The sequence below is a fragment of the Girardinichthys multiradiatus genome, chromosome 9, assembly GCF_021462225.1.
Source record: "Girardinichthys multiradiatus isolate DD_20200921_A chromosome 9, DD_fGirMul_XY1, whole genome shotgun sequence".
Lineage (NCBI taxonomy): Eukaryota > Metazoa > Chordata > Actinopteri > Cyprinodontiformes > Goodeidae > Girardinichthys > Girardinichthys multiradiatus.
In genome coordinates this window covers 35,966,881-36,173,080 of record NC_061802.1, presented here as the reverse complement: position 1 = coordinate 36,173,080, position 206,200 = coordinate 35,966,881, and the positions used below count along the sequence as shown (strand labels likewise).

The 206,200-nt window shown below is 40.2% G+C and overlaps 3 protein-coding genes across 12 annotated transcripts; 1 reads left to right on the top strand and 2 right to left on the bottom strand.

The window, feature by feature from the left end:
- The first annotated feature begins 5,528 nt into the window (after positions 1-5,528).
- prkaa2 (protein kinase, AMP-activated, alpha 2 catalytic subunit) lies at positions 5,529-18,219 on the top strand. The gene is made up of 10 exons (XM_047374324.1): positions 5,529-5,704; positions 8,040-8,181; positions 9,121-9,214; positions 10,277-10,421; positions 11,191-11,278; positions 12,845-13,069; positions 14,298-14,460; positions 14,648-14,986; positions 15,061-15,187; positions 16,820-18,219. The coding sequence occupies exons 1-10, from the start codon at positions 5,605-5,607 to the stop codon at positions 17,068-17,070; spliced, it is 1,674 nt and encodes a 557-aa protein (XP_047230280.1). The 5' UTR covers positions 5,529-5,604; the 3' UTR covers positions 17,071-18,219.
- A 3,547-nt stretch (positions 18,220-21,766) lies between these two features.
- LOC124873585 (titin) lies at positions 21,767-39,708 on the bottom strand. 2 transcript variants are annotated; one of them, XM_047374322.1, is made up of 20 exons: positions 39,429-39,708; positions 34,654-35,969; positions 34,440-34,576; positions 32,487-32,678; positions 32,095-32,383; positions 31,864-31,991; positions 31,337-31,365; positions 30,121-30,155; positions 29,771-29,939; positions 27,713-27,872; positions 27,482-27,596; positions 27,355-27,389; positions 27,172-27,253; positions 27,021-27,055; positions 26,109-26,175; positions 25,943-26,014; positions 25,830-25,849; positions 25,705-25,738; positions 23,201-23,309; positions 21,767-23,127 (listed from the first exon to the last, which is right to left on the bottom strand). In XM_047374322.1, the coding sequence occupies exons 1-20, from the start codon at positions 39,435-39,437 to the stop codon at positions 23,104-23,106; spliced, it is 3,057 nt and encodes a 1,018-aa protein (XP_047230278.1). In that variant the 5' UTR covers positions 39,438-39,708; the 3' UTR covers positions 21,767-23,103. The 2 variants fall into 2 exon arrangements, with proteins under 2 accessions (XP_047230278.1, XP_047230279.1); XM_047374323.1 differs by having other exon boundaries at positions 32,095-32,356; positions 39,429-39,705.
- A 2,383-nt stretch (positions 39,709-42,091) lies between these two features.
- dab1a (DAB adaptor protein 1a) lies at positions 42,092-181,091 on the bottom strand. 9 transcript variants are annotated; one of them, XM_047374284.1, is made up of 17 exons: positions 180,800-181,091; positions 118,318-118,603; positions 90,558-90,697; positions 86,113-86,211; positions 76,779-76,910; positions 68,953-69,072; positions 68,493-68,531; positions 67,986-68,048; positions 65,515-65,568; positions 58,390-58,527; positions 55,941-56,003; positions 55,731-55,827; positions 54,014-54,420; positions 52,247-52,442; positions 52,008-52,156; positions 50,713-50,809; positions 42,092-45,020 (listed from the first exon to the last, which is right to left on the bottom strand). In XM_047374284.1, the coding sequence occupies exons 2-16, from the start codon at positions 118,385-118,387 to the stop codon at positions 50,729-50,731; spliced, it is 1,848 nt and encodes a 615-aa protein (XP_047230240.1). In that variant the 5' UTR covers positions 118,388-118,603; positions 180,800-181,091; the 3' UTR covers positions 42,092-45,020; positions 50,713-50,728. The 9 variants fall into 9 exon arrangements, with proteins under 9 accessions (XP_047230240.1, XP_047230241.1, XP_047230242.1 ...); XM_047374285.1 differs by lacking the exon at positions 180,800-181,091 and adding an exon at positions 123,071-124,194; XM_047374286.1 differs by lacking the exon at positions 50,713-50,809.
- Between the last annotated feature and the right edge of the window lie 25,109 nt (positions 181,092-206,200).

Genomic DNA, 206,200 nt, shown 5'->3' with positions numbered 1-206,200 from the left:
GCCTGTATTTCTCAGCATTGAGGGCACCATTCATCCTGACCAAATCTCCAACTCCATTTGCAGATATGCAGCCCCAATCTTGCTTCACTGTTGCCTCCCGACACTCATGATTGTCCTGCTTTCCAGCCGTTCAACAAACAAACTTCCTTATGCTACAGACAAAGTTTTTCAGATTTTGACTTATCACTCCAGAGAACCAGCTGCATTTTTCTTATGTTTGCATGCATATTTGAGTTGCTTGGCCTTGTTATCATGTCAAGGGTATGGCCTTTTGGCTGCATCTCTTCAATGCAGACCACTTCTGGCCAGACTTGTCCGGACAGCAGATGGGTATATCTGGGTTCCACGGTTGTCGGCCAGTTGTAAGCTGATGGCACTGCTGGACATCTTCTGATTTCGAAGCTTAATATGCTTAATGTGTTTTTCCATCTGGTGCGCTAAGTTTCCTTGACTGACCATTGTGTTTACGATCATCAACATTGACTGTTTCTCTGTGCTTTTTCAAAAGAGCTTGAACAGCACATTTTGAAACACCAGTCTGCTTTAAAATATTTGTCTGGTAGAGACCTTGCTGATGCAGTATAACTACATTGGGTCTTGTTGCTGTGCTTAGTCTTGCCATTGTGTATGACCTGTGACATGAAACTGTCCTCCACATCCTCACCTTGGTAGCAGAGTTTAACTGTTCCTCACCCAGTTTTAAGCCTGCTACATAGATGTTTCTGTTTTGGTTAATGACTGTGTTTCAACCTACATGTGACATTGATGAGCATTAGCAGCTGTTTGGTATACTTAGTTGATCAAACTCCTGACTACCATCTTACAAAATCCCTGACTTTTTGCAAGGGTACCCATAGAATTGATGCTGGTTTAAAGGCAACGGGTAGTAACACCAAATATTGACATCCACTGTCTATACCCTCATATCCTTGAGTCCCAGAGTAGCTTTGCCAATCTCCGGAGGTTATTAGGCGAGAAACAGGGTACACCCAGGACAGGTCCCCAGTCGTCCATCACAAGGAAACCCTGAGACCCACAAAAAGAACAAACAACTAGGCGCACACACACACGCACGCACGCACTCTCTTTGTAGACTGATGAACAAAACAGTACTTATTCTTAATTTTGAAAGCATTCTGTGTTTATAGCATTTTTTTCACACCTGCCTAAAACATCTGAACATCACTGTCTCTCTCTCTCTCTTCTTCAGTGTGACAAGGAAGAGATGAGTATATGTATATATATATACACACACAGACATTTTCCCTCTGGAGAGATGCCCCAGACCTGGTTTAAGATTCTGCTGCTCAAGTGCATACTGCCATCTAGTGGTTAAATGCATATTGTCCACCTTGACTGATTTAAGAATTTCTTTTACTGGCCTGCACACAAACAAGAAATTGACTTTGGTTCCAGATTGCTTCAATGTACAGATACACAGATCCACAATTAGCCAAACCCCACACTCAAATAGCAAAACAGCAGATTTTCACAGCTACAAGCCCAAACTCCTCACACTGATTTGTTGAACATACTTGTCACAGTAAACATACAACATTTCTAACAGGTTAACTGGCCTCCCCAGCTCGGCTTCCCTGCCCTTCTCCCTCACCTGCTCCTCATTATCCTCTGATTATTCACTGCCTTGCTTTGTCATTCTCCACAATGTCATTCAATGGATCCATCCATTTCTTTACCTTGCCTGTTTCTTCCACATTGCTATGACCAGTCCCAATACTTGCTCTGTGTTCAGTTCTCCTCGTGCCTGGCTGTAAGTTTTTTTTAACCATTTAACCACTCTACTAAATATGTTGCTCCCACGTTTCTGTCTGCATTTTGATTCACCTCCTGACTCACAAAAACATGACATAAACATATCCATCTGCCATCCAAACAGGTAAAAGATGAATTAAAATCACACCAATCAGATTTAAGCTCTATCAACATGACAAGAGATGGGTTCGCCTGTTGATCACTTTACTGTATCATTGTATATTAATTAAGAAGAATTACATCATTATTATATACTAATGAACTGTTGAGAATTCAAAGATTAAAATACATCACACACACACATGCACACACACACACACACACACACATATATATATATATATATATAAGGCTGCAATATATATTGTGAATATATCATCATTGCGCTATCAGTGTACGCAATATTCATATTGCAAACTTATCCCACAGACTGTTTGGAGCGTAATAATTTTTTATTTTACACATTAATGTTTAGCCAGTTGGACAAATGACATTACCCGAATGGAAGCACAGATGAGAAAGAGACAAAATTAGGAAATTGTTAAATATTCCACCTGATTGTTTTCAAGTGATTTCTGCTACAATGGAAAATAATGGAAAATACTAAGGAATATTGTGATGTGTTGCGAAACATTGTGAAAAGGGGATGTGAATACTTGTTGCAAGTCTCTATATTGTTTACAAAACACTCTATAAAATAATTATAACTACAAAATTGCTGTGTAAAATACACTTTAAAATACAATTTAGTGATAAAGACCCACAATCAAGACTTATTGTAGCCTTCTCGTTAGGGCTACATGGTATTTTGTATGCCGATTGCATGCTGAAAAATGACATTTGCTATTATGTAAATGCCACTTAGACCCTGTGGAGTCTAGACCTTTAATCACTCCTGGCAACAGGAGATCCATCAATTTAAAAGCCTCCTAACAAATGCACATTTTTACAAAGAAAAAAGAAATCCTTTACTTCACCTGCAGGTCCAGTTGCAAAAAATAGATGACAAAGCAGTCTAACACCCATTAATACAGACAGTGGAAAATCTGAGAGCGACATCCATAAACATCTTTCTTGTAGCTTTTTCACCTTGACAAGTCATTTACTCCAGACTTTGAAAATTGGAAATTGTTACCCTGTATGCTCCGACTAAATTTAATTTGTTAACCTTTATTGTCATTGTGCATGTGCGCAAAAAAATCAATGCATTTCCATGTAGCTGAAAAAAGTTAAAAAGTAAAAAAAATAGTACACATGAAGTCAAGTCAAGTCAAGTTTATTTATATAGTTCTTTTCAGCAACAAGGCACTCAAAGTGCATAAAGTGCTTTAGGTATGCGTCGTTGCAGATATATTATTGTTGGTTTATACTTTTTATGGCATTTTGATAAAAACGTTTGAAAATTCTGGAGGTGTGGGCCTGGATGGATCTATAACACCTTCCTGATAGCAGAAGCAGTCCTGTATGATTCTTTTTGCTTGGTGCAGGCATCTGATGTTATAAAGGTCAGGCAGTTGGAAGTGGTGTCTTTATAATGTCCCGGGCTTACTGCCTTACTTTCTCTAGAGCCTTCCTGTCAGTTGAGGTGCAGCTTGTAAATCACACCAAGATGCCGTGAGTGATGATGGTTTTAAAAGAACGTTTATAAAAAGATAGCAGCAGCTTCTGGAAAATATTAAGTTTCCTTAATGACCTCAGTAAGTACATTCACTGCTGTTCTACACCACGTCCTCTCCGATGTGTAGGGACAAGTTTCTCCCTCTTCCTCCTGAAGTTGACCACAAGTTCTTTGTTTTGGTGGAGTTGAGTGTCAGGTTGTTAACAGAGCACCAGGTGGATTGTTTTTGAACTTCATCTCTGTAAACAGACTCGTCTTTGTTGTTTATTGAACCAACCATAGTGATGTCATCTGCAAACGTTTTAAAGGTGTTGCTGTCATGGGCAGGTGGGGCCGGAGGGGTGTAGGTGTGGTGTTAAGAGTAAGTCAACCTGAATGACTGTGACTGGTCAGTAAAAAGTCTTTGGTCAGTCTACAAGTGTGATAGCTGACACCCAACTGTAAGGTTTGATCAGGATTCTGACAGGAAGGTTGGTGTTAAAAGCAGAGTAAAGTCCACAAACATCCTTGTATGAAAACCAGGTTGTTCCGGATGTGCTAGCGCGATGTGAAGAATCTGTTGCCTCTGTATACAAACTGACACTGGTCTAGACTAGAGGAATTAAGGTGTTAATATGTTGTTACCAGCCTTTCAAATAACTTTATGATGGTGGAAGTCAGAGCCACAGGTCAGTAATCATAAAGGCTGCTAACAAATGACGTCTTAGGGAAGGGTACAATAACAGAAGTTTGAAAGCATTTGGGGACAGTACAAGTTGACAAGGAGAGGTTAAAAATGGAAGACAGTGTCTCAGCCAACTGTTTGGCACAGTCCTTCAGTACTCTCCCTCAGTGCAGCTGGACCAGCTGGCTACCTAGGGTTCACACCATGAAATCTTGTCCTGACACCCTCAGTACTTACAGTAAATAACCTGTCAGTTGTGAGTGGTGGTGATGTGTGCTCAGTCTATATCTCATTCACCTCAAAATGTGCAAAAACAGATTGAACTTCTCATCTAAATTGTTGCTGCTGTTGGCTAGGTCTCTGGAGCTCTTAAAGTTTATCAAGTCTTGAATGCTCTGCCACACATGCCGGGGTCCCCCTCTCTGAAATGTCCCTCAGTCCTCCTCCTGTGTTCTGCTTTTAGCCACGTTGATGCTCCTTTTCAAATTAGATCTGGCAACTCTATGCAGTCATCAGATCTGGCTCTTAAGGCTCTTAGCATCTGCTTGGCAGTCCTGGTCATCCACAGTTTGTTGTTAGGATAACATCTAATCTGTTTTCCAACAGTGACATTAATAATGCAAAAGCAGATATAACCCAAAATATATTATTTATAGTCAGCAAGGTCCTTATGTCCAAACAGGCTCTAGTTGGTTCTCTCAGTCCTGCAATTTTGGGTTTGGATCCTCAGGCCAGATCTTTATATATGTAACTTTTTCCGAAAACACAAAGCCTTTAGATCCACTGTATACTTTTAATCTAAACCATTCTGTTGTAGCTCTGGATGTACATTTAGGGTGGTTGATCTGCTGGAGAGTGACCCTCTACCTCATTCTCAAGTCTTTTAATGCCTCTAACAGGTTTCTGTCAAATGTTCTTCCCATCAGCTGTGACCATGTTCCCTCTCCCTGCTGAACAGAAGCATCCCCAGAGCATGATGCAGCCACCATCGTGTTTCAGTGTGTTAGTTTTCATTTGTATTCTCCAACGAACCTCAGAGGTTTTCACAGAACAATTTGAATTAAATGAAACAGAAATGACTTCTATTTGCTATTTAGATAACTTATGAAGGCAATGGATAGCACTAGATTTTATTCGGAGGTGTCATCAAACCTATATAGTGGCACGCCACACCGATTTTTTTTTTTTTTTTTTGCAAAACATTTTACTAGTGCAATTAATGCTGTTTTAACGTTTCATCGTCTAAGTGCTGGTAACAATAAAGTAGCCTTGACTCGTGGGTTTTATGACAGGAATTTAAAATCTCCGGTAGGGAAATACATGGTGCTCTGTTCCGCGAAAGTTGCCAGCTGCTCTTCAGGGATGGACGTTTGTTTCAAGTATTTCCAGTCTTCTCCGCAGCAGTGGTTTCAAGTCGTAGGTGATCCCGCGTGTTGAGAAGAGTAAGAAATGACCCCGCCCCTCCGCGCTGCCCCACAGACAGTAGACAAGCAGCACACCCAGCGCACCGCAGCGCACCGCGCGAGCCCAGCCGTCGGTAACGGAGAAGATGGCAGAGCGGCAACAACAGAAACACGAAGGCAGGGTAAAGATCGGCTATTACATCCTCGGCGACACGCTCGGAGTGGGGACGTTCGGGAAAGTAAAGAGTTAAGTCGTGTTTTTGTGTCACGTCAAACAGAAATGTGTGCGTTTGTGGCCGTCAGTCGGAGTAGTTATTGTTAAGTAGTGGCCCTGCCTCCTGTCATAGCGTACTGTGTTGAACTTGACAGTGAGCCGTTAGCGTAACTCTACGTTTTAGAAGTGGACTCGGACTGGATTTCTTGCGTAGCGGCCGCCTAAGAATTCGACCGCTTCAAAGTCAAATTCTTTCACCGAAGAATCTTTCTGCAGCCCCAGCTATCAGCTGTGGCAGGTGTAATTACACGAAGGGGAGCAGAGATTCAAAACCATATATTCCCACCGTTATATTGTGTGGCGGTGGAAATAAATCTAACCTTTGTGTTGTGGTGTGATTTTTAATCAGGACCATGAAGGACGCACGAAGCGTCCCGTTTGATTGCGTAACCCTAACATGTAGTTAACGGATTTTTAAGGTAACGTTGCGTCGGTGGTAGTTCAGTATGGTAACACGGGGTTAGCTTTAATGTCAAGGCAAGAAACCCCTTCATGTAGGCTCAGTTGTGCTTTTAAAACACATTGCTGAGTATTTACATTCTCTGAGCTAGTTTCTGTGCTCTCAGAATGACCTTGTGAGTTCTTTCACCCTGCCTGTTTCCTGAGAGCACACCTTGAAATGTGTTTTAAGCTAATTCACTTTTTAGCTGCCAGTCATATTGTTTTTATAGCAGCTCTCATTTGGTGCGCACTTGTTTAAAGCATTAAAGATTCGTAAATACGCAATATTTTTAATGTTGTATTAGAGCAATTGTAAAAAAAAAAAAAAGTTTTGTTTGACTCGTGTGAGCTGAAGAAGTTGATCCCAATTGTGTTGCTTCATAACTTTATTTTTTGTTTCGACTCAGTGGGTCGGTCGTAGCAGCTGCAATGACAATATGGATTCAAAGTGTCAGGCAGTCGGAGAAGTGCAGTACCTCAAACAAAGACGTGGACAGAAAATAAAGAGCCAAAAACTCATCAAAAAGCGCGTTTCATTTGGTGCAGGGGTGTCCAAAGTGTGGCCCGAGGACCATTTTGTGTCGCCCCTTCAATTCAAGGGCCCGCCAGCATCATCTGCCACCTGATGGAGATGGAGAGCTTTTGTTTTAAGTACAGGCAAAATAATTTACAACATTAAAATCGTCTTACAGTTGAGAATGTTAAATACAACACAAAGTATTTGTCTTTTAATAACCATAACATCCAGAGACTTTTACTCGAAAACAGACTTTTCTCGCAACTCTGCTTTTAATTTATAAAACTTGGTTAAATACAGCAAGCGTTTTGAAAGAAAGTGTGACCCAAATCCTCTCCTCATTGCTGAGAATAGACTGAAGTCTTTTCAAGCGAGTCCAGAAGTTGCAAACTGGATTCCTTTCCTTTAATAAGGCAAACTTGCAAAACCGCTTAGTTTTTTGTTAGTATTGTTAATTGTTAATACAATTCTTTGTGAATTTATTTTGTTTGGTACATCAATTGGCCAACAGGTATTTTTGAGCTGATGATTTTTGCTCCCGTGACAAAAAGTTTGGGGACCTCTGATTTAATGGATACATCGGAAGTATTGCAGTGGTAGTTCTCATATAAACGTTTAAATTTAGTTTCAGTCATAATCTTCTGAATAAAACATAATTTGATTTTAGTCACTCGACTGAATTATGAAGTATTAGACAAATGCATTTTTCTTCTTCTTACCTCTTTCGGGGAGAAACTAATAACTTAGACCTAGGCGAAATATTTTCCCTTTGATGCAATGTAATTAAAGTTATATATTGTAATAAACAGACACATATTGTTGGTATTTGAAACACCTTTAAGTCTCATTGGCTATTTTTTTCAAATCGTGCTGTCTTTCCACGCAACTAAATTTAGACCTGACTGGATTTAATCTCCCCCTGATATTTTCATTTTTTATTTGTTAATTAGCAAACCTCTTTTTTGGTGAATTATTCAATGCAGGTTAGACCATTTTATTTGTACAGATTTTCACACTTGTGTGCGTGGTCCTGTTGCGGAAAAAAAAAAAAAAATCAAATAGAACAAAGGTTTTATAAACCATAAGACATGTTTAAAGAATCTATAAATGGTGTATGATAATTCAGTGCAGATTTGACCAGCCAAGAGTTGGCATCACCCCTGAGTACATGCCACCCTGGGCGATGAGCCTTACGGCCCACATAAAAAGCACCACTGAAGCCCTCGGCATTTACAGAGTTACAGTTTCCAGATGTATCTTCTCGTGTGGTTATTCCCACATTCTGGGCTTCATTCTCTGCACATTTCTCTGAACCTAACGTAGGCCTGTTTGTATCTTTCCTGTTTTAGTTGGACAACATCAACTAACAGGCCACAAAGTCGCTGTGAAGATCCTAAACAGACAGAAGATCCGCAGTCTCGATGTTGTGGGGAAAATCAAGCGAGAGATCCAGAACCTCAAACTGTTCAGACACCCTCACATAATCAAGCTGTAAGTGGAGAATGGCAACACACTCCTCAGGCGAGTGTGAGAGTCTCTCTACTGACAGGATCACTGCTGTCTTTAATACGGGTATTGGGCTTTGTTGTGTTGCCTGTTTATGGTGGCAGGGCTTCCCTGTTCCTGCATGTTTACTATTGCTGTTCTGTACGGGTCATGCCTACAAGGTTCCCATGAGCTAGAATACACAAAGACAATAACATTGCCTCAATCTTAAACACACAAACATACATACCTTACTTGACCTACATGGTGTTGTTTCTTTTTCTCTGTGTCAAACCACTCCTTCCCTATCACACAACAATTTCTGTGTTATTTTAAGGTAAGGGTGAGGTTTAGTCCACACTTTCACACTCTGTTGTGGTGGCAGATATGTGAGTTCTCAAGTCTTGTCCTGGAAAGTTGTCTAACTTAGACAGAGGCGAATATATATAGGCCCTAAAGCTTCTCAGCAAGAACAGGCACGGCTGCAGACCAAAGCAAAGGCTGACCCCAACATATTCCAGATGTCAGCAGGACGGGCCCGAGCTTAGTGGATTGGCTGACTTTATTAACTTGACTTCATTAGCCTTGAAAAGCTTTCTATGTTTACGTAGAGGGGAAAGATTGGGTTTTAGTTTGGGTTTATATCCCCCCACGGTGCTGGGCTTGTAAGGTTCTACTAACAGAAATGAAGTAGATTGTGATGAAGTGCAGTGGACAATCTCCCTAAAGCAGCAATTTGTCAGACTGGTCTTGCAGTGTAATAAACCTGACCTTTATGAAAGAATGACCTGTTCTCAGTCGAGCCTTGCTAATATTTTGGGTTCTTCTTCGAGCTGTGCACATAGTTCTATTTAGAAAAGGAGTTTAGAGGCTAAGATATGATGCAACAGTGGGAAATGAAATGGAGCAAGCTCATTTTAACACAACCTTGTGTTTTTGTTCTAGCTACCAAGTGATAAGTACACCCACGGATTTCTTCATGGTCATGGAGTATGTGTCTGGAGGCGAGCTGTTTGACTACATCTGCAAAAATGGAAGGGTAAAACATTTATTTGTCAACTCTGAGGTATAAATTATCATCCAATATCAGAGGGTGCAGGTTGGATTGGGGTTAGCTCACTAAGGACAATTCTGAAGCGGGTTGGTTGCTTTGTGATCAGTCTGCTAGCCTGCTGTAGAAACTGAGTTTTTCCTGAATTGGACTTCAGTCTTTGTAACTGTTCTGCCTCTTCAAACCCAACTCATGAAGATGCAATGTAATTCATTCTTTTGTTACAATACCACCTTGTCCTTGTTTTTAGCTCCTGGGGAGGAATGGTTATCAGTGTGAGGCCATTCATAAAGCTTAAGGAAATGTTTCTTGTTTGAATGAAATTCTATTACATTTCATTTTGTTCTGATACTCTCACCTGGAATTTGTAGACTTTCTGACATTAGACAACCATTTTACAGAAGAAATCCAAAAAGACATTATTTAAAAATAATTATATGTAGAGAGGAGATGTTTAGCTGATTGCTAATTGGTTTACGTAGCACAGCGGCTTGGAAACTTCTTCTAGCCTCCCAGTAAATACTAATGTTTCCACCATGTACCACCATACTGATAGACGTTTAGTAATATATTCTGTTCTGTAACATATCTTACGTAATTGCTTTTCCTTATATTCAGTCCATAATTTTCCCGAGAATACATTCGTCCAGCCAATCACTGGTCAGCGCCGACGAGGGAAAAACAGATTTTGATCACTGGCCAATTTGCTGGTGTATTTCTAACAAAAAAGGCAGCTTTATCACTATGGCGATATCATGTTGATGATTGTAACATCCAATGCACTGCCCCCAGTGGCCAGCAATCAACAAATGCAGCTTTAACTATTTGCATGGCAACAGCTTCAGTCTATTCATAGTAACTCTATATTATTCTTTTAGTTGTTCATATCTATAATAATAGCCACAACACCAGACATGAAGTTGTCCCTGAAAGAACTTGGAGATCATATTTCACCCCTCGCCTCTAACATGAAACCTCAGATGAAAAGAGAAACACAAACTGAATCGTATTAAACCATTTGATACATTTCAGTCACATTTTGTCCCGTAGGTGGAGGACACAGAGGCTCGCCGTCTTTTTCAGCAGATCATCTCAGCTGTGGACTACTGTCACAGGCACATGGTGGTCCACAGAGACCTCAAACCTGAGAACGTCTTGCTTGATGCCAACAAGAACGCCAAGATTGCTGATTTTGGTGAGATCCAATAGAAATCCTTCATAGAAAAAGAGCAACAATTTTATGAAGTAGTTTATATGTTTCATTAAACCAAAATTTTTGTAGTTTTGGACTGATTCATTCATTTATAAATAAACAGGAATAAACATGACACTTGACAACTATGCGTTAGAGTATACATTTTTCCGGCTGAAGACACAATGTCTGATGCAATATGACCAAGAAAGAGAGCAATATTTTCTGAAATGGCCGAGGGCCCTTGTGCCCGGCAGGGTGTGAGGGCTGGAAAGACTTCCCTTAGCAACGGCCAGGTCTCATATCAAGTCTGGCAGGAAGCCTTGAGGCCCGGTGTCATCTGATAGGGAAGGAATCGGCAGGGGTGTGGCAAAGGGGGGGAGTGTTTTGGCTTCGAGCTAAAAGACACTAGGAAGCAGAGAGAGCTGGAGTGTTGAGGGAGCGGGGGGGAAAAGATAAAGTGAAGGTCAGCAAATGGCATAGTGTCTGATGTTTGCTGTTTGGCACAAGCTCTGTTAGCCAGAGAGAGTCTCATCCAATTAGATGAGCTTTGTGTTTAGAGCTTAGACTCTTGGGGGGCGAAGGAGGATAAAGATCTAAGCTGTGTCCCCAGTGCCCTCACTGCATGGCGATATTCAATTTAGCCTCTCTGAATCAAAGGATCAAAGGCAATTATATGATCACCGGGAGGATCTTTTGGTTATTGTCTGTTACCTTCAGAGTGAAAAAGAGAGAGATATTAATGTGTGCTGGCCTTGTGATTGGCTTACAGGACTTTCAAACATGATGTCAGATGGAGAATTCTTACGAACGAGCTGTGGATCACCCAACTACGCAGCTCCAGAGGTCATCTCAGGAAGGTGTGTGTTCAGATTTGTAATCCCATGAATAATTCACAGGACTCGCTCATTAGCCCGTCAGTACTCCAGTCTTTATGCACTGCCGGAAAACTAGAGTAGAAGAAAAGCAGAGGGAGTGATTTACTGAAATCTTCAAGCAAGTCTAGATCTCCTGGCCTCTTGGAGGACACTCTATAGGTCTTCTGCTGGTGTCGGAAGCCTTTTGTTAAATTCTGGATCAAAATGACCCTACACGGCCCCAAAAAAAAAAAGCTTGGGCTCTTGGTCAGAACAAATCATCACTTATGTAAATTTGCTTTGTGTTTTCAGCCCAGTTATGCTTATGTTAAATTGTCAGTGTGTTTGGAATAATAGTCACGCTGAACAATTAAAACAATTAGATCCAATATAAAAAGTGTTTGGTTGTTTTAAAGAACCAGAAATGGATAAGGCTCTCATTGTTGTGAGAAAAATGCAAACTGAAAAACGTGTCGAAACCTAAAGATTTGGTTCCTCAAGGCACCTTTGAAACACTGTTTTTTTTTTTTTTTTCAAAGCAAAAGATAACGTAAAGAGGGGTCCCAGACTACCGTAAACTTGTCAGTTATTAGCAGTAGAATAATGGGCCAGTCCAACCTCAGAGAGTGGCTCATTTCCTTGCAAGATACAACATTTTGACATCAAATTTCAACACCATTTTAGCATAATTTCACAGCCATATTGTCACATTACATCCTCAGTGTATTTTACTGAGATTTTATCTGATAGACAATGACAAAGTTTTCCAATGTTGTGAAGTGGGAAGGAAAATGATACATTGTTCTCACTTTTTTTTTTACAATTAAAAACTGGAGACTCTGTAATTTAATCTCATTATAAATCTGGCTGTCCTGTGAAGGCCTCAGAGGTGTGTTGGAGAACATCAGTGAACAAACTGTAGACAGGTCAGGGTTAAAGTTGTAGATAAATAAAAACAGTGTTAGGTTAGAAAATAATGCCTCAAACACAACAGAGTCCATCATCTTAAATTGAAAAATTGCAAAATTGCACTAACAAATATACTGGTCGGCAACAGAAAGCTTTAATCAGAGAAGCAGCCATGACATCTTGGCCTACACGCAAAACGCTGTGGTGTAAAGCTCTGCACATGAACCTGAACACACCATCTCCACAGTGAAACATGGTGGTGGCAGCATCATGCTATGAGAAAGCTTTTCTTCAGCAAGGACAGGGAGTTTGGTCACAGTCGATGGTAAGATGGATGGAGCTAAATGCAACCATGGAAGATGACCTGGGCGTGAGACTGGGGCAGCGGTTCATCTCCCAGCAGAGCGACGCCTTTTAACATACAGCTAGCGTTGTGTGGAATACCATTGGTCCATTGGTGCACGTGTCAACTTCTGCATGGATGATTCAAACAGAATCTTTCTTTCTAAATCTCTCTACATAAACTATAGACCAATAAAAGCAAAGGTCTGAGTCCTGCTTTACTCCTTTCTTCTAGACAAACACAATGAAAAGTGCTACTTTCCTATTTTTTTTGTACTCGTGTTGCTTACCTGCCAAACCCTGTCTTGTCTCTCTCAGGCTGTATGCAGGCCCAGAGGTTGACATCTGGAGCTGTGGAGTGATCCTGTATGCCCTGCTGTGTGGCACTCTGCCCTTTGATGATGAGCATGTTCCCACACTGTTCAAAAAGATCAGAGGAGGTGTTTTCTACATCCCAGAGTACCTGACTCGCTCCGTGGCCTCGCTGCTCATGCTCATGCTGCAGGTGGATCCACTTAAGAGAGCCACCATCAAAGACATCAGGTAACAGCCACACTTTGTTCGGAGTCCATTTTAATCAGCTGTGTTTAACCGCTTGGAAGCTTACCACTAAGCCCCCTGCCCACAATCCACAGGGCTCAAAGGATTTGTTGTAACGCCGGTTTGGTCCCAGTTTGGTCCCAGTAGGGGACCAACAACGGTTTGCTGTATTTTGAAAACAGCTCTTGAACTACTTAAACCTGTTGTGCATAATGTTGCCCTGTCCCTTCTGGTAGTGAGTGTTAACACCCAAACAAAACACTTTCTACATGTGATGATGAAGTGTGCCTTTAGGTAAACTCATCCAAACATCATACAAATACACACCTTTCAGTAACATGTTATTTAGCATTCATGTCTGCCTCCGGTCCTTCCTCCCTTAGTGATGAAAACCTTTACCATCTCTAATCCAGGTTTATCCTCATCGCTGAGCACGTTCCTCTGGAGACAGTAATCTTTCCTTTCATCTCTTCTTTCTAATCTGAAGCAACTAAAGCTTTTCTTAGTTGCAGCTTAGGTTTTCTGCTGTTGACTAATCTGGCTTCTATGTTACATGTGCTCCCCTTTTAGCTCTGGTAAAACCATCTTTGGTAGTTGAATGTGCTATTATTAGTGTGGCAGCTGCTAGTGAAGATTTAATCAAACAAGGAGGCAAACCCGTTCATAGATCCCATCATATTTGTCAAGTAAAACCAGAGTTCGATGAGAAGTTGCATACTCACTAAGGGTTAAATATGGAACCATGTAGGAATTTGGAAATGCCACATTTATTGTCACCCCTGGTGCTACTATTTTGTACAATCTCCTATGCTGATAGGACAGCAATTGGTCTCCTCCTGTAAGGTCGGAGCAGACATCAGAGATACATACATGCTCTCTGTTTTCCAGCTCACCCCACAGGTTTTCTGAAAGATTTAGTCTGAAAGATTGATTGATTGATTTTGGCCTGTTGTTTTAGATCATTGTCCTGCTAAAAGACCCAATCACAACTCATTTTCCGTTTTCTGACAGATGCAAAGTTTTATTTACATTTTCTTTGTATTTCAAGGAGTTCATTGTGCCAAGCGGTAGCCTCTTATAGTGTATAGTGTAACTGGATACACATAGGAGAGGGCATAACTCTTGAGCGTCATACAATTTTAAAATTATTACCCTCAAATCGTTTTTTTTTGGTGCCCTTGTACATTATTAATTACATTTGCACATCAGTGACCTTTCTGTGTTCCATCAGGGAACATGAGTGGTTTAAGCAGGACCTGCCAGGCTACCTGTTCCCAGAGGACCCATCGTATGATGCCACCGTCCTCGACGAAGAGGCTATCAGGGAAGTGTGTGAAAAGTTTGAATGCACCGAGTCTGAAGTTATGTCCAGTCTCTACAGCGGAGATCCACAGGTACACACGGACACGTCTGAAATTATGCATGTAACGACAATGTGCGCAATATACTATTTTCTTGCTTAAACCATTTAGAAAGTGTTTGTAAATTACCATTTTGTTTTTTTTATTTGTCATGATATGAATTAAAAACTGAATTAAAAAAATGAGACTTTTCATTTCCACCCTCCTTTTGTGTCTGTAGGATCAGTTAGCAGTAGCTTATCACCTCATCATAGATAACCGGCGCATTATGACCCAGGCCAGTGAATTCTACCTGGCATCCAGTCCTCCACAGGGCTCCTTCATAGAAGAAGGCATGCCGCTGCCCCCCGGCGTCAAACCCCACCCAGAGAGGATGCCTCCGCTTTTGGCCGACAGCCCCAAATCCCGTTGTCCTCTGGATGCTCTGAACACAACCCGGCCCAAACCTCTTGCAGTGAAGAAGGCCAAATGGCACCTGGGTATCAGGAGCCAGAGCAGACCATACGACATCATGGCTGAGGTGTACAGAGCCATGAAACAGCTCAGCTTTGACTGGAAGGTAACAGGATATTTATGGAACAGAAAGAATGGTAGAGTAAACAGGTAGGTCTACATTACTGTCCTGTATGGCAGGTGGTGAACCCGTATCATCTGCGTGTCCGACGGAAGAATCCAGTAACAGGAAACCTGGTGAAAATGAGCCTCCAGCTCTACCAAGTTGACAACAGATCCTACCTCCTCGACTTTAAGAGCATTGATGGTAAGTGATGAACAAAACAGATGTTTTGTTTTGTGATAAACAGACATATTGCTGCCCAAAAAGCAAGATTCACACACTGTATGTATTTTTTTACACCTTTTTGACCCCTGATTACTATGATTTAATTGTGGAGCTTTAAAGTGTATTTCAGGACACTGTCACTTGGGTTGTACAATGCCCTTCACATTTATTGGCACCCAGGGTAAACATGTATAAAAAACTTTAAAATGAATGAATCTTTTATTGCAGCAGGATCATTTCACATCAAAAATGTCTGAAAAATAAAACCTTTATTTTGAGAAAATATAACCAGCAGGGAAACAAAATCCTATGTTAAGACAGATATTGTTACATATTAGGATGAGTAACACAAATATAGATAACCCCTGTTATTATCCATTAACAGTATTGAAGCACTTTATGTTCCTCTGCAGCATTTCACAAGCCTGGGGCGTAGATGGAGAGGTATCTCTTACTACAATCGCTCTAGAGGGTCCAGAGTCCTGGTTTCTTTATGCTGTCTAAGGTGTTCTGTAGGATTGAGTTCTGAGGTTTGAGTTTTGTCTTGTGAAACATTCCCATGTTCAGTCATTCAGGGGTTTTTCAATCGTCTTGCTAGTCTTCAGCAAGTTTCTGACAGAGGCCCCCACAGTTTTATTAAAATCTCCTGGTTTCTCAAAGAGTCACGTTGCCATGAAGTCTTTTATGATTCCAAGGGTGTTAGGAGGAGAAACAGGCCCACAGCATCATTGATCCTCCACCACACCTAACAGAGGGAATGAGGTTTTTTTTCCACATGCTCATTCTTTGTTTCACACCAGACCCACCTGAAGCTCAACCTTCCTCTTATCTGACCACATGGTTCCAGTAGGCTTTAGCAAATGTCACATGTTTAAGTTTGTGATGGCAGGACAGAGGCCTTGTTCCAGCATCACTTCCAAACAACCGGTGGTCAAATAGAAAGCATCTATTAGTTGTTATTGAGACTTGATCACCACAACATACAAGTCTTTGTTGGAGTTCTCTAACTGAGCTTTTTCTTACTATCTGCTCACCGTGTGTGGCAGTTAGATACATATGGGCCCTCATTCAACCCTTTAACATTTTGCTATGACTAGCAGCCATTATTTTGTAGCCATTTCCTGACATATATGAATGGTATGTTCACTTGTCTTGTCCATTTTGAAGAGTGGCTAATAGAAATGTGGCATCTCGTGTAACCTTTGAGAAACAGGATATAATAGACCATATTAATTAAAAGCTCCAAGACACTTTGATAAATAAATAAAAAATAATAATAAAGCATACCCAAAAATGCTTACATTTATTTTATAATATTTGACCATAATTTTGTAAAAACATTTAAAGTGAGATTTTTTTTCCCCACTGAGTAACTGCACTCAGATTGAAGAATATAAATATCTCTTTACGTTTTCGGTGTGAGATTATGCTACACTAATAGATGATGAATTTATTTTAAAGCTTTTATACATTTTTCCCAGGGTGCTTCTAAATGTAGACCTACATGTTATAAAACATGTACGTTGAAGCTTGTTTCATAGGAGTACAATGAGAGAAGAATGACAGTCCTAATGCTACTGGACTGTCATTCTGCTTCTTCGTTACCCACAGATGATATCATCGATGCCGTCGGCTTTAAATCTGGGTCGTCCACTCCTCAGCGGTCAGGCTCCACCGCCGGTCTCCACAGACCCCGACTGAGCATCGACTCTGCTAGCCTGGCTATCGATCTGCCCCAGCTCAGCTCCTCTCTCCCGGGCTCCCTGTCCGGCAGCTCCCCTCTGCTCACCCCGCGTCAGGGATCGCACACCATGGACTTCTTTGAAATGTGTGCTAGTCTCATCACCACGCTGGCTCGCTGACACCTGCTGGTTCTCAACCTTCCTTGTAACCTAGGTGGAAGTAGGTTCTTATTTTGGTTCTAGCTGCAAAATCTGGGATGTATTGATGGACCCGTGGAAGCCAGATAATTGGAGAGGTCAGAAATCAGAACGGCATCAGAGTCAGCATAGGTCAAGTTTACCTTCCCCCTCCAAAAAATCTCTTTAGTCTTTTATCAGCTGCATCAACACGCAATGACTGGACATCCTGCTGAGTTAGCTTCAGACACTGTTCTGAGGTCAGTTCTGCTGCTTGTCGTCCTGGTTGCTGTGACAGCTGTGTCTGGAGGGACATTACTACACATAGATTTCAGGTTTTATATTGGTTGTATAGAAGCTTTCTGTTATCCATGTATATTTATATTACTTTAATTATAGATTGAACAACTAATTGTCAAAGATATACCAAAAACCGAAGAATATTATTATTTCAATATCAGATTCATATTTATTTTTAGATGATTTTGTTTAGACACTAGTTTTATTCAAAATATCTCCACAGAGTTTTAATCAAATGTTTTAATAGATGAGAGTTTAACAGTAGGGTGGAACAGCATTGATGCTCTGCTTGAGACTGTCTGCTGGATGCTCCCGGTGCAGAACATGCACACTATCTCGCTGCACCACACAACCATCATTTCATCGTATTTGTCTGTCAGGTGACACCGATGTGCAACACACTCAAGAGGCTGTAATAGATCAGCTGCCGTTCAGCTTGTCAGTGGTGCTTGAGCAGAATTTCATTTTAAAAAACACGCAGGCCGCTGACATCAGAAGGGGGGGCAGGGATGTACGCCCTGAGCTGAATAACGATAGACGGCTCCGTGCTGCAGAGGGAATGCTTATGGGTTACAAATGGTGTCACGTTAACCTGTCAAGCCATGACAAAAACACTTAAGAAACTGGAGGGGGACTGAAAATCTGAAAATCAATTATTCAGAGAGGTAATGCAAGATATATATACACATGTATATATGTGTGTGTTTGTGTCATGTGAGATGGTGTGTAACTGCTACAGGGGAGCAGGAAGCCACAGAAACCTTTACACAGATGCCTTAATGAATGCAACACGATATTTTTGCACACATGTATATGGTGAGAGTTATTTGTGCCAGTATGTGTACTGGAGGTTCAGACTTTACTTTACATGTAAAGTCTGTAAAGGTCTGTGGAGGTCTGAGATGCTGGAGTCAGAAAATTCAACCTCGATGTTATTGTGTACCGTTGCCATTCGAGCCGCTCTGTTTGACTCTTCTTGACTTTATGATCTGCGCTTTCACCCTTTCACTGGGCTCAGCCGTTCATTGCACCACTCTCCATGAGTGCTTACAGATGTTACCGTATGACTCGGTCTCAGATCTGTGTTAATGAACTCTGCATCTTCATTCATTCCCATAATCTTCTAGATGGCCACCGCTGTGATGTTTTTACTCCTCACATTAGTACATGTCAGAGACTGAATGTAAAACTAAAACTCATCCAGCTTTTATTCTCTCCTCTACTAAGTTTTCGAGCTCCTTGTTTGGGTGGGAAGGGTGGATTGTTTCTGCAGTTTGCAGTAAAGCTGAAGGATTTTACAACTTGTCGGTTCTGTAGACCAATCTCTGTACAGATTTACAAAACACCTTTGTGATATTTGTCAACATTGTCCAGACTACGTGACCCTACTACTTAATGACACATTTAAACACTTTGTTTGTTTGGGCTGATATGTTTATCCAACAAATAAATGATAAATTATAAAAACAGGAATTTGTTTTATATCTAATCCAAGCAGGGTCAAAATTATAAATACAAGCTCAAATATATACATTTACTCCATAAATAGATACTTAAATACCTCTTAGTAAGTTGCAGAGACACCGCACAGTTTTTGTAGCCATCAACATCTGGTTTAACTCTGGCTGGATAATTGATCACTTTCCTGTTGTGGGCTTGGCTTTTAAGTTTCAGTCCAAGGATCGTAAGCTTCTGGGTAGCCTGATATATTCATTTTTTAAAGTGTGTTTGGGATCATTGTCCTGTTGAACGTCCAGCTCTGTCCAAATATCGAAGAATTTGGAAGAAGTCCTCCATTTTTATTATTCCATGATGCATCTCTAAGCATAATGTTTCCACTGCCTTGTTTGACAGATGGTTGCAGTGTTCTTAGGTGTTAAAGCCCCACTTTCACTTTTTGAAACGTTCTTACTTACAAACAGCTTTGTTATAATTTTGACCATAAAGGTTTTCTCCTGAGGACGTTTGGATTACTGCTGCAACCTGGTCTAAAGAGGATGGATGGATGGATGGATGGATGGATGGATGGATGGATGGATGGATGGATGGATGGATGGAGGATGGATGGATGGATGGATGGATGGATGGATGGAGGATGGATGGATGTGCATTTTGGAGCAGGGGCTTCTTTTATAATTGGTTTCCTCTCAGTCTATCTAAATGTTCTAGCATACTTGGACACAGTTGGGCATCCAGCTGGACAAAAATCCCAAACATACATCAAAAAGCTGTTTCTGAATGGACAATGCAACCTGGCATTAAGCTTCTTGAATGACCCTTGAGTTTAACCTTATTGAAAATTTGTGGACTGCGCTTAGACACCCGCTCTTAGGAAACAAACCATTCATGAACTCTACTATGTTTGTCAAATATCAAGTCAGAATGATCCCAGCAGCTCGTTGATGCATATGGTTTCTCTGCAACTTGCCCAGCGACATTTCTCAAAGTATTTGTAGGGGTTTATCTACATATTTGAGCCCGTATGTCTAATTTTGAACCTGTGTGAATTAGAGAAAACGTGGATTATAAAAGTTGTTTTTTTTTTTTGCACCCAATTCTTCTTTTAAAACTCATCAAGATGATATGTTGTCCAATAAATCTTTCCGGGATAAAAAAAAACTGTCCTAAAGCAGCATTAAGATGAAACATGGCATTAATGCTGGACATGAGTAACTGGCAATATGCGTAAAGGTTATGTGTGTTACTGTTTTCAATAAGTTGTGTTACCGTTTAACATTTTATCTTATTGTTTGTGTGGTACGGTCATGTTGAAACAGAATGCGACCTCTTTAGGTTCTCACTCATCAGTTTAGACTTTGACTGTTTAAAAACCCTTTTGGACCTCTGGAGGATGTCACTTAGTAGATGTTTGCAGTTTTGGGTACATCTTATTTATTTAAAGGTAACTTATCACATGACTAACCTGTTCTTCTCTAAAGCCTTAATAACTAAGGAGGATAACTTTTTAGGGTCGTTGTATTTGGTTAAATTCTAACATTCATTTATCACTGAATGCATTTTTTATCAACTAACTTGTTCGTTGTTTCTCAGAGTACCGGCTGTGGTCAGCGGTTTGGCTCCTCCTCAGTACCATCTGTGTGCTGAAGCTGTGCATAGCTTGAAAGATGATCTATCTTTAAATTCAGCTTTAAATCACCGACTGACGCTTCTTATCACCCGAGGCTGTTTTACATTTCAGTGTGATGTTCTGGTCTTTTATTCATCCTCAACTTCAAAATTAAAAGTCTAATATGTAATTAAAAAGCCACTAAATACCACAGGAGAAAGAAAATATTGGCACACATCTGTAGTTCTTGCTTGAGTACGTCTCTAGAAGAGCTCGCCACACTTAACCCGTCCCTCCGCTCGCTGCCCCAAAAACGTACACGCTTCCTCAACGAAGCACACTCTACTATTTCCTCCCCATAAACATTGTCTTCTGTAACTTATCAGAATCATTTGATCGGTAGGCCTAATTTAAACTTTTAAGCTAGAGATGATGAAAAACAGTCCCTAAAAACTCGCCCTGTCTGAATGATGAGCTATGTATCCGAAGCAAACTCCATCATCATTAGCCATCTCTGTACAGTGTGCACCCACTGCACCACTGGCAGGACCTGCCACTCTGGGTGGTGAGCCATATCACCTATGTCTAAATCTGCCACTGTGACAAGTTACTTTGTGATGTGTCACCTCCAGACGCTTGTCTACGCGATGTTGAAGGGATCGACTCGGTACTGTGAGACTGGGTCTAAACTTTGTCATGTAGGCTGTAAAGGGAATGAGAACATTTTACTTGAAGGGAGCCTCGTAAAGCCTTTTCTTTGAAACGGTGTAAGCTGTAGTCTTCAATACTCTGCTGAAACCCTATATTAAATGTATGCCTGCAACATACATGTAGTTGTATGGTGACAAGCCCGCTATAATAAACAACTTTGTTCAGATTCTGTCTATATATGCATCTACCCATGGTACTGCTGCTGAAAGCAACACAGTACACAACACCTATAGAAGAAGTGTGGTGTCCTGCACTGTCCTGTCGGTGTACACAAACTGCTCTCATATATTCGGGATTTAGCTCTACCTTTACAGCTCTGTGGAACCTATAGTGGCATGTTACTCGTGGATACTCCAAACAACATGCCAGCAGGCCTCACTAAATACACGTTACCAAAGGGAGAGTTTTCCCACCACAAAGCTGTCATCTCTGTTTAGCTGGAGGTAAATGGTGAACTTTAACAACCTTGTCTGTGTTGTGAGTGTTGTGTGTGGGTGCACCTTGCTTATTGTTACCTTGTACAAAAGTGGGTTCCTCTGTGTGTTGTTGTCTTTCTCCATCTCTGTCTCTAAGATTGGGGTTTGGACCTTGTTATGCACTGCATGATATTACGGTTACAACTTGCACTTTAAGAGGTATTTATTAAAAAAAAAAACATGCAAAACAACGATGTTGTTATTGAGTCTCTTTGCATTACAGAGCTTTTATACACGCATAAATTACACACTTGTAACCCTTTAAATTGCTTTGTGAGAAAGCATCTGAGGTACATGGACAAATGCAGAACAGTGAAATTAAACACAACAAAGCAAGATGTTTTCATCTAAAAGCTGCAGTTACATCTGAAGGAGAGCGAACACTATTCTAAAGTTTTGTATTTATCATCACAGTCTTTGCTCTTGGCTCTATTATATTAATGCAAGCTAATAAGCCTAAGATAGTTTAGATTCTTTGAAATGAGGTTCTGTGAAGTTACCAGCATTTTCTTTTCATCTCCTTTGTTAGAAAGATGACATTCTTTAGTGAGTTGTAGAAAAGGGAAGAAACCCTCATGGAAACTAATAGCTAGCCAGACAGCAGGCCCAGGTTTAGCAGATTTTTGCAATTTAAAACATCTCACACTAAAAAATGTCCAGACATTAACTGGCCATGCTTTAAAGAAGACAGTTAAATTTGTAGCCTTTTTCTCGGCCCAACAACGTTAATGTTGCTACACAAAGTGATTTAAACTAAGTAAGCAGAATAAACTTATATTTTCCGCTGATGTTCATCAGTAGATGCATACTCTTAAACAATCCAGAATGGTTGTCACCAGTATTAACTAAAAATAGAAAAAGATTTCTATAACGTAAAAAAATAAGGGATGCAAACACTGACCAGTTCCAGATAGTTATGTGAAAAAGAAGGTGGGTATTTCTAAGTGTATTTCATCTGTTCAGTCCCTTGCAGCAAACCCCGAACCTTTTTAGAGCAGAAGATAAAAGCGATCCACCTCCTGTCGACGCTTCATGTGGACTAAGACATCCAGACTCTTGTCCGGGTTCTTTGAGCTGTGATCCAACTTTGAATTACTGGCTGAACTGAGAAAAAGTTGGTTGCAGGACTTCCCTTAATTTGAATGTCTTTCTTTCCTCAGGAAGGTATCCCACCCTGGAAACACTGATTAAATCCTTTCCATACTTCCACCATGAGTTGTATTTTCTGGTTTTGACCAGTCTGTATGTTTTTTTTTATTTCCTCTCATTGAAAAAGGAGATTTCATCCTGTCCAAAGTTCAGAATCCTTACACCTATGTCTTCAAGGAACATAATTAACATATCCATCTGCTTAGATGCTGGTTCACATCAGTGTATTGGTCCATACATACAGTTCTCAGATAAATAAAGTTGAAGTCAAAAAGATGCAGTTTTTGTCAAAGGTTCACATGGCAGCAACTTGTCACAGTTGAAAGATCCTGGTCAGCATGGGAGATTTTTGATTGGCTGTTAGAAGTAGAAAGAAACATTATTTAAACATATCAGGCAGAATGTGAGAGAGTCTATGATTTATCCTCACCTCACTGTGCAGCGGTGAATCCAGCATAAAGTCTGCATACATGTCGGGAGGAGGTAAAATGATGGCTGTAGGATCAAACTCTGTCTTCTGAGTTGAACTTATCTGTGGCCTGTTTAAAAAAAATATATATACTTGTATAAATGTTTTTACACATACCCTAATTATCCTTTCAAAAAAGTATTAGTACACCTGTGCATATTGCAATTAGGAATGGGCCAGTATGAGATTCTCACTGTATGATAAATGGAACAAAATACTGTGTATTCACACAAAAATTTACATACAAAATGTATAACATGATTTAATTTTTGCATTATTCCAATTATTCCGACTGCTAATAAAATTGTACAATGCACTGGTTATTACTGCTTGTAGAGGAGCTAGTGCCTATCTGCAGCGGTCTAAGGGCAAGCGCCAGGGTACACCCTGGACAGGTCGCCAGTCCATTGCAGGGCAACACAGAGACACCTTTGCACACAATTGAGAAAGACCGGTTAACCTAACAGTCATATTTTTGAACTGTTGGAGCAAGCTGGAGTACCCGGAGCGAACACACACAAGCATGGAGAGAACGTGCAAACTCCATGCAGAACCCCTGGTTGGGACTCAAACCTAGGACCTTCTTGCTGCAAGGCAATAGTGCTACCAACTGCACCACCGTGCAGCCTAAACCAACTAAATTTAGTATTAGTTTTTGAGTAACACAAGCTGATGTAGGCTGGTTAGTCGGTCAGGCTATATTGGTAGACCGGGACTATTTAGTGGAATTTTGTAATTATAAATCTGAGAAAACAAAGATTACACAAGGAGTTCCTCAATGCTTTATTCAACACATACATGATCCCAGTTGCTCTGATTATGGAGTACTAGAAGATCTACAATAACTGTGCTGATGACATATTAGTTAATGGTTGTATTTTACACTTGACCATGGCCCACATATCCACTAGTGGACCTGTTCGAATGCATGTTTTTCCTTAGTAGGTGTTAGGTAATGGTGCTAATGATCATTGTTGAGGTCAATCAATCAGCTGCCGGTCATCTAAAAAGCTGCTGCCAGAGTCCCGACCACCACCAGCAAATTGAATTACATTACAACAGTCCTTAAATTACTGCACTGGCTCTATTTGTCAAGGACAGAATTCAAAACTTCTTGCTGATCTATAAGGCATTTAATGGTCTTTGCTTAAATACATTTTAGAGTTTCTGGTCAAGTATGAAACATGTAGGCCCCTCTGTTCATCTGAGACCTGGTCACTCAATGAGAGTACATGAACTAAACAAAGGGAGGCAGCATTTAGTTTTTTTGAGCCTCAACTCTGAACACAACTGCCTTAAAACCTGAGATGTCCCGAAACTGTTGGCTCTTTTATATCAGGACTGAAAACATTCCTGTTTTAAGATTGTGTTATCATTTCATTTATGTCAAGTGCTTGTTTTTTAGTTTCCTGAATTTGAATTCTATTGTTTCTTTCTTTTTATGTGATGCGTCATATTTTTAATGTCTTATCTTTGTTCCTTTGTTTTCCTGTAATGCACTTGGAATTACCCTGCAAAGGAATGGTGCTATAAAAATAAACTTGCCTTCCCTAGCAGCAACATCATTGTAGTGATGGGTGATGCTCCATTAAATCTGTCACGCTGATCCTTCTTTTTCTGTGTATGTTGGCAAATCTAAAATCTACCTAATGCAAGCTTGCTACAGTGGTCATATACACAATAAGTCCAGTGTTAATGGTTGAAGATATTAGTTATTAAAATATGCTGTGACTAGTGAACCGGACCCCTACCCAATCAGTGACCGACAGTCTTCTGACATTGTTTTTTCATTAGGACGTAGCTCGCTTGGATCCATCCAGGTACTAAAAATAGTAAATGTTCCAAAAAAGCATGTAGAGCCGTGCCGAACCCTACTGAGTAGGAAGTAGTGGAAAAGGGCCATATGTGTTTCCGTTTTGTTTAGTGCATGTGTCTGCTGCGTTGGGATGGGATACATACATTTACTGTGATATCACTGTCACAGAAGAAGCTGTTTTATATCATTTTTCTTCTATACTTAAAGTTCAGTGCCCTAGACATAGTCCATGACTCCAAGTGTTGAATGAATCAGGAGTTAATGCTGAATTAAAAGGATTTTAAAATGTAGGGATCATGTGATTAAAATCTTTAACTGCAACTGAAGCTGAAACCTTTTTAAAAAAGCCATACCTTAATACTGGAAACTGGGCCATGCCTAGTTACCATGTTTTGATCACTGTTGATGAGGCCTAAAGCACATTAGCGATGACAGTGTGTGTTTATCTGAACAAGACACAACTTGTTAGCAGGACCGGACTGATTTTCCAATCCACCTAACTTTCTCTTAAACGCATAAACTAACACGCTCACATCTTTCATGCTTTGCAGTCCATTCCAAACATAAAAGAAGGGAACCTGTTTGTCTGCAGGTTGAGCAACATGTCTGGGATTCTTCAATGTGTGTGTGTTAGTTTTGGGCTACTTACTCACTAACAGCTTCTTCCTGCACAGGTGAAGAACCTGCGGAGGAACCAGGTTATTGCATCATTTAAAAAAAAGAAAAGCATTAAAATGAACAATTTATAAATGGGACTGATTGAGCTGAACTTACTCCTTTCTGGTTCGGGCTCACTTAAAAAAACCCAAAAAACGACACAAGTCATGAGCAAAGTTTTTACTGTGTTTAAAATGTGTACAGCATCAACATGTTTATATAACACTTACACTGGAGCTGGATCCAAAGATTTTGATGACCTTAAAAATGTTGCCAACTTTTGAAGTGCTTCTTGTCTCGCTCTGGTACAGAGATTAATACACACTAGTCAGTTTTTTTAACATCTCTTTTGGGGCACTTGGTCGTGCTCGGCAGTATAAAAGAGCATGAACTCACTGGATCTGAGAGCTGTCACACATGTCACTGTGACTGTACTGGTGGTTTATAGCAAGGTCCTTGTTTCCTATAAAGAAAAAACGAGCCAGAAACAAATATTACCATATCATGATAAAACAAAAAAAAAAAAACATATTCTATCAGATGCCATAACCTTAAACTTGTTATCACATGTTAAATAGTTAACAGCTTCCGGTTTCACAACCAACATGTTTATCCTGCAAGTCATAAAGTAGGGATTCAGCTGAAGATGTATGCAGAGAATAATTGGTTATTAAAATGCACTGAAAACCTTTGTAAACATACCTACCAACCTACTGTACCAAAATAGTAATAATCTGCCTATGATAAAAATAATGAATACAATGAATGCAAGGTACTGTAAAATGCCAATTATTAAAGTTGGTCAATAGTCTAATAATCGTCAGATGACACCAAAAATCTCCATATGTGATTTTCTAATAGGAAGCTGTGTAAAACTCACCAAACAATTTCATCTCAGAGTTTTGCATATTCAACAAGGACATTTATAGCCTCAATCTGAACAAATCTCCGCAAGTTTCCCATTTAAAACTATGAATCCAAAATGCTGCAAAATAAATGGGCCATTAATCAATTAATAGCCCATTTAAGTTATCAGATATACTGATACAAAATCAAGCTTTGAGTATTATCTTTAATAATTCTATAATGTTTGATTTACAGTCAGCTGACCACGATTCACAAAATACTGTCAGAATGAATGTAGATTTTCAGGAAATGAGCTCTTTGAAACTTCACAGACTTCATCTATTTTAACATTTGCCTTCCAGGCAGTGTTTCAAGTAAAGTTGTCTCTGAGGCAACAAAGATAGAGTAGTCTGACACACATACTGTATCTATGATATCTAGGGTCTATGATATCTATCTTACCTGTCTCTGGCATGGAGAAAGTCCTTGTGTGACTTCTGCAGAATTAAGAGAAGGTGAGAAAAAAACAACTTTTAAGAACTAATCAATCAATCAACCAATCAATCAATTAGTGTGTAATGAAAGGTGGACATCAGGCTGGAAGTTAGGTTACCCTGGTAACTGATGAGATGTTTCAGGGGCAGGTGAGAACGAATCATCGTCTTCACAGGCCCACTCCTCACTGTCATCTGTGACTGAACACATGAACAACAGCATGAAGAAGCAGTCGGTATCAGACAGTTTCTGACAGATTTAATACATACTGTAATCAGGGGCACCAGTTGCAAACACTTACAGCTTTCCGCTGAATGGCTGAAGTGATTCAGCACCCTGATAAAGAGACAGAAAGCAGATGCTTGTCATCCTTCTCACAGCGTCAGCTTCTTATCTACATGTTAATGTTGTTGAGGTGCGACACGTACCTGCCGTCTGTGGTGGTTTCTGCCTCTGTGATGGTGCTGTTGCGAGGAGTCTTCTTTCCCACCTCTAACATCTCCCTAAAGTCCATCTCCAAGTGGTCCACAGAAACATACCCATCTGGAGCAACAAACAGATTCATGTAGGTGAGCTACTTTCTGAGATTAAGAGGAGCTCATCTCCTTCTTTTCCAGAGACTAACATATAGTGAACGCCTCCGCTAGTTTTCCACCTACAGGTGTTACTGCTGTCCCTGGCCAGCCACTTCCCTTTGGGGCACTTGGTCGTTCGGATGATGCTGATGACGTCTCCATTCTTGACAGGGAGATCGTTCTTACTGCCCTTTGTAGTTACGTTTACTTTTGCCTGATACATGGCTTCCTCCTGCCCTGTGACCTGAAACACACACAGAAACAGAGATGTTACATGAAAGCCTAACACCAAATAATCATGTTAGAGATAACAAGACCTCTCAAAACTAATCAAGATGTTTCATTAAGGAAAAAGAAAATGAATAAACACCACTTTATCAAAGGCAATAACATATAAGAGACTATAGTTGCACAAAGTAAAAAGATTTCAGAGTATCTAACTCTATCCGTGTCTTTCAGACAGAAAACACGGCAGTGGGGAGATTTGCTTTCTGTGCTAATTTTAATGCACATGGTTTCTCCACAACAGTGATAATAAATTTAGTGTTTGTGGAGAAACTGACTTAGTTGACATGGGGGCAAAGGTCAGGGCAAAGATCAGTCTCTGAGCAAACAACAGGTCAGACGGGCCATGGATGAAGTAGATAGAACGTGTGAGTTTAACATAGTTCTAGAAGCTTCTGCAAAATTTAATTTGAAGCAGAGATCATATTTAGCAGGAAATGTTTGAGATATTTCTCAACATTGTTGGATTTGAATGGTGATTTAGCTTCTCACGGACAGTACTTTGACACCAGCCACCCAACTAAACATTTTCCAATTACTCCTTTCACTTCAGAACCAGAAATCACTCCCATTTCTGCAGTAAAGCTGTGGTCTCAGAAAAACCAACTCATTAATGGCTGAGAGAATAACTTATATAAGTGTTCTCCACCCTCATCAGACACCAATCTAATGGAATCTGGTGGAACGAAGCCCAAACTATCAACTTGTCCTTTTCTCACTGTAAACTTTTTTTTTGTAATTTACTGTTTTATTTATTTATTTGTTAAGGCACAATACATTAGGAGCATTTAATTTCTCTGTTTTAGGACTAAATCAGTGGTTCCCCTCTGGGAATTATAAATAAGCAAGTGATATCCTCTTTGGATATCAAACTCAAGAACTATAGATGTGATGGTAATACATATTTACATTCAGTCAATGCACCCTTCTTATTTAACTTAGTAGTCCCATCCAATAGTCAGGGTTATGAGTCTGTCACTTTGTGGGTCAGATGCTAAAAAGTTTGGGAACCACTGTTTTAAATAATTTGGCTAAGTTAAAGAGAGGTATAATGTAATGTGTAACTGCTGTTGTGCCCTGCCTGCAGCAGGCTCGTGGGTAGTACTAAGAGAACCCCAACGCAGAAACAACCAAGATCAATCAGTTTTTATAGCTAGGCAATGAGAATTTAGTTATTCATTTCGGTGCATTCAAACACAACACTGCATAAAATATTTTGTGATAAGTGGAATGAAAGTTTTGACAACAGAGAAAGATGCTTGGGTCTATAGCAGGCAAAAACATTTCTTGTTGAACGTTTTAGAGAAAAGTTCCAAAAGAGTACTAAATGACATAAAATGGCTGGTTTTATGCAGAGAATACATTTATGCTACTTCAGTGATAATGTGATAATGATAATGAACATAGAACTGTTTAGACTTTATTTTCATACCAACTACATAAAACCACATCTGAGATGGAATAGAAACTAAAACACTACAATTTGCAACTGGTTTGCAAAAGAATTAATTTCTTTCTGATTATCACCTCATTTGAGTTAATCCTATTAAGAACGATAGTTAAACATTTGTTTAGATTCTTAAAGGGCTTTTATCACCTGGTTTCTGTAAAAACTAAATTCTTGTTGTAAGATCTCTGCTACAGAAACAGATTTAAGTTAAAAACTTGTGTGAGGACGTGCTGCTAACAGTGAAACTCATGTTTACTCATATTACACATGTTGCTCAGCTCTTCCACAGTGAGGAATGAATCCTGACAGGTTTGAGTGCCCAGACATTTACCCCACCCTCCTCCTCTGCCACTCAGTCACCTTCCATACCTCCTCCTCTTGTTCTCTGTCAAAATAACAGAACTCACACAGAATTTTTTCTTCATCTCATTCTCCTTCTTTTCCCTCTCTTTCTGCTCTTTCCTCTCTCGCTCTTGTTTCTCCTTCAGCTCTTTCTTCTCCTTCTCCAGCCGCTGCTTCTCCTTCTTTTTCAGCTCCTTCTCATCCGGCTTGGCTGAGGTTTGCTTTTTTTCGCTCCTGTGGGGAGAGGCAGTGCATTATATTCTCCTTTATAAAAGTTGTTGTCTCGCAGCATGTTGAAACAGAAGGGGGGGATTACCAGGGGGAAACACAACTAAATCACACCATAGTCAGAAACTCTCAGAATAATAGGTGGAATGTAAACTGGGGAAGTGGGTCCAAAAAAAGAAGGCCTTACCTGCCAAACCTGATTGTCTTGGGTTTTTCCTGAACCTGTAAATATCCACAATGAGATAAGACTTAATTTGCTTAGATAAAAAAGGCAGATAAATGCATTATGTCTCTGATTTTCAAGGTGATTTCCTTTCAAAAGTATCATAAACCTTTTCACATTTTGTCAGGTTACAGCCACAAGATACATCTTTTTTTTATTATTTGTACAATATGCTTTTGATATCAGACGCCTTATGTCAGATACCCTTAAATAAATTCAACGCAGCCAATCAGAAGATACCTATTTAGTGAATAAACTCCACCTGTGTGTAATTTAATCTCCGTATAAATCCATCGATTGTATGAAGGCCTCCAAGGTGTGTTGGAGAGCAATAAAGAAGATTAATGTTTTCATCTTAAATGTATTCATCATGAAGCATGATGCAAATCTGCAAAGACCATACAGACCATATAGAACAAAGCATATTAATGTATAAGAATGGCCCAGTCAAAGCCCAGACCTACATCAAAATAAGAAATGAGGGCAATAATCACAGACACAGCAAAGAGGTCCATGTTGACTCTGGAGGAGCTGGTAAGATCCACAGCTCAGGTTGAAGAATCTTAGAAATCCAACATTTCTGGGAGAGTGTCAAGAGGAAAGTGACTGGTTAAAGAAATCCACAAGAAGTTCTGTTCGCCGTTTTCAACAACTCATGTATCAGACACAACAAAGAAGGTGCTCTGGCCAGATGAGACTAAAATTCAACTTTCTGGCCTAAGAGCAAAATCTGTGTGTGGCTGAAAACTAACACTGCCATTCACTCTGAATACAGCATCTGATGAAATATGGCGGGTGAAACGTCAGGCTGCAGGGATGCTTTTCTTCAGCAGGGACTGGGACAATGATTGGAGTCAATGTTAATGGATGAAGTAAAAAAAAAAAAGGCTAGACGTCACAAAAGACAGGGGTGGAGGTTCCCCTTCCAACAGGACAATACATCTGAGCATAGAGCTACAATGGAATGATTTAGATAAAAGCATATTCATGTGATAGAATGACACAGTCCAAGTCAGGACCTAAATCCAAATAGGAATCTGGGGCAAGTCATCCAATATGAATGAGCCATTAAGAAAAGAAGAGCTCCAAAACCTGGAGCTGCAACTACAACATGACAAAATGTGAAAATACACAAAGTAGCACAAATACTTTAGCAAGACTGTAATTTCTCAGTGCCCACCGTTTCTCGTGCATTCTCAGCATATGGATCTGTGAATTAAAACAGACAAAAGTTCACTTTAGAGCATACAAAAATCTGAATCAGCTCCTTTTTTTAACATTAGGATGCTGTGTTTTTTATCAGAAATCGTTAAATGGTCAGACTAGGATACTCATTTTTGTATAAAAATACCTGTTAATCCTTGCTTAAAATGCAGAAATGAACATGTAGCCTTAATGTGTGACAGAGTCTTAACACTGAGGTCAAACAGAGACGCAGATGAACTACTACAAGGTCAGCCATTTTGTCAAGTAATCTTTGAAAGTCAAATCTTTGTACATTCCTATTTGTGTGTGTAAAAAGTAAAATACCGTAGGTTGTGGGTCTGGCTGGGCGTTTTATTTTTTCTGCAAAATTCAGTTTTTCCGGCCAATTCTGCAACCCATTCTAAAACCTTTTTCTAGCATGACCTATCATAAACTACGAATCAATTAGAACCTTGTGGGTAGTATGCGAAGAATGTGTCAAAAGCGGTGGATTAAACTTACTTTTTAGGGTCCCTTTGCGTTTCTTCCCACTGTTGCCCTTCTCCTTTTTTTTGCCAGAGGACAAACGAACGGCCTCGTACAAGTTTTCGTTGCTGTCATTCATACTGCTCTGGTATAGTGTTTGAGGGCTATGTAGGACAAATTGTTGACGAAGAGGCATTAACACCATTTTGTGAGATACAGTCAGACATTTCAATTTAATGAGTTTACAGCTGAACGTCATAATCTTACTTCTCCTTTGGTGTTGAGTGGTCTTGAACAGCTTGGAAGGGTTGTTTCTGTGGAGGATTATCTTGGTCATCTCCATACGCTGTCTCAGTGTAGACCTTAGTTTCTGAATCAGTGATCCCATTGCTGATAATCTTTGACTGGTTCGGTTCATCTGGAACATCAGGACCTGTGAGGTCCTCATTCCCACACTCTGACACTGGGAGCTCGGGGGAGTAGGCATCCGTCAAATCATCAAACTCTGGGACATCTGTGGCGTCGGGTTCTGAAAATTCAGGTGGAACACGAATCTCTGTGCAACAGAGGGTTAGATAAAGGAATATGACACAAACTTGCAATTTAGGCTCTAAAATTGAAATGATTTCCAAGTGTGATGTTGGTGGATCTGTCACTACCTTCAGGAATAAGAGGTGGAGGGGGAATAAATTCACTCAAATTGACAAAAAGAGGTCTGTCAGGATTCTCTGGAGCGGGACCCTGAGTCTCAGGTACGACCTGTATGGTTGGAGGAGGTGGAACCAGAAGGAGCTCTAAGGGAAGGTTAGACCTCTCCACAGTGACGTTTTGCAATACCGGAGAAGCTGTCCCTGTGAAGAGGCACATCACCATAATTTAAATTAAAATGATAGTTTGCATTTTCTGAGGTGAGGTTCTGTGAAGTTATTATCAGTAAATGTTCCCTTTGCTATAGCACACAGATGCCACATCCCTGTGACTATGCAGAAAAGTGAATAAATCCTGAGAGCTGAGGAAGGCTAACAGTCAGACGGAGCAACATTTTAGCTGCTTTTAGCAATTTTATAACTCAAAGTGAAAACATTCATATCTGCTGGATAGAACATAAGAAATGGGTAAGTTTCCCGATGTTTTTGAGCCTAGCATTGTCTGTGTTACAACACAAAGTTATGTCATGTAGTTCTCAGAAGGTTTGCTTCTCTCTTGGCAGGCTTAGTGTGGACTGATAGAGCCGACAGCAACATAGTGTAGTAACAGTGTAAAAATGAACAACAATGGTCTCTAGTGAAAGTGTAGAGAATAAATATCTACAATGAAGCATATGATAACTGTCAAACATTGGCCTCTGTTTGGGCTGATTATTTAAAACGACTCAGCCAGGACAGGTCAGTCAGTCCAGACCTGGAAACGCACGTCTTCATGCAAAAACGCAGAACATTAATATCCACAAAAAACTGATGTCATATATTATGGACTGTTTGAGTTAACATATATGGTAAATGGACTAAATTTTTATAGCTCTTTTCTAGCCATACTGACCAATCAAACTAGAGCCACATTCACCCTCACAAACATTCAGACATCAAAAAGCATTTCTGTAAGCAGCTTGAGCACATCAGCAAGAGGGAGGAGAAGGCTGGACTTGAACCCTCCACTTTCAAATTGCGAGACTACTGCTCCCACTGAGCCATAGTCGCTTTGCGATATAAAGTAACAACTAGTTGGAGTGTGCCTCGTTTTAGCTGACTTTAGCAACTGAAAGTAGGACATACAGCACTAGAGACCACAACACGTTTTCTACAAACACACAGTACTAACATATCTTTCATTAGAGATAACAGAACTATCATTGACAATTTTACAGGACATCACTTCACAAAAACCTGAAATATTCCTTTAGAACTCAACAGCCTGTTGTGTGAAACAACAAAGAAGAAATGAGAAGAAAAACAAATAAAAAGGGAAGAATTAGCTTTGAAAGGAAGTCCCACCCATAAAACACTGTGAAAGTTGTCAGACATCTGTAAAATAAGGCCTTCAGTGTACCGTGTTTTGGCTGTATATCTGGTTTTCTGACTTAGTTTGCTTCTCTAGAAATTCTAAAAAAAAAATCCCAACTTTAACATGAAAGCACTTCCTCAAACAGCTTTTTTTTAGTTAGATTTGATAAAAAAAGGTAAAAAGGAGGACATGATCTGGATGAATACCTCCAAGAGAAATTAAATTTCATTATGCCATCTGTAAGCCGTGCTCAGCCTGAGTAATGTTTATCAGACTATAAAGAGCCCCAGCAGCTCTGTCATAGTTGTCATACCTCTACAGGTCAGCTCAGTTGTTTCTGGAACTAAGCAAGAATGTCAGGACTGTTGTTTGTGTGGGTAATTTTACAGCTTTACTCCAACACCTTTTCTGAACCTGAATCTAATGAATCATCCTGTGTTTTCTGTTTCATTTAAATTCCTAAACTACTTTTCTGCAGCATTCCAGCACATACCTGAGGTCCTGACAATGAGGAAGGTTGTTCTACTCTTCATGTTGTGATGAAATAAATCATGACTAAATTCCAGGAGAACAGGAAAGACTGAGAGGAGAGGACCTCTGCTGAAACTTACTGTGGTCAGTGCCGTAAGCTTCTGGTGAGGAGGGTTTCTTTCCCTCATAATCAATAGGTGAGAAAACTACATCAGTAGGGGCGGGGTCCAGGTGAGAAGGAAAGTCTTCAGGTGGGGGAGTGTGGCTAGACAGCGGGCTGAAAGCAGAGAAAGCATAATTGTTAGTGATCTTTTGTATCTTAAACCTTTCTAAATCATCTTTTCTGTTGTTCACCTGGCTGCCTTCCTGCGTGTGTTCTCCAGAGCGCTTAAAATCCTCTGGTCACTCGGTGGGGTTCTTTTCCCAGTACTCATGTCCTCTGCCCTCTCCAGGGCAGAGAGGGCAGAGACAGGACGTTCTGGTTTGAGAGAAAGAGAGTCCATTGCATCCTCTGCAGTTGGATGTGTAACCTCCACGTCAGAACCAGCTGCAACCTGAAGGTCAGAAGGAGATGAGGAGCGAGCAGAGGCCTCGGAAAGAGAATCAGAGATGGCAAAACTCAGTGGAGGAGGGGGCATAGCTCTTGGTGAAGGGGCAGTTCTGGGTGGAGAGGAGGGAGGAGCAGTGGATTGAGGAGAGGGAGCCATAATATGTGAAGGGGAGGGAGCCACAATAATTTGAGGGGAGCGGGCTGAAACAGGTGGAGGGGGAGGAGCGACAAGTGGACGGGAGGGAGCAACAATGGGAGGAATGGGAGCAATTTTATTTTGGCTGGGCAGGTTGGAAACTGGCACAGCAGGATTTTCAATCTGAGGTGGGGTTTCACTCTTTAGGGCTGGAATCGTGAAAACTGGGACAACTGGGATGATGGCAGGAGGAGGGGAGAATTCAGGAGGTTCAGGAATAGGAGAGAGTGTTGTCAGGTCCACTGCAGCACTGGATTCAGGGATGGTAATCTTTGGTAGAACCTGTTTCGGTACTGAGTATATAGATTCCTGTGGGGTGTTATTAGCATCGAAAACCACTGGGATCATTAGTGCAGGTCCAGCAATATCCCCTGTCGTAGAGTCTAGGATTGATTCAGCTGAGGTTGCTTCTGTGTCTTTCTTGGAAGACTTCTTGAAACCAAGAATATTCTTCTTCCTTTGTGTTTTGGCCTTCAGAGGAGGCGAGGCAGGCACCAGCTCAGATGTATTCTCCTTCTGTGTCCTGAAGATTGGGAGCTTCTTACCATTCTTCTCCTTGTGATCTGATGAGTTTTCATTCAGTTTCTCTTTGCTTTCCTTTGTCTTTTCCTTACTCTCCTTCGGTCTCCAGTCAGATTTTTCTTTGACTTTTGAGTTATTCTGAATAAGAAGCATTTTGTTATCTTTCTTCTCACCCTTAAAGACCACTCTAGGGGTGTTCACTGTCTTTGATTCCAAGGCCTGGTTTATAGAGGTGAGCAGTGAGGGGCGTGCTCCTGACGGAAGGTGGTGAGTGGGGCTAAGGGGAGGAGAGATAACCTTTGGCTTCTCTGGTACAGCAGGTTTGTTCTTTGGTGGCCACAGGAGGAATTCCTTGTCTTGGAACTTGGCCCTCAGCTCCTGGAAGTCTAACATGCCGTCTTGCTAAAAGTGTCACAAGAAAAGTCAAAGAGATATAGCTATTATAATATGGCATGATCTGGATCACAAAGACTATGCACAATAATTCAGAGCTGACATTCATTCATTCATCTTCTATACCGCTTATTCCATAGTGGGTCATGGGGGAGCTGGTGCCTATCCCCATCTGTCTACAGGGTACACCCTGGACAGGTTGCCAGCCCATCGCAGGGTAACACAGAGACATACAGAGGACAAACAACCAAGCACACACTCATTCACACCTAAGGGCAATGTAGAGAGACCAATTAACCTAACAGTCATGTCTTTGGACTGTGGGAGGAAGCCGGAGTACCCAGAGAGAACCCCGGCATGCACGGGGAGAACATGCAAACTCTGAGCTAACATATTTGCTTTTATTTCTGACTTTAAGTCACAGTAAAACGGACTCAGGAGGGTGGAGAATGTGGGCTGGGTAACCTCCCCACACCCTTTATGTTATGTTTTGTATATAAGACATTTATCAAAATTTGTTTATGTCAAGTCAAGTCAAGTTTATTTATATAGCGCTTTTCAGCAACAAGGCACTCAAGGCGCTGTACATAAGGAAAAAACATTACAATGATACAGAAAATCAAACAACAGAGGTAATTCCAAAAAAATAAAGAGAATAGAATGATGGACAAGGAAATGAAGGGAAACTTGGACTGAAAACTTAACTAATAATGTTTAGATAACACTTTCAAAGGCCACTCTAAATAAATAAGTTTTTAATCTTGATTTAAAGCAACTTAGGGTTTTGGCACTTTTACAGTTTTCTGGGAGTTTATTCCAGATTAGTGAAGCATAAGAACTAAAAGCTGCTTCTCCATGTTTGGTTCTGGTTCTGCTGAGTAGATTTGAGCCAGAAGACCTGAGAGGTCTGGCTGGTTGATACACTGACAACAAGTCTGTAATGTATTTTGGTGCTAAGCCATTCAGTGATTTATAGACTAACAGAAGTATTTTAAACTCTATTCTCTGAGCTACAGGGATCCAGTGTACGGACTTTAGAACCGGGGTGATGTGCTCCACTTTCTTAGTTCTAGTGAGGACGCGGGCAGCAGCGTTCTGGATCAACTGCAGCTGTCTGATCAACTTTTTAGGCAGACCTGTGAAAACACCATTGCAGTAATCAATTCTACTAAAGATGAACACATGAAGTAGTTTTTCAAGGTCCTGCTGAGACATTAGTCCTTTAATCCTGGAGATGTTCTTTAGGTGATAGAAGACCGACCTTGTTACTGTCTTTATGTGCCTCTGAAGGTTCAGGTCTGAGTCCATCACTACACCCAGGTTTCGAGCCTGACTGGTGGTTTCTAGCTGTATTAACTGAAGCTGTGTGCTAACTTTTAAACGCTCTTCCTTTGGTCCAAAGATTATTACTTCAGTTTTGTTTTGATTCAGCTGAAGAACATTTTGGTCCATCCATGCATTGATTTCTTCTAAGCATTTACCCAGCGCTTGAATGGGTTCATGGTCACCTGGTGACATCGTAACGTATAGCTGTGTGTTGTCTGCATAGTTATGATAACTTACGTTGTTGTTTATTAAAATCCGAGTTAGGGGGAGCATGTAGATATTGAATAGGAGGGGCCCTAAGATGGATCCTTGGGGAATGCCACATGTGATTTTTGTGGTCTCTGATGTAAAGTTTCCTACTGACACAAAAAAGTCCTTGTCCTTCAAGTAGGATTTAAACCAGTTGAGTGCTGTAGCAGAAAGGCCGACCTAGTTTTCCAGGCGCTCTAAGAAAATTGAGTGATCAACAGTGTCGAATGCTGCACTAAGGTCCAATAATACCAGCACTGTGGTTCTTCCACAGTCTGCATTTATACGGATGTCATTGAACACCTTGACAAGAGCAGTCTCTGTACTGTGGTGAGCAGGAAGCCTGACTGGAAGACATCGAAACGGTTGGTCGTTGTTAGGAAGTTGTTTAACTGTTGAAACACAGCTTTTTCAATTATCTTACTGATGAAGGGGAGGTTTGATATAGGCCTGTAGTTCTGTAGTAGCTGCTTGTCCAAGTTGTTCTTTTTCAATAGAGGTTTGATAATTGCTGTTTTTAGGGCCTGGGGGAAAACTCCTGACAAAAGGGACGTGTTTATTATTTGAGTTAAATCAGATGTTATTACAGGCAAAGCTTTCTTAAGGAAAGCTGTGGGTAAAAGATCGAGACAGCAGGAAGAAGAGCTTAGTTGCTGTACGATTTCTTCAAATATTTTGTAGTTTATTTGGTGAAATTGGGAGGCCTGTAAATATTCAAGAAAATGGTTCGGACTGGGCTCTTTACCTGGAGAGCCAAATATTCAAAACAGTCAAATTTACCCAGAAAACCTTTTTTACACTCTAATAAATCTTTAAACAAAGTGGCCATCCCTCCACCGTTTCTTTGCTGTCTGCTCTCACAAAGAAAATTGTAGTTCGGAGGCGTCGCCTCTATCAGAATGGGAGCTTCATTAAATTCATGTAACCGTGTTTCTGTTAAAAACATAACATCAAGATCGTGGTCAGTAATGAAGTCATTGATTAAAAATGATTTCCCTGATAGTTTATATGACGTAGTTGCTGATATCAACTCTGTGTCTGGTTGTACCTGACAGTTTATGGCGTTTTTTGATTTTTAATTACTGTCTCTTATCCTTTTGGCTGTGTTCTTTCTGTCACGTACAAGCACAGAGATTTTTGTGAAAAGTTCATTATCTATTTAATAAGAAACATAGCTGGGTTTTATTTCACTATGTTTTGCATGGAAACATGCAAAGTGTAAAAAAAAGTGTATTAAAAGTGTTTAAAATATATTAAAGTTCATGTCTCTGAATGATATTTGATTTAAATTGTCTTGTCAGATAATTGTTTGTATGTTTTTCAACATTCCTCCTTATAAATAAATACTTAAATAAAGACTCGTAAGCAGCAAGTCAAATACTAGTCTCAAAATCCAATTAATCAAATGCATGACAATTACGAATTCCCATTATTTTCAGTTTATAAACGCACCATCCAACAGCATGCTCTTTTGTGCGCATGTTTTTACGTTCAACAAAAATGAGACGAATAAGCTTTCATGAAGTATTTGGCTTATTATATTTCTCTCGTTTTCTGTTGGATTCAACTCTATTACATCTGTCTGTTTTTTGTTGACGGACTTTAACTTTTGTACTATTTACAAATATATTAACATATTATAAAGTGAAAAAATAATCATAGTTTTTGACACCGGACTGAAGTGGGTACAAGCTTTTTAAAATGGTCGATCTCAGCGAGATTTGGGGCCTACTTGAGCACGTATTGACGTGCTCAAGTAGTTCATATATTAATGCAACCGGGGTTAATTTTTGGAATAGGTGAGATTCATATACAGCAGCTGGATACGTGCTTTTACAACACAAATTACATATATTTTAAAATATAACGTATATCTGATTTGAGCCAACTCACCTCATCCATCGTGAGATTTTAGATCCCAAAAAGCTAGAAAAAAAAAATTAAATCTATGTCTTCTTCAGACTCTCATTCTGGGTCCGATGAAAGTACAACTTTATAAAAGAAAATGTAAAACTTCAGACGTTTCTGTGTTCTGACGCAGAGCGGTTTCCTTTGTGCGTCCAAGGCGCGCAGGAGATGGTTTCAGTGTTGGTTGGGTTGGATACTCACTCTTCATGTGGAAGAGCCCAGCTCGACAAACGGGTCTGGCTCAGGTTAACGCAACACTGTGACTCTCAATATCTCACGGATATTTGTCTTCGTCCCAGCAGGAATGCCACCAGGCTGGAGCTGCGTGCCGCAGTGACTCACCAACTTAATGGATTCGTTTTCCTTCAAGCCTGTCTTTGTCTTTCCTTGTCTTTGACATTTGAGTAACTGAAAAACTAGCATCAACATATATTTTTTTAAATTTTATTTCATTTTTTAATCTTTAAATCAGATCTGTAAGCGAAGTGTGAATCTGCCAGGTTAGCGGAGAAAAACATGAAGCGCTAGAGGTCAGTCGACATTCCAGATCTGTTACACAGAATGCAGAAGTACTAATATGCATAAGTAAATACACCACCTGCCACAGATATGTCTGTATTAGACAACTTTGAAAGATTTGGAGGCTTTCTGCCAAACAGAGCTGAAAATAACAGGAGTCAGGGAGCATCTAGGCCTCCAATCCTCCTCACTGACCAACTGAAGTACATCTCCATTTATTCAGCTCATAGGCCCACTTATGTAATATATGAAATGCACAAATCTATGTTTCCTGCTTTGTTACATGCTGAGTCCACCAGGTTTTCTGTTTGTGCTTGGATATTTCCCAGATGTTACTGCTGACAGCATTCATTGAAGAAGGATTCTGAAAAGGGGATTCCAAATAGTGAGCTTTTGCATCATGCTGTTTCTGGATTTATATTATTAACTGACAAATGTAATAAATTGACTCCTTAACCACAATTAAAACACCCATTCATCACAAAACTGCTTTTGGGCGGTTGGTACAGATGACTATGTCGAGAAAAGGGCTTGGCTAATCTGAAACCACCTGGATGGTGTCACGGTGGAAATGAAGTAAGACTATTTCTGTAAACCGTCACTGGCACAAGGCGTGCCAAAACTGCCATGATGTCCGTGACAAATAAAGCCAGTCAGTCAGTTATTTTCTATACTGCTTCTTCCATAGTGGGTCGCAGGGACAAATAAAGCATTTTACTAAAATGTTCATGGCACTTCACATTTTATCAGACCTCAGTGCATCTTATTAGAACTTTAAAGTGATTTGAAAAATCTTAAAAGACCCTTGTATGTTTTGTACATATGGAAATTAAAAATCCATATTAACAGATGAAAATATTTCACATAGTATAAATAGATAAAGTAAGTAAGATAATCCTAGGTTCTAATCCCAGCCTGGGGTCTTTCTGCATGGAGTTTGCATGTTCTCCCGGACATGTGTGGGTTCTCTCTGGGTACCCCGGCTTCCTCTCACGCTCCAAAAACATGACTGTTAGCTTAATTGGTCTCTCTAAATTGCCCTTAGGCATGAATGAGTGTGTGCATGGTTGTTTGTCCTCTATGTGTCTGAGGCGCGCTGTGATGGACTGGTGAACTGTCCAGGGTGTACCCTGCCTCTCGCCCATAGACTGCTGGAGATAGGCACCAGTTTCCCCATGACCCACTATGGAATAAACGGTAGAAAATGACTGACTGACTGACAAATTGTATTTAAAATGTACAATTTAAAAATGCAATTTATGCCGACTTAAATTAGGACAACCTCCACATTTAAATTTTGTTTAAGTTTAAATCTTAGATTTAGTTTGGTGTGGTCCTGACTTTTGAAGTGATTGAGAACAGCACGGTAAGATTAAACGAGCCTAAAACCTTCAGAAAGAAGGTTGTAGCAATGTATGGGTGAGGTAAGAGTTTCAAAAAGTTCTCAAAATAAGTTAAAATATGCCATTTGACTGCACAACTAAAAATGTGCCCAGGTCTGACAAGAGGTAAGCAAGGAGCAAACCTTTGTTCTTTAAGAAAATTACAACGATTGACGTTTGACACAGAATGTAGTGGATTAGTGTTCTTTGGATGGATTAGTCAATAACGGAATTATTTGGACACCAGAACAGAGGAGATGTCTGGCATAAACCAAATACAACTCATAACTGGAGTAGCTCATCATAATATAATCCACCATGAATTCTACCGTGTATCAGTGGGTGTTTGAGGAAGATGTGTAACAATTGGTAAAAGGACTGGCCGAGAGTTAAGCAAAGAAAAGTCTTGGGCAGAGTCAACGGCCTGATCTTTTTCCTTTTAAGATGCAGTGATTTGAAGCAGGTTGAAACATTTCATCAGGTAGGTTTGCAACACACTGTAAGCCAGAAGGAAAGGGTAAGAATGCTGGGCTTCTTGTTTTGTGCTTGCATGTTAATAAAGCTTGTGACAGCTTGGATCAGGGGTTACCAGTGCAGCAGATTGTGACAGGTCATTAAAACAGTGTTAAATTGCTTAACAGTAACTAAAGGCACACTGGGGGTCACCTCTGGCAGATACACCCCATTAGACTCACTCTCTCTTGCTCAAACAAACCAAAAGTCAGAGGCAATAAAAAGACATATGAATCATTTGGGGAGTGTTTATTCGTAACAGGTAATAATAATACATGATGGAATACGTAAATCAAGATAGAACCCAAAAAATCATCTAAAAACCCACTGTAGAATGTCATATTCAATAAAGATAAAAATAATGCTTCAATTTACATTAAGAAAGTATTAGCTGAGGTAAAGTTAAAATAGGTCTAGAAATGTTATGTACTCAAACAGCAACAGTTCCCTTTTTTATTCCGCTTCTTTCCTCACTGTCTAGTAGTGTCAGAGTTTGTATGTTATTTATTATCCTAGTCCAAAATAGTTTGAGTGGCATGGGGACCCTGGCCATAAAATAGGGATATATTGGCATCACAGTTAATGAAGCTGTAGCCGGGGATGTTGCAGTGGGAATTTGGCACCCGACCAACAGGCGATGGATGAAGGGGGCTCGTAGACATGCCTACAGTCAGTTGGTGTGGCCGTAGCCGCTGTCTGAAACACCAGTGTTTTGTGGTTTAAAAGCACAGGGCTAGTCCACGTGGGGGTTGGCAAACAAACTGTAGAAGCTAATATGCTTTGGGCATAAAAAACATCTGAAGTGATGGGACCTCAGAAGACAAAGGGGGTCGTGTTGCTTGGTCTAAGAGCTGGAGTTATTGAGTGACACATTTAAAAAGCTGCAGAAAATGATGCAGGGCAGAGCTGAAGCTGCAAACAAAACAAAGCAAACTGGAAAAACATAAACCTGCAGTGCTTTGCAAAAATATTCACAATACAGGATGTTTCACACTTTGTCATATTGCAGCCTCAAATCTCAGTGTATATTGGGGGGATGTTTTGGGACACTTCAACACAAAATAATGCAGGAATGTGGAAGGAAAGGGAAACATGGTTTTCAATTTTTTGTTGTTAAAAATAAAAACTTGATAAACCTGGCATAGATTTACATTAAGCTCTCGTGTCAATACTTTGTACAACCACCTTTCACTGGAGCATTTATTAATTAAACTTATAAAGGCAACTGGTTGCACTACATTTTCTCCAGGGGTTTCACAGTAAAAGGGGCTCAACCGCCTTTCACTGGACTCTATTTGCTTATTAATTCCGAAGGCAAATGAATGGATTAGATTTTTTTAGGGCAATCAGAGTAAATGGGGCTGAAGGTAATGTCATGAAATACCTTGGACAACCTTTCCCAAGACTCTATTCTCTACTCTTCATTAGAGTAACACTAGATCTTAGTTAAGGGTATCAGAGTAAAGAGTGCATATTCAGACAATACTTTGTTGAACCATTTATGATTAGACTCTACTTACTAAATAGGTGACTTCTGAATGCAAATGGTTGCACTATATTTCATAAAGGGTATTAATGTAATGCGGGCTGAATACAATTTCAGTCAACACTTGATGGAATCTATTTCTTATTTAAGTGACTTTTAAAAGAAAGTGGTTGCACCAGATTTAATTTACAGGTATCTATTTAGGGATTTCTGTTGGTAACAAAATAAAAAATCATGTAACCTTTTCCTTCTGCTTCACTGCTATGCATTACGTTGTGTTGGTCTGTCTCATAAAATCCCAACAAAATACATTAAGGTTTGTGGTTATAAAGTGACAAAATGTAAAAAAAAAAATGTAAGGTGAGTGAATATCTCTGCAAGGCACTGTGTGTTGGTATTGCTTGGGTTAATGTTAAGAGTTTGCATAACTTAAGCCTTCCTATTTTATGGCACAGATGTCCAGTGGACAAAATGGTTGTTGTTATTCTCATTATTTACAAAATGAGTTTGGCAAATCAACGATCGGATGCCTTAAAGCCATGTTGACTCTATTTTCCTATAGAGCTGACCCCAGCGGCTTGATTGACTTATAAAATAAAAATTACATTTCTCAGGTTGATCTCTCTTTTTTCCTTTTAAATCATTATTGTACAAAAGCTATAGAGAATGAAGAGTTCAATCACAGAATATGTTTAAACTTGCAACTCTTCCCTCCCAGGGTCCATTCCTCCACCATGGTCTGGTTGTCTGGCCTCTGCGCCAGAGACGTTTGGCAAATTACTGCGTATACGCATGTTACACAAGGTGTGGCATGGCTGTGTGTGTGTGTTTGCATGTAGACTCACTGCTGTGTGCAAAGGATGCGTAGGGTTGGTGTGTGAGTAGCTCCCAGAGAGTCTGATTCTGCATAGTAATCCAGCAGACACTCACAAGCAAGGGGTAGAAAACACCCAAATCAATCAACCAACCAACCAATCAGAAACAGTGATCCCCAGTGACAGGCCATCCCTGAAAGGCCCGCTAAGAGTCTAGGCACCTCCCGGGAGATCGCCTCACTATACGGATGCAGGTTCTGTCCGTTAAAAACGATGAGTGCATGTGTGTGCGTCACAAACAGGGAGGCACTGCTTGACTTAGTCTCTTCCAGGCGGCAAAGTCTCTGGCCAGACACGATAGGAAAGGGAAAAGGTGTGAGAGTGATGGAAGGAGGGGGAGTGGGGGTGGGGGGAGAGGAGTGGCTCATGTCCATAAGGCTGGGTGTGAGTCGCTGAAGGGAGAGGAGAAAAGAGCGGAGAAGACAGCGCGGCAGAGGGAGAGCTGGACCTGTCTCAGTGATGGATGTCCCTTCTGCTTGTGGAGAATGACTGAGAAGGCTCTCTCATCTTATGAGGAGGAAATACTGCAGAGGGGAGGAGGAGGAGAAGGAGGAGGAGGAGGAGAACTGTGGGAGTGTTGAAGCTCCTCCTGGGAGGTTGTTAGCAGGAAGAGAAGATGAAGGGCTTGGCCAGGCGGGGATGTGCCAGACATGCACACACACACCAACCCACACATACACACACACACTCAGAGGTAAAGGGTTTTCCTCCTGTTTGCTCAGTGCTGGTCAGGTCTGTCTTCCTGGGTATCTCTTTATTTCTTCCCCTTGTTGATCTGGGCGTAGAGAGGGTCCTTCCCCTTCTGTTAACGAGAAAGCACAAAATCAGCAACATTTCTCCTTGTACAAGAGAGCCTGTGCATTTAACATTTGGCCTTTACAGTCCTTCTGAAAGCAAAACTCATTCTTTCAGCCACAAACATAATAAATGCACAAGCCGTGACAAGTATACCCCAGCGCTGCAATGGTTTGTCAGCTGCCATACCTAACACCACCGCCAGGGGGCAGTAGCATACTGCCCTAAAACTAAACCGGCAGATTTTCCTTCACTAACTGAGTAGATTTTGTAAATAACTGTGTGTTATTGTTTTTGTGTGTTACTGTGCATTAACATGCATGTTTGCTCCTACCTCAGGCTCCCACAAGGACCAGAATGAATCAGAGGTATAAACCAGTGCCTTGAAAGACCAGTTATGAGTCATCATGTCTGAATTTCTCTCCAACTGAGCCAGAAGACAACAGTGCAGGATGAAATACCCTGCAGATAGAGCACCAAGCCCTGCTGCACACTGCTTACAACGGGCGGTTATTACTGCACACATAATTACTGCCAGTCATTCAATCCGCCATAGTGGCAGCTTGATCTGAGTCTGGCCTATTATATCAGACCTCTCCTTCTCAGAGAGGAGAGAAGTATTTAGAGGTTGAAGTCGAACTGTAGCTTCCCTACAAGGAGGCAGTAGATGTTCACACTGTATGCAACGCTACTATATGCCTTTAACCATTTCCTATTTGGTCATGTTACAATTACAAAATATTAGCATTTTATGGAAAACCCCAACACCATCTTTAAGACTGTAAAGTAGAAGGAAAATTATACTTTTTTTTTTTTACAAAAAACAATTGGGATGCACACTTACATTCAGACCCCTTAAACGAATGCTTTGTAGAACCACCTTTCTCTGCAATTTCAGCTGCAAGACTTGTGGGCTATATTCTGGATCTACAAGCTTTGACCATATAGAGAATTACACTTTTAAACACTCTTCTTGCAAAACACCTCAGTCTCAGTCAGATTGGATGGAGGACACCTGTGAACATCAATTTTCAAGTCTTGCCACAGATTCTCAATTGGTTTGAGTCTGGACTTAATAAATAAATGAATCACGATAATAAAAAAACTGATGATAATAAATTCATAATATGTCTTCTTTTAAACCGATTCATTGTCTTCTTTCAGGTTTGCCGATGGATCCATCAAAATCTTTTCTGTCCCTGCTGGGATAAAAAAAGTATTCCCACAGCATGATGCTGCCCACACTATGTTTCACTGTGAGGACGGTGTATTCAGGCTAATGTGCAGTTTTTTTTTTTTACCACTCCTAACATTATACATGACGAGAAGAATGTTCCACTTTGATCAGAACTGTTTCATGTCCTCTACATGGCCTGCAGCAAACTTGAAATGAAACATCTTGTGCTCCCTTTCAACAGTGACTTTATTCTTTTTACTCCTTGATAAAGGCCAGATTTGGCTAATAGTTGTCATGTCAACAGATTCTCACACCTGGGCTCTGGATCTCTGCAGCTCCTCCAGAGTTGTAATGGTCATTTTCTGAATAATACTTCTCTGTATAATGCTCTCTCTGGTCTAGGGGCAAATACTTCCACTTCATTTTAAAAAGAGGTAACAGAGTAAACAGAGGTGAACAAATTCTTGCCACACTTTTCAGACTTTTATTGTATAAATGTTAAAAACCATGTATGCAATTACTTCCACTTCACAATTATGTGAAACTTTGTGCCATTCAGTCACATAAAATCCCAATACGAAACATTTAGTTTGTAAGATAAAGTAATGAGTAAGAAAAGCAAGGCTTTGCAAGGCATTGTATTGTCATATGATGATGAGGAGAGAGGGAATTATTTTTTACTGTAAAAATCAATAATTTCTTTACATTTCACTTTCAAGTGATCTTGAGCAACAACTGTGCAGGCTTTCTGTGGGTTTTGGCAATGGGCAACATGTTTTATTTCCTTGCCGTTTAGCTGGATTCAGTTTTTCGAGCCTGGTACTTTTTTCCTCCACTTCTCCAATTTAATCAGATTTGTAAAGAACCCACTGCGCTATATGCTGATATGGTCAGATACAAGGATTAGACTAAAATAGGAGACAGAACCTGCCAAAGTTCAAAGAAAAACATTAAAGGACCTTCAGAAAGCCAAAACACATACTGATCAACACCAGTTTAAGAGACAAAAGTTAAATAGAAAGAAACAAGAAGTAATTTAGGAAGTTTGTATATTTGCTGCTCTGGGAGGTTAAGTTGTTCTACTTACAATTTTTACTGCTGATTTAAAAATATATCACCAAGTTTAAATTTTTTTCTGTCAATGGTATACATTTTTGTCTCATTTGCATGGGAAAAAAAAGGCTTTGTGCAAAAGGAAAAACATAATCACATTTGATTGCGATAATAATAAAAATGCACAACATCAAAATAATAAATGACAATTCTGAAAACAGGGAAAATCCTACTAAATCTTCCCTTATGGAACCTTTTGCTGCTACTCTCATACTAGTTAGGTCTGATGCTGGGACATCAACCTTAGCTGAGGGCTTGGGATGTAAATGTTGCAGCGGCCGAAGCCAAGCAGTCAGCAGAAAGTAGCTGCCTGCAGCCCTGAGAGAAGTAACAGAGAGGTTGAGACAGGCATTGACAGCAAGCACACACTAGCTCAGCCAGTGCACCAGAGCCACCACCTCGCAGCATCGCCTCACATCAACCCGTGCTGCCATGCGAGGCCCCTTCATCCCCAGCCAAGACAGAGAGGGGTGAGTGATGTGCTGGCGCGGCACAGCGTGGAGGCCAAGGTGTCTGATCTGGCCACGTGTGTGGGGGGTGAGATTTGATCAGTTAATTGTGGAACCTGGCCATTTCACGGTAGGGACTAGAGATTGTTTGCTGGACATGATGAGATCACCACAAAAAAGAACCCATTTATGCTTCCGCTAGCCTGAACACATGTCTGTGGGAGCGGCTCAGCAGGAGGGAGAGGGTGGTGGCAGCTTTTGGCTCCAGTTTGAACGCAGGTGGTGACAGTACCGATCACAGGTGTCCTTGTCTGGGGAATAGCTGAGCCTATTGGACAGGTGTGTGTTTGGGAAGATGTCTGAAGTCGATTTGATTGAGCAAGTAAACACCATATGGGAGCGGCGCCACTAGACCAAAGCGGTGCACCTACCGCAGAAGAAGGAGGCTCCTGGCCATAAGAATCAAGTTTCAGCCAGATTCAGAGCTCTGAACCCTACATCCACCTGCTGCCCTGCAGCTTGCAGACCCTCTGAGTACAAGGACGTGGGCCAATAGGGGGGTGGGCACAGGCTGCACAGCCAGCCCCCCTCCCCCTCCTCTTCTGGAATTAGAAGCCACTTCAGGGCTTCTTCTACTTTAATTAATGCCAATTATATGGGGCTAGTCATTAATCTTGGCACCCAAGTATTAGCTGATGAAAACAAAACCATTCGATTTTTCCCAGTGTGAGTGCCAGCAGCTATCATTAAGGAGCCACTGTTGTGAATTGTGTGGGTGAGGACGCCGGGTGGGGAGGCAGGGATCATAATGGCTCTCCTCTTTGGAGTGTGTGTGGGTCTCTCTCTCTCTCTGTCTCTCTCTCTCCCTGACTTATTAAATAAGCATACTGCCCCTCCACATGATTCTGACTGAAATTTCCAGCCAATGCGAGATTATTTTACCTTGTCTGTATTAGTTTCATCACTTTGCAGCAGTGAGCATATGACCTGTTAGATTACATATATAATTCATAGAATGTCAGCATGGATCATGGTTTCACTAAGCTAAGAATCTAAGATTAACATATTGTGCTGAAATCCCAGCAGATGAGCTGCTCATTGAAGTGCATAGGTTCTGATTAGCTGTCACACTGTCTTTCCCAGGGAGATGTGTGCTATTTACCGATCTGGGTATGAAGACAGGACACGATGAGAGCACAACAGCAGACGTGTTCATGCACAATAAGGTTCTTAAAGTTTGTATAAAATCTTACATATGAAACACCTTTTGTCTTACAGAGCATCAATAAACCTTGAACTTTATCACATTTTGTTACGTCACAACCACTACAATGCATTATATGTAAAAGACCAACACAAAGTACAACATACTTTAGTTGTAGAATGAAAATAACATTTGATCCATCTGACGATAAAGTAAAAAAGTAAATAAATAATAACAAAATCTGAAAAGTGTGGCATGCATTTGTATGCAGCCATTTAGTAAACACTATGTAGAACTAGCTTCTGCTGCTGTCACGATGTGGAATTTTGGTTTAGTATTGTTTATGTTTATTCAGTCAAGTGTTTTTCTGTTTACTCCAGTGCATGGTTATTTCGTGGTTCTATGTTTCAAGTGCATTTTCCTTTTCTTATAGGTTGTCTAGGTTCTGCTTTGCTCTGTGTTCTAATGGGTTTGATGATGGTCTGTTTAGATCCTGTTTTTAGTTATGAAGTTTATTTCCTGCCCTGTCCTTCTTGTCTCTGTTCTCTCCCCTGTGTTCTGGTTCCCTGGGTTTGTTTACAGTTTGTTCCTCGTTTAGCTCCTCATGTTCCTGTTACTCCTAATTTGGTTCACCTGCCTCTTAGTCTCCTAGTCTGTCCACACCTGTGTCCTGTTCCCCCCTGATTACCTGCCCAATTGTTTCATGTCCACCTTCGTTTGTATTTAAGTTCATTTTTATCCTTTGTTCCAGGCGGTGTCGTTATGTCTCTTTTGGATTTTGTCCTTTGCTTCGGATCCTGTTCTGTTTTTGAAATACCTTGTAATCAGGATTATCTTGTCACCCTGCACCTCGCCTCCATGTAAGTGTACTCTTTGAATTAAAGAAGGAGTTTCCAACTCACTCTGCTTCCTCCGTGCTTGTCTGCCTTTGGTCCTGCACCAAACAGCATTATGACAGCTGCAACTACAGCTGGAAGTTTTTTGGGATTGTGTCTACCAGTTTTGCACATCTAGACACTGAACGTTTTACCTATTCTCCTTTGTAAAATAGCTCAATCCGATTGGATGGAGTGCATCTCTTAACAGTGACTGCTGCAGTCGTAGCAGGTTTGGAGTAGTTTTTGTTTTCGTTTAGATACATTGAACAGTTCTTAGTTACATATTTAATGCTCGTGATATTATTTTATAACTAAACCCTGCTTTGAACCTTTCCACAACTTTATACCTGACTTGTTCTCCAACAAACCTATGAGGCCTTTACAGGCCAGCTATATTTATACTGAGTTAGACACAGTCAGACTCTATTTACAAACTATTGCCATTTGAATGTCCTTGACTATATTAGGTGTATCAAAGTAAAAGGAGCTGAACACAAATGCATGCCAGATAATTTTTCATTAAAAACTTCCTTCACAATAATGCACTGCTCTGTGTTGGTCTGTCACAGGTAACCGCTTTAGAAGAGTTTGTAGTTTTAATGGGACAAAATGTGAAGAAGTACAATGGTTATGAATACGGTTGTACATTATGTACAATCATACAAATGAGTCACCACTCAGACTCAAGTGCATCTTTTGTGCCAGCTCACACAGCAGAAATGAGGTAACACAGTGAAAAACACAAGGATCAAGAAATACAACAGAAGAGTTAAAAGATGTAAGTCGGAGTTACGACAGGAAAAAAGAAGAACAAATACATGGAGAGAAATGGAGGGGCAGGAGTGAGAGTGAAGATTGAGGGGAGGATTCATACCTACCCTGCCCTGCTGCTATCTAGCTCCCAGCCTCTGGACTGGCCTGCTCTGGGCTGGGCTCTGCTGTCTCACTGGGGCAGGGTGACCCAGAACCACATGCCTAAAGACAAGAGGAGGGGGAGGAAGGAGGGAAAAGAAGGAGAAATTGACAGAGGAAAACAAGAGAAGGAAACAGCAGATTGAGGGATTGAAGGATTGTTAAAGACTACGAGAACAGAGCAGAAAAGAAGCAAAGATAAAGGTATTAGCTCTCTGAAGGAGAAAAATACACATTTTCTCTTTTCTCAGAAACATCATTTTAAATTTATCAAAACACAACTCTCATGCACACACTAGTTTACAGTGATCAATTATTAAAACCTCTATGGAGTTAGCTTTATTGATCCAGCGCTAAAACACTTCTGCTTTTTACACCTCGCCCCGCAGAGAATGGGTCGCCATTTCTCTGCATTCACGCCATCGTTGCTGTCCTCTTTTCATCCTCTGTAACCTTTTCACTGCTTTCAGTGCTGCCACCAGTACACATTTATGCATTTTTTTCTTCCTTTCCTGTATTCGGGTTAGGGTTGTGAAAAGGCTAATATGTGTTATTTAGGCCTGCTGACATTTTCAACATTGTGAAAGTCCTCTTTTTTTTCAATAATAGCTGAACTGGATGCAAAAAAGTAATGTTTCATGCCTGGGGAGCAGAGAGCATGAGAGAGAGAGAGGAGATGCAAAGCATGAAAGAGAGAAGTCAAAACAGGTGAAAAAACAAAGTGAAAATAGTAAAGTCTTGTTTCATGGAAGGTCAGAGATTCTACTCTCTTCTTCCTTAGCTTTTCCTACTTTTATTGATGGTTAGAGTGAAACAACTATTAATTGCCTCAGGAAGAGAAAGCGGGGCTCTCTGACTCCTCCATCGTCCCAATAGAGATGAACCTGTCTGTTTAGAAGTGGTGATGTATGGACGCTACCTGGCTGATATTAATAACAGCTTAATGATGTCTCTGACAATTCCACCAGCTAATTTAACGCTGTGTTGACCATGCACACACACGTGCCCAAGAACACACATCACATTCTCGCGCACAGCGTTGCTTATAGTCTTGCAGTAAACCACATGTGATGTGCATTTTTACGTGCACCGACACAAATGCGTTCATCAAGCGACACAGCAGCATCGGCCCCCTAATCAGCCAGAGAGATTACCTGGCCCGCCAACACTGCAGCAAAGGCTATTTATCAATGCACATTAACACACTGTGTAGGTTATAGTAGCATTCCAAGGAACCTCTTAAAGGTACACACACACTTACAGCATCCTCCTCTCCGCTGCGACTAGGACTGCCCTCTGCTTCTCCGAACGAGTCGTCTGTAGGGGGGTCTGTGGCATCGGTGGGGGGGTCACTGACATGAGAAGCTGAGGACTTGGATGGGGAGCTCTGCCTGGGGGCTGGTGTGGGAGCTGCAGAGAAGAATAGACACACTTTATGTAGCGAGATGGTGACAGGTGTTTGGACGTGCACAGTACGAGCAGGAAAGGCTGAGCGCTCACGAGAGTTGGTGGATGGCGTTGTGGAGGTGACCGGAGTCAGATTCATTTGAGAAATGTCAAAGTCATCACAGTCGTCCGTGTCCTGGGCGGTGCCCACACGGCTGAAATAAGAGCTGAATGCCTCTGAGGTTCCCATTAAATTGGGCTGATCGCCCTTCTTGGACGGCATCGCTGGAGGCTTCGCCAGCTGGAAATCCTGAAGCCACAAGAAAGATTTGGCAAGAGAAGTGCGTGTTACAGTAACTTCTAAATTGTAAATGTTACATTTTTAAGATGACCAGAGTGCAGCCTGAATAAGGTCTTTTTAAGTCTGAGTCTACAAAAGCTTCTTAGATAGGGTTTAGCATGGGTCAAAGACTCCTTTATTAAATAGTATTACAAAAACATAATCCATTGGTTTCAGTGGAGAATGTACTTTGCTAATTCCATTTTTCTGGGTTCGTATGTATGTGTCATGTCCAAATTTCATAATTTTCCAGACTCTTCAGTCTATTTGTGGCCAATTGTAAGCTATAAAAAAAGTTCACAATGAAATGATTTCAGAAATTTCTATAGAGGTCAGGCTTTAAATTAAACCCTCAAAAAACCAAAAACAAAACAGGAGGTAAGGAAAAGAGGAGAAAGGAACCAGAAAAAACGCAGAAAAGTAAGAATGGAAGAAGGGAAGACAGGAGGGGGGGTAGAATGATAAGAAGAACAAGGAAAGAAAAAAGGAAAGTGGAAAAGATGGAAGGAAAGAAGACAAGTAGGAAGGGAAGAAGGAAGGATGAATGGTAAGACACAAGGTAAAAAGGAGATAAGGAAAGAAAGATTTAGACTTTTAGAAAATTAAACGGAATAAAGTTTGGAAATACAAATATACTTATCCAGATGTAGTAAATACTTTGAACAATTTGTATACTTTTCCAGGCTGTCTAGGAACCCTGATTCTTGTTTGCACTTTTGCATGGGACTAGAACCCAACTGTATGATGGAGCATAAACAAGAATACCCACTAAACAGGATAAGAAAGAAGCTGACAACCAAACTAAATTCATTTCTGGTCAGAAGTTTAAATACACTCAGCATGGACATCATTGTTATATTAATACTGGGTGTTTAATGATACACGAGGACCATTCTTTTTGAAGGTTGAATAATTGCGCAATAAGCAGTTACAACGAATATAAAGAAGAATTGGGTCCATACGTTAGAATTTATTATGTATTTTCTTGAATCCACACAGGTCAAAATTATACCAACACTGCTTAAATATATCATGGACATCCCAACACACATTTCCTTTCATCTGAGGGTGGCAGTTTGAGACAGATGGTTGAAACTTAGGCCCATTGGAGTGTTCCAGCAGGATAATAATCCAAAACACAGGCGGACATTAAGCTTCTGGGATGGCCCTGACCTCAACCTATCAAACATTCAGACATTCATAATCCTTCCAAGAAGAGTGGGCCAGCCAGAACTCTCGCAGCCGTGGCTGAAGTCCAACTTACCAAAGGGTCATTCATCCAAATATTAGGGATGATGTATGCATGGATTTAAGCATGAATGTTAAATTTGGATCCCATGGAAATTAGAGAAGATTTCTGAAATAATTTAAACTTTTGCACCTCCATTCTGTTATGAAATTTATCAAAATTATATGCTTTATAAATATTACAACTTCAAATGACTACAAAGACATTATTACAAGCCCAAAATTAATGACATGTCTATGGTGAGTTCTGGAACTGTACTGTCATCATGTGACATTATTCATCTGCTCCCCACCTTGAACATCTCCTTGCCAATCTTCTTTGCCCTCTCTCCGTGCTGTGGACTCGACGAAGCTGACGGGGATGGAGCAGAAGCACTGGCCCCAGTACCCGACTGGCTCTCGCTGGCCGAAGTCACAGTTGCGACAGGGGTGAGGGTCTGGAACATCGCAGCGGGCAGAGTGCCAACTGGTTGGGCTGGGAGGTAGGCTGTCGGGGAAAAGGCTCCAGCTGCCATGGCGGCCCACTGCTGCTGGGTGGCGGGGAAGATGTTCGCTTGGCCCCAGATCAGAGGCTGTCCGCCCGGTATCACCTGGGCTACAGGGCCGAGAGGAGACTGGACCCCGAAGGCTAGCGGCGTCTGGGCAGCAAATGCCTGCTGGGACCAGTGCCCAGGAGGTACTGCTCCCATTGTCACATAACCTAGAAACAGAGATTGGTAAAATTAGGAAGACTTATTTCATTTTTCTCATTTTTTCATAATAAAAGAAAGAAAGTGAAGACACACCAGAGAAGGAAATGATTAGAGTACCCACATATGGTGCTTCTCCTCTGTGCACAAACCCACAAAGATAATAAGACATGCATCACCAGAGAGTGCTGCCCTACTTCTGCCTGCAGCTAATGCGGAGCCTCTTAATGGTCATGGTGAACTAAAATAATTACCTCCAGAATGAGGCAGAGCCATTATGAAAAGGGAGAGCACAACACAGCCTCATTAAAATCCCTCAAACTCATCAGCAAAAGGTACTTCTTATTACACACTCGCTAGTTCGCAGCTTCTGCGCTCTGGTAGTTAACTACAGGTAGGAGGTTGACATTTACCCTCAGCTGCTCTGACAAATGCCCAAAGAGCGATGACCAAGGAGAGGTGTAAATAAAGAGGTTCTGAAATAAAATGCCTTGTATAGGATTTTACATCCTTTTCCACATTTTGTCACAAAAATGTATTTTATAACATATATCTTATTTGGATTTTATGAATAGACACAAATAATGTGAATATGCTTTGATCTGAATTATTCCACCAAACATCAAGGCAGAGTTGTATGGTGAAACAGTTACTGTATGGTGGTGTTTGTCCTGCTGGAAGGAGAACCTTTGCCCCAGTCTAAGGCCTTTTGCAGTCTCTTAACAGGCTTTCTTTCAGATTTGCCCCGTATTTAGCGCCACCTTTCTTGCAACTGATTTTGACGAGCTTCCATTTCCCTGAGGAAGAAAAGCATCTCCACAGCATGATGCACTCACTACCCTGCTTCACAGTAAAGATGGTGTGTTAAGGATGCTTGATTTTATTTAGGAATATCAAAGTAAAGGGGCTGTATAGTTTTCAGAATTGACACTTCACAATTATGTGCTACTTTGTGTTGCTTTATCACATAAAATCACAATAAAACAGACAGGAACTTGCAGTTGTAATGTGATGAACCTTGACTTCAGTCTTCTCATCTTTCTAACCACCCGCAGCTGCCTCAGCCTCAGGTAAATCAGCAGCATCCGAGGCGGCAAGCTAATATAACGTTTCATATTCAATTCACAACCGACTCAGCCTTCCTCCAGTATCCAGTCATCTGCATTTCAATTCTGTTCCTTCGCTGTGTATTCCAGATCACCCTCCCTCCCTCATCTAGCCCCTCTGTCCTCTGCATCCTAATCCTTTGACTTTACAGCTTCTACTTATCTCTCAATGTGTTTGTTTCCCTGCCGCTTGTAGCAGACCAACGAGGCCTCACCTGAGGGCATGGACGCAGGATTAAAGGGAGCGAACAGTTCCGTGGGGGGCTGCAGACCCTGTGAGGGGTCGAGGGTGTTGGCAGGAGACGCCGGGGTCTGTGGGAGATAGATGTGAGGTTAGCAAGCAACACAGAGGAAAGGAAGTTGCTCAGGGTAAATGCTGTTTGATTAAAAGGGAAGCACATTATGTTGGCATTGCTGCTACTCACAGATGGGGAGGTTATGTCAGGTGGTGTGGACATGTCTCCGAAAATCTCTAACTGGCTGATGTTCTGAGAATTAAAGAAAAACAAACACAGCCGATCAGGAGCAATGGCTGCAGCGCTGTCTGGAAACAAATCATGAAGTAGTTAGCATTCCAGTGCAACATGCGCAGCACACTGCATGCAACACAGGAGCAGCTGTAGGCAGGTAAACGCCACCTACCTGAACTTGGCTGCAGCAACACAGAGGAAGGGAACAGAGAGGTGAGCAGAAATGGGAAAATGAGATGTAATGATCAGGATGACATACCCACCATGACTTATTACACTGTCATTTGTTTCTGATAGGGACGCTGTCTGTCAGGTGATCTCAAAGCAGAGGCATACACCCCCCTAACATCTCTGCTGTACTAGAGCCCTCTTCTGAGCAAGTCATTAATGTTTTCCTCTCATGGAGGATGTGCGTTGTGTCTCAGAGGGAATAACTTTCAAATGTTCTGTATCATTTTGTTTCCTTTCACAGCCTTCCCATGGTTCTCTTTAATAACTCTCTCCTTTTTCGCACATTAGTATTATCTTTTGGCCAGTGGCAACTGCAGGAAACTATTTTTAGTTGATAAAAGAATTTAAGCCTTGAATACATGGTCAGAGATTTGCATAAATCATAGACGTGGATAATTTCTGCAGAGATAATGAATGTTCTTAGAATATCTTCTCTCCCGTTCACTCATGGGTCATACAGACCAGAAAGTTCTTTTGTGGATCTATCAGAAAATGAATCTGTGATCAAGGCATTGAGTCATGAAGAGTTTACTTTGAAAAGACTGGAAGGAGATCTGAAGCTATATTATATATATTTTATTGTAACAGAAGCTGCCTTCGCAGAGAGATTACCGAGATAAAGTAGTTATCTAAGATACAGATAATCCGACATCGACAAGAAGCAATGAGAAAACTTCCATGGGATTCATTTTTACACACACACACACATAACATAACTATTGCTGAAATTAGCTTTTTTTGAGAAACACTGAAAAAACACATTTAATTTCATGAAGAATCCCAACAGCACAGGGAGACATTTTCAAACTTTCTGTCCAGAGTTGCTTCACTAATATAGGATCTATAGTTTTGGTAATGTGATCATCCAAGTATTCAGAACATTTGTTTAATTTGCTTTTAGAAGAACTACAATTAGTGGTGCACAGAGAAACCGTCTGGCAACCAACTCTCATCTGGAGATTTTTAACAGACTTGACGGAAAGGCTAATTGCAAATTCAAATATCTAATCTTTGCCAATCAGTGAATGCACCATCCTGAGCACTATAAGATCGTGGTAATGACAACACTCTTGAATTCCAAGCGCATGAGGCAAAAACTATTTAAAAGGAAATCATATTTTCCATGTCATGTTGACACAAGTTTGAGGTTCATTCAGGGTACAAAACGGAGAGAGGAAGAGAGAGTAAAACTTTCATGTATAATGATTTCAAGTGTCCCTGAAGCTTTGAGGGCTTCCTTTTTCTGCCTGTGTATTTCACCTTTTCCAATTTATTTCCACTGGCATGAAATTTTGGACCCGGGTGACAGAACAACCAGCATCCTTTGTCCCAGTGCTTCCTGATTTACCTTCTGGAAATAGTTTTAGAATCCTTCTCATTGTTGCTGCAGACAGCTGGCTTGTTGGGGCTATGTTTCTTGTCTATCAGCAGCAGTTCATTAGGATGTACGAGCAGTCTTAACTGGAGACTAATTTGCATATTTAGACTTGTGAAAATATTTGTTTTAGAAATGCAAATCAGATGCTTTACAGATCAGATATCTTTGTTTTTAAAACCGAGAGATCTTGTCATTTTTTTCTTGTTGAAAAATTACCAACCAGTTCCTAAAATGTCATGAAATCGTTCGAGGTATGTTTTACAAAGTCAGAATGTACAGTTGATATTTCTGTGATTAAATTCTGTTTTTCTTCCTCTTTTTATTCTAAAAAGTAAATAATTGACTGAACATACTCCCAGAGAAGTGATTCCTTGTTTTGATTGAGTTTGAACTTTGTCTGCAAGGTATTTTCTCTTCTGAAAGACCTTCCCGGTGGAGCTAATGGAGGGGGTTTGTCTCTTCTACATCTATTTTTCAGTTTTGGACACACACAGGTAAAAACGTAGGAGTGAAGCAGTGCAGCATCTTAATGCCCTCCTGGCCAAATGTGGCTGCTATAGTAACAGTGAAGGTGCATGTTTTATTCAGTAATGACAGAGGTCTACAGTTGGGGTCACTTCAGAATAAAAAGAACAAGAGGTGCAGAATAGATCAAGATGCAGTGTCAAAAGCTCATCTAAGGAAGTGACTGGGAAAGTAACTAATGAGGGCTGAAAGGAAACCTTTATGGCAGTATGTTCACTGCTAGAAAAAAGAAAAGAAATGTCCTTTATGTATGTATGTACAGCACCTTACCTGAGTCACCCTATCCAGGTCTAAGTCTATCAGATCTGCAACTTCCTGCTGCTTCGGCTGCTGTTGTTGTTGGACAGGTTGCTCATGCTTATGATGATGCTGATGATGATGATGATGAGGGGTGTTTTGATGTCCATTCTGTAATCCAAACCCCAGTGTTAGATGACAGGTGGGATGAAAATGTTCTCACACACAATCATGTTAGTTATTTTTCATTCACCCAGACACAGAGAAACAGAAAGTAGTGATGTTTTATGTCTTAAATATATCGCACATGCACGCAAACAACTGTTCAACCTGTTTACTGAACATGGGACAGAGTGTTTTGCAAAAGCATTCATACACTTGAGCTTTTCCACATTTTGTCACTTAAATGTACTTTACTGAGATTTTATCTGACAAACCAACACAAAGTAGTTCATATTTTTCCTATGGAAATGAAAAATGATACATGGTTTTCTAAGTATTTGACAAGAAAAATGTGAAAAGTCCGGCATGCATTCGTATTCAGAACCCCTTAACTCTGATATCCCTAAATAGAATCATCTAGTGCCACCGGATGCCTTCATTAGTAAGTAGAGTTAGTTTGTTTGTAAGTGAATCATAAATCCAGCTGTCCTGTGAAGAGCTCAGAGGTTTGCTAGAAAACATTAATTAGATAAGCAACCAAAAGGCCCATGGAAGAGCTGCAGAGATTGATAGCTCAGGTGGGAGAATCTGTTGATAGGACAACTATTAGTAGTGCATTCCACCAATTTGGCTTAGATGGAGCAGTGACAAGAAGAAAGGCATTAGTGAATGTTGGCCAACAATCTCTATTTTGAAATTTGCCAAGTGCCAAGAAGAAGGTGGAAGAAAGTGCTCTGGTCAGAGGGGACCAAAATTGAACTCTCTGGTCTACATTAAAAACGCTATGTGTGACAGATACCAGCGCATTTGATCTGGTCTTGCACACAAGATCTGGTCTTGTCCAACGTAAGTGTGAGAAAATCCACACCTTCAGTTGGTGCGTTTTGCTTTCACAATGTTTTTTTTTTTAGACCGGACCAATCAAAGTCATGCAGTTGCAACAGATTGCTTTTAGGGCAGTATTGCGCTGATCTAGAAGAAAAAAACATGAAGAAGTCCGTCATATTGGGGTTTTCTGTTGCTACTTTGGTGTTTGAATGTAGTTGTGCGGCAGCACCTTTTCACTACACCACATAGCACCACAAGTCATTTTCAAACTCTTTTGTCTTTGGATTTGTGCTCTTACTTTGCTTTTCCTCTATTTCTGCTTCTACTTAAATGTGCTGCTCCTACATTACATCCTCTCTTCCTGCTGTTGGTACCCTGCCCTACCATACATTCACACTGCAAGCGAACCGCTCCGGGGTCTGGATAAACTCTGCTTAGACCAGCAGCTGTTACTCTGCTAGGATACGGTTCTGTGGTCCATTTCTGGGTCCAGAATGGGTTAACACCGGTGCGATCTGCTCCACAAACTGGACTCTGGCACGGTACAGTGGTACAAATGTTCCATCTCTCGACGTAGCGAACTGTTGTGCCAAACTTTTGATATTTACTTGTGAAATATTTTGAAAACTATGTATCAGTTATTTCTACATTATACTTAAGTACAAATCTCAATCAAATACAATTAAAGTTTGACTTTCACAAAATGTGAAAAACGTTTAAAGTGTATGAATAATATCGCAAAACGCTGCATGTTTTTGCTAAACCTTTCCACAAAGTCTGAATGTATAATGTACCCCTCTAAAATTATTTGCAGAAACAACAATGTGATGAAGGGTTCTTTCATTCCTCTTTCCAACAATGGCCCAAACACAAGGTGCAGATTGGTCTAGCCAAGCTAGTACTGTAATTGTTGCATGACAATTTTATTGAGTGTGTTGCTTTCATTGGATGAAAGCATGAGATATGGCCATCATTAGCTGATACTGAAAAACAATAACACATTGCCCAGTAGTAATCAGGTCTAAAAGCATTGCTCATTTTTCTACTGAGCTTTTTTCCCCCTAAAAATCTGAACTCATAATCACTCATTTCAATCTAGCTGATGAAACACATTTGTCTGAATTTGTGCGTGGGTGTGTTTTAACTATTGAATTACACAGTATCTGCCATCTTTACTGAAAGTTGCAGTCTGATGCTGGCCTTCCCTCGGTTTATCCTTCCGTCTTCACTCTCTCACTTTCTTGCCTGCAAATTATCCCTTTGTGCCCGTTAGAGAGTCTCGCCATCTCTTCGCCCAGCCCAGAGTCCTCATCAATGCAGCCACAACCTATCAATTAGCCATCTCCAGGGAAGCAGTAATTACCTGTGCACATGTGTTCTGCATACAATTAATGCATCCCCTTTAATTAACACCACCTTTTTGATTCCCTGCCGAGTGACTGATCACGCTGGTATGCAGTGCAAACACCGCTGACCTTGTGCAAACAATGCCCACAACAGACGCACAACAAGTCTGAAAAATAAAACCATGCATACTATAAGAATCTTCTCTCTTTTTCACATCCATCTGAGCTGTGGATGATCCGGAGCTTCAGGAACACAGACAAACAGGATTGCAGGTCTTCAGTCCTGCACATATGTGTATGGCATAACCTTTAGGTAAACTCAAAAGCTTAAACAACCCAGAGTGTAATTTACAGCCATGATCATATATCACGTATCAGTAATCCAGTGTTTGAGTGGAGCTGTTGTGTCTGTCCGCTGGAAATGTGATATGCTGACCTCTACATGCGGACGGTGAGGGTTCTGTTGATTCAACGCACTATTACAGGTCTTACAAGATCAAGAGCTCAGTAGATTGGAATAGGCTTTTGGGTGTATATGTGTGTGTGTGTTTTATTGATTTGCCATCGTTTAAGAAGGTGACAGAGTAAACACAAGAAGGGACCGCCGCAGACAGGAGGTCACGTCTGTACTGATGGGTTCATTTTGTCTGAGGTGTGGTGTGCACACATGCACTGATGTCATTTAATGCCACTGTCCACCACCGGCCCAGCTGAGAGGACTGTGGATTTATATCACCAGTGAAAACTGTGGTCAAGGGTAGGACCCTTACACCTAAACGTTGGGCCCTAAGTCAACAATTAATTCTTTAAATTGATTTTGTGGCAATTACATCAGTCAGTTTGCAATATTAAATACATAGACAACAGTTAGAATAAAGGGTTTTAAAAGGTGAAAGCTCCAAATAAATTATGGAGATAGTGTTACTTTACTGAGTTTGCAGTCATACCCAGTGCATAGGGTTTGATGGGGAAATAGAGGCCAAGTTTATGTAAAAGAAATACAATTTTGCAATTTATGTAGAGCAGTCATTCTGTTATTGGAAAGTTGTTGGATCAACTACAGCTTCTTCCTAAGAGGTCAACGTGTTTCTGGGCAAGGTACCTTACCCCAATTTGCCTACCGACCTGCGATTGGATGTAGGAATGTGTGAGCATTTGTGTCCCCCGATAAGGGGAATATTGCTCTAGTGTACAGCATTTTGGGTGGATGGTATGCCTAGAAAAGCACTACATAAATTTAGTCTATTTACCATCTAGTAACATGCATAAAATGTGACCCTGGCTCAGACACAAGCAACAAAACTATTAAACTACAGCAGCGGCAGTAAAATAAATTACATTATGCAAGGCATGGGCTGGTATGAGATAACCTTGAGTAAAGAAACCACCATATCACTGTATTTACACAAAAGCTTTAAACGAAAATGAACAAATTTCATAAAACATTAAACCATGTTTTTTTTCCTACTTCCACCTAAGTAATCAAACATATTGATTATTACAGTTATAATAATACAATCTTAATAATTTATTTTGTGACTTTTTATTCTGATCTTCAGAAACAAAATACAGAATAAAAACATGCTTTATTTAGTTGCAAAACATAATCCCTTTCTGCCTGAGAAATACTTGTATAATAAGCAGATTGGTTAATTTCTCAGGTTATCTGCCCAAGTAGCTTGCATTCAGATGCTTAACAGATATGTCCATTGTAGCTTGACAGGTGTAGTTTTATTAACAGTGAATGGTGGCACTCCTTTAGTTTATAAGTCATGGCTTACTAACTAGAAATATTTCCAAACAGCCAAATTTGTCTTTTTGTAGTAAAAACAAAACAAAACAGAAAAGTGCTTTAGCCCTGTTATATCCAGCTGACTGGCAGTGTGCAGTTTCCTCCAGCTGGAGGAAAGGAAGCAATTTACTACTCAGTGCCCCATACACCAGCAAAAAACTCCTTAAAAAAAGACCTTAAAATGCAGATGGCAAAATCTAAGCTGTTTTAAAGCTTTGATTAGCCTGATAAAGGTAAACTGCTAATGCATTTACTGTGGAAGCATAACCATCTAACAAATTCAACTTGTATGTTCACACAGAGTCAGCTTTGGAATTTGTCCATCCTTCTATTGTCTATACCTGCTTGTCCGTTTAGGGTTGCAGGGTAGATGACGTCTATCTCCAGCGGCCATTAGGCCCTGGACAGGTGGCCAGTCCATCACAGGGCAACACAGAGACATACAAGACGAACAACCATGCGCACACACACTCACACTAATGACAATTTAGAGAGACCAATCAAACTAAAAGTCATGGTTCTGGACTGTGGGAGGAAGCCTGAGAACCAGGAGAGAACCCACACATGCACGGGGAGAACATGCAAACTCCATGCAGAAAGACCCCAGGCCGGGATTCGAACCCAGGACCTTCTTGCTGCAAGGCAACAGTGCTACCAACTGGACCGCTGTACAGCCCGCTTGGGAATTATTTTACATTTTAAATCAATTTAAACGTTGCAGTAATTATTGTTTTTACCTGCTCTTTAGAAAACCAAATTTACATGTGTAATAATCACATGTAAAATTGGTCTCATTTCTAATAAACCTGATCACAAACATCAGAACAAGTTCTTCAGTCTTTGGAAGAATTAAAAGGCCATCAGGGCCCTAAGCAGTGGCTTAGCTCTATGCATTTGCTTCTGGTCACTTACTAAACTGGAACAAGAGAAGAAGATAGCCTACTGACTATTCATAAGTTATTTCAACAGTCCTAACAGCTTGTCTGCTGCTGTGACCATGCTTTGTCAATGTGTACCCATCATGGCCTTTGAATGATATTTTGGACTGCTAGAGCACCAGGAACACGTTCCTATTGGAAATACAATATGCTTCTTGCTTTGTGTCATCAAAGACTGATGTTTCACATGCTCAAGAGATTGAAAAGCTTTACAGCAAGAGCTTGCCACCCTCTGAAACTGGATTTATCATCAAATCAAATCAAGGAATGCTACAAAGTCCAATTGGTTCCACAACAAGAGAAACATGTTGGATTTGTTCACATTCAGACCCCTACCAGCACAAAGGCAATCCACAAAGCAGCATGTGTTGTAAGCCGGTGAGGCGAGAACAAAAAAATGCTCCGGTGCCTTTAAGCTTCTTACCAAATGTGGAAATAATACGCATCCAGAAAACCGTGAGACTGATGCTACCTAAATTTATAGGATTGGGAATGTGGGTGACAGCAGAGTACAAGAGTAGCAGTTTAAGGGGGAAAAAAGACCTACTGCCGAGGAATACAGACAAACATGGTGGGACCAGCATTGTAATGAGGGTGCATATGAATGTGGAATACAATGGGTAGGTTGGGAGGAGGTGTCACCTATAACCAGACATCCACTCCCACATAGCCACAGGACAGCAGCCTGATTATTGTGAGTGTGTGGATTATAAAAGATTGAATCAGGCAGCAATAAAACGATCATTTTATAGTCAGATAGAGAGCAGGTAAGATATGAGGCAGCCTAGCACTAGTGAAGGTCATCTTTCATTATAAGCACAGTTACAAGCATATAGAGATATACAGACATGGACAGATTTGTTGGCACCCATCATAAAGATGTGTAAAAAGCCTTAAAATAAATTTATTTTTTAGATGCGTGATCTAACAATAATGCATTTTAGAAAAATCCAACCTTTAATCTGAGTACTTTTATTAATGGGAAGGGGGGTCTCTTTAAGAGACAACATGTTTTCAACAAATTTATCAGTGTACAGATCCACCAGTTGGACAGACATTGGAACTGAAAAATAAAAAAAGGAACTGATCAAAATCAGAATCAGTAGATAAGACCCTAAATAAAACCCTAAATTGCTATCGGCCATTACAAGCCCAAGACAGGCAGTGGCACAGTTATTGGCATCCCTGGACAACACCCTTTCACCAACAGGACAATAACTAATCTTCTTAGATAGCATTTTATGAGGATAGTGCATGCAGAGAGAAAGATCTTAGACGATTTTTCTTTGGACAGTATTGCTGGATTATTCACAGTCCTTCGTCTTCTCTCATGCCCTCTTCTATTCAGTTCACCACATAGGTTTTCTATAGGATTCCAGGCTGGACACTGTTAAATAAATCTAATTAAAGGTTGGCTTATTCTAAATTTCTTAATGTGAGATTGTGGTACTGTAATAAAATATAAATGTATTTTATGGCTTTAAGTCTTTACCAGGGTCGACATAACATTTCTTTGCATCTGTAGCCCACACATACAAGCATGGACAGGACAAATATCTGCTCCACTGCCGTAAATAAAAAAGAATTAAAAAAGATTTTAAAGGTAGCACCATGCACAATTATAGTCGGAGATCACAAAGGCAAAACATGAGTTCAGTGTAATCTGACACACGGCCATGCAAGTTTTCAGCAGGCTCACAACTGTCTAATCACTGCCAGGCATGCTTCAGTGAGCGGACTGACGTGCCACACACATTCAAACACGCCTTATCCCAGAAAACTGGTGAACACGAGGAGCACGGCACAAGCCACCACTGGCCACAGCACAAGCAGTAACACCAGCACAGCACACCGCACAAGGCACTGAATCCCAGCAAACCTCTCAGGGCAAACAATCAGATAATCCTGATCAGTGTGTGGAATGGGTGTTATTCTGAAGCAGAATCAGGTTTAAGGCTTCTTCAAGCTGTAAAATAGGAGATATTTTCTTTCCACTTGAGGGATGGTGAATCAGCTGAGAGGTTTGTCTGGGAATGGGGAGGCAGGCTGAGGTAGATGGCCGGGACACAGGCGACAACACTTGGTCACTCACTGGGTGTCGCTTTGGGACGTCATAGACCCCTTCCTTCTGCTGACTGGTGGGAACCTACACAATTGACCAATAGATTCAGAGAACACCCAAGAAAGCGTGTTACCTCCAGATCAACAAGCAATAAGACATTACACATCACTGTTCCAGCACAGTGACACACAGGTAGCCAAAATCAAATCCCTACAATTGGCTTCTTCATAAATCACATCAGTCAGTAGTAATTGAATGTGCATGTGTCTGGTGCTGGGATGATCGGGATTAAAATCAGTGGAATGAAAGCTCATCGACTAGGTTAATAAAGGCCTTATCCAGGCTGCTGATCACACCCTCAGACATGTAATAACTCACATTGTGACACACATCGAGACATGTAATATCTCAGTGTCAGACAGACTGCTTTGTATGTGTGTGATCAGAAGATGTGATAGCACAATGCATGTATGAATCAAATCACTTCTTTTGTTTGCTTTCTCCTGAAATTACAACAAGTTTAGAAATGCACTCATGCAGCTACAGTGCCTTGCAAAAGTAATTACATCCTCTTAACTTTTTACATTTTACACCCTCAGCCTTTAATATATTTTATTGGGATTTTATGTGATAAACCAACAAATCAATGCATAACTGTAGAAGAGAAACAATACATGTTTTTTTAAACACAAAATTGTGTATTTGTATTCAGCCTCAGTCAATACTTTGTAGAACCAGGTTTTGTGGCAAGTGTTTTAGGGGATGTCTCTACCCGCTTAACACACCCGACTGACATTTCTGGCCATGGAAGGAGAGTGTCTCTGAATGTATATTTTCATGCCACCAATTTAAAACACTGGTTTTTGTGACTGCACTTTGATTTGATTATTCAAAGACGTAAATATGCTTTGATCCAAACCATTCCACAGCAGCACTGACTGTATGTTTAGGGTTCCACCTGGATGGTGATTGCAAGACTCCATTATCAAGTCTTTTGCAGGTCTCACACTTTTTCCTCCAGAATTGCCCTGCATCTCAACCCTAACAAGCTTCTGTGTGTCTGATGAAGGAGAGCATCCCCACAACATAATACTGCCACTACCATCATACTGCCACTATGGGGATATGACTAAAGTATATCCTTCACATGTTTGTTGTGTCCCTCGTATGGCTTGTGGCAGACTTCTTAAAGCTCACACATTTGGAGACTGCATGACTAAAGGTTTTCCTATCAACAGATTCTCCCACCTGAGCTGTGAATCTCTGCATCTCCCCCAGAGTTAACAAGGGCCTATTGTCTCTTATTAATGCTTTGATTGCCCAGCCTGCCATGATCTCTGAACTGCCTGCTGTGTTCCTTGGTCTTTATGATGCTGTTTGTTCTCTAACAAAACTAAATCCTTCACAGAACAGCTGCATTTATACAGAGATCAGATTACATTCCGGTGAACTCTACTATTTAGGTGACATCAGAAGTCTATTGTTTGGACTTGATTTTATTTTGAGGTAGAGTAAAGGCAGCTCAGTACAACTGCACATCATGGTGTTTAGATTTTTTCATAAAAGATTTTAATAGGCATGTCTCCTTGTGGCATGAAATCCAAAAGAAATACACTGAAGTCTGTAGTTTGGGGGGTATGGATACTTTCACAGGGCACTGTAGCTGTGAGTGGTGAATGAAAATAACACTGCTAATAAAAATCTGGACCTAAATCAAGCACAGCTTCCTTCAATCTTTCACCTCCTTTCAATGCCTTGTTTACTTCCTACATGTATGCTTATTTCCAGAAGCTGCCATCTTCACACAGCAGCTCCTCTGTGGCTGCAGGCTGGCTGAGCTGCTCATTTCTCACGCCTGATGTATGTGTTGGGATTTGTTTGTATGTGTGTTTGTTTTCGTATGATTGTGCACGTCCCAGCGCACGCCACCCACCTCCTGTCCACCCCACCACTTTCAATCAGTTTTATTTAAAGATCAAACGAGGGGGTGGTGATTAATCTTGCTTCCCCCTCCGCCTTCTTTCATCTGCTCGGGAAAGAAGGGGAACGCAGGCGCGGTATACGAGGATGGGGGTGTCGGCCTTCTACAGGGGGGCCAGGAATAACCACTGCATCCCCTTCCCCCCCAAATCATCCTTAGGAAGTCTGCCGCTGTCTCTGGGGAGTAGAGAGAACGACTCATCTTCCCGGGCCTTGAGGGCTGTAGCTGGATCGGCCCTTGGGAAAATGTTGGCTGCTACATTTCTGCCCATGTTTACAGCCTTTTACTTCCCAACTGCACGTTTTATGCTTTAAAAACAGAACCAATTAATTTTATGCACTGGACACAGTACATTTATCCTATTAAAGAGCAATACAGCCTATAACGACTGTCCGGTAAATGGAAGAGATTAAATCTTTGGAACTTTAAATGCTTGCAGTAGCTCGTCAGCGGTTTACTCACAATAACTATAGTTTAAAGCTAAGCAAGACACAAGCAGAGGGTATGGGCTTGTGAGTACCTGATAAATGCTTTCTTCTGATTGGTCACGGATGGGTTCGTGTCCAGCCTCAAATACAATGTACTACAACATCAGCAGCAAAGGGGGATAGAGAGGAGAGGAAAAAGAAGAAGCAGGAGGAACATTGGGTGATAAAGAAATTGAGAGAAAAGTCGGGAAACTGCATAGGTGATTAGTAAAGAGCATCATCATTAAAAAGCAGTTGAACAGATCTCAGTGATACATGGAGGACACTTTAAGCAGCAAGAAAAAAAAAAAGAAATAACTCATTAACCCACATACAATCATTCTCTTGGTTGCATAGGCACACGCACACGCGCACACACACACACACACACACACACACACGCACACACACATGATTCTACAAACCTTCTACCAGTTATTTATTTGGCTACTTTCATACTGTCCCCAAACAGGAGCTGTCTCCCCACAGTGCACACACAGAGGAGCAAGCTAGAAGTGCAGCAGGTGACAGTGAGGCGATGTGATTGGTCAGGGAGTTACCTGGTAGACTGGGTCTTCCAGGTCCTCCTCCAGTATCGTCTGAAGCGGAGTGCCAGCGGGAATGAGGAAGGGAAAGAGAGAGAGAAATAAAGAGAGAGAAATAAAACAGGAGAGAAGAGGAGTAAAGGACAGAATAGAGAAATAGAATTAAGCCAGTGGAGAGGAAGTAGTAGGCAGAAAGCACAAAAAGACTTCCCAGCATTCAGATAATTATTGGATAATCATCAAAGCAAAAACTACAGACAGATAAAAAGAAATTAGGCAGGAGATGTGAAGAGGGGAAATAAGCACAATGTACAGATGGTGCAATTAACAGAACCTAAAAGTGTCTGGCCGACGTTCTTTTATCTATATTCAGATCTCAGCTGTGTCATCAGTAAAAAGACTCTGGCTTAAAGCTAGGAATGCTTGAAATATGGTTTACACAAGAGACAACGAAAAGAAAAGGCTTCACGAGTACCTGGTAGACTGCCTGCTCACACTGCTTGTCTTTCTGGGCCTTTTTCTCCATCTCCTCTCTCTGCTTTATGTCATAAATGAGCTGGAACAAGTCCCGCAGGTCCAGAATCACAGGCTCAGCCTAGAATGACAAGAACAAATGTCAAGCAGCAACACTCAACCAAAGCTTACAGACTGTTGCTCTGAAAGTCTTCTCTGGTAATGACTGACTAACCTGGGGTGAATAAGACCTGATTATCCTTCAACTGAAGGCTGATTACTCTCTGTTCTCACACAGTTTCATGACATTCACATTTTGTTGCACTGTAAACTTCAAATTCAATGTGCTTTATTGGGATTGTATGTGATAGACCAACAAAGGAAGTGCATACTTGAGAAGTGGAGGGAAAATTACACAAAATTATAAAACCTTTTGTTTTACAAATAAAGATCTGAAAAGTGTGCCATTCACTTATGCCCAGCCCTCTTTACATTGATTGCCTTTAAGACATCTTAGTAGGAGACATGGTCCAGTTGTGTGTAATTTATTCTCATCATAAATGCAGGCATTCTTTAAAAGGCCGAGAGGTTTGTTAGAGAACATTGTTGAACAAACAGCATGAAGAAGACTAAGGAACCCAGCAGGTTGGGGATGAAGTTGTGGAGAAGTTTGAAATAGGGTTTGGTTCTAAGAATATATTCCAAGCTTTGAACAACTAACAAAGCACTGTTCATTATCTGAAAATGGAAGCCAGAATGGCACAAGTGCGAACGTACCATGACATGGCGTCACACCTTGACTGACATGCCAGGCAAGGAAAGCATTAATTAGAGAAGCAGCTAAGAGGCCCATTGTAATTCTGGGGGAGATGCACAGCTCAGCTAGGAGAACATTAATGTGACAACTAATAGTTGTGCACTCTGTAAACCAGGCTTTAAGAGAAGAGAAGAGTGGCAAAACAGCCATTGTAAATGAAAACTAAAATGAGTCCCAATTACAGTTTGCACGAGGTCATGAAGAAGACATAGTGAACATGTGGAAGAAAGGGCCCTACTCAGATTTGACTGAAATTGAATGTTTTGGCCTACATGAAAAGCGTTTTTTATGGGTTAAAATCACCACAATGAAACATGGCGATGGCAGCACCATGCTCTGGGGATGTTTTTATGCAGTATCAATAGCAAAATTTGTTAATGTAAGATGGATGGAGCTAAACAAAGGGCAATCCTGGGAGGAAACCTGTTAGAGACTGCTAAAACTTTAAAATGTTCATGTTCCAGCAGGACAATGACCTAACAGCCAGAGATACAACACAAGGGTTTAGATTCAAGCATGGCCATGCGTTGGAATGGCCCAGCCAAAGTCCAGATCTAAGGCCAATTGAGAATCAGTGACCTAAGAAATTGATGCTAACATACTCTTGCCATCCAATTTCACTGAGCTTGATTGATTTTGCAAGGAAGAATTGGTAGGAATTTCAGGCTTTCTTTATACAAAGTCTGTTACAGACATAACCTTAAAGACCTGCAGCTGTAATTGAAACAAAGGTTGTACAACAAACATACTGACTCGGGTGGGCTGAATATAAATGCATAGCACATTTTCACATTTTTTTTGTACAAGAATAAATAAAATGTTCATACGGTATGAATTAGGTTGCAAGGCTAAAAAGTTATAAGAAGCATGCAAAAGTTAATTAAACCAATTACCAGGCGGATTTGTAAGATTCTACTTTTTTCTATGTTTTATGTTTTAAGGAAAAGGTTACATCTGGAACCCCTGAGTTTGTTTCTTCTGACAGGAGAAGGCTAGACCCTCACGAGTCTAAAAATCAAGCAACCTGATTTTCAAACAGAACAGGAACAAAATGGATTATTTCCATCCAAAAACAAACAGTACTTTGCACGACTTGAATGAATGCATTAGCATCAGGAAAACAAACAATGCAATCACTGTGTTTAAAATCTTTCATTACAGGTAACACAGCTCTTGAACTGATTGCTTTCAGAGCTGCTGTGACACAGCTTTGAAAATGGAACTTCCAGATCGAGTTTAATACATTTTTGCTGTCAGTACTCACACATTGAAAACCAGGTTAAAGCCCGGCAGCACATAGAGACAGGGCATTTATCTCCACAATAACTACAAGCCGCGTTCCTCCTTTCCATCAGCTTTGGACAGTTACATTACCAGATACTAGCCTCTTGTCTTACCTTATACAACCCTTGGAAAGCAATGGCAACAAAACTCCTTTCACCAAACATGACACCACGGTCATGCACCACGACCGCAAGGAGTCTTATTGTACAGCCGCGTTTGAGACCTAATCAATTATTGACTGAAGATTTGCAGAGTGCACTCAGAGTTCATAGACTGAACAGTGCTTTGCATAAAGTGGTTCTACTTTAATGTTGTAAAGATATTCTCAGCTATTGCGGTTCTAGTGACAGACAGACATGCTGCGGTAATCTTTTTCTCCAACTGAGCCAACAGTGAGAGATACTGTCACTCTTTCAAATTCAAATCTGCTTTACATTTCACAATGCACGCACGTCAGTAGTAGAAGAACAAAATGCAGACCTGCCAACCCTGACGAAAGGCTAAGAATACCAGCTTAGGAAGACAATAAATTTTGATTCTTGAGAGTAGAAGACACAGACCCTGGTGAGTTGGCGAGTTTTTTTCATAGCTTTCACATTCATTTATTTTGGAACAAATCCAAACTTACTCTGCATATCCCCAATAAAAAAAAAAATTAATAAGAAATTAATAAAGTGATCCATTTTGGGATAAATATATTAGTTGCTGAAGTCTACATGTTGTATGCTGTATACATTTTGGTTTACTTTAATGGCAACGTGTTTTAATGAAAACTTAATTGAGTGTGTGCATTAGAAGCCACAAAAGCTCCCTGTGCGCTCAGGTCAAAAATCAGCCAAATTAATGAACGCTGGTTCTAAAGGAAGATTCCAACTATGGATGTTTGAAGATAAAGCTGGAAGCTTGCCAAAGATGTTCTTCCTAAATCAGTCAAAGGTTCGGTGACAAGGCTTTCTTACATAATTCCTAAAAACTGGTTGTAATAGCTTGTCAGTTTTCCATTTTGATTTCATCTTCACTGGACAAATGTAGAGTCCAAAGTGTTATATTAGCCCCATTTTAATGTACATACTGTGCAACAGTTATATCAACCATACCAATTGATAAGACTCTTCTGAACCTTATCTGGGTTCTAGACAGCTCTAGAATGATGGCTTTGTCATTCACTTACAGAGATGCCACTGAAGCGCTTTTTATTGTCTTATGATACTGACATCAATTTTAACATTGCAGTTTGTGCAGAAGGCACCATGAGGCAATCTGAATGCAGACGCATGTCCGTCTTTATGAGATTTCCAAGGTGAACGAATGCTCACAATGCTGAAATGATACTTATCGTTCGATAGAAAGAAAGGATGAAATGGATACTGGTTTTAATGGTTACAATGATAATGTCCGACAGTTAGCATTAACAATTTAAAAATAAATTTACTTTTAAATCATATTTAGCTTCCATGCTTTTAGAAAGATTTTGATGGGACATAAAATGCAATGCTTCAGATACAGGCAGAAAGTGGTGAAAGTAATGTTTAACCAAGTTTTAGACTTTGGTCTATTTTGGACTTTGTAGGTGCACAAGGAAGGCGTTTTGAAGATGTTTGTATCCTCACCCTATAAAAAAGGAAACGATACAAGTAATACTCTGCCTTCAAGTGGCACTAACTGCCTAAAGGCTAATGCTAAGGAGGTAACTTTTAGCCAGATGTATGTCGTCTTCAGAAGTTGAAAGTGTCAATATAGTAGGTCAACTCAGCAGAAGGAAAGCATTGATAATGAAAAAGAAATTATATCTACACCTGTAACTGAAGGCCTATACACCAACTAGAAAGATCCTTATAAAAACAAGAAGTACAGTTTAGAAGGTTATAAAATATTTAAGTTTGTAATGTATATTAATGTGAGGGTAAAATATTTGAACCTCCGAATTAGCTTGTACAGGTATGAGAGTCAGTAGACAATTCCATCAGGTCTCACCTTTCTAACAAATAGTGCTGAGGAAAATTAAGGACAAAAAGAAGTAATTGTCCCCCATGTTAAACGACAAAACTACAACATATTTTGAAAAGCTGAGTCCTATTTATGTTGTCACACATATGTTTATGTTGCCTGATTACTGCCAGACCTGAAGAATCACAAAATCACTGGAGCAGAACTGGTCTAAAAACATAAAGTAGGGTAAAGGAACACATGTAAGGATTATGATTATTGATTAATTAATATTTATCAAGAATTATAATTAAAAATGATAATTCAGGAAAATAGTTTCTTAACCAAAATCATTACTTACAAATAGAGATCAGAGATGTCCCCTGGTGTTGTGATTATGGGCTCAAAGTTCTTAATAATTACAATTAGTTATTTATCATTAATAATTGATCATTATTAACCAAAACCACTAAATGTCACTGTTTATTCAACTGCTTCCCCACAGGTGGGGGAACTTCGACCTTGTTTTGACAGATAAATCCCTCTTGCACGAAATGAACACAAATGCTTCTCCTAATTATATATATGAAGATTTATTGAAGCCAAATAATTCTGATATACCACCATTCTGGTCCAACAAACCTTCACCTAACTAACAAGCACTATTCTACACAAAGGGGATAAAAATGACTACCTAACAATAATAATAAAATATATGCGCATTGAGTGTCTATGAAGCTCAAAAAGGCAGTAATAAAACTGGAACATCCGTCCAGGAGGGGAAAATGTGAAGAACCGTTTAGTCGACTGAATCAACATGGAGGAAAACTCATCTTCTTGGAAATAAAATCTCTGTGGGTTTTTCACCTGTGCCGGGTGTCGGCGTGGTCTTCGATCGGTATATGAATCTTCTGACCTTCTTGTATCAGACAGATTTCCAGCTTTCAAGCTCTTCCGGGAATGGCCGTTTGGAGAAAAAGTTGGCCTGCGAACTTTTGTCTCTCTAGATATGCGCCTCCGTTGCGTCGTCCCGTGAGACACGCTAGAAATGGCATCAAAAGTTTATTTCCGCAGGTTTTATAGTCCCGGGAGACATCAAAGCTGCGATGTCTGTTGAGCTGCGCATGTACAACTGCCCGACCAAAATGAATGACTCCAACACACATCATACCCTTTAAATTTAAAGAAATTCAATAACAGATGAAGTCATTGACATCAATCAGTCTGGAAAGGGTTTCTAAGGCTTTGGTAAACCACAGCTAACACTGTCACCGAATAAAGAAAAGCACTGCAGATCTGACTTTCTTCAGTTACATGATTGATGATTCAACAATAGGAGACTGAGCAATAATGGCATCCATGGGAGAGTTACAAGATGTAAACAACTGCTGACCAAATAAAACATAAAGGCCCATATCACCTTTGCCAAAAAACAAAGGACTTTAGGAAAAATATTCTTTTGACTGAAGAAACAAAAGTAGAATGTTTTGTTGGTGTGCGTCCTGTTACATCAGGGGTAAAAGCAGCTTTTTATTTAAAAAAATCATTTGAACAGTCAAACACGGTAGTGGGAGTGTGACAGTTGGGGCTGCTTTGTTGCTTCTGATAAGGACAACTTTTCTATAACTGTTGAAACCTTGAATGTTGCTCTCTATCAAAAATTCCTGAATGTCTGACACTTACATTCAAATCTGTCTGATGAAACATGAATGTGAAAAAAAAAAAAAAAAAAAAAGAAATTTGTAAGGGGGCAAAAACGTTTTTACAGCACTGTATGTTTTTGTGGGTTTTTTTCTATAGTGGGAGCTTTTGCTCACAGATTCAAACAGTGGACAGAATGTTGATGTTCTACACCCTCTGGCTTTCATATAGACCTGAAAACAGTTTTTTATTCACAATATCAACTATGGTAAGTTTAATGTAAAGTTATAACAAAGACTGAACTGTGTGGCAGTCCTTTCTGACCCAATTAGGGCTACTCCATCTGCACAAAGAGCTGACCAAATAAGAAATGTCTTTCTTGTTCTGGGACTTTGAGCAGTAAGCCAATTACTTTTGAATGTAACCCTAAATTGGCCTTTTCTGAACAACTTTAAGTCTTAGACTTCATGATGACAGAGACACTTTGTTAATTCACATCAAAGTGGTTACTTTCCAATTACAGCCATAGCAATAGGCTCTGTGCTTTCATCCTTCTCATTGTTTCCTCCACAACTAACAGCCTGAGTGTCGGCAATGGCAGGTTCAAATCCAAGAGAGAGAGGGACTAAAATATAATTATGACCTTTCCTCAGGCACACACCAGGTAAATGGCAACTTAGCTGAGCGAGAAAAACACAGCTCTGTTAGGCATGGAAACATCAGAAAAGCAACTGTTTTTCAATCACAGTGTGCACTTGTGAATACAGACTGAGGTGTGTGTGTGGGAATCAGTTTAAGTCAGAGAGCCACGGTTCATGGCCCTGGGAGGATGGATATGCTATTAGAGCTGGTGACACACACTCAAACCTTCATTGACTCACTATGGGAAATCAATATGGCTACAGAGGAAGGCAGCTGGATCCAGATAAAACAAGTCCGGCACACAGATACAACAGCAGCAACAACAATCATATCAGAGCCCGGAGAGGTACTCGGCGTCATGTAGAGTGTGCTGCTGCAGGACTGACCTGGACCTTCTGCCTAACGCTGCAGCTATACACAGTAAACATTGTGTTTAATGCACAATACACACCTGCATGAGTTAAATGCCAAGAGGACAGTACCAGGCAGAAATGATCTGAATGACTCATAGATTAACCTGCACGCTTAGATGTAACAGTTGTTACAATGGCAGAAATAAATATTACATACCTTCATCATTTACATTAATGTCATATTAATTTGGGCTTTCAGCGATGCTGTTGAATTGTTCTTTTGTCTTGTGTGGAATGATTAAACATATACACTTCAATGAATCTGCATGCACAATGTTGTCAACACCATGCTACAGTGTACTTCAGTGGTAAAAGCTTTACCTTGATTCCTGTAAACATTCTTCTTGTCCTTGTGGCCAAAGAGCTCAATATTTGCCTCCAAAAGATTACAACAGAGTTTTCACTTTTTACAGCTACCCTGTTAGTTCATCTTAAAGTTAAACTCACTTCAGTGTCAAAAGTCACACTGGTATCTTCCAGTTTATGATGAGCTTTTTTACCGTGATGGTTCCTAGGTTGGTCTTTAACATTCAAGGATGACAATCTGGTTCAGATGGTCAAAACCTGGTTTGAGTTTTCAACAGGACAATGACCCCAAAGCCCATAAGAACTGGCTTTAGAATAGATAAAGCAGACCAACATTCAGCTTTTGGAATGGCTTCATCCTCAACTCTGTGGAAAATATATGGAATAAACTTCAAAGCTGGATCTGCAATAAGAAAACTAGTTTATTTAAATGAGCTCTACCATTTCTGATAAGAGCAGTCAAAGATCCATTCAGCATTATGCCAAAAGCTTATTGATAATTTTGTCATGTGTTGTTTCTTTGCAACCTCCTAATGGACATATATCCAGATGTCAGAAGGGGTATATGCAGATATTTGGGTTTGTATGTATAATTTGATTACAGAAAATGCACACATTTGTGCACCAAATTCTTATCATTGAAAAGTTAGCGCCAGTGCTTTGTTATATAATAGTTTCCACTATGAAAATGAACTGTGCAAATAATATAATATAAGGCTCAAAATTAGTCAAACAATCTCTCCTCCCATGGTGAGTCCATGCAAACATTTCATCGGCATTAAGAATTTTACAAGAAACGTTTACCACACAAATACTGACCGACTGGGCAGTTTTGATGGCCACAAAACGATGATTTCCCTCCTTCCCACAGATGTAACCAAAGGCTCTGTGGTCCGTGATGTCCTTGGCAATGTAGGAGATTTCATGGACAGCATGGTGGTGTTGGAGGATCTGTGAAAGAAAACAATGGAGTATGGGTTTTGTTGCACAGACAAATGTCAAACAAGACATACTCGACAGCTCATTTTCAAGCCTGCAAAAGCATCGTATCAGCAAGCTGAAAATGTGACCAAAATACATAAAGTTGTATTACTCTTGAACTTTTCCACATTTCTTTCACAAACGTCAGTTTGATTTATTGGGAATTTCATGTGATACAAAGCAGAGCATATTTGTGAAATGTAAGGATAATGGCACCATGCATTTTATATATATAGATGTATATATATATATATATATATATTTGTGTAGGCCAAAACGTTTTTGTTTTGGCCTCATCTGACTAGAGCACCTACTTCCACATGTTTACTGTGCCTTCCTACATGTCTTGAGGCAAGCTGCAGATGAGATCTTTTTAGACAATTGCTTTCTTTTTCTTTATTTTCTTCTTCTCTACTTTATGTTGGTCCATCACATTGTCGTCGTAACATGCTAAAATACTAAAAACGTCTACATGTATGAATACATTTACAAGGTACTGTAAATTCTTCTGAAAATTATCAAGAAAAAGCTTAAAATTAGGAAAAAATAAATGTTTCCAAACTCTGAGAGTATACTTCAACACAGACACTTGGATAGAGACCTTGTATCCTTCACTGAATTGTTTGGAGCTCTTCTGCTCTCTCTGGTTTAGTTTGGGTTGAGACTGCCAAGCTGGCATCGCCCATGGCAGATGGCACTGTTTGTCCCGAGGACAGAGGGGGGGAATCAGTGACAATCACAGCTCAGCAAGCTGTCGGACTTGATCGCTTCATCTGTGCCCTCGCTCCTAACACACACACTTGAACACACGCACAGAATTCACAGCTTAATATGCAAAGCCCTCTGTTAAGTTACACTAAATGTCTGCTTTGTTATTGTTCTCTGGGCCAACTGCACGCTGAGAGGAGAGGCACGCAGTCAACATAATGATCCTGTGGTCCTTCAGTTCATCATAGGGGTTGGAGCTCTCTACATCACACACTAAACACACACATCTGCTCTCTCTAAAGTGAATCCAGAGGTGAAACATGGCAGGGAGAAGTGACAGCAATTTAACACAGGGCCATGAACAATCACACACTGTAAACCCCAACAGAGACAGATAATCGCTGCATGAGTCTTCTAAATTTAATAAGTGGAGTAATGATTATTATTATCACCTCTGATTGACCTGAAAATGACAGCTAAGGTAGTGCGTGTAGATGTACACAGTCACACACACACACACACACGCACACATGCACACACACACACACACACAAACACACACACATCTCATTTACAGAGGTTATTGAATTATCTCTGGGTGGGAAGTGAGGTGACAAAGAGAGACTCTTATTCAAAGAGAGCATAAAATGAAATGACTGCCTAAATTCAATTGCTCCTCTTCATCTTGGCAGCAAGTTAAGCTTAAACAGAAGAAGTAGTTCATATCTACGGTCAGGCACATGGATTGCCAGCATTAAAAAATAAGGCTGGGATAGTTTCACTGGAAGCTTGGTTTACTTTCTGCCAGTTTAAGCAGAACAATCACATTACAACATCAATTCCGCAACATTATAAGAAACTGATTTTAAATTTGATTGCTTTTAAAGTTGTAATTACTAGGCAGCAGGCTGGTACAATAACAGATAATCACTAAAAACAGCTGTTGCACTTAGAGATTTGAGACTGACCATGAGGCAATGGGGTGAAGACCAGTGCACAGTGCATGACACTGCTATAGCACATTTAACTCTGTCCTTCCAAAGACATTGGAAGACGTGACAGTCCATTGCTGCTAATAAAATACACTCAAATAATCATTGGCCAAAATAGGCACCTTGAAAAGCTTATGGCTGTTTGCAGCTCAGGACTGCATCAGTGTTCAGAAAGAAAATACCAGAGTGAAAAGACATTAGCAATTACCCTCAAAGAACCAAACTCCCAATTAATGTGTGGGTTATATGGTGGTGTACCAAAACAATTTAAGTCCAATATTCTACAATAGGTAAGATTATTTTTAAATTGAAAACATTTATGACAAAACAAAGGCACTGCTACCCAAAATGGGAAGAAAGAGAAATAACACAATTCTGACTTGACAGGTGTGTTTATTGTTAAACATTCAAGCAGCAGAGGCCTGTTTAAAATGTTATGATTTGGGGTTGTTTGGTTTTTGGTTTTTTCCTTGTATGTTTTTCACTGCTCAAGTTTTGAATCATGCTTCTGTTTAATATTTTTCTGGTCATGTTTTAGTCTTGTTCATGTTGTCAAGTTTGGTTTTGTTTGTATATTAGAGTCTCTGTTTTTGCCGCAGCCACTTTTTGTTCTGTCTGTTAATTAAGTTTATTCGGTTCACCTGCTCCAAGTTAATCTGTCTCCTTGCTCCACCTGGTTTTCAGTCCATATATAAACACCTGTTCAGTTAGTCATCGCGGAAACACTTCTCAGATCATGTCTTGTTTTTTTGATCATGCCATACCTGTCTCGCCTGCCCGTTTGTTGTTTTATTCCTGCCTCCTGCTGTGAGTGAGTTTCTGTTATTAAACCTTTTGCACTTCCCATCACGCTGCCATCTCGTCTGCATTCTGGGGTCCTATATCTCGCAAACCTTAACATAAAAGGGGTTTTCAGGGGAAAAAAACTGTAACTGACCAACTTGGAATCAGCAGTTACATTTTAAAACATACTTAAAGTCCCTCTGAATCTTATAGACACCATAAACAGATTTCTAAAGACTTCTGTGTTTTCTTTCTTTTGGAGAAGAGGAGAGGAGAAGAGGAAGGGTGTACTACATCCATAACATGTTAAAATTTCACAGCCGTTACAGTTTGAAACATAATTTAAATTAGTTAGAAGTAGAGGAAATTCTTTACACATACACATAGATATTTGATCCTATCTTAAACTTAATTCACATATTAGCCCTAACCTATAGGGTTGCTTCACCAAATCAGCACTAGGTTCACGCAGCATGTTGGTCTCGAAAAGGTTGGTGTTTAGAACAGTAGCGGTCCTGAACAAGTAACAATCAAGTACATGGTTCTTAAAGACTAAAATCAGTAATGGTACAACAATACTTAGGGGTTGTGATTGTTTTAATTTGTATATTTAGAGTGGTGGGGAGTAACTAGTTACATTTACTGAGTTATACTTACTTGAGTAACTTTAATTTACTTCTAGTAGTAGTTTTACTGCACCATACTTTTTGTCAAATGACCATCTATAAGAAGAGTCATGTAAATAATTGATGGACTAATTATAAAAGTTATGCTACATGTAGCTATTAGCTAAAGACGTCAAATCAGTATATTGTGCTGCTGTCACGTCGGTCTGTGTTTCCCCATGGATATGTCTGACATAATGAATGACATCCGTCAAGCTGCAGTACGCTGCACTGCTCCAGCTCAGGATGCTGTAAAGAAAGTTTACCCTGATGTGAGACGTAAATTTTGATTACTCTGTGGCTTTCCTCAAGGACCCGGATGTGTAACAAAAAAAAAAGCAAAACAAACAAAACAGAATTTTTAAACTGACATAGAGTTATAGAACTGAAAGTGAAAGTAGTCAAACAGAACTTAATACAATGAAATACATTTTCAACGCAAAGAAATTCAGGTTTAAGCCATTATATTCAGCTTCAGTTAAGTGAAATATTTTTAGACCAATGCATATAAATTACAAAAATATAGATTTAGTCTGAGAAATTCAAATTCAGTTTCTGATGGCCCAAGTTTCTGCCCGCAACAGACGGGGAATAAATAGGGATTTGATAGGAATCCACCATCCTGTGAATAACCTGTTGACAGATGCAAAAACAATGGGTGAGCACAAAGTAGGTGCTTATGGCTATTTAAACGATAAACTGGAAACAAAAAAATATGTGATACAGAAAGTGCACAGATTTAGATCATGCATGTGTAGGTTTTAACAATTAACTTAAATAAGCTAAAGAAGAAATGGTTAAAAAAGGCAACAGAATAAGAATACAAATACGTCAGACAATTTCATGGAGCTTGTCTGTTCCAACATGCCACCCCCAAGAGTATTCTTATTTTCATAAATTGGTAAAAACTGGTTGAATCCTTGCTTCCTGCCACAATTTTTCCACCTACAGGTTCTGCTGCAAACACCGTTTGTACTGGTTGTCTGCCTCCTTCCAGAATCCTGAAGCAATAAGTCATTTACAGATCCTATGTGCTTTTTATTGCAAATGTTGTGCTGCTTTAGTCTGAGTAAAATCTGGACAGAATAGGCAAATGTAATTATTTGGGTGGGGATGCAGCTTCAGCTGTCACAAACTGAACATAGTTGCTTTAATAGATGCAGTCTCCAGGGAAGCTGATTGCTTGCTTGCAAAGACATTTGTATCTGTACAAATTCATTTATGACTCAGTGCTCTCTCTCTCTATCTCTCTCTCTATCTTTCCAAATATGCTGATATGCACAACAGTCCCACACGGCATCAGTTTCTCTGCAGGGGGTTTGTGGGCAGCATGTCCTTGAACAGCTTCTGGCCACTGACCCAAGATTTTCTGCTCTGATGCCTGGGGTGAGGAGGGAGGAAAGGAAACAGCGGGATGCTGTCGGCCTAACCTCCCTAACCTTCATATCCCTCTCCTGGAAAGAAGCCCACTGAGGCTACCCAGTCTCCAACCAGCAGGTTCGGACTGTCAGAGCACTTAGCTTTGAGGTGTAATTAGTTGCTTGAATGAAAAATCTCTGTGGAGTTTGGCTTAGATAAAGGTAAAAAAATAAAATGCACAAGAAGCCTTGTTGCCTGATGACTGAACCTAAACATTTAGATTTTCTGGACATGTTGGAGTGAAATCTTTGCCCAACTTATCAGGGGTAATAAACAGCACAAAGCAGGGGAACCATACTGATCATATCCTAGGAAGCCCAGGTTGTGGCAGGACATGTTACAGTTCTGGTCAGATGTTTACATACACTCATCATTTATATGTAGGTCATATTAACTTAGGGATTTATAATGATGCATTTGAAACTTATCTTCCAAGGAGGAGTTTTAAAAAACAAAAATAGGAAGCACAACATTGATTTTGTTGTGGATTTTCTCTAATTCACACCTCACACGTGCAAAATTATTCATACAGACTTAAAGGTACACACACAGCCATCTAATATTTTGTCAAACGTCCCTGAGCAAGTTCCACCTTAACAATACGCGTTTTGTATCCACCAACAAGCTGCCTGCATAATTCTGCATATTTGTCCTGTTATTTATTTTGTTCATTTAAACTGGTTAATTTCCTGGCTCAAACAAGCATAGTTTGTCAACATGGCAGGGATCAGCACTTTGGGAAGGGCGATCTGGAACGTCATTCTGGAACCTTCCAAAACTAGTCTTGATATGTATTTTCGATTACTGTCCTGTTTGAACACCCAAGTTTTAACCATCATACCAGAAATTCTGATTCAGAGTTTCAGTTCAAAGGAAATAAGTTCAGGAATATTTCTATTCCCTGAACATTTCCAGGACTTAATTCCAGCCATTCCAACATTTGTCCCAAATCACATCATGAATTTGAATGCATATGGAAGGTCATATATAAAACAACATTTTTGCAACACTTGCAATGCAATTTTCTAAGGTCAATCTCTCTCATTAAACCACTGAATTAGGACCCTCACTTTTAACCCTCAAATTAATATAAAATATAAAAGATTTTCAGCTCAATTGACCGTACATGGTGACCAGCTGTTTAAAAACTGATCTTTTGGGGTGAATGCACTCTACACAAACATAACCAATGTCTGTGGTTCATTTTGGCTTAGAAGGATAGCAAAACTTTCAAAAGATCTTATTGCTGCAAAGATGCTTTGTTTAATCCTTTGGAACGTTCTGCCTCTGCCTGTCAGGGAACATGCTAGATTTGGAAACCTTAAGGTAAGTGTCTACATTCTCTGAGGAATGCACATGGGGACAGGTGTTTTAGTAATTGTGGCTGCACTAATATAAGATGCTAAACCCAGGGGCTGGTGCCTATCTCCAGCGGTCATTGGGAGAGAGGTGGGGTACACCCATATTGCCAGTCCTCTCACACAGCGCCGCATAAAAATAACTAACAACCGCTCACAGCAGGAAGACCAGAAAATGTTATTGGAAGGGCCGTTCTTATATCTTTTTAAAGGGCAATTGGAGTTGGCTAAATCAGAATCTACAGCAGAAGGTTTTTTATAAAGATCAGAAATCGACCACAAGACTGATGGTCAATAACATATATTTTTTAAAAATATGTTATTGAAATCATTACATTTTGTTAAATGGACCTGATTCATTTAATCTTTGTGATTTACGAAACATCCTGAAAGTATGCCCATTCTGTGGTTGGCGCCAGAGGCTGATGAGGCCAGTGCCTGTATGTGTGTTGTTGTGTGTGTGTTTGTGTGTTTATCAAGATACAGGCTGGCCCAAAAAAAAAGACATGCCGACCTGCTCTCTCTTAGATTAATGTCTCCCCCTCTTCTTCTTCAACATCTTGAACAACACCCCCCTCCATCCTGTGCATGACCTTCCCTCCTTCGACAGAGGGGGCCATTCATCTATTCCTTCACCTGAACAGCCATCCATCCTCCCATCTGGGTGACGGATGCATTAAGGGAGGGGGGTGGGGGGTAATATTGTCAAGATCCATGAACCTAAGCATAGTCATTCTCTTCGTCTCCCTCTCTTCCCTTGGCATAAGGAGTTGAAGGACTGATAGTGACGACTGCATATCTATATAATTAATATTAATGTTCGGAGACAGAGGACAAGGTCTCCCTGAAGAGAGCTTTACTCTGACATATGCTCCCTGATTCCCTACCTATCTCTCTAACTCTGTTTCAGTCTGTCTTTCTCCCCCCAATCGCACCCTCCATCCTCTATCAATCTTTTCAACATCTTCGTTTTCTCTTACAATTTCTCCCCAACCCTTTCCCCACTTCTTTTTACTCTCACTCCCTTGGCTTTTTTTCTGTATTTTATCTAGTGTTTTATTTTCTTTATCACTCTGTCTTTCATTAAAGAAATGTTGACGCGTCAAGTAGGGGTGAGGGACGTGGGTTTATGAGGGTTGTAAAACGAGGTTTGAAGGTGAAAGACAACAAACACGCACACGCATGCAACATGAACAAGTCCAGCTCGAGCTGAGGTGTAAATATCAAAGATAAACGCCAGGTGTTAAGCTGCAGGCTTCATTCACACTCAGACCGACCAGACAGCACATTTATACAACACAAGTAACAGCAGATGTTGTATTATGGTATAAAAATAAGGCTGTTTACCTCCAGCTGCCACAAAAGCATAAAAATAAGCAAACACGGAAGATCTTAACAGGCTTAAAGAGCATGCTGTGCCAAACACCTTAAAATTAATTTCTCTCACATGTACCTGGCTTCTACTGGAGGACTGACTCTCAATCACCAGCACTAAAAGAAAGAAAACTGGCTTGTTTAGTGACAGGAAGGCTGCTATACTGGGGGATCTGAGTTGCATTCTATTTCTTGCTCAAGGATACATTAACCGGCATAGCCGGGTAGGGTATTGAGCCTCAATAAAAGCTGTCAGCGGATCCTTGGGTAGGAAAATTTAAAAAGAAATCACCCGGCACTTCTGGCCACTTTCCTCTGAGCTACAAGCACACTCAATCTGCAACAGCATTTAATAACTGATTTCTGAGCTCTCTCCATGGGCTGCCCTCTATTTATGACTGCCACTGTTGGTGTAAATCTCTAAGTTGTCAAGGTGTCTGAGTGAAGCCAAGAAAATCTCCTTTTTTTGGTGCTTTGCTGGGATTTAAGGTATTTTAACTCACATTAGGCAGTGGGAAAAGGTTAACTGAAGGTAAACTGAGAGGTAAATACGATATCTTTGCAAACGCAGAGGGACAATGGTGGGTTTGAGGGGATGACAGTAGGTGTATACTGGTTTCTGTTATGAACAAATACAAATGTTTTTATAAATATCCACCCAATAATCCATACATTGTCCCCCAAGATATCTGAGTTTGGGTTGCGGGGATTACAGGTCCAGGAGGGAACCCATCCTGGGGAGAGGCATGCCTGAGTTCCTAAGGCCATAGGACATATATAATTCCTACCAGCAGGTTCCCAGTAGGAAATGGCTGAAAAACCTCTAAAGGGAGTCATCCACGGTCAGATGTCTGAACCACCTGAACTGCACCTGAACCTCCTACACAGCTCCTACACTTTGAAGGCTCTCTTGTTCACACGACAGACAAATTAGGCTGTTGTCCACGCTAAAGATATGTCTCCCATTCGTCTTACATAACATTGTTTCAAACTATAGTTTACAAGCTATAAGCACCATGCCAGTTAAGCTGCTCACTGCTGGCTAGCTCACAGACCAAATAAATAACTAGCTATCAGCTCATTTGACTTCCAGTTTCACTTTATAAAGAGCAGAACGGCAAAATGTATACTATTCTCTAAAATAAGCCCTTCATACTACATGTAGAGGCAGTTTATTCTATAAATTAGCTTAAGTTTGAGTATCAAAATAACTGTCATAGATAACATTAATGAAAGCATTTAGATAATTATACATGTATGTATAGATGGTGACAATCTAATACCGATCCATGCAGTGGCGATTCATGCATGAATGGTGCCCTGGGCAAGTCCCTCTTTCTGCCTCACCTCTCATAACCCCCAACCCCAAACAAAACTGCAAGAAGCTATGCAAGATACTAGGACACCTACTCAACAAACGGGTGTGTCAACTCTCTGCCTTTCTAACGCCACCCTGGGCAACTGCCCATACCAAAAACCGGCACCAGGCACATGCCTAATTGTTTTGTCTTGTCTTACTTAGGCCCATTGTTTTGAGTGCTGAAAATAAACATATGATGAAGTCAGGATAGATCTTATTGGTCAGCCAGGAAAACAGCCATGTACAATGAAAAATGCATAATCCTGGAGCACAATATAAAACCAGTGTTGTTGCTGTTTGGAAATAGGCATACAATGGGATAGCCATGTTCTCTCATCTACTACAGCCTTGTTCTCAGGGTTTCAATTAGAGCCTCCTGATTTCCCCAGGGGCCACTCCCTTTCACGGAGAGGCTTCATTAACAGAAGAAACACAAATGCATGCACACACAGCAAGGCTGCAAACAATAGTGCTCAAGCACATAAACAGACCCACATTTCCATCAGAGCTTACCCCCGTCTTCTCATCAAAGATCTTGATCCCTCCGAAGGAAACAGTTAGAAACACCTTCTGTTTGTGTTCCCCTTTAGACCGTGCTGCAGCAGCTATACCCTGCAGAGGAGAGACACACATGGTGCAAAACAATCGCATTAGGAACAGAAATGAAATACATGAACAGTGTAAAGGGAATGGCCATAAGTAGAGTCTTTGAGTAAAAGATTGTACTCTTGGTGGATTACCCCTCCGGTTTAGCAACAAGCCACACGTGGTGGCATCACTTTAGGATGAGACCATTTACAGCCACAAATTGTCTTTACATGCTCAGTAGAAGATTATGCAACACTAGGTAGGTAAATGTCTGGAAATTCTGGCAGATATTTTATTTATGCATATATGTTACCTTCTCCATCATGCAAGCAATGTAAATCTGCTGTCACACTATTTTGTATCTCGCCATGTATCTTGACGTAACTAAAATGCATTTACAGAGGTCTAAATGTGAATTAATGAAGCACATTTTCAATCAAATCTATGAGGTATGTGTATTGGTTATGATGTGTTTCCATTTTGTAAAGTGTGTATAAGTTAGAATGAAAGCAATATACAGTCTGCTACAGCGTCAGGACAAAATAAGTTATTTCTGCCATGACGCCATAATCTTATATTTTGCCTCTTTCTTAATGATCGCCGGACCATCTAGGGATTCAAGTTCAATGCTTTAAACACAGTCTATGAGTGTCCCTAAGTGGTCAAACAATAATTAGCCAAATTGATCAGAAAAAATAGGTGGACTGCCCTGCTGCTGGAGTCACTCCAAACATTTGGCATGGCGAGGTGAGTGGCCCAGAGCGTAATTTGTGCTTAGAAAAAGGTTTTGGGTCATTACTGCAACTTTTTAGTAGTGGTGGTGCATTTGTGTGGTATATTTGGAGTCTCTGAGTTGCAGAGCTCATGTAAAGAACTTCCCAAAATATCTGCCATGTATATTTACGCTCCAAAGGTATTAAGAATGCATTTGTCATAACAAAAAATGTTTTAAAACAATAAATACAATTTATTTTTCTAATTTGAATAAACAGAACTAAAAAAAGGAACCATTGTTTCCTTTATGTATTCATCCAGGGAAAACAAATATTGTCAAATATTTATAACAGTCTGCATTAGTTTCATTCAAAAGCCCTGTCACTGAACGCAACATCTAACTTTAAGAGATGCATATGTTGAATTATAACAAAAAACTGCACATATTTCGATAACCTGCAAAGAACATTCTTGTCTTGTCTTACTTAGGCCCATTGACAGGAGCAAACATAACAATTAATGCTTCTCAAATGCAGACACTTGACGGTCTTTATCATTTTATTTTGATAGGGTTTTAAAGAGTTTAACATCCTTTATGGTCCTTTGGATTTGCCCTGATCACAGAAATCAGGCATACATTTATAATCACAGTTCAGTCTTTTCAAATTCACAGCCTGCTTAATATTCAGGCTTTCTATTTTTAAAACATTTGTTTATTTTGCCATTCTGGACGGTGGCAGGCAAAAACTCGGACCTGGGAGGAGTTCGGTGAGGCCATGGAGAAGGACTACCGGTTGGCCCCGAAGCGATTCTGGCAAACCGTCCGGCGCCTCAGGAGGGGGAAGCAGTGCTTCGCCAACACTGTTTACAGTGGGGGTGGGGAGCTGCTGACCTTGACTGGGGACATTATCGGACGGTGGAAGGAATACTTCGAGGATCTCCTCAACCCTGCCATCACGCATTCCGTGGTGGAAACAGAGGCTGGGGACTCGGGGTTGGACTCTTTCATCACCCAGGCTGAAGTCACCCAGGTGGTTAAAAAGCTCCGCCGGTTTTCGTCCCGGCCGTGGAACACTGGACCAGCTCTATACCCTCTACAGGGTACTCGAGGGTTCATGGGAGCCCAACCGGTCCACATGTGTTTTGTGGACCTGGAGAAAGCATTCGACTGTATCCCTCGTGATGCCCTGTGGGGGGTGCTCCAGGAGTATGGAATCGGGGGCCCTTTATTAGGGGCCATCGGATCTCTGTACAAGCGGAGCAGGAGTTTGGTCCGCATTGCCGGCACTAAGTCAGACCTGTTCCCGGTGCATGTTGGACTCCGGCAGGGCTGCCCTTTGTCACCAGTCCTGTTCATAACTTTTATGGACAGGATTTCTAGGCGCAGCCAAGGGCCGGAGGGGGTCTGGTTTGGGGACCAGAGGATTTCGTCTCTTCTTTTTGCAGATGACATGGTCCTGCTGGCCCCCTCTAGCCAAGACCTACAGCATGCACTGGGGCGGTTCGCAGCCGAGTGTGAAGCGGCTCGGATGAAGATCAGCTCCTCCAAGTCCGAGGCCATGGTTCTCAACCGGAAAAGGGTGGCTTGTCCTCTTCAGGATGGAGAGGAGTTCCTGCCTCAAGTGGAGGAGTTTAAGTATCTCGGGGTCTTGTTCACGGGTGAGAGAAGAATGGAGCGGGAGATCGACAGACGGATCGGTGCGGCTGCCACAGTAATGGGGGCGCTGTGTCGGTCCGTTGTGGTGAAGAGAGAGCTGAGCCGAAAAGCGAAGCTCTCAATTTACCGGTCGGTCTACGTTCCTACCCTCACCTATGGCCATGAACTTTGGGTCATGACTGAAAGAACGAGATCCCGGATACAAGCGGCGGAAATGAGCTTCCTCCGTAGGGTGGATGGGCACTCCCTTAGAGATAGGGTGAGGAGCTCGGCCATCCGGGAGGGGCTCGGAGTAGAGCCGCTACTCCTCCACATCAAGATGAGCCAGTTGAGGTGGCTCGGGCATCTATACCGGATGCCTCCTGGACGCCTTCCTCGGGAGGTTTTCCAGGCATGTCCCACCGGGAGGAGGCCCAGGGGACGGCCCAGGACACGCTGGAGGGACTATGTCTCTCGGCTGGCCTGGGAACGCCTTGGGCTCCCCCCTGAGGAGCTGGAGGAGGTGTCTGGGGAGAGGGACGTCTGGGCATCTCTGCTGAGTCTGCTGCCCCCGCGACCCGGTCCCGGATAAAGCGGAAGACGACGAGTACAAGCGCCATTCTGGGCTTGGCATTTTAAACCTGTATGTTATGTTGTGTCTCAGTGTTTTTTAAGTATTAGTTAACATTTTAGTGGCATGCAATGCATGCCACATTAAATATCTATTACTAAAGTGAAATAGCATTTGATTTTTGAAAATAAAAAAGTCAGAATAATCAATTAATCTTAACTGTTTGCAATAGATACATTATTGGAAGGCTGAATATGCAGATAATCCACATCTTCATCAGAGCATAAATGCTTAAAAACTAAAAAGTCAGGGTCCAGTATGAGATTGGACATTATTTTCATGTTGATTTGCGTTTGTTAATCACAAAAAGAAAAGAGTAGAACAAGAACACAGAGTCGGAGGAGTTGGGCGAGGGGCAGGAGGAGACAAGTGTAATAAGAGGTGGAGACACGAGAGTAAAAGATTTGATGGATTTCCTGTTGGAATAAATGAGAAGGAGGAATCCTGTTTGATCAATGAGCTGTCTGTCCCCTTCTAACCCTTATAGCTCTCCACTGGGTGCAGTTTTCACTTCATGCAAACTAAACAGAAATGTAATTTTCTCGATTTAATTTTCACTGGCAGAAGGAGTTAGGGATAATTAATAATGAATGAGGTGCTCCTTTCCTTATATCTTTAACATAAATTAGCAGGAAATAAAAACTGAATTCAGGGGTTTCATTAAAGATGAGTTTCTTTGTGTTACAAAAATCAATCAGTTGTCTTAATAAACACGGTTGTTCTTTAGGGCTTTCTTCATGACTTAAAATAAAATGACCAGTTTCCCATCATATTTATCTTCACTCACCTGTCTCCTACCCATCATCTAAATGATGCCCTTCCTGTATGACTTCTCTTCTTTGTTAACTGCCCCATCTGTCTAATTCCCTCTCTAATTGTTCCTGTCCTGCCAAATGAGACATTCACCCCAATCCCCTTCTCATCCATATGGCTAACCTCCTCACTTCTTCCTGCACTCATCATCATCGTCATCATGTCTGTTAATTAAAGCATGCACTTTTCCCCCCTATCTTTGTAGCTGTAACGTTTCTCCTCTTGCAATTTGCAAACTGACAAGAAGCAGACAAATTCCATATGCATGAACATATACTGAGGCCCAGTTATCCTGTGATGTATTAAACATGCATCTTTTGAGAACTGTTGAGAAGTAGAATATGCATGAGGATGAACTCTTTATGGACCAAAAAAATTGAATAGCTATTGATGTTTGTAGGTTTTGTGAGTGCAGGAACTTCATTTGGCCCCAGGCGATCCATGCTGCATTATTCTTTTTTTTTTTTTTTTTCAGAAATATCATGCAAATCTAAAGATACCAGATTGTGTCCACATGAATTTCTATTTAAAGATTTGCAACAACAGAGAAAAAAGGAAAGGGAAGTCTGTTCTTACCTTGAGCTTCATCATTGAGTCCTGGCAGAGCTTGTCTCCGCGGGCAGCAGTGACCTCGTCCAGGCCGATAAGTTTGGCCTTGTAGCGGACGCCATCGCCCTTAAAACGCCTGATGAGAGCTGCCTCGCTGCGATCCTGCCCTGCAGACACAAACCACCCAAGCACACACTGCAGTCAACAATCCAGCTTCCAGTCAAGGACCTCAATCTACCTCAGACCACTGCTATTACCTCAGGGACATCAATCAAGTGGCCTACAAAAGGCTTAAAACTGTAATTCTTTGGGAAAAAAAATAACAGAAGTACAGTCAAAGTTAAGGATATAACAACATAATTTCTTAGGACTAACTCAGAACATATTGGATCATATTTGAATAGGTCAACATACTAAACGAGCCACTAATATTCAGAAGGAGCAGTGTTGAAACTCAAAATAATGGTGTGACATTTTGCTCTTATCTTCCTCGTATATTGTCTCCTGCAGTCATTCCTTGCTTCTCCTCTTCCATTGTGCTCCAGATTGTCGACACAGTGCGAATGCATTAGTGCGTGTCGGCCGTCGCGGGAATGTGTTGACCTTGCTCTTGTCCAGAAAGTCAGTGTTATCTCCAGTGTCCCTTTTTGCGCACATACAATACAAGACACGGGCAGAGCAGCTACTCATAAGGCTAAACTCTCTCTCTTTGTGCCACGCTGTCACCATTCTTCTTTTTGCCTCCAAGCTGCCATGGGTGAACAGTTCATCACTGCTTTTTTCGTGCAGAGGAGCACAAGCAAGTCTCCGGTTGACTCCTAGTCATGTTGGGGACGGCAAGAGGCGTAATGATTACGCAACAAATTCAGATAATATATTGAGGCATTAGTTCTGTGCTTTATATCAGCGTGACTCTTGGAAGGTCATGGAGTGATGGAGAGGTCCCACTCCTCCTTTTCTCACTCTTTCACACTCCCTCAATTCACACAAAGTCCCCAAAGCGTCGCAGTGTAAGAGAAATGAGTCCTTTTATCCAGGGGGGAAATGCGTCATGTTTCGCGGCGCTACATAATCATAGTTATTCAAAAACTAATCTACATTCTGCCCCCATTGTCTGCTTACCTATGCAATTTTAAATTTGCATCCACATCACGTGAGGATGTCTACAATATTTTTTGGAGAGTAGACAATACTTTTTATCTATTTATCTTTTTATCTATTTTTTGTTGACGGTTACTGGAAAAGGCTGAGTTTCAACTTGACAACCGCTGATCGCAGACTGGCAGGTTGTAAACTCAAACATTTTATCTTTTCCATTCAGTTAATGCTCCATCCCTAAACCTCCCAGATCACACTACCAACAACACTCTTCAGTGTGGACGTTGTTCCTGAAGAAAAATGACTGAGTTAGCCATTTTTAGTGTCTTTGAGGCGCTATCTGAAGAGAAGCTATTCAAGTGAGAAGCTATTTAAAAGGAAACTGTAATTTCCACTTAGTCATGTTGGCTGTTCAATCAATATGCTCCAAACGAAAGCTGGATTTCAGCGAGTGCTGCCCATTTTGCTACTTTTCCTACCATAACATGAAGGCCGAATTATTACATATAATTTGTTCGTATTTCACTATTTTAACCTATTTCTGCTATGCAACATAATGGATTTGGAAATGTTTGCAGTCCTTGGGAAATCTCAAGGATCAGCACTCTGTAAGGATATCATCTCTTTTCCTAATATAAATAATTGACGATCGTTCATGGCACCAAGAAAAAAATATTTTAAACGTTGTAAATTTATGTTTTTTAAGGTCAGCCCTTTTCCAAAAGATCGGAAATTACTCACAAAATTATAATCGGTGCATCTTTATTCAATATCTTTGTCTCATATATTGCTTGAAAAAGGAACAGTCTTTCCCATTGATAAAAATAAATAACAATTCATACACACAGACACTGTGTATGAACTCATAGCGCTGACTCCCTAAAGAGACAGCTTCAGACACAGCCCCATTTTTTGAAACTCATCACTGCCTTAAAATCCTAACAGACAAGACAGCTGAGGAATATATGACCTTATTTTGTAAAGAACAGCTCGTTCAGATGTGTCACTTCAGTAGGGATTCAGATGAATCGAAGCGTTTTTATCACCAGGCTGTCCTGTTCATCACGGTGATGCTCTCACTGGATGTGAAATTGTCCCATTAACTGACAAGTTATAGAAATATACTCATAAACAACCCTGTTGTATGTTAACACGAAGTTTCTATGACAACCCATCCAAACTCATCCTTTCTTCTCGTGAAACCAACAACATGAAATGTGTTTCTGCTACAAAGTCTAAGACACCAATTCATAATTCTTTTACATTAAAACATTAGTCACTTCTGGGAAGATGGATGCTCCTAATCCATGTGCTTCGAACCAAAGTTGGAAAGTTTTATTAAACATCTCTATAAATTTAATATTTCATGCTAATATAAAGGTAAAAGCATTTGTTTGCAAGTCACTGTACATTAGATTTTAACCACCTTATTGAAAACTAAACATAAAAAACTGCATGTAATAGTATTAAAAATTGTTAAAATCGAAAGGATAGTTTTTCATAATTTTATAATCCCACATTGTGCTATGAGCACAGTTTACATATCAGGTCAGGTACATTTATCTGTGTGAGTATTTGAAACACTAGCTATATCCAGCTGCTTTTGTCTCAGTGGAACGGCAGTTTTCATTTCAGTCTGACATTTAAGACCTGCTTGCTCCATCTGCATCCATCACCATTACTGCAGTTATACTTAGCTCAGAGGGTGGAGAGTCAAAGGGAGGCAGAGAGGTTAGAAAAGGCCAAGAGGGGAGGGACAAAAAGGGGGTGACAGACCAGGGTTATTTCTCCTGCTGAGTGGTTTATATTATTACCATCGAAAGCATCTTCCATGAAAGACCTCCCCATGTGTTTGTGTAGGTGTCTGGGTGTGTGTGCATGTGTCTGCAAGAGTGTGCACGTGTGTTTCAGCAGGGGAAGCATTCGTTCTGGCGTAATTAAATGTCTGGTATTGCTGTGAACCCACTGAGCTTCAAACACAACTAATGAAAAAATCATTCGTTTCATCTGTCATGGCTGCTACACGCACACACACACTCTTGTTTTGCTATATGTAGTGAGGACCATGTGTTGACTCCCATTGACTTCCATTGATTTTCAGTCATTTTCAACCCTTTCTATGCCCTAACCCTGACAATAACCCTAAACCTAACCATTACCAGTGCATGCCTAACCCTAACCTTAACCTAAAGTCAATTCACACCTTAGTCCTAAACCTAACCGTTATCAAAATAGGTCGTGAGGACCAGCAAAATGTCCTCACTTTGGTACAAACAGTCCTCAATTTGATGGTGAAATCGGGAAAATGGTTCTCACTGTGATTGTGATGCCAAGACAGGAACACACACACACACACACACACACACACATGCACACACACACACAAACACACAGAAACAGGAGCAGCATCATGTCTTTCACTATCACACTCATACAGATAGAAAACTAAACATGTATAGCAACATGTTTGCACTGATCATAACTAGTTTGCCATAAAAATGAAAGTCTTGTGCAACATCAATCTTGCCAACTCCACAGGTGAACACAAACAAAAACACACATGCTAAAACATAAAACACTACTGACATCAGAGCTAGAATTAGGCATCGGTCACTGTGGGATTCTTCCCATTTGATTAGTTTGAGTAAAAATACCATGGTTTTAAAACAAAATGTATAATGTTCTACTTGCTTTGATTTAAAACAGAAAACAATTATTAAAACATACTTCCAAGTAGTGTTTCAAAACAGCAATACCTTAATAAGAGTGATGGATGGTGCTACTTTCGATTCAATGCCATGTAAATGCATGCAAATACATTAGAATATCATGAACTATTTAAATTACTACAGTTAAGTCCAAATAATGACACATACATTAAATAGATTCATTCAACCATGTATTTTAGTTCATTTTGATGGTTATGGCTCACCCCAAATAAAAACCCAAACTTCGGCTTTTCTGAAAATTTTAACATTACATGAGACCAATTAAAAGGGTCTTTAACACAGAGATGTTATCTTATGACCTACGCAACCATTGCAAGGTTCATGGTTTGATCTGTGTCCAGCAGGCAGTCACTTACACCCAGTATTGATTTGGGACATGCCATCTTCTGGTGTTGGTCCACTGTGTTTTATCAAGTCCAAAGTGCAGCAATCTTACAGAAGATTCATGATTCCCTCTGCTGACAAGCTTTATGCAGATGCTGATTTTGTTTTCCAAAAGGACTTGGTACCTGCACACACTGCCAAGAGAACCAATGCCTGCTTTAATGACTGTGTTATCACAGTGCTTGGGCCAGCTTATTGGCCTGACCTAAACCCCACAGAGAAAAAATGGAGTATTGCCAAGAGGAAGATGAGGAACCAGATCCATGCTTGGGGTTCTCATTAACTGTAAGCCATACTCATTAAAATTAACAGAAATACCTGAAAAACACCTGAAATGTATCACTCTGTGTGTATCTGGGTTTTCACTTTTTAAATTGAACAACTGAAATATATATTATTTTTAATAATCTAGTAAAATGCACTCATATTTTCAGACAGCCGATTGGGTCTTTCTTGTAAACAATGGAAAAGTGTGAAGATGTTTCGTTCAGCCAGCTGGACAACAGTGAGCAGCAACAGGAACCTTTTTAAAAATTTGCTCAAGTCTGAAACCATTAAGTAGCCCATGTCAAGATAAACTGTGGAACTCAGCTTTTTAAGCTTAAGTGCTTCCTCAGTGTGTGTGTGTTCGTGTGTGTGTGATGGCACTTTGTATGCAGAGTTGCTTCATAGCTGTCGGTCTGTTGTAACAAGCAAAGAGGGAGGGAAGGACATAAAGCCTAAAGCAAGGATGGAAAGGAGGGATAGAACGTGATGGATGGATGAATGAGCCAAGTCTACATTGGATAAATGTCACTCAGGATTAAAGCGTTATGACAAGCAGAACCCGACCAGCTCACTTTAGCGTGCACAGACAAACACACATGCACACTCTTCCACAGGTGATAGATGGCAGGTGACTGCTGGTACTGTGCACCGAGCCCTTAAGGGAAGCCCCCAGCATCGCCCCTGGCAACTGTAGCCTTCTGCCTCCTGTATGCTCCTCCATCACTCTCTTCTAACTGATTCTCCTTTTTCACCTCCATCTATTTCACTAAGGAAGGGTTACATTTCAATTACACACTTGATATTTACATCTTGTTATCAGCAGGTTTTACAGTCCACATCTAACTGTTGTGTGGTTGTAATTTATTGATACCATATCTGAGATGTAGGACTTGGCATGGTAAAATGAAACTGGAAAGAGCAAGATAAGAGCAGTCAGGCCAAATGCCCTCAGATCTGGGTCTAAACAAGAAAGAAATTGCATATCTGATGATTAAAACAGTCTGATTTCTTGTGACACGATCTAAAAAATGTTTTCATGTGATGATTTACTCCAAGGTATTTTTTGTAAAACTGTTTCATGATTTCAAAAGTAATAAAAATCCATTGACTTATTTAGTCAAGCACCCAATAACATTATAAAAGAGCAGTTTTCTTCATTAAAAAGCATTTCAGAAGAAGAGAAAAGTCAAATTCAAAGGCTTTAAAAAGAAAAGTTTAGTTCATATATTGTGTTACTTCAGAGATCTGAGGCTCCTGAAAGATTATCAGCTCCCTATGCCAAACTGTACTCATGTGCCCCATTTTGACTTCTAGTTGGTGTCAGGAAGTTGTTGGGGGAATGTTTGATTTCCCTCAGAAATAACGTCAGCAGCACATTTGCCATTGCATGTATCACCGGCGGTGCATATCAGTTTATTTCCAACAGGCCTTGACTGTTTGTGGTGGCTGTTTGTTTCACTGTGCTCAGATGAAGAAGCTCCCAGAGGCTTCTTAACTACAGCTGGGATGGTTCCCAACAAACACTCAACAGCACATGAGGGAACCCGGCAGTTACTCACCAATTAATCCTGGCTCTAAACCCTACTGCTGGGTGTGTGTTTGTGAGTGTGCTTTTTGTGTCTGTTTTTTGCTGTTTTTTACCTATCAGAGGCTTGTTCAGATGAAGCACTCTCTTGTACTATCCCTCACACAGACATGTTTGAACTCACAAAACAGCATGTGTTAAGAAAACAACAGGTTGCTGCTTCTGCTTTCTTGCAGTTAACTCTGCAGTGAATGGATGCACACGCTATAGAAGAATAACCACAGTTGTCTAAGTGAAACACAGATACCTGTTCTTGATCTTTGTTTGCGATTTCCACAGACTTACAGCAATATTTTTATCTGTGCAGGAAGTTTAAAAAAATAATACCATATTTTTGTGTGCACAACTTGTAAAACTGTATTATACGTTGTTGATCTGGCTGACAATCTAAAGGTTTTTCACCATTTACATTAAAGCAACTATTGATAGAGAAACTGTATTGACCCCTACACAGTTCTTTCTGTGTCGTGTGTTCTGTTCACTGTGCTTATACTGCCCCAGCTCTCTAGAAGAGAGTAGCTGAAATTCCACTTGTTAAATTGAACGATGTTCAAAATAAAGTAAGGTGGCATATCACCGCCAAACATTCACAAGCAAAACAGAGGTCTGCGCGAGCAGGATGTCGATCAGCACGCGCCAGCGAGCAGGGTTTTCCTACTCCCGTGCCAGGGCACTCCGTAGCAAGGCAACCACCCGCCTGGCAGCGTTTTGTAACTGTGCCTGTTATATAGACATAAACAAGAGAAAAAAGACATGCTAGTCAGCTAGCGTTAGCTTACGTCATGTTTACAACTACATGCTGCTGGCAGACAGCAGCGGGAATGTAAGGTAAGTTACTAGAATATTTTAACTGAATGCAAGCAGGATTTTTAAATCCTGCTCGCATGAATCTTTTTTTTTGCTCGCGGATTTTTGGCAATGATATGACACCATAGTAAAGCCTTACTGAAGTTACTGAAGCAGGAGAATAGCTTTTTCAGAAAGTTTTATCTGCACACGCTTAACCGGAACTACACTGAAATATGTTACAAGCTGAATTATTAATGGTAGAGAGTAAGCATGCTACCATTAGCTGAGCACTTCAGCAACGTTAGACATGCGAGAAGAAATAAATCATAAACCTTAGCTTGATGTGTAGTCAGAAAATTATAGTAGCCTTCTCAGTCTTGCTGAAGAAACATATTACAACTGACTTGCAGAAACTATGGCTGGGACGAATTATCTGCTGCTGTCAAGAAAACTGGATAGGACTGCAATGTTTAATACCGATGAAATGTAGCTCAATATTTTACTTAAGTTATTTTTCAGGCATATACGTGGGACTAATTTTATTAAATTTATTGTGGTACAGAGTTAGGAGAAAATGCCTAACCTTAAACGACTCATATCAGTTTCAGGGACCAATATCTTGATGAGGACATCGCTACAGATGACCGATGAAAAGTTGGATACAAATCCACATAATTCTTAAAGGACAAAAAAAAAAATCCTTGAAATATTTGCCAACTTTGTCAGACATACTCTTACTACTTATTTGTTTTAACTTTATTATAAGTTCTGACTTGTACTAGTCACTAATAAAGCTTTAGACCTACACAGTGGAGACACCTAAAGAAAACAGGAAACTCTATGAATGTGTTTAAATGTATATATCCTATAGCCAAAATCTCTAAATTTTTGAGGGTTTATTTAATAAATGCAATTAAATTTGAATGCTGTCTGTTTAGAACAGAATGCTTGTATTTCTTTTTAGATGCTCCTTTTACTCAATCTTTTTGGTTAAGAAATGATTATAGTTTTTTGTATGTCGGTACTATTTCAAAGCAGGAAGGAAATGCTAACAGATCATTATTATTAATATTAATGATCACCACATATAAAGCAGCCAGAAAGCATACATTTTTCCCAAGAGTACATCTTAGTTCAATTTTATGAGTTCAGGTTTGTGTCTAACTCTATTCTGCCTTATTTTTTCAAAGGGAATCGATTAGTCAGAAGGTGGATCTTTTTCAGGTGGGGAGTTCCTTTACCAGGTCTAACTCACCCTGCAGCAGGTGAGGTTGCAAGTAGGAAGTAAACCATCTGCGTGCAGAGCAGGAGTTAAACTTGAGGTTACTTTGCAGAGCCACAAATCTGCACTCCAGGCTCTAAGTGGAATAAGTTATTGTACTATGGCTAGTCTAAATAAATAATGGCTTTGACTATGTGTCTTCTGAAACACACAAGAACTGTTTTCTGAATTGCAAAAACACAAGGAAACACATTTTATTTCAGACTCTAGAGGATCTCTAAAGAATGTATCAATGTGACTGAATTCGTATGTATGCCGGAGAGCTGTGGTTCACTGTGACCCTAAATTATGAAAGGCACATAAATACTTTTAATAATCTTCCTTTTATATCAAAGATTAATCTTTGTTTCACACCATCACATCCTCACCTGCTGTGCTGAGGCCAGAGAGGTGTACCTGAGTTACATTACAGTGAATATGTGTTGTGAGGCATGTAGCTGTTTTGCCTTTCTAAACACACAGGACAAATTAGAGAAGAAAAAAAAAACATTACGGACAGACATACAACACTGGACCATCCCATTCACTCCGAAACACCCACACTCTTTATGAAGGTCACTTTAAAAAGCAGACAGTGAAAACCTTCGATTTGATTGTACAGTCAGAGATGGGGACATGGATAAGACACTTTAGAGCAGCATATTTATATACCAGATGGAAGTTTTCTTTTTTTCATGTCATTTCAAAGACTTTCCAGTAAATGGCAACTTTGAGACGTTTACAGTGTACTGCAAGACAGTGCTTTAATAGAAAAAATATATATTTTGTGTTTGGAGATCATTATCGATATTCCTCTGCAGAGCTTGATGTCAGTGTGTCTGTCATCCATCTTCTAGTTTCCACTTCTTTAATCCCTCTTTTAGTTTTCTATTTTGCTTAATTATATTATAAAGATTTTAAGATTACACGTCACAAGAAAGTCATATTTAATTTTTTTGACTAATTAATTTGTTTAATCTGAAAATTAAAGATTTTTTTATACCCACATGCCAGAGTCGTAGGTTAAGTCTCATGGCCTCTGCCCTTTCTTGAACACAAACTGGAGCAATGCCAGAATTACTGCAGACAGGACCTTGATTTTACCATTAGTCATAATTGAGACACCAGGATAATTTTATTAGGAACCCATCTAAATAACATTTTTTTCCAAATACGGAATTTAACAAAACAGGTCAAACAGGTGGTTGTCCTGGAGAAAATGTTTCCATCATTCTTATTATTTATCATTTTATTGTCCACCATGGAAAGAATTATCTTAATTTGAAATTTTACAGTACTATTTTTTTAGGATACATACTGGCTGTTGGAACTAAAATTGTATTCAGAAGTTTTACTCTAAGCAAACCTTTCCACTTGAGACAGAAATCCACCCCTGACCCTGGGGGAAGGTCAACCTGTTTCCTGTTTCCAAAAACTCATACTAACACTCCTCCTGATCGCTTCATCTCTATTTGCTAAATTATATTCTGATCTAGTACACAGGGAAGAAGAATTTTATCACTTGAAGCTTTTAATGTTCCATAAATAGAAAAACAGAGAGCCCATCTTCTGTGTGCGAGCATACTAGCTGTATTATTAACGTCAAATCAGATCTGACAGCCCATGTTTCTCCGCTTGATGTGCAAAAGACACCAGGATGATACTGAAAAAAGAAAACAATATGTTACAAGTACACATTCCTGATTAGAAGTAAATTCTAAAAGTGTTTTGATGCGGAAAGCGGGAGGCCTCCAATTCCTGCTTTCTGCATCAAAGCTGGAGAAATGCAAGTCATCTAACACATGCACATGCTTCCTATAGGGGAACAAGGTGATTTAATCATCTCTTGTTCCTTTCATCTCATCCAAGCCTTTTCTACCTCCACTTCATTTAAATATGAAACCAACAAAAGCTGTTACCAAGAGGCTACCCTCAGCCCTCTTGACTTTTTCATATCTTTTAGTCACTATCTCAGCATCCCTTTGTCTTCTAAGGGTTCTTGAAGGTAAATCCCATCTCTCACTGTTGCATTAGGTAACTAGACTCAGTAATGAAGGTGGACATGCTAAGAAGATGTGAATCACAACACTGAATGTACAGATAGAGGCTTCAGGATGTGTATATAAAGACTTAAAGGCTAAAGTCCACTAAAACAGCTATAGAGAAAATGCCGGATACATAAAACCGCATGCGTTGATGACTGCCTGCATTCAACAGTCCTTCCTGAGTGTGTATGTCATAACATGGTTGTAACATTTCTCTATTAAAACCTTTTTAAGAAACTGAATTTTTGGATTTCATTACCTCCAAGCAGCCATCGACATTAACAGAAAAAAATACTAGAAAAACATCACTCTGTGTTAGGAAAACAAAAGGCAGAAATCTAAGCTTCAGTGTTTGGTTTATCTCATATAAGATTTTTGTCATGTGCTCATGTGTTTCCTGGGAATAGTTATAGGAGTCGCACAACATGCTTCTGTTTACATTCAGATGGAGACAGAGAAGAGTGAGAGAAACATTGGATAGCCATTTAGGCAGCCTTTATCAAACAAAAAAAAAATCGAACATAGCTTAGTTAGCTTAGCATATTAGCTTAATGCCAACAATGACTTTGCAGACAAATGCATTTCTGATTCTTGAAACAACTTTACCTGCAGTTATAATTGGAGCCACAGGCAGATGCAGCCTCCCGACTCATGCATAAACTGGATTACAGATGTGTTAGGAAAGTTTCAAATGGGGACCTGTAACAATGTGCCCCTCAGTTACAACAGTCCAGAGGCTTCCAGCATCTTTATGAGAGAGGAAATTAAGTCCCTCCCAAACAACACTGAGACATTTTCAAAAAGGAATTACTGGCTCGAGGACTTCTAGCTCATCTGTCATTTGTTGATTGCATATTTTATAAAGAGAACAAACAAAAAGTTCTGAGTTATCAGCGGGCACACTGTTGCATTGAGGAAGTAACAAACTGCGTTTTAGATTCTTCTCTCTTTGTAAACTTGTTCAAACTCCAACCTTCTATCTGCTGTACGGATCCTGACAGCTCATTTATGGACAAAGATATACATGACCAGGATGAGAGCGCTTTTATACAAAGAATATATTTTGTAGAGAATAAAAATTTTTATCATTAAATGGTTTACTGGGATATGTGAGTGCATGTGAGTAGGGTGGCGGTTTGGGACCACCTGATGTTGCACGTGCATATCCAATCCTTTAATAAATTAGGTAATTATTTGAAAGATTTCCTGATTACTAAAATATTCAATAGCTTAATACTAACTCTGTTTCTACTGTTTCGGTATATGAGTTTTACTTTTTGAATTGAATTGCTGAAATAAATTTAACTATAATCAAATTTTCAATTTTTAAAATGCAACTGTGCTGACAAAATATTAATGAACAAAGAAAAATGCTATAATAAAACTACTTCTACCAAAATATTTCTATTAATATGATCACAAAGTGTGGACAACATATTTTGACAGTGTTATTTTTTTTTTCTGGCATCTGATAGTAAGCTTAACGCGGCCCTCTCTATTGTTTTGCAAGTGCAGGTTGACTTGAAAAGATTTACAATGCCAAACCTATGGCCACAGGTAAGCTGTACCTACTGGTATTTGGTTAAATGTTAAATGCAAAGTTTATTTTTTCAATTATTTTAAATGAAAAGGCTCACATAAACAAAAAAGACACTCTTGGCTCTAAGACAGTAAGGTAGCTGCCTTTGTCCATCATGGCACCATTTGACTGCTATAAACAGCATTTAAAGCATATTTATCAAGCCTTTGCTAACCAGTTAGCCACTGGTTATGTCAAACAAAATGTTTGTCAAGTCTAAAAGGCCTGAGAGGTTTCTCCCTTTTTATGTTTCAGTTAATTAGCTCTTAAACTCATGCAGATTTAAATGCAAAACACAATAGAACCTCTCCCAATGCGAAAATACAAATTATGCAAAATATTAGCAGTCACCATGCTCACCTGCTGTGTGTTGCTTTTGAGTAACAGAAAACAACACAGTTGTTTCACATAGGTGAACAGTTTTAAGCTGTTCACCTATGGATAAAACGTTATACAAACATGTCCTTTTTCTCAGTGAGACTAGAGATCTGTGACTAATATATTTGCTGTCTGGTTGAACCAAACTTTGACTTCAGTATCAAATTCCCCTCAAAGTATGAATACTCGTGCCTTTAAACCCCTACAGAACATGCATTTACACCTCCACAGTGATCCATGGGACTGGAGAAAAATGAAGCAACATAAATATTTCAGACAATCAGCTCAAACATAATAGTGAGTTCCCCAGCTGAGCTGAGGTCCCAGTTCAACCTGTGTGATCAAAGAGCATGTTTTCAGCAGCAGAATGAGTGGTTCAGGAATAGGATTTATTACATCAAGTCTCAGCTTAACACAGTTATATATAACAGTCCTAGATCATAAAAAGCTAATGTTAAAAGTAGCTCTTGTAAGATGATAAAATATTGTTCATGATATTATTGTACATGCACATGTTTGGGATTTCTGTGTTCAGTTTAGATGTGTGTATTTTCTTATTGTGTGTTTTCTTATTTTGTGTTGGGTGTTTGGGTTGGAGGTTGTAAATAGTATTTTTAGTTGAAATGTCTATCCCTAATAACATTGTTTTCACCAATGATCAGTGGAGCAGATTGAAATAATCAGCAAAGAAGAAACATAACTTTACTAAACTAGAAATTGACGAAAAATCTATTTTTATGAAGGCTTAGTTCTCTGTTATTTCATGTAAGATAAAGTAAAAATTGTTCTGGAGGCGTTGATGTAATTACATGCAGACATAGTAAGAGAAATCGTACATGTGGCCAAAATCATTCAAAGGGAGAATACAAAGACTTTGAAGAGGTCAGATGATCACTAAAGTACCGTAGCTGATCACAGAATTTGTTTGCAATACTTTGTAAAAACGAGACACACCCACCTCTGAGAAACAGCCAGGATCACACACAGAAGAAATAAAAAACAATTACACATGTTTGTCTTTTTTTTCTCTTGTGTTCTTCATGTCTGGATGAAAAGTAGAAAGCAAAAATTAACAACTTTTTTTTTGCAAATCTGCAAACAGCTCATTTATGGCTGCTGGCTGAACAAAATGGAAGCAGACAGAAATCCTGTACAGGCAATTGCCTATATAACTACTCTTTCTCTTACATATTTCCATATTACGTCTGAATATGACTGTTCTGCAAATGAATATCTAAATAATAAGGTAGCACCCTGTTTATTGCCAATTTACAACACATGTTGTCTCAAGGCACTTTACAAAGTCAATTCAGTCAAATCATACAGATTTCAAGTCAGGTACATACATTCCAATTAATCCTAACTATCAAACAGTGCAGTCGGATTCAGTTTATTTTTGAAATTGGTTAAAAGTTTTTCTATCTAAGGAAACCTAGCAGATTACTTTGAGTCAGTGGCTTGCAGCATTCACTCCTCATGGATGAGCATGTAGCGACAGTGGACAGTCGCTGGCGTTGACTTTGCAGCAATCCCTCATACTGAGCATGCATGTAGCGACAGTGGAGAGGAAAAACTCCCTTTTCAGAGAAAGAAACCATCAGCAGAACCAGGCTCAATGTGAGCGGTCATCTGCCACATCTGCTTGAGAGAACAGAGCAGAGACACAAAAAGAACAAAGAAGCAATTACCCAGGAGTACTTTCTATGGGAAAGAAAAGTAGAACATTAATGGTTGTAGCTCATGTCGTGGCTTCATCTAGGAGAGAAAGACAGCTAGACAGATGAACTCTGAGCCAGTTTTCAAGACTAGAGTATGAGAAAGAGCACATACAGTTAGTCACAGTAGAAGCTCAGCCATTAGCTATGTCTAGGAGAGACAGGGTTAAACACCAAAAGACAGGACCAAGTGTATCATCTGTATAAGGTGAGCATTAAGTTGTTGGCAGCAGCAGCTTGGCCGATGCCCCCCCTCCAGGAAAGTGCCACAGCTAAACACAGAGCCAGGCCAGATGTAGCTTCTAGAAAGAAAAAAACAGAGAGAGAAAATAGAGTGACAAGCTGAAAAAACAACAAAGAACTCAAAATTGGAGAGTAGTATGAGAATGTAGCAGAGACAGTGTTCCTTTGTGTAACTGTCCATTTACAGCAGCAAAGGAAGAACCTGTAGCTCTCCAAAGGCCCAACCATCATCAAAGAAACAGAAAAAGCTCCTCACCCTCTGTCCGTCTCATCATTCCCTTAATGTCCCAGCCTTGAGCTTAAACATACACACTTTTTAGCCTAAAAGATACATTGAACTAAAAAGTGCCAGATCTAATGTATTTGCTTCTTTAATCCACCTGTCTGTCTGCATGTGTGTGTGTGACTGTCATGCTACAACCTTCAAAGCCAACACAGGTGCCTCTTCAGCATTCCTGCTTTAGTGCCCAGCTGAGTATGTCAGAACAAAGTATTCTCTCATGTCTATCATCCCAGCCAAAACACAGAACTGGACACAACTTTAAGTAATTGGAAGTAATTGTCTTTCCCTTCTCAATTTTTCTGCTTTAATCTTGAGCAATGCTCCATCTCCCTTCATTTACTCAACAAGCTTCCTTGTAGGGAGAGGACTGCTGAACATCATACAACATGGAACAAAAATGAAGCTCTGCCATCTACCAGAGGGGTCTAACTTTTATTATTTGAGCAGGTACATATACATTTACTATCAATGATTCCACATCTTTAAACTCAAACTAAATAAAGGCAAGAATTAAAAGCACCATTACATTAGACCGAAATAAAAACAAACAAAGATTTTGTCTATCAGCATACGCCCCATGACTGCTATGCAGCATTGCAGAGCCCCGCACAGCAAACTGAACTTACATCACATTTTCTAGTCATACTCACCACTTAAATGTTTTTTACACTACTGCCAAATTCATACATTGATTCACATTTTGGCAGGTGCCAAAGTCAAACTCACAACCATCCTATTGCAAGGTACTTACTTTTCCTTTTCCCATATGCACACACCAACAAACTGTGAAGCACTGTGAATTGTAAAACATTTCAATCAGAACCACCATTAACTTATTCAGCAGTTGGAGAATAGTAGCTGTTGTATCCTAGAAGCCAGGCTAACCCTTCGCACTGCACATTTATCAATGAGCCTGTTCCTTCGTCTGAGCACCTTTGAAAGATACTGACCATTACAGGACATGAGCGCTCCACAAGGGCTGCAGTTTTTGAGACTCTCTGCCCAAGACATCCATCACAATTTGGCCCATGTAAAACATGTTTAATTCCTTACACTTCCCCTGCTCTCCTCCGTCTGAACGAATTTAGGGGAAAAATGTTCACTTGCTGCCAAATATCTCTAACCCAATGACAGGGCCCAGGATGTGGGAGCATTCAGTGTTATTCACTTCATCTATCAGTGGTCAAAATGTTGTGCCTGATCAATGTAACTGCCAAAGTGTTGGGTTGCTCTTGTTGCACAAAATCCTCTAGATGGAGATACAACTTACAAAATAAATAGGAGGAGATGAAGTACATCAAGCTGGTTTATCATCACACAAACAGTTTTGCCCTTTAATCACATACATTTTATTTTTATTTTAGCTAACTCACTGTTGATCCAGATGATATTGTGAATTATTTCTTAGTCACATTTTTTTACAATTACTGATTCAACCTTTTCACCTCCCTAAAATCATCTTGATCTTTTCTGTTTTTCAGTAAAGACAAAGTTAAGAACAGTTAGATCAAAACAAGTGATGTGTTATAGTCTATATAGTCTATATAGATCTACTATGGAACCTGTAGTATAACTACAGAATATGTCCATCAAGTTGTCCTCTATGTTATCTTTGGTGACAAAACTATCTATCCTATCACAGAACCACCACCTATAGATCAGTGACAATAATGTGAAACATCTGCAGGAGTGAATCAACAATTAGAGCTGCAATCAAGGAAACTGGTCATAAATTCTTCCTTATTTCACCTCCACCTCACAATACATCTCTAATATGCATGTTATCGTGTTGCAAGAGAACTAAGGTATAAATCAGAAACTTGCCAGCCTCAAACACATAATAAATGCCTTTCAATACATAGTCCTTCATCCAGCACAGCAGGGTGAGAGCCCTAGCCTCTAATAGAGTGTGTGTTTGTGTGTGGCAATGGGACATTTTCCTTTGTGTAAATTATAAGCACTGAGCAAAGTGTTGCTATGGAGACTGTAGTTAGTGATGCGATGGGCAAAGACACATCAACTAGTGTGCAGTCGGAACTGAGCTGAACATATTCTGCGCATTACAGGATACAGCCACACATGGACCAAGATGCAGTTGTCACAGTTCTGTCACGGTTTACTTGGAATTGGACCCCAGAATGCAGATGAGCAGGCAGCGTGATGAAAGAAAAGACGTTTAATTACGAAAACTCACTCACAGCAGGAGGCAGGAGCAAAACAAACGGGCAGGCAAGACAGGCATGGCATGATCAAAAAAACAAGACTTGGTTTGAAAACAAGGCATGAGCATGAGAATGAAAGATGTTTCCACGAAGACTAACAGAACAGGTGTGAATATATGGCGTGAAAACCAGGTGGAGTAAGGAGACAGATTAACTTGAAGCAGGTGAACTGAATAAACTTAATAAACAGAGTTCAGGCGGGCGATCAGGAGGTCGTCCCGAGCAGACACAGAGTTCAGGCGGGCGACCAGGCCTGCACCAAAGACGTGGAGGCTGACTGAGCAGAGTAGAGGACTTCCCAGACACTCTGTGGAACTCCAGAGGCGTGGATCCTGGCGAACCCTCAGAGGCTGAAGCAGAGCCTGGCAAACCATCAGCTCTGGGTTCAAAAGCCAGAATGAGGACAAAACGTTCCTTAAACTCCTGCAGACTAGGAACAGGAGCTGAGGCGTCGACCGGACCCTCTGTGACGTGTGCAGGAGCTGAGGCGTCGACCGGACCCTCCGTGACGTGTGCAGGAGCTGAGGCGTCGACCGGACCCTCCGTGACGTGAGCAGGAGCTGAGGCGTCGGCCGGACCCTCAGTGACGTGAGCAAGAGCTGAGGCGTCGGCCGGACCCTCAGTGACGTGTGCAAGAGCTGAGGCGTCGACCGGACCCTCCGTGACGTGTGCAAGAGCTGAGGCGTCAGCGGGACCCTCCGTGACGTGAGCAGGAGCTGAGGCGTCGGCCGGACCCTCAGTGACGTGAGCAGGAGCTGAGGCGTCGACCGGACCCTCAGTGACGTGAGCAGGAGCTGAGGCGTCGGCCGGACCCTCAGTGACGTGAGCAGGAGCTGAGGCGTCGACCGGACCCTCAGTGACGTGAGCAGGAGCTGAGGCGTCGGCCGGAGCCTCAGTGACGTGAGCAGGAGCTGAGGCGTCAGCCGGAGCCTCAGTGGCGTGAGCAGAGGCGTCGCAGGGGCCCCTGATGACTAGAGCCGGGGTGTCCCTCTTACGACGTCCTCTGCGCCGTGTGGAGGGGGTTGAGGCTGACTTAGGCTCAGGCTGTGGTGTGTCAGGCTGCTCTGCAGCAGCTCCCTGGAGACTTGATGTGGGTGATGGAGGATGGCAGTAAAACAGCCTTACTGCCGCTTCATACTCCATCTCGATCTGCTTTATCCTCTCCATCAGCCCAGGAGAGGAATACAGAAGACCTGTCGTCCTGAGGATCTTTATTTGGCTTGCCGTGTACCTCAAGCTCTGCTCCAGCTCGGCAGGTGTTGCCCCAGAACTCCGTGCTGGAGCGAGCGCAGACGGCATGGGAGGAGGTGCAGTGAGCCTGGGAGACAGTGCTGTGGCAGACGAAGATGCGGGCTTACTTGCTGCAGCCCTCACATAGGCTGGCTGTGAAACCACCTCCTCACCAGCCGACCGGCTAGGAACCGCTGCAAGTCGGCGTTTCTTGCGGCGGGAGGAGGACGTGGGCCTCACTGACGGACCAGAGTGCACAACCAGGGGAGGAGGCGGAGAACGGCGACAAAGGGGACCTGTCCCCGGAACTGGAATCGCCAACCTGGATCCTTCATAAGCTGACTGCGGCACTGACAGCCCCGCAGAACGGCGCAACGACTTCTCCGCCTCCCGAGACAGGAAGGCAAAGAGGCCAATGGAGCCAGCCCGATGCTCATCTGCGAGGTCCGTGGTTGGCGGAAACATACTGTCACAGTTCTGTCACGGTTTACTTGGAATTGGACCCCAGAATGCAGACGAGCAGGCAGCGTGATGGTAAGTGAAAAAAAAAGAGGTTTAATTACGAAAACTCACTCACAGCAGGAGGCAGAAACAAAACAAACGGGCAGGCAAGACAGGCATGGCATGATCAAAAAGACAAGACTTGGTTTGAAAACAAGACATGAGCATGAGAGTGAAAGATGTTTCCGCGAAGACTAACAGAACAGGTGTGAATATATGGCGTGAAAACCAGGTGGAGTAAGGAGACAGATTAACTTGAAGCAGGTGAACTGAATAAACTTAATTAACAGAACAAAACGTGACTGGAGCAAAACAGAGACTCTTGAACACAAACTAGAAAAACATGAAGCTAAAGCATAACCAGATCCAAAAACCAAACTTGACAAAACATGAACAAGACGACAAAACAAAAGCATGACCAGGAAAATAAACAGAAACATGATTCAAAACTTGAAGAGTGAAAAACATAAGGAAAAACCCCAAAACCAAAAACCAAACAACCCCAAATCATGACAGCAGCAAAACAAATTAAAAAGCCTTATTTGATCTGTAGTTCTGTGATTGGCTTTTTTTCAACAGCTTTTTGGATTTTTAAATGAAAGAAAGTCAGACTGTTAGCTTAAATAAAATCATTAATTTGTCTCATCTTACAAAGAACCTTTCACATCTGTTGACAGCTTTCATATTAACAGACATGACAATAAGAATAAGAAATGCCCTAAGAGAACTTGTGTTTTTAGGGACTGGCTCACATAGGGTGGGAATGAGAGTTTATTAGACTAAATTTAAAGTCCAGTGGTCATTCAAAATCATTTAGAAAAAAAGCTAATCTTCTGTTGATGGTTGAAGTTACAAGCTTGGATGAAACTCAGGCATTGGGATATGCGCTGAGAGTTTGTATGTGCGTGGGAACAGAACACGTTACATACAGTGGTTCTCAAAAGTGTACACACCCCTGTTAAAATACGTGGTTTTTGTGATTTAATTTAATTTCTAACATTTAATGTGACATATATCCAATTTAAAAACATACAAATCTGTTATAGGAAGAAGTAAAAGACGCAGTTTCAGTGGCTTGGTTTCACAAATGATGTGTACACTAAAATTTTGTTGAAACACCACGACTGGGAAAAATCTTCTAAAACCTTGTTGGAGAATGTGCTTTGGTCTCATGAAACTTTTTTAAGCACAATGTCAAAAGGTCAGTTTGACACAAAAACATCAATAGAAAATTGTATGGTTGTTGTGTGCGCTTTTGAGTCAAAACCTAATCCTAACCTCATCTTGTCATGTTGTTCTACCACAAAAAAAACTTAAGCTTAAAAAGAAAACTTTGCATAATCAGATCAGATAGCAGGTTGGATAAGTTGTTGGATAGATAGATGTCAAACTCTAGCAAAATTGGTTTTTCGAGAAATAACTACACAGACCAAGAGGAGAAAACATACAGCAGAAGAAGCAGTTATCTCTAAAAATAGTTTTCAGACTTAAAGAAGCACATCTGGAAAGCATGTCTCACTATCTGCTGGAGAGAGTAGGTTTTGTCTTCTGTCACCCAGCATCCACTATTGGCCTCCACAACAATAATAACAGCACACAACCAATTCAATTCAATCTCTGTCTGATTGGAGGGAGCAGATCTGATTACCTCTCATGGAAAGCACACACCACACACACACAAACGCTCACACTCACAAAATGCAGTTGTTTGTGCTCTAAGATTCCCTGGGGAAAGATATCGGAGTAAATGACTGCAGTGATTGTGCCAGATAGACTGGATGTGTGCATAATATCCACACAAAGCAGATAATGTGTTTGCTAATCGCACACCAGAGACAAGCAAAGAGACGCTCGCACACAAACACAAAGGCTAACAGCTGCACAGCTATAACCTTTAACCACTCTTTTCATGCCGCTGACTGCCAGCTACACTCCAGATACACCCTCCCACACATCCTCGGCTGAATCCCACTGTGGGAGAACGGTGATATTTTTTCAGAGTTGTGATGACAGTCGGGGAAGTTATTAAAACTTGTAATCACATTCACTGCCACATCATGGAAGATAGACAGGCATCACTGAATGTTTTATTTACACATTTATTGCTGTTATAAATACAATACTACAGACAGCGAGGTGAAAATTCCTCAGCGCATGAACATCTTCTCTGATAAATCCCAATTACTTTAACAGCATTCAAATGATTCAAATTAATGTTGGTTAGCTGCCAAAGTAGCTGCTTTGGGTAGACTTGTTTAAGAATTACAGCAACAATTTGACAACAGATTGTTGATGCACATCACAGGGTTATGTAGTGTTTGAGTTACTGGGTAACAGGGTGTCCTAAAAATATTGAAGGTATTTCTCTGAACACCACCTTTCCTAACATAATTTTTAATTCCAGCCATCCCTGGTTAAGTTAAACTCTCTAATGTTTTTTGTGTGAAAAAGGTACCTTCAGTACAACTTTTATTCTGCTGCATTTCTACAGATCAGTGTTTCATTTTACCAATTAGAATAACAAGTTTTACTTCACTGCTTTGCAGTGTAACTAGGATTGAACTGGAATCTAGGTGACCGAATTTGAATGTGTCTATATGACTATTTTGATTTCATATTTCTGTATATAAATGGTAAAAGGACTGAACTTACATAGCACCTTTCCAGTCATACTGACCACTCAAAGCACTTTACACTAGAGCCAGATTCACTAACGCACACACATTCATGCACTGATAGATTCAGATTGGTAGGCAATTTGAGGTGCCAGGAGCACATCAACATGTGGCAGGAGGAAGCTGGAATCAAACCCACAACCCTCAGATTGCAAGACAACCGCTCTTCTCACTGAGCCACAGTCACCTCAGTCATAAATGAAACTGTCTGTCTTGAGATGATGTTTGTTGTAAATTGGGGCTGTATAGACAGACTGGATGGAATTAAACTGCTTCACTTCCACTGAGAAATGCTCACTGTTTAGGATGGAACTAAAGGGCAGCTTATTTCAAGGTATACATAGCATGTGCCACTGCTGAAGAATGTAGGCATCTGCCAAATAAATATTGCCGCAGTAACCCTATAAAAATTTGTTATGTGGACATTCTATCTGAAGTGAACGTTCACTTCTCTGCATGCTTAATGTTTCAAGTGTTTCCAGCGCCAGGGCAGTCCAAAAAATGTTTTGATAATTTAAGCTAATAATTATTTGAATACTTGGAGGCACTCATAGATTGTGTACAAACCATTATACGTTCACCCAAAGATGGCCATGCAACCATTGAGTCAGAAAAAGAAATGAAACAATATTGTGACATTACAGCGAAAGTTACTTCCTTCCTGGCACAGTAGCTTTCACACCACAAAGGACACAAAAATACTTCACTGATGTGACAGGACTTTATATTTCATAAAATTCATGTAAAACATGTTTTACCTAGTTAACATACATGGCAAGAAAATAATAAGTGGAGCAGCATAGCCTTTTTCTATAAGCTGATACAATTATTACCACTACCTAAAGAAAGGTAAGAGCTTTTCACTGTTTTCGAACTTTTGATACCTGTCCATTCAAGGCTGAAAAGAATAAGCCAGCAGAGTAATCTAGAAACCCTAAAAAACCCTAAACATCAGGGAATTCTTTATAGTAAATAAAAATGGAACAGCTGAGGTGGTTGGACAAATAGCGTGACAACAAGCAGAAGCAGACATGACTGGATGTTGTTGAGGAGCTTGTGATCCATGGTGAGGATGAAAAAAAGCCATCATCTAGTTTTTATATGCAAACCTTTGAATTAGCTGGAAAGTTTGCAGCTGCAAACTGCTGCATTTCCAACTTAGACCTGATAAACTAGGCTTTAATACCATTTATACTGGGTTTAATTTATGACAGATTTAAATATAAAAAAAATTATTACATTCAATACATTTTTCTTATCAATAAAAGCCTATTACCAAAGACAAAATAAACCTTTTCATTGGCAGTTATAAACTCCAACCAGCATCAACTCTAACTAAATAGTGTTGACATTTATTCCTCAGCTGCCACAGTACTGCACTGAATTAGAGCAGTGTGCATAGAGCACTGCTGACTCTCTGCCAGGTTGTTAGCAAACCAATCTCACTGCCCTGTTTTGACAGTCAACTACAGCTCCTCTAGAGGGAGAAGTAGAGAAGAAATCAGTTAATTGACCATTTTGTAACAGTTTATATGTATTATGCAGTTGTACTAATTGAACCACATTTGGCAGAATGCAGCACTGCTGAAATGCTGTACTGTAACGTCAGGACAATTTTATTGCGTGATGAAAAGGGTTATATGGCTGAAAGAAGCTTCAACGGTTCATCACACTTCATCAACAAGGTGGGAGCTGGGATGTAAACGTTTCGAAGCAGTCTGCAGCTGCGGGGCTTTATAAATGTCAGACTTGTTTCTTGTTCTAGTTTGACATTCACATAAAAGTGTTTGCACTGGCAGGCTCTCAACTACTTGTTTTATGAATAATAAACAACTTGAAATGCTGCTTTTTAAGAAACTAACAGCTACATTAATTAACAAACAGTCTTACTGAAGTTGTGTCATCCTTTAACTTTTAGGTCGCATCACGAGAGAGGAAAATAAACAGAGGAGATGCAGGAGAAGGCTGAGAGAGATACAGTCCCTTGCAAAAATATTCATAGCCTTGGAACTTTGTCATATTACAACCACAAATGTCATATTATTAGGATTTTATATGACAGGACAACACAAAATAGCACATACAGTTAAGACCAGATATTTACTTACACTGTGCTAAAACACATAACCCTTTTTCTCATTGCCTGACAAAGAAAGCTTAGTAATTCTCCAACACTTTATCTCTCTTAGTATATTCAGGCATTTTTCAAATACAAATTAATTTAGGAATCTTGACGTCAAATTGAAAAGGTTTAGTCTGGTTACATGACATATATATAAACCTTTGGTTTCCACTGTAACCATGAAGTGGAAGGAAATGAAACACAATTTACGTTTTTCAAAGATTGCTCTGTATTAAGCTCCATCTATCTACCCATCAGCTTTGCTCAGCTTCCCTGTCCCTGCTGAAAAAGCATCCCCACAGCATGATGCTGCCACCACTATGTCTCACAGTGGGGATGGTGTGCTCTGGGTAATGTGAAGTGAGTTTTTTTGTCCCACATTTTGAATTGATTTTGAATGTAGGGCCTCATCTGACCAGAGCACTTTTTTTCACATGCAGTTTCCCCTCCACTGATGTAGTAAACAGCAAACAGGACTACATATAGCTTTCTGTCAACCGCTGCTTTCTTCATGCTACTCCAGATTAGTGGAATCCACAAACAATACTTTTCCTGCCAACAGATTCTCACCCCTGAGCTGTGAATCTCTGCAACTCCTCTAAAGTTACCATGGTCATCTCAGCTGCTTCTCTGATTAATTATCTCCTTGTCCAACCTGTTATTTTAGGTGGAATGCCATATATTGGTAGGTTTACAGTAGCACCTTGATTTTTCCAGGTTTTGATTATGGATGGAATAGTGCTGTGTGAGCTGTTCAGACCTTGTGATATTGTTTACAGCCTAACCCTGCTTTAAACATCTAACCAACTCTACAGGTCCTTCTCAGAATATTAGCATTTTGTGATAAAGTTCATTATTTTCCATAATGTCATGATGAAAATTTAACATTCATATATTTTAGATTCATTGCACACTAACTGAAATATTTCAGGTCTTTTATTGTCTTAATACAGATGATTGTGGCATACAGCTCATGAAAACCCAAAATTCCTATCTCACAAAATTAGCATATCATTAAAAGGGTCTCTAAACGAGCTATGAACCTAATCATCTGAATCAACGAGTTAACTCTAAACACCTGCAAAAGATTCCTGAGGCCTTTAAAACTCCCAGCCTGGTTCATCACTCAAAACCCCAATCATGGGTAAGACTGCCGACCTGACTGCTGTCCAGAAGGCCACTATTGACACCCTCAAGCAAGAGGGTAAGACACAGAAAGAAATTTCTGAACGAATAGGCTGTTCCCAGAGTGCTGTATCAAGGCACCTCAGTGGGAAGTCTGTGGGAAGGAAAAAGTGTGGCAGAAAACGCTGCACAACGAGAAGAGGTGACTGGACCTTGAGGAAGATTGTAGAGAAGGGCCGATTCCAGACCTTGGGGGACCTGCGGAAGCAGTGGTCTGAGTCTGGAGTAAAAACATCCAGAGCCACCGTGCACAGGCGTGTGCAGGAAATGGGCTACAGGTGCCGCATTCCCCAGACCTGGGCTACAGAGAAGCAGCACTGGACTGTTGCTCAGTGGTCCAAAGTACTTTTTTCAGATGAAAGCAAATTCTGCATGTCATTCGGAAATCAAGGTGCCAGAGTCTGGAGGAAGACTGGGGAGAAGGAAATGCCAAAATGCCAGAAGTCCAGTGTCAAGTACCCACAGTCAGTGATGGTCTGGGGTGCCGTGTCAGCTGCTGGTGTTGGTCCACTGTGTTTATCAAGGGCAGGGTCAATGCAGCTAGCTATCAGGAGATTTTGGAGCACTTCATGCTTCCATCTGCTGAAAAGCTTTATGGAGATGAAGATTTCATTTTTCAGCACGACCTGGCACCTGCTCACAGTGCCAAAACCACTGGTAAATGGTTTACTGACCACGGTATCACTGTGCTCAATTGGCCTGCCAACTCTCCTGACCTGAACCCCATAGAGAATCTGTGGGATATTGTGAAGAGAACGTTGAGAGACTCAAGACCCAACACTCTGGATGAGCTAAAGGCCGCTATCGAAGCATCCTGGGCCTCCATAAGACCTCAGCAGTGCCACAGGCTGATTGCCTCCATGCCACGCCGCACTGAAGCGGTCATTTCTGCAAAAGGATTCCCGACCAAGTATTGAGTGCATAACTGTACATGATTATTTGAAGGTTGACGTTTTTTGTATTAAAAACACTTTTCTTTTATTGGTCGGATGAAATATGCTAATTTTGTGAGATAGGAATTTTGGGTTTTCATGAGCTGTATGCCAAAATCATCCGTATTGAGACAATAAAAGACCTGAAATATTTCAGTTAGTGTGCAATGAATCTAAAATATATGAATGTTAAATTTTCATCATTACATTATGGAAAATAATTAACTTTATCACAATATGCTAATATTTTGAGAAAGACCAGTATCTCTGACCTGGCTGTTGTGTTTTTTGGTCTTCTTGACACTCTAACCTTCTCTAGAAAGCCTCTGAGGCTTTCTAGAGAAGGTTAGAGTTCTGGATAAATCCAGAATATCTGGATTTATCCATGAATTAAATTACACGTAGGTGGACTCCATTTACTAATTAGGTGACTCCTGAAGGCAGTTGGTTGCACTGGATTTTATTTAGGGGTATGAGGATAAAAGGGTTGGAAAACATGCAAACCACACTAATATTTTCATTTGTAAATAAAATATGAAAACCGATTATAATTTTCCTTCCACCTGAGGGTTATGCACTACATTGTGTTGCTCTATCGCATTAAATCTAAAAGAAACACATTGGAGTTTGTGGTTGAAATGTAAAAAAAAATGCTCAGGTTCAATTAAATTTAATGCCTTTGCAGGTGGCTGTAGTCAGAAGTAGAGATAAGTAATCTCTTGGGGTTTAATAGGGATTAATTAGGAACATGTGATTTAAATATTCAAATCTAATCGGCATGGTGGACAAATTCTGTTGCAGCTAAAGCTCAAGTTCTTCAGGTCAGTTTGAAGATTATATCAACTTTCCCACGGCCGTTCAGTTTTCCTTGAAAGGCAGTGCTCATGAAACTGAAGTTAGCCCTCAGATGAATCTTGATTACATGTACAATCAACACAGGAGCTCACAGAAGCCTGAAGCATGGACCGACTGCATGGTACTGTTGTGATAAATGTGTGACACGTAGCAGTCAGGGAAAGAACATCCGTCTCCACAGAGCTGTGATACAAAGGGCTGAGATTAAAAAGCTCTCATTCAGCCTGATTCATTAGTCTTTTCTCACTCACTCCCTTTCTTCATGATCCTTCTCTGCTCTGTGTCTCACACATCCAGGACAAGGTCATGTTGGAGTCTGAAGAGTGGGAGGAGGCGGGGGGAGAGGAAGGATGTTTGAAGACCTAGGGGGGTATCCTGCAGGGATTTTTACATCAGTAAAGCAAGCATTTATATCCCAATGAAGATCAGCGATTCACCAGGTCTATTTTCATTTAAATTTAGCTACTCCGGCGAGACACAAACTAGACAGCTGGCTAGACACAAGCATGAACACTGCAAAACGAAGAAGAAAGACAAAAAAAAAGGCTAAAGGTCCCACACGCAAAGCACGTTAACAAAGTTCCTTATTCCCACAGACAAGCATGTTCAGTGCTTGTGTGTGGTACGTGATTGAGTTGGACTTTCATCACCCATCTCCAAGTGATTGCATGTACGTGAGTGCGTCTTCTGGGAAGACTGACCCAGATCAGAGGAAAGATGAGCACATCCTGTGTGAGCAAAGCTTTGTGGCTGAGCAAATCCTTCATTCCACTTGTACAAAAAAGGAGATACAAAAAAAGGCACGTTATAAGATGATTAGTGTGTGAGAATATGTGTGTGTGCAGATGAAAAGAGAAAGACCGAGAGAACAAACTCTCAAGTCTCAAAGCGGAAAGCAAACCATTCATCTTCCCTCTCATATGTTCTTCTGGGCTTCTATCCCTGCACCGTTGTGTGTGTCTGAGTGTGTTTGTCTGTGTGCGTCTTCCAAATATGGAGAACAGTCTGAATGATGAACATGATCTCCATTGCAGTAGAACAATGCTTGTCCTAAATAGGACATGAGAGGCATTCAGCCTTCCCTCACTCTCTGTGTATGGGAGGACCAGCGCTTGTCTGTAGGAGCAGAGGCACACCGGGTGCAATGAGGCATCTGTTCCAGGTGATAGTGAGTGTGTGGGATTCTGCTCGGTTGCATGCATCCATTAAGTGTCATCCCCGACAGCGTCCAGAGTTTTTGCAACATCAATCAGATGCTTATTTGGAGAAGGCCAGGCATCACTCTAACATACGGGCAGGTGGCGCCGTGCAGCAGGACGTCATCACCTCTGCTCCAAAGCCAACCAGGCCTGCTCCTTTACACCTGCTAGTTACCTGCCTCTGGAGATTTTCACACCTGGACCTTTTTGGTTCTTACCGAACACACCAACCCCACACCTGATTTTTTCTGCCAACTATGTCAGTGTACTCCTGCATGTGTTTTTCAGCAATCTTCATCAGCAGCCTTGCATCCTGTTATCTTACAGCTATCAACAGCAAATTAAGAAAAAACTAACAAAAAGGTTAGGCTGAAGTTTTTGCATGTCAGCATATTTATAGTGCCTATTTAAATCTTTTGAACGTTTTTACATTATATTCAATATAGATCATATTGTTCAGAATTATTTGTATTTCTTTAAAGTAAGAGCTAATTATGACCCTTTGCTTACCTTTCCTCTTGGAGTCCCGTCTAACGCTGCTGGGCCTGACCGCTGGCTGTAGCTCTGTCTCTGTTGACATCCTCAGGCTCCAAGTGGGCTAGACTGCGCTCCGCTTGGCTCGGCTGAGCTCTGCCGGGCTCTGAGGGTCCAGTTCACAGCGTCAGTGCCGGCTAGGGGTGCGTGGGCGCCAAGTGCGTGCGTCGAGGCGCCGTGTGTGTGTGTGTGGGCACACAGGCTCATGGGAGAGGGATGGGTTTTAGCCCTGACACAACATCCCACACACACCCACGGATATCTGGAGGGAGAGACAGGAACAAACAGGTTTGCTTTTGTTAGGTTGTGCTTACCCTGAGCAGGCGAAAACAAGCAAGGGTTATCAGCAGGCATGAGAATGAGCTTGTTTCTGATCTGCCTTGAGTAGATGTTGCCCATGGTAACAGAGCAGAGAGACCTGCACTCCACTTTCTGCTTTCTGTCAATAACGTGACTCAGCAACGACATTTACTGAAGAACAATCCACCTCTCCAGCACACTTCACTCATTAATTACAAATAACATGTTTACGAGTTTAGAAGTAGGACTAATTAACATTTACACAAGTTTTATACCTGATGTCAAGTGATCAACTAATTCCTCTATATCAATTAGCTTACTATTCTTCTCAACATATCACCACATTCTGCAGGACCCTGTTGAGGAAAAATATGAAAAACATGCGGGTCACCAGCCTATAGGACCACGACTACCCCCCAGTGAGAAAGACAGATCTAAACCAGGGACGTTATGATCTAATTTCAAGTATGGGCACATCCAGGTTCCCGATTTAGGCTTTTTAAAATTATCCGACTAACTGGTCATTTCTTGATGTAAGCCGGCTAGTGTGGTGTTTGCCAAATGTGAGCAGTGAAAAAAAGTCACACGGGTCTAAATATGAATGGTCTTTATAAAAATATAGCACAAAAATGGCAGATCTCCAAGAAGGATTTAGTTTTAGTTACAGAATAAGTCAGAGATTGTGAACTTTATTTCAGTGGAAAGGTCCAAAAACCTTTTTCTTTCAGAGCTTGTGGTATTGATTATTTTTTATGTATTCTGTAGCATGTTATTGTTTTTTCAGTTTTTGTTTGAGGTGCGTAATCTCTGTTATTAGTTAATCTAAAAGGTCTTGACTGGGGATATGTCTGTGTGTGTACAGGTGGGATGTTCTGGGTTGGGAGCAATAAGTGGTTTTGCATCATAGCCTTAGGCATTGTAATTAAATAGAATCATAAATTGACTACAGATTCCTGTCTTTAATGTTGCTAGTGAAACACAGGCAGTGTTGACTGATGTCTTGTGCTCAGATCTCCCCAGCTGTCCTGAAAGACCAGCACAGGGTGTAGCGGAAACACTCTCCATTAAATTTCTTATGAATCTAGGGAACAGCTTTTCCTCTAAACTTTGTACAGACAATGACCTGGAATCACATTTTCCCACCCAGATTACCAATGAGTCCTATAAAAACAGAGAATAAATACTAATGTTAGCCTAGCGTTTCAGAAGTGAATCAGATGAAAACATTCTCTGCAGAAGACATGACCTTATTAAACACTAGTTATATGTGTTGAGTTGCATAAATATTTGAAAACAAATAATAAAACTGCACTTTTTGATGACACTATTAATGTCATAGCTTTCTTAATGTAGTTAATCCCACAGTGGAGCAATTTATTAGGACTGACCTGTAGAAACTCTGTGGGAAAAATTTGTTGATGTCAAGTGTCATTTGTGAGTAGGGCTGGGCAAAATTATGACATTAAATCGTGAGGAATCAGAACCTGCCAAAAGCAGAGACATTGTGAGATCATCTATATGTGGCATATTCTATGGATTGTAACTCTTTGCTTTTGCTCGGACACATTGGTTTTATTTTCCTTTTTCTTCATCCTCATAAATTAACTATAATGTCGGTTTTGATGACTAGCATGTTAGTATTATATATTTTTCATTTTTTCTTTTTACTAACACACCATAATATGATCAAGAATCTTAAATAAATAGACAGTTCTGGAAGATAGACATTTCTGGAAGAGTATTTCCAGACATTTCTGGAAGAGACAAATCCTCAAAAATCTTACTAAATACAGTATAATAAAGAAGCAAAATAGAAATATCTAGAGGTAAAGAAAAAATATTTGGCTGCACATTTTAACTACCCCTTTAACCTTTGTTAATTAGCCTTAGCAATAATTACACCAGAACGCTAATTACATGCGTTTTTTATTTAACACTGACATCAGTTGCACTTTCTGAGCCTGATGGGCCCCTGTAGCCCCATCATTCTGTTCCTTTTGAGCCCATCTGCCTCTACTTTAAACTGAAGTGTTGACTGGCAGTTGCTGCATAACCTCACAGCCAACGGCACTCAAACTCACAGTTTGTTCTCTTTTTCAAAACATGCACATTTACGAGCACACACTCTTGGTTAAGAGATACCAAGGAACAAAGACAGTGAGAGACAGCTGCAAGGTGACATGCCACATAATGCCACTGAGTACTCTCTGAGCTGCTCGTCCCCACTTCTTAGACTACAAGTCTTGACCTCTCTTTCCTTCTCTCTCTCTTTCCCTGACAAACAGCGACCTAGTGCAGAGTAGAACAAAACCAAAAGACTGGTGTTTCTTGGGGAAGAGGGAAATCTCTCTCATTCTGTGTCGCCCCCTCTCCTCGGTGTTTCAGCGTGAATAGGAGGCCCCTGTAAGCCTCAGGCGAGAACAGATGAATTGAGAGGCTTTTAATTTGCTGCAGACAGAACAGAGTCCATTTAATTCTGCCAGCAGAGGCCATGTCGGCAAAATGCTGACAATATTCTTTATCTGGTCCAAACACACTGGAAAAGTGTGAGTCACTCCAATTACAGGCATTATCAGCAGCACTGTTCCACCAAATGGATGGCGAGAGAGAGTGTATAAAGAGAGAGGGGTTAGTGGGAAGAGAAATGAACAGTGTAGAAAGAAAATGAGAAGTGAGGTAACAGAGTGGGTGAGTAAGATAATGAGCAAAGGGGTAAAAGGGGAGAGAAAAAAGCCAGAGGAAGTAAAATCATAATAGACAGGATGGAGTTTGAGGAGCCTCAGCTTTCACCCTGAGCAAGTCCCCATCTGTCCCTACCTTTCCGGCCTTTGCCTGTTGTTCACTGTTTTTCTTTATTAAGTCTTTAAGGCACCATGTGGAGTTAAAGAAAAGCAGCCTGCTTATCCTAAAACTAGATATCTACATCTATTCAGTTGCATAACCACAAAAAACTAACTAATTTATCATTTGAATTTGTTCTTCACCTTTAATTCACTAGGGGTATAGTGTAATAGTGAAGAAAGACCAGGGTTAGCAAAATATGCATTAATTATAACTGATATAGTCATTGCAATTTTTACCATAGTATCACAATCATGTTTTTCTAAGATGGTGCAACCCTGAAGCATATTTATATTTTTAATGGTGTAACTATAGTCATTCTTTTTTTCTAAATCATATAAAGCATCTTATGGTAGTTTTGATTCTGGCATTAAATGTTAAAGGATCAAAAGATAATTATTGATAAATGTTAAAAATATTGAAGTTTTTGTTGCTACATTATGCTTAAGGTGAATCAGCACAGGTTTGAATTCCTACCCTACAGCAGTGCAGTATTATTTGAAGGCTAGATGGCATGAAATTTAATGAAGCAATCTTTATTTCAGTCATATAAGACTATAGGCTTGACTTGGACTTGAGGCATACGATTTGACAGCGGGAAAAAAGAGAATTATGAACATCTCTGCTAGCTCCTGCCAAACCATGGGTTAAATAAAGGAAAGACCTTTAAAAAGTTATTATGAGTTATTATGTGGTTCGACCTGGAATCAGCTCATGAGCTAAATGTAGCAGCAGAGCAGGATGTAAACATGGCTTAGTGAGTCTGGATTTAGACGGCAATCTGAAGCCACACCACCGGATCCGCAGAGGGGAGGAGAGGAGGTAGTGAGCACTAAATTGGACGGCCGTAACTGGTGCGCTGCCAGACGCGGGCGGGAGGGAGATGTGAATATCTGCATATGTGTGTGTGAACGTACCCCCTGTGCGCTACAATATATGTGTTTGTGACTCCATAAACTAAATGCTGCCAACACGAGCTCAGAGCCCAGAAATCATCTGCAGCTATAGTAAAGCCTGCCAGACGAGTTGAATGAAAAAAGAAAGAGTAAGGAGAAAGCAAAGTGGCGCTGTCTCTGGATGCTGCTACCCTTTCTCCCACCTTCTCCTCTTTGAGAGTAATTGCATTCTGTCCATCAGGCTCAGAGTTAAATTAGCGGCTCCACTCATTCAGCTGTCTTGCCATTAATGAATAATCATAGAGACCACCTATATGCCTGTTCTTTCTGCACATGTGCGCCGTCTGTCTCTCCGAAACTCAATGCACCCATCGAACCTTTGTACCCTGACACCACTGCATCAAGTCCTTATCTTATTTCACCTCTGAGCTCAGCTTGTTGATGAGCAACTATGACAGCCATTTTAAAAGGTTAGCATATGTTCCATTCTGCCACAAATCAGATCTTTAAATAAGAAAAAAGGAAAATTAACAGTTATACAGACTTAATCAAAAGGGTTTAGGAAACTCGAGTAGTTAAAGCCTCAGTTAAATATCAACAGATCTGCCACACACAAGTCAAGGAGAGGAATATTGTCAATAAAGGTCTGTTTTACCCAAGAAAGGAGTAGAAACCAGGGATATAAAACCTACCCGCTTATAGGCAGCTGGAGATAAAATACATCCAGCTCAGGAGGCACACAGCAGAGAGGAACGAAACAGAGGGTAAAAGAAGAGAAGTCAGGAAATGGGCAAAAGATCAGCTAATGGAGGTTGGAGGACATGACGTGTTATGGGTGGTGAGATCTGGACGTTTCCTGGAGACATAAAAAATACACATGCAGAGTGGATCAAAGTTCAGTGTCACGCCCAGACAACTGCTGCTTATCACTGTACTTTGTCTTTTTCCATGTCCTTAATCCCAACAAACATCATTTTGATGACAGGTGCAGAAAATAAATTGGTAAGACATCAAGTTAGTGTCAGTTCAAATTTAGGGTTTTCTTTTGAACAATTTAAGAGAACAAAGTAAATAAAGTCACTGAGGAGTTGGAGCACCTCAAGACATCTAAAACTTTATGAATGTTTTCAGGCAATATTTCTTAATTGACTTATTAGGGTAACGGCTAAGGATGCACTGATCGATCGGACACGATTTCCTTAATTTTGGGTGATCGGCCAATACTTACTGTACATGTAAAATCAATCTGATCCACCAATTTTATTCACCTCTACAAAGGACTGAAAATCACCCGCTGTCCCCTTTTGCTCTGCCGTGAGAGAGGGCTGACTAACAGACCCCTAACCCACTGGGTCACGTCTGCATGTGCACGGTTCACAACTGCTGACAACCTGTGTTGTGACCTTATGACACCTGACAGTGTCAGTTAGGGAAAAAGTCGGAATAGGCAGGTCAGGCTTTTTAAAGATCAATAATTGGTGATCAGCCAGAAAAATTCAATCGGTGCACCCCTATGGCTTGTTCACTGTCCTCATTAGCAAAAGTATGTTTGGTGCCAACTTTTAAAAACATGTAAATTGTCCTCAAACACCGTCCTAACAATCTCCGCTTTAAGCAGCTACCAAGAAGGTTGCAACATGTAGTTTGTTTTCCTCCTTACCACAGAATAAAAGACATACTAAGATTTGCTGGTACTAAGTTGGACCCAGTTTTGCCTTCAGAAATACTTTAAACTTCATGCCCAAGATTCAACAAGGTGTCAGAAATATCTAGCAGGGATTTCAGTCCATGTTGAAACAATAGAATTATGGAGTTGCTAGAGATTTGTTGTGATGCAAATCTCTTGGAAGGTGGGTACAGTGAGGTCATAAAGGGATGGACATGGTCAGCAAGAGTAACCAGGTAGATGTTCAGTTGGTTTCAAAGAGCCCTGTCCCCCACACCACTACACCACCACCATCAGCCTGAAACACTGATAAAAGGCAGGATGTTTTAGGCAAACTTTTGATCCCAACTTCTGAATGTCACAGATGAGCATGAGATGCATGGACTCACGAGGGAATGTTTTTTCCAAAATTACTGTCCAATCTGCAATTCACAAACTGCCTTTGTGAATTTTACTCTCAGTTTCCGGTTCTTTTCTTAGCTGGTATCCACTGTGGTCTTGTACTGCTGTAACCCGTGTGCTTTAAGGTCCAACATGTTTGGATTCAGAAATGATATTCCTTGGTTATAACAAGTGATTATTTGAGCTACTCTTGGCTTTCTATCATCTCAAACAAGACTGCCCATGGTTCTTTGACATCAACACGGCATTTTTATCCAAACAACTGCTGCTTAATGCACTCAATATTGTTTCTTTCAACACCATTTTCTGTAAACCTCAGAGATGGGTTTTACATAAATCATAGACCATATACATTTTCTGAATCTCTCAGACCAGCTCAGTCTGGCACCAACAACCATGCCCCACTGAAAGCCAAGGCTTTCCATTTTAATCTTCTTACTATATATATATTTCTATGATGCAGAGGATTTAAAGCAGTGTGAACTTTATTTAAATGTGATTTTATATAACAAAATTACTCACTTAAAATACTAAGCTTCACACACTACAGGGTGTTCTGTCATTGTATTTAGCTAGGAGTACCAGTACGTCTTCCTCAATTGTTGATTTGAACTGTCAGTCAGGTGCGTATAAATAGCACACGAAGTACTCACCTTGTTAAAAGAAAGTAGGATATAACAAAGATGGGCATGCTTGGCTACCAACAATAGTACTGCCCATTAAAGTTGCATGTTAGAAAATCATAACTTGGATATTTTATTAGTAAATACTGACAATATCAGGAGTGATAAATCCAAATTTTTCCCCTCTTCTCCTTTTAATCTGTAGTTCCAGTACTCTGTGACCTTTGGCATATTGTGCACTGTTATCTGTATCAGCTGTGAGTATTTACTGCAAGGAGGCTCCATCTATCAGGCTGAATTTTACAATGGCAAGCAAAATGTTAACTCATGACACTTACTGCATTCCAAACAATGCTCTGCAATATTATTATTGCACACAGCTTTCTTCATAAGCTTTGACTAGTCAGTTCACTGTGGTCCACCATTAGTGGAGTAAACCTTTGGAATTTGCTACAGGCTGTAATTTCTCTGATGGCACAAAAGATGGTATGTTCCTGTACCTTTCCAGGTCTTGCAGTTGTTTTAAATGATCCAAATGGACTTACACTGAGTTGCTCAGATGGCTCAGCCAATGAGGTGCATTGATACAGCCGGCAGCCTCCACCAATGTAACTTTTGAAGTCTAGTGATACGGAGGGGTGCCTGTTATCGGTAATGCTATTGCTGAGAAGAACTTCACAGAGCCTCACTTCTAAAAATCAAAACTATCCCTTTAGGGCCAGTGTCAGAAGTGCGTGACATATTTGGCACTGGTTTAAAAGTAGCTTTAAGTAAACACAACCAATATGACTAAAGCTATAATAGTATTTTTGGCATATCACTACACTAAGTGAAATAATCTTTCCCTCCATTGCAATAGTAGTTGTGTTTCTGTTTAGAAAAAAAAAACAGGTCACATGATATGCTTTTAATTTTTTTTTCAAAGCTTCAGTTCTAATATTGTCTTACCTCAAACTGTTACATTTGTGCACAAGGTTATCAGACCTCATTGTCCTAAACTTAAAAAACTCCATTCTGATGACATTTTAGCATGGGTCTTGTTGTGACGTTTAAGTCTGTGTCACTGAACACATGATCTGAAACATCCAGCGGCTCATGCGAGTGAAATCTGACCAGCACATACTGAGACATTTAAGGCTGGCTGGCCGTCATCTGTCATGGGCGATCAAGCTAAAAATCTCATGATTCTGTTCAGAGGCTGAGCGACTGGTGCAGCCCTTGGTGAAAAAAGAGGTTGGTAACTTCTGGGTGCTGAGCGGAGATGCAACATCATGGGTTAGTGCAGCCATCCCCAGCTGCAAGGCAGCTGTCAAAATGCATACATTCAAAATTCAACAAACCATAGTCCCACTGTAGTATGATGTACCAGTGCTGCAGCATTTTTCACACGGATATTAATACTCAACTCATTCCTAGACCACATTAGCATTGCTGAATTTGAAATGATTCTTCTCGAGGAGGAGGTAGGAGGAGGCACCAATTATAGATTTGCCTCATACAAACAATGCCTTAAAGTTGTTCCAGTAAGTACACAGTGCCTTGCAAAAATACCGCTAATCCCATGAACCTTTTCACATTTAATGACATTCCACCCACAAACTGCAATGCATTTTATTAGGATTTTGTGTGCCACAAAATAGTGCATATGTATTCGGCATCTATAGGCTAAAACAAACACATAAAAACTAAAACAATTTACAGATGAAACCAAATATTTACATCGACTTTTTAAAAACAGGCATGCCATTTTTCAAAATACATCTACAGATGTGCCTCTATTTAACTCAAATCACAAGTCTACAAAGTCATGACATCATCATCTGGGTTTTCCCACATTGTTTGAAGAGGTTTTCTTATTTTAAGTACACTTGTGTATTTTCAGAGTTAAAAATATTCTAAATAATGATCTCTCATTATTCTTGTAGCAAATACAAATTATTTGGGTAATCCTACCTGACATAAAACAGGAAAAGTTATACTAGTGTGTGTAATCTATCTGGTTTCAGCTGTAGCTTCATCCATCTTCTAATCAACAATGAACAGATTCCCTGTCACTGCTAAAAAAAATAAAAAAAATAAAACATTCCTACAGCATTATGCTGTCACCACCTGATCACTGTGCCGGTGAGTTCAGGGTAATGCGAATTGTTCCTTTGTTTCAGCAGTGTGGAGATGTTATCACTGTTGCTTTGCAGCAAGAAAGTCCTGGGTTTGAATCCCAGCCTGGGGGGTTAGTCTGCATGGCATTTGAATGTCCTCTCCATGCAAGTGTGGGTGTAAATTGGTTCCTATTCAGAAGTATGTATAAGGCAGAACTCCGGGTTCTCCTGCTTCCTCCCATAGTCCATAAACATGACTGTTAGATTAACTGATCTCTTTAAATTGCCCTTAGGTATGAGTGTGTGAGTGCATGGTTGTCTGTCTTGTGTGTCTCAGTGTTGCCCTGTCATAGCCTGGCAGCCTGACCACTAGAGATAGGCTCCAGCCCCCCAAAAAGGTATGAATATTTGTTTTAATCACTTTTGAAAGTTTTTCTGTTGCTCTCTAATGGATAATATAGCAAGGCCACAGTCATAAGTGTTCATCAGGAAATCAACCAGGCCACCAGCTAGCACAACAAGCTTCATTGGAAACATAAAAATATGTGGCTCTGAACTGCTTTGAGAGCCCCACGTGACCCTCTGCCTGCATGAATGACAAGAGAGAGCACTCAGCGGAGGCCTCGGTAGGGAAAGGTAAACATACACGCACACAAATACTTACCCACCCACAATGACATGCAAAAAATAGAGTTTTTCACAAGGATGACAGACACGTGTGCAGAACCCAATCTAACACAAAAACATGCACGCACACACATCATCTTCACCTAACCTATTTACAGACACTAGGCTATAGATATCAAAGAGCTGTGCTGTCTATGGGGAATTCCTCCTTTTTCATGTTTTAAGGGGAAGTAGATGAAAACAAATCCTGTTTTCCCTGCACCTCCCCAGTGTAAGGGAGTGTGTGTGTCTCCTCTGGCTTGTTAATGTGCTAAAATATAAATCGGTTCCTATTCAGAAGTGTATGTAACGCAGTCTTTTTGTATGCAAAAAGGACACAGCAGCTCTGCTGACAGATTGTGGTTACGCTTTTATTAATAAACCCACACTCTGATTCCACCTCTCTGGCTGCATCTTTGGCTGATCGTTCGCTAAGTCCTTCAGATCTACCCCACTCACCTCTCTGATTCACACAAGCAATATACATTTGCAGAGGTTTAAGACTCAATTCAGGGTTTTACTGAAACATAGGGATGTGGTTTTATGCGGATTGGGTCTATTCAACTCCTCGTCTCTAGAAGTCATCAGTTCAGATGGCCCTTCAGTCTGCCACAGAAGTTGCATGTTACTCCTGTTCCTCAACATAAAGCATCTTGTAGAGCTCAAGGTTCGCCTCCACCCCCATTGGGAATTATTCAGTGATTTGTAGCTGTTTGTAGTAAGCAGAAATGGGCCAACGTAAGCAATATGTAAATGGATTTTCATGACCGCCAGAGCACATTATAAACATATACTAGGAGCTCCATCCATGACCACCATTTCCTCATCCCTTCAGATACACATTTATGCATTTTTTTCCATTTTAATGGAGGTTTAACATTTTCAATTTTATGCTTCAGCAGAGAATGAATAGATGACTAATAAAGGTGAGTAAAATGGACTTAAAATGTTCATCACTATATTCCATGGTATTTTTTGTGATGAATAAAGTGACAATAAAACATAAAACAAACAATAAATTTTTTTTGCTACAAATCTATCACTGCATACAGACAAAGCCTCATAAACACGAATGCTGCTCTAAAGATAAAACCTACCATTATCATAACGGCTACTTTACCACCCCTATTACAGTCAGCTGTAGAAATGCACCATTAAACAGTGCACAATAATTGCTTTGCATCATATTTTGAAATCTAAACACAGCATTTATCGACACGGAACTTTATTAGTTACATTTGTTCAACTGCTTGTTAATACAAACAACATATCAACCAATCACATGGCAGCAACTCAATTTATTTAGACTTGGTGATAATAACTTACTGGAGTTCAAACAAAGCACCGGATATGGGAAGAAAGGGGATTTAAGTGACTTTGAACATGGCATGAGTGTTGGTACCAGACAGGCTGGTCTTAGTATTTCAGAAACTGTTGATCCACTGGGATTTTCATGCACGGCTGTGTCTCAGACCTACCACAGAATGCTCTTAAAAAGAGAAAATATTAAATAAGCAATACCCACACATAACCACAAGGTGTGCAGAATATCATCTCTGAATCAATAGACAATCTGCAGGAGCAAAACACCACACCAGGAGGCGATCCCATCAATAAACAGGAAACTGAAATTACAATTTGCACATGTTCATCAAAATTGAACAACAGATCGAAAAAAAAGTCACCTGTTCACGATTTTATCTTAATGGTAAGATCAGAATTTGAAAAAAATAAATAAAGTCTAGATCCATCCTCCCTTGTATCAGTGGTCCAGGCTGTTGGTGGTGGTGTATTTGTAGGGAATATTTCATTGATAAACTTTAGGTCCCTCATTAGTAACTGAGCATCATTCAAACACCACAACCTTCCTGGGTATTAGCGCTGACCTTGTCAATCCCTTTATGACCACAGTGTCCCCTTTTCTTATGGCTACCAGCAGGATAATGCATCATGGCACAAAGCTCATATCCTCCCAATCTGTTTTTCTTGAATGTGTTCGCAGTACCCCAATGACATCCAGAGTCACCAGATCTGAACCTGACCAGTTCACAGCAACTGCATTACGCCACCATGTCAATATGAAAACAAAATCGCTGAGGATTGATGCAAACATCTTGTTAAAATGTATGACATGATAGGTAAACCTATGAAAGGATTACTAATTCTTATCACAGTGGAATGATGTTTACCCATTCCTAATGAATACATTGGCTACAGACCCAATAAAGAACCAAGGGTTGAAATGATTCCTAAAACGACTCAATTAAGAAAAATTCTCAGCAAGATCTTGAACTCGTTTGTTCGTTTAATTTGCATGGAGACTGGCTCTTCAGACATCATCACGGCTTCACTGTGGTTCTGAGTACATCAGGTGTGATGAATTCAATCCAATTTATTTCAAAAATACTTTATTCATCCCAAAAGAAAATTAAATGATGTTGTAGCTCATATTCTGCAGGTTTCTTCAAAGAGCCATTTTAGATGCTGATGGCTGTGGGCAGAAGGATCTCCTGTAGAAGTCTGTCTTACAGCACATTTGAAGAAGCCTCTGACTGAAGACACACTGTTGTTAAACCACAGTCTCATAAAGAGGATGCTCAGGGTTCTCCACAATGTTCTTCGTTTTATGAAGAATCCTTCTTTGCATAATGATCTCCAGAGGTTTCAGAGGAGTCCCCAGAACAGAGCCAGCCTTTTTTATCAGCTTGTTGAGCTTTTTTAAGTCCCTGGTTCTGATGCTGCTTCCCCAGGAGATGGTGGTAGAAGAGATCACACTTTCCACAACAGACTTATAGAAGATATGCAGCATCTTGCTGCAAACACCAGAGGACCCAAGCTTCCTCAAGAAGTACAGTCTGCTCTGTCCCTTCTTGTAGATGGCTTCACAGTTGCATCTCCACTCTAGTCTGTTGTCCAGGTGAACACAGAGGTATTTATACTTCTCCACCATCTCCACTTATGTTCCCATGATGGAAATGGTGTTTGACCTATTCCTGTTTCTCTTAAAAGCTATAATCATCTCCTTTGTTTTGTTCATGTTCAGTATGAGATGATTGTTTCCACACCATGTCATAAAGTGGTCCACCAGCTCCCTGTACTCTTCTTGTCCATCTCTGATCCATTCCACAACTGCAGAATCATCCGAGTATTTCTGCAGATGACAGGAGTCTGTCTTGTACTGGAAGTCTGAGGTGTACAGAGTGAAAAGGAATGGTGAGAGTACAGTCCCCTGTGGTGCTCCTGTGCTGCTGACTACCTGGTTAGACTCATAACCCTTCAGTCTCACAAACTGTGGCCTGTTTGTCAGGTAGCCTTTGATCCAGGAGATTGTTGAGGCCTCCACCTGAGTCTTCTGGAGTTTTGTGACAAAGCAAATCAGGTTGGATTGTGTTAAATGCACTGAAGAAATCAAAGAACATGATCCTCACAGTGCTGCTGGCTTTGTCCAGATGACAGTGGGTTTGTTGAAGCAGGTGTATGATGGCTTCTTCAACTCCAACTCCACAGCGATAAACAAACTGAAGGTCCTGATAGTTTATTGTTTGCTTACTCAGGTCGGCCAACAGGAGTCTCTCTAGGACCTTCATGATGTGAGATGTCAGGGCAACAGGTCTATAGTCATTGAGGACTAATGGGTGAGTTTTCTTTGGTACCGGAACAAGACAGGAGATCTTCCACAACACTGGAATCTTCTTCTGGGTCAGGCTAAGGTTGAAGAGGTGCTGCAGAATCCAAGAGCTACTCTGCACAGGCCTTCAGGACTCTGGGGCTGACACCATCTGGACCTGCAGCCTTTTTTCCTGTTGAGTTATTCCAGTTGTCTCTTCACCTGACTTCTTAAGACACACAGGTGGAAGGGGGAGGAAAAGGGAGCTTTAGCATCTTATGATTTGGTTGAAGGCAAACATGTAGAAGCAGAAGGGTTGATGACTGAGGTGGAAGATAAAACATTTGAGGTGTGACAGGAAAGCTGTGGGTCAAAGGAGGGTGGGATGTCTGTTTAGCTGTGAGCAAACAGACTGTGAGAGGAGGATGCTGTGTTTGTTTGTGAACTGAACCTATTGAAGAATGTGTTCAGTTCATTGGCTTTGTCCAGACATCCATTGGTCCAGTTGTCCTTCTGCTTGAAGCCTGTGATCTTCTTCAACCTGACCACACATCTCCAGCTTCTTCTTGTGCACCTCCTTGCTGTCTCTTATTTTGACTTTAAGTTGCTTCTGTAAACTCCTCAATAATTCTCTGTCTCCCTCTCTGAAGGCTCTTTTTTCTTGTTAAGCAGGTCCTCCGTTTGTTATTAGGGAAGCATCTAACCATTGAGGTGGGGATGATGTTATCCACACAGAAGTTTACATAGTCAGTTACACACTCAGTCATGGCATTGATGTCCTCTCCATGTGGCTGGCACAGGGCATCCCAGTCTGTAGCCTCAAAACAACCTTGCAGAGCTTCTTCAGCTTCCTGTGACCATCTTCTCACAGTTCTTTTTATTACAGGTTGCTTCTGAACAAGGGGCTTTTATTTAGAGCAGAGAAAAACAAGATTGTGATCTGATTTGCCAAGAGGAGGTCTTGCTTTAGAGATATATGAGTCCTTGACATTTGCATAAAACAAATCCAACGTTTTGTTTTCTCTTGTAGAGCATCTGACAAACTGTTGAAACGTTGGAAGTGTAGCAGAGAGTGAAGTGTGGTTAAAATCACCAGACATTGCCACAAAAGCATTGGGGTGTTCTGTCTGTAGCTTAGCAACAACTGAGCTGATTGCATCACATGCAGTGTCGGCAACAGCTAAAGGTGGAACGTAAACTGTTGCCAAAATAATACTGGTGAACTCTGGGTAAATTATATGGACGAAAACCCACTGCTCACAGTTCAATATCTGGACTACAGAGACGACACTTCACAGTAACATGTCCTGGATACCAGCTATGTCATCCAGGACATGACATGGTAGGAAGAAAGATATGAGATAACAGTAAGAAAATATAATTTAGGGACTATATTAAACAAATGACAAGTGTACATTAAGAATCCCAAAATAGCTTAGCATAATATGACATCAACAAAAACCTTGCAGACTAATGCATTTCTTATTTTTGAAAATGTTTACAGTGAAACTTTGTAATACCAATGCTGTGCCAGCAGATGGAGATAATGTTGGCATCAACTACATCAAAATTCCAAAGAAGAAGATCCTGAGATTGGATAAAGCTGTGCTAGGATAAAACCCCACAAGCAAGCTTGAGTTTTATCTGACTCTGCTTACCATTTCCTCTATTCAGCTTACACTTGAAGACTAACTGAAACACCTTAAATGTGTTTTCTAACAGAAACCGGTAATAGAACTGTGCAGTCGGCCTCTATGTCCTTGTTTCCAGTTTCCAGATATCCACTTCTCACATATACACCTCAACAGCCGTTTTTAATGATTGCCACTTTGTAACGTGATTTTAGAAATCCCTGTTTTTTCTCAGATTGTGTGTAAACTGGAGGTGAAAATGCAGCAGAAAATCTCTTGAGGTTTTGTAAACCATCTAAGTTAGTCTGGACGGGCCTTAAAGACATGAAACAATGATAATAAACACTCCACAAATGGGTAGATCCGGTGGTTATGAGTGTGCATTTTTACGCACTGATTTTGAACAATCTCAGAGGGGAAGTCAAGGCCAGTTTCAACAATGCTGACATGTTCTTTCAAAGGAATCAAGAGTTGGAGGACTAGATTTCTATCTAATAAAATAGGGCTGAAATGATTTCTCAAAAAAGTCCTCAAATGTCTTGATTTTTAAAAAACATTCTCAAAACTAAAACTCGATGCTGGGTTGTTTTTTTCCCCCCACAATTAACTACATGCTAGTAAGAGATCGTGCATTTGGGGACATGTGTACCATCATACAACACACAAGTGTGATGAAAAAAGACAAGAGATAACAGGACACAAATCTGAAGAAAATACATGAAATTCCAAAACTTTAAAACTCTATCAAGCAACACAGAGGTGGAGGATGCATTTGTGATTCTTCAATTGGATGTACCTGCAGACACTTTCAATCTTTACTATTAGTAATAACGCCCACCACAGATGGAGCAGTCCAAATTCTCTCTGCCTTTGTCTTTACGCATAGACAAACTTCTTAGAGTTCATTAGGTCCACTCTTTCACTATGCTGATGATGTTCTAATTAAGGAGTAATGAGTTGGTGGATTTTACCATCATACAACGTCTACATGGAGCTCTTATGTCAATTTGGAGTGAAAGAAATATTTTTAAAAGAACACAAAGTGTTCTGGATTAAAAATGAGCACACCATTGCTCACAGGCAGGACAGACAGAGTTTTGACCCAACCAATTATTTCTTGACAAATATATTTTGTTAGCTTTTAATATAAAGAAAATATAAATAACATATTTTCTGATATAAATAACAAACTGCACAGACTATAGATGGTGGGCAGGGATGTGTATGTGTATATAGCTTTTGGAGGAAAGCAGAAGGCACAGCTGTTATTGCTGATTTATGGAGGATGCCTCAAGTAAAAAAGGTTAAGAATATCTAATGCATTCTACCTGATTACTCAAAATATTATTTGATAGAGTACTCGTTTGCTAAAATATTTAATAGCTGCCACCCTTAAGGAGACGGGTCAAGGGAAACATCCTGTTTGTCATGACAAAATAAAAGCAAGCTGACATTTCTGAAGGTTACCTGTTGCACTCATCTTAAGCAGCACTAAAACCACAGGCTGCTTCATTGTCTGGAGAAGCAGTCTTTCCAATTTCATACACTGTCATGGTTGCCAGGTAAAAATACCCACTCAACATGATTTAGATCATTCACAGCCCTTCTGGAACCCCATCAGTGGGCCCTAAATGTGTGATGAATTCGCCCCATCCGTGGAGAGGAGGAGAAAATACGAAGACTTTGGCGCATAAAAATAGAGTCAGATTCCACCAGAGTACAAGACTGAGACTTAATGAGGGATCCAATCATCAATTATTCAGAACCCTTAGTCATGATGCTGCACAGTGTTGCCGCACAAAAACACACCTGCACACACAAAACAAACTTACACCATGTCCTTGTAAAAGCAGCTACATTGCAAGGATCATGAATTATGCGCAAGAAATTAATCCATATAAAAGGACATTTCTATACCTCTCTGGGACATACAGTTTTGTTTAACAAATAAAGCAGAGATTCATATATAACAAGAAATATGAAAGAATAAATCTTCATCCTTAACTAAAAAACAAATCACAGACTCTGATTTTATGTCTCCCCATGCGAATAAACATTCCCAGACTTTTAAAAACACAAATGTAATGCTTTTGAATTATTGTGTCAGGTTGCAGAAGTTTTATTTTTCAAGAAAAAAATCAATCAGGCATAAAATTATGAACACTTTCCAAACAGGGTTTTGGTCCCCCATTTACTGCCAAAACAGCCATAACCCATCGACTCATTATGTCCATGAGATCTGTGAAGATGTTTTGGTATCTACCTCCACTGGCTTGCCTTCTGTAGTGTGTCCATTTGTTCACCAGGTAACGCCAGCCATATCATGAAAGACAAAACACAGTTCATCAGAACAGGCCACTTTCTTTCATTGCTCCCAGGTCCAGTTCTGATGCCCACGTGCCCACTATTGGTGCTTTTCAGTAGACAGAGATCACCATGGAAAGCCTGACGTCTTTGTGACTGTATAGTCCAATACACAAACTAGGATGCACTTTGTGTTTGGACACCCTTCAATCAGAACCAACATTAACCTCTAGAGCAATTTGAGCCACAATGGTTATTCTACTGGAATAGACCCTATAAGCCAGCCTTAGCTCTCCATATGTATCAATGAGCCTAAGAACTTTGTCGTCGATTCTTTGCTAATCCTTGAACCACTTTTGAGAGACACTGACCACCACAGACCAAGATTACTATTGGAGAGCTGCAGGAAATGCTCTCACCCAGTCATCTAGCAATCCCAATTTAGCCCTTGTTCAACATGCTCAAATCCTTACTGTTGCCCATAGTTCCCACTTTTGACACATCAGCTTTGAGGACAAAATGTTAACTTGCTGCATAAAGTATCCAACGCACTAAGAGGTGAAATGACAAAGAGATAATTAGTGTTACTTCACTTATCTGTGGCCGTTGTGTTTTGTGTGATCAATTTAATATGCAAATATTTTGTGAAGACTTGGGGAATGATTATTATCAGTCAGCCAATACTTGCAATGCATGAACTGTTTTACTGAAAAAGAGGTTTTGAGAAACTTTGATCTGTTTAGAAATGCATGTGTTCTCTCAGAGAAAACATACAATGACCACAACAACTGCCGTTTTCCCGGAGAATAAAAGGGCATTGGCGTATATATATATATAGAAATATATATATTTTGTTTGTTTAATTTAAACAAAAGCTGTCAGCAGCTGCTTTCATAATGCAGGGTGGCATGTCAGAGAGTCTACTTGTTGCTGCTCACCCTGCTAGTTTCAGGATCAGCAGGGTTCTGTCAGAAACACCTGCTTTCAACATAAATACATGTTAACAGTGTCAGAACATGACTGAGAGGCTCACTTGATAAAGTTCATGCAGCAGCACCTTTGGACATCTGTTCAAGCTAAACAGATGTTTTCAGCAGCTGGCTTTACATCAGCTACAGTGAAAAACGCAGTGAATACTTAACGTTCGACATGAGGTAATGTACTCAATAAGAGTTCAGAATACATGTCTATGGAGATTTTTGAAATTACTGGTCTGTGATATAGATATAACTGTAGCTTGTTTGACAAATGAAAAATTGAAACTAAATCTGATGTGTCCACCAATGTAATGTGGTCTAACCTATGTCTCCTGATGAAGTCTTGATATAGTGAAAGTGTTTGATGTGTTTTACGTTTTGTGTCTAATAGGACTGCCAACATGGATGCAATGTCAAACAATATCATGCACCAACAAACTCAGCCAGCTGCAACGCTCAGTGCTATAGCTATGCTCACTTTTCTCAAAGGCCAAAATGGCAGATTGGTGAAAACCACATATGAAACATACTTGAATGATAACCCTAACCCTTTGGCAGGATAATAAATAAGATTCTGTGTCATAAAACAATGAAGTCAAGGAATGAAGTATTTCCATATGTTAAAGTGGTTGTTGGAAATCGTGAAAAACAATCCGGTCCTATGATAATATCACAGGGTTTGACACAGTGAGAAATATTTTTTGTCAAAGCTTGTTTGGTTAAGTGCTTTCTAGTTGCTGTCAGCATGAGACTTGGTGAAGTAAGTGTAAGCTAAAATTTGTAGATCTGGATATTAGGGTGTGTGCTTTAACTTGACAAATGTATGAGACCACTTGACAATGCGAATTTTTTAAACGGTGTGAAATTTATCATCAGACCTTCGGCCGCATGTTTTGGACACTCAGGTGAAGAGAGGGGCTGAGCTGTCCACTGATCACCACCTGGTGGTGAGTTGGATCTGCTGAAGGAGGAGAAAGCCGGACAGGAGGGGGAAGCAGTGCTTCGCCAACACTGTTTATAGTGGGGGTGGGAGGCTGATGACCTCAACTGAGGACATTATCGGGCGGTGGAAGGAGTACTTGGAGGATCTCCTCAGTCCTGCCATCATGCATTCCGTGGTGGAAACAGAGGCTGGGGACTCGGGGCTGGACTCTTTCATCACCCAGGTTGAAGTCACCAAGGTGGTTAAAAAGCTCCGCGGTGGCAAGGCTTCGGGGTTGGATGAGATCCGCCCTGAGTACCTCAAGTCTCTGGATATTGTTGGGGTGTCATGGTTGACACGCCTCTTCAACATTGCGTGGTGGACGGGGGCAGTGCCTCTGGACTAGCAGACTGGGGTGGTGGTCCAGACCGGAGGGTGTGTTCCAACTACAGGGGGATCACACTCCTCAGCCTCCCTGGTAAGGCCTACGCCAGGGTATTGGAGAGGAGAGTCCGGCCGATAGTCGAACCTCGGCTTCAGGAGGAGCAGTGTTGTTTTCGTCCCGGCCGTGGAACACTGGACCAGCTCTATACCCTCTACACGGTGCTCGAGGGTTCATGGGAGTTTGCCCAACCGGTTCACATGTGTTTTGTGGACCTGGAGAAGGCATTCGACTGTGTCCCTCGTGATGCTTTGTGGGGGGGTGTTCCAGGAGTATGGAATCGGGGGCCCTTTATTAGGGGCCATCCGGTCTCTGTACAAGCGGAGCAGGAGTTTGGTCCGCATTGCCGGCACTAAGTCGGACCTGTTCCCGGTGCATGTTGGACTCCGGCAGGGCTGCCCTTTGTCATCGGTCCTGTTCATAACTTTTATGGACAGGATTTCTAGACGCAGCCAAGGGCTGGAGGGGGTCTTGTTTGGGGACCAGTGGATTTCATCTCTTCTTTTTGCAGATGACGTGGTCCTGCTGCCCCCCTCTAGCCAAGATCTACAGCATGCGCTGGGGCGGTTCGCAGCCGAGTGTGAAGCGGCTGGGATGAAGATCAGCTCCTCCAAGTCCGAGGCCTTGGTTCTCGAGCGGAAAAGGGTGGCTTGTCCTCTTCAGGTTGGAGGAGAGTTCCTGCCTCAAGTGGAGGAGTTTAAGTATCTCGGGGTCTTGTTCACAAGTGGGGGAAAAATGTAGCGGGAGATCGACAGACGGATCGGTGCGGCTGCCACAGTAATGGGGGCACTGTGCTGGTCCGTTGTGGTGAAAAGAGAGCTGAGCCGAAAAGCAAAGCTCTCAATTTACCGGTCGGTCTACGTTCCTACCCTCACCTATGGCCATGAACTTTGGGTCATGACCGAAAGAACGAGATCCCGGATACAAGCGGCTGAAATGAGCTTCCTCCGTAGGGTGGCCGGGCACTCCCTTAGAGATAGGGTGAGGAGCTCGGCCATCCGGGAGGGGCTCGGAGTAGAGTCGCTGCTCCTTCACATCGAGAGGAGCCAGTTGAGGTGGCTCGGCATCTATACCGGATGCCTCCTGGACGCCTTCCTCGGGAGGTGTTCCAGGCACGTCCCACCGGGAGGAGGCCCAGGACATGCTGAAGGGACTATGTCTCTCGGCTGGCCTGGGAACGCCTTGGGCTCCACCTGGAGGAGCTGGAGGAGGTGTCTGGGGAGAGGGACATCTGGGCGTCTCTGCTGAGTCTGCTGCCCCCGCAACCCGGTCCCGGATAAGCGGAAGACGACGAGTACGAGTACGGGTATGTAATTTATTTTCTTTGTAGGAATACAAAAAGGGAACACTGTCAATACTTTTTTTGGCATTAGGGACACTTTTGTTTTATTTTATGGCACTAGCAGCTGTTATTTTGTAAGTTGACCAAAAGGAAATGGGGTGGAGAGAGACAGGAGACAATATGCAACAAAGGTCAGTGGATCAGGACTTAAACCCCTGATGGCTGCGGCAAGGACTGTAGCCTCCGTATATGGGTTGCACGCTTTACCCATGCGCCACCGCCGTGCACTGGCATTAGGACCACTTTTAAATTAGACAAGTATAAAAACCATAGTTTATGTTGTAGTCCAACCTGAACTGGATCTCTCAAATTATTACAGAATTTTTAAAATACTGTTTGGTTTAAAACAAATTGTGGTTCTAAGGTTTTGCACCAAGAAATAGCGTTAAAGTCACTTGTGGTTCTTGTAAAAACTATGTTTTGCATTGTCTTGTTTCCTGAGATACTTTATATGCACAACTAGAAATTTGCAGAACCAGCAAACAACATCTATCTATTGTTATTACTTACTGGCAAAATAATTAGGCAATCAAAAGAGGCATGATATAATTTAAAATTAAAAAGTAAGTTAAAATCCATGGAAGGTTAAAATTATTTTTTTTCACAACAAAAACTGACAGATTTAAAATTGTATTTACTACAAAATCATGTCCTTTGGCTTACTAAGACTATAGCACATAATTGAATATTTGCATGCAGGACGTAGGATGTCTTCCTGAGTTTTCTTCATTTCATTTCTTTCTGCTTGGTAAGATCTAGAGATCATCAGTCCCGGTAAGCTGATGGTTTAGAGAGCTTAAATACATGGGCAGAATGAGTTTCAAGCCAGCAATATCTGGGTCTTTGGTATTTAAGAAAGGAAAGAATATAGTCCAACTTCATTTACACTTGGATGTACCCAAAATCCTTTCCACAGCTTTGGACAATGACATAATGGTACAATGAAGGGCAACATATCAATCAGCTCAACAAAGAACTAGAAGGATGGTTGACTGCACAAAAAAATTAAGCTGGTTATGCCACCATATCCAGGAACTCAAGGCCACTGCTATAGAATGAGTTCATTCAGTAGAATTTTCCATTATACCATTCCTTTAGTTTAAAGTCAGATTACTGTGAGGACAGATCATGTGTAAGATAACTGGAGAGTTCCCTGCCTGTTTAGAGTAGTCTAAATCGGTGTTACTTCAATCAAACAAGTTGCTGCCCACTGCCCTTTAGCTGGTCTGGAAGAAAGCTACCAAACTCACTCACTCACTTTCAACAAAGACAAATGTGGCTGTTTGGAAATATTACCAGCTGGAAAACACACAGAATGTCATAAGATGGCAGTATTGGCAACTAATCAGAGCATTTCTTTGGTCAACAAATAATTCTAGATTTTCTTCTGTAAAGTTTCTAGATGTTGAATTTTTTATTTATTGAGAGGTTTAAGGCAGAGAGGTTTTAGATAACAGCTAAATAACAGCTTTTGAGATCTATCAGCTTTTATGCCGTTGGGAGTTAGAGCTGTTTCAAGCAAACAGTCTACTGATCGTAATGAAAGGTTCCAAGTATTATATGCAGCGGCTGTTTAAAAAAGCTTGCTGCTCCAAACAGCCTAGCACAGTTTCCTGTTTCTGCATAGGCTTCTGGTGGCAGAGAATAAGGCTGCAATCATGATGGGGAAGGATTTGATGGCAGCAAAGATGAGAATGCAGCAACTTAAATAAGCTAAATTTGCTTTAGGGCTAAATCTTGCACAGTGACAGAGTTAAACCTCTCAGCTTGCAAGCCGCTGGCAAGCCCCAGCTAAGCATCTCACTGAAAACAACTTGAACCAAGACACAGTAGGTAAAAACTCTGTTCAAATGTGCTGCAGGGGAAGGGTCGACACTCAGTCTGCCCCTTTAGCACCTGGGAGAGATCCCCAAAGGGGGTCCAAGAACATCCCCTACCACACTTTTCCCCATAATGTCTTATGCCAAAAGTATCCAATCAGTCAGTTACAGCCTCTGCTCATTGCCTGTGTGACTAACCACCCACACACCCTGTCACAGTCACTCACTCTTCCAGTTAAAACATAGACAGCCAAACAAAATCCATATTTACTAGCTTTAATAGTGCCTGTTGTTTCCTATAGACTGACATGATCCGGTGCCACACAACTTCACATACAAGTAACTCCAACTTCAGCGCCTATCTCGTTGTCTATCTCAAACACACAGACAGCGTCAGTAAAAACCCAGAGCAATGTCTGACTGAATCATCATGGTACTGTCAGATACACGTTGCAATTTGCATGCCTTCTATTTTTTAATTTGAAACTCTTTGAACTTTCCACACACACATTTACCATACACACAACATGGCAACGTGCAAAAATCTTGTGCTTCTTGAAATAAACCCTTTCAGCACCCTGCGATCTGCTGGGCTGCTGGTCTGTCAGAACTCTCACAGAGAGTGGAGGAGCTATTGGCATTCCCTTCCCTGTGGGGCTCTAAGTCAATACAAACCTCTTAAAACTCAAAATGTTTTTCTGCATGCAAGCTCTTTGTGTGTGTTCCAGATGGAAAAATATCGGAGGCTGCCACAACTCAATAGCAATTTAAACATCTCTGAGTAATTATCCAAATGATATTGTGTTGTTCTGAGAAGCATTAGTTAGAAATAAGTGTTGGTAAGTACACACAGGTAGAAGCATAGCATTAGCATGAACCATTCTTGCTAGTGCATGCATCTGTATGTGTGTATGTGCTGAAAGTAATCATGGTGTGCTTAGGCAGAGTCCCACCCTGTCAGGGCCCAGCCTCTTAGCGCCATCCATCATAGTGTGGCTGCTAATGATACCAATACCTGCTGTGGCACACAGGGACTAAAAACCAGGGGAGAGGTGTGTGGAAAAAAAAGATGAGCACAAAGGATGAAAAATAATGAGTACTGAGAAAGGTACAGCAGACAACTGAAAATAGAAGCTAAGAAAAATAAAGAACTCCAATAAATTAGGTTTCATGTATTTTGGTATTTAGAAAGAATAAATCCATGTCACTTATTCTAACTAGAAATGCACCAAGAAATCAGCTGGTATTGATTTTAAGTTTGACCAGGCCTTATCGGGAATTGTTTGGTCGGAACTAAAAATCTAATCTTTTTCCTGATCAGTGAATGGACCATAACACAAGCAGTTACTGAATGAAGAAGACTCAGCTAGTTATTTTTGTTTTAAAGTCAGTCAAGTCATAAGAGGTGTTAGAAGGAAAAAATGCATCTTTCATGCCTTGAAAAATGGTTGGCAGGACAAAAAGGAATACGATAGGAAGCTAAACGTATTACAGCAAAGCTACTCAGTTTCATCTCTTTATCCAGTCTGAATCTGTCTGTCATTATCATTTATGACAGAAAAGCTGCTTCAGGCTCTTTTATAATTAGAATGAATGCACGAAAAATTCATCCAACCAATCCATAGCTGAAGAAAACAGCTGCTATTTATTATGACTGGATATTAGTCCCACTACTTGGAGAGTTTTACTGTATTAGTAGATAGAACAGTTTATTGTTGAGTTCATTTTTCTATAAATATAGCAAGTACAAGACAGCATTTTTCTTATATTTACAGTTCTTAAAGAGAAACTGGAATCAGGCAGACCAGAACGTTAGAAACAAAATTAGTGATACAAAATCAGCCACAGCATTTCTGATCAGTGCATCTCTAATGCTAACAGTAGTGTGCATTTTGATTGGAGGGAGAAAGAGGAGGAGGAACGCTGGGAGAGGAGTGAAAGGGCTGAAAGACAGGACGCAACCAGCTTGAAGAGGAAAGGAAAAGCACTGTCACAAGCGGAGGAGTGGAAGTGTGACTATGAGACTGGAATGGGCAATCTGATTTCTTGATTTTTTACTTCAAGCACACAACCAAACACAAGCTGACAAAACTCTGCAAACTAATAAACAAATGCAAAAAAGCAAGAGTAATGTGAGTATTCTGTGTGAACTATTTCGCATGTTGGCGCAAAAAGCCTGCTGCCAGAAGATGTGACTTAGTCAAACCCAACTTCCACCATTTAAAACAAGACACATGTGTAAACCTTTGGACACTGAAGTTCATCCCCAGAAATGACTGCTACACAAATTCTAAACATTGTCCTATCTGTATGGAGCTAAATTGGGGCCATAAAGTTTGTTCCAACGAAAAAAAATGTAAACCTGAAAAATAAAAGTTTGTTCAAAAGAAAAAAATTTGAACCTGAAAAATATTTTGAACCTCCCAAAAAAAAAAGTGAAAACTGAAAAAAAAGTTTTGAAACTGAAAAAAAACAGATGTGAAACTGGAAAAAAAAAAGTTCAAAACTACTTTTCAGATTCAAGTTTTTTTTTCGAACTTGAAGATTTTGGCGTGGGGGGCGGGGCCTCAGATCACGGGGGTGCGCAATCATGACTGACAGCTCAACACAGCGGCTGAACAACATATTCCCAGCTGTTGCATTCAGGGACCGTGGGAACTGGAATTATCTGTAATAAATCAACATTATTCTATATATTTGTGATTGATTTTGAAAGATAACATGCTTCACCGAGAGAAGCAGCTTACGTGAATACACGACGCGCATCTCAGAGGAGAAAATATGATCTTGACAGATTTGCACAGCATTTTAAGTCCGTGTTGGAGATTTCCCATGTTCTCAACATCAAGCAAAAGAACCGCCAGACTAAGCGGCGGTGTGAAACCAGATGCAAAACGAGCCGGTATTTTCCGAATATCCTTGCATAATTAAGCCTGGACTTGTTTTCACATGGACTGGACCCGGGTTTCGGTTTCTGGTGCATTTTTGATTAAAACGTGTTTGGTCTCCATTTAGTGAAGTGACTCACAGCCAGGGGCAAACTGTCATACGGGGCAACCGGGGAAATCCCTGACTGTGTTGAGCTGTCAGTCATGACCCTGTGATCTGAGGCCCCGCCCCCCACGCCAAAACAGGGCCAAGAGTTTGAAGCCGAAAAAAAAATCTGCAAGTTCGAAAAAAAAATCTTGAATTTGAAAAGTAGATTTTAACTTTTTCTTTCCAGTTTCACATCTGTTTTTTTTTAGTTGCAAAACTTTTTTCCAGTTTTCAATTTTTTTGGGGGGGAGGTTCAAAATAATTTTTCAGGTTCAAATGTTTTTCCTTTGAACACACTTTTATTTTTTAGGTTCAAATTGTTTTCTTCTGAACAAACTTTTATTTTTTAAGTTTAAATTTTTTTTGTTTGAACAAACTTATTTTTTCAGGTTCAAATTGTTTTCGTTTGAACAAACTTTATGGCCCCAATTTAGCTCCATATATCTGGTGAGACAGAGAGGATAACATCAGCAAAAACAGTAAAGAGAGGAGCTCATATTTTAAGAGACACCCTAAAAATACACACATTGTGTCTGCTAGAATGTGTTTAAGCATAAAACATGTCTAATTCATTGTAAATTCCTGCAACAGCAGTCAACTGAACAGGAAAAAAACGTCTTAGTGTGGGAGTAATGGTGGTAAAAGGAAATATCTGTGTCGGGGTTCTGGGTTCAGTGTGTGTTGTGCTTTGTTTGTGACTTTGTTTTCAGTTTCCAGATGGTGCTGGAGTTTCTCAGGTGTGCTGGATGACAGGTGCAACTGATCTGCTGATTGCTTTGAGGAGTATTTAAGCAGGAGGCTGCCAGCACTTTGATGCCAGAGTGTTTGCCTTCAGTGGTAAAGAAATCAGCCACTACTAAGCAATGCTTTGTTCTTTGTCTCTAAGCTGATGTTGTTTATGTTCCTTTGCAGGCAGAAACCTGAACCTTCTGATCATTCTTTGTTGAATTTTAACTTCGGTTCCAGAAGTTTCTGGACGCTCAAGATTACCTATGTTTGGTGAATTTTCGTTTGGATTTTGTTTCCATGTACCAAGCTGGCAGCTTCCTGTTATCCTCCGTCTCTTGAACCAAGGCAGAAGCGTACCTTGTCCACCCTCCAACGCAAGTACCTGAACATTGAACTAACTCCTGAACTCACTCTGCAGCTCAAGTAAAACCATCTGGATTTCTCCACTTCGCACACCTGGGTCCCGACTCCTTCTACCCCTGGCGACCTGACTACACTCATTTAGTAAGCCGCTCTTCTGATTACAATAGTTACCTCATTCGGTCTGCTGAGAAGGTGATTGGCTGCAGTCTACTGTCGCTCCAGGAACTGTACACCCCCAGGACCCTGAAGCGGGCAGGGAAGATTCTGGCTGATCCCTCCCACCCTGGTCACAGACTCTTTGAGACTCTCCCCTCTGGCAGGAGGCTGCGGTCCATCCGGACCAAAATCTCACGCCACAAGAACAGTTTTTTCCCATCTGCCACCAGCCTGGTTAACAAAGCCCGGAAACCACCCTGACACTCCCCCACACCCCCCCTGTTTTTGCTGACAGGACACCTGTAACCTGCAACTCTATGCGTTACATTAACGTTCAGCATGGACTCCTGCTTTACTTGCACTGCCATACTTGCACAATGATCACCTGCACTTTTGTATTGCTCTTGCATCTTATACTGCTCTATACTTACTCTCACTCACTTAAAACTGTGCACATATATTTATATTATATTGTAGATATGTTTATACTGTTTAATTTGTATTGTATTGCACCGACTACGCCAAAACAAATTCCTTGTATGTCCAAAAACGTACTTGGCAAAAAAGCTTTTCTGATTCTGATTATTTTCGTTATTTTGCAATATTATGAGTTCCCTGTCTCACCAGTTCTCTTCCCCCTCTTTTCATACAGTTGGTGATTGACCTGTTCATGTTCCAGACTCACTTATTGTAAATAAAACACCTTTCTGATTCAGTTGTTTCTCAGAGTGTTCTTCTGTATGTGGGTCAGATCTATTACGAAAAACGATGACAATCTGGGCTCAGGAATGCCTATGGGAATTTAAAAACAAATTTATCTAAAATACAAAAAAAAAAAAACATTCTTATATTGGAATAGTGATTTCCATTACAGAGGTAGACCAACCTCAAGCTTCTTTAGGGGAAGCCTCAAACCTTGATGGGTAAAGTTTATATCAGCCTTTCAGACTCTGGTTGCCTTCTGACAACTACAAAAGTAGTTGACATGCAGTTTTTCTGACTTTTCCAAAACAATCTTGGTTTATCTGGAGGTAACATCATGTATCGCCTGCCTTCTTTATAAAACTACTCTACAAATAAATTCTGTCACTGAATTCACATGGGGAGGGAATATATACATGTCTCATTAAGGAAACATCTTGATCAATTCAGACTCCTACCATAAGACTAAAAACCTGGAGAGGATCTTCTCATTATGCACAATTTTATTTTTGATTTCCTCGAGCAAGATAAAGGCCAGTGAAGCGTTTAAATTCCAGCCGCTACAGGAAAATTCTGAATAATATGCTAATAGACAGCAAATTATGACTTTTTTTTTTTTTTTAGCTGGGAGCACCTAACCAGCTTCACTCGCTCCCACACATTAAAACCTTTTATTCCATGATTACAAAGGACAAAATGATGGTAGATCTCAAGAGAGAGAGGGCTTTGGAGAACCTTACAGTGTCTTGATGAGACGAGCATTGAGGAAAATTACTTATGTGAAGCTGAATTTGAAAGTGAGATTAAATAAAAAAGATCTGTATATGTCTGAAGTTGTATAATGAGGGAGTATTAGTACCTTAAAGGAAAATGTTGCATGTGAGGAAGTTCCTTTTTTCTGTCCTCTTTTTTTCCTCTGCCCTCTATCTTTCTCCCCAGCTCTGCTGTCATCACAGTATATAACAAACAGGTGCAGGGCCTCTGACCTCAAACTTCCCACCTCAATCCCTTCCTTTAAGATCTCCTCGAAAGTCTCCATGAAAAATGTAATTCCTCCCGTTTCCTTTGTCTTCCACCCTCTGTGTTTCTCTGATTGCTCATCTTTCTTCATTGCTCTGCCTGCCTCTCTCCCAGGGGTTCCCATCTGCACCGTAACAGGTGTGCTGTGTATATGACTGATGTGTTTGTTACCTGTAGCGCTGCCTGCAGCCACAGTCTGCATGGAAAGTAGCTGCTTCTATCTATCTGCCTCCTAACCTACTAGCTACTGCTCCCCTCTCCTTGTCCCCCTTCCCTTTCGACTGTTTCAGATGGCAACAAGAGAGAAGAAGAGTAGCAGTGGAATGTTTAAGGGATGCAGCAGCAAGCTGTTACGCATTTGTACTGTGTCTGAATGAGCCTTTACCAGCCGTGCTGGGGCGGTGTTTTCAGTTGGGCTAATTAGTCCCACCAGCCTTTGCATACACACATTAGGCCACATGAATAGGTGTGTGTGTGTGCATCTCTCTCTGTATGTGTGTGTGGCCTGATGGCCCATGTTATTAGTCTCACAGGTGAGTGATTAAATGCTCTGCAACACCTGGAAGTGTTCCTCTTTCCATTTTTGAGGCGGTAAATATGCACAGCTATATAAACCTGAGTACTTTTCAGGATCACTCCCCATATACAAACATTGAGGTTGCATGTTGGGAAACTTTTAGATAGGGAATTATTCCTGTTTCCACATGTTTATGGCACGTGTCATTATTAGTGAGTATAATGTTTCAGAAATTAAAATTAAGACCCAATCCTTCAGAGTAATCACAGCTTCTTTTTTCCACATCATTATACCCCCTCCCCTTGCAAAAGACTGGCACAGCTAATAGACAAATGACCAGCAAACGAGATATAGCGGGTAATTTTGCCCTTCGCCATTCTTTTGCAAACAATCTGTCCTATGGCAGATTAATCCTGTTTATACCACGTCTTTGTGCATCTAACATCTCATGAAATCAACCACAGGTAGATTTGTACCCAACAGGGAAGATTTTGTTAATACTTTTTTGTTCATATGCAGCGGGTTGCAGCTCCCTGGTCTAAGGTAAGATGATGCGGTTATGTGATCTACCACCAGGAGGTCATTTAGAGTAGGGATGTACTACATTATCTACATTTTATCGGTCTCAGCCAATATTAGCTTTAAAATTTAATTTTGGAAATTGCCCATTCCCCCTTTATAACTATCTGGTATTACAGGCACTGTTTTTTGTGACAAACCAGTGAGGAAGATGCCTGCAGCGTCAGTGCGGTGTGATGACGTTATGCGGGCCAACCTGATGCATGAGTCTGCCACAGGAGAGAGGCAGAACTCATAATGTCAGAAGTGTGGAAGTTTTTTTAAAGTGTTGGAAACGGATAGCAGAACTGCTAATCGCAATGATCGGTGATGCGAGGAAGAGCCAAAACTAAGTCTTTCAACACTTCAAACTTAATTAACCATCTCAAGAACCACCATCCCGACTGTTACAATGAGTTCACAGTGGCTATGAAGGAAAACAAGACAACAGTCACTGGTGGTGAAACAAAATCTCAGCAGTCTCTTCTCTAAGCTTTGGACAATGCCATAAAATACAGCCATGACGTCCCAAGGGCATAATGCATCACCCAGAAACTGATGGAGTGTATTGCTCAGTACAACCAGCCCTTTTCATTCATTGAAGATATTGGATTCCGCTGATTTCTGAGCCTTGCTACCCAGTCGGAGGTTTTCGGACGTAGCCCTACCCGACTTGCAAACAGTCATTTCTGACACCTTTGAGAAGCTCATTACCAATAACACCTGAGCAAATTTTACTACAGACATTTGGATGTCAAGTGTTAGCCCTGTTATCATGCTAAGCTTTACGGCACAACGGATGGACAAAAACTGGGAACTTAAAAGGCTGTCCTTCATGCATGAGAGTGCAGAGGATTCCCCACTGCAGCTACCATTGCAACTGCTTTAAGCTGATGCTAATATGTAGAGCATGTTATTTGGCTTTTTTTTTTTTTTGCCTGTTTGCACATTACATACTCTGTTACACAATGTTTGTATCAAATAGAATAGTGGAGTGAAGACTGAGCCTAAATAAAAGGGCTATGTTATGCCAAAGGACCGTAGCTGACAATATTGTTTTGCACTTTTGACGTTGTTTGAACATACTGTAGCAGACTGAGTTGAAATTTGAGATGATTGTTTTTAAGACTGTGTACCCACATTCTGGGCTTCTGTTTGCAGTAAATTGTTTATTTAAGCAACTATCTGTCAAGCATATCTGGCTACCAATGCACTACAAGTAGTGCAATTTTCACATGTTAGTTGTGAACAGAGGTCATGTAGCCATTTGTGAAAATTGCCAAATTTACATTGTATTATGAGGACAGAGAGAACAAATGTCATGAATACATTTGACATGTTATACATAATTTAAGTTGAAGTATTATATCATATTCAGCTTTTTATTTTAATCAACAACTGTCAGCAGGCCAATTTGAAAAAGAGTATTCAAAATAATGCGGTATTTAAATTCCACTACAGAGGAAACTACATAGTCTCTGTAAGTAGGTCTAGCGAAAAAATAGCGGTTTCGGTTATCGGCCAAATGAGATATGAAATATTGGCATTACAAATAATGGCCAAAAATCTAATATCGTGCATGCCTATTTTAGAGTTATTTTGGTTTGATCAGTCCCTTAGTTTGTCAAACTTAAAGAGAATGGAAAAACAAGTTGTAACATTAAGACAAAAAAAAAATAAAAAATTCACAAGTTAGTTAAATTGTATGCAAGATGTGAGCTGTTGTTGTTGTCTTATTTCCATAAATGCTAAAAACATTTAACTACATACATATATAAACTAGAAAGAGCTGAGTGCTTGATTTATCACACACACACACATGCAAATGGGAATTTGTGACAGTGGTGGCAGAAAAAGCATCCACTGCAGCTGCTGACTGAGTTAGCAATGCTGTTGAAAACATTAGAATGTAGTAGTGCAACGCCACGTGTAACATTTTTAGTGTAGACCTTTTGCTGTTTTTGTCATGAAAGGAAAAGTAATGTGCAAAGCTAAAATATAAAACTGAATGTAGATTTTAAAAGATCGCAAATGAAAACTAAACAGTATAGAAAGCACAGACAAAGTAAAATGAGTCAAAGTGCAAACTCAGCTGCCTGTAGCGTCCAAAGTGGCCAGTACTCCTAAAATTCTCCCCAAATGTATCTAAAGCTTCTGCTTTTCCCCTCACTACCAATGTTAATGCTAACCTGAATACAAGAACAGTATTGATGAAGGAGGCTCTGGGTCATGTTCTCCGCTACACATGTTCATACCCTTTATTTGTACCTACACTTTGCTACTTCATGCCTTCCTATCTTTATTTCATACCCATGTTAGACAATTGCATATCTGTATTTCTTTGTAGGTACTATGAGGATATAAATGAAAATAAAAATTCAAATTTCTCATAATTCAATTTTATTGTACATTATTTACTGAAGACTTTGACACAATTATACCTTATTTATTTATATTTTTATTGTTATCTCACTTTGGGCCCTTATGAAATATGAGAGATAAGAACTCATCAAATGAAAATGACTCTAAGCAAGCTTTTTCTAGAAGAATTTTTTATTGTCGACAAAGAAAGACACATTTTCTCACAGAAAACAATGAGTAGATGATAGAAAATTACTTGAAATCCTCTGTTGTCAAAGCACATTGGAATTGGTGAGTATGAATTGCAAGATGATAAGGGGGAAACACACCCAGTTTCTAGCCACAGCTCATGTATTAAATGTGGACTATAACAGCTGAAATCTTTCAGTTGTTTTAGAGATTATTTACTTCTTGACAGATGTTTTTATCAAGTAATAAAATAATTTTGCTAAACACTATGTTTACTGGGGCTGCACGGTGGTGCAGTTGGTAGCACTGTTGCCTTGCAGAAGAAGGTCCTGGGTTCAATTCCTGGCGTGGGGTCTTTCTGCATGGAGTTTGCATGTTCCCCCTGTGCATGTGTGGGTTCTCACTGGGTACTCCGGCTTCCTCCAACAGTCCAAAGACATGCCTGTTAGGTTAATTGGTCACTCTAAATTGCCCTTAGGTGTATGAATGAGTGTGTGTGTGGTTGTTTGTGTGTTGCCCTGTGATGGACTGGTGACCTGTCCAGGGTGTATCCCACCTCCCGCCCATAGACTGCTGGAGATAGGCACCAGCTCCCCTGCGACCCACTATGGAATAAGCGGTAGAAAATGACTGATTGACTATGTTTACTGCTGAATAAAGAAAAAAAATATATAGAGATATATATATGTACATTTTTGTTGGTTTCCATTGATGTACCAGTAGGTGACTTTTGTGTACAGGTTTATGAATATAAGCTGACAAATGGTATTTGGAGTTAGGTTTGGCTGAGTGCACACATGTTAGAGATGGGTATCTCACATAAAGACTGATCATGTAAAGAAAAACATTTTAAAAAACAATGTATAAGAGTTTTTGTACTATTTGTGGCAAAGAAATCATAATTATCTTTCTGGTCTACAGGAAAATAGTACAACCTAAAGAGGCAAAGGTTTGTATCATAATTGCTTTTACATTGCAGATTCTAATGATTCCAATAAAATAAACTGTGGGTGTGGCCACTGTTGCTTGAAAAACAATTAACAAGGTGAGCATTTTAACCCTACACCTCAACTGGGTACAGGTCAGAGTCCTTGCATTAAAAACTGACCTCCAGTTACTCCCAGCGGTTAAATTGCTTGCATTTTAGCTCAGTTTAAATTCTCTATTAGTGTGTGAAAGATAATTGTGGGGCAGAGGATTTGTTCAATATAAAGTCTATGATGACTGTGAGGGATAAAGTTACAAGAAATAACAATAAAGTAATAATCTCAGTTGAGTAAGAATAAGTGGTGGCACCGGCAGCTTCAAAAAAACACCTGGGAGTTTTTTTCATTTTCCAAACTCCAATGCTCATTTATGTACCTCAGCCTCAGTTTGCAGTGGAAGCTTTAATTATTACTCACTGTGCACAACTAAGGATGCTTGCTAGTTCTCACAAGAGGGTTCTCTAATAAATGTTCTCATCAGTTCTCATCATTTCATAATTTATTAGCTTCCTGTTTTAAATAGTGCTAAGCAGGCTCTGATCGCAATTGCTTTCAAGTTGAATATAAATGGCTTTGCTGTCTGTGCGGGAAGCAAGGCACATGGATGAAAATCTTTTAAATACATTTAATGAAATAGTCTGATCTTAACTGTAGTTTTCATAGAAGTTTTTCTCCTGTTGCACTAAAAAAGCAGAGAAAACAGAAAACGCTAGGCGCTGAGTAATCATGATACCAAATTAATCTCTTTATCGTTGATAAATCAGCTGCCAATTTCGGCTTGATTGGCTCTTACCTGCAATTGACTGTTCGAAAGTTCAAAGATCTTTTCCCAGTCAGGAAACGGACCATGGTCACTCTGACAACAGTCTTCAGTACAGGTGCTATTGCTAATCCAATATAGTTCAAAGTTCACTATTTTCGGTATTCATGAGCCGTTTAAAATGAAATCAAAGTATCAAAGCTATTTAAAAACTGAAAAATATATTTTCTATGACATGCCTGGACATGTCGTGGTTAAGTCAGGCTGCAAGAGAGAGCAACTCTTTAAGCAGTAAGGCTGAATGGAGTTCAGTAAAGTTGCTTTGTGTTTTCATTTTTTCAGCTTACAACTTCTGTCTGTCCTGGAACATACTGGGTTTTAGAAATGTTGGCAACAATTTGGAAATCTCAGATTTACGGGTATACATTCCTAAGAGAATATATTTGAATACTTCTGCTTTTGTAGTTGTGTTAATCATGCTAATCGCTAATCTACAGTAAGATGCTAAAAATGTGAACTCTGTTATCATTTTGTCTGTTTTGAAACCCATTTTAAATAGATTGTCCTCTCACACATTTAGTTGTTGCCTTTGCTTTTAATGTAAATAAATAATGACTGCTCACAGCAAGAAGGTTAAAAATAAATCTTTTGAGTGCTGTTCTTATACATTTTTATATTATAGTTCAAAGGTCAAAGCCTTACAAAAACTGGAGACAGTGAATGTTTTTATGTGTCTGAATAAAAAAGACATTGACCATCTCCAGTCAGTTCAAAATGCTGCTGCAAGGCTTTTAACCAGCATATGAAAGAAACACTGCATTACTTCAGTTTTAATCTCTTTTATATTAGCTACCGGATCATCTTAGAAATAATTTTTTTACTTTCAGAGCCCTGTGTGATCAAGCCTCAGCCTTTATCTCTGACCTTCTGGAGCCCTACACCTGTTCTCGCAGTCTGAGATCTTCCAGTCACAGGGGCTTATTAGTTCCACGAACACATTTTAAGACCCAAGAGGATAAATACTTTAGAGCTGTGGTCTCCAGATTGTGGAATGCATTGCCTGCATCTTTGTGTCATCTTGATTCTACTGATCCTTTTAAGAAGCAGTTGAAGACTGGATTTTAACCAGTTTTATGCTGTATGATGTTACATGTATGTCGTTTTATATTTTATGTTATGTTTTTATCATCTGTGTTTTTATGCTTGTATTTATTGTAAAGCACTTTGTGGTTTTTTGACATGTGAAAGGTGCTATATAAACAATCTTTACTTACTTACTAATGTGGCTCATTTAATTTATACCCTGTTGATTGTCACATACCCTGCTGTTGACCATAAAATTGCTACATATCTTTTTCTTTTTCTCCTCTGGGAATACCAGTTATTACCTGCCTCTCTGTAAGGGGAACAAATTCCTTCATTATTTCAAAAGTAAAAGTAATAAACTTAAAAGACTAAATAGATTTTAAGGAACTTTTTAATGTTTTATGTCATGTTTTCTTTCTTTGTTATCTATTTATGATATTTTCTGTGTCACTGATGAGTGTCCGGTAATTTGTCTTATATGCTGTACAGATTGTCAGAATAGTGTAGTGGAACAATGTTTTGTGCATACAACAAATAAAGTATTATGTTATCTTATTCTACTAAAAGTAAGTAAGGGTTCTGCAAAAACGTTTAAGTAAAATACACTTCAAGTATGCATTTGTTGGGACCCCAGCCGTGGGTTACAACATTAAAGGCCAGTATGAACTTTTCTGGAACTTCCAAAATAAATCACATAAACGTCCTTCCTAACACAGCTCACCATGAGGAGGAGTCAGAGCTGGAATCTTTGACCCAAAGACACCTTCCCTCTCCACTTGCTCTCACTCCGACTGTGCACCTCAGCTAATGGAGAGACCAGATCACATCAGCTGAAGGCCTGTAAACTCGTGGGCGAGCCTAAGGCCTACCTTCAACAAATCCTTGAATCCAAAGTAATTACTAACCTTCGATCGAACATCTAGCAATCAAAAGCAACCACCAGTTAAGTATTGATGTGCTGCTCACATAATCCAGCATTCATTCATAAAGGGAGTAATAAGACAATTGTGGCTTGACTTTTCTTTGAGGCCTGCAGAAGCTACAAAAGCCCCCAAGAAACAATGTCCTTAATTGAAGCGGTTTTCCGTGGCCTAACAGAGGACAAGGCCGCGGCACCGCACGTTTTAGTTGCATTGTTCTAGTATAGTAAAGAGTTTGTTGATTGAAATATGTTTGACTTTGAGTTGACTTATTTTTGTTAATAAATTCTTGTATGTTAAGAAATTGTGTGAATTTATTCCACGTGTGTGCAGAATTGTGCTGTTCAGTAATGCCAGAGCTTGGCTCACCCATCTTCTCTATTGTTCTGATACCACCGCCTTATTTGGCTGGTATTCACAGAACAGCACTTAACAGACCGAATTATTATTTAATAAAATATTTAAATATTAACATTAAATAATATAATCATAATAATACATACAACACATTGAAGCACTAAAAAATGCTAAAAATATGGCACTACTTTTGAAAGATGAGGCATCTTACTGCAGTATTATAAACAAGGATCTCCTTAACGGTAAAAATGTGTGACTGTAAGAAAAAGGAAAGAGAACGCCTTTTAGGACAGTTATAGGTTTGGGGGATTGGTATTACTGCCTGTGTTACTCTCAAACATACAGCTGGAGGTACCCAAGCATGTAATCAATTATACACCTAAAGTTACAGTATGAGACCACATGTTGTGCTGAAAAGCCATGGAGGAAAAACAACATCACCTTCTCTCTTATTTAATAAACCATGCAGGCAGCAGGACGGTAGTCATATGGCCAGTTGCATGCTTCTGCAAGGATATTATTACATCATTTGTGTTGCTGAGGGCTGGCATTTGATGAAAGTCACCTGTGAGGGTAATAAATTGTGGAGGTTGAGCAACTCTCATCAGGAGGTTTAGAAGCAGGGATGCTTACCTGACAGATAATATCAGCTTCAAATACTCCTTTTAGTCAAAATTTCATTCTTCCCTCGAGCCTCTGTTTATCAGAAGGAGCATTTCTAAATTGTTTTCCCATGAGAGCTACGGTTCAAGGCACCAAGAATGAACTGTATTAAGAACTCACTAGAGGGGGCGATTCATACCAAAGGCCAAAGTAAGGGTCCGTTTCCTCTGGGGGACCGGAGACTCTCCAGAGAGAGCAGCCAGAAAACGGTGAGACAAAAGTCTCATCACCAGCTTAAAAACCCATTCAGAGCTCACACAAATAGCACACAAAGGAGGCTGCAGGTGAATACTGGGCTGGGTGAGCAGGGCAGATCACATAAGCTCATAACACAGCAGAACTCAGTGAGGCACAACAGGCAATCACAACCATTTCTCACCTTACCTCTCTCCATCTCTCACTTCCCGCTGCTCCCTCTTTTTACTATCAGCCATCTCTAAGTCACTTTGAGTTAGAATACTCTTTTTCTTTCCACATGATGTCTTGCTCTTTTATTGGTGCTTTCACATCTTACCCAAGGGTCACATGCATTCATAAGAGAGGCTTTATCAAATGAAACAAAATAAACTGATCTTGAAAAAGGCCTGATGGCTGAAACAACTATTCAGTACTGTGGACTACATGTGACACTTCTTTCAGTGATCTCTTGCTGTGCTTTGCATTTTCTTCATATTAAACTAGAGAAAGACTTATTATGTCTCTAGTTTGTAATATAAATATTCCCAAACACCCATAAAAACATGAAGAACAGGGTTCCTGTACATATTTTATACAAAAATGCGACACTTCTCCAGACTCAGCTTTCCAGAGTTCTCAGTTCTTTATGTTTATTTAAAGGTATATAATAATAAAAATTCACTATAAATTTATGGCATATAATTAACATGGAACCTAGAGCAAAACCCATTGAAAAGAAGGAAGGACAGACAGACACAAGAAAACAAGGAAGGATACAAGGAAGAAAATTCACCAAATGAGAGAGGAAGTAGGACACAAAAAGAAAGGAAAACAACTATATAAAAATACAAATATTTTTCCATGCTTTCATTTTCTTTTTTCATAAATACTTACACCTATTGAAATACTTTTCCAGTCTGCACAGGAAACCATGAAAAAAAAAAATCTTAAACGAGCTGTCTCCCTTGACTTTACTGGTGGATTTTTTGTAAGGGACAGGAATCTGCAAACAGACAGAAATAAGAACATGTAATAATTTTCAATGTCCTTTAGCCAAATATGTCTGCCAGCTTCTGCCATAATTATTGTGGGTGTTTTTTACTCACGTCAGATCAAAACTCATCAAAGCTCAACTGTTCTACTAATTCAGCCTTTGGAGCTCAGATTTGCCAGCACACGTAAACATAGTAACTTCACTATGATGTTTGAATGGGGGTGTTTTAACGTTCATGTTTACCCTTAAATAAAAAGTGTGTGTGGAATTTGGTGAGGGACATAAACGATGTGAAGATGACTTATTGTCAAACAATAAAAAGGCCAATAAATGCAGTATTTTATTAAGGAAACAATTATTTGTCTGACAGCAAAACAGTTGTGTGTGTGTTTGTGTGGAAGGGTGTGTGCGTAAGTGTAGAAACAGTTCCAGCAGTGTCAGCTCTGTTAATGTTCACTGTAACTCAATCAAAGACCACAAATGTCCTAAGAGCAGGTTATAGAGAGCTCAGTCACCCAGTATTTTATAATGTTGGCATTTCTAAAAAACGTTTTTCATGTGGATCTAAATTTGAAAACGTGAAGTGTATTTTTTAAATTATCAAGTCCAGCCATGACTGTAAATTATGTTTGTCGCATATTGGTGCATTCACACTGCTGGTCCGGTCCAGGGATTGGTAAAACTGAGAAAATTCACACTGGCCGGGTTTGGTTTCACACAGAGCTTTTAGAGCAGGCCAAACAACGTCCTGCAATTACAGTGGATTTCTTCGGAGGCAGCGTTGTGCTGATCGAGAAGAAAAATGCACGAAGAAGAAAGTCCGTCTCATCGGGGTTTCTGTTGCTACTTTGGTGTTCAAATGTAGTTATGCGTCGGCACCTCTTTACTACTCCACATAGCCCCATGACACATTTTCAAACTTTTAACTTAAGATTTGCGCTGTTACTTGCTTTTTCCTCTACTTCTTCTACTCAACTTCTTCTTGGCCCTGCTAGCATTCACAAAGCGGGCAAACCCACCCCGGGGTCCAGATAAAGCGTGCCGAGACCAAAACACCTGCAGTAGAAACCGTGCCAGAGTATGGTTCTCTGTTCGGTTTCCGGGTCCGGGTGAGTTCACAGCTCCAGAAACTGGACTCTGACACAGGATAGAGTGTTCCAAAGGTTTGGTGTGAAAGCACTATGTCACCCTCATTTTTCAATTTGTGTCTGTATTTGTTTATAAGTCATTATCGGGTCATTGTTGCTACCTGTGAGTATAAGGAGTTAAATTTGTCTCAATAATATTCAATAAAAAAAAACTAATCTCAATCAAAAAATATTAAGTTGTGATCAAAACTTTCAGAGTTTTTTTCTCACAAAGAGAAAAAAGTTATTTGCAAAACATAAACTTTTATTTGCGCAGGTCAAAAATCTTTGGTCACGAGTCTCGCTTTTTTGGTTTTGACGCTCTGTTTTTGGTTGAACTCAACGAATTTTGAGTTCTGGAAACATGAACATCCTGGGCGGGGCCTAAAGATGAACGCTGTAAGACGTTTCCCTATTGGTTAGCGCTGACTAAAGTGGCCCTCGAACTGCAGGGCTTGCAGCGTCGCTTCAGTGAGGAGACATCAACTGTACAGAAGAAAACTGCGGTCAAGTGAGCCGAAAGTCAGAAATACGCGGTGACGCCAGCCGACACCAGCTCTCTCTTAAAGATTAACGTCACGCATACAAGGTGCATTATATATACTACACTTGGGGTAGTTGTGTATTTCTCCAGAAACCTACAGTGAAATTATGAAATACTAATTCTGGTTATAATATAGATGACCCTCTAATATAATTGAAGAGATTGTGTTGTCACCTCTCTTGGTTTTGGAGAAATAAATTCCTGAAAGTGGGACAAATGCATATAATGGTTGAGCATTTTGAGGTATTTTGACAAGATATCTCTCCAAAACTGTACAGTAAAATATTTATTCTTTTACATGAAACATGAATGTGAAAGTTGTAAAAATGTAATTAATATAAATGTTCTGTAGGTTACTTTTCTGTTTTCCTCTTATTTTCTCAACCGTTGCCAGGATCGGCGTCCTTTCTGCTCCATTACCGTAATGCACCTTGTATGCGTGACGCTAATCTTTAAGAGAGAGCTGGTGTCAGCTGGCGTGACCGCGTATTTCTGACTTTCGGCTCACTTGACCGCAGTTTTCTTCTGTAGAGTTGATGTCTCCTCACTGAAGCGACGCTGCAAGCCCTGCAGTTCGAGCAGAAGTTCAGAGATGCGGGGGATCAGAGTCTGCTGCTTTAGTCAGCGCTAACCAATAGGGAAACGTCTTACATTGTTCGTCTTTAGGCCCCGCCCAGGATGTTCATGTTTCCAGAACTCAAAATTCGTTGAGTTCAACCAAAAACAGAGAGCGCCAAAACCAAAAAAGCGAGACTCGTAACCAAAGATTTTTGACCTGCGCAAATAAAAGTTTATGTTTTGCAAATAACTTTTTTCTCTTTGTGAGAAAAAACTCAGAAAGTTTTGATCACAACTTAATATTTTTTGATTGAGTTTAGTTTTTTTTGATTGAATATTATTTTTTTGATTGAGATTAGTTTTTTGTTTGATTGAATAATATTGAGACAAATTTATCTCCATATGAGTAGTCTGTATGGTAACTTTGCAAGACTAACGCCTATGCTTGGTATAACTGGCTTCTATGAGTTGCATGTCAGAAAATGTTTCATTATGCCCAAAAAAATCTTGGCAGCCTGGCTTAGCTGGAGTTTAAATGACAGATGGTATAGCATCACAAGCGTAGAAAAAGAATGGTGGCTTGCTATTTTCCTAGAGCCTAGAGTGTATTTGCGTATGACACTTTAAAGCAAGGCAGATACACAATATTGTGTCGGGAATAAAAGAAAAGATCCCTGAGAGTTGGACTTCATAAACCAACCTAAACACATTCAACCATTCACACACACCACTGAATCTCCACAATTCCCCTATATTTCCATAGATATGTTTTTTTTTTTGTTTAACATATACGCTTCACTCCGAGGAAGCTGCTTCAACCCATCTTGAATAACAAAACAAACAATGTATCAAAGAAACATACAGGTGGAATCAGAAGGACACTTTGCATGTAATGTGAATAAAACATAAATACATGTCACATTTCCATCTTTTTTTAATAGATGGCAGACTTTTGCATGGAAGCTTTGGTGCATCTAGTCTTTTGAAAAGGAAAATGTTCTGACGAACAAACTAGGCTTCCACTGGATTAATTGATAAAGGATATTTATAATCAACAACTGAATAAAACCAAAACTGTCTGCGGAAAGGACAAAATAACAGACATAAATATAAGCAATTAAATGCAACTGTAGTTTACAGCTAAATTAACCTTCTGCTCCAATTCTTCATACAGACAGGAAATAAAAGCTACTGGATCCTAGGTATGTCAATTAAGCCACGCACACCAGCCAAACACTGATCTTTGAACACTGAAACCAATTTAGAAAGCATAAACACAGCTCTGTAAGTCCCTTTTCAGAAATCGACTCAAAAACAAGACTGTGTCAGAGACCTACTGACATATACAAACACAGCCAATGAGCCAAAGAGACCAAGCTTTAACAAATCATACTATTTTCCTTGAAACAAGATAAAAAAAATTTGCAATTAGCAGTAGTTTCTGAGTTAGGGGTGTTTTACAAACGACACTGGGTGTCATGATGTAGGGTTGTTTGGTGTTTGGTTTCGGGTTTCTTATGTTTTTCACAGTTGAGGTTTTGACTCATGCTTTTGTTTTGTCATCTTGTTCATATTTTGTCAAGTTTGGTTTTCGGATCTGGTTATGCTTTTGCTTCATGTTTTTCTAGTTTGTGTTCAAGAGTCTCTGTTTTGCTCCAGTCACGTTTCGTTCTGTCAATTAAGTTTATTCGGTACACCTGCACCATGTTAATCAGTTTTGTTGCTCCACCTGTACCATGCTCCATTTATACACACCTGTTCTGTTTAGTCTTCGCGGAAACATTTTTCACTTTCATGCTCATGTCAAGTTTTGATGCTCATGTCAAGTTTTGATGCTCATGTCAAGTTTTGATGCTCATGTCAAGTTTTGATGCTCATGTCAAGTTTTCATGCTCAAGTCTTGTTTTTTGATCATGCCATGCCTGTCTTGCCTGCCCGTTTGTTTTGTTCCTGCCTCTTGTAGTGAGTGAGTTTTTTGTTATTAAATCTTTTACACTTACCGTCATGCTGCCTTCTGGTATGCATTCTGGGGTCCTATATCTGGCAAACCATAACAGAATGTTTCCGCCAACCACGGACCCCGCGGACACGCAGAAGGCAGACACCTCGGATTGCTGGGTTCAGCGTCAGAAGGAGGAGGCTATGAGCAATCTGCCGACCAACCTGAAGGTTGTGCCCTCTCCACTTCTGCTGGAGGAGATGGAACTTGCACCTGCTGGTCCTGGGTTTGGCCGCGATGCGGTGGACCTCTTTACGTTCCTGTCTTGGGAGGCGGAGAAGTTGTTGCGCCGTTCTGCGGGGCTGTCAGTATGGAAGCAAATCGTTACCATATTTCAAATGAAAAAGCATTTTTAGAAATGCTTTTTCATTTTAAGAATGTGGCTGCATTGTTTGACTCATAAATGAAATTAGTTATCAATAATCCTATTTGCATTTTAATTTTCTTCTTCAAGACTGCTCATTCTTTCACTTAATTAAAATGAAAAAGACATTTGAGATTTATTTTTCTAAATGTACCCCAGCAAAAAGATACCAAAATTCAATTTGAAATGTAAAATTTGAAAATGAAAAAGCATTTCCAGAAATGCTTTTTCATTTTAAGAATGTGGCTGCATTGTTTGACCTATAAATAAAATGAGTAATCAATCATCCTATTTGCATTTGCATTTTCTTCTTCACGCCTGCACATTTTATGCCATAATCAAAAAGAAAACAAAGCAGACATTGCTTTTTCGTTTTTGTGGTCTGCCCGCAAAATACTGCCCAGAACTCGAAAACGAAAAAGCATTCCGAGCTGCGGGCGCAGCAGAGTGACGTCAGCAGCCGCTCTTCCTCAGCTCCCTGCTGACCGAGCTACCCATCTTGTTCAGTAGGGGGCGCTGTGCACATCTGCATTGCATTACATTGCAAACGTGCCGAGAAATTGATTGAATTGCAGCAGGGTCGAGCTCAATTTGTGGCAGTGGCAGGCAGAACTGGTAGTTCCGGTGGCAGCCTTATGGCCTGGGACATCCAGCGTGTTTTTAAGCATTTATTTATATTTTTCTGTGAGTGATGATTCAGAATAGCCGCTGTTTGTGCAATAAATCGTCATCCTTTCAACACGTCACACATACACATAGTGCTATTTATTTTCCATGTCAAGTAAATACAATCACCTTATGTTATGGGTCTAAAGCTGTTTATTAAATAATAATCAGTAATGAAATCATTATTTAAAGGTAACAGGCTATAACAATAATGACAACCCATTTGCCGATAATCAGCATCAGCTTCCACAAAAACAGCGGCAACCGCATTGGCAAGTTTTACGGCCGGTCTGGCACCTTCTGGCATCCTCGTGGAATCCCGTGCCACCGTGCGGCAGGCTGTGGCAGTTCCGGTGGCAGCTTCGGTGGCAGGCTGTGGCAGTTCCGCCACAGCCTGCCACCGAAGCTGCCAGTTCTGCCTGCCACTGCCACAAATTGAGCTCGGCCCAGCTGCAATTCAATCAATTTCTCGGCACGTTTGCAATGTAATGCACTGCAGACGTGCACAGCGCCTCCCACCGAACAAGATGGGTAGCTCGGTCAGCAGGGAGCTGAGGAAGAGCGGCTGCTGACGTCACCCTTTTGTGCCCGCAGCTCGGAATGCTTTTTCGTTTTCAAGTTCTGGGCAGTACTTTGCGGGCAGACCACAAAAACGAAAAAGCAATATCTGCTTTGTTTTCTTTTTGATTATGGCATAAAATGTGCAGGCGTGAAGAAGAAAATGCAAATGCAAATAGGATGATTGATTACTCATTTTATTTATAGGTCAAACAATGCAGCCACATTCTTAAAATGAAAAAGCATTTCTGGAAATGCTTTTTCATTTTCAAATTTTACATTTCAAATTGAATTTTGTTATCTTTTTGCTGGGGTACATTTAGAAAAATAAATCTCAAATGTCTTTTTCTTTTTCATTTTAATTAAGTGAAAGAATGAGCAGTCTTGAAGAAGAAAATTAAAATGCAAATAGGATTATTGATAACTAATTTCATTTATGAGTCAAACAATGCAGCCACATTCTTAAAATGAAAAAGCATTTCTGAAAATGCTTTTTCATTTGAAATATGGTAACGATTTGCTTCCATATGTCAGTGCCGCAGTCGGCTTATGATGGATCCAGGTTGGCGATTCCACTTCCGGGGACAGGTCCCCTTCGTCGCCTTTCTCCGCTTGCTCCCCTGGCTGCGCACTCTGGTCCAGCAGTGAAGCCCTCGCCCTCCTCTAGCCGCAAGAAACGCCGGCGTGGAGCACCTTCCTGTGGTTCGGCTGGGGAGGAAGTGGTTTCCCAGCCAGCCTACGTGAGCACTACGGCAAGTAAGCACGCATCTTAGCCTGCCACAGCACTGTCTCCCAGGCTCGCTGCACCTCCACCCATGCCGTCTGCGCTCGCTCCAGCCCGGTGTTCTGAGGCAACATCTGACGAGCTGGAGCAGCGTTTGAGGTTCTACGCATGACAGATAAAGAGCTTCAGGAAGATCAGCCTCAAGTATTCCTCTCCCGAGCTGATGGACAGAATCAGGCAGATGGAGAGGGATTATGAGGCTGCAGTAAGGCAGTTTTACTGCCGTCCACCTCCTTCCACGCCAGGACTCCAGGGAGCTGCTGCTGCTGCAGAGCAGCCCACTTCAGGTCTCCAGGAAGCTGCTGCAGAGCAACCCACTTCAGGTCTCCAGGAAGCTGCTGCAGAGCAGCCCACGTCAAGTCTCCAGGGAGCTGCTGCAGAGCAGCCCACGTCAAGTCTCCAGGAAGCTGCTGCAGAGCAGCCCACGTCAAGTCTCCAGGGAGCTGCTGCAGAGCAGCCCACGTCAAGTCTCCAGGAAGCTGCTGCAGAGCAGCCCACGTCAAGTCTCCAGGGAGCTGCTGCAGAGCAGCCCACGCCAGGACTCCAGGCCAGACACACGTCGCAGAGGAAGTCGTAAAAGGGACGCCCCGGCTCAAGTCATCGGGGGCCCCGGCGACGCCTCAGCTCACGTCACTGAGGGTGTCTGCGACGCCTCAGCTCCTGTTCCTAGCCTGCAGGGGTTCAGTGAGGAACTGGTCCTTGTTCTGGCTTCAGAACCCTGCGACGAGGGGTTCGAGGAGGAAGCGCCGCTGGACCCTGTTCCGGAAGGGTTCAAGGAGCAACTAGTCATCATTCTGGCTTCTGACCCCTGCGACGAGGGGTTTGAGGAGGAAGCGCCGCTGGACCCTGTTCCTGAGGGATTTAAGGAATGTTTTGTCCTCGTTCTGGCCTTTGAACCCAGAGATGATGGTCCGGCCGACGCCTTTGCTTCTGGTCACGCCACTGAGGGTCCGGCCGACGCCTCTGCTTCTGCTCACGCCACTGAGGGTCCGGCCGACGCCTCTGCTTCTGCTCACGCCACTGAGGGTCCGGCCGACGCCTCTGCTTCTGCTCACGCCACTGAGGGTCCGGCCGACGCCTCTGCTTCTGCTCACGCCACTGAGGGTCCGGCCGACGCCTCTGCTTCTGCTCATGCCACTGAGGCTCCGGCCGACGCCTCTGCTTCTGCTCATGCCACTGAGGGTCCGGCCGGTTCTGTTATGATGTAGGGTTGTTTGGTGTTTGGTTTCGGGTTTCTTATGTTTTTCAAAGTTGAGGTTTTGACTCATGCTTTTGTTTTGTCATCTTGTTCATATTTTGTCAAGTTTGGTTTTCAGATCTGGTTATGCTTTTGCTTCATGTTTTTCTAGTTTGTGTTCAAGAGTCTCTGTTTTGCTCCAGTCACGTTTTGTTCTGTCAATTAAGTTTATTCGGTACACCTGCACCATGTTAATCAGTTTTGTTGCTCCACCTGTACCATGCTCCATTTATACACACCTGTTCTGTTTAGTCTTCGTGGAAACATTTTTCACTTTCATGCTCATGTCAAGTTTTGATGCTCATGTCAAGTTTTCATGCTCAAGTCTTGTTTTTTGATCATGCCATGCCTGTCTTGCCTGCCCGTTTGTTTTGTTCCTGCCTCTTGTAGTGAGTGAGTTTTTTGTTATTAAATCTTTTACACTTACCGTCATGCTGCCTTCTGGTCTGCATTCTGGGGTCCTATATCTGGCAAAACATAACACTGGGATCCCGACCCATAACTTCGAGAACCACTTCTCAAGTTAATGGCAGCAAAATAAAGAAAAAATATGACTTCAGTGTTTTTATGAGAAAACTAGTGGTTTTTACTAGTGGTAAGTGTTTTAGATCCAGAAAGGTTTAGTTGCCAACAGTATGTGGAAAGAGATGGACTGAGAAATGGACTGGTGGGGGTAATTGGCTGTATCAGTGTATCAGATGAAGCACACAGATGTAAGAAGCTATTTAGAAGAAGCGTTAAAAAAACTTTAGGAGGTGCAGGTCATTTTCTTAGCAGTTTTGCTTGTTTTTTAGATAACAAAAAGAAAACATCTGCCACAGGATTTCAATTCATATTTATCTTAAGGACATTTAGTCAAAATGACAAAGAGACAAATTGACCTGGAGGGGACTTCGGTATAATATAAAAAACATCTGAATGTTCTACAGCATAGTTACTCTGTTTTATTCTCATAGGTTTTAAACCTAAACATGGTGGACTAGGAAATGTCTGCAGCATTTTGGAAATGTCAGAGTTAAGTTAAAGATCTACATTCTTTGGGGAATAAACACAAAGGCATATTTTTACAGTCACTAAAGCTAGCTGCACTAATTGCTAGTGAAAGAGGCTAAACACGTTTAAAATCTCAACTTTGACAGTGACTGCTCTCTCTCTTCTCTTTCTCACACACAGTGTGACATCACCTCTGATCCTTATATAAATAATTTATGACTAAAGGCTTAAAAGAAATATTTGGAATTCTGAATCAGCTGAAAATCAATAATGACAGGTCAAAACTTTACAAAAGCCGGAAATCAGCAATCAGCCACAAAACCCCGATGGGTGCATCTTTATAGATGGTGCATTATTGGGCACTTTAGAACTGGCAGTTTTTGCACACAACAATACTGGTTCAATAGTACTTTTGCCAAAGACAGTCTTACTCAAGCACAGGCCAAATTATAATCTTTAGTGCTGTTACAAGAAACATACCAGGCACCTCCCGATTTTTTTACAGAGTATCATCTCCGCAACGTCACATATGAAGTTTGGTGCATTTTACAAATTCAACTTTAGCTAGCTTAAAAAACCAGTGTAGCACTAAAGGAAGTAAAGAGTTAGTCCCAAGCACTCAATAGGCCGATCCATCAAACGTCCTCTCTATTAAGGGATCTCATCCCTATTTATAGTCCAAATAACTTAATGTAGAATTAAGCTGCTTTTGCTTTACATGAATAAATAGCTCGGCCAAATTTTCATTTCCTGTAAATGCCTCTCAACTAAATACATACTTAAACTGTAAATCTCTAAAGCTGAATTTACAGCACAATGCCACATTAAGTGGCTTTGGGATGATTTGAGCTGAACATTCGGAGCAGTTCAGAGAGGACCTCTGCATTTGATCTGTATTTTTAGTGTGTATTTATGGATCTGCTGGTCAAATCCTCTTATACGCCTGCCTGTAAACAACATTCACAAGTGGAAGCAAGACTGGGGAGGTGCTGTAGAAGAACATCACTGTATATTACAGCATTACCAAGCCTTCCTTTTCATTGTCCTTAACAGAGCTTTAGGCAAAGTGTGTGAATGCTTTAGTGCATTATTTGATAACAGTTTACATAGCAGCTCTCCAGGCCAAAAACCTAACAGTAAATTAGCACTATCCTCCCACATTTAACATTAACTCTGAGACTGTAACACACAAAGTGCTCATAAGAAAATGATCTTTTACATCAAAATAAGAAATGTAGTCTTAATTTGTGTTAGTGAGAATCTGCTCTTGGGCTCCTACTTTATTTAAAATAGCTTGAGGCCACAGATTATACCTGAACTGTATCCTGTATCATATATTTTGTGGCAAGTGGTATGAAAGTCTGCACCTTCAGGTGCATTAGCTCACACACAAGTCTTTACCCTCACCACCAGGCCATGTGCCCCTGGCTGTGCTCTACACGCCTCGCTGTGACGCATGCATTTTCTATGGTTGCCACACTAACTGCATGCAATGTGTATGTGTGTGCGCCTGCTGCGGCTGTTCTGCTGTCTGTGACCGTCGTCCTAAAGGAGCTGTATTCCTGAGCCCTTGTGGTGTGATGGTAGAACGTCTGTCATCAGGCGCTGCAGGCAGTAGTTGGGGATATCTAGAGCACTTTGGATCAAACTGCAGCAGCAAGTCAAATCCCTAACTGTATCTTTTACCAACCTTAGCTTCAAGACAAGAGAAGCAGACAGTTCTAACTGGACTGGATCAACATGACATAACTGTCCATCTGATGCAAAAGAATGCTAAACAACTTTGACTTCCTGGAAAAAAAACTGCATTTTGTTTAAGTTTTCATTAAAACTGTTGAAAGTTTTTTTTGAAAGGCACATAATTTATGCGTATAATGGGCAAAGCAGAGTCTGGGGGTGACAAAAGTGATATCTCACCAAAATATTACAATCTTCTTAATTATGTGGCTGTGCTTTCAGACTGCAATAAGAGCGCAATCTGTTCATTACACGCCCAGTGAAGTTTGAGACCTTTTTGAATTTAAATCCGTTGTAACCCCTCGACATGCTTAGAAAACACTGTACTATAAGAAAATTAAATGTGGCAATCGATTTAAGGACCTAAAATAGACACTTTTCAAGGCCAATTGTGCCTTCTGATTTTGAGATTGAACCCCACCTCCTTACGTTTTGAGCAGCACAGATTTTGTTAATTTTTTGTTGAATAAATCCTAAATAAAGCATTCATCATAGGGTGTTAAACACAGGTTTCTGGAAGGTATTAATACAATTTAAACTGATAAAGTAGTACATTCAATTCAGTTCAATTCAAAAATACTTTATTAATCCCAAAGGAAAATTGCATAGAAGGTCACGCAAACAATTTTGGCCAAATAAAAATATTTCCAGTCCCAAAAGACACACAAAGTCATGGCTTGAAAACTAAAGGAGCACCACTTAATACTATGTAAAGCAGCCGACTATGGGCTGGATAACGGAGCAGATAGCCGGACTAATTAACCAGCTAATGTCCGCTGACCTTACTGTCGCTACTCTATAAAGCGCAGAAAGGCAAGAAAGTGTAAGATTTTACACAGCAAACACCTGAAAACTACTGCTATATTTACAATCTATGTATGAAATTTGAAACCACAAAAAATAAATCTTACAAAAATGTTATGACTAAAATGGTCAACATGCTACATTATGTTTTACAGGAGGAGAAATAGTCATTGCCTTTCTGTTCTACATAAAAGCAATTAGATCACATTATACATTTTTGTTTAACATTTTGGTACACATTATGAAACTGACTGATTCACATCATAATGATACGTAATCACAAACTTCACAGTTTCTGTGGTCCAGATATGGTGGGTATTTATTTAGTGCCACATCTTTTTAAAGGAATTCCAGCAGCTTGTTGATTATCTTAAGCCCACAATCCACCCCCCTCTGGTTGCTGCTGCTGGTGATGTGAGTGGGAGTGGGGGGCTGCGTGCATGAGCCAACGAGGGCATAGAGTGAACAGAAAGGCAAAAAGCACTGTCCTTTTCCCCCCATTCATAGGTGTGTATGTGTGTCTGTGTGTGTGCGTGTTCTTATACGTGATGACTTAGCGTGGACGATAAACGACTGAGGCTGAATAGCAAAATGGCCACTCAGAGCTCTGCTGCACTGAGAGGATTCAGTTATTACTCACCTCAGCCTTAGCCTCCTCTGAGCTGCATCTTATTTGCATGAAAAAAAAAGATTCCCGCTTTTATCATTTTTATGTTTCCATCTTAATTGAATTTCAACTTGCTTTACGGGCTGAGCAGATTTCATGACCCATGAAACCACATAAACTTCTTTCTGTGATCTCGAAAGTGGCTTTTGCGACACCGAGGCACCGTGCACTATGAACACACATATTTGAAAATGTGGAGCATCTCTTAGGAGCTGCATGTGTGTCATGGGTGAGTGTGTGTCTGAGGGTTTGACCTTTCCAGCATGGACTGTGCTGTACCTGAACATCCACCCGCTCCTGTGAGATAGATAAGAAAAACACACAAAAAAGCGTCAGGTGCTCAAAAAAGGCAGCATATCCCATGGTTCAAATCAAACATTTGTGTCCTCGTGGACAAAAATTCAACCTTTCAACCCTGCCAAACTCATTTAGCTGAACTCGCAAGGTAATTTTTATCCATTTCATCACAATGCACAAACCATTATGTATTATATTGAGATTTTCTGTGATAGACCAACACATAGGTCCCACATACAAGATTTTCAACACTATAACATGTTTTCTTGGTGTCCCTAACAATTTCCCCACCATTTATAAGCAGCTGAAGTTAAGAAAAACAACCCCACAGCATGATGCTGCCACTACCATGGGTTGGTATGCTCAGGGTGATGAACTCCTATGATTCTATTTCTAAACAAACTAAAACACAACTGTGGTGCTTACAGAAAAACAAAGACAGATGTAGAAACAAAAGAAAGAACAGCAGGATGGTTAAGAAGTCATTAGAAAGCAACAAAGAAACACAGACTGAGTATGTTCCTAAGAGAGAATAAGTTTAGGAAAAATAAAAAGAAGAGGAAATTCTCTGAGGAAAACATCTTTCCATTGCTGTCTTTGTCTGTTTCTTCTCTTACTGTGTTGATGTCTCACAGTGAGTGTGGAAGTCAGAGGAGTTGTTCCACAGGGAGCAGTAACTTACAAACACCAGAAACAAAAAAAAGAAGACTCGGCCCATTTCCTATCTGCCTCTAACCTATATATGTAACCAATATCTGTTGTGTTCTTTGACAAACGAATATTGTGTGAATGCAGAAAGTTCTGTTTGTTTGTACATCACCATACAAAAGACAAAGAAAACATATTAAAATGTCATTTATAAAGCTTTGTTTGTCACTCTCTCTTAGGCATCTAAAATGTCAAAAGGAGCATGTAATACTGCTGTGTGAGAGTGTGTGTGCGTGTGTGTGTGTGTGTGCCTGTGTGTGTGGTTCAAACGAGGAGGATGGTCCGACTTCTTGACTCTTGGGGAAATTAGAACGCGAAGCATTGAATTAATTGAAGTGTTAATGTGTTGTGCTTGCTTCAGCATGTGCATGCATCTCTACGTTCTGAAAATGCCTCAGCTAAAGTGCTTTTGCTTGCTGTGAAAACTCATTAATGCTGCGAACACCTTGGTGATTTCACCCCAAAGTGGCACTCACTGGAAGAAGAACAGGCTGGTGGGTAGGTGGACGGAGGGATTATGTGTGATTATGGTGATGTGGAATAGTGTAAAACTGGGAATATAACTGTGAACATTGTGGAGGGAAAAAATGGAGCATCAAAATTTCCAGCTGCATAACTAACATCTTTTCTGAAACAAGAAGATCCCTAAAGCTAAGCTACAGGCAGAGAGAGTAGGAGAGTTGGTGGGTGAAGAAAGTAGGTTCAGTACAGTCATGCTGAGAAAAGAAAGGGGAAACGAAAAGGGAAGAGATTGAAAGAAAAAAAATCAGAGAACACAGAAAAGAGACAAATGATGAGGCTAACAATGTACAGAAATCAAAGGGCTCTCAAAAAACCCTGTAAATTAGTGAGAAAATTAATCAAAGTGCTTATTTTTTCTTAGTTTGTAACAAAATAATATAGCATGCTAGTTGAGGTACTCTAACTATAAACATTTAGGATCCCTGTAGGGTTTCTTTACCTGTGCCATTACAATTTTAGTAGGCATATTATCCATCTACATTTCCCTGTCAGAGAAGTACTCTAAAGCTGGAAAATTATCAGTAAAAATAGAACCTGCTAAACCGTTTGATCTTTTGGTCTTTTTCTGAGCTATGCGTAATAACCCTTGAGCTTTTTTTTGTCATGTTTAAACCAAAAACATCAATAATAATTCATAATTGTGAAGTGGAAGAAAAATGATATAAGGTTTTCAAAACCTTATATATATGTTTAACAAAAAGAACTCTGGGTGTCATTTACAGGTCCTTCTTAAAATATTAGCATATTGTGATTAAGTTAATTATTTTCCATAACGTAATGATGAAAATTTAACATTCATATATTTTAGATTCATTGCACACTAACTGAAATATTTCAGGTCTTTTATTGTCTTAATACGGATGATTTTGGCATACAGCTCATGAAAACCCAAAATTCCTATCTCACAAAATTAGCATATTTCATCCGACCAATAAAAGAAAAGTGTTTTTAATACAAAAAACGTCAACCTTCAAATAATCATGTACAGTTATGCACTCAATACTTGGTCAGGAATCCTTTGGCAGAAATGACTGCTTCAATGCGGCGTGGCATGGAGGCAATCAGCCTGTGGCACTGATGAGGTCTTATGGAGGCCCAGGATGCTTCGATAGCGGCTTTTAGCTCATCCAGAGTGTTGGGTCTTGAGTCTCTCAACGTTCTCTTCACAATATCCCACAGATTCTCTATGGGGTTCAGGTCAGGAGAGTTGGCAGGCCAATTGAGCACAGTGATACCATGGTCAGTAAACCATTTACCAGTGGTTTTGGCACTGTGAGCAGGTGCCAGGTCGTGCTGAAAAATGAAATCTTCATCTCCAAAAAGCTTTTTAGCAGATGGAAGCATGAAGTGCTCCAAAATCTCCTGATAGCTAGCTGCATTGACCCTGCCCTTGATAAAACACAGTGGACCAACACCAGCAGCTGACACGGCACCCCAGACCATCACTGACTGTGGGTACTTGACACTGGACTTCTGGCATTTTGGCATTTCCTTCTCCCCAGTCTTCCTCCAGACTCTGGCACCTTGATTTCCGAATGACATGCAGAATTTGCTTTCATCCGAAAAAAGTACTTTGGACCACTGAGCAACAGTCCAGTGCTGCTTCTCTGTAGCCCAGGTCAGGCGCTTCTGCCGCTGTTTCTGGTTCAAAAGTGACTTGACCTGGGGAATGCGGCACCTGTAGCCCATTTCCTGCACACGCCTGTGCACGGTGACTCTGGATGTTTCTACTCCAGACTCAGTCCACTGCTTCTGCAGGTCCCCCAAGGTCTGGAATCGGCCCTTCTCCACAATCTTCCTCAGGGTCCGGTCACCTCTTCTTGTTGTGCAGCGTTTTCTGCCATACTTTTTCCTTCCCACAGATTTCCCACTGAGGTGCCTTGATACAGCACTCTGGGAACAGCCTATTCGTTCAGAAATGTATTTCTGTGTCTTACCCTCTTGCTTGAGGGTGTCAATAGTGGCCTTCTGGACAGCAGTCAGGTCGGCAGTCTTACCCATGATTGGGGTTTTGAGTGATGAACCAGGCTGGGAGTTTTAAAGGCCTCAGGAATCTTTTGCAGGTGTTTAGAGTTAACTTGTTGATTCAGATGATTAGGTTCATAACTCGTTTAGAGACCCTTTTAATGATATGCTAATTTTGTGAGATAGGAATTTTGGGTTTTCATGAGCTGTATGCCAAAATCATCCGTATTAAGACAATAAAAGACCTGAAATATTTCAGTTAGTGTGCAATGAATCTAAAATATATGAATGTTAAATTTTCATCATGACATTATGAAAAATAATGAACTTTATCACAATATGCTAATATTTTGAGAAGGACCTGCATATGTATTCAGCTTTCCTTAGTTAATACTTTGCAGTACCAGCTCATTTACAGCTGCAGGTCTGTGTGGTATGTCTCTACCAGCTTTACACATTCAGAGAATAAAGTTTTAGCCCATTTCTTCCTTGCAAAACACCCTAAAATTCAATCAGATCGGATATTAGGCACTAGAAGAACCATTTTCAAGCCTTGCCAAAATTGAATTTCAGTCTAGACTTTGAACTGAGCCATTTTAACACATGACCTGCTTTATTCCAAACCATTAATTTTTAGTTTTGCCTGTTTGTTTAGGACCATTGTCTTGCTGAAAGGTGAACCTGCAACACAGTCTAAAGTATTTTCCAGACTTTATCAGGTTCTCTTCCAGCGTTTGTCTTTATTTATGAGTAAAAGTTCAAATGAATATGTCTTTGCACACCACTGTTTTGTCAAGGTGCTAATCTAAGCCTGGATAGATTGTAAGTGTTCTAAAAAGACTGAAGATATGCATTTCAAACTCTAGAGGCAGATCAGCCCTCTGGATGGGCTCACAGCTCCTTTATGCAGGATGTTTTTGTTCACCAGCCAACAGACTGTCATTATTGCTGGCTACAATAGGTAAATACAGATGACGTGTCTTAAGGATTCAAAATGTATTCCAAGACAGAAACACTCTTAATTTTCATCACAGTAAATAACAAGGCATTCGATATACATAGACGTGGTCCCAACAGTCTGAGAAGATATTCCTGTTGCCAATTATATCTAAAAGAAAATGTCAGCCATAAGCACAGACACACAAACTTGCAGAGGAAGTGGATCAATGGAAAGGGCATCCAGCCAAGAGCCACTCAATTCTTCTTCTTCCCTCTGTGTTTAACAGAGGAATTTCCTGAAAATACCAATACTTTTCTTGTTGAAGCAAGTTTAGAATACAAAAGACAGACGAGAAAAAGTGCACTATGTTCTCCTACTACAATCTCATATGTGTAAAAATCCAAGATTTGGCAGTGTTGCACATTGAAGAAGAACGTGAAATGGCTCATGTGAAAAGTCCTTACAGTGGCTTGTAAAAGTATTCATACACCTTGAACTTTTCCACATATTGTCACATTACAACCCAAACATAAATATATTTTATTGGAATTTTATGTGAAAGACCAACACAAAGTGGTATACAATTGTGAAGTGGAACTTGAAAGATGTCTTCATTCTCTCAAACCCCCAGTCGGTCGTGGCAGATGGCCGCTCACACTGAGCCTGGTTCTGCTGGAGGTTTCTTCCTGTTAAAAGGGAGTTTTTCCTCTCCACAGTCGCTACATGCATGCTCAGTATGAGGGATTGCTGCAAAGTCAACGCCAGTGACTGTCCACTGTCTCTATATGGTTTCCTTAGACAGAAAAACTTTTTATCCAATTTGAATAAATAACTGAATCTGACTGCACTGTTCAATGATTAGGATTAATTGGAATGTATGTACCTGACTTTTATGAAGTGCCTTGAGACGACATGTGTTATATAAATAAACTGAAACTGAAACAAAAATTATACATGATTCCTTTTTTCCTTTTACAAATAAAAAACTGAAGAGTGCGGTGTGCAAAAGTATTCAGCCCCTCTGAGTCAATACTTAGTGGAACTACCTTTTGCTGCATTTACAGCTGCAAGTCTTTTAGGATATGTCTCTACCAGCTTTGCATATCTAATGACTGAACATTTTGCCCATTCTTCATTGCAAAAACAGCTCAAGCTCAGTCAGATTAGATGGAGAGTGTTTGTGAGCCGCAATTCTGAGATCTTGCCATAGATTCTCAATTGGGTTTAGGTCTGGACTTTGACTGGGCCATTCTAACACATTCATATGTAAACCATTCCATTGTAGCCATGGCTTTATGTTTTAGGGTCGTCGTCCTGCTGCAAGGTGAACCTCAGACCCAGTCTCAAGTCTTTTGCAGACTCCAACAGGTTTTCTTCTTAGATTGCCTTGTATTTGGCTCCATCCATCTTCCCATCAACTCTGACCACTTTCCCTGTCCCTGCTGAAGAGAAGCACCCCCAGAGCATGAGGCTGCCACCACCATATTTAACAGTGGGGATGGTGTGTTCAGAATGATGTGCACTGTTAGTTCTCCGCCACCATAGCGTTTTGCATTTTGGACAAAAAGTGCAACTTTGGTCTTGTCTGACCAAAGCACCTTCTTCTACATGTTTGCTGTGTCCCGAACATGGCTTCAGACAAACTGCAAACGGTACTTCTTATGATTTTAACAATGGCTTTCTTCTTGCCACTCTTCCATAAAGACCACATTTGTGCAGTGCATGACTAATAGTTGTCCTGTGGACAGATTCCCGCACCTGAGCTGTGGATCTCTGCTGTTCGTCCAGAGTCACCATGGGCCTCTTGGCTGCATCTATGATCAGTGCTCTCCTTGTTCGGCCTTCAAGTTTAGGTGGACGGGCTTGTCTTGGTAGGTTTCCAGTTGTGCCATACTCTTTCCATTTCCGGATGATGGATTGAACAGTGCTCGGTGAGATGTTCAAAGTTTGGGAAATCTTTTTATAGCATAAGCCTGCTTTACACTTCTCCACAACTTTACCCCTGACCTGTCTGGTGTGTTCCTTGGACTTCATGATGCTGTTTGCCATCCAATATTCTCTTAACCAACCTCTGAGGCCATCACAGAGCAGCTGTATTTGTACTGAGATTAGTTTACACATAGGTGGACTCTATTTACTCATTAGCAATCATCAGGCAACTTCTGAAGGCAATTGGTTGCACTCAAAATAAAGGGGGCTGAAAACCTTTGCACACCACACAGTTTTTTATTTGTAAAAAATGTTTTAAATCATGTATAATTTTTGTTCCACTTCACAATTGTATACTACTTTGTGTTGGTCTTTCACATAAAATTCCAATAAAATACATTTATGTTTGTGGTTGTAATGTGACAATATGTGTAAAAGTTCAAGGGTAATGAATACTTTTACCATTCACTGTATACAGAGGGGAATTTAGCACTGTTCAGTCATGGGTCAGAGCTGCACTGGGAGGCATGCTGTGCACTGGACTTGTTTTCACAAAAATGGAGTACAGTTTTTTGCTAATTTTGCATAAAAGTGAAGCAGAGAAAGTTCAAGATGATTGATTCAGAATGTTTTTTAAAATGGGGCCAAAAAACAATTGAACAAATAGAAAAGTATTTAATTTAGTGTATTTGACATATCATTAGCAAATAAAAAATACAAATTTATTTTTGTACTTCCAGATCAAAAATAAGTAATACTCATCATTGTTACCTTAACTCAGAAGTTTAATTTGACTGCAGCTGCCTGCTCATTTTTTTCACCATGGTGTATTTAAAGGAACGCCACTGAGACACAGCCGCTGTCACGTTGAGCAGGTGACTTGAATAGGCTGTCAATTTATTTTTGTGTTGAATTGTATCCATAGCAACAAGTGTCACTGGGGTGCCAGAGCAAAAAAAGGCAGCCGGGCTACCATGATGAGGCTGCAGTCAAACTCATGTTTTGCTATGAAACGAATTACAGCACTTTGCTCTTGAATATCTTCTGTTTCTGCTAAAACAAAATAAACCTGTGTGTGTTGTTTAATTAAAAATTAATTCAACAAGCATTGTCCTGCATATTTCCTTTGGCCTGTGTTACACAAACTAAGGAATCAGAGCCAATTAAGTTGGATTAGACAAAATCCTCAGCCACTCTAAGGCACAGGATGGTCAGGATTTCATTGAATGAGACTTGTACAAAAGCCTGCACACATAAAGAGGGACAGTGGAGTTTGTCTGTGTTTCAAAATTTCAACATAGGAAATTACAGAAATGGTCAGGGTACGCTATAAAAAGAAATTTTCAAGAATATAACATTTTAGCCAAGACATCAGTTAGTAAAGTAAAGTTCAGTCATTGTTAAATTGTAACAATAATGGCTACCTCATTTTGGTAACAAATCCAAGTGTGTAGTGTACAGTAGAGAGCAATAATGCTGAAATGTTGATATGGTTTGTATTATGAATGAATAGGCCAAGTTATTGACTGTTTAAAGCTGTCATAAGACTTGTGATTCAGAATGTTTTTGTATTGGTGCAAGAATTTAAGTTTATATCCGGTTTAAATAGTTTAGCAACAGTCTTGTTAGCATGCTACTAAATTAAGCTAGCAAACTAAGTGTCTTAACCTTGAAGCACTCTTTGCTAATTAAAAGAAAAACATTTTAGCTAGGGCTGCATGATATAAGGAAAACATGTGATATGGGATAATGTTATATTACAGAACAGGAATGTGTGGTACTTAAATAATTATACTGATATTTATTCCAGTCAAGTAGTTCCTGATATGGATATGACATAGAGTAATATTGCAATTTTGTGATATATTCTGCAGCCCTAACCTTAGTTGCGGTTGCCAGGGAAAAGGTTTATGTGCCACCATTTTAGAACAGATTTAGTAAGTTTATTACTATTCCAATAACATTTTGGCCTTAATCACAAACCAGTACTTAATTATCTTTCTTTTTAATATCTAAAGAGAGACCAGATGAGAAATGTGTTTAATAGTGAGTTAGTATTTTACTAATTTAGCAAGTTCACTTTTGGTTGAGGGCTGCATGGTGGTGCAGTTGGTAGCACTGTTGCCTTGCAGCAAGAAGGTCCTGGGTTCAATTCCCACCTGGGGGTCTTTCTGTATGGAGTTTGCATGTTCTCCCTATGCATGTGTGGGTTCTCACCGGGTACTCCAGCTTCCTCCCACAGTCCAAGACATGCCTGTTAGGTTAATTGGTTAATCTAAATTGCCCTTAGGTGTATGAATGAGTGTGTGCTTGGTTGTTTGTGTGTTGCCCTGTGATGGACTGGTGACCTGTCCATGGTGTACCCTTCCTCTTGCCCATAGACTGCTGGAGATAGGCACCAGCTTCCCTGCAACCCACTATGGAATAAGCAGTAGAAAATGACTGACTTTTGGTTGATAAACTTACATAATTTCTAAGAAATATTGAATAAAATCTATCCAAATGAAATGTTTAGAAATTGCTACACAAATCTTATTGGTTAAATTCTAACAGCTTTTTGGGTCTGAAAATGAAAAGAACAGGATATGAACAAAGCAAAACAAGATAAGAACTGAAGGAGGAAGAGAGAGAGGGCCTTCAATACTATTTTCTTTAAGAGTTTCCTCACAATACTCCTTGGGTTTCTATGACAACTTGAAGTCGCCAGCTGGGCCCATACAGGCAGAAGAAGGGGTCTGTTTGGAAGAACTGGCATAAGTAACCAACTTCTGCCTCAGTCCAAAGTAGCAGCACTGCAATAGAAAAATGCTAACAAAAAGTAAAACTATCCTAGTGTTACACTAACCTTTGCTGGGCAAATTACTTGACTTGGAATGCAAACATTATAAGTAATTAGTAGCAGAATTAGTACAATGCTTCTTAGCAACGTCTTGACATTTTTTACTTCTTCTACAACAAAGGAAAAAAAAAACATCCCTGAAACTGTAATTCACAAAACATTATGGAAATTTTCACAATTACCTAGTTCAGCCACATGCTAGGATTATATTCAGCTCAGTATAAATACAGAAGGTGCGAAGGGCAAGACAGGGCTTGGTTTTCCCTCTGGTTGTTACTGCTTCACTATAGGGGGTGCTGTGAAATAACCTGACAGTTTGCCCATGTTGTACAGGTCATTTTGTGCAACCTACACAAAACTTTGAGGAGAAAATTTATTTAGCAATTTACAGGGTAGCAACCAGATATATACCATGCATGCCATGCCCTTATTAAAAACATGATAGTAATAGCATTTATTTAAATCTCAGCTTTAACTACCATTGAGTAGTTACTGAATCCATAGCTGCAACAAACCCTGCCATGTGGCTAGTGGAAAAATAAATAGTCAGTGTTGACAGTGCTGAATTACTTTGTATTACATTTTTTGCAAAAAAGAAGAGATACAAATTATTTGCCTGCTCTAAGCTTTAGTTTAAAAAAGGAATGGTAATTGAAGGATATCTCATAATGGGACATTTTCTGCAAGTTCTGTAAGTGTGGTATACAACCCTGGCTACCCAAACTATGATAAGTAGTAGTAGCAGTAATCAGAGATGGTGTCTTGAATCAGCAATTTAGACTCAAGTGGGACTGGAGTGATCGGGGAGTCTTTTTAGCTGCTTCTTTATGTGCCATAGAGTCAACTACAGGAAGTCAGTACAACTTGCACAAAGACTTGGTAGAGTTTTTACGCCAGATGCGCTTCCTTCCTGATGCAACTAGCAATCTAACCCGGGTCTCCTGTATCAAAGACGCAGACTTACCCCGCTACACCACAAAGGGACAAAATCAAATCGCACTGAAAACAAAGAAAAACAAAGACTTTGGACTTGAATCAGACTTGCACTCTGAAGACCCTAGAGTAGACTCAGACCAAAAGTCTGAGACTTCAGCGACATGACAATAACTTTGTAAAGTAAGTGTAGAGCATCTAAGTAAAGGATTAATGTTGTCCCCTATAATTTACCATAGTTTACACAACTGACTGGTTGTCATGGTAATTACGCACAGTTTGTATGGGTACTCTGTAATGTTTATTGATAGTATGTGCCAGTAAAATAAGTGCAGGGCAGCTTCACAGTTTGTATGTTTATATTTAAAGATACCATTGTACAAGAATTGAACTGTTTTTCCTGATAAAGAGTCAATTTGATTCAAAAGTTAGAGACATTTGCAGACAATGTGCTATTATTTGTCCACAACAACCTGTACCTGTTTTTTGCATCATAACAACGACCATGGAACATCACTTCAACTCAACTGTGTATTATGACTTCAGGTCTTTTCAGAAAGACAAAATAAACCTAACTGGCCTTCAATGTTTTACTCCTACAATGTTAAGCTAGCACTATTAACATTACAGCTCTGGTCTTTCAAAAATAAAAGCACTTCCAGTTTTTAGACAGAAACCTCACAGTATTTGATGCTAACCTTCATTCATTCATTCATCTTCTATACTGCTTGTTCTATAGTGGGTCACGGGGGAGCTGGTGCCTGTCTCCAGCAATCTACGGGTGAGAGGCAGGGTACACCTTGAACAGGTCGCGCAATTTAGAGAGACCAATTAACCTGACAGTCATGTTTTTGGACTGTGGGAGGAAGCCGGAGTACCCAGTGAGAACCGGCCTTGTGCTACCAACTGCGCCACCGTGCAGCCCTATATTATATTCCAAATAAGGCAAATATTATGGCATATTAATTTTCAAAATAATTCACAGCAGTAGTTGAGTTTTTTTGCCTACATGTTAAATTCTCAATTATTTGAAGTCAAAATTTACAGAATTTCTGTGAAAAGGGCAGAGTAAATGGCATAAATTCGATATCAAAATGTACATTTTTAGTTTTTAGACACTTGACTTGGATAAAAATAATTTTAAACTACTCTAATAGTAGCAGCAACAGTAGTAAAAATTTTTCTTCCTAAAAAATAAAACTTTTTCAAGACCAAAAAACTATTTCTCAAGGGGGAAGCACAATAAAGACTTTAATCGGGAATTGTATGTTCAGCTCAGTGCAGACAGCATGTACATACTGCATCTGCAGTTGATGCGGGTCGTGTGACTTGCAGGCAGAAGCAGAGAGGAGAGTGAGGGTCTGCAGCGCGCCACAGCCTCATGATTAATGCGGCTTTTAGCTGCAGCGGAGCCTGCATGGGCCCCTGAAAGCAAACTGATCGGGGCTGCGCTCATTCAACCCTACCCCGCCTCACTCCATCAACCAAAACCCACTGGCTGAGAGGCTGCTGCGGCCCACAGCCCATTGACCACATTTCCACACTAAAACTTCATCAACGTAACCTCTGCGTTTCAGTCAATTTCACCTTGCTCCCATTGTGCACCAGGTAGGAACCGAGCCAATCCGTGCGTAAAGGAAGTTTTTTTCCACTGTAAGTTTAAGGAGCGGTGCCCACGAAATGCAATGACCAGGATTAAGGATGAACTCAAGCATAAGATAATAATAAAAAATGCCACGAGGTGAAATTGGTTACTGTAAAGTCGCACACGGGCTAACCTGTCCCCGAAGATTTTTTCCTGTGTTGTTCAATTGTGAAGCACATTGCTTCACAATACACTGGTAATCAGTAAAGCTGGGCGTCCCGTAACTACACATGCAAAATACAGCCCTTCTCCCGCCGAAAGGCACACACTAACGGCTCAGACCACTGTGTCAGTGGGAGAGAAAGAGGGGGGGGGGTCACTCCTTTTCACTCCTCTACAACCGCCAAACACACACTCAGACACAGAGGAGCGCAGTAAATGCCCGATGCACCAGCAGCAGTAGAAGTGGATAATTCATTGCAGATACAGGAGCCCCGCAAACTGAATCCACAGGCGTCTAAAGTGTGCGCACTTTCAGCACAGTAATCTTCCAGCTGTTCCGCATCACTCCCGACCGCTTGCGCACTTACCTCAGCACTACAGCGAAACTGAACACACTTAGTTCCCATTTCGAGAGAAAGGCTGTAAGAATCCAGTCATCCCCGCGTTATCTCCTGCTGCGTTCCTCAGACATCCACAGTGTGTTTCAGCAGGGACAGTAATCCCGTCTTCCATCCCGGGGAGAGCGCTCCCAAGGTTCCTTACATCTTTTTCCACATTTTCTCACAAAACTATGTCAAGCTTCTTTCAGCGCTTCTTTTTTTCTCTCTTGCTCTAACTCCCCGGTACTCTGCCCCTCTTCTCTCCTCTCCCTCTCTGAGGTTGCCTGGTTACCTCTCTCTGTAGGCTGGATCAGACCGGCGGCCGGCAGCCAATCACAAAGCTGGGTTCATCTTAACCCCTCCGCTGCTGAACTGTCCTGATTTCCATCTTTCAAGGGTGGAGGAGAGAAGTGAGGAGGAGTAGGAAGGAACCAAGGGTTTAGAAAACATATGAAAAGTATAAAGAGGAAGAATTGAGACATAACATTGAGACACGATGAAAAGCTGAGAACATGTGGTCAGATCTTCAAGTTTGGACTGTACTTTAGAAGATGAGTGTACTGTCCATACTTCATCATCATCACACGCCCACTCCTTTACTACACATTCATAGTACTACACGCCGACTGGGACATTCACTAACTATGATGCAGCCTTCATCCACTCATTCAGTTAACAATATTGATTGGATCACCACCCACAGTGAAGTCATACAGCCTGCATCAGAGGTGAGTCATGTTTGGCAAAATCACTTCTGACCTTTCTATCAAAGTATAAGCACAAGTAAAAGCAACAAAGGAGAAATACAGACTACTGACTTTAGATTGTCAATTATTGATCATTTAGAAACAATACATGCAGTGTGTTGCAAAACTATTCATTCCCCTTGAACTTTTTCACATTTTACAGGCTTACAGCTGCAAACAAATGCATTTCATGAGGAATTTGTGTTATAAACCAACATAAAGTAAATAATTGTTAAGTGAGAGGAAAGTGATACACATGGCTCTAAAATGTTTTTACAAATAAAAATGTAAAAAGCGCTCCAAAAATAAGTCACTGTCATTATCCGCTGTACCTGCCTGCTGCATAGGCCACTTCTGTTTTAAAAGATGGGTTTTTATCTCCTTCATAGGGAGTTTCAGCTTGTTTCATCTAGAAGAAGACTCTTTGTCTCAAACTGTAGGACCAGAGGTTTTAAAAACAGCTTTGTTCCGACTGCTGTTACAGAACTGAACAAGCTACAATGATACTGCCACTCTCAATGGATTCCAATGGATTAAAGTCTAGATTATTATGGTTTTATCGTTTTTACCCATTGATTTTATTAATTGATTTTTTTTATTTATTTCTCACATATTATTTTATTTTTATTTTATTTATACTTATTTTTTAAGCCTTGCTATCTTCTTCTGTTTCCTGCTTTGATTTGATTTATTGATCTTGGAGCACTATGAGCAGTGTAATACTTATTTGAGTGGTTCTGAGTGTATTAAGATGTTTGTATGAACGTATGAATGTTTTGAACCACCACAAAACCAATCAAGTAACCTTAAACCTTGAAGCTTGGTGTGCAGTTCTGTTCTGTTCTGTTCTGCTGCCCTGATTCAAGACTTTGTAAAATCATTTTGTGCTGCAATTACAGCGGCAGGTCTTTTATTTAATATCTCCACCAGCTATGCATATCTAGAAACTGAAATGTTTGCCAGTTCTGATCTGATTGTGATCTGTTTGTGAACAGCAATTTCCAACGTTTGCTACAGGTTCTCCACTTGATTTAGGTCTGGACTATTCAACACATGAATGTGCTTTGATCTAAATCATTCTTCTTTTCCTCTGACTGTATGTGTAGGGTCGTTGTCTTGTTGGAAGGGGAACCTCTACCCCAGTGTCAAGTCTTTTGCCTACACGCGAGACAAGGCGAGTTTATTTGTATAGCACATTTCAGCAACAAAGCAATTTTTATAGTGCTTTACCAGATGAAAAAAGTACATTCACTGGCACGATAGAGTAAAGAAAAGTTGAACAGACCGAAATTAATGATGTTTCAGTCAATGGTTTAAATAGAACAGACAAAGGCAACTCTAAACAAATGGGTTCTTAACCTTGATTTAAAAGAACTAAGGGATTTAGCATTTTTGCAGTTTTTTGGAAGTTTGTTCCAGGTTAGTGGGGCATAAGAACTAAACGCTGTTTCTCCATGTTTAGTTCTGGTCCTGGGGATGCAGAAACAGAAGACCTAAGCGGTTGGGAAGATTGATACAGCAGCAATAAATCTTTCATGTAATATGGTGGTAAGCCATTCAGTGACTAACAGAAGTATTCTAGAGTCTATTCTCTGATACAGGGACCCAGTATAAGGAGTTTAGAACTGGCGTGATGTGCTCTACTTTCTTAGTTTTGGCGAGGACACGTGCTGTAGTAGGTTTTCTTCAAATAAAATATTTACCTGTATACATTTTTTCACCAACTTCCCTTTCATCTTACCAGTTCCTGCTGAAGAAAAACATCCCGACAGCATCTTCCTACCACCATGTTTCATCACGGTGATGGGGTGTTAAGGGGGGTGTGCAGTATTAATCTTTTGCCACACATAGTGTTTATATTTGCAAGTAATGTGGTTTCAGTCTGATCTTACCTGTCCAGAGCACGTTTTCTACATGTTTGCTGTTTATTCTATATGGCTAGTGGCAAACTGCACACAACACAACTTTTAGCTACTTTTTAACAAGGGCTGTCTTTTCTAAATTATTTCATGAAAGCCAGATTTGTGAAGCCCATTACTATTAGCTGTCTTGTCCACAGATTTACAATGGCGCCAGAATTCAATTCAATTCAATTCAGTTTTATTAATATAGCACCAATTCACAACACATGTTGTCTCAAGGCACTTCACAACTGTCAGGTACATACATTCCAATTAGTCCTAATCATTGAATAGTGCAGTCAGATTCTGTTGTTTATTCAAATTGGATAAAAAGTTTTTCTGTCTAAGGAAATCCAGCAGATTGCATCCAGTCAGTGACTTGCAGCATTCCCTCCTCCTGGATGAGCATGTAGAGACAGTGGACAGTCACTGGCGTTGACTTTGCAGCAATCCCTCATACTGAGCATGCATGTAACGACAGCGGAGAGGAAAAACTCCCTTTTAACATGAAGAAACCTCCAGCAGAACCAGGCTCAATATGAGCAGCCATCTGCCACGACCGACTGGGGGTTTGAGAGAACAGAGCAGAGACACAGAGAGAACAAAGAAGCACTGATCCAGGAGTACTTTCTATGGGAAGGAAAAGTAAATGTTAGTGGATGTAGCTCCTTTAGTCGTTTCACCTAGAAAGAAAGAACAGATAAACTCTGAGCCAGTTTTCAAGGTTAAAGTCTGAAAGAGAGCACCTACAGTTAGTTACAGTTAAGCTCTGTCAGTAGCTATGTCTAGGAGAGAGAAAGGTTTAAACACTAAAAGACAGGGCTATGTGGATCATCGGTAGAGTGTGTGCATTAAGTTGTTGCCAGCAGAAGCTCGGACGATGCCCCTCTCCAGAAAGGTGTCACAGGTAGACACAGAGCCAGGCCAGGTGTAGCTTCTAGGAAGAGAATAGAGAGAACAAAGTTAAAAGCTGAAATAACAACAAATCATTCTTGTCACTTTTAGTAAATAGTCAGGAACTAGGAGGTATTTTTTTAACAACATGACTTGGGGCATTTATACATGTTTACCCTTTGACTGTTTTGCCCCCACAAATCATCTATAAGGTTTTGTTGCAGCATTTAAGGCTTCTTGCAACTAATGATAGCTATAATAGCGTTATAGAAACCCCCCCAAAAAACTGATCTTTTTTCCCTCTGACCCAGAGAGCATAATGTGCATAAACACACCATTCTTCCAGTCTGACAAGGTTAGATGATGGTCTTCTCTGTGTTATGGCTCATTATCCAGCCGCAGTGGGAATTTTCTTCCACAAAGTGTGTCTGATGAATGGAAAACTACTTCTTCAGGGCTGAGGTAACTACTGTATGTGGTGGTGTGAAACTGATGCACAGCCGACCTCACTTAGACCTGAGTAGTTCCACATTGCAGGCTGCAAGACTTAAAACTGACTTGCACAGATCAGTAAAGAGAACTTAAACCCTTTTCTCCAATATGAAACTTAGAAAAGCCAGAGTTAGAAAGGCATGTTATTTTTATCAGAACATTTGCTACTTGATACCACTAGATTTACGTTTATGTCTCTGATTGATTTCAGGACAGTTTTTGGTAGCTGTGGTAAAATGGATGAACTCCATTTGCCTAGTTCCAGCTAGTGATTTTACCACTTACCTGTGTTCAAGGAACTAAAGGAGGTGCGGCCTAACCTCCTGTATTTGGAGGTTTCAGGGATGTGATGTCACAGGAGGTACCAGGTGAAGAGGGAGAAGAAACTGTTAAAGTGTTAAGTTAACTTTGGGGTTTTGTTTATTAGTTTTGAAGTGTTAGAGTTAGGATATAATTGTTAAACCGTAAACACAGGGTTGTTGCTAGATAGAAGTAGCTTCAGTGATTTGACATTATTTCTCATGTTGGAATATACCTGCAAGATGGAAGATTCCATTTCAGTTGATTGTGTTTGGAAGGGCATGAAGGTATTTAAGCAGATCAGGAAAGAAGTTAAGGAGGGAGGACCAGGTCAGTGTAGCTGTGTGCACGTGACATTAATTTTGGTTGGTTTGAGTATAGTTATGTTTATTTTGTCACTTTCAAGTTTAAGTCATTTTTGTACATATTTGTGGTTGCTCTTTTTGTGAATAAACCACCTGCTACACTGGAGAACATCAGTCTGCTGCCCTTCTTCAGCCACTTTGGCGACAATATACCACAGTAGCTTACACATTCAGTTGGTTCAATGGTGTTGTGATTATGAATATGAATATGTTATTTAATATTTAATATTAACACTTTAATATTTTATTAAATAATATTTCGGTCTGTTAAGGGTTGTCCTGTGAATACCAGCCTAATAAGGCGGTGGTATTAGAACAAAATTGAAACGGATGAGCCAAGCTCTGACATTATTGAACAGCAAAACTCTGCACACACATGGAATGAATTCACACAATTTCTTAAAATACAAGAATTTATTAACAAAAAGCAACTCAAAGTTAAACATATTTCAATCAACAAACTCTTTACTATGCTAAAACAATCCAACTAAACTACCAAACAAAATGAAAGAATGAGGAAGACTAATGGGCTAGGTACAATATAAACATGCTGATCAAAGATGGTTGAAAACCATGACCGAAAGAGTGATGCAACATTACCATGCAATGTTATTTGTTTTAGAACCAAGGATTATCTTGAAAAATCTGGAATTGAAGTTAAGTTAGTCTTGGAGCTAACTTAGGAAATAATTGGCATACCTTTAGACAACCATTTACAATACAAGATCAGATAAAATATTATTTTAATAAAATAATATTTTAAAGAATGATTTGCTGAATAAAACCAACCTTCTGGATAACTAATTCTCAACGATGTCTAATTAACTGCCTTTATTTATTAAAATAATATTTAAAGAAATATTATTTTAAATAAGAATCAAATCATTGAGAAATGGACTTAATTGACTTACTTAGTTATCAAATTTAGTTAAATAATATTTTGGGAAATATTATTTTACTAGATTGAAAAATAATAACCTTTTGGGTAAATGATCTTTAGCAGGCAAGCACGTGTTCTTAGCTGTTAGCGGTTAAAGCTAACAAAAGAAGCTTATAGCTTATCATCAGAATCAAACACATACGTTTAAAATACCACTAATAAAAGGGTTAAAATGTATAAGCGTGGATGGTGTGTTATGGCTGATCTTCTGTGTTTAAAATCACCCTTTAAATAAAGTTTGTCTTAACTTAAAAAAAACAAACAAACACAGAACACACAAACTGAGCACATGTGCTGAGCAGATAATCTGCTAGCACTAAGATGGCGTTTTCGACATAAACAAAGCCAAACGTCATAAAACGAAAAATATTTAGATTATTTCATTCCAAACTATTCTCTGCCCAAAACACAACCTCTTACATGAACCGTGCTGACGAAAAGTTGTCCGGGGAGACCAAGTTGAAGGAAGCATCCACAGTGAACAAAGGGTTAACTTGCTAACCTCCGTAGCTGTGGGGTGGGGCGGTTTGCTCTGTCGGGCCGGCTAAGCTGCACGTTACTGCTGTAGCCACGGTGATGCAGTCCCGTTGTCCTTCCTTCAGAGCGGGAAAACTGCTCCACTTCGCATCGTAGAGACAGGGTCTCTGCTGGGAACTCTCTGGAACACAGTTTGCTTCTGTAGATCTCAGAGAGACAACTCAAGCCATGCTTGTACCTTAATTACCCCCATTCATGAATGATTACCAGATACACAGACAGCAATTCATTCCTACTTAACTTAGTGCATATGATCGCATGATCGCATGACACTCTTGGATCCAGTTTGAAGAGTTATGTCTCTTTGCCAGCAAAGAGACATTAGTGCGCTGTGTCTCTCCTTCCAGGTCCTCTGGGGACCTGCGTGGAAGAGGCCGGTTTGTAGCAAAAGCGGGGTTTTTATTTGGACAGTGATGTCACGGGAAGTCTGCTGTTATTCCCTGTTCCTGGCTGTGCTGGAAGTAGGTTAATGCGATTTATTTTGGAAGTTCCAAAAATGGCCAAACTGGACATTCATTTTGTACCCATGGCTGTGGTCCCAACATTCCCCCCTTTAGTTCCGAAGATCACGATGAAGTTCGCAGTGTTTAGGGCTAACCATCAGTCCTCAGCCACATGAAAAGAGTCACTGGGTTCCTGTGGGTAGGCAGAGTTCAACAGTTCATTTTCGGTTCAGAGGTTAGTGTTTGGACAGGAGCGAGGTAGAAACTGAGGAGTTTGGGCAGAGAGTGAAATTAATAAAATGTTTAAAAAAAAAGAAAAAACCTGTAATAATTTTCACACCATCATAATACTGCTTTTAAAACCTTAATAATTTCTTAAGTTCAAAACCGTAAGCAAGAAAAAGAATAAAACAGAATATAGGGTGTTGGAAATTATTTACCATCTTCATACCTTGTTTGATAGATTTTACAGGGTTGATTCTGGACTGCAACGGCTTGCCATGTCTTTTAGGAAAGCCGTTACCTCAGTTATAATAGACCTGCATATCGTCTCAAACTCCTCCTTTGTGATGACATCTTTGGAATGGCTCCACCCTTTACCACCAATCTTACACTTCGATGTTGCACTGTGAAAAGGTGTTGGTCTTTTAACTAGTGGCTTGTCTTTAGGCTGACGCCAGTTATCACCCCTGGTTCTGTTGCATCACTTGGGGAATTACTTTGCACTTCTTCTTAGGCCTGTTCTCAGTTTGAATGTTTAACACTAACTTTGCCTTTCCCGGCTCTGTTGGAATGGACACTTGTTTCCCACACAACCTGTGCATATCTACGAATCTCCTGCATGGAGAGATTCTCCATTATGCAATGCATGGTCACATCATACTGCACGCTTACATGGAGGTTGTGAAGAAACAAAGACTTAAAAGTGTGGTCTTCTTCAAGACCTGGAGCATAACATCCCTGAAAGTAAGCCGTCTTCAAACGGTGGAAATATTCTCTGGGAGGTTCATCCTTTTTTTGCAAAACTGCCAAAGAACCAATAGTGGCAGCGGCTTCATCTCTGTAAACATAGTACTCCTCTCTAAGAGCCTGGCAAAGAGCTGGATAACTGTTTTTAATTTCTGGAGGAAGAGTTTTTATGAACACATGAACACTCTTAGCTGTTGTTTTCCAAATAAGCCTCAGCTTATCACAAGAAGAAGGAAAACACAAGTCAAGAAGACAATTTTCAACCTCAAGCAGGTAAGCATCAATATTTGACTCTTGACTACCTGGACCAAAAATCTCTATGTCCTTAGCAAGGGATTCAAGCTGCTTAAGACGGACACCATGCTCCCAAGGTGGACCATGTCCATCTGAGAACTCAAGCTGGTTAGGTACATGAAATGGTGGAAGATCATGATCTAACCTCTGGGGAAGAAAATGAGTTTTCTCATTATTTAAATGAGAGCTTTTTAATGAATGGACTTGTGCCTGTGGTGGTGGGTTATGTTGGATTGAGTCACCTGAGAACCATGTGTGTCTCTCCTAGCCCCTGGGGGTCGACACAGAGTCAGAAGAGAGAGGGGTCCAGATCAGGTTGGAAGGCTGCTCCTTCCACCAAATTGGACCACCTGCACATGCTGAGTCTGGCACTCGGTCAGCTGGGTGGTTGTTCACTGCAATGAGATTTGGCAGGACACCATTGGGGACCATCTGACTTCCAACACTTCTGTTAAGGTCTGTGGAAGTAAGTTGAACACTTGGACTAAGTTTAGGAAGGGGAGACTCTGTAGGCACTCGATACCTGTTGTCTGAGTCTGCCTCCTGCTGTGGCTGCTGTGGGTGAAAATGCAAATCAGGTACCTGAGAGGTGGGGGTCTGTCCCCCCTTTTGGGATGAAGCTTTCTTGAGAGCTTGAGCCTTGAGATCATCATACTCTGCTTCAGCTTTCTCTGTCCTCTCCTCAGCTCTTGAGAGCTCAAGCTTTGCTACATTCTCTCTAAGGGCCATCTGATAGGCAGTCTGTAACTGGAAATATATTTTAGCTTCCAGTTGTGATTTCTGCTAATACAACAAGGTGAGCCTACCAACAACATCTGAAATCCGAAACTCTCTAGTTGGATTTTCAATTAGGTCAAGTAATTCTTCAATCTTTTTATCACATGCAGCAAGGTTAAATTGATTTAAAGCATTCCACTCATCTGGAGACAAACAGATGAGATCAGCAACAACCTTCTGCATCTCCACATCTGGTGAATTCATAACGGAGTGGGATTCCATCATTCTGGCAAACACTACAAAACACAACAAAGTTATGAGAAATTGCTAAAAGCAACAACATCCAACAAATGTATGTCCAGCTATATATGTATCTTTGACTATACATTTATTGCAAACATTTGTATGAGTGTAAAACAAGTGTCCAGGTTGACCATTCAACTTGTGACTTGTGACAATACTATGCTCTAAGTGTTACAATGCTACCCTTTCTCTAAGGATATTTGTGATTTTAGTGATTCTTCACCCCCTATTATGGCAGGGTGGATTATGTTTAAAATGTAAAGGAAAAAGAAAATTGCTATACCTCCTAAGGGTAAAAGTTGCAATTTGCTTTTTGATACAACACCCTATATGGCAGGGAGGATTAAATTAAATTTGGGATTTAATCTGGCAATAAATCATGTTCTTTCAAAATATAAAACAAACTAAAGTTCCTGAATGGATACATACATCATAAATCTTTAGTAACGGCTTCTTCGGGCAAGGAATGGCCTTTCAGCCCATGTAGTTACAAGAGTAGTCTCACTGTAGGTAATGAGACTCTTTTACCAGCTATATGTTCACAAGGTAGTTTGCATTTGTACTGTTTTGAATCTTTATTTCTATTTTGATAACCTTTTTTAAAAAAAAAAAAACGAGTTTCATTCCAAGGAAAAGATTAATCCAGAGCACGGTCTTCTCAGTTTTAGACTATGGTGATAGTCTAAGATAGACTCTAACCTTGAAAACTGTCTCAGAGTTGATTTGTTCTTTCTTTCAAGGTGAAACGACTAAAGGAGCTACATCCATTAACATTTACTTTTTCTTCCCATAGAACGTACTCCTGAATCAGTGCTTCTTTGTTCTCTTTGTGTCTCTGCTCTGTTCTCTCAAACCCCCAGTCAGTCGTGGCAGATGGCCACTCCCACTGAGCCTGGTTCTGCTGGAGGTTTCTTCATGTTAAAAGGGAGTTTTTCTTCTCCGCTGTTGCTACATGCATGCTCAGTATGAGGGATTGCTGCAAAGTCAACGCCAGTGACTGTCCACTGTCTCTACATGCTCGTCCGGGAGGAGTGAAGGCTGCAAGTCACTGACTGGATGCAATCTGCTGGGTTTCCTTAGACAGAAAAACATTTTATCCAATTTGAATAAATAACTAACTCTAACTGCACTGTTCAATGGTTAGGATTAATTGGAATGTATGAACCTGACTGTTGTGAAGTGTTATGGTTTGCGAGATATAGGACCCCAGAATGCAGACGAGCAGGCAGCGTGATGGTACGTGGAAAAGGTTTAATAACAAAAACTCACTCACAGCAGGAGGCAGGAACAAAACAACAAACGGGCAGGCAAGACAGGCATAGCATGATCAAAAAACAAGACATGATATGAGAAATGTTTCTGCGACAACTAACTGAACAGGTGTGTATATATGGAGTGAAAACCAGGTGGAGCAAGGAGACAGATTAGCTTTGTGCAGGTGAACCGAATAAACTTAATTGACAGACAGAACAAAACCTGGCTGCGGCAAAAACAGAGACTCTAATATACAAACAAAACCAAACTTCACAAAACATGAACAAGACTAAAACATGACCAGAAAAATAACAGAAGCATGATTCAAAATCTATGAAGAAGAAGAACAAACAAAAAAACGAGTCAAAACCTTAACTGTGAAAAACATAAGAAAAAACCCGAAACCAAAAACCAAACAACCCCAAATCATAACAGTGAAGTGCCTTGAGACAACTTGTGTTGTGAATTGGCACTATATAAATAAAACTAAATTGAATTGAATTGATATAATTTCCATAAATCCATACATTATTTTCACAAAAACTAGATACAGTATATCATGCTGCTCTGCATTTTGTTCAGGTGCAATAGCAAGGACACACCATTGTAAACTGTATGAGATGGTCAGTTGTACATTATTATTTCTTAGAAGAAAAACCCATGTTATTCCTCATTTCTAAAACACTGATGGCCAAGTTACCACCCAATATCCCAAGTCTTCTAAAATATCTTTCCAGTTTGTATAACATTCTTTTGATAGTTCAAAAGTTATGAACAGAATTGGGATAAAACTGCTTTCCAAACCTTTGCTCCCTGTCTTCCAAATGACCCCCAGAACATACTTAACCTGGATTCAATACCTTCATCTAGTGATATTAAACACCTTTTAAATGCTGCTTTAGTAGAACAATATCACTACTTTAACCAGGCTTTTGTCTTGATTGTTTGGTTTTATTGTAAAGTTATTACTGTGTTTTTCCTTTAATTTCATGATTTTAGTTTATGTGTGAAACTTCTGCTGCTCATCCTGTCCAAAACAAAGTAGCAGTAGAGATATTGTATCTCAATGGGACATTAATGGTTAAATAAAGATTAAAGGCAGAATATGCACATTTTGCAACAAACATGCTCCTCTTTGGGACACAGAATCCATAACCTTGCTGAACAGTACGATAGCTGGACATTCCCTTTGTGTTTATATTGCATATCATTGTTTGAACAGATTCTGTGGCTTTTTCAGGTATGTGTACATTTTACCCAAGACATAACCAGGTATTTTTCCTGATTTCTTAGGATTTTCTATGATGTCACACAAGGAAGCGCTGTGTTTTGTCAAACTTCTTAATATGAATGATGTATAAAAAAATTCTCACACAGTCCCAGTTGAAGTCCAAGTAGGATTTAGCAAACCCTGCATTTATGTTTTTCTACCAAACAACTGGTTTCCATTTAGATAACATCTAATGGTTGTTATGGAGACTTGGTGACACAAAGATGTCACCCTGTGCTGCAGTGCTCCAGCAGTGAGCTCCCTTACCATCTTCTATAACATTTTTAAGGAAAAGAACCAATAACAGTACAACCTGTGACTGTTCCTCAAACAAGTATTTCTTATGGTTGATTTATTTCCACAAGGAATTAATGAACTCAAATGAAAGAGCAGATTTTTCTGAATTTCCTAGTGTGATATGCTATTGTAATAAAAGATTACGTTATTTTAATAGTTTTTACACATCTTCACCAGGGGAGTTGATAATATATAAATGTGGCTAACACTGTATTTGATGGCAAACATATATAAAACCTTACTGCATAGATCTATAACTACACAATTGCAAAACTAAATTAAAACATTTATTATCAACCCACCCACTGTACCTCTGATTTGGTCACAACCTTCATTCTCTAAATCGGACAACCTCATGCAGTTTTCCAGCTCTTTCAGTCATTTGTCTCTCACACCTCTGTCTGCAGTTTACCTTCTCTATCTGTGCAGATCCCTCCTCTCCATCTCCCTCCCACACTCCAGTATCTTTGCCTTTCCTGCCATATCTCCCTCTGTGCGTATCTGCCTCCCTCGGTTACCTTCTTCTGCTCTCAGTATCTGTCGCTCTGTCTCAGCTTGGCTGAGCAGATAAAACCAGGATGTTCATGAAGGCAAGCCAGCAGCTAGCTTCCTCTATTTTCTCTCTTTCCTGTCATATGAACACACATGTACATCAGTCACTCAAATGCACACCTGAGAAGATGCAACCACATATTCAAACACACACAAACACACATGCACACAGAGATTTGTACATTCCATGTGAATGTCCAGATGGGTTTAATCTCTGGGACTGTGAAGGTCAGCTTCTTTGTTCTGTTCATAGAAAAAACATTGTTTTACAGGATTAAAGTTTCTCTAATTCACACATATTTGCAATGAGGGATAGAAAGAGTGAGAAAGTGGCAGAAAAAGACAGGGGCAGAGAAAGAGATACAAAATGAGAAGAGAAAGAAAGGAAATTTATGCATCTTATCAGTAAAACAGGTCGAACTCGTTAAAGGCAACAAAGGAAGAACTGTATTTGCCTGAATGTGGCTCCGCAAAACATTGCAGTACAGTGAAATCTTGGGTTTAGACCAGTTATATTTTGATTAGAGTATGCCTGGAGAAAGTCTTAAACTGTTTAACATTTTGACCATCAATATTAAAGAATGCACAGCCATCAGATTTAATGTTTAAATATAGATGCGGACATCGCAGCAGCAAAATCAGACATCAAACAAGTCTACAAATTTATAATCAGATCTGCATGGCATGTTGCAGTGAAAAGCATATACAGCATTTCCAACGAGGTTTAGCAGGCCAATAGCCACAGACAAGACAACACATTTTGCCATTGCAATGACCAGTGTAAATGACCATGCCTACATGATACATAATAAAATATATGTCATTTTAGGTCTTGATGTAGAAAAGAAAACAAAAGAAACAACCTGACGTTTGTTTTATACATGTTGTGTTTAAACATGCCTTTTTTTTTAAATATTTAAATACAGATTCATTTGAATGAAAATTTAAAGCAGAGGACCAAATACAGTTTGTTTTTCCATATTTTTGAGTAACGGAGCAAAGTTGTCCTCTTTGTAATTGTTAATTAAGTTCAAAAGCTAGCTTAGTCATCAAACCCACATGAATGTTACTATGTATTTTAAAAAAAGATACACATTACATAATATTTGCCTCTTAACATTTAGCCAGATTTTCTCAGATTTATTTTCTTTGTACTGACATAATTGCAGCACAGAATAAATAATTCTGTTAGCCTTCCAAAGTGAAAACGATGATCTTAACATCTTAATCTTAACACAAAACTGTTTAACCACGGAGACAAACCTTTTCATGCATCAGTTAAATGTGTTCAGTGAGCACCTTTTTTCTAAAACAACCAGCAACTTTAGCAAATATCTTTCTGGCATAACCTCAATGTAGAGGGTTTCATTGACAACTGGACAAATGTCAAGTCAGCTGTCCTCCCAATGACTGTGTAAGCCTTAGAGTGACCATAATATAAAAATCCTTAATTTTATACAATACAAGACACACCCAAACAAAACCAATATTCAAGGCAGATAGCAAGAAAACGAAGAAAAAGGTATTACTAAATTGTGATATAAAGCCTGTAATTGACACTGACAATGACTGTTATCCATTATAATTTGCATTTCAAATTAATTTTGTTTAAAGATTAAGTGAACAGAAACTATTGCTGGATTATTCCTGAGTTGGTGATGTCAAAATTAGACAAACCACCATCCAGTTGGAGTAAAACAACACACAGAACAAACCCCACGGGACACAATATGGAACATTAGCTGCTACACTTTATTAAAGCTCTAATTGAGGCTGTGTGCTCTACTTCTTATCTAGCCTTGTTATATTCAGAAATAGCCCACAGCAGCTAGATGAGATTGTAATCAAACAGCTGCAATCAGTTGATGGCTGGGAATGAGACAGTCACCTCCTAAAAGCTGCTGATATGTCTGGAGGTGAATTTGGGTAAAATTGTTGACAAGATTAAGATGAACTTTGACCCAACATTACAACAGCCTATTCATCCTATTTTCCATTTTATAATGAAATTAACCTTGGAAAAGTTTTCATATCCTCAGACGTTTATCAAATTTTTTCACGTTACAACCACAATACATTTTGTTTAGACTTTATGTAATAGACAAACACAAAGTAATGCACATTAATGAAGTGGAAGTAAAACAAATTTTCTTCAAGTAAACTTTTGAAATAGTATGTCATGCTGTTATATTCTGCCCTTTTTTAATCTGATATCCCTGAATAAAATTTAACCAATTGCCTTCAAAAGTCACCTAATTAGTAAAGTGCACCTGCTTGTTCTTTTGTCTTGGTATAAATCCAACTGTTCTTTGAAGACTTCTGAGGTTTGTCAGAAATAATCAGTGAAAAAACCACATTATGAAACCAAAGACCAGACAAGTCTGGGATAAAGCTGTGATGAAGTTTAAATCAAAGTTAGATTATATAGCAATATCCCAAGCATTGAAAATCTCCCAGAGCACTTTCTAATCCATCATCTGAAAATGGAAGCAATTAAAAATCTATCAAGACATGGCCATCCACCTAAACTTACAGGCTAGGCAAGGAGAGCATCAATCAGACAAGGGGCCCACAAGAGGAGCTGCAATAATCCACAGCTCAGATGGGAGAATTAGGTGATGGAATTAATTTAGTTGTGCACTCTACAAATCTTAAATTTATTGAACAGTGGTAAGAATAAAGTCAAAGGAAGACCTATTTGTCTCAAGCCATATCTGCCGCACAGCAGTAAAAAGGTGGGCTGCTCAGATGAGATGTTTGAGGTTTTTTTTTATGATTTTTGTGGTGCTAGTGGTTGTTATTTACAGTAATCAGACAGGGAATATGCAAAGTGAAGAGAGGAAGACATGTAGAAAGCACAGTTACAAGGTTGGGAAATGGACTCTAGACGGCTGTTGAAAGGACAAATGGTCTCTGTATGTTGGGTCGCTGCTCTATGGCAATGCCACATGACCCCTCTACAATTGAACTTTTAAATCTACATGTAAAACTTTATCTGTGGAGGAAAATTAACATTGCAATACACCCTTAACATACCATCCATGCGAAACACAGTAGCGGCAGCCTGGGGGATCCCTATTTAAACACAGATGGGGGAGCTGGTCAGAGTTGATGAGAAGATAGAAAGGGCTAATTACAGTATATATATATATATATATATATATATATATATATATATATATATATATATATACACTGCTCAAAAAAAATAAAGTAAACACTCAAATAACATCCTAGATCTGAAGGAATGAAATATTCTCATTGAATACTTTGTTCTGTACAAAGTTGAATGTGCTGACAACAAAATCACACAAAAATCATCAATGGAAATCTAATTTATTAACCAATGGAGGCCTGGATTTGGAGTAACACACAAAATTAAAGTGGAAAAACACACTACAGGCTGATCCAACTTTGATGTAATGTCCTTAAAACAAGTCAAAATGAGGCTCAGTATTGTGTGTGGCCTCCACATGCCTGTATGACCTCCCTACAACGCCTGGACATGCTCCTGATGAGACGGTGGATGGTCTCCTGAAGGATCTCCTCCCAGACCTGGACTAAAGCATCCGCCAACTCCTGGACAGTCTGTGGTGCAACATGACGCTGGTGGAGGGAGCGAGACATGATGTCCCAGTTGTGCTCAATCAGATTCAGGTCTGGGGAACGGGCGGGCCAGTCTATAGCTTCAATGTCTTCATCTTGCAGGAACTGCTGACACACTACAGCCACATGAGGTCTAGCATTGTCCTGCATTAGGAGGAACCCAGGACCAACCGCAACAGCATATGGTCTCACAAGGAGTCTGAGGATCTCATCTCGGTACCTAATAGCAGTCAGGCTACCTCTGGCGAGCACATGGAGGGACATGTGGCCCTCCAAAGAAATGCCACCCCACACCATTACTGACCCACTGCCAAACCGGTCATGCTGAAGGATGTTACAGGCAGCAGATCACTCTCCACGGTGTCTCCAGACTCTGTCACGTCTGTCACATGTGCTCAGTGTGAACCTGCTTTCATCTGTGAAGAGCACAGGGTGCCAGTGGTGAATTTGCCAATCCTGGTGTTCTCTGGCAAATGCCACGGTGTTGGGCTGTGAGCACAACCTCCATTTGTGGACGTCGGACCCTCATACCATCCTCATGGAGTCGGTTTCTAACCGTTTGTGCAGACACATGCACATTTGTGGCCTGCTGGAGGTCATTTTGCAGGGCTCTGGCAGTGCTCCTCCTGTTCCTCCTTCCACAAAGGTGGAGGTAGCGGTCCTGCTGCTGGGTTGTTGCCCTCCTACGGCCTCCTCCACGTCTCCTGGTAGCGCCTCCAGGCTCTGGACGCTACACTGACAGACACAGCAAACCTTCTTGCCACAGCTCACATTGATGTGCCATCCTGGATGAGCTGCACTACCTGAGCCACTTGTGTGGGTTGTAGAGTCCGTCTCATGCTACCACGAGTGTGAAAGCACCACAACATTCAAAAGTGACCAAAACATCAGCCAGAAAGCATCGGTACTGAGAAGTGGTCTGTGGTCTCCACCTGCAGAACCACTCCTTTATTGAGTGTGTCTTGCTAATCACCAAAGATTTCCACCTGTTGTCTTTTCCATTTGCACAACAGGATGTGACATTGATTGTCCATCAGTGTTGCTTCCTAAGTGGACAGTTTGATTTCACAAAAGTTTGTTTTACTTGGAGTTATATTGTATTTGAGTGTTCCCTTTATTTTTTTGAGCAGTGTATACAAAGTTGAAGATTATAAGGGAGAAATAGGTAGAGCAGACAGAACAGAAGACAAGACATCATAGCACACCCACGTCTATCAAAGCTTGACACTACTGATGTGTGTGTGAGCAACTCAGATACATCAGCATATCAAGAGCGTGACACATGAAGACACAAAAGCAAGGGTTCATGACAGGGAAGTGAGCAGATTTCAAAACAATGGATGCAGACACATGTACAGGGAATTTAGACATTATGACAAGTTGTTCAAGCTGTAGTCTTTGTATGTAAATACAGGTAGGAATAAAAACAGTAACAGGGAAGTAGCTAAGAACAAACAAAAAAGAATCAGAGGTGACATATTGACTTGTGTGATGTTGATCAGGGCAAAGGGGAGAGGGAATGGGTGAGCATGTGAGTTCATGTTATGTGTGTGCTTGAACTCGCAGGGGGTTAGATATGAAGATGTGCTCTACTGAAACGTCCCAAATGTTTATGATTTTATCAGGGTGTGTGACTTTGAGAGCTTCCGCCTTTGGGAGGATCCATCACATCTAATCATGTTTCATTAATAGATATGTCTTGTGAGAAAAATAGTCGCTTTATTTTTTGCTTCACATCATTGGTATAAGAAGTCAATACCGACTCAAGATACCGACAGAAAAAAACACGATGCCGTCACTTTGAGTCCGCCTTGGTTTGAAAGTGTGCCGTTCAGTAAGCCCATCCAAGCTGCAGTGGAGAAATAAGCATGTTTACTAAGTCAGATATGAATTATTCTGCCTGCGCATCTTTATCTCCACCCACTGCTTGAGGTCGCCCCTCTGAGGTCCTTCCTCAATATTCCTTTATTATTGTATAAAATAGAACAATCAAGCAAACTTCACTAGGAAAATGTTCATGTTTTGGTTGTATTTATTAGCATGAATCCTTATTTCAACCCACAGCTTCCCATGATATAAGATCCCAAAGGATAGACTCTATAACAGAGCTGTCTCACCAGGAAGTGTTAAAAAATACATATTTTTAATTTTCAGATTTGAGTGCTGGACTTGCTACAAAATAAAAAAGAATTGAGGAATATATTGTATGATATTATTCAGTTTTTTTTTCCTCTCTGTTTTGTGCTTTACGTCATTAAGGGCTGATGTGATGAAGTACATGCAGACAAACCTCTGGTTCTTGACAATGATTAACAATAATTTATGCCCGTCTTTCTCACATGCTTCATGCTTAATAGTCACTTCACTACAAAAATGGACGGATATCATCTTCATGCAGAGAGGACAAGAAATACCACCTCAAACTCAGAACCACTATGAACCTTCTAACATTATGAACTGAATAAACTCACAGCCTGGATACTCTCAGCCTCGTTTTCTGTGCAGTATCATCCTATTGTAGACTTCAACATTTAAAATAATTTTAATGTATATAAAAACAAATTGCAATCAGCCTTTATGTTGTTTTTCTAAGTAGATAAGTAACTTTCTAACATACTTCTTGACAGACAGCCTTTGGAGCCATACCTTTCTACAGTGGAATGGCATAACCATGATGACCTGTAGTCTGGGACAGCAGACTAAACATGCCAATTGCTATACACAGAAAATAAATAGTTTTTAAATAATTGAATAGTTTTTCTGACAAAAAATGAATATATGTCAAACGAATGTGTGTCCACTCTTTGGTAATAAAAAAAGGAGTTAGCACTACTGTCCAAAAAAATCTACATTCAAACATAATTCAAAACACTTATCTCAGAATTTTTAAACATTTGATTCTTGATATCCCTAAGCTGAGGAAGAGGACACAGTATAGTTCAGGCCTTTGCGATGAAAGATATGGCTCGCAAAGTCAACAACTAGACCATCAAGATGTTATTTCTGAGCATTTAGTGCCTTAGGTAAGAAATGTGTTGTTTTACCATTATTTTTTACTTTTTATGTTTCTTCTGTCAGTATAGAACATACTAAATAAATCAGTAAACCAGGAGTGTTAGTTTTTACGAATAACCATATTGCTGACAAATTGTACAGCAGCATTTCAATGACCGTTTCAACCACTACATGTTTAGCATAACCCTGAGGGGACATTTTAGGCCTAAATGCCAAATGTTGTTGTCGGAAATTTGTAGAAAGATTATACAGTTATACAGTAAAGATTATACAGTTATCCCTAATATACAAAATCATGGGGACAAAGTTGTGAAATTATTCCATCTACTTGAATGCTTTCAGAATTGTGGCTTGTTAATTACAAATTTTGTCACAAGTGGTCATTCATCACCAATTTGGCAAATAACAGAGAGCTTTTAAAGCTCTGGGTAGGGTGCCAGTTTCTTAGTCTTTCAAGCTTCTGTCTCACACATTTGTTCTTATTTCCTCCAAATCACTGAACAGACTAAAAAAATTGGTTGAATTTTGAACTGCTGGAGATTTTATCATTATTTCTTAAATCTCGGGTGGCAATTTTGCTTTGATTTAATATCAGAGTTGGTGTTACCTTGCTTTGGCAACTTTCAGCTGCTTTGTTCTCACTTTTTTTCTTTCAACCTTTTTGACCTTTTGATATTCTGTAAGCACTTTGAATTTCCTTGTATATAAATTTCCAAATTTTTATATTTTTTTACCTATTTTTTTACTTTGGACACGGGAATCAATATATTTATTTTGAGCCACAAGTCTTAACGCAAATGAAAATGAAACATTGTAAAATAATTTTTATCATGTTATGTAATGCTGTCCCATGTTTGTTGTTTCATATATAAACTAATATAATATATAAACTTTACATACCACTAGTTGTAATGGTCCAGACCCTAGTGGGCTGAGAATGTTTTAGACAAAAAAGGATAGTGAACATATTTTCTTTTTTTACAATAGGCATAAAACATAATAATTATGTACCAAAGTAATGAATGTATGCATGAATTAAAACCGTAGCATAATTAAGGTCTGAGAAGTAATTAGAAAAGGTTATTGTCAGAGAAAGATAAAGTGGGCTTCACTGGAAGTTGAATGAGGCAATGTTTTCACCTCAGCAGCATGTGCAAATGTTGATTTTGTTGCCCAAGAAATAAAGCTGTTAATGAGGCTTTGTTTTTCAAAGCTTTTCAAAGTTTTTTCCTGGACAATATTTTCACTTTACAATAAATTATCAAATAAATAATAATTAATGTTTTAGTTTTAGTTGTTTAACTATAAAAAATACTCTTTGTTTTGCAATGTTTGATGAATGGACATGCTGCAAAACGCTATTGGGGACAATAGAATTACCACTGACCTTTGTTTAAATGAAAATTTTCAAATGCTCATTTATCCACACACAGACCACAAAATAAACTTGCTTTTTTCTTTTTCTAATTTGCTAAAGAACACAAAACATGTCTTTAGATGAGACATTACTGGGCTGGAGCAGAGATGTTCACAAATCATTTTTTCCAAGTCAACTCCCAAGTCTTTGACTAACGTCAAAGTCAAATCTCAAGTCTCTGATAACTGAAATAAACATTTTCTCATCAAATCTATTATATCTAAAGCTCCTCTATCCCTGCATTGTTGTAGGTTGGGATTCTAAACCTTCTCTGTTTGTCCTTATGCCTAAATTACCACATCATTCTCTTTAAATCTATTTATATTTATAAGTATTTATTACATTTTAATCAATTGACATTTAATTTAACATCCAAAAATTCGCTAAAGGCTGCTTTGTATTATTTTGTGCCTGTAATGACTAAGTTTATCCCTGTCTTCATATTGTCCACTCCTTCATTATATATTGCACTAAATAGGGTTTTGAAAGTTTTCTTCTCCTCACTGAGCTGGAGAATTTTTAATAACATTCAGAAACAATTTTTTGAATTCACATTTAAAACCTTTGTTCTTAGTTCAACTTTAGCAAAGATATTAAAATGTAAGGTATAAATTACCACATAACGAACAAGGCACACTGTATTAAGTAAACAAATGTGTGTTAAACTTCTGAATGAGCAGAACAGAAAGTTCTCTATTTTCAGTTGTCAAAAATATTCAGTGTTTTTGTAATGTAGCGGCTAGCCGAACAGCGAGAGAACGTTGGAGGTAAGATACATTTATTTAGTTCTAAAATGATCCAAAGTCATTTAATACAGCATTCATTTAGAGAGACATTTATGTGGTCATTACTGTAAAGCTACAGCTACAGGTCCTTCTCAAAATATTAGCATATTGTGATAAAGCTAATTATTTTCCATAATGTAATGATGAAAATTTAACATTCATATATTTTAGATTCATTGCACAATAACTGAAACATTTCAGGTCTTTTATTGTCTTAATACGGATTATTTTGGCAAACAGCTCATGAAAACCCAAAATTCCAAAATGGACTCTAGACGGCTGTTGAAAGGACAAATGGTCTCTGTATGTTGGGTCGCTGCTCTATGGCAATGCCACATGACCCCTCTACAATTGAACTTTTAAATCTACATGTAAAACTTTATCTGTGGAGGAAAATTAACATTGCAATACACCCTTAACATACCATCCATGCGAAACACAGTAGCGGCAGCCTGGGGGATCCCTATTTAAACACAGATGGGGGAGCTGGTCAGAGTTGATGAGAAGATAGAAAGGGCTAAATACAGTATATATATATATATATATATATATATATATATATATACAGGTCCTTCTCAAAATATTAGCATATTGTGATAAAGTTAATTATTTTCCATAATGTCATGATGAAAATTTAACATTCATATATTTTAGATTCATTGCCCACTAACTGAAATATTTCAGGTCTTTTATTGTCTTAATACGGATGATTTTGGCATACAGCTCATGAAAACCCAAAATTCCTATCTCACAAAATTAGCATATTTCATCCGACCAATAAAAGAAAAGTGTTTTTAATACAAAAAACGTCAACCTTCAAATAATCATGTACAGTTATGCACTCAATACTTGGTCGGGAATCCTTTTACAGAAATGACTGCTTCAATGCGGCGTGGCATGGAGGCAATCAGCCTGTGGCACTGCTGAGGTCTTATGGAGGCCCAGGATGCTTCGATAGCGGCCTTTAGCTCATCCAGAGTGTTGGGTCTTGAGTCTCTCAACGTTCTCTTCACAATATCCCACAGATTCTCTATGGGGTTCAGGTCAGGAGAGTTGGCAGGCCAATTGAGCACAGTGATACCATGGTCAGTAAACCATTTACCAGTGGTTTTGTCACTGTGAGCAGGTGCCAGGTCGTGCTGAAAAATGAAATCTTCATCTCCATAAAGCTTTTCAGCAGATGGAAGCATGAAGTGCTCCAAAATCTCCTGATAGCTAGCTGCATTGACCCTGCCCTTGATAAATCACAGTGGACCAACACCAGCAGCTGACACGGCACCCCAGACCATCACTGACTGTGGGTACTTGACACTGGACTTCTGGCATTTTGACATTTCCTTCTCCCCAGTCTTCCTCCAGACTCTGGCACCTTGATTTCCGAATGACATGCAGAATTTGCTTTCATCTGAAAAAAGTACTTTGGACCACTGAGCAACAGTCCAGTGCTGCTTCTCTGTAGCCCAGGTCAGGCGCTTCTGCCGCTGTTTCTGGTTCAAAAGTGGCTTGACCTGGGGAATGTGACACCTGTAGCCCATTTCCTGCACACGCCTGTGCACGGTGGCTCTGGATGTTTCTACTCCAGACTCAGTCCACTGCTTCCGCAGGTCCCCCAAGGTCTGGAATCGGCCCTTCTCCACAATCTTCCTCATGGTCCGGTCACCTCTTCTCGTTGTGCAGCGTTTTCTGTCACACTTTTTCCTTCCCACAGACTTCCCACTGAGGTACCTTGATACAGCACTCTGGGAACAGCCTATTCGTTCAGAAATTTCTTTCTGTGTCTTACCCTCTTGCTTGAGGGTGTCAATAGTGGCCTTCTGGACAGCAGTCAGGTCGGCAGTCTTACCCATGATTGGGGTTTTGAGTGATGAACCAGGCTGGGAGTTTTAAAGGCCTCAGGAATCTTTTGCAGGTGTTTAGAGTTAACTCGTTGATTCAGATGATTAGGTTCATAGCTCGTTTAGAGACCCTTTTAATGATATGCTAATTTTGTGAGATAGGAATTTTGGGTTTTCATGAGCTGTATGCCACAATCATCCATATTAAGACAATAAAAGACCTGAAATATTTCAGTTAGTGTGCAATGAATCTAAAATATATGAATGTTAAATTTTCATCATGACATTCTGGAAAATAATGAACTTTATCACAATATGCTAATATTTTGAGAAGGACCTGTATAATCCACCGCATCCTTTCACAGTAAAACATTCAGAACCGCTGCAGTCTGTAGCTCAAATTACATCCTTTCACTCTTCATTACATGAGATAAAAACTGTTGTCAAAACTCAAGTCTTCGACTAGAAGTCCAAGTCAAGGCTTAAGTCTTCAGGGCACAGGTCTAAGTTGAGTCTGAAATTTCTTATTTTTGTGACTTGAGCAGGACTGGAGTCGCAATCTCAAACTGAACTCGCCATCTCTGGGCTGCAATGGTCTATAGAGCATCTTGACAGGGCCATAATTTGGCTCACACAGGCATCATGCATCAAATAAACCTTTAAAGCAAGTAATGAAGACCAAACTGACTAGAGTGAAGATCAATCACAGGAGAGAGCTTTCAATACCAGAAATAAAGACACTGGTTCTGCACACTTGATAATGGGAAATGAGTTAAGGCAGTTTCCCACCTGATTCAACTGCTTCTGCCCTCTTAGTGGCAGCATTTTTTGAATACAATGTCATGATGAAGCTTTAGAAAGCTGTCTTCTCTCAGTGTGATTGTAGTATATATCCTAGAGAAATTTACATCCCTAGTGCTTCCACTGTTTATTATTTCAATTTTAACACCTGATGCATTCAATATCATGTCAGACACATCTCAGGACACATGAATAGATGGAGAAGCCTGTAACTTGAGTATCACGAGGTACTTTATTACCTACTTATGCAACAGTTACAGAGTTGATTAATTTAATTTTTGAAATGCTAGAGTATCAGAAATCTTCCTGAACTGCTGCAAAAAATATAGAGTGAAAAGTATTCCTATCTGTTAAACCTTTTAAAATTTTTCCAGGTTACAATACAAAATTCTTATTCAACAAGATGGTCTATATTCTTATAAAATATATTTTATAAGAATTGAATATGATTGAACACGAAGAGGCACTTATTTTGTTTTTATAGAGAAAACACTGAAATGTGCCTGTTAGGATGAGCATACAATAACTTTTCAAATCTTCCTACTTTTTGATATAGGTCTGGACTTTGACTGGGTCATTTTAATCGATAAATACACTGATGGAAACCATTTAATTGTTGCTCTGGCTATAAGTTAAGGGCTGCCGCCCTGCTGGTAGAGGAACCTTTGGTCAGAGGAAAAGGCATGACCATGTTTCACCAAGGTGATGATATGTTCAGGATAAAGTGCAGTGTTACTTTTCTGCCACACATAGTGTTTTACATGTGTAACTAAAGGGTTAGTATTGGTGTCCAAAGCTCCCTCACCCACATGTCCCCCACATGGCTTGTGGCAAACTGCAAAAGAGATTACTTTTGACTCTCTTCTTACCACTATTCTATCAAGGCCAGATTTATGTATTACATGACTAATAATTGTTCTCTCAACTTCCACTTGAGCTGTGGATCTCCGTAGCTCCTCCAGAGTTAACACTGGCTTCTTGGTTAAGTCTGTGATCAATTACATGGCTTCTTTGATGGTGAAGCTAGCCATGGAACCATCTGGCAGAGGGTTACACTTTTGCAATATTCTTTCCGTTTTTTGATGATGGATATTAGAGTGGTTTATTAGATGTTCAAAGCTTGGGAAACTATTTTATAAACAAATCCTGCTTGAAACCCGTCCTTAAACGTTTCCTGAGCTGTATGTTGTGTTCCTTGGCCTTCATGATGCTGTTTGTTTACTAATGTTCTCCAACAAACCTCTAAGGCCTTCATAGAACAATTACATTTATGGTCAGGTTAAATTAGACAGGTGGAGTCTATTCACTGGATTTCATTTAGGGGCATTAGGGTAACGTGAGCTGAAAGCATATGCATGCCAGTTTTCAGATTTGAACATCAATGCAGAGAAAATAAATATTGTTAAAGGAGTAAATTCTGCGTGTAGGAGTACGTACTGAGTTGATGAGAGATGTTAAAACCTATAGATGATAAAGACGGAAAGAGGCCAGTGGAGGTGGATGAAGTCAAAGAGACATAGTTTCTGTGTATTGCCAATAGTTTGAATAATGCAGAATGACCTGTGTCTCATGGATATTGTCTTCATTCATTTTTAACAGGTTCAGTAACACAGCAGTAGTCAAGCTTTATTTCTCCCCCTCTGTGTAAGGAACATG

Excerpts from the sequence above, each read along its gene's own strand:
- prkaa2 (XM_047374324.1), top strand. The coding sequence starts at position 5,605 with ATGGCAGAGCGGCAACAACAGAAACACGAAGGCAGGGTAAAGATCGGC. Across the intron at positions 8,182-9,120 it reads CACCCTCACATAATCAAGCT|CTACCAAGTGATAAGTACAC; the intron begins GTAAGTGGAGAA and ends TTTTTGTTCTAG. Across the intron at positions 14,461-14,647 it reads TCTACAGCGGAGATCCACAG|GATCAGTTAGCAGTAGCTTA; the intron begins GTACACACGGAC and ends TTGTGTCTGTAG.
- LOC124873585 (XM_047374322.1), bottom strand. Across the intron at positions 34,577-34,653 it reads ACACGCAGGAAGGCAGCCAG|CCCGCTGTCTAGCCACACTC; the intron begins GTGAACAACAGA and ends CTCTGCTTTCAG. Across the intron at positions 29,940-30,120 it reads AAGACAATCAGGTTTGGCAG|GAGCGAAAAAAAGCAAACCT; the intron begins GTAAGGCCTTCT and ends CTCTCCCCACAG.
- dab1a (XM_047374284.1), bottom strand. The coding sequence starts at position 118,387 with ATGTCAACAGAGACAGAGCTACAGCCAGCGGTCAGGCCCAGCAGCGTT. Across the intron at positions 56,004-58,389 it reads ACCTGGATAGGGTGACTCAG|AACATCAGCCAGTTAGAGAT; the intron begins GTAAGGTGCTGT and ends TTTAATTCTCAG. Across the intron at positions 52,157-52,246 it reads AACGCCATCCACCAACTCTC|CTCCCACACCAGCCCCCAGG; the intron begins GTGAGCGCTCAG and ends TCTTCTCTGCAG.